Source organism: Anoplophora glabripennis, unplaced genomic scaffold (assembly GCF_000390285.2).
Source record: "Anoplophora glabripennis isolate ALB-LARVAE unplaced genomic scaffold, Agla_2.0 scaffold512, whole genome shotgun sequence".
In the NCBI taxonomy this organism is placed as follows: Eukaryota; Metazoa; Arthropoda; class Insecta; order Coleoptera; family Cerambycidae; genus Anoplophora; species Anoplophora glabripennis.
Genome location: NW_019416949.1, coordinates 131,074 through 377,905, shown reverse-complemented (window position 1 = coordinate 377,905; position 246,832 = coordinate 131,074). Strand labels below are relative to the sequence as shown.

The 246,832-nt window shown below is 32.8% G+C and overlaps 2 protein-coding genes and 1 non-coding gene across 7 annotated transcripts in view; 2 read left to right on the top strand and 1 right to left on the bottom strand.

Moving 5' to 3' along the window:
• Positions 1–51,885: 51,885 nt before the first annotated feature.
• LOC108910365 (fat-like cadherin-related tumor suppressor homolog) lies at positions 51,886–203,137 on the top strand. 5 transcript variants are annotated; one of them, XM_018714941.1, is made up of 24 exons: positions 51,886–52,089; positions 129,329–129,390; positions 142,312–142,470; positions 148,476–148,580; positions 151,375–151,527; positions 151,589–151,799; positions 153,015–154,057; positions 156,373–157,633; positions 160,785–161,009; positions 161,074–161,148; positions 163,169–163,192; positions 164,190–164,627; positions 165,303–166,157; positions 166,216–166,377; positions 170,708–171,028; positions 171,453–171,995; positions 176,972–177,990; positions 178,788–179,069; positions 183,006–184,403; positions 186,395–187,811; positions 189,723–189,851; positions 192,319–192,615; positions 195,980–196,168; positions 201,631–203,137. In XM_018714941.1, the coding sequence occupies exons 1-24, from the start codon at positions 51,921–51,923 to the stop codon at positions 201,768–201,770; spliced, it is 10,677 nt and encodes a 3,558-aa protein (XP_018570457.1). In that variant the 5' UTR covers positions 51,886–51,920; the 3' UTR covers positions 201,771–203,137. The 5 variants fall into 5 exon arrangements, with proteins under 5 accessions (XP_018570457.1, XP_018570459.1, XP_018570460.1 ...); XM_018714943.1 differs by lacking the exon at positions 148,476–148,580 and having other exon boundaries at positions 195,977–196,168; XM_018714944.1 differs by lacking the exon at positions 192,319–192,615 and having other exon boundaries at positions 195,977–196,168.
• A 15,017-nt stretch (positions 203,138–218,154) lies between these two features.
• Positions 218,155–218,272, top strand: LOC111692043. The gene has a single exon (XR_002763123.1). It is a non-coding gene; the product is annotated as a U4atac minor spliceosomal RNA (small nuclear RNA).
• Positions 218,273–232,090: 13,818 nt separating this feature from the next.
• The window catches only part of LOC111692041 (prostatic spermine-binding protein-like), a 47,574-nt gene continuing 32,832 nt past the window's right edge, over positions 232,091–246,832 (bottom strand). The window contains exons 4-6 of the mRNA XM_023455741.1: positions 232,328–232,414; positions 232,183–232,269; positions 232,091–232,125 (exon numbers count right to left, since the gene is read on the bottom strand). Of these exons, the coding sequence (XP_023311509.1) occupies positions 232,091–232,125; positions 232,183–232,269; positions 232,328–232,414 (209 nt within the window). The remainder of the gene's footprint in view (positions 232,126–232,182; positions 232,270–232,327; positions 232,415–246,832) is intronic.

Here is a 246,832-nt window from a genome sequence, read left to right as displayed (position 1 = left end):
AAAATTCGTCAAAAACTGCTAATATGAACCTTCATAAGAAAATACATGGGATTTTGGCGTGATACGCCCATAGCATATCTACTAGTGGGGCAAAAGGTATTGCAAAAAAACAGCAAATAAAATTTAACTTTAACACCCTGTAACTCCGTTAATAATCAGTTTTTGAAAATATGTTATAGAAAGAGGTAGCATTTATTTTCGGTCTAGAATTATTCCCTGAATTTTTTGCTCATCATTTCCGGACACCCTGTATACTCGTACATATGGGGAATTCCATGCCACATCACTGAGGTCGTGACCGGACCATTTTTAATTTTCTTGGTTTTTAGGTATTTAGAGTAGCATTCATGATCTTTTTCAAATTTTTATTTCAATCCCTCAACAAGTTATGAGCATTTGAATATTTTGGGTAAAAAATGTTCAAATATGTAAGTTACAACTACAAATATGTAAGTTACAACTTGACAAAAACTGAAAATATAAACTTTTTTCTTCATTTTGTTCGTTTTGAGATGAAGTTTTATAAAAAAATCTAACAATAATACAATTTAATTTTCTAACGTGTTTTTTGATTTTTAAACCAAAAAAGTGCTTTTGAAAAAGCATTTTTTCCAAAAATTCTCAAAAAAATTGTCTTACCATGTGCAAAATGAGACAGGTTTTAGAGTGGGATCTTTTTTATTCTATTTTTTTTTTCGAATAAAAAAAAATTGTAGGTATTTTAATTTTTTACAGATAATGTACGATATTGAACACACTTTTATTATGGAAAAATATCTTATTTTTAAAACTACTACGAATATTGTCATTAAATATCTAAATTATTATTAATTAAATATTCCGATTTTTTTTATGTTAAAAAATTTGTTTTCCATAATGCCATAATAATATATTTTTAACCATTTGTATTTAGTAAAAACATTTATGTATAAAATTAACAACTACAGGAGTCAAATCCTTCCAAGTGGAACTTGGATCACTGTCGGGAATATACAGGGTGGTCCAAAAGTACCGGAATGGAAGGATATCTGGGAATATATAAGGGATAGGGTAAAAGTAAAGCACCATGGGTTTCAAATTTTTCCTTGGCTATCCGATAGTGACCTTGAATTTAACCTGAACCTTGACCTTCAAGGTCATATCAAGGTCACGAGAATTTTTTAAAATAGGTCCCCATAATTTTGACCCCGAAAATGGCGAGAGCGAAAAATTTTATGTTATGACCTTGCACTTACCACGAAGGTCAAGATATATCTATTTCGTCGTTAACCTATCTACAGGGTGAGTCAGTTTTTTGTAGACAGGAGATAGAACACATGTTTTTAAAAAGAAAAGTTCCTATAAACATATGTCGTAGAAGGCTTCGTTTCCGAGATACGGTGTGTTGAATATAATTTTTTTCTCGAATATTCATTATAACTTATAAACAAATGCTTAGATTTTTTTCATGTTTGGGAGATAATGTCTATTAATTAAGGGGCATAAAACAAGCGATAAAAATGTTCAAAAACTTGCACAGTGGCGGAGTGGAGGGGGTGCTCAAACTCTTTCTTAAACAGAACTTCTACGCCAATGACTATTTTTTAAAAGAACTGTTATTTTCATTATCCACATACAGTTTAACAAAAATAATGTCCTTTCTTCTGTTTCGAAATTATATATTCGAGTTATTTTGATTTTTAATGTTTGTTGTGGTACTAAATTAAGTAATTTATTTATTATCAATTATCGGCTAAATATTTAATTCTTTCAACGAAACCTACCTAAATATGGTTTGTTAAGGATTTTAAAAAGCCGAAATCTCTTATCCTTTATCTCTTTCCAATGTAGTCAAAATAAATATTTGTTATATCAAGCTATACTCAAATACAAGACTTTTATAAGTTGAAATCTGTTACATTACATACATACAATACATTATTGTGCAGTTGCCAAAAAGTTTTAAGAAGTTGTTCATTAAATATTGTTATAAATTCAAAAAATTTCTCCATAAACATTAACATCAATGTTCATTCAATGTTTTTTTTTTGTAATTTAGTTGCAGTACATTAGTATTTACGCAGCACATAATAAATAAGGATTGTTAAAATTAGTATACTAAACAGATTGTTCAGCCAAACTAATCCACTATCCAATAGTAAACAGCATAAATCCTAGACTTCCAAGTTGTAGTTTTAACAATATAGTTTTTCCAAAAATTGTTCGTTGTTTGTGGATTAAACAGGAAAAATCGTAAAAAGAAGAAAAAAAAGGCCTAAAATAAATGGAATCTGTAATACATTTTATTTTACATTAATTATTGTCTTTCATATATTCTACTAGGTAGCTTAGATCTTCTGTTCTCGTGATTTCGCCGGACCCCTCGTTGCTCGGCGTTTCCCCTAAAAACTTTATCTTTACTTAGTTTTTATTATTGTTTAAATCAGTGTATACCATCCGTCCCTTCAGTACAATTTGCCTTTAATCTCTTATACCAGATGTCATCTTATGTTTTCAATGCATTCATTTGCATTTACAATGCCCTATTGTTTATTATTAGTGAACTGTTAACAATAGAATTGTAAAAGAGATCATTTTGTGGAAGTTTTACATAATCCAAAGTAATAATAAAGATAATATAAATGTTTGAAAAAGTAAAACTTTGCAAACTGTACTCGATCGAGGATTGTTTAATATGGTAAAAAATATATTTTTATATGTTGCTATAAATATTAGGACACTATTATTGTATTTAGTTTTGTGAAATATGTAAATTTCACTCATAACTTTCGACATACATAATAAAATTATACAGTGTGTCCCAGAAGTAACGCAAAAAATTCGTATTTTATTATGTGTTGCGTTTTCACAAAAACGCTAGAACACGTCAATTAGTAAATAAGAATTGTCATTTTGTCACGTTGCTTAAACCTTTTTTGCGCTATGTTTCATAAACCTACGACATTTTTTTTAAATAGCACTACCTAATTTTTTAAGCATAAATGGATAGTCCTTTTGAAGGGAAATACGTAGATATAGGGTTTGGCCGACTACTTGGCATTGAATAATTGACATACTTCATCATAACTACGGATCCTATCTCCGTAGTCAACCATAATTAGGATTTCAATTCTTTGTTTCTCATTTAAATACAACATCATCGCAATGTAAAGTTATGGTATTTGTAACTGTCACAATGATATGAGGCACTATTGCATTCGCTAATTGTCGTCTTCAAAACAATGCCTCCATAGCTGGTGTAATCGGATGTATCCACCAAATCTACATAAAAACATGTACCTACAATCAACCAAAACACAATTTTTTGCTATAGCACTGTTCTCGCATAAGTTTGTGATACCTACTTTTGTTATTAATTCAAACCATGTCCATTCCAATCGTTGGCTTTTTTCGCACCTGTCAAAGTAAAGTAGGCCAAACCCTATATCGACGCATTTCCCTTCAAAAGGTCTATCCATTTATGCTTAAAAAATTGGGTAGTGCTATTAAAAAAAGTGTCGATGACGTCATAGGTTTAACCAACGTGACAAAACGACAATTCCTATTTACTAATTGACGTGTTCTAGCGTTTTTGTAAAAACTCAACACGAAGTAAAATACGAATTTTTTGCGTTACTTCTGGGACGAACTGTATACATTTTACTCACAATTATTTCAGGAAATGAAAAATAAATACGTGGAGTATCCACGGAATTCATTCCATCAATCGAATGATAAATAAAACTGTCAAAAAGTTGGATGCGTCGCAGAAGGGGTATTTAATTAGAAAAGTATCGGGGATATGGATTCGATTCCCCCTCGAAATGGAATCCTACCGAAACCAATAAATTTTTAATGAAAAAGGGTGAAACATAGTCTCTCCCCAAATAATTAATTCTTGTGGTTACGTTAAGAACAAGGGCTATTCTTGGAATGTCTGTTGCCTTGTATAAGGGCGATTAAAAGAGGAGAAATCAACAATAAAATTTAATTCATTGCTATACATTTCTAAAGGGATATATGCTTTTGTTTAATTATTTATACATTAAATAATTGAGGCAAAATATTTTAAAGTAGGTTCGGGTGAGGAAGCAAGAAATGCACATTTTAAAAATAATTTGACTTATACTGGGTGATTCGTTTTAGGAAGGCTGACCAAAGTTGTATTTTTTTTAATGGAACACCCTGTATTTGAGTGGATATATTCTGATTGGAATTAAGCAACTTCGTAAAAGCTGTTTCCAAGATATTAATATTTTAATATAAAAAATGACAATTTTGGCGTTACACTGAACTTGATCGTTGCTAAAATACTTGTCTTTTGAGATACAATCTAAGAATTGTCACACATAGTGTACTAAGTTCACCGTAAATTCTGAAGTGATCACTGTTTACAAATGTCACACAGAGTGTTCACAAAATCGTACCAAATGTTATCTTTTTCAAAGTTAATTTTTTTTAGAATGGAACACCCTGTATTTTTTAACTGGATATTAAAGACCTTCTCAATATCTGCAACTGTTATAATAGGTTTTATATATCAGTTTTTCATATTTTACGATATTTTAAGCAATTTCTTTATTTTGTATGAAAATATCCTAGGGAGGCAATGAAACAAATGTAATGTTTGCAACTGTCAATAGTTTTTCCTGTCATTAGCTTTGACTGTTGAAGTAGCGTTTTTCTGTGACTCAAATACTTATTCTTAATTAATTAAGTAATATTGTTTGTATGGTTTTGTTCTTACTTGTTCGTAATGAATTTCTCAAGAGAAGTAGCCTAGCCTATCTTAATGAAATATTTCCCAATATGTGAATTGGTCGAGATGGGCCACTGTCATGGCATCCTAGATCATATGACCTTACACCCCTTCACTTTTTTTTGTGGGGATTTGTAAAAGACAGGGTATACAGGGTGTTAAAAAAAGATTGTAAAATATTTAAGGAGGTAATAGTATGAACCAAAATAAGCAGAAAAGTCTCAATAAACATGGGTCCGCAAAGTAACGGTTGCGGAGATATGGAATGTTTTATGTTTTTTAGCCCCTTTTTTATTTTGCAAAAACGTTGTGTATTTTCTTATAATAGTTGGTTGATGTTTAGTGAAATAAACAGTACGTATTTGACAGTTGTTCTCAGTGCACAAGTTTTCTTTCGCTATGGCTGGTTACTCTAACGCAGAATTAACAGACATGCATTTCATGTATGGTCGTGCTAATGGGAACGCCACCGAAGCGCGACGTCTTTATGTTGACGCTTATCCAAATCGACAGATTCCTTCACAACGCATGTTTGGAAGAATTCACCAAAGATTGCGTGATACCGGTTCCTTGAGCAAACAGTGCCATTTATCCGGAAGACCAAGGTCGGTATCCACTCCTAGAACAGAAGAAGAAATTCTAGCACTGGTAGAGCAGAATCCAGGTACGAGTGTGCGGAGAATTTCAGCCGAGGTAGGAATTAGTGGTCCTCTTGTTTGGAGATTCCTTCACGAGCATCTGCTTTATCCATACCATGTGCAACGAGTACAGGCCTTAAATCCAATAAATGATCATCAAGCACGTTTGGTTTTTTGCCGCTGGTTTCTACGTCATGTTGCTGAGACCCTAGTTTTCTTGCAAACATTCTTTTTACTGATGAGGCCGGGTTCACAAGAAATGGAGTGTTTAATTTTCACAATACGCATATTTGGGCCGACGAAAATCCTCATGCTCTAATAGAATCTGGACATCAGGCACGTTTTTCATTAAACATTTGGATGGGTATTGTAGGTGACAGGTTTCTAGGTCCTGTTGTTTTACCAAACCGATTAACAGGCGCTGCTTACCTCAACTTTCTGCAGAACACACTGTATGAGTTTTTGGAAGACATTCCTTTGAATCAGAGGCAACAAATGTGGTTCCAGCATGATGGTGCTCCAGCTCATTTTTCCATGGCCGTTAGAGAGCATTTACACCAAACTTTTCCACATAGATGGGTAGGAAGGGCCGGACCTGTTTTATGGCCTCCAAGATCGCCTCTAGATTTCTTTGTTTGGGGATATTTGAAGACATTATTAGTGTATGGTATTCCTGTAAATAGCCTGGAAGAGCTGCAGCTACGGATTAATCAAAAGTGTCAAGAAATCCAAACCAAGGAGGGTATTTTCTAAAGAGTTCGAATATCGTTGAGACGAAGATGCCGTGCCTGCTTGGAAATGGACGGAGGGCACTTTGAACATCTTCTGTAACGTTTTTTGTTTGTTAAAAGCTTCCTTTGTCGGTTTATTCCTAATAAAATAAAATGTTTGAAAAACGAATAGTGGTCCATATCTCCGCAACCGTTACTTTGCGGACCAGATGTTTATTAAGACTTTTCTGCTTATTTTGGTTCATACTATTACCTCATGAAATATTTTACACTCTTTTTTTAACACCCTGTATAGAGAGCTACCAACTAATCGTGACGATATGATAATAGAATAAGACAAGCTTTTGACGTTCACATTGATATCGTTCGCCGAATTAACTTGTGTATTCGAGAAAGAGGAAATATTTTTGAACGCCTATTGTAACACTTAATAAAACTTTGTTTTGTCGAAAAATCTATATTTTGCTATCATATAAAATATGTCTCGTTCACTAAAAATTCAATATGAATAAAAAAGCTGCATAATTTAGGATCATTCTTCTTTTCTGTAAAAAGTAAAGATACATTTTAAGCAATCAATGCTTCTTTGTTTCAACTTTTTAGCCCTAGTATGTCGATGCAACTTATGGTAAAAAAATTAAAAATAACCCTTCTTTTCTACAGGGGTAGAATAGTAAATGTGCCTTGTATAAATGAAGCAGACAAATGAAAGTGCAAAGTTTATTAACATTAATATTTGATATGTAATAATGTAATAATAATTTATTTTAAATTAAAAACATAAATTATTTACAACCGCCTTTAAGAGCGAAAGTACCATTTGCGAAGCAACACCAGAAAAACTACCTAAATTTTCTTTGCCAATCGAATAAATGTTCATTTTCCCTCACAATCAATTCAGAAGAATTGTTATCACTAGTTCTTTCGACTTCTGCTATTAAACGAGATATTTTGTTCTTGACGCTATGCTATCTTCTACATATCCCGATGCTACAATATCACTCTAACATTTTCCATGTCTTTTCAATGTTATCATGTCTACAGTTCGTTTTATCGATATCAACCAAGAGTGCTTTTTTTAGTTTAAGTCTCAACCTATCTAAAAATATAATTTTTTTTTATCGTAAAGGGTGCAAAAAAAATCACATTATTGTGTTACAGCTAGTTCGTCTCTGGCAAACCAAATAAGCCAAATTGTTTTCAAGGGTCAATTTTTAAGAAGTGTTTATCTGGTTAAAGATTAACTTTACTTAATTATTTGATACTATGATGGAAACATGATAAAAATTAATTAAAATGGAGCTCTGACTTTTCACAACACATTTGGACGATTTCAAAGGACGAGAGGCGTGTTGTTTTCCCCCGTTATACCAGAAAAATAATTTATGTTTGGCAATAATTAGACTGCGTCTGTTCAAAGGTATAGAGAAAAGCGAAAACGTTGCACGTGCCCAAATAGCCCAATTAGATAAATTGGAGCAAGTCAGCCGTAAATTTTAGCAAGATTAGCATTCTGGGGAAGGCAGACTTTACGGGGGTACGCGACCCTTTGGAACTGATGGATTTTAGAATTTATTCGATTATTGTAGAACGTGAGCGTCAACGCAGCTAATACTTTTTTAATAATCCATTTATAAATATGTAAAATACACTGGGTTTCAATTTTCACAGAGCCGCCCTTCACTCTTATACCGCTCTTATTAAAAATTGAAGTGCCTTCACATTATTTTAGCTCCTGCAAAGCGATTATTCTGATATCATTTTATTTTAGTCATAAGCGCCCAATTATAAAATTAAAGAACATGTACTTAGGGAAATCGACCCATAATAAAGTTTTGCCAAGTTAATCTGTATTATAATAACATTTTTCTTATTAATGTTAAAATATCATATGCCAAACTTAATTACTTTGCTAACGTGATTTTACCGTCACCATTCCTGGTTATAAAATTATAAAAAAACAATGTTGATGTTCGGGCGCTCGTTGAACCTGCTGCATGGTCCGGGCAACTGCATCGCGGTGTTGTCTCTTAAGAATTAAAGGGCCCATTTTAACTAGTACCATCCCTAAGGACATCTAAGGGTGCGAGTTTGGAAATTTTCTGATGATTTTATTTTCCTCATATTTTGGAAAGGTCAGCGAAAATTTCGGCGCTCCGTCTGGGTGTCTGCGACCTCGGAGAGAGATCAGGCATGCGTTGTCGTCGTCATCTGCGAGAACGAGGAATTTTTGGCGGCAATCTCTTCATCCGGATGGCTTCGAAAGATGCGTGAAATTTGTTGTCGGAGGGGTACAGCGCTGTGTCGCATGCGATCTACGTCGTCTGTGAGATCTGCGGCTTGTTCAGGGCATCTTAGTCGTCGTAGCGTGAGAATTTTCAAAAAGTGATGAAATTCGTAGTATCTATGCTATTTGACGGGAACTGTATCCTGTGTGATGCGTTGTCAATGCATGACTGGAACGTTTGAAACATCGTTGAAAATTTGTAAAATTTTGAAGTTATTATTCATATATTTTATTTATTTAAAACGTCAGTAACGTAATTGAATTCTATCTAAAATAAACAAATTTAACATCCTAAAACACTCAAGAAACACTAGTAATACACAAGTCAAAAAATGATTCAAATTCACTATGATTTAGACACATTGCTATATAAGTAGATAAATGATGTTATTATGGCAACAATTTGTATGAGAATAAAAGAGAAATTTATTGTCGACGTAATGTTGAATCATTCATATTCAATCTACTCAACAAATCAGACTGTAGAGAAACAAATATTATCAAGTTTAAAGATGTGATATTTAAGAAACGTCTGCTGAACTTTTCCCAGATTTAGTGAGTAGCATAAATTTGGGTACTAAATGATGAATGCATGCCCAAGTTTTTCTAACAGGCGCGTTTTACAATAAAGAGACGGTAGAAACTTCTTTAAAATCCACTTAGCATTCCTTATAAAGAAACCAAGATCCTATTAAACTCATCGTAAGGCGACACAATTTCTTTACCTATATCACATTCGTAAACAATAGGCTTAATTTCCCATATATTATATGTTATAATGTAACATTTTGATATATTCGGAGGTAGTTTATTATTTTGGCATCACTCTTGATATCGTAGATCATTTGGAGTACAATACAGTTTTCAACAGATGTAACAGGTGACGCATAATCATCATCATCAACGTCATCTGCATATAACAGAACATTAGTTAGATTATCTTAAACATCATTAATGGACGTATTAAATAATAACGGGCCAAAAACTGAATCCTGAGATACTTCAGAAGTACCAAATTTCAGTTGTTGTAAAGCCAGGATACTGATCTCTCAGATTATAAACTACCAATTATTAGAAATATACAAAAATATAAAACTCCAATACTTATTTCTATAACACTCGATATGACAGTTATGTTATTTATGATTTTCGTTTGAAATCATATATGTACAGAGTCTTCATAAATGTTTACAAGCCACGTGACCGATCAAATGAAAATCTCTAAACCTCAGTGCAGTGGTTGAAAGGGTTGCATGTAATTAAATCGATATTAAACTTTATACATATTATTTAGTATTACATTCTTCCGAAACATACTTTAGTTTTTCCGTTGAAATGCTTTTAACTTTATTAAAAGGAGAAAACTATCAAACTTCACTTGTTAATGAATAAATTGTAAATCTTTACTATGAAAGTAAAATGAATATGATGTGAACCTATAACTGATTATTATTATTTTTATTTAAATACAGTATAAAATAAACATAGACAGTTTACTTTTTACTATAGATAAAATAACATTACGAAATAGTTACATTAATGTACAAACCATTGCTGTTCGCTGCAAATTCAAGTTCATAAATTAGTAAGGAACCTATATTGCTATATTTGCGATAAAACATTACATATTATCTTAAGAAAGAGGTTATGATGTACCAACATATTTATACTTTCCGCATCTTTCTGAAAATAATTACCAAGTAGAGTTGTCTCTGATGATAACTTACTAGATTATATTATTTCTCCCATCTTCAAAATAAGATGTCATGTTAACGTCAAAATTTTGCCCCCTTGTGTCACTCTTCGAATTATTTTTTTAACGTCAAACTGACTATAAAAAAAAACAATTTCAATTGAATTGTGGTTTTAAATATGCTTCAGTAAAAATTATGTTTAAATAATACGTTGAACGAAAAAGCTTCGATATAGTTTCAATTTATGCATTTTTGAAAAGCAAGAAAATATGAACTACTTGAAACAACTACGTCAGAAGAACTTGCAGTAATTTTAATTGATCGAGCTTACGATATGAGGAAAATAAATGGAGCAATACATAAAGAAGACATTATAAAAACTATTTGGATTGTTACTGTTAAAACAATTCAAGTATTGTACTGTAATTAGTACATTAAGATAATAAACCCTCTTACATATACAACTTATGTTCTTATTGATTAATGTTTAATTAATTAAAATTACTCGTACAAATACGTAGAGATAGAAAAGAAGAGATATCGAATTTAATTTAGTTTGAGTTGTTACAAAGAATATTAACAAAATTATCAATAAATATAATGTATTTTATTCATTCGCTTACAATGAACAGTAAGAAACTATTGCGTCTATACTCAAGATAATCCGATCGCTGATTGGTTGAATGAAATGTGAAAAATTACACGAATCATGAGCAGAGTTTATTCATTATTTGCAAAGTTATGCCAAGTTATTCAAAGATACCTAATTATGCAATTTTTTACTTTTTTTCTAACCAACATTTTCACTTCGAAACATTTTTTTATCAAAAACCAATAGAGAATACTTTGCAGTGTTCAAAATCCTGCTTGGATTTTCTGTACGGCCATTATTTCCCAAGTAATTGATTGCCAAAGTCAAAAATGAATTTTTTGCTTTGATCGACGACAACTCAGCGAAAAATCGCTATACAGGACTCCGAAACCGCTCAAATTGAAGATAATTAAATTATCTAAAAGAGCTTTATGGTGTAATTACCATGAAAATTTGTTCATAGGACATTTTAAAGAAAAGCAGAAATTTGCGATTTTTTTTTCGTAGATTTTCTTCCGATTACTCAAAAACTGCTGACGTTAAAAATATTAAACTACAGATCCGAAAACTACACACTTGAAGCTTCAATTTGTTTTTTTTTTTTATTATCTTTACGACCATTTCCCTCCAAGTTACAGCTCTTTGAAAATCACCCAAAATTTTGGGATTTTTTTCTCTTAATTTCTGTGCCTAGTGTACTTGCCCCAAAATGACAGTTGATTGAGGTATTTTATCAATTAATGTAAAAATAATAAAGTTCTCAAGAAACGGAATTATGGATATTGAAATTAGAGTAAGTAGGTAATACTTACAACAAAATTTATTTTCAATAAGAAGCTTGTGTGGAATCAATTTTGTTATATTTTACTAATTTGTTTACTAACTTTATTTATTAAAAACTCGCGAATACCTGTTTACCTAAAGTCCCCCTATTGAAACTTTCATAAATCTCCGATTTTCCTTTCAAGTTTTCTTTTGATATATGATACGAAATGTGTGCTGACAGTCGAATAAAAGTTTTTGATTCATGAGATCCTGTAATTTCCAATTTACGAAACATTCCTGCCCGCTCAAACGAAATCTATTTCTGGAAAATTAATTGGAAATTATTAAATTACGCCGGAAGGAAATATTTTTTCACCAAATTCGCGCCCTTCACACGTAAAAATAAATCAATATTAATGCCTTGGGTTTTATTATAGGTAAAAGGTACTTAATTTAGGAGACTTCTTCAGTTTGGAAGAAGCTCATTGTAGGATATTTTTGTACAATTCTGTTGAAAACTTCCACGGTGTACTCTAATGTATTCATATACTCTCTAAAGATTATGTAGTCCCTTATCTTGGCTTCTGCTGCTGTCTCCATGTTTCGATAATATTTTGGTACTATACTTCTAGGAACATCGTTTGGCATCTCTAGTTTCTTTTCTTTTAATGCTGTATAAATTTCGCAAAGTACGTTTCTCAAGTGGAATTCCACTATTCTAAACCTTGAGTAATCATCATTCTTAGTAAGCATTTCCACTCCTACAGCAATTTTTTGTAGACTGGTGTATATCACTGGTAAAACTGTGGCGAATTGAATGTCCTTCAGTTTTGTTAGAGATAAGCGTTGTCCTGCTGATTTTGGAATCTCTTCCGACGTTGGCAAAAAACACAGCTTGTTTTCCTTGTATAGTTCTTCAGCTACGTCGTATTCCATCCTGAATATCGTACTTATGAACTGGTTTTTTATTTCATAAGCTGAAGTTAGTGCCACATTAGCTTGATTCAGTATATTGATGGCCAGTTCTGCTTCTGGTGATTTTACTTCTTGGTCTGGTTCATTGAGAGCTGCTAGGTTATCTTTTTCTATGTTGCAAGGGTTTTTCCAGAACGGTGTACCCATCAAGCGTTTTGGTTTTTTTATACGACTAATTTTGGATTATGTAGATGAAATGGTTATGTTAATGACGTAGTGATGTCACTGCTCTAAGCCAACCTGTCAGTGTCATAATTTGACATTTCCTGCGAATATACAGGCATCCTTAATAGTCCAGTCCAATTAGAATTTAAACATAAAAAAACTAATAGTAGACATTTTATTGCACATTATAACGGTGATTATTTTGCGAAACAACGTTCGGACACGTCGATTAGTATTTTTAGTTGCGGATTTTTTAACAGAAGAAAATTCTATACAGGCTGTCTCAAGAAAAGATCATTAATATTTTTTAATGGAACACCCTGTATATTATGCCATTTTTGAATTGTACGGTAAATTCCGAACACTATGTGTCAGTCATTCACACTGTCATTCTTATGATATACCATATCTCTAAACTCAGCGATTTTCGTAATAATGACGTTTGAAATAAATGGAAAAAAAATTGTTATTCCTTTATAGTAAATGTTCAATGTTTTGTCCGTTTACCTTGTAGCGGTACGCTATAATTACATTTAGTACCTGCCCCAATAAATATATTTTGCTTTCTGGGAATTTACGAGCCATATAAATTATACTTTGAATTATCCGAGATTATTCCAAATAAATGTATTTAGCAAATGAGATTAGAATAAGTAGGCTGTAAACATAAATTAGTTGTTGTTTATTAGGGTACATAAGCACAAACCGAGTAGGTACCTGGGGACAAGGATAAAAACCGAAAACATTTCGAGACACGAGCCAGAAGTCTTGAAACCTAGTTCCTGCTCGGTTGTGTTTCGTGTTACCAGCGAAATTAGTAGAATAAAGTTTTCCATGGTACTTAGAGTTTTTCTCCTCACTTGAAGACCAAACCACTATAACCTCAATACATTTTTGTAGTCGAAGGATTGTTTCCCTTGAACGTTTTCAATTACCCTCTGCTGGAATAAGTCTTATTTCCTGGAGTATTCTCTGTTTCAGGTCATCAAGATTATTTGGTCTATTTACATAAACTTTAGATTTCAAATAACCCCATAAGAAGGAAACTAAAGGGGTTTCCTGGTGACCTTGGTGGCCACTCAATAGGACCTCTGCTTCCAATCTATTTATTAGGGAAAGTTAAGTCGAGAAATTGTCAAACAACAATTGCAAAATGAGGAGGTGCCTCATCGTGTTAGAGCCATATGTCATTATGAGGAATATATGGATCTTGTGGATTAGGAAACACAACAGCTAAAGCGGGGATGAGTTCAAACTAAAGAAAGTCTAGCGTTCTCCATTTAAATTTTCTTCAAAAAAATAAGGTCCAAGAATTCGGTTTTCGACAATGGACACAACGAGGATTTTCATTTGCCTAGTACCTGCAGTTTTGTCTGTTTACGTGTCTATTTAAATCAAAAGTAGCCTCATCAGAAAAAATAATCTTTCGGGTGAAATATAAGTTTTGGTTATATTATTCGTCTCAATTATCTGCTCACAAAATTGCGTTCTTCGTTAAAATCGTCTTCTAATAGTTCATGTATCAATTGAACCTTATAAAGATGATATTTATTTTTTAGGAGTATTTGTGATACAGATTCCGATGACAAATTACAATTCCTGGAGATTGTCCTAACGGCTACATGGGGATTATTTACAATTTCTAGTAAAACGTCTAGTTTAGAATCCTCTGGTATTTCTGCTAGTCTTCCTTTAGGTAAATCTCTAACGTGGCCGTGCTCAGTAAATTTCAATTCAATTTTGCTGACAGTAGATCTGGTAATTGGAGGTCGATCAGGATGAATTACATTAAATAGATTACACACTTCCTGTTGAATACGCACTCTGTCTCCAAAACTAATAATCATAAGTACTTCAATACGTTATTTCTCAGATAAATGCATTTTTAAAATGAAACGTAAAACTGACAAAATGACACTTACAAACTAAACGCCGGTGATAGTTTGGATTTTATTGTCACAAAATACTACATCAAAATAGTCTAGGGATCTAGGAATGAAAAACGATTAATACGAAGAAAATTGTTTTGTTTAAGATAAAATTTGTCATACCAGATTGTTTTTGTTGGCTTTTAAAAAAATGTTCAAGGTTGTTCAATTTAAACATTTTATTTAATTACTTGTGTGTATTTCAAAATATCAATTTTCAAACGTCATTATTACGAAAACCGCTGATTTTAGAGATATGGTATGTTATATAAAAAGTGTGTACAATTCAAAAATGGCATAATATACAGGGTATTCCATTAAAAAAATCAATGATGACTGCGTACGTTCTTCTTGAGACACCCTGTATACAGTTTTCTTATGTCAAAAAATCCGCAACAAAAAATACTAATCGACGTGTCCGAGCGTTATTCCACAAAATACATAATTACCTGAATTTTAAACGAATTTGTTCCTTTCATCATTAACGCACTGTATATTCAAAATAAAAGTGTTTAATTAAATTTTTGAGTCGTAAAGGGTGCTAAATTAGCAAAAAACTGAGTTTTCAATTTAAAATGTTAGCAACTTTTAAAATTGAATTAACAAGTTGAAATCTGGATACAATTTAGAATAAAGAAGTACAATAATTATTTTAATTGATACTATCTTAAAACTTTTCCGGGTGCAATATATGTAAAGTTGAGGCTAAGGAAATACAGTTTTTTTACTTCATATTATCTTAAAACTTTGCCGGAACAACGTAGCCTAACGCAAATGTAATACTTGCAAACCTCGTGTACAAATAAACAAGGAAGGCTTAATAATTATCCCGGATAACTTCCAAACTGCCGTAATAAATTCCAGGTGAAGCCACAGTGTGTATCATAACAATGAAGTATGAGACTTTTGCCTTGGCAAGAGACAACAGTATCGTTAAGAAGAACTAAGACGAGGGCGAGGCTGTACTTTGTCTGCATGGGGACGACTCCTGTATATGTAAGCAATTTTCTGTTAAATATTCTGTACACAGAATGGTGTTAGTGTGCTTTAAGGTAACACAAGACTTGTAAGTAAAAGGTGTCCCAAAAGAAATGCAGAATTTAATATGAGGAAAATACTATTTTTTAATGTAAGAAATGTAAGAAAGAAATTTTATTAAATAGGAAATACCTAATATACAATTACTATAAGACAACATAAAATTTAACATGGGTACAATTTGCTATATATTAATCTTACTTATTTTAGAAAATCACGAAGTTTATGTTTAAATATATTTAAAGAGACAGAATTTTTAATAATTACTTGGCAAGGAGTTAAATTCTTTGAAACCTTTATAAAAAATAATTTTTTGCACGGATGCTCTTTTTGCATGATTCAAATATAAGCAATTTACATTTCTTGTATCATAATTGTGTATTTTTCCAACATATTTTATAAACGGCTCGAAATAGGAAATTGATGATTGATTATTTTGCAAATAAAAACTAATGCTAAATATTTCAAACGTAATTCTACAGACATCCATTCCAACACGTTAAGCATTAAATATATCGGAGTACTTCTATTGCATCGCAATATAATTCTCATTCCTCTATTTTGCAAAATTTGAAGCTGTTTTTGCACATTATTGTCAAATAAATATAATATACTTGAACAGTAGTCAAAATGTGATTGGATAATTGTTTTATAAAGAGTAATATTTGTCATAATCGATAAATGTTGTGAAACTCTTGAAAAGAAATAAAGTTTTTTTGTTATTTTATTTTTTATATATAATATATGATCTTTGAAACTTACTGTATGGTGCAGCCACTTGCACTTGAGTGGACTGTATTTTATGTTTTAATTTTGTTAAAACTTGCTTACCACGTTCCCAGGAACAGGCACTTACTTTTAAAGTATCAAAGGGGCAAAAGGAAGGAAAGAAAAGGAGAATCTTTGATATTTTACAATTTTAACCACGTACTAATCACTATATATGTATTAACTAACAACTCACAAAACAACTTACTAATTCTACCAAAAATTCATTCTAATAGCCGACTTGTGGCCTCTTCTTTTTTTACAGTTTCTTTTTTCTTCTTTTTTGTAGCAAAGATAAAGGCATGGCTACACCACTGTATTATCTAGATAGAATTCCAAATATTTAATATTTTTTACAATTTCGATATCGGTGTTGGCAAATGATATTTTTAAGTTATTTATATTAATTTTACAATATTTGTAGATATTTAGTTGTAATTATCATCGCTTTAGTCTTATTGGTATTTAAACTTAGTTTATTGCAATTTAAATAATGTTCAATGTTTTGTAGATCCTGATTTATTCTATCAATAGCCCCATTTAAATCACTATCCACAGTGGCAATCAAAGTATCATCCGCAAACAAATTAATAAAGTCACTGGTAGTATAGTTTATAATATCATTTAAATAAATTATAAATAAAATCGGTCCTAGGACACTGCCTTGAGAATATGTTATTAATTTTAGTTATTTGTTGACGATTTGTCAGATAATTTTCAAACCAATTAAGAACGATGCCGTGTAGGCCATAAGATTTAAGTTTTTTTAGTAAGATATTTCTGTCAATAGTTTCAAATGCCCTTTTAAAATCTAGAAATATAGCAACAATGTAATTATTCTTATCAATATTTTCAATCCAATTTGATATTGTAATTTGTAAACTGTCTCACAAGAGTGACGTTTTCTAAATCCAGACTGACATGGGATAAATAAATTATTAGAATTAAAATAATCTGTTAGTTGCTCACATACTGCCATTTCTAGAATTTTTTCAATAGGGGGTAATGTGTTTATAGGTGTAAAATTCATGCAGTCACTAGTATTTTTAATTTTTTCTATTGGTGTAATGTGACTTATTTTTAATTTGTCCGGAATAACACCAATTTGTAACGATAAATTTATTAAATTTGATAAAATTGGACCAATAGAATTTAAAGTATTTTCTATAAATCCTGCACTCATAACCTCACTTTCATTCTGTTATTTAGTTTATTTACAATTTTTTCTAATTGATTTAAATTTAACAATTTAAAATTACTGAAATTAGGCGGAAAAAGTATTTTATTAATTACAAAACATTGCCATGGAATATGAAGGAGGATATCAGGCAGATGTCCTCTGCGACTCATTTCGCACACTTGACTTCAGAAAATTGTGTATCACGCTTTCGCATACCTGCGACTAAATTTCGTTAGTAACTCTCGGAATTTCTGCCTTTAATCCAGGAATGGTATTCATATGAACAGTTTTTCAAGTGTTCAGCTACTTTTCCAAAAAAAAAACGAAATTTTGGAAAATTTTTTGTTTTTTCTTAAATTTTAACGACGTAATGTTAACATTAGTATTTTCATCAATTTGTAAATTAGCGGTAGATTTTTTAAAAAGCCGAAAAAAAAATCATTTTATCGCACTTTTTTCAAATTAATATCAAGGTTGAAGGAAACGTTTTTCTTCGAAAACCATAGTAGGTCCCTGTTGAGAATTTATTCAAATTTTCAAAACAGCCCTTGGATTTAATGTGTAATAATTTATTGCTGAGATATCGAGGTATTTCTTTTGATTCCTCGATAATAACAACTTAAAAAAAATGTTGCCAAAAGATCTTGAAACTGGCGACTTCAAAACTCAAAACGGTTTTTTCTTTATCTCGACACGACCATTTTTCACTGAGATACAACCTTTCAAAAATCACTACAAGATTTATGAAATATTTTTGTTCCCTCAATTTTTCCCAGTAGATATTAGTAAAAATTCGTCTGAAATAAAAAAATTTTAAATACGTACAACATACTAAAAGGTACCCGATGTTAATTTGTGCTAGCTACTAGACGTTGTTTACATTTTTAGTCTAACATAAAACATCGCATTTGGCCTTTAAGGACGGGATTTTGTACAAAAAATATCGCCCAGCGTGGGTCACGAAACGGGACTCCGGCAGGTGCTGTTCTAGCGGCCAACGCTTCAAGTCTAATAATTCCGCTGCACCGGATATTCGTCCGATTTTTCAGGAACGGCTCCAATTTGTGTATATACAATCTTATAAGGAAAGAGAGTAAATATTTTATTAATCAGTAATAGATTATCGAGGACAATAATATTTTTTTATTGAGTAGGCAATAATTTTTAGTTAATAAGCTTAAACAATCTTATAATTACTATTCCTTCATTATAAAAACAGAAATACGGTTTTTAAAATTACATGTAGTTTCTTCTTCAAAAGTGACCTTAAAACACGTATAACATGGAATAGTCAACAGTCTAATGTTTATATTTTCACATTAACAATCCGATAATGTAAATTAACTGCTATTTTCAGTAAAAAAATATATACCTAACCTGAAATATTTTTTTACTTTGACGAGTCGTTTTAACTTAAAAACACTGCTTAATTACTAAAATATATAGAATCTTGCTACTAATTGCGTTTGGAGAATAATATGTATAGGCATAAAATATATATATAATATTACTGTATGTATTTAGTCCATTGAAATGAAGGCTGAACCTCCATTTTTTCCTCTGTCGATCAAACCTGGGCGCAAATATGTTTTCGACCCTCAGGAATCCGAATCCGCAAAAATTTTTGACCTAGGTGATCAGGCAAGGGGTCAAAAGGTCAAAAAACCCGTAAAAAATAAGGTTTTTCGCAAATATCTCGTAAACTACGGCAAGTAGCAAAAAAATAATTGCACCATCGTGTTCCCAGGGAAATTTTACATCGATTTTATGCTATTGCTTATTAAAATTAAATAAATTTATGTCATGTTTTGGACAATTACCAAGCAATATAATGCGATTTCAAATATAATTAGCCTGCAGTTATAGTGGATCTGAATTCAATTGCCAGATACACTATTTTTTTTGCTACTTACTTTAATTTTTAAATGGAAAACCAAAAATAATACTAATGAAGAACAGAAAAAAAACTTTTTTAGAACGAAATACTTATTGCAAAAATGAAATATAGTGCTCTGAAAAATCGACTTGTAAAGCTTATTCTACAAATACTAAAAAAGTCAAAATTTGTATAAACAATTGTTCCCAGAATGACAACTTTTTATTTCTAAATTTTGAAGACTTTTGAAGAATTGAATAATGAATAAAATAAGCCTAGTAGTCCGGGCGAATTAGGTTTTTTTTCAAAAATCGGGCCTAAATCTAATCTAAATAAATTTTAGTGTCATCTAGACACTTGAAGGAACACAGGAAAATTTGGAAAATAATTTTTAACTTGACTTTTGTTAAAGTTATTCAATTGTTAATGAACTAATTTTTCGTGGACTTAATCTTTCATAAAATTTGTTGTAAAAGTTTAAATAATGTATCTAAAAATTTTTTTCTTTCTCGAAGGTCTTTTTATATACATAATAAACAAGATTCCGTTGTAAAAGTTTATAACAGTTTTATCATTTGTTTATAATGATTTTTAAAGTTAACAAAAAATGAAAAATCCGGGAAATGTTATAAATTTTTTTTTTACCAAATGTTTGATTTTACTTGTTTTTCTATTAATATATTGCGTTTATTAACTTAGCTATAACAAATTTATAAACAAATGGACAAGTTTAATATTTTTGAAACATTTTTTTGCTATTTTATTGTCTTGGTAAAATAATGATTTTTAAAAACAAAAATTTTTCTTGAATAAATTTTTTAATTGTTTATAATCGTTTTTTTGATTTATTTGTCATTTAAATTATTTATTAAGAATTTTTTTTTAAATCATCATTTGCTATTATCAATATAATTACAAAAAAAAAATTATTCAAATTTTCATTGTTTATTTTATAACTCAAAAGTTCATTGTATTCCGTAAATATCTTCCAGGCTGCACAATTGGTTAAAATTTTGAGTTTCTGCTCTTACAAAAGTTAAGTGTTTAATTAAAAATAGACAAAATTGAAGAAAACAACAAGAAGAATATAAAATATTGACATTAGTTAGAAAAAAAGTACAGAAAATCCAGAAAATGTACCCTTAATCGTGTGATAATTTAAACAAATAAAAAAACATCGTAAACAAATGGAATAAAAAATATAAAAAAATTTTTATTGAGTAGTCCAGTAGTTACTCTATAAAATTGTCTTAAATAGTGGAATCCGTAACTTCAATAGTTTAAAAGTTTTAGTCATTTAAAGAATTAGATAATGCATTTTTTTATATACAAATGTTTATAAAAATATAACCATTGTAGATATGAAGCAGGTAAAAAAATTCATGTTATAGATCAATAAATTATCTAAAAGATCTACCTGAATGTCAAAGACCGTATCATCAATAATTTAGAAATTATAACAATTTATAAGTTTATCAAATAGGTGACCGTTTCAGCTTTGATGTGATAAAGTATTTAAAAATGCAATAAAAATTAGAAAAAAATGTTATTTACCACTTTGATGCACATAGCTGTATTTATAATTCGTTAAAGTTACGAAAAAAAAATAAAATGAAAATCAGAATTTGTTTATAACAAATTGTTTATAAAATAAACAATGAAAATTTGAATAAATTTTTTTTTTTAAATTATATTGATAATAGCAAATGATGATTTAAAAAAAAATGATTTCTTAATAAATAATTTAAATGACAAATAAATATAAAAATCGATTATAAACAATTAAAAAATTTATTTAAGAAAAATTTTTGTTTTTAAAAATCATTAATTTACCAAGACAATAAAATGGCAAAAAAATGTTTCAAAAATATTAAACTTGTCCATTTGTTTATAACAAATTTATAAACAAATAACGTTAAAATTTTTTTAGCTAAGTTAATAAACGCAATATATTAATAGAAAAACAAGTAAAATCAAACATTTGGTAAAAAAAAATTTTTATAACATTTCCCGGATTTTTCATTTTTTGTTAACTTTAAAAAATCATTATAAACAAATGAAAAAACTTTTATAAACTTTTACAACGGAATCTTGTTTATTATGTATATAAAAAGACCTCCCAGAAAGAAAAAAAATTTTAGATACATTATTTAAAGTTTTACAACAAGTTTTATGAAAGATTAGGACCACGAAAAATTAGTTCATTAACAATTGAATAACTTTAACATAAGTCAAGTTAAAAATTATTTTCCAACTGGGCTGTGTTCCTTCAAGTGTCTAGATGACACTATAATTTATTTAGATTTTTAAATTAATATTGAATACTATAAAAAAATTATTTTGTGTTGCACACTTTGCTTGGCGGCGACGCGACGACGCGGAAACCGCCGCCGCCGCGCGGAGCTATATTTTCAACGTCAAATTAAAATTATAAATAATGGAGCTACAATTCCTGACTTATTTTGCTGAAATTTTCTCCTCTTTCAGGATCTTTTTTGAAATTTCAGCTATCTTCAATATTTTTTTAGTTATAGTTAAAAAACGGAGACTCCCTTTTTTCTCTTCGTTTTTTGTTTATAACAATTGCTATTTTTAATTGCGGATAAATTAAAAAATACTTCTTTCTCTGAATTTAATTCCGAATCCAATGTACTAACAACCATATTTTTAGGATTACAATAACTATTTTTCGCAAAAAAAACTCACTTCTCGACTAGACTAGTGGTTTCCTTCTTATCGGTAAGTAGCTACTGATTTGTAGATTGAAACAGAAATCTACCTGAGCCAGACCAATTTTTAAGCTGTAAATTTATTTTGAAACTACCAAGGCTACAATATAAATAACGATTTTATGTGGGACACCCTGTACGTAAAATTTAATCTTTATTCTTAATAAAGAAAAATTAGTACATATTATTGGTTTTTTATGCGTTATATTTTCGTACTACTTAAGCTTTACAAAATCTTATTACTTAGGTACCTACCTACTTTTAAAATATTACCCATATTTATATATCAAAGATAATATCAGACCATTATGGGTCCCATATTCTGTAAATAGTGTTTTCCGCAAAGACAAATAATTTCAAACATTTAATAACTGAATAATCTAAAGCTTATCAAATAATAGGAATGTTATGTCATGCCACCTGAGTATTTTCAAAGACGCCGGCCGCAGTAAAACGAATAAACAGGTGCAAAAAACGATCAAACCATTAAGGTTTTAGGTACTGAAATCTACGAAAATACTATCTTTTTTATATATAATTCCACATGTAAATATTCTTATAACATTTACTTGCTTAGTCCTACATATAAAATTGTTTACTTTTTATAAGTACGTGAAAATAATTGTTAAAATGTGGGGTTAGGATAATAGCAAACGCATGTTTTGCAAACGCTTTTTTTTAGTTATTATTTTATTTGGGTAAATTTAAACGGTAACCATGAATAAACAAAACATCAAGGATTTTATTTTTGTGCTTACCCCTACTTTTGTTCTACACGTTTTACTTTTAAAGATTTCAGTACCTAAAAACGCCAGAAATTTCACTATTTCTCGGCCAATACAATTTACAATAAACCAACTCTGTGTTTTCGCTTTCATTTTCAAGGGTAGCGACACCTGTGACAGAGTACACAAACTAATTTTATTTAGAAATTCTTGTAGAAGATAGAAACCGCTAAAATTCTGGTTTAAATATATAATATAATATAATATAACATGGAGTCGTGTGTAAAATGTTGTCATCTTACTTGAGGACACAAATTATAGAATTGTTAATAAATATTAATCTGAAAATTAAATACAAATGATCCTAAGTGTCCGTTCTAGTGAGTGAAGTAGTTTGGTTATTGTGCCTGACCTAGTTCCGTCGTAAATCCAATATATTGGCAGACTAACAGTATGGTTAAAATTGAGGTACTTTGGGATTTATTTAAATTATTCTTCTGTTCTCATGAGCATTGAAATTTATTTCACTCACTAGCGGGAACCATTGCGAATACATTGATATATAATAATATTCAATTATGTTAGTTTCTTCGACGATTTGTGTCCTCATCTGAAGCTCTGTTACGTGGTAAAAATATACATACTAAATCGCCCCCTTAAGCTTTTTACTGGAGTTTTTGTCCCAGATTTGATTTTAGCGTTACACCCGTTGCACACATGCCGGAACCGGCTAACCGGATCCGGTTACCCGGCAGCAAGGTGTACAGAGTCTTATGGCAGCTTTCACACGTGACGGAAGGAGCTATCCGGTGAACGGCCGTTGGGTTTTAGCCGGTCGCCACCACTGCCAGCCCGGCTGCCGTGTACCGGCTTTAAATATTTATACGCAACTATGTCGAATGTTTGTTCGCTAGAAGTAGATATAGCATTCTTTATATCACTGCTTAAATCCAGACCTGTCCAGTGGGACAAAACTTTAGCCTTTTCATATTTTTTGGATATTTTTCATATTTTTTGTTTTTTTTTATTGCGACGACATCGGCAATAGCCAAGCCACATAATTGCAATGCGTTTACGATTCATCTCTTGTCGTGATAAAAATGCAACTAATACTATCGGCCAAACCGGTTTGAAAATTAGATTACGTGCGAAAGAGCCAGCCGGATCCGGATAGCCGGATCCGACTAGCCAGACCGGCTAACCGGATCCGGCTGACTTTTTCAGCCTCGTTGCACACTAATCGGACCTGAAAAACACGAACAGAAAAATGTTTTAATTTTTACAAAGGTGTGTAGTTAAGTACATAATAATTTTGCATATAATTTTTCTGAGTGTACGAATACATTGTCTTATCCACATAATATGTCTAATTTGTCGATCCCTCCAGAAGCTTATTTATGCTCTAACCAGGATCTTACGCGGGCTATCTTGTGATTAAGTAGCTAGTGGTTGGCACCCAAGGTGTTGCTGATACGTATGTGTCGGTTAACGACATTCTGAGGTGCGCCTCCCCATCCCCCTGGAATTCGCTTAAGTGTGGAAGGTGAGATAGGAGGTTTAATAATGGCCAAAGTTTGTGGATCTTTCATAGTTAGGATTCTTGTACGGTGTCTTGCGTCGGTCGTGCTATGTTAATAGCTCTCTTTGTAACTCCGAGTTGGCATGGTTTATCTCTTATTTCGTTAGGTAAACTAATGGTTTTCCCATTTATAATGCTTAATAAGTACAGGTGACCGTCGACCAACGTGTGTAATGAAATACAGTATGTTACTCGTTGTTCTTATTCAGTCACTTCAGCAGTCAATTGGTGGTAGACATAATAAGTTAATTAAAAAATAAAGGGGGGACAACGCTGTTCTGTTTATATGATGTATATTTAAGAATCGAGTACGACAGATTGTTTTTGCAGGTGTTGTGATATGACGAGATGCAAAGGCGTTAAAAGCTAACTTCCACGTTAATTTGGCGAAACGATTGACCGAATATATCATTTGTTATATTTGTATTTTAGTATTCAACTTTATCGTTTTGTGAAAAAGTGTTTTTCTACGTTCATGCAATAAACACAACTTTATTGAACTATATTTACTAGAAAAAGTGGATCTTTATTGCACTAGTGCAATAAATATTTATTGCACTCATCTGTCATTATAGTACAGCGGTTTGTGATCAAGACAAACATAAACATTCAAATGAGCGAAATATTTAGTCCCTTTTCTGTGAGATTGTAATACGTTTCAAAGAATTGCGGATTTTATTTTATTATCAATCATATTTATTATGTACTGGATTTCGAAATTACTAGAAAATGCATTTTTTTCTAAAATGCCATATGATTACAATTTATAAACACAAACGTAAATGCCTCAAACATACGCGATCACGACTACTATGATTTGGATAATGCAACTCTGCAGTTCAAGAAATGTCAGTCAAAAATTAATTTTGACATTTAAACAAAGTTTAAAAATGAGTGATATTGGAAAAATAGATGATAGTGACGAAGAAGAATTTGTTGGGACCCCACCAGAAGTTAGTGAAATAGCAAATACAGCGTCATTAAACTTATTACCTAGCAAATCAAGAAAACTATATGAAAAAAGTTATAATCGTTTTAAAGAGTGGTGCTTCGATAAAAAAGTTGTAAATCTTACAGAAAATGTGCTTCTTGCATATTTTTCAAAAAGATCGAAAGATATTAAACCCTCATCACTTTGGTCTGAGTACTCAATGGTGAGAGCTTGCCTTTCTACAAAAGAAGAAAATTACAAAAAACTAATGGCATTTATGAAGCAGAACTCTGCAGGATTTCGGTCAAAAAAGTCAAAAGTATTTAATAGACGACACATTTATAAATTTCTAAAAGAAGCTCCGGATTCCCAGTATTTGATGAAAAAAGTAAGTCAGTAATTATTGTTTAGCTTTTGTAAGACATTTTAAAATTACTTGTTGTAGGTCGCTGCAATATTTGGCATCGCAGGGGCATGTCGTAGAGATGAGCTCCAAAAATTGAGTATTGAAGACATAGAAGAAGTAGGTTCAATATTAATTGTAAAAGTGCCACGTTCAAAAACTGACAAGGAACGAAGTTTTGTCGTTAGAGGTGAGGTTGAAGAAGGATTAAATTTGATCGATATATACCGTAAATACACGAAATTACGTCCCAGTCATATTCCACATAAACGTTTTTTTATCAATTACCGAAATGAAAAGTGCACTGTCCAAGCTACTGGTGTAAGCACGTTTGCTAAAATCCCGTATGAAATTGCAAAATTTCTGAATTTGGAGAATCCTGAGCTATACACGGGTCACTGCTTCAAGAGATCATCCGCAACACTTCTTGCAGATACTGGAACAAATATACTAGAGGTCAAACGACACGGCGGATGGAAATCGTCGACAGTAGCGGAAGGATACGTAGAGCAATCACTTGTAAACAAACTCAATGTTGCAAAACAAATATTTCAGGCTGAAGAAAATGACAATGTATAGATACCAAGTACTAGTACATTTAGAGAAGTCACAAATCAAGAAGTAGAATTAAAAAATAATACACTAAGAAATATTAATATTGAAAATTGCAAAAATTGTACATTTATGTATTTTTAATATTAATGGTACAAATAATGTTTAAGTTAAATTATTCCTAATTACTAGTTCCTAACTTTCTCAATGTTAACCGATAGTGTTAATTAATTATTAAATATTTTGCTCTTAAATTACGCTTTTTATTTTTCTACACCTAAATAAAGCATTTTTTTTTCATGAACGTAGAAAAACATTTTTTTTTTTTCATGAACGTAGAAAAAATATTGTATGCAACTCGTGCAAAAAGTGTTTATTGCACTCGACGTGTTGGCAAACTCGGCCTAACGGCCTCGTTGGACAAATTCACGTCGCGTGCAATAAACACTTCCTTTTGCAATTGTTGCATAAATAACTATTAGTGCTTTTGTGTGGTATAATTGCATAATCTTATAAAGTTATTTATCCACAGTCACCTTATAATCGGACTATATCCACACATATGAACAGTCTAAAGTGGTACTTTTTCCAGTAGTGGAATAAAGTAACTTTATTTCACTGATAGAATAATGAAAACATACTTAACCGATAATAAAACAAATTTAATTAATTTATTTATTAACATTAACATTTATAGTAATAGTCATTTCGTTTTTGTTTTATGACATATAACTTCCTTTCCGTTAATAACAACCCTTGTAGTATTGTTGCCATCATTTTTGTAATTCATAACATCTGCCGAAGTTTGTGAAGAATTTGCACAAGTTACAGATGTCTCTTCTTGTAAGGAACAGCTATATTTTCCTTGGATTTTCCTTGCAATATCAAGTTTATTAGATATAGACTCCACAACATAACATTCTGCTACAGAGGAGCTCTTCCGTCCACCATGCCGTTTGATGAAGCAACTACTGAGGGTACCTTCGCCAATGTGTTGATTCCAACAGGCTGAGAAGTACATTTTTGATTGATGCACTTTAAAAAGAATATGTCCTGTTTTAGGCGAATTGGGCGCAGAGAAATATGTTTTCTACATATTTCAACAGCATTCACACAATATTCCTTCTATAATATTGTAAATTTTCTTGAAATGCCCGTCTTGGTGTCAGGTATTGAAACAATAGGTGACTGCCAACATCTTGTACGTCACTAATTTTCAAAGGACCCCGCACAAACCTTATGGAAAATGGCTTTCGGTCAAAATGGCTGAAATTGAAATATGATATAGCTCTCACCTTCCTGAGCAAAAGTTGTCATGGGCCCAAAGCGATCCTATGAGTAGGTTTAAAGATATAGAGCTTTGAAGCTAACGATTTCATAGCACGGTGCTGAATATAAGGATAGGTGTATGTATATCTCCCTTTCTATACATGGTGAGTCAGTTTTTTGTAGACAAACTTTAAAAGGAGATAGAACACATGTTTTTAAAAAGAAAAGTTCCTATAAACATATGTCGTAGAAGGCTTCGTTTCCGAGATACAGGGTGTTGAATATAATTTTTTTTTCTCGAATTTTCATTATAACTTATAAACGAATGCTTAGATTTTTTTCATGTTTGGGAGATAATGCCTATTAATTAAGGGGCATAAAACAAGCGATAAGAATGTTCAAAAACTTGCACAGTGGCGGAGTGGAGGGGGTGCTCAACCCCTTTCTTAAACAGAACTTCTACGCCAATGACTATTTTTTAAAAAAACTGTTATTTTCATTATCTACATACAGTTTAACAAAAATAATGTCCCTTCTTCTGTTTCGAAATTCCTGTGCGTTTCCGAGTTATTTTGATTTTTAGTGTTTGATGTGGTACTAAATTAATTTATTTATTATCAATTATCGGCTAAATATTTAATTCTTTCAACGAAACCTACCGAAATATGGTTTGTTAAGGATTCTAAAAAGCCGAAATCTCTTATTCTTTATCTCTTTCCAATGTAGTCAAAATAAATATTTGTTATATCAAGCCATACTCAAATACAAGACTTTTATAAGTTGAAATCTGTTTAGTACACTAATTTTAACAATCCTTATTTATTATGTGCTGCGTAAATACTAATGTACTGCAACTAAATTACAAAAAAAAAAAATTGAATGAACATTGATGTTAATGTTTATGGAGAAATTTTTTGAATTTATAACAATATTTAATTAACAACTTCTTAAAACTTTTTGGCAACTGCACAATAATGTATTGTATGTATGTAATGTAACAGATTTCAACTTATAAAAGTCTTGTATTTGAGTATAGCTTGATATAACAAATATTTATTTTGACTACATTGGAAAGAGATAAAGAATAAGAGATTTCGGCTTTTTAAAATCCTTAACAAACCATATTTAGGTAGGTTTCGTTGAAAGAATTAAATATTTAGCCGATAATTGATAATAAATAAATTACTTAATTTAGTACCACAACAAACACTAAAAATCAAAATAACTCGGAAACGCACAGGAATTTCGAAACAGAAGAAGGGACATTATTTTTGTTAAACTGTATGTAGATAATGAAAATAACAGTTTTTTTTAAATAGTCATTGGCGTAGAAGTTCTGTTTAAGAAAGGGGTTGAGCACCCCCTCCACTCTGCCACTGTGCAAGTTTTTGAACATTCTTATCGCTTGTCTTATGCCCCTTAATTAATAGGCATTATCCCCCAAACATGAAAAAATCTAAGCATTCGTTTATGTTATAATGAAAATTCGAGAAAAAAAAAATATATTCAAACCATGTATCTCGGAAACGAAGCCTTCTACGACATATGTTTATAGGAACTTTTCTTTTTAAAAACATGTGTTCTATCTCCTGTTAATGTTTGTCTATAAAAAACTGACTCACCATGTATAGAAAGGGAGATATACATACACCTATCCTGCACTTATGTTCAGCACCGTACTATGAAATCATTAGCTTCAAAGCTCTATATCTTTAAACCTACTCATAGGATCGCTTTGGGCCCTTTTGCTCAGGAAGGTGAGAGCTATATCATATTTCAATTCCAGCCATTTTGAACGAAAACCATTTTCCATAAGGTTTGTGCGGGGTCCTTTGTCAATTCGCAGCATCGGCACACACCAGAAACCCCTATTATTAGTGCAACCTAAAGTAATTCAAAGTTCACTATATGTATACCTAACAACATTTAAAAGATAAAGAGATACCATAATCATTAAATATTCTTTATCGGAAGCCCCAGTCAAAAATGACACAGATTTAATTAAACAAAAAAAGTTTAAAATTATATAATGTAATTTCCAAGTAGTTTTGAAAATACCATTTTCTTGCAAACCTCCATTTGTATCAGTGGCGGCTCGTCGTATGAAGCAACTGAGATCTGGTTTCACTGTAAAATTTAGCTCTCAAACCGTATATTTTAATACCTACTATTCTACTATTAATCTAAAAAAATTATTAGGTAAACAAATCTACAATTACCTAATTACATTTTTTCAAAAATCAAAATAACAGTATAAAATAATTGTTGAATATTGAATACCTCGCCGCACGCCGTTTCCATCGTTGCGACATTCGATACTGTTATTCCCCACTAGTCCCAACCACAGCGAGGCTAAAATTTCTTTGCTTGTAGGCGTGTCACACTTGCCCACAATATACTACAGTTCCCCCTCCATGCGAGGCGGTTAAAATAACGTGATTTAGGAGGGAACTGAGGCCCGCTTAAATCGGCTTGTGCTTGTAGTTATGTAGTCAGTTGGCGGTTAATGTATGCGCTGCATAGTACGCGGTTAGTATCTGATGTCAGTGTAAGGGAAAGTACAAAGGCTTTAAGGACAAGGACAAGGCAGGTATTAATTTAAAGTAAATAAAAAATAACTTCCTTAATAACAAAAAGATAAATTTAACGTAATTTAATAAATACCTATTATATTATCAATATACATAGGGGAGACTAGGGCAAAGGGGACCGCTTAAGACATTTATCTAAAAAATTTCTTTAATTACATGAATTTAAGGAAAACAAATACCTACATATAGTCATACAATATTTATTTACCTTCGCTGAAGAGAAAATGGCAAAAATAAAAAATATATTTTAATTTTTTTGTAATAAAACAAAAAAAAGTGTTCCTGGGCCTTTATGCTCCAGGCTTCGGGACAAAAAGGACCACAATTTATTGTATGCACAAATTGCATATAAATTCATCGTCATTTTCATCCACGCCTGCGCAGTCATCGTGTGCCCATTGTCCGCATTGCTGATATCTAATCCATCCTTCGCTTTCTTTACATTCACCATAGACTTCATTACAGTATAGACATTCTTCCGATTCTGAATCAGTTTCGCTGTCAGCATGTATGTTGTTCTCATTAAAACAATCATAAAACACTCATTCGCTTTTATATACGTTTAGCAGTACTGTCAAACACAGAACTGAGTAATGCCAACCTCTAGCGGTGAGAACACGACGGAAATCTATATTAGTTTTAAAATAAATTAACTGATCCCGTTTGCCCCGCTGGTCCTCTTTACCCCAGTCTCCCCTACATAGGTAGCTAATAATGAATCTCTCTTACGATATTATTTTATCTCGTAAAACTCCTTTTTCAAGACGTAATGACGTAAACTGCTGCTCTAAACAAATTAAAATCGCTAGTCAAAGAATTTCTGAATTAAGAAACGAAAAAAACATTAAAAATATTTTTAATTATGCGAAAAATATTACTGGACTACGAAGTAAATGGGGTTGCGACGAATTAGTAATATTTTCCCTTTAATTAAGTACCTACTCGGTTTGGGAATTTACATGATTTAAATTTTCTTGCTTTAAGTAGATTCCTCAAAATTTCACGAATATGCAAACAAATTTCCCGAAAAATCATTTGAATGTTTATTACAAATGTATCCAAACGTTTTTGAAATACCTAGATATCTGGGTTGAAAAACAAACTTAATATTTTGTACAGAGACGAACAATTTCGATTTAGAGGTTCAGAAAACGGTAGAAATATTATACACGGAATTTAAAATGATATTTTCGGAAACAAATTGTTTTGCCTAGTTTTAACAATTCCTGCAACAAGTGTCTTGGTAAGAAGAAACTTTTCGTGTCTTAAGGGGGCGATTTAGTATGTATATTTTTACCGTGTAACAGAGCTTCAGATGAGGACACAAATCATCGAAGAAACTAATAAATTTCAATGCTCATGAGAACAGAAGAATAATTTAAATAAATGCCAAAGTACCTCAATTTTAACCATACTGTTAGTCTGTCAATATATTGGATTTACAACGGAACTAGGTCAGGCACAATAACCAAACTACTTTACTCACTAGAACGGACACCTAGGATAATTTGTATTTAATTTTCAGATTAATATTTATTAATAATTCTATAATTTGTGTCCTCAAGTGAAATGACAACATTTTACACACGACTCCATTTTTAGTATGTATCTAAACCAGAATTGTCGAGTTTCCTACCTATTCACAAGATATTTCTAACAATTCTCGATATAATTAGTTTGTACACTCTCTCACAGGTGTCGCTACCCTTGAAAATGAAAGTGAAAACACAGAGTTGGTTTATTATAAATGCGTCCTAAAATAAAGCATAATGGTCTAATATTATCTTTGATATACCTAGTAGTACTAAGTAGTACTAAGTACTAAGTAATGATTTTGTAAAGCTTAAATAGTACGAAAATATAACGCATAAAAAACCAATAATATGTACTAATTTTTCTTTATTAAGAATACAGATTAAATTTTACGTACAGGGTGTCCCACATAAAATCGTTATTTATGTTTAAATAAATTTACAGCTTAAAAATTAGCCTGGCTCAGATAGATTTCTTCTTCAATCTACAAATCTACAAATCTTCAAGCTACTTACCGGTAAGAAGGAAACCACTGGATATTTAATGAAAAAAGTTACGACCAAAAAAATTATACATTCTTGAATATAAATATAACTAACACGATTTTAATTTCATATTGTCTTGACAATCAACTTTTGCTTATTTTTAGTCACTTACTATCGAAATAAATGAAATAAACCTCTGAGTTTGGAAACCGATATTAAGAAAACGTTGGGGCAAAAAATTTGAAATTTGGACCATATATAGCCTCACTATTACTCTATTGTGTGCTAAAATTTCAGTTGGTTTCGTTATCCCATTTGTTAGTTATTAATGAAAATGTTGAAAAAATCACAGTTTTCTGCATATAAAATTATTGGTACCTCTCACTTTAACTCGTCGTAATTTTTTTGTTAACTGATAAAAAAAATCCAATTTTTACTAACGATAAGTCGAACTATTGTCTTTAATACTGTAAAGGTCATTTGTCTCAAAAGATCTTTTTTTTATTTTTAAGTGAAACATAAAGAAGTGCTATCTCCGTAAATATGGCATTCTTTAAAAAAAGAAAAAACTGACATAGGTAGCAAATAACTGTAAACAACAATTTGAAAAAATATGTTAAAATAATACAGTTATAAATATGATATTCTTAAAAACAATATCGGAATGGTCAATTACGGTCACGGTCCGATGCAGAGTATACAGTAAAGCCTTTATAACTGTATTATTTTAACAAATTTTTTCAGATTGTTGTTTACAATTATTTATTACTTGAGTCAGTATTTTTCTTTTTTTAAATAATGCAATATTTACGGAGATAGCACCCCTTCTGTTTTGCTTAAAAATACAAAAAAGATCTTTTGAGACAAATGACCTTCACAGTACTAAAGACTATAGTGCGACTTATTGTCAGTAAAAATTTGAATTTTTTTTATCAATTAACAAAGAAACTTACGACGAGTTAAAGTGAGAGGTATCAATTTTATAGGCAGAAAACTAAATATATTGTCTCTATGGCACGAACTAATTCACCAGCACTATACTACACTATAATAAGTTCAGTAAAAAATCGTAAAATCCGGGCTAAAACCACACAAGAAAAGATACTGCGTATTCCAACAATACTAAAGCATAAATGAAAAACATCTGTGACGTGATTATGCGAAACTACCTCAAATCGTAAAGGACCGAAAGAAAGGGTACCTACACTCTCCGTCTCTGTCTTTACTGCTTCTAGAAATGCACCCTTATGAAATTATACCGGGTAGGAAAGTACCGATGGTCTATCTGAAGTTACGTGAGAGCAATAAAGTAAGCCATAGAAATCCATGTGATAGTCAAGGATGGATATAGTGAAGGCGTCTAATAGTCACCGCCCATTTCGCCCTTCCACAAATAAGAAGTGGATCTTATTTGTGGAAGGGCGAAACGGGCGGTGACTATGAGACGCCTTCATTATAGCCATCCTTCTCTATCGCATGGATTTCTATGGCTTACTTTATCGCTCTCACGTAACTTCAGATAGACCATCGGTACTTTCCTACNAACAATTTCTTGACGGTCTTACCTGCTAGGGGAATTCCATTACACATCTTGTTAATAATAACTTAAAATTTTAATAATATTTCCCTGATAGATACAATAATAATATATAATATAATATGTTATGCCTATACAATTTAGGGTGGGCCACAAAAAAAACGATTTTTTTTTTTTCGTGTCTCCTGTGAAAATATATTAGTTTATCATGTTTTAAGAGCCCCCTCAAAATGTCAGGTCAAAGAAAAAATTTTTTAGAGGTCGCTCAAGATTTTTAAAAATTTCCAAAATCGTAAAATTTAATTTTTTTGTGTTTAATTTTTTTCCCGTTTTTTTATCATTTTCTAGGTTGAAAAAAATCTCGATTCTGAAAGTTTCAAATCGATATTTTAATTTCTAAAGGTCATTCATAATTATTTTAATTTTCAAAGTAGTGTATCTATGTTTTCGAGCGATCTCTAAAAAATAAATATCAACGAATTAATAATCTATTTTTTATTGAATTTGAACAACAAAATATAAAAAATTAAATTTTTGATGATTTTGGAAATTTTTAAAAATCTTGGGACCTCTAAAAAAAATTTTTGAGCTGATTTTTTGAGGGAGCTCTTAAAACATGATAAACTAACATATTTTCACGACACAAAAAAAATCGTTTTTTTTGTGCCACCCTACTATACATATTATTCTCCAAACGTAATTAGTAGCAAGTTAGTATAAGTATATATAAGTAGCTATATATTTTAGTAATTAGGCAGTGTTTTTAAATTAATACGACTCACCAAAGTAAAAAAATAATTCAAGTTATATCATTTTTACTGAAAATAGCAGTTAATTTACGTATCGGATCGTTAACGTGAAAATATAAACATTAGACTGTTGACTGTTCCTGTTATACGTTTTTTAAGCTTTTGAAGAAGAAACTACATGTAATTTTAAAAATTATATCTGCTTTTATAATAAAGGAATGGTAATTATAAGATTGTTTAACCTTATTAACTAAAAATTATTGCCTACTTAATAAAAAAAATATTATTGTCCTCGATAATCTGTTAATGATTAATAAAATCTTTACTCTCTTTCCTTATAAGATTGTATGTAGACAAATTGGAGCCGCTCCTGAAAAATCGAGCCGTTTACGTCCAGCGTAAATTTATTAGACTTCGTCGTTCGGTTAAAAAACACACCTTGAAGCGTTGGCCGTTAGAGCAGCACCTGCCGGGGTCCCGTTTCGTGACTCACGCTGGGCGATATTTTTTGTACAAAATCCCGTCCTTAAAGCGCATTAAGACTCAACTAGGTACCTACTTAAGAAATACGATGACACAAGAGCGCTTAAACAACTTATCAGTGATGGTGATAAAAAAGAATTATTGCAAAGTCTTAGTGTCAATCCTCAAATCCTCAAGTAAATTTGCAAATTTAAAAGACGGACGAATAAACCTGTTTTATAAAAACATTGCTGTTTTTAAAATATTTTGTTAAAAGTGGAGGCAAGCTGGCGGCGTTGTGTTATGTAAATAGATAAGTTGACTGGCTACCTTATGAAAATTTGTTTTTATATTTTTTCAAGTTTTTAAATATTCTTAAACCCAGTAGGAACAATTTGTTTAATTACTTATTAGGTAAATGCATGACTTTGTTTTTTCTGTGACTTCATTTTATTGTAAATACTATTTTTAAAGTTCTAAGATTATTATTAATAATATAATAATAATATAGTTTTTTAATTTACGGTTATAGTAGGGTAATTGTCGAAGATCATATAGTCCAATTACTAAGGGTTTTTACCTCCGAATTCTTTATAACTGAACCGATTGCCGTGAAATTTTGACTGAATGTGGGGAATGCCTCAAAGACAAAACTTATACAGTGCCGAAGTGTGCTTTTGCCCTGAGGGTGGTTCCCACCCCTTCTCGGGGGTGGAAATTTTTACGCCCAAAATAACCACAGGAATCGATAGAGGAGGCAATTTTACGTAACAAATGTTTATATTTGTTATATGCTATATAAGCTTTTTGGATAATCCAATACTTTTCGAGTAATTCGTCATTGAAAATGTTGGTTTTTTACTGAAAAAGTGCTTGTTTTCGGACAGTTTTTTGCAAATAACTGAAACCATTGGATTTAACGAAAAAGTTGTAATGAACAGAAAGAAAGGTAATAAAAAACAAATCTAATGGCATTATTTTGTTTTTCTCTAATTGCAATATAAACCGAGTTATGGATTTTTAAACATTATTATATGTTAGCTAAAAACTAAATTGGAACCAGTTAACGTTAAACAACGCCAAAACCATAAATATTAGGAACCTTTTTTAAAGTACTTTGAAAAACCTTTAAAATGAGCTGTTTTAAAAGTCTTTAGAATCAAAATTAACGGAAATATGATCGAAATAACATGACTAATTTTTGAAAATATTAATTTTTCAAATTTTTGAAAAAATTCGATTTTTACGCTGTAACTTAAAAATTAAAAGGTTTACGAAAAAAATACAAGAGTAAACAAATTTAGCTTTATTTTTGCTGAAGGTTTTGCTCAGGTATATTTTTTATTTCTCTAAAATTAATATTAATCGAGATATCGCCATTTTATGATTGAGAGAACCACCCTTTTCGAGCCCTTTAAACCCTTCAAACTTAAAAATCAAAGGCTTAAAAAAGATCAACTCAACAGTTCACGTAGCCCTTACAATTCCCTGCAAAATGAGCCTTTGTGCGATTAAAAATCTTAAAATGTAAGAAAGTTATCGTAAAAAAAATAAACACGTGTATAGGTCATAATTTTAGGAAAATTTATGTCAAACAAGAATTCCAAAGCATTTAGATCCTTTTTGTATATATACGTATTTAGTATGTGTATATTAACGTATTAATATAACGGACTGGGGATGGTCAAAAAAAGAAGATTTAGTGGAACCAATAAAAATGCGTAGTTTGCCTGCTCCGGAAGAATTGCTGAAAATGATTTTTTGCAATTGCAAAAATGATTGCGAAGCAAATTGTGGCTGCTGGAAGCTCGGTTTATTTTGCAATTCGACATGTGGAACATGCTCCGGCGACAACTGCCTAAATTCTTTTCCAATCATCGAAGAGGACGAGCATGATTGTGAAGAGAATAGCAGTGACGACGAATAATCATTTACATATAATTATAATGTTTTTTTTTTTGTATTTATTATTATTAAAAAGGAAAATAAAAATTTATAAAATAATATTAATTTTGTGTGTGTGTATAGGTATATACTTATATAAATGAAAGGGGTAATTTTTAAGGATTGGGAAGTTGCAATCAATTCAGAATTATTTTATAAGAAGGGAATAAATGTTTATTTAATACGAATGCACATTTAAAATGTTTCTACTCTTTCAATAATATTTTTTCATTTTATTTTCGAAAGAAGGGGTATTTTTCATGGGTTGAAAAGTTGCAATCGATAAAAAAGATTTTTTAATCAAGAAATCATTTTTAATTTGATAAAAATGCATGATTAAAACGTTTCAAGTTGAAAAAATTTTTTTATGTTATTTTCATCCAAAGGGGTGATTTTTAAAGGTTTTTCCGGGTTGAAAATTTGGGATACATCAAGTTTTATGTTAGATGCACATGAAATTACTCATACTGCATAAATAAAAAAGATTTGATTACATAAAATGCTTAAATTTTTTTCTTTTTTTTCCAATAAGGGGTGGTTTTCACCCCTTAAGAACAAAAAGCACACCTAGCGCATATATAAGTTTTGAAGTGGGGGGTAAGATGAGCCTAATTCTAAATTTTGAGAAAAATCGATTCAGTTATAAAAAAATCAGTGGTATTACTATGTTTTCAGCTGCAGTAACTAGGCTAATAAAAAAAATTACGTGCAAATTTATTCCTATTTATTATTTGAGAGCGGATTAATAAAATAACCAAATATTTGCGTATTATTTTTTATAAAATGTGAATGAAAACCCTGCTCGTGAATATCAGTTTTTCTATAATATTGGAAATACAACTAAATATTTCCAGATGTATTTAGTCGTTTGACTTTGGAAATTTACAAATTGTTGCCTGCGGCGCTTTTCTTCCCTTTCTTGCCCACCTAGTTAAAAAAGCCACAGGCCTCACCTATTCACAATGTCACGAGCCGCCACTGATTTGTACCTACTATTTCTTTGTATTCCCTATGGCATCTATCCTATGCTGTCTGCTGTCTTTGATCCATATTATGTTCAGTAGTTAATAGACACGACTGCGTATCAATTAATTAAGTCTTCTAACCAACCCTGCGCCTACCCTGACGGCGGGCAACATCTAATCACGGATCCACCCCCGAAACGAGGACGAACCTCTTCGGCCCGGTCGAACATCCATCTTCTCCAGTTGTTTCTTTAAAGTTGTGGGGATGGGGGCGTTTAAAATGAATCTGAAAGCAATTCGATAGATTAAAACGAACCCGGTCGGCCGTCTTAGAACACCCGTGCCCCCGAAACCTGCTCGAAGTTAAGAAATTATGCCTCGGATTTTTCCCGGGAATTTAATATTAACTTCTCGACAATGGTCCCGAACGAGAAACAATTTACGAGCAAGGTCCCATAAAATATTGTAATAATGTAGCGTTTAATAAAATCCCGCCAACGCGGACTTATTTTTTGTACTCCCGCCGGCACTGCATTAAATGAAGGTCGAGTATAAATGATATGTCCGATTATGTTGATTGCTTAAAAAAAACAGCAAAAACATGAATAAGGTCCGTCTTCCAACTTACACCTTTTAAGATTTAATTTAAAAGAATTTCTAAATAATGTTAGCTGTTGCAAAAGAATATATACAAGGTGATTCACTTCAATTTGACCCCCCCCCCCCATTAACTTTTTTGTTTTTAGAGTTATCAAAAAATTTGAAATACGGCAGATGCATTATTTTTTATGAAGTTTTCGAAAATTATAGTAGAAAAACAAATGAAGTCCAAACAAAATGGCCGCGGATGTTACCTTTGTTAATTTAAATGGAACGCCCTGTATATTTTTACATATTTGCATAGAACGTTCCCTGTCGAGCATAATCATATAGGGTTTGTTGGGTCCATCTCTAATAATAAACGAGATACTATTAAAAAAAACGAAAACACGTTTTTTTATTAAGAAAATAAGATATCTTGTAATTGTTAGACCTTTTTCAGGCATTTCTGCCTTTTTTTCCAATTACATAAGGATTTACAGATTTAGTTGTAATACATTTTGACATATCGAACATTGATATGGTCCAAAATGCGTAAGTATAGATATTTTAACTAAATCTCACTAACTAGGCCTAGAAGCCTAATTACTCGTGAACAATGTTATATGGTAGTCCGTGACAGTGACAGATAATGTCATGACAACATTGTTATTGTTTGACAGTTTGTATTATTATTTAATTAAAATTAATAAGAAACTTTAAATATTATAGGAATTAAAATAGAGTAAAGTTCTTCTCCATACTCTATTTTAATTCCTAATAATATTTCAATTTTCTGTTTCTGTGTAACTCATTTTAATTAAATAATGATATAATCAATAACAATGTTATCATGACATTACTATCGGTCACTTCACGACCTACCTTATAACACTATTCATGAGCAATTAGGCCTCGCACGGCCTAATTAGTGAGATTTAGTTAAAATAAATCCTTACATGAATATTCATTAATAGAATAAAGAAATATACGAGAAAAGTAAAGCAAATTAAAAAGTAGTAATTATCAATACGTTAATAGGTCGATAATTAACAATAATTCGCATTTGAATATGCAATATTTGGATTTTTCAACTCGCGAAACATCGATTTAAAAAAAATCATAATCGCACCACTAGAAGCCGAGATAATCAAAATGTTTAAGCGCGCCGCTATTTTGAACGCGCGATTTCAATTTCGAGACGGCCGGAGTAGCCGAGCTCTCAACCCCCCACCACTACCTCCAATCTTTTTTCCTGAATTTCATGCTCGGACCAATAGTTTTAATCGACATTTTATATGGATTGCACAGCCCTCCAGACCTCGTAGTTATGCCACAAATACCGGTCAACTTTGATCGACTATAACTCTAGAACCAATTAACGAATCACCATGTTTTTTTTTAAAAAAGCGGCTTTCCGAGTACTTTAAAAGCATAATTTAAAAAATAATAATTATTATAATGAATTTATAGTTATTCTATTTGTTTATAAGCGTAAAAATTACGCATATCTTTAAACAATTACCACGGCTCTCCTTATTAACGGATTTCAATTTTTCTGGAGGCATTTTAAAGTTTGAGTAGCCTTTTTTATGTGATAAAATTTTCAAGTATCTAGAAGTCTTAATTGAGGCCCTGTTCAATTTGCAAAAATTTCAATTTTTTTTCAAAAATTCTGGATTGCGAAATTATTACTCGAAAACTATCGGACCGATTTTAACTAAACTTTAAAAAAAATCGCAGAAATATAATTTTTTTCACTTTTTTTTGTTGTTTTTGCTATATTTTGAATAATTATATTGTATTTTTTTATTTGAAAATAGGTATATCATGTATAAAATTTAATTACGAATCTTTTTTTCCTCTTCATTTTTTCTCTAAAATGAGTAGTTCTTGAACTGTTTAAAAGAAGAGAAAAAAATGGAATTTTTTCCAATTTTTTATTTGTTTAATAATAAAATTAGCACACGTTTTGAAGCGCGCGTATAGTGAAATTATGTTTTGTTATATCATTTTGGAGCCATTAAATCAAAAATTAGCGATACAATATAAATCATCCATACATGGGTGTTTCGAAACAGATCCGCCTGGCCTATAACTGGAAAAAGGCATGTCTTATTTTCTTAATCAAAATGTCTTCTTTTCGTTTTTTTTTAATAGTATCTCGCTTATTGTTAGAGATAGACCCAACAAACTCTATATGACTATAACCGACAGGGAACCTTCTATCCAAATATGTAAAAATATATAGAGTGTCCTGTTTAAATTAACAAAGTTAACTTCCGCGGCCGTTTTGTTTGGACTTCATTTGTTTTTCTACTATCATTTTCGAAAACTTCATAAAAAATACTGCAACTTTTGTAATTCATATTTTTTTATAACTCTAAAAACAAAAAAATTAATGGGAGGGTCAAAATACACTGAATTACCCTGTAGTGTAGTGAAATGTATCAAATTCACCTATGTTTCCGATACCCTCACCAATCCAGCCAAAATAAGCATTCATGGCGCCGATCAGACGAAGACGACTACCCGTGTCAAACCTACCCCTGAGATTGCTGACGAGGGCTAAGAATGGAAAAATTTTCGACTCACTTTCGAGAAATCAATGAAAAATATTTACTTTAAATTCAACCTTCAACAAAATCTTCGGATCCATATTTACATTATATAATTTCCAATTTCACACAGACAGCTGTATCAGCCGGGATCGCAGTCATCCCCGATCGGAATAGGGTGACACTAAACCAGACCACGCAACATACAGACTGCCGGAATCCACCCCGTTGGCGATTGAACACGCACCCTGGTCCTTTGCAGTTATTTAACCAGGACCTAGGCGCCTGGCCAAAACGTATACTAGACAAGAAAAAGAAACCGCTGCATTTCTGGACTATCATACCAAAGCATAAATAAATTATATCTGAAATAGCAATCTGACAAAAAATCCATAAACCCGAGCTCAACGCTCTCTCAGCTATGCGCTGCAATTCAAACTTTCTACAAGCTTTCGTACCGGCACTCCATGGGGTCCGTACAACAGTACATTAACTTTAGTGTGTAAGAGACAGTGATTTTCAGACACAAGGATATCAAACCCGCAAGTGCTTTACAGGGCGAATGAAAAAAACCCGAACCATAAATATTTTCGAAAGCCAAACTGCTTCTGACAATATGACAAATTGTGTGCCTATATATTCACTGCCCCTCATCTCCCGATCTTCCCTCTCACTATTCGACCGCGTACGAACGATCGAGCATGTTTGGCGGAATTTTTCACCTATTTCGCATCATTTTATCGGAAAATTAGAATAAACGTTTCCGGCTGAAAAATTAAAATCGGACCACCTCCAATGCATCCAGTAGTTTTGCAAAATAGTGCACCAAAAAATTCAAATTGCAATTGTGCCAAAGTGTGCACAACGCCTGCTTTGTGCACACTTAAAGTACATATAATTCACTACTTTTATGCGCAGGGTCAACTCTACAACTTGAGAAATGGCGGAGTAATGAATTTTTAAATGAACGCAAAATTTTCCGATTTTTCCTGGTTTTCTTCTTTTTTAATTATCCGTTGGATCGATCGATCTCTCGGTTTTAATCGTATTTTGATTCTCTACAAATTGTCTGTTTATAGCTTTCATATTGCTTCGTTAGTTTAGGTTTTATAAGCAAAAAAACTAGAAAAAATGCGTTGTTTACATATAAATATTTATAAAAAAAATATGGTAAATTGGAGTAGGAAACATATAACCATATATCTACAGATCTATATTTTGTATGATGGCACAGTCCATTTGCTACTAGTATTTTTGTCACAAAATCACTGATTTAATGCTCTATTGATTTCCTAAAAATAGAATTGTTATTCTTAAAATAAATTTGAACCGCAAAAGAACGTTGAATATTTAACCAACGCTCCATATTCACAATTAAACTGACATTTTTGTCGCAATCGCTTTGACTAAACTTCCATTTATCACGAAAGCATGGCAACTTGATCTGAATTTGTGTCTCACTATATTATAAAACAAACTAACTTTCAAATTGGATATTTCATTCTGCTTAAACTCTTTGTTTTTAAGGCGAAAACATCCTTGTTAATCATCAGACAAGGAAACTAATTTCTATTTACAAGAGAAAATTTAGCAAAGCCCTGGAGACCATTGGCCATATTCTTGGTTTTTATCAAAATAATTATGCCATAACTTAGTACTTTTATTTTACTTTACGTTTCTGTATCAAGTTTCTTGCCATACGCTGGTTGTTCTCAAAGTAATCCCGATGAATTGTAAAGAGAAATCCAAGTGCTTTCAGGCTTCTAACTCATGCATTTCACTTAAGGCTTTACTTTTGTTGCATTAACGGCATTCCAAGCGACTGGGAAGAGAGCAGTTTTACATACAAAGCCTGGTTTTAATAAAATTATACCTGTTCCGTATAATGCTCGTAAAATGCATTCCCAAGAATATGCATACTTAAAATTTAGAGAAGTGAAACAATGACTACCTGGATGACTACCTTCCTTGAGCATAGCTTTGTTTATATCAGTTTAAAAAAGATCGTTGAAATATCTTGTAAGAAATCGAGTACAGCTGTAATAAAAATTATAAAGTAAAGTTTATATTAGGTCAATTTTAATCGTGTACATGTGAGTATAGTGAAAGCAATATTTCAAAACTGCAAATACTTACGGGGACATGTATTTTTTAATTCATCCATCCATATACAGGTGTCCCGAAATTACGGGGCAATATTTCTACAGGGTGAAATAGATTACCATTTCTTTATATAAACGTGGGTCCAAAAATTCTTCCTAAGGAAGTTACAGCCACTTAAAGAGGCCACTCTGGTGATGTTTTTTTTTAAATAACTACGAAACCAGTTAAGATAAATTTGTAAAATCTACGTACTCTTACGTACTCAGTCCGCTACTAAAACGAAATTTACAAATTTTCATAACATAAATTCCAACAGTGCGGGGGTGGTAAAATTTACCATAACTTTTTTATGCGTTGACTTTTTTTACTTTTGTCTAAAAAATATAAAATCTCAGTTTTTTAGTAAAAAAGGTACTCTTAGTTTATATTGCTAGAATATTCCATTTTTGTGTAAAATCCGTTTAAAAATAATATTACATGTGTTAATCACCGGAAATCGAAATTTTCAATGTTTTATCGTTGCAAGTTTTGAAAAACTCTGAAATTTCATACTTTTCAATCAAAAGTTAAAAAAGTCGCGGACTGAGCACGTAAGAGTTAAGCTAGTTACCAATTTTTATATATTTATCTCAACTGGTTTCGGAATCTTTTAGAAAAAACCATCATCAGAGTGGTCCCTTTAAGTGGCTATAACTTCCTTAGGAAGAATTTTTAGACCCACGTTTATATAAAGAAAAAGTAATCTTTTTCGACGTAGAAGACCCTGTAGAAATATTGTCCCTAATTTCGGGACACCCTGTGTACATTTTGAGAATTCTCACAAGATAATCATTTATGCATGCGCACTACCAAATTGCTAGTTTACCAAGTCATGCGCCAAGAAAATTATGCAGAATAAAATCTTCAGGTTAAATATGTACAGGGTTTCAGAAAACATGGGCCAACGCACGGGAGCAGATTCCTAACGTGAAAACAAAATTATTTTTTATATCAACGTGAGTCCGATTTCGCTTTCCTTAGTTACAGCGTGTCAAAGTTTTAAAATAAAACGTTTTTCCAAAAATCTATATGCCCACTTGAGGGAATTAAATGAAATTTGGACCATTAACTATTTACAACGGAATATACATTCCTAGGTATTATTAAGTTGAACATAATTTACAGGACTGAACTTACTTGCAAGTCCTTGGATTTAATCAAAGAAAAAATTGGTTCTTCGTGGAGATTTCTAATTTATAATTACATGGGTTTAATTCTAGCGCAATTTTGATCAACCACCTCTTCCAATCAGCGGTTTCCAAATATTTCGTTCAGTTGTTGTCGAACTGGAGTCTGCCCCCGAGCGTTGGCCCCTATTTTCTAAAACACTCTGTATCACTCTGATGCACCGTGACGGATTTTTGTTAAAATTAATTAACAATGACTGGCTTTACGAGCGAATTAAAATTAAAAGCTCTAAACGATTAAAAATTAATTTGTGCAATGTAAATTATTAAAAAAATAAATTTCGCTTCTACGTCAAGAAGTAATAAACCCAAAATTTTTCGATTCTTTTAAAAGTATTAAGTTGGCATTTAGCAAAAGGTGCCACAGCCAAAAACATCAAAAAATTCATTTTTAGTATTTAGATGATTTATTTTTCCGCATCCTTCATAATGACTGCTTTGAAAGCATTAATTCCCACCCGGTGTGCGAAAAAAATTCCTGCCCATTCTCTTTGAATGCCTTAATTCGTTTAGGTAATTAGTTCAATCCGCGGCAGGTAAATGAAAAAGAGCGGTAATTTTTTTAAATAAAAACATTCTTTCCATTAACCGCCGTTTACTCTGTAATTAAATAAATTGTTGAGCTGGTAATCTCCGCATTCTCATGCACATTTGGAATGTAAAAAAAAAGACCGGCCATTTAGCGGGCTCCGTAAAACCATTGTGCGCGCTGCTTTAGCTTATAGTGAACGTGATAAAAGCTTTTCAAGTCAACTCGTTAAGGTAAATCTCGCAATCACGTTTTTTCAGCAGGCGCAGGTAGTTTCACTTATGGTTTATGCTGCTTTTTTTACTGCTGGGACTGGATTAGTGTAGAAATACAGGGTGGATACTCAAATTTCAGGAATCCAGTCCGAACTTCACACGCTGAAATAATTATACACAGTGGTCCAACAAAAAGTATGCACCGGGCGTTACTTCTTTTTGTAAAATTGGAAGCAAAAATTCTCGGACACGTCGATTTTGGTTTTGAGGGGGACACGAGTACCAAAACTATAAGGTTTAGGTTTCTACAGCCATTTTTGCAGTAACTGTCCAAGTAGAATCCAACAAATAGGGTATCATTGGAAAGAATATTGTATTCCCTTTGAAATGATGTACCACTCGACCGTACTTTCCTTTTGAAATTTTAAGGGTGTGATTGTCCCCAGCTGGGAGGATAAAGGGACGGGTTGAAAAATGTGCTTAAAATGTGTCCTCCTCAAAACCAAAATCGATGTCCGAGCATGTTTGCTTCCAATTTCACAAAAAGATGTACGACCCAGTGCATACTTTTCATTGGACTCCTCTATATACCTAATGGAGTGTATATAGATATCAGTTTCGTTTGCGACACTTTTATTTTGTGGTGAGATTAGAAGAAAACATGCTAATAAGAACAAATTATAATGTTTAAAAATTAAAAATAAATAATTTTCATTCTATTAGTACGAGTACAACAGAGTGAAACTGTTGCATCAGAATTGAGTGAGTTTTACTCAAATTCGAGTTACTGCTAACTATCAATTGAGTGACTTTTGGCTGTATTCTGAGTATATAAAACCAATTTAGAGTTGACTTTTTCTCTAATATGATTTAAATTTAACTATTATTAAGTCATTTTTACTCAGACTTGGTTTTTAATTAACTAAATATTGAGTGCAAAAATAAATGATTAATTAGGATATACATTGTTGAAATTAATTAGACGCTATACAGCGTGTTCTGCAAATAATGAACTATGAAATTAGGAGATATTTAAAATCGGTATTTTGTAATAATTCTTTTGTAATTTATTAAATTTGTATAATTTTTGGGTAAAAGCGAAATTATTAGGTCTACTAACTACTATTGTACGTATGTACAATTTACTTAATAAATGCTTCCATATTATTAACGTTTGTACCAAATTTTCTTGAAATTTTAATTTAAATATCATTATCACAAACTACTAAACAGTCATGGTCATATTTCATTTAGGGACAATAATTTAGGTCTCGATTGGTTCACTGATCGGATAAATAAATTGCCATAACCTATATTGTACGTTACAAATACGTAATTATAGATAACAATTTAACTATCCGTTCATTTAACCAAATATTAATCGACTCGTAATATATTGTCTTTAATTATTGTAATTAAATTACTGTATTTACATGCAATTTTCACTTGAATAAACTAGATAAACCGATACTTGTCCAACTCCAAAGCACACCATACGCCATACTGCCATACACCACGCCACGATCACGAGATAACCTAATGGGACGATGGGAACAGACAAAGACAATGAATCTGGTGGATATGAAAAATGGGATCGTTCAGTAATGAGGACATTTACTCTGATTTAGGTACAAGTGCACCAAATACGAGTTTACGTGAAGAATTTATTTAAGGAGTAACTATATTTGAGTGAAGGTACTCAGTTTCAGTTTAAATATAATCACAAATGAGTAAAATGATCAAAATACCCAATATTGAGTGAAAATCTACTCAATGGATTCACTCCGAACCTTTATTGCTTTCACTCACACACGATTTTTTTACAGTGTACCAAATACGTTTTCCATACTCTCGGAAACCGTATGAAGCTTGAATGAATCTTCACTTTAACTGTGAGGACTGTCTAAATAAACAGTAGGTATGTACTTATATCTACGACAAATGAGATACATTTGTTTCATAAAATTGACTTTTAATTTAAAATAATTAGGTATAAGGAAAAACATTATTCTTGTATTTTCTGGGAAAAGTTTTACTGCGGTTTTCATTTATACGAAGACTTTTTCTGAAAATGTTGCCATAGTTCTTGCATCCAGATGCATTTTGAAGTGGAATTCTTGAACAATTTCGAGAGCAGTGGACACTTCTTCACTTCTTGAGTGTGTTAAACTGAAAACAAAATATATGTAAATAAAACAATAAGCAAAATGGTTCTAAGTAAGTAAGTAGTAATATGGATGTCTGTATATATGTGTATTACTCCACAAATGAATCTAAACATGCCTACTGAATAAGTAGCACAGTTCTCTACACGCGCTCGGTAAAACCACACCGGGTAATCACATGATTAATCTCATTGGTCGAGCCAAAGCAGGTCATATAACTTCGCACATTTATTCGTATATTTATGTCAGATACAGTAAAAACACATAAAGGATTAGGAATAATACATTTTAAAATGTAAAAGTACAAAGTAAAAAGTAAGAATCTCAAAACGAAAATATACACAATCATATACAATATATCGTATTCATTTAAATTTTTTGTATAAAATCGACGTACGTAATACTGAATTATTTCCTTATTTCCTCTACTATAGAACTGCTCCTCTTAAGATCTACAGCTTGCTATTTCCTTTTTAAAAATTAAACGTTAATTTTCCTTAACCTTCATCGATCTAATAAGCTTTATTACAACTGGTTGTTAGCGCTGTTATATTAAAAAGTATGGCAAGGGAAATTTTAATGAAAAATCGAGAAAGACGCCAGAACAGTCAAGGGCACTCCAGGAGAAATCTTAATAATATTCAGGAGGAAACTTCCAGGCTATAGATTCTCTATAACTGCAGAAGTAATGGAGTAGACGGGCAAGGCCTCCTTTCTGTTTTCCCGTTTAAACAGCGAGCGCAATTCCTTGGCCTAATAGAAGTTTGAAAAGTAACATAAAGACCAAACAAACTGCCTTGTAGTGTCATGTTCGTACTTGATGGTTCTCTGGAAATGGCGGAAAGTTTTTACTCTCCTCGCATTTGTTTAATAAATTTATTAGCTGGGATGTACCTGAGTAGAAAATTAATACAAGTTTGAACGAGTTCAAAAAACGTATACCGAGTAAGTTGGCTCAACCAACAGGTTAACATGTTTTAAATGAATTTTTTTAAGAGAGTAAAATTACATATTTAATGTATTTTTACTATACAGTGAGTGGCTAAATTATGGAAGAAATTAAATAAGACTGTAATAATTTTTTTATATAAAAAGCCGAGACAGATCGATTGTATTTTGTTTTTTGCCGTTTTTGCATGCATACGATTTTCTACAGGGCGATTCTAAAAAACTGCACGAAAAAAAATATTTTTTTTAAATGGAACACCCTGTATATTTCTATAGAACTTTGTCTCACGAATACAGTAATGTAGATATTGTTGAGTCCACCTTTAATAATAACGGAGATATAACCAAAAGTGCTTAATAAACAGAAGGCAAGGAGAAACGTAGATTTTCTACTATTTTTGTAGAGATGTCAATCAGACTGTCAGTATTTGTTTAAGGTCAGTCAAATTTCTGGCGTTTTTACTGAAATCTTGAAAAGGAAAACGTGTAGAACAAAAGTAAGCCCAAAAATAAGATCCTTGATGTTCTGTTTATTCATTGTTAGTATTTAAATTTACTCAAATAAAATAATAACTTTAAAAAAGCGTTTGTAAAACATGCGTTTGCTGTTATTCTAATCCCACATTTTAAGAATTATTTTCACGTACTTATAAATAAAAGTAAACAATTTTATACCTAGGACTTAGCAAGTAAATGTTATGAGATTATTTATATGTGGAGTTATATATAAAAAAAGTTAGTATTTTCGTAGACTTCAGTACCTAACACCTTGATGGTTTTATCGTTTTTTGCACCTGTTTATTCGTTTTACTGCGGCGTCCTTGAAAATACTCAGGTGGTATGACATAACATTCCTATTATTTGATAAGCTTTAGATTATTCATTTATTAAATGTTTGAAATTATTGGTCTTTGTGGAAAACACTATTTAAAGAATATGGCGCCCTTAACGCAAAGTATCCAGGCAGACGTTATCAGCCAATCTACAGAAGAAATTTAGAGAAACTGGACATGTTAAACACAGAACAAATGCTGAGCGCCTTAAGATTAACGAAAATTTAAAACTTGTTTTGTTAAGCGTGAAAAAAAATTCTCACTGCACCTTTCGAGAGATTGCAGCAGATAATGGAATTGCTCAACGTTCGGTATTACACGTACTTTTTTCAGATGAATCTACAAAATTACTGATATTGGAGTAGAGAAAATCCTCAGTGAATGTTTGAGGCACATACCAACATCCTCAGACTGTAAACGTGTGGGCTGGGATGGTTGAAGACATCATCATCAATCATTGGACTTCGAGAAAATTGTGACAGGGCAACGATATTTGGAAGAAATAAAATGCCTATCCTCACAGAAGCACTGAATGATAATATCTGGTTTCAACAAGACGGCGCACCTCCGCACTTTGTACGTCCTGTTCGCGAGTATTTAGACATCTGTTTTCCTGGGAGATGGATTGGTAGACGAGGATTCATAGAGTGGCCACCTCGAAGTCGAAATTTTACATCCCTCGATTCTTTCTTGTGGGGGTTGCAATCAAAAGTCTACGTAACCAGACCGCAGAATTTAGAGGAATTAAGGAATCGAATAAGTGAAGAAATGAGTAGAATTAGTCCAGAGGTCATTCGTAATGTACAAGAAGAATGTGTTCATAGGTTTGCTTATTGCCAAGAGGCTGATTGATGGCATTTCCAACATTTGGTTTTTTAATTTTGTTTGTTGAATACTATTTAATATAATTTACAACTGTTATTCGTTTGTTCTTAATGTATTAAACTTTTTTCCTTGCTTTTTGTTTATTGGGCACTCTTGGTTATATCCCCGTTATTATTAAAGATAGATCCATCAATATCTACATTACTGTATTCGTGAGACAACGTTCTATCCAAACCTGTAGAAATATACCTACCTACAAGGTGTCCCATTAAAAAAATCTCTCGACGTTTTTATAAAAAGAAATTATTGTTTTATTTAATTTGTTCCATACCTATTTAGCCGCTCACTGTATACAGGGTGTTTCAAGACCTCCCGTAAATTCAGGGGGTGATAGTACGACAAAAAATAAGAATTTTTTGTCTTATGAACTATATATCTATCTCCTCTTGTTTTTGAGATACAGAGCGACAAAATAAAAATTTTTAAATAGAATTTTTACGAAAATTTCCAGACGGTGCGAAATATTTTCATAAAATTTGCTATTCTGGGGTTTCTAAGGACGCCAAATACTTTGGTCTAATTATTTTTTGGATATTTCATAGAGGGTGCTAGTTTCGCTACATTCCTATTACATTTCAGGTTCTAATTTTTTTAACGTTAGTTTTTTTACCATTCGGGCTCCAATTTCTAATGTACAATTTTATTTTCTAAAAATTATGTACTCTTGTTAGAACTTCCTAATGTGTACGGTTTTCGAGAAAACAGGCTCTTAATTGAACTCTTACAATATTACGGTGAAGAAAATAAGTGACTTTTCTCAAAGTAGGCTTATGTCAAAACTTATTGATGGATGTCTCATAAACAACGCATATATTCTCAGTAATATTTTAAACTCTAATTAACTTTATATCAAAATTTTAGTGACTAATTTGTCATTACACACTACAGTCACTAACAATCACTAAAATTTTGATATAAAGTTAATTAGAGTTTCAAATATTACTGAGAATATGCGTTGTTTATGAGACATCCATCAATAAGTTTTGACATAACCCTACTTTTAGAAAAGTCACTTATTTTCTTCACCGTAATATTATAAGAGTTCAATTAAAAGCCTTTTTTCTCGAAAACCGTCCACACTAAAAAGTTCTAACAAGAGTAAAATATTTTTAGAAAGTAATATTGTACATTAGAAATTGGAGCCAAAAAACCTAACCTTAACAAAATTAGAACCTAAAATGTAATAGGAATGTAGCTTAACTAGCGCCCTCTATGAGATATCCAAAAAATAATTAGACCAGCGTATTTGGCGTCTTAAAAACCTCGGAATACCAAATTTCATATAAATATTTCGCACCATCTGGAAATTTTCGTAAAAATTCTATTAAAAAAAAATTATTTTGCCGCTCTGTATCTCGAAAACAAAAGGAGATAGACATATAGTTCATAATACAAAAAATTCTTATTTTTTGTTGTACTATCACCCCCTGAATTTACGGGAGGTATTTCTGAAACACCCTGTATAAGCCGTTCTGGTTCTACCATTTTTTTTTATTTTACTTTGCATTGAATAGATTTAACTGCACCATTTATTCAGGATTACATACTTTCATGTAAATTTACATCTTATTTACAAAAATGTAAAATTATAGGCCTAGTTCAATTTTACTTTGTAAGTTACAGAAATACAGTATTACAACTTTTTAATTGTCCAATGCATGTATCTTTCTTATTTTAAGAGATACAGAAATGGTTGAAAGGGCAAAAATGTGCAGAATTTTGTGCAGGTCGCGGATCTGTTTTTAAATTTAGAAAATTTCGAATAATATCGAAGATATTTAAATTTGAAAACGAATCCGTGATCGGCATGGAATTCTGCATAGTTTTGCTCATTTAACCATTTCTGAATCTCTTAAAATAACAAAGGTATCTGTATTAGACAATTAAAAAGTTGTAACTCTGTATATGCAACGTCAACATTCTTAAGACTACACAAAATTTCACTTTGCCAATACGTTTCTACATTTTTATTTTTTCCATTTTAATTTATCTCCACTATTTTTCGTTGCAGGTCTACATCGAGGTCCTTAACGAGAACGACAACGTGCCGATGAGCGAGGAGGCAGTTTACTACCCCAGCGTGTTGGAGGAGAGCCCTGCCGGCAGCGAGGTCCTCCAAATAAGAGCAACGGACAGGGACAAGGACCCTAGCCAAGAAATAACATACAAGATTACATCCGGGAATCCCGAGGGATTCTTCGCCATCAACTCGACTACAGGTACTGATTATTTATTGAATTTACGTTGGCGTCCGATACTGCGGATAAATGATCCGGTTGGTGGTCGGGGAGGATATAGGGGAATGTATTTTTACTGTTAAATGAGGAGTAGTTACTATTTAAGTATAAGAGACCGAAAACAACTGATATCAATTTTTAGTACTGGGAACCAAGGGTTTCTCCTCCGAATTTTTTCGGATAGAACCGATTGACGTGAAACATGGACTCTAAGTAGAAAATAGCTCAAGAAACAAAAGTTATATAGTGCCGATGAGCGCTTTTGCCATGGGATGGAAGCCTCCCCTTCGAAAAATAAAATATTGAAAATGAATCGATAAAGCAATCAATTTTAAGCAAAACGTATCATATGAACATTTTTCGAGAAGTCAATATTTTCTGAGTTATTGGTGATTGAAAATGTACATTTTTATTAAAAAAAAGAGTAGTTTTTCTCGAATAACTCGGAAAATAGACATTCTACGAAAAGAAAACATCACGAAGAAAATTAAGCTTATAGAAAAAAAAGACTGAATTTTATTTTCATTTATGTAGGTGCAATAGGTGCTGAGATACGACTGGTTGAAGATAATTTCATGTCCGCCAGAAACTAAATTGGAAACATTTAACGTAAAATAACTAAAAACTTTTTCGGGAAAAAAAGCAATACAAAAATTGATAAATTTTTCACGAGGTTTAAAATTAAATGTAATCCTTCTACAATTTACATTTTTTATGTGCTAACAATATACTATACAAGTTTAAGCGGTTAGAGTGCATATTTTTGAAAATATTACCTTTTTAAAAAAATTTTTTTTAATTCCAACAAAAATAACATATTTTTGAAAATAACTTTAAAAAATATATATATCTACGAAAAATATTCAAGAATACAAAAGTTTAGATTTTTTTTTTTCACAGAATATTTTGTTTTTTTTTTATTTGTGTAGGATAAAAATTAACAAGATGCTGCTGGAAGTTTACAGTTGAGGGCGAAGGTCATGTTTTTTAAAAATCTCAAAAATAACGCGATCAAAAATATTCAATTTTACTGTATTTTGCTGTCGAAATTTTCCGTAAAATTGTTTTTCGATCGTAGCTTTAAAAATAAGGAAGGTGTCGTTAAAAAAACAACGGTACCTTACCGCTTCAATTTTCGGAGCGTATCAATATTTTGGTTATCCACAACTTTGGAGCATTCTATACAGAGTGTTTCATAATTGGATGTCAATATTGAAGGGTGTTAATCTGTGCGTGATTTTAAGACAAAAAGTTCATATAAACATAGGTCCGTTTTCGTTTTATTTTTGATATACAGGGTGATGAATATCTGTTTGTAAAATTGTTTTTTTTTTTAATAACTCCGAAACTAAATTAGATAGTTTTATAAAGCTTAGTATGTGTAAACTAGGTGCATAGACACGTCTTTTGCATAATAAACGAATTTTCATTTTTAACCAGTGGCGTCCCAATTAACTTCAACCTCATTATTTTGAATGAAAAAAATGATACGCCACTGCATTTTTGAAAAACAAAAATTATTGTATAAATGGTGCTTTATTTTGTAATAAAAAAGATCTCTTGAGTTTTTTTCTTATCTTGCACTGTTTTTTAGTAAAAAAATAAAGAACAACAATAATTATCTGTACGTGGAATGAAGTACTTTTTACACATTTTATGGAAATAATTCTTTTACTAGATAACTTATACACATTATTGTATAATATTATTAATAATTACGATTGACGATCAACAAATAACAATTTTGTGAAACGAAAAAAACAAACAATTACATCAGTTGTTGAAAATGCCCTCCACCTGCAAGGATACATGCTTCAGCTCTTCTTCTCATATTAGTGCGGACTCTTTGAAAAATGTTGTCAGTGTTCCTTATTACATCACAGGAAGCTCTTATGCGATTCCTCAGGTCTTCTACAGTGTTAACCGGAGTGTTGTAAACCAGAGTTTTCAGATGCCCCCATAAGAAGAAGTCCGCACTATTCAAATCTGGGGACCTGGGGGGCCATTGTTGGGGTCCACCACGGCCTACCCATCGGTCATGAAATGTGCGATTTAAATATTCTCTTGCTTCTCGATGGAAATGAGCTGGTGCACCATCATGCATGAACCACATTCTATTTCTAGTTAAAAGTGGCACTTCTTCAAGTAATACGGGCAAATCCTCCTCTAGAAACCGACGATATGTACGGCCGTCTAGCCTTTGTGGCAGAAAAAAAGGTCCAATTAAGTGATTTTCAACAATTCCAACCCAAACATTCACGGAAAATTGTTCTTGATTGTTAAAGTTCACAATTGCATGCGGGTTTTCTTCGGCCCAAACATGATTGTTATGGAAATTTCTTATAGCGTTTCTAGAGAAGTTAGCTTCGTCTGTAAACATTATTTCACAGTCAAACAAGGGATTTTGCGCAATTTTCTCCAAAAACCATTGACAAAAGTTGATTCGCAAAGGAAAATCTCGAGGAAGTAAGGCTTGGACCCGTTGAATATGATACGGGTATAACAGAAAATCGTGAAGAATTCTCCAAACTAGAATGTGCGAGATATTCAAGTTATTTCCAATTTGTCTAGTGCTAATATTAGGATTTTCATCAATTGAATTTAAAACTGCTTCTTCAACTTCTGGAGTTCTAGTAGTCCGATGGGCACCTTTTAATTGATTATTTGGCTTAAAAGTACCTGTTTCAGCCAACGTTCTATGTATGTTTGAGAATGTTCGTCTATCTGGTGTGACTCTATTCGGGAAACGCTCTTGATATAATCGTTTAGCCTCTGGCGCTCTGCCATCAGCCAAGCCATACATGTAATGAATGTCTGCCAACTCTTGATTAGTAAACTCAACCATTATCAAATAACACTGTACAGGTATTTTAAGTATCAAAATTGAGTTGAATGAACTGAACTGTCAAAATTAATAAATCACAACAGTAATCAACAACCACAGCCTACTAGGTAATCTTTATATCATGCTTTCTGTTTGGCTCAATGTGGGTTAGTATGTTGTTCTTTATTTTTTTACTAAAAAACAGTGCAAGATAAGAAAAAAACTCAAGAGATCTTTTTTATTACAAAATAAAGCACCATTTATACAATAATTTTTGTTTTTCAAAAATGCAGTGGCGTATCATTTTTTTCATTCAAAATAATGAGGTTGAAGTTAATTGGGACGCCACTGGTTAAAAATGAAAATTCGTTTATTATGCAAAAGACGTGTCTCTGCACCTAGTTTACACATACTAAGTTTTATAAAACTATCTAATTTAGTTTCGGAGTTTTTAAAAAAAAAACAATTTTACAAACAGATATTCATCACCCTGTATATCAAAAATAAAGCGAAAACGGACCTATGTTTATATGAACTGTTTGTATTAAAATCACACACAGATTAACACCCTTCAATATAGACATCCAATTATGAAACACCCTGTATAGGTACATACTTTCACTTTTTCCCTGTAATCTTTTAATAATTCTACTTGTCAACTTTAAATGTATAAAAATGTTTTTATTTGTATAATAAAGGATTATTTTTAAGAAACCCAGTGATCTGATAAACATTATAGGAAGGCATTATAATTCATTTTAAGTAATTTAAAAGCCATTTTTTTATATGTTGTCATTGGAGGTGGTTTTTAAGGGTTAAAACAATGCGATAAATATTTGGATGATCCTGTTTAAAAAAGTTATTCGATTCAGAAAAACATAAACCGAAGTGCACAGTCAATGGTAAAGGCAATGTTTTCAGTTTCGAAATACAGATTCTTGAAATCAAAAAAAAATTATATGTAATATTTAATATTTAATATTTAATATGTACCTACATTCAAAGTATCCTAAAACCAAAAAAGAACATACATATCTCTTTCATAATTGCATAGTCAACATTTTATAATTTTATTTTTAAATACGAATTTTATTCAATGCTCGTATTGCATTACTTGTAGATCGATATATTCATATTGTTTAATTTTTAGCTATTCAAAATCGTATGAAATTTATTATAATTTAAATATAATATATTAGTTATTTACATACATGAGTAAATAACATTAACTTTTATTAAAATATCATAAAATTGTTTGACGAAAACAGAAATGTTTCATTTTAAATAAAATTTCGTAAATTTTATATAAAGGGAATATAACCTGCCATTTTTTTTATAACAATTGTAATTGCATCGAAAATAATATTGCATTAAAAAAAAAAGCAAATTATTAGGTAATATTTTGGGGATAACAGATTTTGACAATAAATCAGTCTTTCTTAGAAAGTAACTACAAATTTATTAATAAATGAATGTCTTTCTGTGATTATTTTGCGGTCTAATTCGAAAAAAGTGGATTATCTTTGTTGTTCTCAAAATATTCATTTTTAGGAGCAAGTACTGAAAATATATTAAGAGTAATTAAAATTAATGCTGAATTTTTCTAACATTCTCTGTAAATGAAGTTATACAGGGTATTTACACTGTTGTAGAGAATTTTTTAATAATAAGTAGAATTAATTGCATTAATCATTTTCAGTAAACAAAACCATTAAAACTGCAAAACGGTGCTTAAAGTTAATAATAATCAAAATTGTTAAAACTTATTGAGGACCTCTGGACCTTTTCTACTAAAGGTAAAAAATTATAAAAATTTGTATATAATGTGTAGAAAATTTGTATTATATGTTCATTTGACCAACAACATATTTTAATTATTTATGTCCTAAAACAATTTTATTATATTAATGGTAAATTTCGTTTTGTTCCGTTTCAAAAGGTCTCCAAAATGCCTTGTAATATTATTTCTTTCTTTCGCAATTGTAATATAAATGATTAATAGAAGGTGCCTATAAAAAATTAAAATTACCTAAATTACACCAATTTCCGCATTGCTGCACTGCACTGCTGGGCAATTTGTCAACCACTCGTCAAAAACTGAGATTTATTGCACAGTAGCCCAATGCAGTTGTATTAGATTTTATTTGCCCGCGCCCGCATTTTTTAACTGGGCGTATACATTTCTACCACGTCCACGTGTAGTTCGACCATACCTGTATATGGGTATGGTTAAATAAATATGGGAACAAGTTTTTCAAATATTTCAATGTCGAGTTACTGCGTCAGCGACCGAACCTGGTACATACCGCCAACGGCTTAATTCTTCAATTAATATCGGAAAGACTATACCACCAAAAGTCACCAGCCGTATCAAACGCGATAACTACGCGTACCGCATGGCCTTCATCGCCCAAAAGCCGAATAGTTTTACCACCTTTCCAAAATCGGCGAAAATTAAGATATCCGTTAAATCCAAAATTCGAAATCTAAAACGACCTTAGTGGGTGCGTAAATTCTGGGGTTCATAGAGACGGGGTCCAGCATCTCTGCCACTGCTTGACAGATTATCACAGGTCTGCAAAAAAAATTTTCTAAGAGCTGTTTAGGTTTTGTGAAGTAATTTTTATGTGTTTAGGTGTGCTGAATCCGAATATGACTTCCATTTTGTCATAGGACGTCACGTTTCTTGACAATTCGAGTAGGTGTGTTAAGCGAGATATTACGTTACAGTAAAAGTAAATAGACTTTAAAATATAATTTTTATTTAGAAACCATTAACGAATGAATGAATAACGAATTTTTATCTAACGTTCACTAGCATGCATTAAAATCTTTTCTTTTTCGTAATGAGGCTCCTCTTTGTGCATTTTCGCTTGTGGGAAGAATCTGGAAAGTTTCTCTGAAGCGTCCAACAGTAATCTGATATCATTGAGACGTTCCATTTTCCTTGGTATCTCTTTTCCATCTCTTTGATGTCCTGATGAAATCGTTCACCTTGCTCTTCACTCACATCTCCCAAATTTTTCGGAAAATAGTCGAGGTGGGAATGAAGAAAATGCACTTTTAGACTCATTAGGCAACCTAAAGCTTGAAACGCTTTTAGCATTCTTTTGACGATCTGCTTAAAGTTAGGGTCTTTGTGATTGTCTAAAAATTTCTCTATGACCTCCTTAAAGGCAATCCACCCTTCTTTTTGAGGATCTGTCATGGTCATGATGAACTGTGGGTCATTCATAAGCCGTCTAATGTCTGGTCCGACAAAAACACCTTCCTTCACCTTTGCTTCCGAGAGACTTGGAAACTTTGATGCTATGTATTTGAAGCAATCACCATCTCTGGGAAGTGATTTTACGAATTGCTTCATCAATCCCAACATTATATGCAGCGGTGGTAGAAGAACTTTGTGTGGAGGTACCAATGATTCTCGGAGGGCGTTCTTTTCACCAACTTTAAGCTCCCTTGGCGACCAACATTTTTTCGTCCAGTGATTTGCTCGGTCTCTACTATCCCATCGACACAAAAAGCAAGGGTATTTGGTAAATCCAGATTGTTGACCGAGCAACATGCACAATATTTTAAAATCTCCACACACCTGCCAACAGTGGTCGTCATATTTTAATTTGCGAAGAACTAATTCCAAGTTCTAGTAGGTTTCCTTCAGATGTACGGAATGACCTACAGGAATAAAAGCATAAAAACCGCCGTTGTGAAGCAGAACTGCTTTAAGGCTTCTTTTTGATGAATCTATGAAGAGACGCCATTGTGATGTATCATATTGGATTTTAAATGTATCCATCAAACCTTCAATATTCGTGCAATAAACCAAATCGTCCTCTTGGGCAAAATAGGGAGTGAACTCCTTCTCACGATATCTAAACCAGGAGGAAGACACACCTGGCAAAAGTAAGTTTCGGTTTTTGAGCCTTGAGCCAAGCAACTCAGCAGCATCTTTGGGAAGATTGAAGTCTCTTACCAAGTCATTTAGCTCGCCCTGGAAAAACAATTTGAGACTTGTTTCATCTTCCAATTCTGAACTTGACATGTCATCGGGTTCAGATATGGCACCATCATCGTCAGAACTTGGAATGTCGGCCAACGTCGCAGGAGCCGTGGGCACTGGTATATCTGCACCATGAGGGATGGGACGAATAGCTGATTGTAGATTGGGGTATGAAATCGACTGCTTCCATTTTATATTCCGTTATATCCTTTCACATTACACGAACAGAAGTAACAATCGTCACCAAGGTTCTTCTGCTCGCGCCATACCATATCAATCCCAAATCGGAAAGCTTTTTTCTTGCCCTTAAACCAGTTGCGAAGATCTTCAACACATCGTCTGCAAACCTTATGAGGTGCCCAAGATTTATCCTGATCTCCAAGTTTTAAAGCAAAATACGTGAAGTATACTTTTCTTACGAATTCTGTAATATAAAGTTTTTGCTTTAATACCATATATTTGCCACAAATATAACAGAAACTGTCAGGCGAATTCACACACTTCCGTGAAGACGACATAGCACTACATTGAGAGAACACTTATAAAACAATGACGAGCTAACACGTAATGGATTTTCATACCACCGAGCACCACAGAGCGCGCTCACTCAGGTTAGAACATGTTCATGCTTGTTGCTTTAGCTCACACAGGTCCGCCTTAATTTGGATTACTTAGGCTTCTAAAACAGTGAAATTCTAATAATATGAAGTCTGACTGAAAGTTAGTTTAAACTAAAATCTATTATTTTCATTAAAGTAAAATAACTAAAAAATCCCTTATTTTTATGATAATTTTGGATTTTGCAAAAAATTCTGACGTCCTGGAATTTTTTCTATATTATTTTCGTTTTCACCATACCGAAATACATAGGAATCAGTTTAAAATAGTCAAACGGCTTTTTTGTTGCAGACGTGTGATTATTGGTATATCAACTCAGCGAAAGTTTGTTCATAGTTGACTAAGTTGTTGTCAATCTACACCAAACATTTTTAGATATATTTTAATATGTCTTTTTTTCAAAATTTACTACAATATCTCGATAATGAAGCCTATATTTGTATGAAATTTTCCTCTCATTTTCATCTCTATCAGTGTACCTGTAAGTAACCTTTGTGGATTCTTTTGCAAATCATCGTATATGATTAAAGAAAAAACTAATTTCTGTAATATTTTCCATTGTATTTACTTGTCACCTGTGATGTTTAAACCAGTTTTATTGTTACTCGTTTAGGTACATATTTTTTTATAAAATCTCGTGACTACGCTTCAAAAGATTTCGGGACCAAATCTCGGTTTAGCGTGCAACGATTCCGGATCCGCGGCGCAAATCGATTACACCGAACCACGACGCGCCATTAGTTAGACCTAAATTAATGGCAACTATCGACGTAATGGCTTTATACTCGCGGATAGTCCCTTTGCGACAAACATTTCGCTAATAATTATCGTTTGTCAAATTACCGAAATACCAATAACCCCCGCGACTAATGCCCGGCCATTTGCCAGGCGCAAAGCTACGCCCGCTGATTGATATGCGCTTCGAGCTAAGGTACTAATCTTGCGAGCTTAAGCGGCGGATGGCGTGTTTTTGAATTATTAGTTTTAGGGGGCCCCGTGTTCGCTATTTTACAGTTTTTGGCCCGGGAGTAGCGCGCCTCACGTGTGGTCGCCGTTTGTTACCAGATCGCCATAAATCGTAGAATTACCCAATGACTTTTTAGAGCATGTAGATTATCTCCGAACAAGTTCGAGCACGTGTCCTTTCAGGAGATCAGGTTTTTACTCCTTACTTTACTCCGTTAAAAAATACCAGAAATAAGAAAAAAACTTAAGTCTACATAGATCTGCAAATGCTTTGTTTTCGAGTTACACGCAGTTGAAAATTGAGTGCTAAACTGACGAGTGTAAAGAACATTTTCTTTAAAAGTGGTAAAGGCTCGAAATAAATTTAACTCTTATGGAGATCAAATTTACCTTGCACATTCTTTAAAAGTACAATGATAACATTTTTTAAATCAGAATATAAATATTGACAAATGTTTAAATCATTATCTTTCTGTTCATTATATGTATATTAATTATAAAAGTTTATGTCATAACAGCATTCAAAGCGTAGACCTTTCTCGCGCAAGAACTGTAACGTCACACCGTGCGTTGTGCGAAAGGCGAACATTTAGTTCTTTTAAATAAGACAAACTATGAAACAGTACCTAACAAGTAATCTACAAAAAATTAAAGCAGTAATCAGTAATGATAAATGAAATACCTACACAAAAATAAGTAAATATTCTGTTTACCCACCTGATTTTTACAGCACATGACACTTGAAATTTTGTCGCTATTCTTCGAGTACTGATACCATAATCCAAATGTATCTTTCTCTGAGTTTGTTTCCGGTCAACATTAGCATATTGGCGTTCAAAGCTCCCACAATCTCATAAATGTTGAACCAATCTTACAAACATTTTCTTATTCGATACTTAACGGTCGGGATAATTCACCTGATTAGGCCTTAACCATATCAACACTTTCTTGATTCGTATACATGCCTTTTCATAATGTCTTTCAAAAACTTAAAAATTAAAAAACACAAAAATATACTGTACCGTTACTAAACACTGAAATAAATAACTTTATAAGGTTTTGCACTTCACCTCACAAATGCACTTTACGAACAACTCCCTTGTAAACCGATAAAGCCGAAAACTAAAATAAAAATGTAACAAACCCGTTTACCATCATATCATACCAAGTGTGAAGTCAGTTTGGATAACAAACGCGAAGGTATGACATTTTAACCCACAGCTGGGGCTAACCCCCGTTGCCTTTCGGAAACGTTCGGAAGATGATAGGATTCTGCTTAAAGGACCCCGCATTTTTCTTATGTGAACTGGCTTTCGACCAATTTTTTTGAAACTTCGCAGGTTGATAGTTCTTAACATGTAGATCAAAAGTCTCAATGGGCACAAAGCCCTAAATCCACCCCTTCCCCCAAAAACTACCTCCAAGTAGCATGTAAAACAATTTATTTTTTTAATCAACCCAACAACGACCCCAAACAGCCATATTCTTTATTATCAAACTACCCCACTTGACCCCGCCCCCCACGAATCAGCCTATGGATTTTCCAGATTACTGTATTTTATAGTTGCACGTATTTTTTGCACGTATTTATTTCACGCTGAATTCGAATCTGCAACTCAATTTTACAAAATCGGGCCAGGAAAATTGTTATTAACAATTTAATTGTTTATATAGCTGTAGAAAATTTATTTGTCATTTTATGAAAAAATATTTATTTTGACAAAATCTAAAAAAAGTTTTTATGTTTTTTCCAAAAAGTAATATTCAAGCTGTAAAACGGTGTTAAACTTAACACACGTGTATGTATATAGCTACCATACGTATACTTTGTGTTAAACTTTGATAGCGTTTTAAAGCTAAAACATTGACTTTTCGAAACAAACAAAAGAATTTTTTTAGATTTCATTGAAATAAAAAACTTTTATTTTAAACTTTTTTTCATAAATTGACAATTAAACTCCCCGCTACTTGGAGTCAGTTTTTGGAGGGGGAAGGGGTGGATTTGGGGCTTTGTGCCCATTGAGACTTTTGTATCAATCTGCGAAGTTTAAAAAAAATTGGCCGAAAACCACTTCCCATAAGAAAAGTGCGGGGTCTTTAAACTGATACCAATACAATACAATAACAACGATACAATGTTACAAGCGTGCACGCGCAAACTGAGCTTATTATCGGAACACTATGCGAAATTAATGACACATTAGCATATCTGTGCAGAGAATAGTAAAGATATTTTATCAAGTTAAACTAGTAATGAAATTTACACGTTCTTGCATGTATTTTCACGACTTTTGGATCTCAAACTTAGCTCCTGCTAAAAAATATTAGCCCAGCTATGCCACTTTGTGTGAATATGAGAATTTTTAGATGACCACAAACGAGTATTATATCTATTAAAAATACCTTCTCTCGTAAATTTTGTCTCGTCTGTCCATATAATATGTTGCAAAAATTGTGGATATTCTTGGTATCGCACTAACATCGCTTCACAAAATTGTACACGTTGCACGGCGTCACCCGGATGAAGAGCAGAAAGTAGCTTAAATTTGTATGGATGCATATCATTATCATCCTGTGAATGGACGCTCGTGAAATGACTAAATCATACTCTGCGGCACGAGTTGAGGATTCTGGATGAACATTAAAATAGGCTAGCACATTTATTACATGATCTTCATTTGAAGTTATTGGTTTTGGTCAAATTCTTTCTGCACAAATACGACCATACTCTAGTTGATTTACTAAAATTCTTCTTAACTTTTTTCTGTTCATTGGTGGCAAATTTGGATATTATCTCATTAAAAACTGTACATGTTCTGCTTATAATCCCATTGCAACGCCCGTGAATGAATAATAAATTTAAAATATCAGCATTTGAATATGTACTGTTTCCCATTTCTTATATACACTAAATTAAACTGTCAGTTCAAGAGACTAACAACAAATTGACAGTTTAGTTCTTTGTTTCGAAGTGTTACTAAAAATTCCACAGCTATCCTCGCAAGAATTATATGATTTTAGATGATTACACAAAAAATAATAGATAACTTAAAAACTAGAAGAGATAGGTGTAAGGAACCCTGATACCGTTCGAAAGAGAATAAAATTGTGTCAGAATATAGAAAAACATATAGGGTGTTCCATTTAAAAAACCTGCTTATGAAAGATTGAATTTAACTAAACTCGGCATTAAATTTCTAGCACCCTGTATGCAATTAAGCCACTTTGAAAGTATGAATGGGAAGCTTAGGGGTCTAGCTATCCCTCCTATAAATATTGTTGCTTTATCTTTCTTACTGTAAAATATACATGGTTTGAAGCTAGACACTGTTTCTCTCCATTTTTTTTTTGAAAAAAATTAAATATCTCCAAAACGGTTAATTTTAGGAACTTCATAAAAGTCCACCCAAAAATTGACGTAGAATCCAAAATTGCGATAATATATAGGGTGTTCCATTTAAAATCAGCAAGTTGATGGCGACTTCCGGAAGTGGTACGTGGACACCACTATTTTAGTTGAGAAGGGCATACCCGAAAACCCGGTATCCCAAATTTTCAAAATTCAAATCGAAGTAGTCTCTGAAATAATTCTAATGGACCGTCACCGTGAGACACCCTGTATACCATTTACGTTAAATTGTTGCTTGTTGTTTTTTGTTTTCATAAGTTACCTTTCTTAAATTCTGTTTTTTTACCTTTTCAACTGACAAATTAATTATTATTATGCTGTAATCTTTTTATGCATTCAGCAATTTAACAAGGAACAGACTTCCGCCGAACTGAAAACCAATTACAGGAAAAAGGTCGCACTGAAATATCGCGTTCGACTAAAATGTCACCCCGTCGTCATCAACGTGATTACCGACGATACGGTTAAAAGCACAGGTTTCCACTCACTATCGATATCTGCAAATTGCGCACCGAGTATTCTTTCGTGTAATGACCGGGAGCACATGTTCCGGGACTTCGCACAAAGCGCTAAATTACAAGATCCGTATTGCTCGCCTCTGACGACCGGCGAAATTTTAATTTCGCGAATCGGCAAATGCTATTCAGAAGAATTCTGACAAATGATCATTTATAAAGAAAGAGGTATGGATCCAGAACGGATTTACTATTAATTGTATCCGTTGAACCGGTGGTAATTCATGCATCGTTACGCTGCTATTATCCAGAGTTAAAAAGAATGGAAATTGAGTCACCTTACTTCTATAATAGATATTGATGAAAAGTAAGTTAAAAATTTTAGCTATATAATTTATTTAATAATTGTGTTTGTTGTATTATTTATTTTATTTTTTTAATTAATTATTATTGTAGTTATATAAATACACTCAGTAAAAAAAATAATCCTGAGATGAAAATTTTTTTTTTCTACAAAACTGTTAAAAGTGGGCTTTTTAACTGTCATTTTTGATGTTAAAAATGCCATTTTTTGACACGCGTGTTAAAAGTAAGTTACTTTTAACACTAGTGTTAAAAGTAAATCAAACAGCACTGGTTGCTACGAAAATTTTGGTTCATAAACACTGCGATCTGTGTGGTATTTTTTGATTTCTTATTTTTATTGAGTTTATAGTTCTTCCGATTGTTTTGTAGAAAAAATAGTGTATGATATACGTGTTAAAAGTGATTTTATTTTGTTCGTAAAGTTAAAAAACTCGCTACGCTCGTTTTTTAATCATCTTCACTCACAAAATAAAATCTTACTTTTAACACTTATATCATAAATAGCTATTTTGAGCATCATCACTAGGCACAATCAAAAAAAATAATGTAATTAAAAATAAAAAATTATGCTCAGTATTAATTTTAAAAAGTGCAAAAAATTACTTTTTCTGATGTTTTGGAAAACGACTACTTTGCTAATCTTGCTAAAAGTACCAATGTCTAGGTTTTTTTTAGCTCAATACATACCCATGAGGCTTGTAAATTTTGAAATCGATCAGTCGAACCGTTTTCCTTTCCTGAATCGTCAAACTTTTATATAAAATTAAAGGACCAGATTTAGACAGACAGACAGACAGACAGACAGACAGACAGACAGACAGACAGACAGACAGACAGACAGACAGACAGACAGACAGACAGAGAGATAGACAGATAGACAGAGAGACAGATAGACAGATAGACAGAGAGACAGAGAGACAGAGACACAGAGACACAGAGAGACAGATAGACAGATAGACAGATAGACAGATAGACAGATAGACAGATAGACAGATAGACAGATAGACAGATAGACAGGTAGACAGATAGACAGATAGACAGATAGACAGATAGACAGATAGACAGATAGACAGATAGACAGATAGACAGATAGACAGATAGACAGATAGACAGATAGANAGATAGATAGATAGATAGATAGATAGATAGATAGATAGATAGATAGATAGATAGATAGATAGATAGATAGATAGATAGATAGATAGATAGATAGATAGATAGATAGATAGATAGATAGATAGATAGATAGATAGATAGATAGATAGATAGATAGATAGATAGATAGATAGATAGATAGATAGATAGATAGATAGATAGATAGATAGATAGATAGATAGATAGATAGATAGATAGATAGATAGATAGATAGATAGATAGATAGATAGATAGATAGATAGATAGATAGATAGATAGATAGATAGATAGATAGATAGATAGATAGATAGATAGATAGATAGATAGATAGATAGATAGATAGATAGATAGATAGATAGATAGATAGATAGATAGATAGATAGATAGATAGATAGATAGATAGATAGATAGATAGATAGATAGATAGATAGATAGATAGATAGATAGATAGATAGATAGATAGATAGATAGATAGATAGATAGATAGATAGATAGATAGATAGATAGATAGATAGATAGATAGATAGATAGATAGATAGATAGATAGATAGATAGATAGATAGATAGATAGATAGATAGATAGATAGATAGATAGATAGATAGATAGATAGATAGATAGATAGATAGATAGATAGATAGATAGATAGATAGATAGATAGATAGATAGATAGATAGATAGATAGATAGATAGATAGATAGATAGATAGATAGATAGATAGATAGATAGATAGATAGATAGATAGATAGATAGATAGATAGATAGATAGATAGATAGATAGATAGATAGATAGATAGATAGATAGATAGATAGATAGATAGATAGATAGATAGATAGATAGATAGATAGATAGATAGATAGATAGATAGATAGATAGATAGATAGATAGATAGATAGATAGATAGATAGATAGATAGATAGATAGATAGATAGATAGATAGATAGATAGATAGATAGATAGATAGATAGATAGATAGATAGATAGATAGATAGATAGATAGATAGATAGATAGATAGATAGATAGATAGATAGATAGATAGATAGATAGATAGATAGATAGATAGATAGATAGATAGATAGATAGATAGATAGATAGATAGATAGATAGATAGATAGATAGATAGATAGATAGATAGATAGATAGATAGATAGATAGATAGATAGATAGATAGATAGATAGATAGATAGATAGATAGATAGATAGATAGATAGATAGATAGATAGATAGATAGATAGATAGATAGATAGATAGATAGATAGATAGATAGATAGATAGATAGATAGATAGATAGATAGATAGATAGATAGATAGATAGATAGATAGATAGATAGATAGATAGATAGATAGATAGATAGATAGATAGATAGATAGATAGATAGATAGATAGATAGATAGATAGATAGATAGATAGATAGATAGATAGATAGATAGATAGATAGATAGATAGATAGATAGATAGATAGATAGATAGATAGATAGATAGATAGATAGATAGATAGATAGATAGATAGATAGATAGATAGATAGATAGATAGATAGATAGATAGATAGATAGATAGATAGATAGATAGATAGATAGATAGATAGATAGATAGATAGATAGATAGATAGATAGATAGATAGATAGATAGATAGATAGATAGATAGATAGATAGATAGATAGATAGATAGATAGATAGATAGATAGATAGATAGATAGATAGATAGATAGATAGATAGATAGATAGATAGATAGATAGATAGATAGATAGATAGATAGATAGATAGATAGATAGATAGATAGATAGATAGATAGATAGATAGATAGATAGATAGATAGATAGATAGATAGATAGATAGATAGATAGATAGATAGATAGATAGATAGATAGATAGATAGATAGATAGATAGATAGATAGATAGATAGATAGATAGATAGATAGATAGATAGATAGATAGATAGATAGATAGATAGATAGATAGATAGATAGATAGATAGATAGATAGATAGATAGATAGATAGATAGATAGATAGATAGATAGATAGATAGATAGATAGATAGATAGATAGATAGATAGATAGATAGATAGATAGATAGATAGATAGATAGATAGATAGATAGATAGATAGATAGATAGATAGATAGATAGATAGATAGATAGATAGATAGATAGATAGATAGATAGATAGATAGATAGATAGATAGATAGATAGATAGATAGATAGATAGATAGATAGATAGATAGATAGATAGATAGATAGATAGATAGATAGATAGATAGATAGATAGATAGATAGATAGATAGATAGATAGATAGATAGATAGATAGATAGATAGATAGATAGATAGATAGATAGATAGATAGATAGATAGATAGATAGATAGATAGATAGATAGATAGATAGATAGATAGATAGATAGATAGATAGATAGATAGATAGATAGATAGATAGATAGATAGATAGATAGATAGATAGATAGATAGATAGATAGATAGATAGATAGATAGATAGATAGATAGATAGATAGATAGATAGATAGATAGATAGATAGATAGATAGATAGATAGATAGATAGATAGATAGATAGATAGATAGATAGATAGATAGATAGATAGATAGATAGATAGATAGATAGATAGATAGATAGATAGATAGATAGATAGATAGATAGATAGATAGATAGATAGATAGATAGATAGATAGATAGATAGATAGATAGATAGATAGATAGATAGATAGATAGATAGATAGATAGATAGATAGATAGATAGATAGATAGATAGATAGATAGATAGATAGATAGATAGATAGATAGATAGATAGATAGATAGATAGATAGATAGATAGATAGATAGATAGATAGATAGATAGATAGATAGATAGATAGATAGATAGATAGATAGATAGATAGATAGATAGATAGATAGATAGATAGATAGATAGATAGATAGATAGATAGATAGATAGATAGATAGATAGATAGATAGATAGATAGATAGATAGATAGATAGATAGATAGATAGATAGATAGATAGATAGATAGATAGATAGATAGATAGATAGATAGATAGATAGATAGATAGATAGATAGATAGATAGATAGATAGATAGATAGATAGATAGATAGATAGATAGATAGATAGATAGATAGATAGATAGATAGATAGATAGATAGATAGATAGATAGATAGATAGATAGATAGATAGATAGATAGATAGATAGATAGATAGATAGATAGATAGATAGATAGATAGATAGATAGATAGATAGATAGATAGATAGATAGATAGATAGATAGATAGATAGATAGATAGATAGATAGATAGATAGATAGATAGATAGATAGATAGATAGATAGATAGATAGATAGATAGATAGATAGATAGATAGATAGATAGATAGATAGATAGATAGATAGATAGATAGATAGATAGATAGATAGATAGATAGATAGATAGATAGATAGATAGATAGATAGATAGATAGATAGATAGATAGATAGATAGATAGATAGATAGATAGATAGATAGATAGATAGATAGATAGATAGATAGATAGATAGATAGATAGATAGATAGATAGATAGATAGATAGATAGATAGATAGATAGATAGATAGATAGATAGATAGATAGATAGATAGATAGATAGATAGATAGATAGATAGATAGATATTAGTGTTAGTACACAAAAAGTGTTTAAACACGTCAAAAAAAAATTGTAGTAGTAATATAAAATCATCAACACAGTACACACACGCGCATAACAGTGTTGACACGTAACTAGTTCATAATTTAAAGAACAAAGAAAATGGTAATAAAACAATACAAGTACAAGCAATAAATGGTTGTCAAATGTTAAAATAAAATGTTTGTGAGAGGACAACAAAACAAAGAAACAGTAAATGATACATGTTAAAATAAGATTATGAGTAATGTAATAAGAAAAAAACTGAAACAATGCAACTGAAGTGTGCGAAGCCTACGTCTAAGTTAGTCATATTAGATCACTTTTTAAAAATTCTTGCATAGTATAAAATGTGTTGATTAATAGAAAGTGTGTTATTTTTCTTTTAAATAAAGTAGGGTTGAGATGACGTACTAGAGCTGGTATTGCATTAAAAAACTGGATGCCCAGATATGATGTGCCATTACGTGTTTTACTTAAGCGATGAAAGTTTAAGTTATGTCATTTTTGTTTCCAGTATTATGAGAATGGATTTGGCTACGGACAGTATACAACTCTTCATTTTCTTTTACGTACAAAAGACACTGGAGTATGTAAGTACATGGTAATTGTTCCGTTATTTGCGTTATTTTTATCACAATTTCACGTTAAATACTCATCAAATATCGAAAAAATAAAATCAAAATTTTGAAAAAAATCAAAATTTTCAAAAATTTTTTTGCCTCATTTTATTCACAATTTTACATCGATATGTCGAAAAAAAAATTGTTTTTAATGAAAAAAAATAGTACTTTTATGAAAAAAGTGTTTTTTAAAAGGCTTAAGAACTGAAAAAATGGATCAATAAATTCACTTGGTCGTATCAACTTAAATTAATACAATTATTAATTTTAACTCGATGAAATGCGAAGAATAAAATCAAAACTGAACAGAAAGTTTAGTATAATTTTCTGAATATTTTGAAATGAACAAAATTCAATTTTTTTTTTTATTTCAACATTTGAACATTTGAAATATTCATTGTGAAATTGTAAAATAGATAACGCAAAAAAAAATTTAATTTGATTTTTTTCAAATATTTTTATTTTTTTCGATATTTAATGAGTAAGGGTATTTAACATGAAATTGTGAGAAAGATAACGCAAATATTTTTTTCATCTTAATCATCATTGACGTTTGAGAAGCAATAAACCTGCTCCTTTAATTTTTTATAAAACTGACGATTCAGGAAAGGAAAGTGGTTCAACCGATCGTTTTCAAAATTTACAAGCCTCATGGGCATATGTATTGACTGTCCAAAACAGCAGAAAAATTCATTTTTGCGCTTTTTCAAATTAACACAGTACAAAAAACTTTTTTCCTAAATATAAGAAAATGCCCTTGAAGAGTAAAGTTTCCAAAACCCACCTTTCGTTCTTTGTAGGATCATTAGTTCATGAAATATCGATGATCAAAGAAAAAAGGTGAGATTTGACTACCTAAATAGAATGAGAAATAATCGCGCAGAAAATAAAAAAAACAAATTGAAGCTGAGGAATCAGGCTATATAGACAATTTTCAAAAAATAAAGAAATTGTAAAATTTTTGCCATGCATTATTTCTTTTGATTGCGCCGTGATGCTTAAAAAAAATGCATCTCAAAATTTCAAGATACTTCTTTTTTTTCTCGATACGTTTACAGTATCAAAAACTAAAAAAATTTGGAAATTTTTCTGCTCCCTTAATTTTTTTGCCGAGTTTATAATTAAGATTAAATTGAAATTTCACATTTTTCGTAACTTTAGTGTAATTTTCCTGTAAATTACATCGACTACTGTGAGGAATAGAGTAATTTTACAGATATACCTAAATGTGATCATAAAAATATAATTTCCATTAAACTGAAATTTCACATTTGGTATACTATTTTGTGTATAAGTTGAATGTAATTTACATTAGGTACGTTATTGTGACTGCTGTGAAGAGTAATGTAATTTTATATTCATATTACAAATAGAAACATAGGTATAAAAAAATAAATTTAATTTCCTTTAATAATTGTTGGTGCATTGTTTTAAACATAATTTCCCTTTGGTTTCACTAACTGCTTCTGAATTTCTATTAAATTTATATTTTAGTGTTACTCATTCTTCCGCAAGTTTAATGTAATTTATATTTATTGCTATGAAGAGTAACATAAACATTTACTTTGGAATTACAAATACACAATCATTTAAGTATAATTTTTCTGTAACTCACACTGATTAATGTGAAGAGTAATGTAATTTAAAGTTTATCGTACAGACAAATATGTAGTTATACAAAATTTGAGTGCCCCCTGAAATTTTCAAAACCCAACACCTATGAATTACACAAAATATTTTTGCATTGAAGCTCAAATTGGTATTTCTATTAGAATGTTAGCAATAAGCTAATTACATATTTTAATTATTACAATTTTATTGTGTTTTTTAAGTTGAGGCTTAAAAATTTGTAAAAGCGAAAACTCTTTACGCATTTCATTAAAACTCGTGACAACAACGAGCATGTATTCGCACAGAAATATTAATGGGACGCACGCGTAGAAAGTGTCTCTTTTTTTACAGAGCTTAAAATTGTAAGCCGTTAAGCTACAATGGGACGGGAAAAGCGTGTTTGGGGCCGAATGCTTAAAATTGGACCGTTAATGTCTCCTGTCAGGTGGATATAAAAGCGTATGTGTATATGTCTACAGTACACATATGAGTCAGAGCGACAATTTCTACGCGATAAAAAACGGAACAGAATTTCAGTCGCTAAACACTGATTGTGAATATTAAAAGCGCCTTATGGAACTGATTACACTCATAAAAATTTTATGTAAAATTACACACTAGGTTATTGGTTATTTTGATACCACAGTGGGTAATGTAAAATTACATCATACAAGTTACATTAAGTTTGTAATTTTACACTTTTTGTGTAACTCACCCAAAATGTAAATGTAAAGTGTAATTTTACTAAGAAATAGAAAAGTATGTAGTATTTTTTAAAAAGAAGAAAAATTCGAGGCATTATTATTTTGTTATATTTTTAGAAAATAAACATATTTTTTTATGTACTTAAATATTTTTCCAATGCAGGTTACGTCGTACTGAAGCGAAGGGAAAATAACATGAAATGAATTTAAGAAGATTTAAGTAAATATTCTTTAGAGTAAAATATAAACTTCTGAATTATACCTAAAAATAAATAATACAGAATTTTATTTAAAATTGAACAGCTTTTTAAAAATAATAGTACAATGAAGAACTTGGAATAGCAGATCTAAATTAATGAAGTTAATAAAAATAAAAAAATATAAGCAATCTCTACAAAAAACCTGCCTACTTTAAAGGACAAAATATACAAGGTGATTTCACTTTAAATACAGAAACTGCAGGACTAGATTAATTACCAAAAAAATAAGTAGAGTGTGCTCCGTTTTTTTTCGCATTTTTTTTTTTTTTTGGAAATTTGAACACCCGGTATCTCGAATACAACTAGCACAGTTCTCTACGAACGCTCGAAAACACCATACGGGTGATTACATGATTAATCTGATCTTGAGATAAATGAGGTCATGTAATTTTACACCTTTATTCGTATATTTACATCAGATATAGGAAAAATATATATACGATTATTAGAAATAATACATTTGAAACTATTTAAAAATAGAACGTAAAAAGTAAAAAAAAAGAAGATATATTCTCAAACCTGTAATTGTACACATTGCATCGTGAAAGTTTTATTTACATTTTTGGTGTATAAAAACCATTATAAATATGAAAAAATCCTTTGTAAATTTTCACAATTTTTATCAATGTAGTAGCCAATTAAAAAAATATGTCGTTTTCTATTAGAAAATCACAAATGACTATCGTTGTGATGAACTATATTACATTAGATTTTATTGCTTTTAATTTTCTTTATCTGTAATATTCAGAAATGTTAGTAAAATTAAGTACATTTTGCTTAATAATTAAAAATATAATTATATCTATATTTGCTATGACTCTAATAACGCTGTTACGATTTTTTCAGGTGCCAATTTTTCAAAAATTGTATTTTACTGTATTTTATACTCACTCAACTCCAATAACACGATGTTATTCCTACTATTTTACCTCTTTTCTTGGCCTACTGCGATTTTTCTTTATGAAGATGGACTATCCAAGGAGAAGTATAAGTTGTTTGTGCATATCGGTAAATTCCTTTTTGTTTAGAGATTCAAGAAAATAGAATAACAAAATAATCGGAATAAAAGAATGTAGCAGGAGTTATACTCATTTCTGAAAAACACTGCAGCTTCCTGGCTGTTTCTGTGCGAAAATCTTCGCTTATTGCTTCGCTGTAATAGGTTTCCCAGTAGTACAGAGCAACAAATTTTCCCAAATGCCACTAAAATTCAAAATAACGCCCGTGTTTGTTTCGCCGGAAGTTGAGAGATTCGTTAAACATTGAAATTTTCGTTAGCCACTTAAATGTTTCAACGGGTCAGGAATCCCGGGCTTTATTTGTTTTTGGCTTATTTGAAGTCTGACGTGGTGGAGTTGCCGAAATACTTTACATTCTTTCCAATTCGTTATTTGTCTTGCCAGGGTTTTCTCATCTAATCCTTCTCACTAGACGCACGAGAACTTTGCATCGCACAAATTTGTTTTACTCGATCGGAAATGCCACGTAAAGGATATCGTGCATTTATAAACATGTGTCTCAAGGAAGAGTCACTTGTATAGCGCATACGCAGGACGTCATAAGTTAATATAATGAACTAACTTTACACATACCTACTCTAGATCGTAAAGTAAATATTTTGTACAATAGTATAAAATACAGGGTGTCACCTAACGAATGTTACATACTTCAAGGGTATAATCTAGAACCCAAATGGTGTCGATTTAACCAAATTTGCTTAATAAAAAAATGTCGCAAAAAAGTTGCAAAGTTTCTTTTTTTTATTTCTTGTTTTCTCAACTCAGAACCCAGTTAACCGATTTGCGCAAAATTTGCTGTTGCTTAATTTCTTTTCATGAAGTATGCAGTGATTATGTATATTACAGAAAATATTTATTAGCACATGCTTCATATTTTTTAGAAAAAACTACATGTCCATACAACATGACAATTTCGTTAAGTCATTGTCGTTTGTATTTTGTAAAGTTCTGAAAATGCCTCGTCACAATGAATTTACGAATTATGAAATGAGGGACATGATAGCGGTATATGTACAGGAACATTTTATTGGACGCTTTGTAACTTTTTTTACATTTTTTGTTTAAGTAAGTTCTAGATTATACCTTTGAAGTATGTAACATTCGTTAAGTGACACCCTGTATATCATACCATATACATATATGACAACAGTTTTACGTCTATTTTCAAAGAGATGTAAAACTTCAAAGAAATATTGAACTCAATAGATACGCGATCACTCCTTGTATAAAAAGTATGTAATTCATATAAAATAACACACTACATAGCCTATTTATCTTACACGGGATAAATGCGGTATAAAAGCACGCAATCTCTCACGTTTTTTTTATTAGAGCTTTACGCACGACAAGTCCATTAATGCACACTTCCGACAATGACAAATGTTTTATTTCGGTTAATTTGCGCCCCTTTGAAAAATGGGCTGGTTAACAAACACCAACAATTCAAAACGGCAAACATAGGGTTTGGGATTTGTTGAATTATTTGCGTATATACCTACCCTATGAATATGTATATTCGGGATGTAATGTTGAATGGGCGTCATATTTATATGGAGGTTACCTTTGACCTTCAGAAACACGTATCAATAGTTTGTTTCATTAAATTCCGTAGCGAAAGCTTTTATTTATTTTTTTTTAGTAATTTTCAGACAATGACGCTGGACAAGCCACTGTGAAATAAAACAACGAAACGTGTTAGTCTCACCGCATACATAATTGGGAATTGGGCTATACATTGTTGTCAAATTTCATATTTTAATGGAAAGGTTATTAAAAAGCAAATTTCCACACCACCCACCGTGCTTTTTGTCACGTTACTTTTATTGACTGGGTTTTCGCCATCCCAAATAACCGAAAATTTAGTTACCTATTTTAAATAAAATAAACTATAAACCAGTACTTAACAAGTAATCTAACAAGAAACTCAGCCAGTAATCAATAATGATAAATGAAATACACAAATATTGAAATTGTATTATAAAAAAGGCTATATTCAAATCGTCTTAATTCACGTTTCTGTCAAGTAATTAATGTTGATATTCTAGAAATATTCTAAAATGTATTTTATCGCTTACTGAAACGGAAAAAATTCTAATAATGATTGGTTGTGGAGACAAAACCAGGACTCAGAGAGAAGTTTGTACTTTATTTAATAATAAATACCCCAACCGAGAATCAGTTTCACAATCCCCAGTAATCACAATTCAAAAGAAGTCACTAGATAATATGATACTCATTATCTCAAAATAATAGGCAGTGATTCCATCTTTAATCCAGCTCACCATTTTTAGCAGTCAACACAAAGAGAAGTATGAGCCGTTTATAAATTCTTCGCATACAATTGTGTGTGCCGCATTCACTAACAGTTTTAGGAATTCCTCTGCTGCAGCAAATTGGGTTGCGTTCATTCGAATCCGGGCAATTCCGTCGGCACAGGCAAATAGGCGTACGCGAGAAGTCCAAGGATATCTTTCCGTTAATTTATTATGATTGTAATTTAATTTATTAGTGATTTTGGGTTTATGTTCTTAAAAATGGAGAGTAATGGTATTTTAAAAATGAGCATCCGACAATAACAAACATTCAGGCTGCTATCTCACAGGATGAAAATTTGCTTAGAATATCTAGAAGGACGCTTTTGCGAACTATGTGTTTTATAAAACGAAATCGAAGGAATATGCTGATAGAAAAAGAGGAAATAATGATATGGCGAAGAAACTATTTAAGACAAGTATTAAAAGCTCGAAAACTAAATCGTAGAATATATTACACGGAAGTACAGCAGGATTTTTGAATCAGGGTTTACTTGTTTTTGAATCACGACGAACAGGAGACTATTATGAAGATATGGATAGCAAAGTATTTGATAAATGGTCTGAATTTGATTTGCCTCATATGATACATATAAATGTATTGTACAATAAGTGTTAATGTGTGATTATTATGTTGAAGTGACGGTAGTCAGTAGTGTATGCTGTGTTCAGTGTATTATTATAAGTGATAAACTGTGATATTCCCGGCGTGCGCATTAGGTAAGTAGGGGGTGGTGGGCCATCGCCGTCCGAAAGGACGGCACTCAACAATTGTGGTGAGGATGACAGGGAGTCTATAAGCTTTTTTATAATTTCCTGTTCTTTGACCCCTTCTCAAGTAGTACGCCTATGGAATCTTGTCCCCTGCACCCCTCACCTCCCTTACTAGTTTAAGTGCTGGATATGAATCACTGCCCATTATTATGGTACGCGGGTATAGATCATTCAACATTCTTGACTGCTAAAAAAAAAGGAGAAATGCCATCCTTACAAAGTTACCTTAGTTCGGGAGCTTTTGAAAGACGATTTTGATAAACGAATCAAATTTTGTAAATTTTTAATGGAAAAAATTAACCGAAATCCAATGTTTATAAAAAGACTCCTTTTTTCTACATTACTTGGTTGCGTAACGTCAGATTTGTTGATATTGGGAAGAGAAAGTGTATGTTCAGATCAGAACAATACAGGGTTTGTCCGGAAAGTAATGTCAGTGAGTCGGTTAAAAATAATTTATTGAACTTTTCGTTACAAGTGATCAGAATTCTTCAAAATAGGCTCCTCCTGCGTTGATACATTGGCTCCAACGAATTTTCCAGCTATCGAATGCGTGACGGTAGTCCTCCTCCGGAATGCACTTTAAAGCCGTGGTGCAAGCTGCTTGAATTCCCTCTATTGTCTCGAAATGCTTGCCTTTCATAGGTGTTTTCAGGCGTGGAAACAAAAAGAAGTCGGGGGGAGCCACGTCCGGGCTGTACGGGGGCTGGGGAATCGTTGGCACCCCTGCTTTGGCCAGGTAGTTGGTGACGAGAAAGGAGCTGTGAGCCGGCGCATTGTCATGGTGCAACTTCCAGTCGTTAGCGATGTCCAGCCGGACGCGTTGAACCCTGCGTTTCAGCCTTTTCAGCACTTCGACGTAAAATTTTGCATTTACAGTTGTACCACGTGGTACAAACTCGTGATGAACGAGTCCTCGGATGTCGAAAAACACGATGAGCATCGTCTTGATTTTGGATTTGCTCATCCTGGCCTTCTTGGGGCGAGGGGATGCCGACGTGTGCCACTCCGATGATTGTCTTTTTGTTTCCGGGTCATACTCGAATATCCCAAGATTCGTCACCTGTAATGACGTTGTTCAAAAACTCGGGATCACTTTCGCACATGTTTAAATTTTCTTGGCACGTTTCAAGGCGGTTCATCTTTTGGTCGTCGGTGAGCACTTTCGGGACCATCTTCGCGCACACCTTTCGCATGTTCAAATTGTTCGTAACAATCTCATGAACAATAGTTTTTGGAATGTCTAATATCAGTGACATTAAACGGACACTCAATCGTCGGTCTGTGTTCAAAAGTTGTCTCACTCGCGTCACATTGTCGTCCGTGGTGCTCGTTGATGGCCGTCCGGCGCGGACCTCGTCATCGACTGTTTCCCGGCCTTCCAAAAAGGCCTTGTGCCACCGGAACACTTGCCTATCCGACAGGGCATCTTCTTTATAAGCTGCCTTGATCATTGGAATAGTTTCCGCCGCGGTTTTGCCAAGTTTAACGCAAAACTTGATCGCAATTCTTTGTTCTACCGAGCGCTGCATTTCGATTTGCACGGGGTCACAAAACAACTCTCACGGAATCGCCTGTCCTCACTCTCTGGAAGGTTGGAGAAGACTGAGCGACCCAGCGTCCGTTAGCTGACTTCTCCCACTAACATTCCCAACCAATCCGGGCGCGCTTCGACGTACAGTCGCGCCAAAAAAAATCACTGACATTAGTTTCCGGACAAACCCTGTATATAATAGGATGATAGGACCATAATTTTTCGAAGGACCCTTAACATCCTCGACATTTACAATATCTGCAAAACTATGCTGTATTGATAAGAAACTACTTGGACAACATCTTTCCAGATAAGTCTTTAGATTTAACTCCTCTAAGATTTCTTTTTATGAGTATATGTAAAAAGTAAAGTATACCAAAACAGACCACAAAATCTAGATGTATTAAAAGAATGCATTCGGACAAAGATTACACAAATAACTCCGGAAGTTGTAGACAAAGTTCGAGAAGAGTTTACTGCTCGTCATTCTTACTGTATTATAACTGAAGGTGGCCAATTTGAAAATCTATTTTAATTTGGACTGTTAGAAATACATTTTTTGTTGGAATTTTAGAATTTTTTGTTTAGCACTATACAAAATTTTATTACTTAAACATATTGATAGAGAATTACATGGAATAGAGGATTGCAAGTCTTACATTCATATTTAAAAAAAGGCCTCGATAACGTCGAACAGATGACGTCATATATGAGACAAATATCTCGCAGAACGCACTCATAAAAGTAAAAATGTCACCGATTTACCAAATAGTGAATTTATTCCCACGGTAGCGTAGTCGATCGAGAGTGCGGTGGCAAGCAGTTCTCGGCCAGACTTCCTATTTTGGTCCGGGTTCGATCCCTGGTGTCGGCACGGGCAAAGTAGATGAATATTGGAAGTTTGTCCGCGTTTTTTCAAGTGTAGCCCCCTTCCGCACAGTCTCTAGCTGTGGAATTGAGAGTTGTTTCATTTCTGTGGTGTTTTTATGTTTATGCTTACTCCGTTCATTTGCACTATACTGTTTGACAATTTGCCCATTTTCCAGTTTGATAAAAAAAAAATCAGAAGATTACTATTAATCCTTGGATCACGTTATTCTTGATCTAACACTTTTCAATCTTAAACATGTTTAAGTGCGGGTTTTTCACATTTAACTTAAAAGCATCAGCAACAGGCAACTGTATGTCTTTATTATTTAAAAGATTGAAACCCAACTTTCTCTCCTTAATAATCCTAATAATCGAGATTGGGATACATTCTATAATTTACAGTATCAGGCTGAAATCCTACAACCATTTCTATAGCTCTTACAACTTCTGAACTAATGTAATTTTAGTCGCATTAATAATTAGTTCTGTGTTTATCATCATTTCGATGTCTTGAATGTAATATATAATGTTCTGAGAGTTAATTCATAGGCCGAACTACTGAATACATCTCGTAGCTTTCATTAACCTCTAATGGTTTGCGGTTTAGTTGGCTCGGAATTGATTGATCTTAAGTCTGGGACTTACAGCAGTGGGACATACAAAAACTCATTCATCTTTCCGTTTAATGGATCTGTTATGTTTAATTGTGTGGGATTTCGACATCGAAATCCTCATACAATTTATATTCTCCTTCCACAAAGCGGCAGATCCAAACGTTTTAAGATAAATTGATCCCGGCAAGAATAAAAACTCGGATGGTTTACAAAAAGGGCGCATATCCAGAGTTCTTACATGTCTAAATTGTTCCCGGAATGGAAGAGAGCATTAGCATATTTTCACGGAGGTAGGTAGATAGCACAAGAAGCGGGAGGCGTGTTAGTCTGAAGCAGATGACAATTTTTTATGTGCTAAAACATTCTGGACGTAAAAAGATCCCTACTGCAATAAGTTTGGCCTCGTACTAATTCATCCAGTTCCAGAAAGAAACGTTAGGATGTTCCCCGAAGACCATATTATTAAAGATACTGCTATTAACAATAAAGAATCATTGTAAAAAATATATTAATGTTATAGCGTTTACTTATTAAAAAAAAAAGAGCCTAATGTGAGTAGAAACTTTCACAAAATTACGCTACTCCATCCAAAAGTGTTCATAAATGTAACACAAAATACAATAAATTTAAAAATATATAGCTTAGAAATCCCTATGGATATGCTACTCATGGATATCACTTGCTTAAGATCATTTAAAATAGACTAAAAGTGGCGAAATGATCCAAGGTTTGCACATTGCATTCACGACAAAGTTCTAATCGCTGAATCACTTTTTCCGTCGCTCACGAATTATATTCGTGGCATTGTCGATGGCTTACACTAATTGTAAGTCTTGTTCACTATTAGTTGATATACCAAATTGTATCATCACAGAAAGGAGTCTATCTAAATGTTAGCAACTAACAACACATAAAATATAAGCTGCATTATATTAATATGCAACAATATAAACTAAAATTTTAAAATAAATTATAAAATAAAAATTCCTCAGAAGCTGACGAACTTTCTGTTTTTAATAAAATATAAGTTCGTATCGTTATTGAACCAATGAGCTTTCTTGTAAATTTATCCATTCTTTCCAAGAATAGAAAAGTTGTGACTATTCTTAAAAAAACATAAGATGTTAGATGTATTGAAAATTATGTGGATCGCTTATTTAAGATTTATGGGAAACACAAAATTTTATAACACGGTTTTCGAGCCAATTTGCCTGCATATATCCTGTTTATTCATTTTATAATAAATTGATCGATTTTATGGAAGCAGGCGAGTGCCCTGTTGGGAAATATTTGTGAACTCAGTAGGGCATTGGCCTGTGTAAATCATGAAAAATTGTTATTTAAACTTGAGGTATGTATATGGTATACGTTGTGTAACCTACAACTGGAATACTTCATTCTGAAAAAACCATAAGCAGTATGTCTACTTAACTTATGCAAATAATTAGATATTTAATAACATTTGATGAAATTATGGAAAAGTGGATGCAGGAGTTCCGCAAGACTCGGTACTGGGCCCCGTCCTGTTTCTTTTAAAATTTAAAATTTTATTTTTTGTATTTAAAATATTAACTAATTAATTAGATTTCGTAATAGACAAAAAAATCTTACATCATTAGAATTAATTGTTGCATGATACTAATTTTTCTGGGTCCAGGAAAACGAATCCGGATTTAACTGTGCTGTAGACGCTAGAGGTCTGTAGAAAATATACTCTTGACTGATAATATCTCTCAGTGTGTATACGAAAGTTTTAATAGAAAAATCTATCTTCTCTATCTAGTTTACACAATGTCGATAAATTAAACTGTTTTCGATTTATTTACTGTTTTTCCATTAGAGGCAATTTAATTTTCTATACATGATTTGTACTTATTCTCTTACAAACAGTTTAAATATACAGGGTGTTAATGAACTTATGTCAAACATTTTTACCACATGTGCGTTATGTCAAAATGAGCTAAACACGGATTTTTGTTGAGTAAAATGTAATTTTGAAATATGACTCACCTCAACATTGTAAGGAGCCACCTGTTGAGAACTGCTGATTTTCATAGAAGATGTTCGATGTACCCACCATGTACTTGCACACAAGCTTCGGCGCGACGTATCCAATTCGCTCGCACGCGTTGCAACAGTGCCACGTCCTCTCCATTCATATTAGCATCCATTCGCAAAAAACTCGACGTAGTGGAAAATCCCCAGGAGTAAGCACTTGAACATAATTTTTTGTAAGTACTCACCGCTATAAAATGCATGTATTTCAGCAGTTCCAAAACAATTTTAAACACATTTTTAATTAGGTTTCTTCTCTATGACCTTAAACATCCGATACAAGTTTATGGGATCGGTTAACTCAGTTTTGCTCCTTTTTCAGTCCTTAACATAAGTTCATTTAAATTTTTTTATCACGATATAATGTATCTAAATTTACAATTTACAATACAGGGTTAATTTAATAAAAAATAAAATAATTGTTATTGTCATGGAAAGTACAGCTAAAGATTATTATTAACAACATAAGTTAATTACATTCAGCTGGTTATACTAAATTCTCAACATGGCTCCCGTTTACATTAATACACATTCTTAGTCGTTTGATAAACGATTGTCTAATATTAAATAGTATTTCTTCTTTTCTTATTAAATTGCTAACATTTAAAATGCTTGCCACAACTCATTCCGTGTGTTTATAGGGTCATTTGATTTTAAAATACCCGAAATACAGAAATCCAATGGATTTAAATCTGGGCTTCGTGCTGGCCATGGAAACGTGCTGCCACGACCTATCCACCGTTGGGGAAATTGTGCGTTAATATAGTTTCGCATCTGTACAGAAAAATGTGCATGAGCGCCGTCTTGCATAAAGAACATATTCTGTCTCACATTTAACGGTAAATCACCAAGAAATTCTAGAAAATTTAAAATGTGTATTCAGAAAGCCAACGTACATATTTAAACTTCTTTCAAGAGAATAAGTCAAACCATGTATTGAAAATTAAATTGCATCCAATCGAAAACCAGTAAATAAATCGAAAATAGTTTAATTTATCGACATAAAACATTGCGTAAAATAAATAACAGAATAATATTTTTCTATAAAACTTTCGTGAAAAAGGTTATGACAATTTTTATCAACCAAGAGATGTTTTGTAGTCACCTCTAGCGTCTAAGGCAAAGTTAAGGATTCGTTTTCCTGGACCCAGAAAACCCCCGAATCCAAATTTTAAATGTAAATCTTTGAAAAAATGTTAAGAATTTTCAATTCAAAATTTTAACTTTAACACCCTGTAACTTTTTTGTTATCCAGACATTTACCTTAGTCCATTGACTAAGGTAAATTTAGCTATATCGCACATTATTTTCATGTAAGGAATCTACCCTTGCTTTGTATCCCATTAATTTCGGGATACCCTGTATACAGGGCAAATTCAGGCAAATTTGATCATAGATTCTTAAACAAATTTTGGGGAACCTGTATTTTTTTCTTTTTGCTAAATGGCCCCCTCTTTCGGAGTTACGGGCCCCTGAAATATGCCCCTAAGAAATCTTTTTTATATATCAAAACCATGTTGTACGAGAATCACTAAATTTGGTACATGACGTGAAATCTCACAGTGCTACGCTTTTTGACGAGAAAGAGACTTTTTCGTGGGTCCCCTTGTCTTTGGAACCAGAATAATTTGGTTGCCAATTTGTTTTCTTTTAAATTATTAGTTAACTAGAAGCCATTGAATTTAGAAACTTTTTTTGTCTCTTGATATTTGTTTCGTAAAACGCAATGTTTTTGAGGAAAATGGCCAATCACGATATGCATTCGATAACATTCTGACAATTTTCTCGAAAACATTGCATTTTACGAAAAAAGTATAAAGGGATAAAAAGTTTATAAATTTAATGGCTTTCTAGTGGACTGACAATTTTTAAAAAATTTAAATATGCGACCAAATTTTTTTGGCTCCAAAGACAAGGGGGCCGACGAAAAATTGTCTTAAGGGGGTGAGGGTTGCTTTCGCTGTACAGCAAGAATAAAACGCTCTCACAAGGGTACATATAAAATATTTTTATTGAAAACTAAACTTGTGTAGAAAAAGTGATGTTGACGGTTTGAGGGTTTGCCTGTGGTTGAAGTCGGTCGTAGGTAGTTTGGTAGTCGGTGGCAGAAGTCCCTGGTCCTGGCGCCACATTGCCGGGGTCGTCTTCCGGGAACTCCATGGTGCGTCCGGCGGCGTTCTTGACATTGTACTTAAAAACGGGTCACTTGCGAACATGTGTCCTCACAGGGGTTCCCCGCCAAAAAACGTAGCACCATCAGATTCCACATGTCATAAAACCCCTGTGTATGTACCAAATTTAGTGATTTTTGTGGGGAAAGAGCATGGCAGATAAACCCACGATCGTTGCTCTAACTACCCAAATATAAATACAAAACAACCGCTAACCAAAGGCATAAATTAAGATCCTTTGCTAATGATAAACAACACCTGACTCATTTAATGTGTCACTAAATATCACCTCACTCAAATTAGACATACACACTTCCAAGTAAAACTGAAGAGGTTTGGTATTAGTTAGCCGGCAGGGCCGGAAGGTACTGGAGTCCCATACGGGAGGCAATCCTGCTATAGTTGAGATTTTGGAAGATCTGTTTTAGCTATTATTTTTTTGTTTTTAATTGTTCTTTTTACAGATTCATTCCTCAAGGGCGAAAATGTTAGTAAATTCAACAAAGCTCTTATATGCGTATAACATAAAGTGAGAACAAGAAATGCTTTATTATTTGTTTTTGGAACAACGTAATCATGATAAAATAAGTTAAATGTGAAACAAAGGAGTTGTTACTGCAATATCTGGGCAGTCACGACAATATATACATATTTTAACATGTAATAAATAATGAGCAATCTTTAATAATAATTGTAACAATTTTACGTTAGAAAAATATACGCCCCTGAGCATAAGACAATGAAGGCTAAACATATACATTATCATTATCATTAAACATCTATAACCATCACAATCATAAGATTACATAGAACAATTAACAACAAAGTACTTAAAGAATAATTACCTGCTAACTAATACCGGTTAAACACTTTTATTTTTCACTACTTTGCCACACTGCCCGCCGATCGTCTTCTTTTCAACTCCGCACTTCAACTATTTAGGCTTCCTTCCAGAATTCCCGACTTAAGCGCTTGTTTTTGTGCTGCCTTCTGCCAACTGTCAATATTACGTTTTCATTATTGTACAACACCCACGTAACAGGTGACGTCGAAGTTGATACGATAAGTATGGTTTTGCACAGCGGGTCCCTCAAATTTGTCTTAAGAATCTGTGACCAAATTTTATTGCATGAATTTCGGGACACCTTGTATATACTAAGAAACAGGAAAACTACATATCATTTTTAAAAAGAAGACGCATTATAATTTTGTAATATTTTTAGAAAGAACATCTTTTTTACATGTTTAATTTTTTTCCAAGACAGGTTACGACGTACCTACCTAAGTTTCGGTAAAATAACATTAAATAAACTTAAGATTTTTTTAATGCAGTAAATGACATATAAATTTCTGAATTATGCCTAAAAATAAATAATACATAATATTATTTAAACCAATTAATTAAACGGCGTTCTTATAATAATAGTATAATGGAAAACTTGATATAGCAGGTTTAAATTAACACCCTTTATATTTCAATTGTTTCCAGAACTCGCTCACGGCTTAATAAAACTTAAATAAAACCTAAAATTAATGACGCCCATTATTCGGTATCGAACGTAATTCGTGATTACACGTAGTTCGCAAATAAAATTCTCGCTTATTCACCGTTATGTGTAGCTGAAAGCGGCCATAAAATGTTCGTTACTTTAGCCGGGGCAATAATAAAGTTTCAAAGTGATATTTATATTCTCAGACCTACACATTTCGGCGCGTTCCATAGTTTGCCCTCGTTCCCATTTAACAGCCACAAAGGAAATTATGACACATCCCTCTGAATTTGTATAATGCCTCGTAAAATGTGAAGAGGCGCGGCGTTTTTTAGAAAGAGAATTGGGCCAAAAAATGAGAGAAAATCCCGTGAATGTGCCTATGTATGTCATTTGCCTGTAATCGTATTCATATACAGGGTGTCCCACTCAGTTCGGCGAGGTACGATATTAGGGAAAGTATAGACACTAGAGCTTCGGGAAAAAAAATTTACCAAATAAATCGACCAAGAGAAATCACTGGAAATAGTTGTCAAGTTCGTAGCTTGGCCGCTAGGGGGCGCAATCTACACACCAAAACACAGACTTGGATTTTTCTCATAAATGTTTCCTATTCAGGTAATAGTACAAATAAGGATGGCCGGATTCATTACGCATAATTTTTGTTATGGACATTCTGTTCTATCTCTCGGCAGAAAGGGTGGGGGAAACCCCTAATGTCTGATCAGAAAAATGCATTTTTTTTAAGTATTGTCTCATCAAAAGCCCATAGTGTTATACCTCGTTGGAAAGATTTTTTCATGCTTTATCTGGTGGTGTTTGCGTAATGTCATTTACCTCAATAGAGAAATCAATAGATGGCGTTATTTCAAAAGATTGCCGTTTTATGGATTTTTCTCAAAAATTTTAAATGCGATGCTATAGTTTTTTTACATAATTGAATTCGGCACAAAATTGATGAATATAGCATAAGTTTGAAATTTCTAACGAAAGTGTTGTTTAAATGGTATAGCCTATTTAGTTATTTAATGGCGTTATTTATCCAAGTTAGGTTGTTTCACGTTTCATAAAACTTTTTATAGGTTAGTTTGAAGAGCATAAACATTTTGACGCCAAAAAGTGTTCGATTTCTGTTCTTTATTATCAAGTTATTCGCAGATTAGTGAGCAAAAAATAAATGATGATAATGAATTGAGGAACACGACGCTAACTAAAAGATATTTAATTACCAAAACAAAATGCTCACGCCAATGAGTGAGTCAATAACAATCTAAAAATAACATTAAAAAAAATAATAACAAACAGATACCAATTGATAATATGTAACGAAAGAACATCAACTCAACAAAAGTAACGGGCCAAGGAGCAGGGTCTCACGGAGGGTGGTGTGAAAATGCGTTGTTTGAGGTCACATCAGATTTCCAGAAACAAATGAAAAATGAAAAATATTAAAAAAGGCTAAAAAAATAAGTTTTCACTTATTCAGAAATGTGTGATCTTAACAACGAATTGAGTGATTTTTACACATTATGTTCTCATTCTCTCATATTTTAGTTCTTCTAATAAAAAAATTGTGTTGATAAGTTCATTGGTTTGTTAAAATTGTTTAAGTTCACACAAAATTCAACACCAAAATAAGTTCACAGTAATAAACAGTTATCTATCTAATCTAACAGGTATCCACTATTAATCATATGTCTAATTTATCTAAAACTTATTAATCCTAACTCCGGTTAATCCTTTACTATGGTTTACCTGGCTCTCTACATTTCCACATCATTGTAGTTCAAGTGAAATTAGGCCATCTGTATATAGTCCAGACGGTACCTGTTTCAAAAAGTCCATATTTAGGTGAATCGTATATCCACGGCGATTTTTGGCATTTTGGCTTTCAAATATCACTAGAAATGAAAATTTTTCTATGCGCATAAAAAAAACGTGGGCTTAACTTTTGGCGGCACAATATGTTGAAAAAATTCGAAATATGTCATATTTTTCTTCATATTTAATTATGTATCTTTTCAAGAGCTGATTTTAAGCGAAAATGGAAGAGGAAAAAAATGTTTGTAATTATATTTTTTACAAAATACGACTAGTTACAAATCGAATGAATCATGATTATTATTGTAAAAATCTCAAAAACCGCCAAAAATGGGGTTAAAAACATTAATTTTTAGAGAATTTTTTTGGGGTCTTTAAATTGGGTATAGGACCTTAATACTTAGTTCAAGAAAACTTCAAGTTATGTAGAATCATCACACCAAATTTCATCAAAATCGGTTTATACTCTGTTTGGAAATGAAAGAAAGTAATAAAACCCCGAAATAAGAACCGGCCATGGGCGTGCTAATATTTCGTTTCAGGTAATTATCGGGTAACACTAATGCTAACAGGTAATGGGTGTATATTAGTATATTTTACTGGATATATCATGGGGCAGGAGCCAGTGTATTATGACAGATCAATCCAGTCTTAGAGCTGAATATACGAAGACGTGCTAGTGCAGTAGAGTAAAATTCGACTTGTGTTTAGTGACTAAGAAATACTAACGCTAAACAAAATTTTAAGTGAACTTTGGGAGGACAACGATTTGCCAAAAATCAGTAGAAGCAAATTATGGGCCGTCTTACGAGAGTTGAATTTTTGCTGGGAAAAGCAGAACAGGAAGTCAGTTCTTATCGATAAAGATGAAATTATTTGTTGGCGAAGATCCTACTTAAGATCAATTAGAAAATTCCGTGACGAAGGGAGGAATATTTATTTTCTAGACGAAACTTGGGTTAACGAGGGATATACTGTAACAAAAGTATGGCAAGATAAAAATGTAAAAAGTTTTCGACAAGCATTTTTGGATGGACTTTCAACAGGGTTCAAGGCACCTTCAGGTAAAGGGCGAAGATTAATAGTGACACATATAGGTAGTGCCAGTGGTTTTGTAGATGGCGGTTTACTTTTATTTGAATCTAAAAATACAGGTGACTATCACGAAGACATGAACGCAGATGTTTTCGAAGAGTATTTTACACAGATGTTGGATCTTATTCCTCCGGGGTCTGTAATTGTCATGGATAATGCCAGTTACCATTCACGGCAGACCGAGCGGACGCCTACGACTGCTTGGAGGAAAGCCGATATAATTCAATGGGTTATCCGGAAAAAACATTTCTTTTGAAACAAATTTGGTGAAAAAGGAACTTTTGACACTTAATAAAGATCAGAAAAAATATGTTATCGATGAAATGGCAACAAATCGCCAAATAACGACACTACGGTTACCACCTTATCACTGTGAACTTAACCCAATCGAATTAGTCTGGGCGCAGGTAAAAGGAGATGTAGCGCGAAATAATACGACGTTTAAATTAAGTGACGTGAAAATTTTGTTAAAAAATTCCTTGGAACGAGTAACTGCAGATAACTGGCAAAGATGTATACATCATGTACAAAAAGAAGAGGAGAAAATGTGGGAACTCGATAATTTAATTGACGTTACTGTGGAACCTATCGTTATCAATCTAGGAGACGAAGATAATTCATCAGAATATTCAGAGGATGAATTTTAATATACCTACTTTTTTATTTTCTTTATTGTACATTTATACAACACTACATTTACTCACCTTAATTTGAATTTTCAAAATACATATATTTTTGTGTGGAATAAAAGTCTATTCATTAAATTTAAATAAATATTTTGATAATAATATTGAATAATTTTATTTGAATTACTAAAAACCCTCTTAAACCGGTTATGATGCTTAAAGTAGCCTCATGTTTTGAAATGCTGTTTTTATATTGTTTACTTATTAGAGAAATGGACCGAGAAATTGAAGCGGCATAGACAAAGACAGATGGTCGGGGATTAAATTTTAGCTACCTGCTACAATTTAGTACAGTCCGATCGCACAAAGTTTTGTTAAAAGTAGACCTCATCTAGACGGAAAATACATAATATAAAAATATTGAATATAAGCACCAGTACTACATTTATTTACGATTTGCATACATAATGAGCTTTCATTACTCTCTTTCATTTCTAAACAGACTATAATAGATTTTGTATAATAATTTTGCAATCCAAATGTTGAAAAAAAATTAGCAAATTTTTGAAATTTTACACATCAAAAACCAAGACCCTTAGATACTTGAAAATTTAATCACATATAGAAGGGCTCTCAAGCTTTCAAACGCTTTTTGGGAAATTCGAATCCGTCAATTAGGAGAGCTCTGGTGCTTGTTTAAACATTGGTCGAATTTTTGTACTTATAAACAATTAGAATAACTTTAATAACAAATTTTTTAAAATAGGTTTTAAAAGTTCTTGGAAAGACGCTTCTTTAAAAAAAAAAAGATCGATTGGTCAATTAATTACTAGTTATATCCGATCAAAGTTAACCGTCATTTACACTAAATATACTGGGACATCCGGGCTAATTTTTCGAAAAATATCTTTGGTATTCCGAGTACTTGCCAGGTCTAAGATTACAATCATTGGCAAGCTACTTTAAAACGTGTTTAAAGTTATTTATGCAAGCGAGAAATTCAAGAAAATCGTTCTGGTGGGGGTGGTGGGGGAAGCAGAGAGCGCAGCCGCTTCGGCCTGCTCGAAATTGAATAGACGACGCACTTAAAAATTTTTAATATCTCAGCTTCTAGAGGTCCGATTTTGATGATTTTTTTTAAATCGATGTCTCGCGATTTAAAAAAATAATTAGCGTATTTTCAAATGTCTATCGTTAATAATTATTGGTCGTCCAATCAATCAATTAGTCTTTTTATGCGCATAGAAAAATTTTCATTTTTAGTGATATTTGAAAGCCAAAAAGCCAAAAATCTCCGTGGATATACGATTCACCCAAACCAAAACAGATACCGCCTAGTCTAATATAATTTTAAAATATTAGAGTCATAATTTTATACTTCTGTTTTTTTTTATGAATAAACACAATGTCTAAAGTAGTGAAATATAATCAACATCGAGACGGACTTTAGCAGTTTTTGGTGTGTTAAAAGCAGTAGTTCCACGAAATTTACAGCTCTTTTCTTCGTAAATACTTTTCAGAACCGAAATTTTTAAGTAGTTAAAACCATTCGGTGCATCTGTGTATCCACATCTTTCCTCTCCCAAGTACTTTTAAATACGAAAATAATCAAAATTTACTGCTCCAATTCGTTGGATGTGCCTCACTTATCCTCGTTCCAGGCCGGTCGGCGCACTTTTAAGGCCAACCTTCAGGGGAAGTCAGCGCCATTATGTAATGAACAATAATGAATACACCGGAAAAGAGGATGGCGGATCTCTCTGTGGAGCGTTGAAGGTGCAAAGTTAGTCGACAGTGTGGAGGCCATTAGAAGACCCCTTTTCTGTTGGAGATCTATCATCCTGATAACGTTTTACCTATTCAGGCGAAAAAGTTTCAATTTCCGACACCATGGAAATTGAAAGCCTGCAAGGCCGCCGAGGACCAGGACTTGTTGGCCTGCCTTAGCGGCCGCGATATCTGAAAGTCGTGTTTTTCTTTTTACTTCGTGAAATATATTTCAGGGGAACCAAACGGGTACAAATTTTTTTCTATCGATTTCGAATAAATGTTTTATGCATGTCAAATTGGATATAATAGAAAGGGCCATCAAAATCAGCATTGTATTGGAACATACAATATTAAATTAAAAGCAAAAAAATTGTCCAAGTTAGAACAAAAACAGGTAGACACAGAAAAAGGGAATAGTAATAAAAAATTGTGAAACAAGAAACGACTAAATGTATACTCATTTAATAAATTAAAGTAGTACAATCAAATACAAAATAAATTGGTATAACGGTTTATTTTATACAGGGTTCTTCACGGTAAGTAGCCATTAAATGTTTCAGAGAAACCAAAAAATATGACCCTGAAATTTTGTGCTCTCTTCAATGAATGAAACGTAGCACTTCCGGTTATACCGGAAGTAGCTGTCAACTTCGTTATTTTAAATGGGACTATATGTTATTGCATTATCGACAAGATACATTGAAAATAAGTAAAAAATGTTAAAGCTTCCCTACACCTAAATCTAATAGTTGTCGAGATAATCGACATTTTATAAAAATTTTGACAGATGCAAGGGTTTCGAAAATTATTTTATCTGCTCCCACTATAGTAAGTAGGTTTTCAATACATTGTTTTTAAGGAGGTAAGTGAGGTAACTTACCTCCCTAGGGAAAAAAGCGATTTCCAGTTATAAATGCATATTTTATGAACAAATAAATAAAAATATTTATGGACATTACTTCTCCTTAAACATTATGAATGAATATTTATAGTAATTGTACAGTTATTACATTTAGTAACATTTATAAAATCTGGATAATTATTCCCCTCGCGTTTACCAATTATTGTCATATTTTTCTCAAAATTATTTGACCGCTCCATTTTAGTCACCGGAGGCTCAATATTATCCGACTGATCCATTAAAACAGCATGATGTGACGTACTACTAGAACCTGGAGTGAAGAATCCTGTTGGCTATTTCATTTTTGTTACTTAAACTGTCAACAACACAACTTTCTGCAATTGTGGCTGATTTCCACCGACCATGTATCTTGATCGCTAATACATCAACTCCTGTATTAGCCAGTAATGTTGCCGATGTTCTTCGGAATGAATGGGCTGTATATGTTTCAGGATGTTCTAGTTTCAAAAACTGTGCAATCTTATTAGGAATCATAGAAAAGGTATTGTTGCCGACTGGTTAGTTGTAACATCTGCTTGATAACGCATACAAAAGCGTGAAATTTCAGTTTTAATTTCCAATCGAATCTTGATAATTTCTTAGTCAGAAACAGAACCCAGACGAGAAGTAATTGTAAAAGTACTTAACATATCATTTTTAAAATCTGTAGTTGTAACTACAACGTCATCGAAATTTTTGAAATTCACATTGTCGAAAGTAAGTTTGCATAATTCATAAGAACGGCATGCTCCTGCAGTGACTAAGACCGTCACTACCTTCATTAGCAAATATGTGTTATCGGGTGCCTGAACGAGACAATCATTGACTTGTTCTCTTGTAAAAACGTTTGAGTTTTTAGGTGTATAGCCGTCATTCTTACGTTTCAAAAATGCTCTCAGCTTGGGGTACTTTGATATATCCACGTTCTCCTCTTTGAAAATAGTTGACTTAATCATTGAGTCACTCCACACAACACAACATACAACACACAAGTAACATAAGATGAATTACCTTCTACTATCAAAATTACCTAAAGAAATATATTGCGTTAAAAATATCATCACCAGTGCCTTGAAAGACAAATATTGATGTTGTCAATCAATATTCACGTAATTACTCGACAAGAAAAATGCAAAATAATTATTCTAATGAAAATATTTTGAACTTATTTTATATCCATGGGACATTCACCATGAATCAGAATTATTAGCTGCATTTATATGATTTGGCATTTTGCAACATTTGAGGAATTGGATGCCATGAAACTCAGCAAGGTACATACAATAACGGTCTTTGTAGAACATTTAAATATTTTTTATTTTTTTTATTTCATAATTACATTAATAAAATGTGTTGTTTCGTGTTTGTTGCATCTTTTACATAATGAGGGAAAAATTTATAAAAAAATAATAAGATTTTCTTACTTCAACAGTAAAAATATAGCGCACTCTGGCGAGAGAACGAAGTATTTCCAAACAAATGTTTGACACAAAAGTTACATATTTTTTCCCGCAGAATACGAATCTGCGATAAAAAATATGGGTTTCCATTTAAAAAATCAAGGTTGACCTTGATAATTGAATTCAAGATCACCATTATTTGACCCCCTCGAAACCTGATAACTTTTGTTCGAAATATTTTTTTATAAAAGTCGAATTAAAAAAATTATACATTAAAATGGGACACCTTTTTTAAATATTGCGACGTTTTCAAAATTATTTTGGCCTACTTCGGAAAAGTGACATTTTCAAGAGTATTTTCAGTTCTCAATTCATTCACTTTACATACTTGTTGCATAAAATAACTTTTCTCTCTTTAAACATTTTTATATTAATTCAAATTCAAATTCAAATTTTTAAATCATCCACAAATGCAACTTTCTCTATAACTTGCCATCCAAATATCAAACTTAGCAACACAGTGGCCCTGTAAGCTGATGTGACAGAAACAACACTTCTGTAAATTCTGATCACGTTCGTATAATTTTCTCAATTTTCCCGGGGAAACTTACTTCTGTATGCGGTATTTGTTCCTTAAATTAAAGTTTATATTCGCACGTAATGAATCTGTTTCAACGATTGTTATGAAATAGTTGCTCCTTCAACAAGTTTTGAGTGTGAAAATTAAGTTTATAGTTACTTGAGTTCTATAAAGATTGTTCAGATTGTATTTTAAGTATTCTGCACATTTTTTCTTCTTAAAATAATATCATGTGTAGCGTCACTTCTATTAGTTTTACGTAATAGTTATTTGGTATTAAATAAATATTATTTTTGAAATGTAAAAGAGACAATTAATTAAAATGCATTTATTACTACTAATTTCTTCTGCAAATAGAAACAATTTTTTATATTTAATAGCAAAGTTTTTGTAGTAATTACCACTTATTATTTTCCTTTTATAAACATCGACCCATGCACGTCCTCTTGACTACATTTTAACCAGTTTTTTATTGTTGTTACTGGTAAAATGAAGCGACATCATAACTGTGATATTATTTTGCGACGGTGAATGTCAGAGCGACAAATGCATATCTGGTGGTTTTAATGTGAAACTTCATTAATTATTATTTATCTATGATTCTTTTAGTTGACATTTCATTTCTATACTTTACAAAGTTTAAAAATTTTAATTCTGTTATACAGGGCGTTACAGCATAAGATAAGTTAAGCTTAAATGAAAGAACACTTTTAAAATGCATATTGCGGAATTTTATCACAATTTCGTAACACTCGACTCAGTTGATTTAATTCTAAGACAGCTGATTAACGCACGTCAGACTTTTTTTGTAGCAAAAAAAAATCCAAATTATTTCGAAAATTAATAAGTATAGAAAATTTAAGGACAGTTAATTAGTTAGTTTTATTTTTGAATATATACAAGATCTTTTAAGGGTAAATAAAGTACAAGATAAACAACAACGTAAGCGAATTTGTTCTGATTTGATGAGCAGCAGCAAAAATCCGTTCTCTTCTGTTTCTACTTCGGTGGCTTACACGAAGTTCTTCATATATCTCTTTGAATAAAAATCTAAGATTTGGATTTGGCTCACCTTTCGATTTAGGTCATTATTTTCAGAACGAGGAACAACACTGCCAATATCAAGACGACGTTGGAATACTTCAACGGATGTCCTATCAGGCATCGGGAAAAACGACGGTGTTAAATACCTTTTGCTTTAAGAAAATTGCTAATTTCCCCATTAATTAGTGACATATCGTGATACTGACGTATATTAAACATTTTAAAAAGCAAAAACGAAATAGCGTAAAATCGGTTTCCTTCGAATATCTTCGGATTTATTTGGAATTTTCTAAAAAGAACGAATCATTGAAAATTCTGCACATTTTTGCTTATTTAGCCATTTCTGTATCTCTTAAAATCCCTGTATATTTTACACATTGTATTTATTATTCTGTTCATCTGCACTTATATGAATCTCCTAGTTTATTAAAATACTGTTAAAATATTTATAAAAAACAATCTATCTGCCATCAGTTGAAAATTAGTACTTTATAAATATAAACCTACAACTTTTGCCTAGATGCCTAGATATTTGTTCTTGTCATTTCTTTTTGTCTTATTGCTGTTCTTTATCTCTCCACACTTTCCATTATACAGGGTGATTCACAAACGGTGACCAAAAATGAAACCTCGTATTCTTTGGCGAATTTTAAGTCTTTTATATAAAGTTTTTATCTAGGATGCTTCTTTAAAAAGATACAGGGTGTTAATCTTAAAAATATATTTTTAATTTTTTTAAATAATTCAAAAACTAGTAAGTAATATATATTTATGTAAACATTATCCAAAATCTGAGGCCTTATTCTAAAATTTAGATACTCCAGTGGCGGAGATACAGGGTATCGGTGGTATATTTTTCTAAATAAAATAGTACGCCACTGCTTTACAGTAAAAAATCATGATACTTTCGGATTCGTCTTTCAATTTTCTACAAATTACTACTCTCTTATTTTTTTCGGAAAAAAACCTGAGTAAAACTTAAAAAACGAGCTGAAAACACCGGATCTCAACCCACTGGATTTCTTCTTGTGGGGTGCTGTTAAACGGCTGGTATACAGTGAACAAATTAATACACCTGAGCAGTTAGAAGAAAGAATAAATAATACTTTTCATCAGATTACAAATCTTATTACAGATTGTAAAAAATACAAAAAAATTATTCAAAACGATCTACTATTTTTTTCTTAACTTTTTAAAAATCAATTTTTTCATCTTTACCAACTTCAATTATCTTTTATATATTTTTTTCAATTTTGGGATTCTATATACATTTTCAAAAATTTTCAGAATGGTGTCAATGTGAAATAAGTTAAATTTGGAAAAAAAAAATTTATTCAATCAATAAAAAAATAGAAAATGAAAAAACACTACTCTGAAAGAGTTTGAGGATTTATAAAAAATGTCATTCTCTTTTATAAGAAAAAAAAATTTTTCAAAAATGGTAATCGAGAAATTTTCGTTTTTTTCGAAAATTTAAAAAAAAAACGTGAAGATAGGTCCAGACAATTTTGATCTATTTTTTTCAAAAAGTACATTTAAAAACAAAAATTTTGAAAAAAAAACGTCTCAATAACTCAATTTTTGAAAAAGTTATGGTTATTTAAAAAAAAACAATTTTTTTCAAAAATTCATAACGTTTTTTGAGTTGGGTGAAAAAATTTGGCAAAATTCTCAGAGGTTTTCAATGAGGTAGAAAACAATAAAAAAGTTTCAGGCAAGTCGATTTTTCGTGGAATACCCCCACTAATTACTTTTCTATGATTTTCTATTTTTTTAACAACCGGAAAAAAAAGTTATGACTAAAAAAAAACGCATCTTTGTTCAGTCATAACTTCTCCAAAACTTGACCAAATGAGACGTTTTTTTTAATCATTCGTTTTTGAATAAATTTTTCACAAAAATTACAAAAAAAAAATTCAATTCATCTCGTATCGTGTCCTATGTTAATACAGCGACTTCGCTTTTGATGGTGTGCCAGGATAATGTCCGCCTCGTACTTACAAGCATAATTCCCCTCCTAGGATGATACATTTGCGTTTGAAGTGTAATGCTTTACGGCGTAAGTGGGACTATAAAATTGCATTACCGACTCCTGGTAAGAACAACGGCCGGCGGTCACGCCATCCTATAATTACAGCGAGGATCCATAAATACATCCCCATTTGCATCCTTGGCAGGATCGACACCGGCTCGTGGGAGGACGGCTAGACACTAACCGATAACGTTTAATAAATTTGGGTGGCGTGCCGAACTGTGGTGTCCTGATCGATATATAATTTCCTATTCGTGAACGCACAAAAAATAACCCGCAATATGCAAATGTTAGCCTAAATTAGTGCTCTGGTGGAGTCTTTAGGAATGACTAATGAATAGGTATTAAGCATTTACATACTTGACCTTTTTTATGTGTTCCAGTCGTTAAAAGTTTTAATGGAAATGCGCTCTCTTCAAGACCGATTTTCATGTCAGCGACAATTTCGTGGTTTCTTCAGAGAAACCTCTGAAAACAATTAATATGAAGAGACAATATTGTAGTGAAAAATCGCCATTTCTGGAAGATTTATGGAACATGTTCGCATTAGAGGGGGCATTTATATGCCCAATTTTTTGTCCAGCATTTTAAAAAATCTAAGCAAGTTAGAAACAATATCAATTCACTATACCAGTTATAGACCAGTCATTATAGCTTTTTTTTCGGGAAAAAAATACTATTATCTCTGCGGAATATTGTTCCGAAACGTGTTATAAATAAAATATCAAAAAATCAACTCGAGACTAGTTGGGAAACTTTGTTAAAACAATGGTCAAAATTATGGAAAAGTGGTTTTTTGACTCGCGTAAAAAAATTGTTATTCGTAGAGGAAGAAGGTTTATACAAAAAAGGTAGGTATTAAATAAATCTGTAAAATAAGACAAGTCCGATTAAATTCCGATAATATGTTTATGCGCAAGAGCTCAAAAATGGTCGAAATTGTCCGCTTTTTTCAATTGCTAATAATTAATGCAATTTTCATCGCAAACACTTGTAATTCAGGATTTTTGGGGCTTTTTGCACCCTTAATAAGTGGTAAAAATTTCAGTCCAAAAGCTTCATTAGCTTGGCGTTGGCGGAATTTATTATTATTATCTAAGAAGATGCTATTTTCAATTCATTTTTCCCAAGCTCACAGGCGTTGTAGGGTTTCAATCATTAGTTGTTTTTGTACCTAAACATATGCATTTACTGACAATTTAATTTTTCAAATTTAATTTGTTTAAAAATGACTTCAAAAAAATGTTAATATTTATTAAATTGTTAAGCGCTCATGCCTCGCTCTCCCCACTCGTTCGCTAGACCAAGTAATAGAAATGCATCGCCGCTATCTTCTTTTTCGCAATTAAATAGCTGAATTCACCTTAATGTTAATGTAGGACATGAAAATATAGCTCTTAATGTATACTCTCTCCAAATTTCGGCTCTTAATATTAATAATTAAGGTCACTGCGATTAAATAAAAAAAAATATCTCAGCTTCTAATCAACTTACAACGATTTTTTTTTAAATTCGAAGAAAACTAAAATATAGAGGTTACTATTTTATTTTATAATAATTACCTATCTTAACAATTTAATAAATATTAACATTTTTTCAGTTATTTTTAAACAAATTAAATTTGAAAAACTAAATTCTCAGTAAATACATATGTCAATACAACTATTTAGGTACAAAAACAACTAATGATCGAAACTCTACAACGCCTGTGAGCTTGGGAAAAATGAATTGAAAATAGTATCTTCTTAGATAACAAATTCCGCCAACGCCAAACCAATGAAGCTTTCGGGCTGAAATTTTTCCCACTTATTAAAGTTGTAAAAAGCCTCAAAAATCCTGAATTACAAGTGTCTACAATGAAAATTGCATTAATTATTAGCAATTGAAAAAAACGGCAATTTTCGACAATTTTTGAGTTCTTGTGCATAAACAAATTATCGGAATTTAATCGGACTTTTCTCATTTTATAGGCTTATTTAATACCTACCTTTTTAGTATAAACTTTTTTTCGCTATGAATAATAGTTTTTTTACGGGAGTCAAAAAACCACTTTTCCATAACTTTGACCACTGTTAAAACAAAGTTTCCCAACTAGCCTCTAGTTGAATTTTTGACATTTTATTTATAACAGGTTTCCGAACAATATTCCGCAGAGAAACTTCTAATAGTATTTTTTTTCCGAAACAGGCTCTTTCATGTCTATAATGACGGCTATTATATAAGTTTTCTTCAGAGCATAAGACAACAGACAATACATTTAAAATAAGGAAATAAAAAACATATTTTTACCTCGCATGTTTATTTTACGTCTCCTAAATTTTGCGTACCTGTTGAATGTACAAGGTGTACAAACTCGACACCCCAATGGTATTACATTACTGTTACTGAAAATTCGAAGTATGGAGTTCAAGCGGCATGGATTGAAGTACGTTTTGCACCAAAAAATAAAGTTTTATTTCGAAAATTGTCTTGATGACGTCATGAAATATTTTTTTCCAGGAACATACATGTATTTTTCCATGTATAAAAAGAACATATTTTTCGGATAAACTTTTATTTAAAAAATTTTTTCTCTTTCTATTTTCATTAAAAAGTTATGATCAGAAGTAAAAACAACAATTAGAACATTTCATTAGTAATAACTTAAATCGGACATTTTCTGGAAAACAATTGATCGAATTACATTATTATAATGTTTTTCCGCTACTAGCCTATAAGCACACCATTATCGACCTATCTTTGACGCGTAAACTTCTATCTTTTTGATCAAGGTAAATAATGAAAATGACACATAATAATTTTGACACTTGACAGTTATACAAGTACACAGAACCACAGCACGCAGAACGTGGAGGTTATGAAACACGTTTTTAATACATAGAAAATATCCAGAACATGTCGACAGATAATTATCAGTACCACGAACTGATCGGAAATTACCTGCTCTTCCAATGTTGAGCGACGTAGTAGTGGCACCAGCAGCATTATCAGCTTGATTTCCGGGTACGGAGTGTCTTGGAGAAAACGAAGTGCTTGGAATTGCACTCGGAGTGGGCGAATTGGGTGAAACATTACACTCAACAGTGGCGCTAGTAATAGTTGCAGAGGCAGAAGGAGCGACAAGAAATGACGACGACGTTTGAACACCTTGCACCATTCCGGCAATGCGCCTCTTATCAGCTATTGATTCTTCAATGTATCCTTCTGCTACCCTGAAGATCGCCACCCACCGTGACGCTTTAAGGATAATATATCGTCCCCATTTTCAGCCAATATGGTAGCTGAAGTTCTGCGAAGGGCATGCCAGGTGAAATTCTCATAATTTTGGAGTTTCAAGACTTTGCGATCACTTTGGACATATTGCTAATTGTGTTGTACCCCATATTTTGCCGTGTTGGCACCCCATTTCGGAAGCCAATAAATAATCTTTGTAAATCTGGTGTAGGCCTTTTCCCCAAGTACTTTTTTACCACCTAAATCCATCACGACAAATTTTCTGGCTGAACCATTCTTGCTGGTAGGTATTTTTATTATAATTAATCGCTTCGAACATCCACATCACTCGTCAACATTTTACAGAGTTCATCAGTTCTACAGACGCCTGCAATCCCAATGACAAAAACTACCCGTAGAGTATGGAATTACTGAGTTTTTAGAAGTTTACTAAAAAAATTACCTTTGCTGTCAGAAAGGCGGCATCAGGTGCTTCAGTGAGAAATCTAGTGATATCCTCTTTTGAAAACACAGGCGATTTCTTGGGTCTGTAAGAGGTGTTCCTTCGCTTTAGGTATGCAATTAATTTATAGTATCTTCCAACGTCAATATTTTCTTTTAATTTTAATATTGAAAAAGTACACCATAGACTGAATACCTTTTTATTATCGTCGTGCTAAAGTATGCTAGTAGAACATTTTCTGAGGTATTAACGACGTTTTTTGTAAGACACCAATCTTTAAAAACTGTGTATGCTTTTACGTAGAGATGTTTGGACTTTTCTGGCAGGAGTTGGTTATCAACATTCTCTGCCATTTTTCTCACTTCAGTGGATGTGCAACCTATTTCACTTTCACTTTCACTGTCCATGATTTATAGCTTTAAATTAAATTAATTGCAAATTTCTTTGTGCGAAATGTCAAATTAATTGCAAATTTATTTGTGTGAAATGTCACAAAGTTTGATTTCAAACAAAAGAGTACCCACTTGATTCTTGTACATGAACATGATATCAGCGTTTTTAGAGTATTTATTCAAATTTCGTGAAACTGCATGTCAATTATTGAAACTCGATTTAAGGTATAGTAGCTAGTAGTGAAAAAAAGTACTATATAAACCACGGTAGAGACGAGTGCCATTATAGCTTCGGCACCTAAAAATCACTCGCCTGCGGCTCGGTATTTTAATTTTGGTGCCTCAGCTATAATGGCATACTTATCTACCTTGGTGTATAATGTACTATTACTTGTCAACAAAGTGTCAAACGAGTATTGCTTAGCGCTTCCAAGTGTTTACAGACAGGGTAGTTGGCATTTTCAGTGTTTTTTCGATTATTTGTAAAAATGATATCACACGCAGAAAATGTTTATATGTTATTAATTTATGAAGAATCCCAGAAAAATTCTAGAAGAGCTGTTCAGTTGTATAGGGAAAGATTTCCTGAATGTCACGTACCTGACCATAAAATGTTTGTCAGGTTAGAAAGAAACCTACGACAAAATGAAATTGCATTTTCGCTTCGAAAGAGAAAATCAATAAGAAAAAATGTTCAAGAGCACTATACTACTGCACAAGTTGTACAATATTTTGAGAACTACCCGCGAAACTCAATAAGTTAATGGTTACCACGATTTTAAAATACATAACATGGAATATTTATCTAGAATGAAGATTGAGTTTCCTTGCACAAATCACGGTAACTTGAAATTTTTGATCGACGAATATTTCATCATATCCTTTGGACAGATGAAAGCCATTTTGTAAGTAATGGTTTACCAAATAAAAAAATGAACATTACCGGTCCATTGAGAATCTACTCTGTCCATCCAATACAAAATCAAGGACATTTTGGTGTGAATGTGTGTATGGTACTTTTATTGCCTTTGTGATTATTTAAAGACATGTTTAGTATTTAAATATGTATTTGATATTATTAATTCAAGGACTTCCGGCAACTTGCATCATTAACAGTGTCAGTGTCAGCAAGCCTTGTATGAAAGCTTTCAATGGCCTCCTACTATTAATGAAGCAGTAAATTCTAAAATAATTATTATAAATCGTTTGTAATTATTGTGTTTACTTCTGATCATAACTTTTTAATGAAAATAGATAGAGAAAATTTTTTTTAATAAAAGTTTATCGGAAAATATGTTCCCAGAAAAAAAAAATTCATAACAATTCAACACAATTTTCGAATTATCTAAATCTTTAATTTTTGGTGCAAAATACATTTCAATCCATGCCGCTTGAACTCCATACTTCAAATTTGGTAATTAGCTTAACTCTTACGTGTTCAGTCCGCTACTGAAACGAAATTTACAAATTTTCATCACATACGTTCCAACACTGGGGGGGGAGGGGGGTAAAATTTACCATAACTTTTTTATGCGTTGACTTTTTTGACTTTTGACTGAAAAGTATGAAATTTCAGTTTTTTAGTAAAAAAAGGTACTCTTGTTTCATATTGGTAGAATGTTCCATTTTTGTATAAAATCCATTAAATACAGGCAATACAGCGCACAAATTTTCAAAATAGATTTGCAATAAATTTGTGAACAGGAATTTTAGGGGACCTAGCTACTTGGACCAATCCAGTTTCCCGTTTGTCTGAATACAGAAGGATACTTAAACTTTCTGCAAAATGATGTAAGAGAACTATTGGATGATACACCGTTAAAAGTACGCTTAACATTACACTATCAACAACCTCTCTTTACCCATAATGTCATAAATTGGTTAAACGGTAATTTTCCTTTCAAGTGGATAGGTAGAGATGGTCCCATTCCATGGCCACCTCGGTCTCTAGACCTATATCCTCTAGATTACTTTCTGTGGGGTAGGTTGAAGGCTGTAGTTTATGCTACAGAAATAAATCATTTGGAAGAATTACAACAGAGGATTCATTTATTTGGCTGCAAATAATTTTTTTTTTTTTACTTTGTCAAATAATCATTTACTAAAGATTCGAGAATTTTTATGAAGATAACAATTCACAAAAACTAAATAACTGAACTGTCAATGCAAATAACGTCAAACGCATATTTGTTATTCAAAATCTGCGATATTGACAATTTCAATTCCCGATGATTAACACATATAACATTATTTTTAAACGGATTTTACACAAAAATGGAACATTCTACCAATATGAACCAAGAGTACCTTTTTTTAATAAAAAATCATGAAATTTCATACTTTTCAAAAGTTAAAAAAAGTCAACGCACAAAAAAGTTATGGTAAATTTAGGAAGAATTTTTGGACCCACGTTTATATAAAGAAAAAGTAATCTTTTTCGACACAGAACACCCTGTAGAAATATTACCCCCTAATTTCGGGACACCCTGTATATTTCATTTTTGCAATAAGTATTTCATTCTAAAAATTTTTTTTCTGTTCATTCATTAATCATTAGTAATATTTTTGGTTTTCCATTTAAAAATTAAAGTAGCAAAAAAAAATCCACTACAACTGCAGGCTAATTATATTTGAAATCGCATTATATTCCAAAGAGGCACACCTGCTAGAGCTGTCAACTGCGAGTCAGCCGATACATGTAGCGTGCGCGCTCTACTACTCCCCAAATACGTTTCACCGCCGGAGATATACACTTCCCCTCTCTTGCTTAGTAATTGTCCAAAACATGACATAAATTTATTTAATTTTAATAAGCAATAGCATAAAATCGATGTAAAATTTCCCTGGGAACACGATGGTGCAATTATTTTTTTGCTACTTGCCGTAGTTTACGAGATATTTGCGAAAAACCTTATTTTTTACGGTTTTTTGACCTTTTGACCCCTTTCCTGACCACCTAGGTCAAAAATTTTTGCGGATTCGGATTCCTGAGGGTCGAATACATATTTGCGCCCAGGTTTGATCGACAGAGGAAAAAATGGAGGTTCAGCCTTCATTTCAATGGACTATGGAGTTATTTAACATCGCTACAAAAAGTTCCGGAGTTGGTTGAACTTGGATCGATTTCAAATAATCTACGTACAGGATGAATAAGTTTTACCCGATCTTACGCGGATATTGCCATCTGGACTATTTTCCCCGCAGAACGGCAGATTGGGGCAGAAATTGACCGATTTTTAACATTGTCCTTTTGTTTCGTTTTTAAACCTATGGTGCGATTTCAGACAGCAATATTTTCAAAATTTGTTTCCGGTTTATCTATCTTAGTAGTAGTAGCCCAGTTACTGTAGCTGAAAATATAGTAATACCGTAATACCTCCGAATTTTTTATAACTGCATCGATTTTTCTCAAAATTTAGAATTAGGCTCATCTTACACCCCACTTCAAAATTTATATATGCGCTAGGTGTGCTTTTTGTTTTTAAAGGGTGAAAACCACCCCTTATTGGAAAAAAAAGAAAAAATACAAATTTAAGCATTTTATGTAATCAAATCTTTTTTATTTATGCAGTATGAGTAATTGCATGTGCTATCTAACATGAAACTTAATGTATCTCAAATTTTCAACCCGGAAAAACCTTTAAAAACCACCCCTTTGGATGAAAATAATATAAAAAAAAATTTTTCAACTTGGAACGTTTTAATCATGCATTTTGATCAAATTAAAATTGATGTCTTGATTAAAAAAATCTTTTTTATCGATTGCAACTTTTCAACCCTTGAAAAATACCCCTTCTTTCGAAAATAAAATGAAAAAATATTATTGAAGGAATAGAAACATTTTAAATGTATGTACATTCGTTTAAATAAACATTTATTTCCTTCTTATAAAATAATTTTGAATTGATTGCAACTTTTCAACTCTTAAAAATTACCCCTTACATTTATATATATATCTATATACACAAAATTAAGATTATTTTCCTTTTTATTTTAATAATAATAAATACAAAAAACCATTATAATTATATGTAAATGATTATTCGTCGTCACTGCTATTCTCTTCACAATCATGCTCGTCCTCTTCGATAATTGAGGAGAATTTAGGCAGTTGTCGCCGGAACATGTTCCACATGTCAAATTACGTATATCCACGTGTCGAAATACGTATATATACAAAACAGATCTAAATGCTTAAAAATTCTTGTTTGACCTAAATTTTCCTAAAATTATCACCTATACACGTGTTTATTTTTTTGACGATAACTTTCTTACTTTTTAAGATTTTTAATCGCACAAAGGCTCATTTTGCAGAGAATTGTAATAGCTACGTGAACTGTTGAGTTGATCTTTTTAAGCCCTTTATTTTTAAGTTTGAAGGGTTTAAAGGGCTCGAAAAGGGTGATTCTCTCATGCATATGATAATTAAAATGGCGATATCTCGATTAATATTAATTTTAGAGGAATAAAAATAAAGCTAATTTTTTTTACTCTTGTATTTTTTCGTACACCCTTTAATTTTTAAGTTACAGCGTAAAAATCGATTTTTTTCAAAAATTTGAAAAATTAACATTTTCAAAAATTGTTTTTTTGAAAGTGAGCCAAAGACCCAGAACATATTCTTAGAACATAAATGAAGAAATCTGTAAATGGATTGCATTTAATTTTAATTCTGTCGCCAAAGGCACTGATTTGTTTATTAATTTTTTCTTAAAAAAAAATGGGACTATCATGTTATTTCGATCACATTTCCGTTAATTTTGATTCTAAAGACTTAAAACAGCTCATTTTAAAGGTTTTTCAAAGTACTTTAAAACAGGTTCAAATAGTTTTTTCCTAATATTTATGGTTTTGGCGTTATTTAACGTTAACTGGTTCCAATTTAGTTTTTAGCTAACATATAATAATGTTTAAAAATCCATAACTCGGTTTATATTGCAATTAGACAAAAACAAAATAATGCCGTTAGATTTGTTTTTTTATTACCTTTCTTTTTGTTCATTACAACTTTTTCGTTAAACCCAATGGTTTCAGAGTTATTTGCAAAAAAACTATCCCAAAACGAGCACATTTTCAGTAAAAAAATCAACATTTTCAATGACGAATTACTCGAAAAGTATTGGATTATCCAAAAAACTTTATATAACATTTGTTACTTAAAATTGACTATTTTATGGATACCTGTGGTTATTTTTTGCATAAACATTTCCACCCCCAAGAAGGGGTGGGAACCACCCCCCCAGGCCAAAAGCACATTTCGGCAATATATAAGTTTTGTTCCTTCAAGCATTCCCCAAATTCAGTCAAAATTTCACGTCATTCGATTCAGTTATAAAGAATTCGGAGGTAAAAACCCTGAGTAACTGGACTATAGTAACATCTTTTCATCATTTGACAGCTTTGACCTGTTTTCCAGATATAAATAATTATTTATTTTCTACAGCATTTTTAATTTCAAATATCCTCATTACCTGCACCATTCTCTTATCTAACAGAACAAACCAGTTATATTGCCTAAATAGTTATACTGACGACGAAAACAATTATTCAAAATAAATCTTCATTTTGGAATACATTAGTGCTCAGAACTCAGAATAAAATAGCCTACAGTTCATATATGAATGAATAATACGCCTAAACTTATGAAAGTTTCTCAACTGCTTTGCAAATTCATGATCAAACTTTCACACGTATGATTAGTAGGATTTACCCCAAGCACGAAATCATGAATGGTGATATTGATGAAAGTTTAACCGGAGCAAATCCGAAAAACTAACTTGTTTGGCGGCTGTCAGAGGCAGGCGAGCTCCACCGAAGTTTTTGCCTCCAAGTCCCGGACACTAAACGAAGTTACACTTTTGTCTCGTTTTATTTTATTACCGAACTTTTTATGTCGTATAAAATGGAATTGTATCTATAAAACACAAAACATACGCGCCTCTCACACAATTTCCGGGACGACTCGGACGTTTATGTCGGCATTAATTGAATACCGATAATATCGTCGGTGCTTCTTTTCAGATTCGACAGAGATTTGGTTTGTTTAGGTGCTAATAGGCCTTCTATTTTATGCGACCCACGGAAAGGGAGTGAAACTCGATTGGTCTGATTGGAAATAAATTAAAATATTGAACACTCGTACAAGGTCGTTCACATACAATTCTGCCCCCTCTGTAGGCTATTGATTATAGGATTTTAAAAGGAACTACGACGTTCAAGATATTTGATTACATGAGTCGTTTAAATGGTCATTTTAGGTGAAAAAAACCGCGGAGTGCTATTAAATTAGAGGGTGGAAATTGGAAATAGGGGTGAAAATGCTCCCCTTTCAGTTTTTTAATTGTAGCTCGAAAACGAAGCAAAATTTCGCTATAGTTCATAGGAAAAATTGTTTAGAGAATTGAATTTTCCATCGAAATGGCTTATTTAAAAAATTTAAAAGGAAAATTTTATGCAAAAAATCGTTAATAAACAATTTAAAAAAGAAGCACATTTATTAGGAAAAATGCGTGATTTATGTTCACATTCTAACGATATACCGAGCGATATCGAAGAAGCGGCAAGAAATGCCGTATGTTCACTGATTCCTGAAAAATCCAAAGCGGTATATGACTTGGCTTATGAAAAATTTGAGAAATGGCGTGAACAGAAGAAAGTAAAACATGTCAATGAGAAAGTACTATTGGCATGTTTTGAAGGTAAGAAGAATTTGAAGGCTTCTACGCTAAAAAAAGGTATATACATTAAAACAATAGTTTGATAGCATTTTTGAAAAGGCATTCTGATGGATACCACGCTAAGAAATCAAACGTTTTTTCAAAATTTTACTAATTCGCATTTTTTGCTTTAGGTTATGTTGGTTGTGGGAATAGCCGGTGCATGTCGGAAGTCAGAATTAACATTTTTACGTGTTGATATTACAGATGAGGAGACGTATTTTCGCGTAAATATTCCAAATACAAAAACTAGAGTAATTCATGAATTTGTATAGAAAGTGTAGAAACCTACGCCCGGAAAATATTAAACACAATAGATTCTTTGTTAGATATAGAAATGGTAAATGTGGTGTACAACCAGTAGGAATTAATACTATTGGTCAGTTACCAAAGATGATTGCTCAAATGATTAACATAACGAACTTTTCGTAACCAGTAGAACGTTTTGACATTTGTTTCGAAAACAAAAGATGTTTCTTTATATGTCAAAATTAGAAAAAAAATAATTTGGTGACTTTAAAATAACACGTTGCAAAGCTTTAGAAAAGCAATATATTTTACTAAATTTCCAGTTGTTTTAAAAAGGTAACGCTGATAGTGCACTGATACAACTTACCACGCTAATTCCAGATGGCCCGGTTTACGGCGTCCAGGGGCGGCGTAAATAAATTATTTTATAAAGTTTAAAATAATAAAAATAATTATACTTCGACTTAAAAAAATTATTTCAGATTCGCATTCGAGGCAACACGTACTTATTACCCCAAAAAAACTGACCCCCCTTAAAGTTACACCCTGTAGCATTTTATTAGTTTATTAAATCAAATTAAATGTGACATAAGCGATTAATATCGATTTTATTATTTATAGAATTTGCATTTCTTTTTGTATAATTTCAGTCTCTTTTGAAACTATACTGTATAAGATAATTTTACATTAATCTATGTGACGTCTCAGTAACCAGTGATCTCTAGAGCAGCGGCCTTCAAACTTTTACGATTTGCGGAACCTAAAAAAAAAATCCGAATACATTTTGTACTGATTATGTAATATATATAGGGTGTCCCGTTTAAAACTCCCCAGCTGAATATCTCGAAAACGGAAAAAGATAAATAATTTCTGAAAAATCCACTGTATAGTTTCAATAAATGGCTTTACTTGTGAGTACAAATCCCATTTCTCTCAGTGCAGGTATAGATGTCGCTGCAATCCGAAAACATATTTTGTTGACAGCAGTTTTGAAAAGTGGCGCACATGAAAGATCTCTAAATTATAAGCAACTTTTGTGATATAAACAATTTTCGAAAAGCCACTAGTTTCCGAGATACTTGGATTTGAGGCAATTTTTTTTCCAGGTGGAAGATTTTGTAAAGTTAAGTTTTCAAGCATAACTACTGCAGATTTTCGTCGTATTTTGAATAAAACAGTGATGAATTAATTTTATTTAACTAATATATATATCACAGGAAATTACTTCATTTAATCTTGTTTATGCAAATCATAGTCTTTTCGATAAAGATAAAGTAATATTTATTTAACAAAAAGTGATGAAAAATTAACAAAAATTACAAATAATATCCAGTCAGTCCATATAATGTTAAAAACTGGTCGTTTTCTTGAACCTTCTTTTGTTTTTTTGAAGTGTCAAAGTTGATGACATATTAGTATTACCATAACTACAAGTCTACACCTTCAACTTTGACACATTTGACATTTATACAGTATGGTCCAGTACACGAATGAAGAAAAGCTCGACATAATTTTAATATTCGGTGAATGCCGTAGAAATTCCAGAGAAGCAGAAAGACTTTATCAGGTACGTTACCCAAACCGTCGACATCACGATCATAAAACCTTTTTGTCTTTATCGACGAATTTGCTTCATTGTGGTTCTTTTAACAAAAAGAAGTATCGTAGAAATACTGTTACAAATGATAGAAACACTGCCGTGGTATTAGGTAAGGTTGAAACTAATTCATATACCTCGGTGCGAGCTATACAACAAGAAACGGGGATTTCCGGAACATCGGTCCATAATATCTTGAAGCGAAATACGTATCATCCTTACAAAGTGCATCTTTTACATAATTTACGTCCTGGTGATATGCTACGAAGACTAAATTTCATTGCAGAAATGGAAATAAAGGCTCAAGAAAATGACCAGTTTTTAAATGACATTATATGGACTGACGAGATTCGATTTACAAAAAATGGCATTCTGAATAGACATAATAGCCATTTCTGGCATGACAGTAACCCTAGATGGACCAAAGACAGACATTTCCAAACCACGTTTTCTATACATGTATGGTGTGGTATTATTAATGGCATATTAATTGGACCCTATTCATATGAGGAAAATTTGAACGGTCGCAATTATTTACAATTCCTTCAGACCCAACTAAATGTTCTTTTGGAAGAAGTTCCTTTAGTTATGAGACAAAATATCTGGTTTCAACAAGACGGGGCACCAGCTCATAATGCAAGGAGGGTGCAAATTTTTCTTCATGAATATTTTCATGAGCGATGGATAGGCATCAATGGTCCAATAAGGCGGTCTGCCCGCACCCCTGATTTAACCCCACTCGATTTTTTCTTGTGGGGTTACCTAAAGAACCTAATTTACCAAACAGAAATTGAAGACTTGGCTGACTTGTGCAATAAAATTTATGCGAGCTGTGCATCTATTCTAGCCCAGTCATTATAGACATGAAAGAGCCTGTTTCGGGAAAAAAATACTATTAGAAGTTTCTCTACGGAATATTGTTTGGAAACCTGTTATAAATAAAATATCAAAAAATCAACTCGAGGCTAGTTGGGAAACTTTGTTTTAACAGTGGTCAAAGTTATGGAAAAGTGGTTTTTTGACTCACGTAAAAGAGCTATTATTCATAGCGAAAAAAAGTTTATACAAAAAAGGTAGGTATTAAATAAGCATAGGCTTATGAAAATGAAAAAAGTCCGATTAAATTCCGATAATTTGTTTATGCACAAGAGCTCAAAAATGGTCGAAAATTGCCGTTTTTTTCAATTGCTAATAATTAACACAATTTTCATCGCAGACACTTGTAATTCAGGATTTTTGAGGCTTTTTACACCCTTAATATGTGGTAAAAATTTCAGCTCGAAAACTTCATTGGTTTGACGTTGGCGGAATTTGTTATCTAAGATGCTATTTTTCAATTCATTTTTCCCAAGCTCACAGACGTTGTAGGGTTTTGATCATTAGTTGTTTTTGTACCTAAATAGTTGTATTGACATAGACATTTACCGAGAATTTAGTTTTTCAAATTTAATTTGTTTAAAATTGACTTTGAAAATATGTCAATATTTATTAAATTGTTAAGATAGGTAATTATTATAAAATAAAATAGTAACCTCTTTACTTTAGTTTTCTTCGAATTAAAAAAAAATTGTTGTTGTAAGTTGATTAGAAGCTGAGATAATTTTTTTTATTTATTTAATCGCAGTGACCTTAATTATTAATATTAAGAGCCGAAATTTGGAGAGAATATACATTAAGAGCTATATTTTCATTTCCTACATTAACATTATGGTGAATTCAACTATTTAATTTCGAAAAAGAAGATAGCGGCGATGCGTTCTATTACTTGGTCTAGCGAACGAGTGGGGAAGGCGAGGCTTAGCATGCGCGCTTAACGATGTAATAAATATTAACATTTTTTCAGTCATTTTTAAACAAATTAAATTTGAAAAATTAAATTATCAGTAAATGCATATGTCAATACAACTATTTAGGTACAAAAACAACTAATGATCGAAACCCTACAACGCCTGTGAGCTTGGGAAAAATGAATTGAAAATAGCATCTTCTTAGATAACAAATTCCGCCAACGCCAAGCTAATGAAGTTTTTGGGCTGAAATTTTTACCACTTATTAAGGGTGCAAAAAGCTTCAAAAATCCTGAATTACAAGTGTCTGCGATGAAAATTGCATTAATTATTAGCAATTGAAAAAAGCGGACAATTTCGACCATTTTTGAGCTCTTGCGCATAAACAAATTATCGGAATTTAATCGGACTTGTCTTATTTTACAGATTTATTTAATACCTACCTTTTTTGTATAAACCTTTTTTTCTCTATGAATAACAGTTTTTTTACGCCAGTCGAAAAACTACTTTTTCATAATTTTGACCATTGTTTTAACAAAGTTTCCCAACTAGTCTCGAGTTGATTTTTTGATATTTTGTTTACAACACGTTTCTGAACAATATTCCGCAGAAAAACTTCTAATAGTATTTTTTTCCCGAAAAATATAATGATTATGATATATATAATGATTGGCCTATTCCTCGAAATGTTTTATTACGGGCAACTGATACCGAACTTAGAAAAAGATATGAATTCATGACAATGGCGGCAATTTTGAACACTTATTGTGACTCGTGTATTATGTTAATTTATTATCGTTTATTTGTAATTTTTGTTAATTTTGCATCAGTTTTTGTTAAATAAATATTACTTTATCTTGATCGAAAAGACTGATTTGCATAAACAAGATTAAATGAAGTAATTTCCTGTGATATATATTAGTTAAATAAAATTAATTCCTCACTGTTTTATTCAAAGCAATCTAATACGACGAAAATCTGCAGTAGTTATGCCTGAAAACTTAACTTTAAAAAATCTTCCTCCGGGAAAAAAATTACCTCAAATCCAAGTATCTTGGAAACTAGTGGCTTTTCGAAAATTGTTTATATCATAAAAGTTGTTTATAATTTACAGATCTTTCATGTAATAATAATAATACATTTATTTTCCATATATTTTTCAATTCAATTTCAATATTTTCAATATTGTCAATTTTTTCAAATATATTTCAAATAAATTTCAATTCAATATAAAAAACATTTTTTAGAAACTAAATTTACCATTCTTGCAGATAACTAAATTCTCTATAACCTTCACATTGATTTCATGGATATCCGATGCATAGGACGCGAGATATTCGCGAAAAATCGTTTTCTTTGGAACTCTCACCTTATGGATGTCCGATACATAGAACGCGAGTATTTGCAAAAATCTTTGTGTTGTGATTTTTATGATGTTTGCAGATTTGGGTTTGGGACACCTCAAACAACCAATGTGCAAAAATTCAGCTTGGAGGGAATTTTGTCGAGGTTAAATGCTAATTTCCCAGGCCTAATAGTAAATTCGATAGTTTATGGAATTACTTTTTATTTTATGTTTACAGAACGATATGACATACAATGATAAGTTTTGCCAAACTTTAATGGCATATTTTACCGATGAAAATAATCAAGTTTTGCCCTATAAAAATTTTTGATGGGACGCTTCCCTACGGAGATACAGGGTGTTAAAAGTTTAAAATATTTATATGATTTTTCCTGTAACTTCACTAGCAAAAAATATTTAGTGACAAAATTTGGGGGATGGCATTTTTTTAGTAGGGACTATTTTTTCATGGAGAGCTTATTCCAAAATACACTCCAGTGGCGTAGTTATTGGGGGAGTAGGGAACCTTTTTTGAAAAAAAATCGTACGCCAGTTTTCAAAACTGCTGTCAACAAAATATGTTTTCATATTGCAGCGACATCTACACCTGCACTGAGAGGAAGGGGATTTGTACTCACAAGTAAAGCCATTTATTGAAACTATACAGTGAATTTTTCAGAAATCATTTATCTTTTTCCGTTTTCGAGATATCCAGCTGGGGAGTTTTAAACAGGACACCCTGTATATATATATATATATAAATACTAGTTTTAAGTAAAAGTATAATTTTTTGAATTTTGTAGTACGGATATTGTTAATTTTAAAATTTTTAATTTTTGACTGAGTTCCACGGAACACAGTTTGAATACCGCTGCTCCAATGTATAGAATTTTACATAATTACATTACATAATCATTACCCTAATGAATCCATGTCACCTATTTACAAATTCAAATTCACAATTAATTACTTAAACGTCGCGTCGCCGCTACCATCTCCGAAACCATGGTTCGATGAAGCTGACTACAGTTCCACTATGTGGTCCTGCTCCAGTTCCGCCGTTGTGGCCCATTTCACGCGTCACTAGACACGCGATGGACTGTCGATATGCGTGCATACCGGAGCCGATGTTTGTTTTCTGGTGTCGTATTGGTGTTGATGTACGATGTGTAATTTGCTGTTGGACTGGATAGTAGATGCGTTAAGTATATGATGTTTGGCCTCGTTTGCCACACTTGAACGTTGTTGATTTTAATTTTGAGTGAATAGATTTGTGCTTTTGTTAGTAATCTACAAGGTGTTTCAGAATGAAATGGTCAAACTTAAAAATTAAAATTGGATGGTCAAAATCAGTGAAGGGAATCAACAAGGGAAAGTTTTGGGAGACCCAGAACCCCCGCTCGTCCTCATAACAACTAATTCCCATAAGTTTCCCTTATCAGTATGGTCTGTATTATACCGGATTGGAACTATACAGGGTAGCCCATCGAAAACATACCGCAAGGCATTACAGGGTAGTAATGAACTTTTCGGCAAAATCTAAAGAGGTAAAGTTTGCTTCTGAGGCGCAAAAAGCATATCAAAATCTTCAACCCCCTAAGTGGGGGTGCCATCCCCCAAATTTTTTTAAATGGGAATGGGGGTCAAGTGGGGGGTCATTAGAAAGGGCTTTTAATTCTCTATACATCGATTCTTACTTTTTGAAAATCGATCCATTATTTTAGAAAATATGCAGCTTTGAAAATACGAACAATATTTTTGACGAGAAATGCGAAAATCGATTTAATTTTACTTCAAAACTTACGGTATTAGCTTGGTAAATTCCTTCAAAAGAATTCGCTGTTTTTTTTTCTGATTTGCGAATTCTTTAGCCTGATTTTGGTGAGCAAAAAATTGTCCGCTTTTTGTTTCGTATTTAGATAGGCCACAAGAAGTTGCTAGATAACTGTCTTGTGACTTGTAGTTGAAGAGTACCAATACTGCCGAGTCTTTTAAATTGATTAATTATGGTGTACTCAATTCCAGAAAGAGTAGAAATTATTGAGCTTTTTTTCAAAAACAATGAATGCGGAAATCGGGTCGCCGAACTGTTCAACCAACGGCATCCTGAGAAACATGCGTCTGGAAAAATTGTTCGCGAATTGGTGGCCAAATTTCGCGAAACTGGCTCCGTTCATAACAAAAAGAGGCAGGTTGAAAATCCGGTACTAAATGAACCTACGGAAATAGCGGTATTGGGGCAAGTGGCAATGGATAGTACGCTGAGTACAATGCAATTGGCTACTGCGACAGGAGTGAGTCGTACAAGTGTCCAACGAATATTAAAAAAATACAAATTCCATCCTTATAAGATTCGGCTAGTGCAAGAGCTAAATGAAGACGATTTTGATCGTCGTTTGCAATTTTGCGAAATAATGACTGAACGAGCGATAAACGATAATTTCCTCTTTAATGTGTGTTTTTCGGACGAGTGTACGTTCTTCTTGAATGGTTTAGTGAATCGCCATAATTGTCGTTACTGGGCTGATACCAATCCAAGGATTTTCCATGAGACACACTCCCAACACCCCCAGAAGTTGAATGTATGGGCAGGTATTTTTGGAAATTCCATTGTAGGTCCTTTTTTCCTTCCTGGAAATTTGACAGGCGATATGTACTTGGATTTACTACAAAATGTCATCGACCCAGCTCTAACAAATATCATAGAGGACGACCCTGCTTACAATGAACACGAACTGATTTTCCAGCAAGACGGAGCTCCTCCACATTACTCGCTCAATGTGCGCAATTACCTAAATGAGACGTTTCCAGGACGCTGGATAGGACGAAGAGGTGCAATTGAGTGGCCCCCTCGGTCACCCGACTTAAATCCTTTAGATTTCTTTCTCTGGGGGCACATTAAAAGCAAAGTTTACAGCACTCCACCTGATACCTTGGAAGATCTGCGAGGACGAATCATTAATGTATGTCGCGAAGTAACACCGCAAGTGCTCCAGAATGTTCGACAACGGTTTGAAGACAACCTGTATCATTGTATGCAAGTTGGCGGACAACATTTTCAGCATTTACTTGACTAATACCGTAAGTTTTGAAGTAAAATTAAATCGATTTTCGCATTTCTCGTCAAAAATATTGTTCGTATTTTCAAAGCTGCATATTTTCTAAAATAATGAATCGATTTTCAAAAAGTAAGAATCGATGTATAGAGAATTAAAAGCCCTTTCTAATGACCCCCCACTTGACCCCCATTCCCATTTGAAAAAAATTAGGGGATACCACCCTCACTTAGGGGGTTGAAGATTTTGGTATGCTTTTTAAACCAATAGTTGTCCCCCTCAGAAACAAATTTGACCTGTTTTTGGATTTTGCCGAAAAGTTCTTTACTACCCTGTAATGCCTTGCGGTACGTTTTCGATGGGCTACCCTGTGTAATGGCAACCTATAGGAGTATCGTAAATTGTTATAGGTATATATTGAGCCAAATTATAATAATAAAGTTTCTTAAATTATTGAAATTTGCCTTATAAACCCTAGTAATGGCAAATATGAGGTCAGATTTTCTATTTCTGTTTCTATGACTATTTTTGTGAGGCTTTTCTCTTATTGACGTTATATTGTTTTTTCTATAAGTTATTGTAATCAGTGCCCTTGTAGAATAATTTTCCATTTAAAATAAATTCTCAGTCGTCTATCTAAGGTAAAAGATAAATGCCAGTCTGTAGTATTTTAGTCATTAACGCTAATCTTTTGTTTATTAATATCGGACCAAAAATGGCGAAGTTAAGGCGTTTTCTACAGGACATCCAGTATATATTAAAATTTATTAATTAATTTTCACAAATTTGAAATTGATCGGCTAACCTGTTCGTGTCACAGTGTCAAATATTTTGATTCTTAAAAATTATTACAAACTTTAACAGACTACATTTATTGCAAAATTAAAGAAAATCTACTGCTTGAAAGAATTAAGGGAACAAAAATATTTCGTAAATTTTTTAGTGATGTTTAAAAGGCTGTGTAAAAAATGGTCGTGTCGAGATAAAAAACGCGTTTTGAAGCTGTAAGTCTCTAGTTCAAGATCTTTTGAGAAAAATTTTTTTGAGCTATGATTATCGAGGAACCAAAAGAAATACCTCGAAAAAAAATTTTCATTTTTTTTTTGATACCGAACAGAAAATTTTTTCGAACTCAATCAATATAAGAGTGAGTTAGCTTCTTTAATCAGCTGCAATTTGCTTAATTGAAAAATTATATTTTTGTGAACAGTCTAAAAAAAAATTGAAAATGGTTTTCTCGAACTATTTCTTTTGATTCCTCGATAATCATAGCTCATAATTTTTTTTATCAAAAAATCTTAAACCTAAAGACTTCAAGCTTCAAAACAGTCTCTTGTTTATCACGACATGACCATTTTTCACTGATACAGCGTTTCAAAGATCACAAAAAAGTTTATGAAATATTTTTGTTCCTTTAACTTTTTTGCAGTAGTGTTATAAATAGTTCCTATATCACTTACACAGAATTTTATGACTATAAAATTGAAAAAAAATGTATGAAAAACACTTCTTGGCCCTGTTGTATATTTCAAAACAATTCTCAATAACGTCCCTGATCACATATAATTAACCATTCGGCCTCCCTTCACCTTTGGCACCTCGTACACAAGCAAATTCTTAGGAAAAAATCGTAATCTCTGGATTAGATCCCCAGAAGACGCGATATCAGTCGCGACGCCTTCCTGATTGCTTGTTTGTTTTGCCGCGACGCGTGCTGCGATTTGCCATTTGTTATCCAGGGAAGTACGAGCAACATTAATTAAAAGGTCTCAGTGCTCGCGGCTGGTGTCAGCCATGACAGCCAGTTGCTCGTATGTACCGTCCTAATCTGGGATAATGTTGTCGCGAACTAGCTGTCGCAATAAATCGTTCAAGTTTATGGCAATAAAAAGCAGTCCGTACATGTAGCGTACGTTGGATTACGTCGCAGTCGGTGAATTAAGGATTTGTCACACAGCTAAGTTGGTTCTATTACGAAAAATTCGACTGTTTGTACCAAACTCTTCAGCTTCGCGAAAGAGAGAACTACTAATCTTTCCTGCATCTTATTTGTCCCAGATCTATAAACAAGTATTAACATACCAAATTCTATTGAAATCAGACAAAGCATTTATGTGTTATTTGGAAAAAATAAAATTCGTATACAGGGTGGTCCGAATTTTATGCAGGAAACTTCCAGGGCTGATAGATCTCTTTAAAATAATAGGTGTTTGCCTTATAAACATAGGTCTGGAACGGCCTCGTTTTAGAGATACAGGGTGTTGAAGTTGTTAAAAAAAATTAATTTTTTGTTTATATCTCCGGAATCTATTAACCGATCTGAACAAAATTTGGTACAGATAATGGATGACAGTAGGCCTTGCATTCTCTAAAATATGAGCTCTAAAGGATCTACCAGTGGTGTACAACTGGACAGGGTCACCCTTTTTTTATAAAAAAAACCTACGCCACTGTATTTTTTACAATCTATTGTAACGGATTTATATTCTAATGTACAAAATACGTAAAAAAGGTAACGTGAATTTTTTCCCTAAAGTTCACCGTTCTCAAGTTATTCATACGAATACAATCTCCTTGTGGCGGATACTTCTAACCATAATATTACAAGAATATTTATGTTTATGCTTAAAAGTAAGTGCAATTTGTAAGCACATCAACAAAATTCTTTACACTCGTCGCTTTCATCTTTTGGATTAAAACGATATTTGGAAAATCACGACGGCTCAATGAAAGACACAGAAATGAAATTTTAAGAACATTGGGGTGAGTAAATCGAAAATTTGAAAAGTTCTACATAAGGATGGTAGAAATCCGTACTATTTACAACCTGTGCAAAATTTACTTCCGGGAGATGTAGACACACCTGAATTTTTGTTAGTGGTTGTTTTAAAGTCACAACATAATCCAGAATTCTTACTAGAAATACTTTGGACCGATGAGGCTACGTTCACAAGGCGAGGGGTAGTGAATTTTCACAATATTTGGTCACAAGAAAATCCTCGTGAAATTCGGATAAGATCTTTTCAACGAATTTTCTGGCTCGGAATAATTCGGACTTTATTTCTTGTCACCCCATCTAAATTCCCAGCATTTCTAAACTTTCTAGAAAACCATCTATTTGAATTATTAGAGGATGTTCCATTAAATATACCACAAAATAGCTGGATACAAATGGATGGTGCTCCTGCGCATTTTAGGAGAATAATACAATAATGGCTTAAAAATTATATGGGGCGATGGATAGGTTGAAGACCAAATGCCAATGTCAACCATAATGGTGCAGAGAATCCAGTCTCTTGGCCAGCCAAATCGCCAGATCTAAACCCCCTGGACTTCTACGTTTGGGGTTACCTATCTGAAAAGTAAAGTTTACTCTACTCCACCACAACTACTGCAGCGAATAGAAGAGGGGTGTAATGAATTAAAAGAAAACCACCACATGATATTAGTTAGGTAATTCCATTAATCATTAATAGAAATTGTCAGAAATGTATCGATGTGGATGGTTCGCATTTTGAACAATTGCTGCAAATACGTAACGTTAATTTCATTTCTTGTTTAATTGTCGTTGCTTGGTAAATGTATTTTTATTATTATTTTCATTTAAATTGTCCTTATTTGTAAAGATAGTGGATTAAGCCTCCAGGAGAAACTAAAATACACTAGGAACACTACCTCACAGGTGATGTGGAAATAATTTTGTTGATCTGCTTACAAATTGCACTTCCTTTTAAGTATAAACATAAATATTCTTGTAATATTATGGTTTGAAGTGTCTGCCACAAGGGGTTTGTATTTGTATGAATAACTTGAGAACGGTGAATCTTAGGGAAAAATTTCAAGTTACCTTTTTTACGTATTTAGTGCATTAGAATATAAATCCGTTACAATAACTTGCAAAAAATACAGTGGCGTAGTTTTTTTTATAAAAAGAGGGCGGCCCCTGTCCAGTTGTACACCACTGGTTGAACCTTTAGAGCTCATATTTTAGGAAATGTAAGGCTTACTGTCATACATTATCTATACCAAATTTTATTAAGATCGGTTAATAGATTCCGGAGATATAAACAAAAAATCAAATTTTTTTAACAACTTCAACACCCTGTATCTCTAAAACGAGGCCGTTCCAGACCTATGTTTATAAGGCAAACACCTATTATTTTAAAGAGATCTATATGCCCTCGAAGTTTCCTGCATAAAATTCGGACCACCCTGTATATGGGGTCTCCCAAAATTCACGCAAGATTTGAATTTTGCGTCATTTGTGCAGCGGGACAGCTGACAGTTCAGAGTTGTTAAAAATGGAGCGCTACACGAAAGAACAATGCGTTTTCATTGTTGAGCAATATTTTAAAAATAACACAGCCACACAAAAAAGTCCTGATCCAGAAACTATAAACTACAATACTTTATGTATTTTGACCTCCTGAATTGAATACCGTAAGCTAAATTACATTTTATCCTGTTATTTTTTTAATGTTCGATTTTATGTCAAAAATAGCAATTTTTTCGCCTAAAACGAGCATCAGATGTCGGCAAAACAAAAACATCAATCAAATTTTTATTCAGGCGTGTTTTTCCATGTATTTTGAAGCGCTGAATACAATACGAATTTAATGTTAAAAAACACATAAAATAAGCTATTTTATCACAAAACTGAATTTTAAGGAAAAAAATGCATTACTCAGCTACAAGGATGCTTGCGAAAACTTTTTGGGTAAGAGTCCTGATTACAAGGTTAAAGTGAAAAAAATGGTTAGAAATTTCAAGAAATTGGGATGTTTAATGAAAAAAAAAATCTAGATCTCAGTAAGGAGTATGGAGAGCGATTTCATCAAGACATAAAGGAGATGTAAGACAAATATCTACATGCCCCGACCGGTATTGGATTATACTCGCAACAGCTAGTACAACAGCTAGGATCGTTCGTCAGTTTAACCCAACAGACAGACCGGTTTCAGACTTATTGGTCATCATCAGTATGTCGTAGGTGAGACAACTGACGAGTCTAATCCAATGCCGGTCGGGACATGTAGTCCGCGGAGTAGTTGTTTCTCGCAGCACTGGAAATTTAAAACATTTTGTTTTCACCCAATTGGTAACGGTCATACAAATATTTACCTGGCAAATTTTAGCAGGTCACTTCATACTAGTAGTAGTCATGGTAAATGGCGTAGTTGGGAAGTAGTACGATAGATGGAGCAATTTACGCTCTGTATATAAAAAATACAGTTTTTTTTTAACATACTAATATTAATTTTCCAAGCAGTGGCGGCTGGTGAGGTTTCAGGTGTGCCATATCTCAATAACCAGACATGGGACATAGAGAACTTTTGTAGAAGGAGACCAATTTTACAATTTGACAAAACAAGTTGGAAAAAACTATGTTGTGGTATCAAATACCCGAAGAACGCGAAGACGTTGAACATCTCGCACGAAGATTCGCGGACTCGGAAAATGTCTATAAGGGAAACGCCTTCGATATTCTGCAGCAGCGGCGTTCGCATTTCGTAAACATTCTCCATATAAAACCACCATTTCCGCATATTCAAAATTAGCCATTACCACCTACACGCGAAACAATCCGAAATAAACTGCACACTTTCTACATATCCCTCTCATTATGTATGACGTGATCTCCAAATTTGCGGGAAAACAATGCGATAGATTCGATTAACGTTGGTAGATTTGAATATTTAATTATTTTTTATGTGGTTCTGATTAGGCAACACTATTTCTCTCTTCAATGCTCGAACGCTTTGTGGTCCGCCAGCAGAAAATTTGAAAAATCGAGAAAAACATTTTTTTTTCAATTTTCTGTCTTTATTAGGTCAATTAGTCAATATCAAAATTCAAAATCAGGCATAACATGTATCAAATACATATTAATAGTATTAGATAATTAACAAAATTAGTTATTAATAATTAGTGAGCATTTCCAAACATTATTTTCCATCAGTTTGTTATATTAGCTAATAAAATAGTTATGTACGAGTATCATGATTTTAGTACTAATTGAGAGGTCACAATTTACATTTAATAAATTTAGTAGTGTTCTGCAAATCTGCTTCAATCACGATATGTTTCTAATTAGTAACAATTAGGGCAATAATTGGTCAAGTAGTGCATCGCTCTACTACATAATTGAAAAATTGTTTACTACTGTAGCATTGATTATACAGGGTGGCATAAAAGTATGGGAACCCCAAAAAATCTCGCGAGATATGCATTTTCCGGGAAAATCAAATATGTATAGGGAAAGTTAGGATTTTTCCCTGACTATTCAATGGTGAGCATGTGAGCATCAGTGACCACTGACCACGTGGTCGTTATGGGGGCCAAGACGATTTTTTTAAATGAGAACCTCCGGAAATGGAAAGAGCGGAAAATTTTACGTTCAGATATGACCTTGACCATTTCAAAAATTTCAAAATGGTGGCGAAATCAAGATGGCGGACGAAATTTTTGAAAATTAACTGGTTGTCACCAAATTTTGTATACGGAGGTTCTCGAGGTCGCTGATCACGAATCCGAGGGTTTAAGAAATCAATATGGCGGATCGAATATGACGGACGAAATTTTCGGGGGTTTTTGGGGTCGCTGATCACGAATCCGATGTCAAATTTGCAAAATTCAAGATGGCGGACGAATTTTTTGAAAATCAGTTGATTTGCATCAAAGATGGTATACGGCCGTTTTTGGGGTTGCTGATCACGATTGTGGAGTCAGTGATCCCCGTATATCAAATTTGGTCCTTATTGATTTTTAAAAAAAGCTATCCACCACCTTGGATCCACCATCTTGAATTTTGAAAATCTGACCTCGGATTCCTGGTCAGCGACCTCGAAAACCTCTGTACAAAATTTAGTGACAATCCGTTAACTTTCAAGAATTTCATCCGCCATCTTGATTTGGCCGCCATTTTGAAATTTTTGAAATGGTCAAACTTTTCCGCTCTTTCCATTTCCGGGATCAAAAAGGGGGTTCCCATTAAAAAATATGACCGCGTGTTCAGTGGCCAGTGGTCATGGCATGGTCACCATTGAATAGCCAGGGAAAAATCCTAACTTTTCCTATATTTGTTTTTTCCGGAAAATGCATATCTCGCGAGATTTTTCGGGGTTCCCATACTTTTATGCCACCCTGTATAAGCTACACCATCGTTGTAGTTCCAACTGAAATCTGATTATTTTTTATTGCATCTGTCTTTAATTCTTTACAAATTAACTAATTTGTATATCGTCCTTCTCATAACATCCTACAAAACGACTATAACGATCTATAAGGTGTTCCAAAATTTACTAAAACTTTCGTGTTTACTATTTTTTCCTAGACGGAACGGTAAAAAACTGTAAGGGAGTAGATTATGTGATTACTGATTACTTGCACACCAAAAAATTTTATGCAAAATTACACACTAGTTCATTAGTTATTTAGCTATTTCATTAGATTATTTTGTTTGTAAAGAATTGAACTTTATTAGAAATTGCATTATCCAATATACTTAATGAAATATTTCGCTTCTTTTTTTTGGAAAAAACGATCAGAAATCATGAAATTACGATATACTTGTAACAACTACTCTGCGGACTAATGCCCCGACCGGCCTAATTACACCCGATTACCTACAATATCTAGCAAACAAATAATGTCATTCTTTAGTAGAACCACTAGATATTACAAGTGGAATTTAATGCTGGTGAAACACTAGTACACAGAGCCCTTGAAAGTTATTGAAAAGCCAGTTAAAAACTTATTGAAATCCTAAACATTGAGTATCACTTAAGATGTAACACGCTTTGCTCTATCTCAAAATAACGTTAAAAAGTATTAGATACATTCCCATATTTTTATCATGAAAACCATGGTGAATTATTTTCGTTTTTTGCCAAAATTGCAGTATTTGTATAGTTTTACTAAACAACTATCTCAAAAGCGCAGATTGTTCATCTTTTTTAAACAGACGGCAAAAGCAGACAGAAATATCATTACTTCTGGAGCATCGCAGAAATCTCCTAAACTGCTCGCTTTTATTTTAAATTTAATTAATTCTACTAACTTTTTGATGGGATACTAAGGGCGTTTATATTGTTCAAATCTAAATTAACTGCCAACAACTTCCAGCTTTATATAGCACGACTTTAACGAATTTAAAAAGCAAATAAAACAAAAGTGTATATCGCGATTAAAGAATTACTTTAATATCTTTAATTTGAATATTCGTTCGGAATTACTGTTCATTTATTTTCCTTAACTTCAGGTAACAAAGTAAGTAGCATTACTCTTAATTATGTTTCCATTTGTTCCAAGACTGTATTTTTTCCATACATATTTATGTTTAAGAATTAAAATACCAGAAATGTATTTACAGGAATCAAATTAGAATTTAATATCGTATTGTTTTATAATTATTAAAATATATTATTTGTGTATATTCCATTAAAATTCTGTTGGAGGAGAATAACAATAACACGACCTACAATTTCTCAATTTAATTGTGTTGATTAAATAAATAACGAATAAATTATTATCAATAAATAAAATACATGACCATTGTGTGAAACTTATGACTAACTGGTTTGAATAAAATGAACTTGCATTGCACATGTGAAAAAATACAATAAAAAAACGGAATTATAATAAAAAAGTTGTATTGAATTTTGTGAATCAAAGCTGACTATTTTCAAATGCAATTAGTGTTTTCTTTTTTAGTTTGTTCCATTGCATTGTAAAATATCGAAAAGTATAAAAAACGCAGCATTCTGTAGGTATTTTATTTGACCTTCTGTTGGTAGGATAACTTCGATTTGTTTACGTAGTTTAGAACCGAATTTTACACTCTTGCATCCTTGCTCCTGAGGTTATTTTACACGGCAAAGTTTCATCCCCCACCGCCCCAAAGGGGCAATTTTTAAGGATACGCAATTTTTCACGTCACAGTTGATTGTCAAAGACATGTTTTGTAGTAGTTTCGGCACTAACCCAAAAAAGTTAGCTAGACACAAATTTGTCGGTAAAAAAACAATATTTTTAAGTTGAAATTACGTTGAAATCCTAAAACCAAGACTGAAAAAATGGAAAATGTGGAAATTCCATCTGAAATTTTAGAAAAAGCTAATGCGGCTACTGATATCAAATACTAAAACTAACAATCCAAGAAACGATTTTGAGTTAATCCAATTGAATTAATTAGAAAATATTCTAAGCTAAGGCCTCAAAATGTGCAGCATAAAAGGTTCTTTTGCAATTTTCAAAAGGGATAATGCACACGTCAATGTGTTGGTATTAATAAGGTATCAAAAATCCCTAATGTTGTTGCGAGATTTTTGGGCTCGACAGATCCTAATTTATATACAGGGCATGACTTGCGTCGCGCATCTGCAACTCTCTTGGCCAATGCTGGAGGGGATATTATAAGACTCAAACTCCACGGTGGATGGAAGTCATCTACCGTGGCAGAAGGTTATATAGAATAGTCAATTTCCAACAAAATTGATATTGCTAAAAAGATACAAGAGGTGCAGGCTCCTGAAGCAAGCACAAGCAAAGGGGCAACCTGTTCTATAAATTTACCACAATCACAAAATGATTCCAATAATATTCTGGCATCAAATTACGGCTTTACCATAAATGTTAATGTTAATATTAATAAGTAGGTAGATTGTAAATATGTAGCATTTTAGGTTATTTGTTGACTTATTACTGTTTCAAATTGGTTTATTCCTTTAAAACCAAAGAAATTATAGTATCATTATATAACCAAGTGTTGGATAAAATATAAAATGTAAATGCATATTTATTTTGAACCTGTAATAATTTTTTAAAGCACCAACCTGAAAATTTATTGGCATTTTCCTGCAGAATCTAATTTGAAATTCAAAGGTACTTGTTAAAATTAATTATCCTTTATATACAGGGTGTTTCCTAAGTACGGTCCGTAACTTCTGGACACAATTTCTTATGGTATTTAAAGAAAAAAAGCCCTGTAAACATGTGGCCAGAAGATTAGTATTAGGCAAAAAATTCAAGACAGCTTTTTTGCTGTAAAATGTTAGGCGAATCCGAAAATAATAAAAAAATTTAAAATTCATTGGCGTTCTACGTTTTATGACACAAACGTCAACTGACTCACGCCTAACTACGCCACTGGCGGCAGATAAAAATTGACTTTATACTAAAAATGCAGCTCGTTACCAACGTACAATACCTGCCAAATTTTAAACCTAACATTGACTGTTCCAAATTTATTTCGAATATTAATATATTTTTTAAATTTTCAACATCCTGTATTTCGGAATCTAAGCGGTTCCGGCCACATGTTTATAGGAACTTTTTTTTCTTTATATGCCCTGAAGTGATGGATCGTATTTAGGAAACAGCATGAATAATTAATAAATGTAGTGAAGCTCTTTCTACTCAATGCCAAGACCTGCTGTTTCGGAGGTACATTGAAAATAAGACACGAGTATGTACGGAAAAAACACGTTTAGCTCTTGTTGTTGAAGGGAACAGCTACTTTGCAGGCTACTGCCCCGAGCAGCATTAAATTATACCCTCACTAGAAGTAAAAGATAGAATCATTCGTTAGCGGTATCACCAGACATATCAGTTTCGAAGTTATTAGTTCTCTCAGTACATCATAATTGAACCAACCGATAAATGATCCAGTTATTTTTTATCTTTAACTGCAGATATAGAATGGATACACTAATGCAAACAATAAAAGGGTCAAAGGAATTTCCGAAATTTTTCCGTGATTTTTGACAGACTGTAGTTAGGTGAAAAATTGTCGTATCGGGAATTATAGGAATAGCGCGACAAAAAAATTTTGCATTTTTAGGCCACGGATTGGAATTTTTTTTTTCAGTTAAGCTATTGGGCCAGATGTTTATTCAGCTTCATTTTTCTTTTTTTTTTTAATTTCGATACGACCATTTTGCATCGAAATATCGGACTTTTAATGGAAAAGGATCCTTTTGTCTTCAATCATCGATATCTCGGCGACAAATGGTCGTACAGAGAATTGAAGGGCAGTTTCGAAAACTGGAATAAATTTCCTATAACATGCTGCCGCAACTCTTCGGGAAAAAAATTTGTTTCATCTTTTACACGAACTTTAAGAAACAGGAAAAAAAAGGTAATTTATGGTTTTTCGGAAAATTGACGACTAAATTAGAAATATTCACGAAATGACTAATGTTAAGCATGACTTTTACAGTTCTATATACCCAGAAGATCACTGTGAAGTTTCATCTCGATTTAGCGAACCGTTTCTTTGTTTCAAACAAACTTTTGAAAAAATTAATGGGTTACGTTTTTTGAGCTTAAACACTTCATAATCATGATTAAAACGTTGTGGTAAAAATGTGAGAAAATCTCAAAACAAAATTATTTTTCCATTTTAATCATGATTACCTATGAAGTGTTTAACCTCGAAAAACGTGACCCGTTTATTTTTTTTCAAATGTTTGACTGTTTGAAATAAAGAAACGGTTCGCTAGTTCGAGGTGAAACTTCACAGTGTTCTTCTGGATATATCGAACTGTAAAAGTCTTGCTTAACATTAGTCATTTCGTGAATATTTGAAATTTAGCCTATAATTTTCTAAAAAAAACATAAATTACCCTTTTTTTCTGTTTTTTAAAATTCGTGTAAAAGATGAAAAAAAAAAAAAAATCCGAAAAGTTGCGGCAGCATGTTATACGAAATTTATTGTCGCCGAGACATCGATGATTGAAGACAATAGGATCCTTTTCCATCAAATGTCCGATATTTCGATGAAAAATGGTTGTATCGAAATTAAAAAAAAAGGAAATTGAAGCTGAATAAACAATGCATCCATGCAAGTTCGTGGAGAAAAAATAAAATATTTGCAAAATTATTATATCTACTCCATCTGAGTACGTCATTCGTTAGTTAGCTTACCTCTCGTATACTGGTGAGAACTCTTAAACTTGAAACTGATATGTGACTTTTCTGACTAATTACTTTATATTGCGGATATAAATCAATGCTGGTCGGGGCATTAATCCGCAGAGTACTTGTTTCCTGCAGTATCATCAGTTATTGTGGTTAATTGGTGGGTTTGCAGTAACAAGCAAAACTGCCTATTGCTTTCTCAAAATTTCGTAGATATTTATCATGTTTTGAATTGAGGAGTGGGAATAATTAAAGACAATTTTTAATTCTTGCCTGTTATTAATTTGAATATCTCAAGGAGTAATCCATACTTTCATTAATTTTGACTGCCTTACACTTGAGTTCTATAGTGTACGGCCTCCTTAGAATCCCGGTACGGTAAGCTTTAGGAGCTTCGTGTGAATTGCAGCGTAAAAGTTGTATGCGAATGATAGCGAATGATGCTTGGTTTAGTAACTTTTTGGAGAATTATAACTCGAAATGCGTTTTTTTAAGAAGTCATGAGCTCTATTAAATTACTTACGTTGTAATACAATCACACACATTTGCTTATACAATATTAATCCTTGAGATTCGGATCAAGAACACACTCTGGCCAGGCAACCTTGTTCTGGTTGTTAAACTGCGAAAAACCTGAGCTGGCGTTCATACACTGATTAGGTGAATTCCTACGGACGGCCTGGTGCAAGGTGCGGCCTAGATCCAGAACATATGAAATTTGAAAATCTGCGTCATCAACGATTACGCTCGTCTCTGAGGGGTTGAAAGACTGCGCTTGATTTTGGTTAATATCGACCTTAAGGTCATTTAGGAGCGGAAGTTTGAAATCTCTAGAATATTTTTATGTTCGAAATTTTTTGGAAAGGGTGGTGAAAAATTGTTCCTTGCGCTTGTCGACGACCTCAAGGAAAGATCGGCATACATTGTCCTCGTCGTCCGAGGGAATGGAGGACTTTTGGCGGCAATCGTCTGATTCATGTGGCTTGGCGGGTAAATTTTTTAAGAAGATGCGTGAAATTGTTATCTTCTTACCGCGCAATAGAGGAATACAGCGCTGTGTCGCATACGTGTCCGCATCGTTTAAGGCATAGATACGACGCGTTGTCAGCAATCAGGGCTTCCTCGTCGTCGAAATATCGGTGAAATTTAATGTCGCGGGAAGCATCGGAAAGATCGGTGAAAAGTTTGCTTGGTGTGTGCTGTAGATTTCTATGCGAAATTTAAGGCCGCCCTGCATACTACAACACTATCCCCGACTAAAACTTAACTCTTTTCGCTGTCATAGACACACCTCACTCTTGTTTTAAAATATTTATGCGACTGAACGTACACATTTGTTAAAATAAAAACCAACATAAAGGGGACGCACTACACTTTGTATCTCTAAAAAACGCGCTTCCAGACACATACACATATAGATAAACTTGCTATATTAATTTACGCCGTAAAATTCGCCATTAAAGTTTCACCATAAATTTTAGTGCCGCCCTGTATATTGAGAAACTGCATCCAGCAGCCGCTTCTATCTAATTCTTAACACAGTTCAGTTCCAGGAACAACGGCGTTCAATCAGCGAAAATATGCAAATTGGCCGCTCGAATCCAGAATTCGGGCTAATTGAAACAAACACTTCTCAGAATTAATTAAGCATTCACTGTGGAATTACGGGAGAAATAAATTAATTAAGGACGTCTTCAGTCACGCGGATTTAAGTAAGTTTTCTGTATTGTTTCAGGTGTTATTACCACCACTTCCAGGAAATTGGACAGGGAGGCCCAAGACGAGCACATCTTGGAGGTGAGTAGTAATTTTTGCTCATTTTTTGCTTCTCTTAAATTGATTGATTTCATTTAAATCATTTCTATGTAGCTGATCTACGCAAAAGAAATTATTGTTTTTTTAAATTAAGAAATGTTCTTTAATTCTAGATTGTAATGTACTGATATTATTTTTAAAGAAATGATTTATTTACTTATCTGTCTTTAATAGAACAATATTTGTACTAAACAATCATTTTATTTGTAACAAATAACAAGTTTATTGTAAGTAGATTCATATTATACACAAATAAATTACTTATCCGTTTATAATATGAGTATATTTATAATAAAACAGTCTATTTATAATAAATAAATCATTTAATTGGGAATAACATGGACATATTATAATCGCTGCGAGGTAAAATTTCGTCGTTTAAACAAAAACTTGAAGGAAAAGTATTTTTTTATTTAAGATTATGGTATGCTCATACATATAGTTATAAACAAATAAATGTATTGTTAATTCAAGGTAATATTTTTTCTGAGTAGAAGTTTGGATTCTGCTATATCAAACAACAAATACGCTCAGAAAATTTGACACCTTTATTGAATTTGTTCAGACAATTGTAAGTGACGTTTACAAATTAATGATCGATAAGTGATTATGATAGATTTAATAGTATATTATATTAGATCTATGGCGATCACTTACCGATTAGGGGGCGGTATCTAATTTTTATTAAAGACAAAATTAAAATTACAATTTGAACAGTTATTAAAATTTATTGGGACAACGTTCTTTTCTAATGATACTGCAATATCACTTTCTGTCACCTTAGAATTCCTCGAGAATTTCCATGAAAAATTTGGTTTGAAAATTGATTTTTATTTTCAAATTTTCGATATATCCCTCAGCTACAAAGGACGAACACCACCCACTATGTCTTTTAAGGCATAAAATATCCATTCAATGTCATTTATTTTCATATTATATAGTTCTTTCCTTCTGCACACCCCTGCTATTCCAAAAAACTTGTACATGTGTTCTCTGGTAATAATTCTTTTTTTTTTTACTATACAGAGTGTCCGCAAATTTCACCGATAACGTTTGACTGCATATTCACGACGATAAATAAATACGTTCTACGAAAAAAAGTTAAATAAAAACGTTTTGGTTTTTGAGTTGCAGGCCTTCAAAGTTGTCAAAAATAAAACTAATTTAATCAATAACTTCGATACGATAAATAAATACGATCTACGAAAAAAAGTTAAATAAAAACGTTTTGGTTTTTAAGTTGCAGGCCTTCAAAGTTGTCAAAAATAAAACTAATTTAATTAATAACTTCTAAACCCTTTTACCGTTAGCGTTAAAATTTGGCTAAATCTTCTGACACTCGTGGATGGATTTTCATAGAAATGGTTTAAAATAGTATTCAATCTTACTTTATCCTGAAGTGGGGCAAAATGTTCATCAGCATAAGTTGGAATACCGAAAGACCCAGTTTATCTGAGACGACTGAATGTCGTTGAAAATGTTTTCCTTTGTTGGTAGTCTGCGATGAGGAAATCTTACTGCATATTCACGGCGAGCCGCCATGGCATTTCCATCACAAAAACCATATACAAAGACCATATCAGCATATTCATTGTTCGAAAATATGGACGGCATTATTAAACTTTTTATTATTAGTTTGAACGCTTTATCTAATGGATAATTTATGCAACAATTCGTAAAATAACATTTAAAACGTCAAATTAACATTGCTTGACAGCAGCCTACTCGAAAATTTTTGTTGAGGTTCATTTTAAAGTTTATCGACAGAACCCAGAAGCATCCTTCAGAAAAATCAATTTTGCCATGAAACTATAAGAGTTAGGAAAAAAAGTGAATGTATACTTTTTGTCAATAACAAACTATCTAAAAACAGCATCATTTTTTATTTTCATCAGTGGAGCCGCATTAATTTTTTTTTATAATTTAATGAGTGAGTCCCCACAACTCGGCCACTGGTTGCTTGCGGGGCTTCTACTTCTATGGAAAAATGGTGTCTTATAAGAAGATGTGGCATGCCAAATTTGGCTTAAATAGCCTTCTTCATTTAGAAGTTATTTAAAAAATTCGAATTTAAAAAAAATCTTTAACGCCCTATATTTCGAAAATGAAGCGTCTGGAATGCTTGATTTTTTCTTATTTTTTTATGAGAAATATCTCCTTAAAATTTGTCGACTTAATCCTGAAACAACCTGTATACTTATACATACATATACTACTACTTATACTAATTTTTTTAATTTTAATTAAATTTATTCAATATTTGGGCGTGCAAAAAACGTCATAAGCACTGCGGTCGTTAAGTATCTTACTGCTTCGTCTCGATCTCCAAACATATCCTCAACTAGTAAAGAACACTTATTGACCTTAATACTAAGTTGTAATTAAGGGTTGAGTTTAGTTAAAATTAATTTTGATTGAAAATTTACTCAATTTTTTTACGGACTGCATTAGTTTTTAAAAGCACAGTGAACTACAAAGAAATTTTCATTCCTTCCCAAGTATTGTAGATTGTAATTTTAGCATGAATTTAAATACATTTTAATCGCCCAGCGCTTCGTCATGCTTAAGAGCAACCCTCCTAAGGGAATTAAAAATCACCGTCGTAATCCAGGCGGCGACGCGCCGCTGCTTTGTTTTAATTGTTTAATTAGTACCATCTCGTAAAGCAGCGACCCGGTGCATATATCATCGCGTAATTGCAGTAGCTAGCAGATGGCCTAAGTCCGCGATTTAAATAGTCGTTACGTTTATATAAATGACTCGCAGCATGCTCATAAATATTATCCGCGTGTAATAATGGTTTTCTTGAACGTTTCTGCGTAAAGTACCAAATTTACACATGCTGTATACTACCTTCAATTTTCGATGTCGTACCTCGTTTATTGTTAAAGATGGAAAGTTACAATTTTCGTGGATATTTTTGAGAGAAATTTTCAGGTCAAAATAGTTTTTCGGTATGTTTTTAATAAACAAAGCAAAATTAATATTTTGATGGCTCCGATGACTTTTTCTGAAATGTTGATACACGTAAAAATAGAAAAGTGTAAAAACTTTCACATTGCGTGTAAACGGTTTGTCTCGAACATTATTTGTTTTTAATAGTATATTACGTAATAAGTGTTGTAAAAAGCATTTTACGCGCGAATGGAAAAGTTACGCACGACGCCGCGTAGCGGCGAGTGCGTAATTCTATGAGTGCGTAATTGCATTACACCACGTATTACGTACTATACTTTACCTACGACCACTACTTTAAATGCTTAAAAACACACCGTCTGCGATCAATGCAAGATTCCTCTTACATCATACGGTAAAAAAATCGCACAGCTTGGTAAAAATATCGCACAGTTTTCCTAGCAACCGCCTAGCAACGGTCAATGCAAACAGTATTGTATTGACCGTTGCTAGGCGGTTGTTAGGAAAACTGTGCGATTTTTTTACCGTACGTAATAGGAATCTTACATTGATTGCAGACGGTGTGTTTTTATGTATTTACAGTAGTGGTCGTAGGTAAAATGTTGTACATATTTAACTTTACTAAAATTCAGTTAAATATATTTACTTAATACTTTGCTGTAGGATACACATAATTGTATTGAATAACGACTAATAAAATCTCAAAATTTCGTAGGCTTTCTACGAAAATTTCTATGTATTGTAACGTTTGCGACCACAGTAAGTATAGGAAGAAAACAGTACAATCTTAAAATAAAACGCAAACGTCATTCAAGTAGTCAATAAACGAATTTGGAAAACACTGTTAAATATAGTTAAAACTTACTCTACTACCTCTTTTCATGTTATCATGTTACTTATCAAAGGTCTGAAATTAATAAAATGTTCTGTAGGAAAAATATAAGTCACCCATTCTCGAATGCCTAAAAATTAATAAACAATAAATTACGCAAGATATTTGTAATTGTAGTCAGCTACAAAGTTCTATACCATTTAATATAATTATTTGCAGACTATTGCATCTGATAAACAAACAGTATCTGCAATATTTTGTCTGTAACCAACAATTATAATATTGTATAAAAGCATGGAAAATTGTTTAGTCTTTCGAGAAAATGGCGAATGCGCCATTGTTACATTCAAAGTTGTCTGGAATTGTGTAATAATATTTATTAGTAAAATAATTTCGTGACTTTAAAATTTGAACGATGGTAGGTAGTCGGGAATAACAAAGAAATAACAAATTTACTTCCTATTTATTATAATTATTCTGAAGAGATTTCAATAAGATTCCAATCTGCATTTATATACTTTCCCACTACGAAATTTCCTGTTTAATAAAAAAGTTCCTTAAAAAAATGTTAATTTTACTGCTCCTGCAGGCACAGCTGATTGTTCATTTGTTTTTCTCTGAGTTATTAAAAAAACTATTGGGTGATAACTTAAATAAGCAATAAATATCTGAAATTTATATGTAAAATTTGTTACCGCTATCTTTGATTTCAAATTTAAGTTTGTATAAATGTAAATGAAACTAAAACTTCTTATGTCAATGACAAATATACTTTAAATATTTTGTAGAGTGCAATACTTAGTGTTTTTAATAGTTGCTTGTTGTAGAAAGTTATTTGAATAAAAAAACACTCCATGATTTTCATTAAATATTTTCCTACTGTTTCCCTTAAGTTTTTTTTCCGAATTATTCGGCTACCTACGAGAAACGCTATGGAAATTTCTGTTTAAAAGGTTTACTTTTATCTTTAGAGTTCGGCGTAATAAAGATAATCTGGTTTTAAGCACAAATTCCTCGTGCTTTTTTATGATTTAAGACTCAATTTTGTCTTAATTCTCCTGTGTCTCAATTATGGATTTTGAATTGTTTAGATTTAAACAATATTAGCTTCTGCCTATAACAGATACGTTATTCGTAGCAAGAAGTCGAGTTGTATTGAATATATAAACAAAATAATTTTTTACTTTAACACAGTTTCGATTTATTTCGATGTATTCTTCAGACAGCCCACAAATTTTGTAACAATCGGCATCGATCACATTGACATTATTTATTGTCAGTAATACATACAAGTACATACATACTATACACATACTTTTCCTTTCAAATTGATTTTCACCCTCTTTCGACTAATAATTAACCTTTTTACTTCTCACTTTATTCTTAAAATCGGTATATTCCTTTTGCTTATTTTATACAGGGTGAGTCAAAACTTAGAAAAAATTTAAATGGATGTACATTTGGTCTAAACATGTTACCATTACTAATTTTTAGAAAACCATATGTACCTACGCCATTGAAAAACCAGTCGACTGCATAGAGGCAAGACATCATATTTACCGAGCAATCTTCTAAAAAGCTGATAGTACGGTTGTATGTACAGGAAATTTACAAAATAATGCCGATTTCATTTGCAACTTCAGCATCGGATATTTTAGAAACGATGACCTCTAGAACTTAAGTACTAGATTTTTTGGTCTCCTGGCTAGAGCGGTTAGAAATATGGTAATTTTCTCTTAATAAAAATGTAATGTAACACTAGACACACTAAATCATTGGTTATTTTGACGCTACAATAATAGGTAATTTAAAAGTACATTAAGCAAGCAATTTTACACTTGTTATATAATTCACCCAAAATGTAAATTTACTATATACTATATACCTAACAAATGTTACATACTTTAAGGTATCGATTTAACCAAACTTGCTTAAACGAAAAATGGCGCAAAAAAGATACAGAGTGTTAAAGTTTCTTTTTTATTTCTTGTTTTCTCCTTAACTCAGAACCCAGTTAACCGATTTGAGCAAAATTTGCTATAACTTAGTTTCTCTTCATAAAGTATGCAGTGATTGTGTTCCTATTAGGTTAAATCATACAGGGCAGGATCAATCATACATCAATCAGCAGGATAAATCATACAGGAATAATCATAAGATTATTCACAAAGGGTTGTAGTAATATGTTCATATTACTACAATAATCTTCTGTAACTTTTTGACGTTTGAATTTTTACACGCAACTGTCAGAAATATGTAGAAAATTTTATTATACACAAAAAATATATATACCAAAAGTCGAAATTATGCTCGCTTTTGAAAATATTACAGAAAATATTTATTAACACATACTCTATATTTTTTGGAAATGACTGAGTTAACTTCATAAGTTTGACATATTTCACAGCGCCCAACTTATTGTTAGTATTTTTTATTAACATTTCACATTTCCATCTTTCGAAACATTTTGCGTTATGCCATTTTTCTAATTATAAACTAAAGAATAAGGTTTTTGCCATACAGAAACACGAACAGAGCGAGTATAACAAATTTTAACGTAATTAACGCTTTAATTTTTAGGGAATCCATTCCACCAAGGTACGACCGTGGAAGTGAAAATCTCTTAATTTTTGGGATAATAAACAAGCCGGGCAACACGGCGCGCGGAATTTCAGATTAATTTATATAATTATAAGGCGTATCCTAAGTTTAAGTCACCCGTAAAAATCTGAATTAGGCTTATTAAAGTGCTTTTGTGATCAAATTAGAGTTTATCTGGCCGGAGACTCCCATTAATTGTGGATGTAATTAATTTTTAAGGGAGAAAATATGCACAAAAAAATATGGATGTATAAGGTATGTAGCTTGATGTTTTTTAGATTACAGTTCTTAATTTACGACCTCGTGTTGGTCTAGAAGAATTTTTGCATAATTTTCACAGGCCAGACAAAAGATTTGATTCATAGGCCATCCCTTAATAGACTCACCCATAGCATATTTATGAGAGTTACTAAATTTTAAACCGGATGTATCAGGTTGATTTTATTGACGAATAATCTTAGCTGCTTACTAGAAAATGCGGGAGTAATCCAATGCTAGTCGGAATATTAGTATGCAGGGTAGTTGTTTCCCTTAATATACTTAGTCATGAATCATTTTATGTAACTATTTTTGCCTAGCCAGAAATCTCACAACTACATGTGCTAACCGCCGGTTGACTGTAAAAACATGAGTAGTTTTATCTAGTTAAAACTAATAAAGACACGGAACTTATAAGAAAACAGAAAATTCATTTAAAATTAATAACAGCGTCTCATTGGATGGAATTCGATATTGGCGTAAAATCTTTTTGTTTTTGAGTTCTTTAGTCTATGTCATCATGATGGCTAAGACACGTCTTTTCAAATTCAAATTCAAATTTCTTTATTGTTCCTTCGTATACAATACATGAACAAGACAGTGTGGCATAAAGCAAAAGAAAAAAAAGAAAAAGAAGAGAAGAAGTGTTGGTTTATACATAAACAAGGAGAAAACAAAGCAAACAAATGAAAAGGAGAAAGTTGCAATTAGACAAAGGTTACATGGTTAGATGATTGCTACACAGTATAGGGATCGATATTTATTCATTAATGATAAATGATCGTATTTTCATGGCTCCGCATATGAAGCGGTAGAGTTGTCGTAATTCTTCAGCATTTGTGGATGTCAATAGCGAGTCTAAATCGTCCGAACGGCCTCCAGTAGGAAGGAGACATCTTAGGCTATTGTAAATTGGACAGAAGAGAGTTATGTGCTCTAATGTTTCAGGCACTAGTTTGTTGCAGATTGAACAAATCTGATTAGTGTATATTTTAAACGAGCTGTTGTTAACATAGATATACAGTAGGTCTGAGCTTGCAGTTCTGAGTTGCGCAATTAGTCTTTTTATATGTAATGGGGAGGAGGTGCAATTGAGATAATTATCAGCGTCTAGGAGATTACAATCCCGTAGGAGATGTTTGTAGTTGGGGTGGTGTGTGCTCAGCAGAATTTTGTTTATATCGTCATAGGCTTCATTAAGAAGGTGTCGGTTTAAAATGTTCTTATTAGAGTTTTCGCTGATAGAGCCGAGGTTAAGTCTGGAGTTAGAATATTTGGACAGACAAATATTGAGTTGACTAATCCAGTTGTATTTTGTGCTACCAATCTCCGATTTATCTAATTTAATAAAGCGTTGTAGTGCGCGGTATGAATATCTGTGAGTGTTTTGGTTTTTTAATCTGAGAAGAAATTCCATTGACTGTTTCAGTATGTAATAGCCTATTTTACATAGATTAGCTTCAGTCCTTATTATGTAACCAGCTGTAGATCTATTTAAAAAGAGGAGGTTTTTCCAAAAGCTAGACTGTATTTTCTCACACACCTCTAGGTAGCGTAAACCCCATATACTAGCAGAATAAATAAAGGTGGGGATAACTACATTATTATAAAGGGTTTTTATAGAAGGAAGACATGATATTTTGGAGGTATTTATGGTTTTGAGAATTACTCCTTGAGAAAACCTGGCTTTCTGTTCGCGTTGTTTAAGGTTATTTAGAAATAAGCCATTGAATGTAAAAATAACTCCTAGATATTCGTATGTATTAGCAAGTTCTATTGTGGTGTTTTTATATTTAAAATTAATTTGATGCCCAATATTAGGGCTCCTGCGGAATATAACAACTTTGGTCTTGGACAGGTTAACTTCAAGTTTGAATTGGTCGCAATAAGTTTCCAAAATTTCTAGATTTCGCTGCATTTCTATTTGCGATTCTGCAAATATGACTAGGTCGTCTGCATACAATAGCATGTAAATCATTAGTTCATTATCTAGAATTACCCCTTTTGCGCCGTGTTTTCGAAAGAAAGACTCTATATCAGCAATAAATAGGGAGAACAATAATGGGCTTAGTGAGTCTCCTTGTAGTACTCCTTTTGTTATCTTAACTTTTTCAGAGGTATGACCGTTTTATTCAACGAATAGTGATGCGGAATCATACAATCGCTTCAAAATCCTTATTATTTTTGATGTTACACCGCTGGCGAAAAGTTTTTCCCATAAAATTGCATAGTCTAAAGAATCGAAAGCTTTTCGAAAGTCTACAAATAAAGTGAATAGTTTTCTTGAGGGGAGGCGCAAATAGTTATTTATTACAGCTGATAGAACAAATATGTTATCCTCGCAGCAGCGTGATTTTCGGAACCCGGCCTGGCATTCAGGTAAAATATCAAAGTTTTCAGCAAAATTGTTTAGTCTGATATTGATAAGCTGAGTAAATAATTTTGTTTTATGGTTCATTAAAGCAATACTGCGGTAGTTATTAGGATCTTCTGCAGGCCCTTTTTTATGGAAATGGATCATCTTAATAATAGACCACGAAGAGGGTACATGTTCTTCTAGAAGAACTTTATTAAATAACTTTTGTAATTGTATTATCCAATCTAGAGGCAAATTTTTAAGGAATTCGTTGCAGATAGCATCTTCTCCGGGGGCTTTATTATTTTTAGCAAGTTGTAAAACCCTAAATACTTCTTGAACGGTGAACTCCGCGTTCAAATAGGGTTGGATAACATCAAAATATTGTGTTGTTATGAGTGGGGAGGGGGCATAGTACTCTTTATAATAGATAATGAGTTGGCTGATTTCTATACAGTTCCTTTTATTCCGTTTCTTGTTTAAATTCATTTGTTTCCAGAATTCATTTGGATTATTTACATTCTGCAATTTAAAAAGTTTATCTTTTTCATAGGTGCGTTTTTTTTTAAGACACATCTTTTATGGGATGCAACTGTTTCAGACAGAGTAGAGCGGCTACCAAGCAGTTAGGACAACCTTGCTTGAAAGTTCGAAAGTATTGGAAAAATTTTCTTTTCCAGTCCCGTGCTTATCGTATACTTCCTAGATAGGCTTTGCTGACTTGAGACAGGCCGCTGATGGTAGTAGAGTCGTGAACGTTGTGATTTTTTTTTTTAATTCGAAAGTGTAGTAAAAATTCATTAAAATTGAAAAAAAAATGATTTTTCTGTATAACTTTTTTTGTTTTTCGTTAAATATGGATAATAATTTTTAGGGAAAAGCTTTATTATTTGAAGCAATTTTTGCCATCTACATTCGACACGTTGCCCACCATTCCCTGGACACCATGTATACGCTACAACACGTGTCACCCCGGCACGAGACTATAATGTGTCTTTAGTTAATTCACTCACGTCGCAAATGCAATTGATATACTATTTCATTATACCATCTTATCCGGCGTCGTAAGTTCAGTGATATATAATGCCTAATCACTGGCAAGTCTAGCAGAACGGTCCGATTGCACCGTCGAATTCAAAGATCCCTAGGAATTGGCGATTTCCCTTTGCGGGCCACTTGGGCAAGCCGTGAACCCCTGTTTTAAGATTAATGCAGTATGTGCACAGATGAATACCATAGCACGCGATGAACCGTGTTTGTCTGGGCGACACTTCCGCAGCGGTTTGCCCGACTCCGGACAGATGTGCTGAACGTTATTCAACGAGTTGGGAATGACTCGGTACTCTGAATATTCTGATGGTTCGTCCGCCTATAAAAACCTGACTATAACGCTTCTTAGTGTCGTAGTACTAGTTTCAAAAATTCGCCGATGTTTCCAAATTTCGAGAAACCTTCCAGAAACATACTGGCGGTATAAATCCCGCCAAAAATACGTATCCATAAACAAGGGATCGTAGACGACCTACTGCAGTCAACTGCATACATCGAAGGGCACCGAGCGGAACATAAAGTTTTTACCGATGTTTCTAAAGTTTCCAAAAATTCTTCTACGTCTCGATTACCGCAAAGCACCATCAGCCGTCAGAAACGATGCCGGCAGAGGCTGCGAGTCACCGCCGACAGCGCGCAAGGGGCGAAAATCTTATTTCCGAGTTTTTGCAAATGAAAACAAATTTCGAATATTATGAAATTCGGACTGAACCATATCGTCATAAATTACCAAACTTAATTAATTAAGCGTAATTTCTAAATTGAATGCGAAGACCACTCATTACCTAATCTGATGTATGTTGAACGTTAACCTGAGTGCTTTGCAGTTTCTTAACCAGAAACGTATACCTGACCAGTACACTATTACGCATCAAATTTTTGCATTTGCATTGTATAAAGCTCTCGCCACTATAACGCCAAAATAACCAATGATCGAGTGAGTAATTTTACATAAAATTGTTATCAGTGAAACTAAATCATTCCACAAAAGTTGTTTCCGCCTCTTGCATACGTGGTTAAAATTTTGGTACTTATTTCTGGGACACCCTCTACGAATTGTATAGAAAGTAATACCGATATTAAAGCATGTTTATGTTAAATTACATTTATTTCTTTTTAATTTTTCTTAGCCTTTAAAGACCATATAAGCACTGCAAAAATTGAACGAACACAATTTAACTTTGTTATATATTTCCAATTACATCGAATTTTTTATTCAGAAGTTGCTTAATTCAAGATGAAACTTCATTACTTTGTTTTTTACGTCTTTTTTTCGGAAAGTAAACGAGCCTTATTATTTTCCCCAGGCAACGAACATGTCACAGACATTTTACAGAAATAATAAAGCGTTCGCAATAAAACTTCCACCAAATAAATACCCAGTGACATAGGTAAACTCTTCGTGACGCTGAACCGAATTAAACTTGCCAGTATTTGGTTATCCTTATTATTGTGTTAATATTTATTTGTATAAAACATGTCATGTTGTGGCAGCCCACTCTTAATTAAATATGTGTGTTGCGGGTGAAAAAGAACTAACTTGGAGAAGAGGTCAAGGACGATAGTGTTGGTTGTTGGTTCCGCCTTCCGAGCTAAGTGTGAGGAGCAATTCGCTGGAGAAACGTTTACCTGTGTTGGGAATGCCCTAATTGCTACCTTGCTTCCTAATTACGTAATATGAAGTGTGTGTATGCTTCCCATAGGATCGTGGGAGTGTATGTTAAAAGTTAAAACTGTCTAGAGTCTAGGGCATGGTTTACTACAGTCGAATTAGAGTTTGAACGTGAAAAAATATCAAAAAAGTAACTCGAAAAAAATGACGCGAAGTTGGAAAATTGCAAATAAGTGACAAATTTACGTGTTTTTCACGTTTTTTACTGTCCACGAAAATCTAGACGAATTTGCCAACTTAGCGTCACTTCTTTCGAGTTACTTTTTTAACATTATCATTCTGCATACCCTTTCCCGTCATAAAGTGCCATAGAATATCTACTGTCTACTAATAATGTTTTCAAATTTTCAAGTTTTATGATCTAATTCGACTGGAGTATTTCGCCAGCAAGATTTTGACTCGGATTTACTGAGAGATTGTTGACTAACTTAAGTGAAGTACTTACATTATAAACCATTTCTTTCAACGCAAATTAAAGACTACAGTTTTTCTTTTATCATATTTTCATTTATTATGGGACTTTGTAAAACTTACAATATATCTGTAAATGAGCTACACGTTAAGTTTTTATAGCAAACTTCTCATTACCTTGAGTTAAAAAAAATAATAAAAATAATATTGATGTCTCTGGCTCTACCGGCTCAGCACAATGCCTAGTTCAATACGCAAACGATATAAAACCAAATAGAAAATCTGTAGAGTCGTTTTGATTATGATCGAGTCTATTAAATTCCTAAATTAAGTTTAATGAACGCGTCGGGTAATGTGTATAAAATTTTTATTAAAGCGGTATCAATTGAAATTTTAGCATTTGCCAATCATATATAAAAGGACATACAAAGGCCGCTTCACATTAAAACTGTAATAGCGTTAAATATAAACACTCAGTGATTCTGAACAATTATGAACTTGTTTGTTTCAAAAAGGATAACTTTATCTTGTTATATTAAACCATATCACGCAAAAAGAGACAAAGCTGTTCCTCCCACAATATACACCATTCGTTCATTATTTATTAGTACGTATTTTAATTTCACTCTCACTATTTACATTTCCTACATCATGTCTTTGTCTAATATTCTGAAAAAATGAATCTTTTTATGCTTATAGAAAAAGAGTCATATATTTTTGAAAGTGGAGTCGTTTTCTACAACTCATTTGTTATTGGCTTTTTTCACCTTAACTTCTCATAAAATAGTATTCTATTATTTTTTTCAGATATTAATCAGTGACAATGGAACACCTCCCTTGTCTTCAATAACGAGAGTAGTCGTCAAAGTTGAGGATATCAACGACAATACTCCAGAATTTGAACAAATATCCTACGATGTCCAAATTCCAGCCAGTGGTACTGAAATAGACCAGCCAATGTTCCAGGTATATTTTTTTCTCATTAGATGTGCCTATTTTGTATACTAATTAATTTACCTACACAGACGGAACATGGCGTCGTATTTTTTCAGCTGTCTAAAAGAGTTCTATTCAACTAAGTAAAAGTGAAATAGTGGATAAGTAATAAATTGTTGAATTAGACAAAATGTGTATCTGAAAAAGTGGCAATCCGGCAACAATGCAATTGCTCTCATCACTCATTAGTACAGTCTCGTCACTAAGAAATTTGAAAATAATTTAAACACCCTGTATGTACGTAAAGAAAATCCATGATCATGTCGTTTTCGTCAATATGGTTTCCAAAATTTAAAAAAATCCATTTAATATTTTTAGTTTCAAACAGCTCGAGATATTGTTAACAAATTTGGTACCTATATGTTTTTAGTATGTTAATAGATATACGTATTTCTTTCAAAATATCGAATCTGTGCGCTATTGACAACATACATCGGAATAATACACACACTGAACAAATAAATTTTGTCATGTACTAAAACTACCCCGTCCGGCAGCTGTAAGAGTCAATATTTTTATGCATTTTATCTTAACTGATAAGAACTCCAGTTTAAAATTACGCCACTATCGACCGCCTATCCACCATCATCATGTCTTTTGCCCTTGGATGTCAAATTTAACACAACCCACGTAAAAAGTACAGGGGGTACAACAGTTAAATAACACCTTATATAACTTCAAAGATAATAATGATTAAGGACATCATTGAAATGTATTCATGCAGTTCGCTACCGAAATGCGACGCCATGTTCATCGCTAGACAGCTAATCGATCGTCGGATATTCCAAGACTCGGAAATTATTTCTTGTAAATATCTAGACCCCGCTCCCCCTAACATGTCGACATTGTCCTAATAGTAGATGACTTGTGATCGAATCATTTGCAGTGATTGATGATTTTATTTTTGGTAGCAAGTACCCGAACCCTTTGATTATAGATAAACGACTTTAATTAATGGTCTGGTATCTCCCGAAACCCCCCTCCGGAATGATTGATGGACTGTTAAAATTGAGTTACTTCTTTTAATTGTATCTACCCCCCCGTAAATCGATTCCACCCGCACTAACTGATTTTGATGGTTCGAGTAGTTCTGTTTGGAGTTCGGTTGGTTCGAATGACCGCCTGACGAATTTCGGGCTTCGGCAAATGAAATGCAACGGTTTGTTTGTCTCGTGATTCCACGATTTTCTAGACGGGGGAGGCGCAGATAGCGTGAATAACGCAACCGTTAAAGTTGGAAACAAATGTTTAACAAAACTATTAACCTGCGATCGCCCAGTGTCCCATCGTATTAAAAAACGGTTATAAAAGGCGTCCGCAAATTTTACCGACAACGTTTGAGTGCATATTCACGACGATAAATAAATACAATTTGAAAAAAAGTTAAATAAAATTTTTTTGATTTTTGAGTTACAGTACTGACCTTCAAATTTGTCAAAAATAAAACTAATTTAATTAAATTCTAACCAATATGTTTGAATAAGGCAAAGACCAACAAATTTAGCAGTATCGATCTGAAATATATGCGGGAACAATTTTCTTTTCTGAAGTGGTCAAGAAAAGTAGTACCTATTACCCTTTAATATGATGGATATTTTAATAATCTATTAAACGACATTATAAGAGAACTTTATAAATAAAAGCATAAAAAATGCAGATATAATAATATAACAATAAAATAACAAAATAAAATTCTAGTATTAACATAAATAATATTGAAAAAAACCATAATATCAATTCCAAAAGTAATACCACATCTAAAGACATTCACCCAGTCAGTTTCCGGTACTCCACTGTCACTATCACTATCACTATTACCGACATTGATAATAAAAGGATCAATGACTTCATCAACCATATTATCTACATCCCACATTTTCTTTTCCTCTTTTTCAGCGTGATTAATACACTTTCTCCAGTCTTCTGTTGTAACGTTTTCTAATGCTTTCTTAAGATGGCGTTGAACATCAGCCAATTTAAATGATATATTTTCTCGAGCCACTTCCTCTTTAACTTGTGCCCAAATTAACTCGATTGAGTTTAGTTCACAATGATAGGAGGGCAATCTTAGTACGGCTTGGTGCTAATTCATCCACAGCGAGTTTCTGATATTTATGGGCATGTAGTTTCACAAGCTGAAGCAATTCTGCTTTTAAGATGGTTTCATCATAAGGAACACCTTTGTCCCGTAACCATTCTTGAATCCTTGCCTTCCTCCATGACTGTTGTGGCGTTAATTCGCATTTTCTATTATGGTAAGAGGTATTATCCATAACGGCGACAGATCCTGGTACCGAATTTTCAATAATTTGTCCAAACCACTTCTCGTACACCTCTTCCGTTTTCTTTAATTGAAATATTAATTCACAATTTAAGACAAATCCATCTTCGCTTTCTAAATGAATAATTATCAAACGGCGACCTTTTCCAGATGGCATTTTTAAGCCTGTTGACCAGCCTTCAATAGCTGTTTGCGGTGCATTTTTCACGTTTTCATCCTGCCATACTTTTTTCGCCGTGTGCCCCTCGTTGACCCATGTTTCATCTGTATAATAAATTTTCTTTCCTAATGTTGGTAATTCATTTTTCATAAAAAAAAAGTATGAACAATTCTTCTTATGACATATTTCGCATCTTCGTCAACTTCTATTTCTAGTAGTACTTCTCCATGCACTTTTTGTTCTCTAAGGATTTTATATACATTAGTCTTTGAAGCTCCTGTATAGTCCGTGCACATATCTGTTAACTCTTGTTTTGAAGGCCCTGGGTGATCTCTTTGGAGGCAATGAAATAAACGTAAAATAATTTTCTTTTCACTTACCGTTCGAGTGGCCGTCCTTTTTGCGTCTGTCGATGATGACGATTCTGACACACCTTCCATCGTTGGATAATTTATTTCATTTTACCACCACAGAGATAGGCCGTTAATAAAACTAACAATAAAAAAAATACGCGCGGATTTACCTACACCGACGACCATAGCGTTAAAAGGATTTCACTGAACTGCCGGTATTGAGCCAACAACAAAGATAAATTTATGCTCATAAAACGTGTTAATAAAAGATAGCTAGATCACATGGATCGCTAGATTGGCGACGTTGCTACTCATTTAGGAAAATTATAAAGTACAATAATAAGTGAACAAGTCGAAATATATTTTATTAAAAGAATTTTTGTATATTTGGCGTATTAGACCAGGCAAGTTAGCCTATAAATCAGCAATTTTTTTCTGATGAACCAATCGAGTTGCGGTTTTTGGCATTGGCTTCGGAAAAATATCAGGAAAAAAGTCTATATATTACACTTTGGGACTGGATCGAAACTGCATTGCGGGTGCATAAAGTGCATTTGGAGTGCATCAATTTTTCCGAATTTTCTAAAAATGGTGAAAATTGACTAAAAGTTGTAGAAATTTGGTTTTCGGGGTCGAAGATTCCGAATCTGACCCTGAAAAATATGCCCGACGGCCTTGGGGGCCCCCAGGGGGGCAAGCGGGAGCCTTCTGTAAAACATCGAATAGCTGAGTAATTGCCTTCTAAATACCTCGGGGGTTTTTGGGGTCGGGGAGAAAAATATGCCCGACGGCCTTGGGGGCCCCCAGGGGGGCAAGCGGGAGCCTTCTGTAAAACATCGAATAGCTGAGTAATTGCCTTCTAAATACCCACTCGGGGGTTTTTGGGGTCGGGGATTTCGATTCCGACAGTGAAACGTATATCCAGCGCCCCTGGGGCCCTCCAGGGGGGGGCAAGGGGGCCTTCTGTAAAACACCGAATAGCTGAGTAATTAATTGCCTTCTAAATTTCCACTCGGGGATTTTTGGGGTCGGGGATTTCAATTCTGACACTGAAAAGTATGCCCGATGCCCCTGGAGCCCCCAGGGGGCAAGGGGGGGCTTCTGTAAAACATCGAATAGCTGAGTAATTGCCTTCTAAATTTCCACTCGGGGTTTTTTGTGGTCGGGGATTCCGATTCTGACACTAAAAGTATGCCCAACGCCCGTGGGGTGGGCTTTCTGGAAAACATCGAAAGGCACATCAGATTTTTGCAATAAAACTGCTCCACCCGCTTACCAACCATGTTCTTGTAGGCTTATCTTTACATTGTAACACACGTAAATTTACAGAGATTAGACAAGAAGGGTAAGAAAAACTAACAGGAAATTAATGAGTCGAAAAGAATCCACTTTATTCTGAGAACAAATTTTCTTTTTATTTGCAAGGCAATTAGTGAGACAACTACTATCATATGTTTATCTAACACTTTCACTATCAATCACAATTTTCATCATCAGTACTGCCATCACTGTCTCCATCTATCTATCATCTATTACATTTTCGACTATTTCAGTATTGGAACAGTTGGTTTCAAAACAATTTGTACATGTAATTCCATGCTTCCTGCACCCACAAGATCTGCATCGGATAATAATCGGATTTTGTCGCCTAATTGTTATGCATTATCCGCAGTCGCACGGGCCCAAGAGATTCTTTTGAAAATCCATGATCCATGAAATATTCTTCGGTTTTAAGAAATATTTCTTTGATTTAACGATATGTATCTCTTGGGGACGGATTGTCCAGGATTTCTCCAATTCTAATACAATTTTTCTCAGTGATAGACAGGCTAAGATTAATGGATATTTTCCAGTGTCAGATTTGGAATCCCCGATCCCAAAAACTCTCGAGTAGAAATTTAGAAGGTAATTACTCAGCTGTTCGATGTTTTACAGAAGGCCCCCCCTTGCCACCCTGGGAGGGGGGCAGGGGCGGCGGACATAAGTTTCTGTGTCAGAATCGAAATCCCCGACCCCAAAAACCCCCGAGTGGGGATTTAGAAGGCAATTACTCAGCTATTCGATGTTTTACAGAAGGCCCCCCGCTTGCCCCCCTGGGGGGGGCTCCAGGGCCGTTGGGCATTTTTTTCAGGGTCAGATTCGGAATCTCCGACTCCGAAAACTCCTGCACACAAATTTCTACAACTTTTAGTCAATTTTTACCAATTTTAGAAAATTCGGAAAAATTGATGCACTCCAAGATGCACTTTATGCACCCGCAATGCAGTTTCGATCCAGCCCCAAAGTGTAATATATAGACTTTTTTCCTGATATTTTTCCTAAGACAATGCCGAAAACCGCAACTCAATCGGTTCATCAGAAAAAAAATTCCGTATTCTGGGTGATTTTGGTCTAACTTGCCTAGACTATAAATAACAAACACTCGAGCATAAACGACATGTTTTTATAACAAAACGCATTTATGTAGCAAATTATTTATGCCTACAATATTATTCGTTTAATGCAAGAACTTGCCGTGTGTCTTACTAATACTAATCCTCAGTAGATATTACAAAAACTTTTCTTTAAATAATATTATATTTTAATAGTAGGTACCGAATTATTTAAAAAGATTTAAATTTAAATTTAAGAATTTAATGTGACAATGTTTCTCGTTTGTAGTGGACTTTGCCCTATTCAAACATATAGGTTGGTTAGAGTATAATAACTTCATAATCCTTTTACCGATCGCGTTAAAATTTGGCACATTTATTTGGACTATTATGAAGTATTATTTCTTAGAACTTTAGTCAAATCGATATAATGGGTGGTAGTTTTCTCCAGTTACCTCCCCCTTTTAGCGGTCAAAACTTTTACAGTAGTCATATATTTTTGAAAAGAGCAGCAACATTGAAAAGGTGGTTTTATCTAAAAAAATAATTGTCACTGAGAAAATCGAAGACAGAAAACCATTCTTGAGAAAAATGGCATTATTTACAGGTCTGTATGTTTCTGTTTGCGTAGCAGTGTCAAGGATTTAAAATACTGCCGTCTATAAATTCTATATCTTTATAAAAATTGCAAATCTCGTGCGAATTTATGCGCGTCCGGTTTTAAATTCGGTCACCTCATCACTTTTCGCCACTCACTGAATAATTAGCCCACCATTTGAAATTTGAATCATACATTTTTGACTTATTAGAAAGACTCGCCGGACGATTTCGACGGAGCTGACGCAGCCCTCGACGACGACACGTGGGAAACTTACGGTCCTGCTGACATGGTCGGCCTGGACCGCATCCTGCGGGTAAGCGGGAATGAGATCATGCCACGAACAACTAACTAGACATCAATCGAGGACATTCTGTTTCTGTTGGGACACAGGAACGGTCTCTGTAGGCTGCTTGTTGTGGTTGCGCTACACCGAGAAAACAGTTTATTTGTGTTTAATAAATAGCACAGTCGAAGAATCGAATACAGGTGGCGAAATGCCAGTTTAATTTCAAATTGTGCATTTTAAAATTATAAGTCGATTTACCTAAATTTGCCTTTATACAAGACTTACTAAATTATGTATTACTAAAAATAGTGATAATTTTCAATAAGAAGAAGCACTATTACTCCAGAATTAGATCATAAAACTTGAAAACTTGAAAAAATTTTACTTTTTTACTGTCCACGAAAAACTAGACGACCTGTCGAAAAATGAGTTATTTTGTTGTATGCAACTAAATTACCTACAATTTAAAGTACCTAGAGTCATTTTTCACTAATTTGTTAACTGTTAACTAAACGTTAAATTTAGAAGTTAATATCATAGATATAGTTTCAAATTGATCTAAGAATCGTATCGAAAAAGAAAAATTTCAAAATTACGATATACTACTTTCTAAAAACAAACAAATCAATGTTGCCAACAATTGGGGATTTATAAAATAAAACTAGTATTAGCTCCATACAATTAAAAAAATCATTGGTAATCACGCCTGTAATTCAAACGGACAATAAAAAACAATGCCGATTTCTAATAAGACGTCTTAAATTTGTTCTGAAATTCGTAACATTTCACACACCATAAGAAACTGGCATCGTCATGAAAATTTTCGGTGGCCCGCATTACGTTGGGGCGTCTCGTAAATTTATGAAAACCAAACTAACAAGCAGACACACGAGATCGTGACCAGCCCTATTCATAGCTCGATGTTCTGCATGACGTTTTTAATCCTTTGTACTTTTTCGAGTTACGGTAATTAACTTGTTCTGTGTGTGTTGCACGAAAGCATCTCATTGTTTTATTTTTTTTCGTCATGCTGTGCCCTCCTCTTGCCGACATTCTGCATGCGGTTTACTAAGTGCATGGGTTTTTTTTTATGTATACCAGCATCTGGACAGCTTGGCTGTAAGTAGATAGTGCCTGTACCCGTTTGTGACAAATTTTTTTAGTCTAATTAAATGAGTATCCTATTTTTTAGGTTTGAATAGTTATTTTTACAACAAAACACATTTGCACACGTTTTTTGTAAGATCAACTACATAATAGCGAAAAATAGCTTCCTAATTCAGAAATTGTTTTTGCAGCTTGAAAATATGTGAAGTAAAAGCTTAAGAAAAGCACTTGCTATTCGCTACAATAGAATCTGCTAAATTGCTAAAGATAAATGTTAATACTTTTTAAATAGCTCTAGAATACATGAATACATAATATGTAATTTAAGAATACAAAATTTAATTTGTATAAAAATTGACGATTGACACAGCTGTAGCTTATTTGAAAAATATGTGGTCTATTTAAATAATGTCAATCTACTTAAAAACAGTTGAATATTTTAGCGAAAACATAAATTTATCAAAAAAATAAAATATTTGGAAAATACGAAGAAAAATATTACTGTTTTCATGTTCGCTTTGAGCTGATCTCATGATACCTAAAAATTTGGGTACTTTAGACTAGAATTTTTTAGTTTGTCTTCAACGGATACACTATCTACTGCGGTAGATGCATTTTTAGGTTCACTGAGAATAAAAGCGCTCTATATTGCTATGTAGATTTTATTATGTTTGAAATAAAGAAATCGAAAAATCGCATAATTCTTCAAATTTTATTAACAGGAACCTTTAAATGATTTACTGCTTTTAGAAAAAGCTGTTCTTTTATTGCTTATTTTATTAATTTTTATTATATAATCGATATTTGAGAAATTTAACACTGAACAATTTTCTCTATTTTGTACCTACTAAGAGCATTTCAATTTTCAACTCTCTAAGAAAATTTTTATTTACATATTTTTAAGCCATGTTTTAACTTAATGGAACATAGGAATTTAATTTATTTTCAATATTGTCATCGTCTAAATCAGATTTTATTTTAAATACGTGTTTTTAAGAAAAGTTAAAATGGTAAAATAAAAATTCATCAAACAAAATTTTGTAGAATTCAATTTATTTTAAATTTTTGTTAAACAAGTGTAATTGTATAGGATGAAAATGATAAAAAACAGTAGTTTATTGTTTTCAATGTAGGTACATTTTAAAAATAAACGAAACTATGTTTAAAGCAAATGCAAAAAATAAACATTTTACTAGAGGGTGAAAAATAATGTGTATAAAACTAAAAATATTTTTTTTTATGTCAAATACCTACCACAAATTTAGGAAGTCACATAATTGCTTTCGAGTTTAATTAGTCTAAGTAAAAACTAGTATGTCTACATAAAAAATATATAAAATAAGCAACAAGATAGTTTTTTTCTCTGTTCTGTCCAGATTTGTTCATCAATTTTTTTATACACCATAATCTTTTATAATCATTAACTCATGCACACAATCAAAATGTATTTTGAATACATATTTTCCAAAGAATCATCTCATTAAACTGACCTAATAATAAATATAAAAGGAAAAGGTATTTACTTTCGTATAATATCTATAGCTTAATTATATTTTTTTCTCTCTGTCTGTAACTCTACTTGGTTTACATGTGCATTTTTTTAAGAAAGTTTAGTACAAATTATTATAACACAATAATTTGTTAAACGACCACTAAACATTTTGAAAAAATCAAAGGTAGACACATTTCATTTTTATTAAAAATTTTTGGGTAGGTCCTTGCGTTTGATAGAGATATAGGACAGAATGCTAAGCTACGCTACCACATAAAATCCGGAAAAGGAAGATCGAAATTTAAAATCGACAACAGTACAGGAATCGTCTACGCTCAGAAAGGATTTGAACCTGGGCAGGAATACGAGCTCAATGTAAGTATTTAGGTAGAAAAAAATGAAATAATTTTAATGTTTCCCCAATGTTTCATTGTAGATCAAAGTCAGCGATGGAGGAAATATCTCGAAACACAGCATCTGCAAGGTGTCTGTTCACATCGTTCCAGTACCAGCCACTTCCAAAAACCCGCCAGAGGTGAAAATCCCTCAACCTGTCAAATTGACAGAGAGCGAAGAGATCGGATTTTTGGTTGCCTCTATTTCAGCAACTGACCCAGACAATGATACCCTCTGGTACGATATTGTTGGTAAGTAATTTTGATTTTAATATCCGTATCTAAGAATATTTCTATTGTACAGATGGGATTACAACAAATAATATTAAAGGAAATGCCAGTGGATTTTATTAACATTAGTTTGGCCTAATGTTAACCAGATAAAAAGAATAATTTATCTGCTCTCACTATAGTAAAAAGACTATTAATACATTGTTTTTAACGAGGCAAGTGGATTTGACCGTTGCTATGGGCAACGGGAGGTAAGTGAGATAACTTACCTCCCTAGGGAAAAAAGCGGTTTTGAGCTATAAATGCATATTATATTAACCGGAGACTCAATATTATCTGACTGATCCATTAAAACAGCATCATGCGACGTGCTACTAGAATCTGGAGTTGAAGTGTCATTGAAAAGAATCCTGTTGGCTATTTAATTTTTGTTACTTAAACTGTCAGCAACATAACTTTCTGCAATTGTGGCTGATTTCCACCCACCATGTCTCTTGGTTGCTAATACTCCTGTATTAGCCAGTAACGTTGCCGATGTTCTTCGGAATTAATAATGGCCTGTATATATTTCAGGATGTTCTAGTTTAAAAAACTGTGCATTACGAGTCATAGAAAGGGTATCCTTGCCGACAATACACGATAGCGCATAAAAAAGCGTTTCAGTTTTAATTTGCAGTCTAATCTTGATATATTTCTTGAGAATTTCTAGGTGAAAAACAGAACCCAGACGAGAAGTAATTGTAAACGAACGTGACATACCATTTTTAGAATCAGAAGTTGTACTTTCGATTTCTCGGGCAATAAAAATTCACAGGCAGCTAAATTCAAAACCAGTAAAATTGCAACTTTTATATAACTTTGTTTATAAACACCTTAGAAACGACAAAATCCAAACAACCAAGGCGACTTTGCAAGATTTCGAATAATGCCAAAATGAATTGATTAAGAAATGTCAAAAAATAAAACCTAATCTTTATTTCATGAACCACAAAGAACTATGTGAACAGATAAAATATTATACACCAAGCAACAGTTAAGTATAATTTACCAGTCTCGACTCTGTTGCCTCCTTTATGGTGTAAATAATAACTATTCTATTAAAAATTTTTTAATTTTCACTTTCCAGTTTTGGTCTTAGGGTATATTTAAACTTCATTTTTTTTGCTTATTTTAATGCACTATTACCACTTAATAATCTAAGTGGTAATAGTACCTTTAACAACTATTTTCTTATAGATGGTGACGATCGCAATGAGTTCTACATCGGTAGGGACGTCGGCAACATCCTAATCGCCCAAAAATTAGACTGCGAGATACAGAGCGAATACACCTTAAACATAAGCATCACCGACACCATATACACCATTTATATTCCACTCAACATATCCGTACTGGACATCAACGACCACCGACCAGAGTTTTCAGAAAGCTTGTATAAGGTAGAAATATCCGAAGCCGTTCCACTATACACGGAAGTGCTGAAGCTAAAAGCGACTGACAAAGACGATAACGAAAAGCTGATCTACAGTTTTCACTCGGCCGAGAATATCATATCGTTACGTACCTTCTTATTGGACTCGATAACGGGGGTTATATCCCTAGCGGCAAGCTTGGACAGGGAATCCATAAGCGAGCACATCTTAACCGTTATGGTGCGTGACGGGGGTACCCCAGCCAAAAGAAACTTCGCTAGAGTTCAAATAATCGTCCATGACCACAACGACCACAGTCCCCACTTCTCTGACAAGATCCTGGTAGGAAAAGTCTTTGAATCCGCTACCGTAAACAGCGCGGTGCTAAGAGCGTTTGCCGTGGACCACGACAAAGGCGAAAACGCCCGCATAACGTACTCCATCATATCCGGAAACGTTGGGAACGTTTTTACCATCGACCCCGACTTGGGAATCATTAGCATAGCTAGGGATTTAGACTTGACCACCGTCAACGAATACACTTTACATATAAGAGCGACGGATCATGGTCAGCCCGCTTTGTCCTCGACAATACCCGCTCACATAATGCTTACTATGGCGGACAACTCTCCGCCCAAGTTCAATTCTGAGGAGATAGCGGCTGAGATTTATGAAGACCAGCCGTTAGGCAGCTATGTCGCTCATTTGGATGTGAAAAGCACTTCTTCGTTGCAGTTTGAGATTTTGTCGGGCAATAAGGATAGTGCTTTCATCATTAGCCCGAGTACAGGGGTTATAACCACGCAGAAGTACTTGGATTACGAGACTACTAAGTTCTACAATTTATCTGTGATAGCTACTAATATGGTAAGTGGTAGTTTAAGAGTAATTTTCTTGATGAATTAAATTATTTCTTGAAAAATATGGTAGAGATTATTCATACATTAAAATATAGCGGCATACAAAAGTTGCAGAAAGAAATTATTTCATGAAAATCATTAAAATAATCAATTATTTGATTGTCTACCCATTTTTGAACCTCATAAGCGATTTCATTGTTACCTATACTCCGCGGTCGAAATTATAGAGAGTGACTCATCACTAGCTTTTGGACTAGTAAGGGGGATGAAGCGTGCCGGGAACGAAAATCCATTGGCGTGTCTGCGTAAAAGGCAACAAAATATAGAAAATATTGAAAAAAGATAATAAAACATAACATCTAATATTTTTTATGGTTTGCTATAACCGGCACTTTGATCCATTTTAATTATTACAGCATTTTAAAACGTCCCAGTTGTGTTTTTTAATTTATAAATTTTATTATAGCCATGGAATTAGACCCCTAGTCTACGCTTATGCTATGACGTTTCTCAGGAAGGCTAAATCAAGTCCGTTTACACCCACTAAAAAAGCATTTCCCTATTCCCTACCATGTGCAAAAGACAGAGATAGAATATAGATCGACGTTCAATGTAACTCAGTTATAGACAATTGTAGATTCTATCGATATGTGTAGCGAGCGGCACAAAGATAAAAAATATTGAACCGTATAAAAATCATTTTATATTTTATACGCATTATGGTAATAGTGTTTTTATATTATGTCGGAGTCACTCTCTATAATTTCGACCGCGGAGTTATACTTTATATTATGAATATTTATTCGTTCAAAATTCTATAGGCATGTTCAGTATTAATATCTACGAGACATATTCACAAAGTAAGTGTACTAGATTTTTTACAAATCGAAACGGCAGTATATTTATGAACAATTTACATATTCAGAAAGGTCATCAAACACTAGTTTTCTACGGAGTCGCCTTCTTTTTTCCACCCATATACTCTTCAGAGAAGAGAAAAGATGAAAATCAGAAGGTGTCAGATCAGGATTGTCAGGGTAGTTGATGATGTTCCAACCGAATGAATCCAAAAGTTGCCTTGTGGCGTTGATTATGTAGGGACGTGCGTTGTCTTGCAACAAGCACACTGTCTTTGTTCTGTATCGCCCTCCGTAGGTATTTCAGGATTTCACAGTACCGTGTAGCATTAATTGTTTCCGCTGGGGCAAAAGGTCAATGAGAAGAATCCCTTGACGGTCCCAAACCACTGTTGTTGTGGTTATTTTTGCCGAAACAATGGTTTTGAATTTTTTTCGCAGATGATAAAAGCGGAAGTCGCCACTGCATTGATTGTCTTTTCCTCTCACGGGTGTAGAGCGTCACCCAAGTTTTGTTGTCAGTCACAATGCAGTCGAGGAATTGTTCACCTTCCAGTTCGAAGCGCTTGAGAAATTTCTATGACGATGCGATTCTGTTGGCTGTGTGTTGATCCGTAAGCTGTTTTGGTACCTCGCACACAATTTTTAATAATTGTTTCATTAATTATTTCATGCAAAAGGGATCTGGAGCTTTGTGCGTTCATCTCATCTAAAGTCAATCGAAGGTCGCCACGGAGCATATTTCTTCGATTTTGTTCACCATCTCATCAGTCAGGAGGGACACCCACTCATTTGTTCATCTTGAACATTTGTTATGCCAGCTTTATACTCATGACACCACTTGTACACTTTAGTACAATTTATAGCACCATCCCCATAAACAATTTTGATTTCACTAAAAATCTGGAATGGCGATTACCTTTTTGTAAGAAGAAACCAGATTACACTCCTCACCTCGCAGCTGGCGGGATTCGGAATAGCGGCACTCACTTCAACATGCCACTACAACAACAGTTCTCAACTGACTAAGACAAATGAGCACACGTTCTTCTCACAACACCTTGGCCTTGAATGCAGTGTTGCCAACTTTGTTGAAAACAAAAACCACAGAACATCAGAGTCTAGGTACTCTTACTTTACGGATATGCTTCGTAGATCTCTGTCTCTTTTAATCTTTTGTATGTTAATACTAAACTTACCTTATAATATTACAATTACCCATTTGTTTTTTAAGGTCCCTTTCCCTACTTTCATTGAATGTTTTCTCTTTTCTTTCATTTACTTCTTCCTCTACGATTTGTTTCGCTTTCTCTTATTTCTTTTTAACACACCAATTTTTGAAAAATAAAAAAGTTCTGCTCATAGGTCCATGGTTTATGGTTTATTTTGTTCATTACTTTTTATATCTTTTTTGTCTTGTGCCATGGTTATGCTCTTGCTCTTATATATTATTTCACACTTGCAGGCCTCTATATCAGCATCTTGCAACGTGATCATCCATATATTAGATAAGAACGACAACGTCCCCGAGTTTCTACAATCACACTACGCCGGAATTATCAGCGAATCTGCCCCCATAAAATCACTAGTTTTAACGAACACGAGTGAGCCGCTCGTGATCAAGGCCTTTGATGCAGATTCGGAAGGAAATGCCTTATTACATTACGAGATCATCGAGATCTTACCTAGACGTTATTTCGAAATCGACTCTAACACCGGTGCTATTAGGACTATAAGATTATTAGACCATGAGACGTACAGTAGTTTCTCGTTTCACGTAGAAGTTTCCGATCTAGGAAAACCTAGGCTTTCGTCAGAAACCACCGCCAAAGTAGATATCGTCGTTACGGATGTAAATGATTGTTCACCTGTGTTCTCGAGTCCCGTTTACAACGTAACATTGCTATTACCTTCATATAAAAATGTTGCAGTGATTCAGGTTAATGCGACAGACCCAGATAGCTCAGAAAGCGGTGCCTTGAAGTATGACATAATAGAAGGAAATAAACTGGGCATTTTTGACATCAATTCCAAAACTGGTCTAATAACTCTTGTAAAACCGGACAACTTAAAACCTTCCTACAAACTCCAAGTTAGAGTCTCCGATGGCCAGTTCGGAAGCGTCGCTAAAGTCTACATCCGCGTAGAAGAGTCTGATAATTCCGGATTGGTGTTCCAAAAACCTTTCTACGAGGGATCAATCATGGAAAACTCCACAAAAATTACCCACGTGTGCGTAGTTAACGTTCTGGGGAGTGCCTTAAATGAACATTTAGAGTTTAGGATCTTAAATCCCACCGATATGTTCACCATAGGTCCAACATCGGGCGTGATACGGACCACCGGGCTTAAGTTTGACAGGGAAGTCCAAGACAAGTACGAACTTATCGTAGAAGCCAGAAGCAACATGCCGCCTAGAGATCGTCCTAGAGTTGCTCATGTCATAGTCAACGTTACCATCCTGGACATTAACGACAATTGTCCGATGTTCGTCAATTTGCCTTACTACGCGGTGGTGTCTGTGGATGACGAGAAAGGCAGTATCATTACCAAAGTGCATGCTATAGATATGGATAGTGCCGAGAATGGGGAAGTACGTTATGAACTTATTAAAGGACACGGGGAGCTGTTCAAAGTTCACAGGGAGACGGGAGATATCGAAATTAAGCAAAATTTAGAGGGACACAACAAGGAATACGAACTACTTATAGCTGCTTACGATAAAGGTATTTTTTCTGCATTTACTATTATTATTTTTGTAGGATTAATTAATGTCGATATTTTTCAAAATTTTTTAAATGTTTTCAAAGAAAAAATATAGCGCAACTTAATTTAATTTTTTTTATTGAAGCACTATACATATTCTCTCTTCCCATAATTACGGTGATATAAAGGTTGATAGGTCTATTAAAAAAGTTACACCTTAAGTTACACTTGCGTTGCTTCAAATTCAACTTTCTGTGAATCAAGTTCAGTTTTTTAAAAATTGAATTTACTTTTTTTAAAACCAAATTGAACTTTTTATAAACTGCATTCAACTTTTTTTACCATTCAATTTAACTTTCACAAAACAAATTCAACCTATTCAATATCAAATTCATTTTTTTACAAGCCACCCTCAACTGTTGCAAATCGAATTCAACTTTTTACAAGTCACATTCATTCATTTACAAATCAAATTAATCTTTTTACAAGTTAAATTCAACTTTTTGCAAATCAAATTTGTCTTTCTACAAATCAAATTCACATTTTTACAGATCAAGCTCACCTTTTTGCACATCAAATTCAATTTTTTACAAGTCAAATTGTCGTTTTTGCAAACAAAATCCATCAGTTTATGAATAAAATATAATCTTACAAATCAAAATCACTTTTTCACAAGTGAAATTTAACTAATTACAAATTGAATTAAATTTTTTGCAAATCAAGTTCAACTTTTTTACAAATAATCTTTTATAAATCAAATTCACTTTTTGACCAATCAAATTTACATTTTTACATATCACATTCCCCATTTTGTACATCATACTCCTCTTTTTACAAGTCAAATTGTCATTTTTAAACCAAATTCATCCGTTTATGAATCAAATTCCCTCATTTATAAATCAAGCTCACCTTTTCACAAGTCAAATTATTTAACTTTCACAAGTCGAATTCAACTTATTACAAAAATCAAATTCAATTTTTTGCAAATCAAATTCAAATTTTTGCAAATCAAATTCGCCTTTCATAAATCAAATTCACTTTTTCATAAATCAAATTCAGTATTTCATAAATCAAATTAAGCATTTAACATTTCGGCAGATCAAATTCACCTTTTGGCAAATTCAAATTTTTACATTTCAAATTATCGTTGTTACAAACAAATTCATCCATTTATGAACCAAATTCACTCATTTACAAACCAGTCATCTTTTCACAAGTCAATTCAACTTATTACAAATCAAATTCAATTTTTTACTAATCAAATTCATCTTATTACAAGCTAAATTCAACTTTTTGCAAATCAAATTCAACTTTTTTTAATTAATTATAACATTTTGGTAATCAAATTCTCTTCACAAATCAAATTTACTTTTCTACAAATCAAGTTCACATTTTTACAGATCAAGCTCACCTCTTTGCACATCAAATTCTACTTTTTACAAGTCAAATTGTCGTTTTTACAAACCAAATCCATCAGTTTATGAATAAAATTCAATCTTACAAATCAAAATCACCTTTTCATGAGTGAATTTGAACTAATTACAAATTGAATTAAATTTTTTGCAAATGAAGTTCAACTTTTTACAAATAAAATTCTCCATTTATAAATCAAATTCACTTTTTGACCAATCAAATTTACATTTTTACATATCAAATTCCCCTTTTTGTACATCATACTCCTCTTTTTACAAGTCAAATTGTCATTTTTTAAACAAATTCAACTTATTACAAAAATCAAACTCAATTTTTTGCAAATCAAATTCTACTTTTTAGAAATCAAATTCGCCTTTCATAAAGCAAATTCACTTTTTCATAAATCAAAGTAAGCATTTCACTTTTTTGCAGATCAAATTCATCTTTTGGCAAATTCAAATTTTTACATATCAAATTATCGTTTTTACAAACAAATTCATCCATTTATGAATCAAATTCACTCATTTAAAAAACCAAAATGACCTTTTCACAAGTCAGTTCAACTTATTACAAATCAAATTAAATTTTTTAGAAATCAAGTTCATCTTTTTACAAGCTAAATTCAACTCTTTGCAAATCATAATCACTTTTTTTAATTAATTTTAACATTTTAGTAATCAAATTCTCTTCACAAATCAAATTTACCTTTCTACAAATCAAATTCACATTTTTACAGATCATTAGAGATCTTTGTCATCAAATTCAACTTTTTACAAGTCAAATTGTCGTTTTTACAAACCAAATTCATCTGTTTATGAATCAAATTCCCTCATTTACAAATCAAGATCACCTTTTCACAAGTCAAATTCAACTTATTACAAAAATCAAATTCAATTTTTTCATAAATCAAATTAAGCATTTCACATGTTTGCAGATCAAATTCACTTTTTTGCAAATTCAAATCTTTACACATCAAATTATCAGTTTTACAAACCAAATTCATCCATTTATTTATGAAACAAATTCACTCATTTAGGTACAAATCAAAATCCCTTTTTACTAATCAAATTCACCTTTCATAAATTAAATTTACGTTTTCATAAATAAAATTTGACATTTAACAAAACAAATTCACCTTTTCACAAATCAAATTCACCTTTTTACAAATCAAATTCACACTGTACATCAAATTCAATTTTTTACAAGTCAAATTATCATATTTATAAAACAAATTTATCCATTTATGAATCAAATTCACTCATTTACAAACCAAAATTACCTTTTCACAAATCAATTCAACTTATTATAAATCAAATTCAATTTTTTACAAATCAAATTCAACTTTTTACAAAGAAAATTCACCTCATAAATCATTCACCCTTTTGCAAATCAAATACACCTTTTCACAAATTAAATATAGTTTTTTACAAATCAAATGGATCCAGTTTCAAATCAGATTACACTTTTTACAAATCCAATTCACACTTTTGGAAATAAAATATTAATATTTTGAGAATATTCTGACCATATTTGCCATACTATTAGAAATAGACCTATCAAATCTTCCGTCACTGTAATATTCTCGCAAAATATATAAATATATATAGGTTTCATTACAAAAATCATATTTAATTGTTAGGGTGTTCTATTATTTAAAGTCAAAATTTGGGGATATGTATTTCTTTAAACGTCATTAAATAAATTCAATCTTTGTGTCTTATGATGTACTACAACATTAACTGTTTTTGGTACTTTTAGGAATGTCACCTTGTAGGACGGACGTTACGGTCCACGTTAAGGTGATAGATAGATCCATGCCAGTTTTCAAGAAACAATTCTACTCTGAAATAATCCCCGAGAACGTGGAGTTGCATTCCCCATTATCTATTTCCATCGAGGCTGAGTCTCCGCTCTCGCGTAAACTTATTTACAGCATAGTAAAGGGCAACGAACTGGAGGAATTTGCACTTGATTTTAACACAGGTGAGTTTAATAATTTTTTCTGTGGTAGTTATTATTTGTCTTTTTTTTTTTTGTTTTTCGGTAGCATTTCTGCCAAGAAAACCGAAAATGTACAAAAACTTGACTGCATTTTTAGTAACTCTTGCAAACGATACAGCAGGTATATCAGTGTTATGTGTGGTTTTCTGAATCATATGTACTTGACTAAAATAGGAACCGTAATATTTTGTGCATGACAATGTGTCATTTTTAATTAAATCACAAAGATGTGTAATCCAGTTACAGAGAAGTAAAAAAAAATGCGAGATAATTAAAAATGATGCTTTCACTGCAAAGTTTTGTTTGATTTTAATTAAAACTAGAAAATTCATTTAGTTCATATTTCTGCTCATTTCAATTAATAATTAGAGTAAAAGAATACTCAGTGAACTAGTTTGGTGTTGGATTTTTCGATACTTACCATCTAAACTAATGTTAATTTTTTAATGCATTTTGTCTTTTGAATTTTTGCTTTTCTAATTATTAATAAGCGTAGAAATTCTTCAAAATATTCTGTTCGGGTTGTAACTAAAATACTTGGACAAACTTTAATGGTGAATTCTTAGGTACACATTACCAAAAAAAGGTCTTATAAACATGTGTCTGGAAACACTTCATTTTATAGGGTGTACATTACAAAAAACAGTTGAAAGAAACTATACATGATATAACTTTGAATGGGGGTCATATTTATATGAAGGTTACGTTTATTTTTTAGAAACACATCCATAAATAATTTATTTTTTGCAAATTCCATCTTGAAAACTTAATTTTTTTTAAACTTTTGTTAATAATTTTCATACACCACCGCTGGACAAGCTAATGTGACCTCAAACAACGGCGGTGCAGTAGTCTCGGCATAAGCACAATTGGGCACTGGGCTATGCATTGTTGTCAAATCTCAAAATTTAAAAGAAACGTTTTAAAAGCAAATTTCCACACCACCCGCCGTGAGATACTGCTCCTTAGCGTGTTACTTTTGTTGGGTGGGTATTCGCCCGGAGCCCTATCATTCCACATAGGCCAAAATTTAGTAATTTTAAAGAAGATAAACTGAAACAGTATTTAACAAGCAATCTAAGTAACAGAAAACTCAAGCAGTAATCAATAATGATAAAGAAAATTCACAAAAATAAGTAATCTGTTTATTCACCTGATTTTTACTATATAAACACAAAATTACGCTGTACTATTACTAAACGCTGAAATATATCACTTTATAAGGTTATACACTTACACCACATAAAGGCACTTTACAAACATCCTCTTGTAAACCGATAAAGTCAAAAACTAAAATGAAAATATAACAAACCCGTTTACCATCACGTCATATCATACCAGGTGTAAAGACAATCTGTCGTTGCTGCCTGTCAAAAGCGGTATAGCATTTCAGCAGCACAGCTGAGGCTAACCTCCATTCACTTCGGAAGCATTCAGAAAATGATGGAACTTTGCTTAAATTTAAACTGTGACAATATTTCAGCTAAACTAGGTCAATGTGAGAGGTCATTGATAAAAACTTGAAACGATTTTTAAAAAAATTATATAAATCTAATTAGTATTTTTCTTTATCTTTTTGTTCGTTTTTAAAACAAAAGAAATTATTATTTTTAAACATAAATTGGTTTTATTTATTTATTTAAAATAACGTGCTAGTGCACACAAATTTTTTCCTTGGACTTTAACACCCTTAAAGATGAAGAATTTGCAAAAACATATTTAAAGAACCTTCTATTTATTAATTTGCGACGTATGTGCCAGTAAATTTGGTTAAGGACATTAGTTACACCCTGTGTACTTTATTTTTGTACCTTTGTTTCTCTAAAATTGTATATTGAATATAGTTTTATAACCCTAATTCCCTTATAAATTTATTAAATTAAATTAAATTTTTTATGAAATTTAATCATTAAATCCACATAGACATTTAGATCTTCGTCAATAAATGATCCATTAATTGTTTATGTAAACTAATTCAAAAATCAGAATGCAATTTTAAGTACCTACTTACCTTTACATAATAACTTTCTTAACCAGTAGATCTTTTGACATATAACATTTAATCTATAAAAACTAACAATATTGTATAAGAAATTTAAACAGAAATAAGGTTATTTATTTTATTAATTTCCTTTCCACAGCCCCAGACAGTAACAATGGTCCCTGTGAGTATTTCAACAAATTAATGTCTTGTTGTAGTTGGGTTCTCGTATTCATGCTTTTGGCAGTCGTTTCGCCACACTAGCTTAGCAGAGTAGCATGCCATACCTTTTTTAGCCTTGTTATCATCCCCATTATATTAACTGCTTTCTTTATTCTTTATGTTGACTAATTTTTGTCACTGTTCTGAAAAATATAAAATATACAGTGTGATTCACAAACGATGACCAAAAATGAAACCTCGCATTCATTGGTGAATTTTAAGGGGAGTCTTTCCTATAAAGTTTTTATCTAGGACGCTTCATTAAAAAGATACAGGGTGTTAAAGTTAAAAAAATATTTTTAATTTTTTTTAATAATTTCAAAACTAGTTAGGGAAATAATTCCCCTCCACTAGAGCATCTATTATTTCAATTACTAGTTTTTACATTATTTAAAAAATTTAAAAATATTTTTTAAGTTTAACACCCTTTATCTTTTTAACGAAGCATCCCAGATAAAAATTTAATACGAAAGACTCCCCTTAAAATTCACCAAAGAATACTGGGTTTCATTTTTGGTGACCATTTGTGAATATATTAGTGTGACAATAAATAAATTTTTTGGTAAATCATCAGAAAACTTTAAAAAAACACGAAGTCTCTATTTTATGTTGTTTTATTATTGCATGCACACTAATGTTGGCGGATTCTGCATGCAGACACTTAATACATTTTTCCCATCCTACTAATCAAAATTTTGTTACATTTTTGCACTATTTTGTATGACAAAAAATTCATTTTTTATTTGTTTTGTTCTAACAAGCCATAGCAATTTTTTTATCATTTCTCCAATACATTTTAAAAATTCATTGCAAGCACTGGCACCATAATGTTAAAAATTAATAACGAATTCCACAATGATTATGTATATTTTTGTGCTGATACTGAACACACACGCTTTGTATGTGTACAAATTATTCGTGTGATAATCAAATAGTTCAAAAATTATTTTCATCTCTAGGTGTGATTTCGGTGGTAGACGAACTAGACTACGAACAACAGTCGCAGTACGAACTACTGATCAGAGCTACCGACTCTGTGTCTGGCGTCTACGCCGAAGTACCAGTGTCAATTGTCCTTCAAGACGTCAATGACTGTCCCCCAGAGTTTACCCAAGAAAGCTACAATGTGTCGATATCTGAAGCTGCTCAATTTGGCACTGCCGTTCTAACTGTATTGGCTATTGATAACGATACCGGAACCAACCAAAAAATACTGTACTCCATACAGAAAGACGAGAATAACGCCACCGAATACTTCTATATCGATGAGAATGAAGGGACGATTTACTTGAAACAGTCTTTGGATCATGAGGAAGCGAGCTCACATCATTTTATCGTCGTCGCTACGGATCAGGGAGTACCTAGCATGGCTAGTACAGCACATGTTTGGTTAAGCGGTAAGTGTTCATACAGTTCATACAGTACAGGGGTTAAAATAAGACAATTTAATTCAATTGCTGTGCTAAGTTGCTCTGTTTAGAAAATAGAAGGTAAAACATTGTAATTTATTTACAGACATAATTTTTTTCACAGCACCAAATTGATGTTTATTGCAACATATTCATGATTTAAATTTATAAATTCATAATTGTAACATACTTTCAAAAGTTAATCTTGTTTAAAAATATCACCAGATTCCTGTCCAAGAAGATATTTTTGAATTTCTTAGAATACCTTTCGGTTTAAGAAATGTACCGTACATTTTTCAAAGATTTGAAGATGAAATTTTAATTTCATGTAAAACTAATGAAATGAATTTGGTACTACCAAACCTCCTTTTCTAAGACATACAATTTTTTCAAAAATTTCTCATTTACAGAAATTAATGACTGTTGGAATACTTTTAATATAGAAAAAACGTGCCATTTTAATATAACAAATCTTTTATGCATCCAACATTGGAATTGGAACAGTTTTGGAAACATTTTAAGATAAATGGATTTCTATGGTGTTTCTCAAAAAAAAATAAACAATTAAACGTAAATGAAATATCCTACTTTTGACCATGAACTTATTGTTATTTATGAATCTATAAATTATAAAAATGAATCTATAATTTTGCATTGTTTTAGTGTTGGATATGAACGACAATGCCCCAAAATTCGACCAATCATCATACTCGTGCGGCTTATCCATAAACGCTAAAAGAGACCAATTCGTCACCATCGTAAAAGCGAGTGACCTCGATGAAGTGGACCAAAACAATCTCCGTTACACGATAGTAGCGGGAAACGAGCAACAAACCTTTTCCATGAATCCCGACACGGGTATAATCACCTTGACTAACTTGGCGAACTTTGGCAACAAGCAAATCATGTTGCTGAATGTTTCTGTGTCCGACGGTGTTTACACGAACTTTGCACGGTTGAAAGTAGAATTGTTGCCGGCAAACTTACATCCGCCTCACTTCGAAGATATTATAAGGGATGTACAGATACCGGAGAATAGGATGCCAGGCTACCCCGTTGCCACGGTCAATGCGACGGATGAAGACATGGGGGAGTTTGGAACTATAACTTACAGCATTCAATCCGATTTGATGAACGATGTATTCTCCATCGATAAGCACTCTGGGAAAATCGTCACTAAGACTAGATTGGATAGGGAGAAGAAAAGAATGTACGAGTTGCTCGTAATTGCAACAGATGGCGGCGGTCTCTCCGATTTTCTAACTGTACGAGTGAGAGTTTTGGACGAAAATGACAACGTCCCAAAATTCTTGCTAAAAGAATATAAAATTAGTATTCACTCAAATCTGACCACTAGTACCAGTTTTGCTAGAGTTAAAGCGATAGATATCGACGAAGGGATAAACGCACAAATAGAATACTCGATATACGAGAAGAAATCTTCCGATGTAGCAAGTATTTTTGGTATAGACACTGCGACGGGAGATTTGTTCCTGCATAAAAATGTTTATTCTTGGGGTAAGTTGAATGTATTAAAATAAAATGTGTTTGAGGTTAGTTTTGTTTGATTTTTCAGTGGGTGAAGTGTTTCAATTCTTCGTCCGAGCCACCGACAAAGGGAGGCCTGAAAAACATGCTGACATTCCAGTCAATATTTTGATTATGGGACCAAACGATTTCCCGCCGGTTTTCGACAGGAGGGATGGGAAATTTTTCTTGTCGGAGAACTCTCCCACAGGTATTTTTCCAATAATACAAGAAAAATTTTATTACCACAATTGTTTATCCATCTCCATTTATTTGAATATTTTACCACCTAAATAAATATTAGTTAAATTAGCCATTGCAATTAAGTGATAATTTTATGAAACAATTTTTATTTTTTTCTACGCATTATAATTAATACTCTCTGAATCTTAAATTGTTTTGAGGCTGTAAAATATTTGGAAGAGCCTAAACTTATCTAATTCACCCTATTTTTTTCTATTCCTAATATGCACTAGCTTAACCCAATGTTACACATTATATCCTTTTAATTGCGGGTGAGATATAACCTACAAAGTAGATTATAACTTTATTGTCGATGCCTACTGTCAAAATATTGCTTTATACCAACGTTGCCAAATTGTTTTCGGGAAAAGCGGGATTTTGAAACCTTTTAAAACCACTTTTGAAAAAAGTGGAATTCTTTCGTCCAAAAACGGGACATACTGAAAAAACGTATATAATCGATAGTTTTTAACTACTAAAGAAAAAAAGGTCTCGGGATATCTAGAAAACAAATATCGGTGTCTAAAAAAAAGGGACGTAATCAGGAAATATCTACTTAATAACAGACCTGTAGAAAATAATTGATGCCTAAAAAAAAGAGCAGGAAAAGCGGGACTGAGCGTGTCCTGCGCAGGACATTTAATTTTCAGTTAAAAATCGGGACGGCTGGCAAAGCTGCTTTATACCTACAGAAGTCTACTAATATACAGGTTCGGAAAGTCCCCATGGTTCATCGGCCGTTACGTGAGAGCGATAAAGTAAGTCATAGAAATCCATGCGATAGAGAAGGATGGCTATAATGAAGGCGTCTCATAGTCACCGCCCGTTTCGCCCTTCCACAAATAAGATCCACTTCCACTTGTAATTCAGCGACCGGTGGTCATCTTTGTTTTTGTTGTTTGCCTTTTCTGTAATAGATGTCACTACTTATACAATTCCGACTTCGGTATTCCGATATGTTAATACAATCCGTTAACAGAGGGCAACACAACGCGTAACAAAAAAAACTTTTTACAGTAGCTAGTAGATACCTCTGTTTGTAAATCTAGTGACTTTGTTTCCCCTACTGAGAAGTTATTCAAATGGAGTATAGTGCTCAGTTGCATTTAAAGTTCATTTAGTTGTTATTTAAGTATACTTTTTAAAATGACTTAAAAATCCCAAGAAAAAAAGCAAAATTCCCTATTTCCCCAATTCCAAAAAATTTGTAGATCTGGCATCACTCTTTCTAGGGCTGCACCTCACCTTAGACAAATTGTGCTGTCCTCTGTTAATGGATTGTATTAACATATCGGAATACTGAAGTCGGAATTGTATAAGTAGTGACATCTATTACAGAAAAGGCAAACGACGAAAGTAAAGATGACCACCGGTCGCTGAATTACAAGTGGAAGTGGATCTTATTTGTGGAAGGGCGAAACGGGCGGTGACTATGAGACGCCTTCATTATAGCCGTCCTTCTCTATCGCACAGATTTCTATGACTTACTTTATCGCTCTCACTTAACGGCCGATGAACCATGGGGACTTTCCGAACCTGTATAAGTACTATGAAGGCATGACTTGTATTGCAATAGATGAGATAAACTCTTAACAAATGGTATGGTATATCTAGTAAACAGCCAAGATCATTTGTTAGTAGAATCACGATAGTTGTTTTCTACAATAATATTATGTAGTTAAAAGCTTGATTTCACTAGTACAAACTAGTCATGCATTTATAGTACCTACAGATTAGTAGGTTGCTCTCTGACAGTAGTTACACTAACAATCAATAGTCAAATCAATAGGTAGAAGAGCTTACAAAAAATACCGCTTGGAAACATAAAATATGGTAATATAGGAAAACAAATTCTAAGAAAGATATTGTTTTTTCTTATGGCGCATAAACGGCGAACTTAACCTAAAAAATTCATAGAAGTCAAAAAAACGTTTTTTCGCTAATAAAAAAAAACTTGAACTCCAATCGAAAAAAGTTAAATGAGAAAGATGTAGCTGTCAAAAAACCTAACGATTCCAATTTTTAAATATATCGATTACTATATTACTTTTCGAGATATATTGAAAAAACCGTCAAAAATCGACTTTTTTGTTTTTGCTGTATCTCTTGCAAATTAAGGTTTTGAAACTTGTTACTGTCTGGAACTGTAGCCTTCGGCAAGCAAAAAAAGCGCCTCTTTTTAAAATTAAAGAATATTAAAAAATTTTCAAGTTATATCGATTTTTCGAAAAGAAAGTCATCTCGAAAATCGACTCTTCTTGCTCTACGAATAATCGTAGAAAAAAGAATCAAGGCTTATTTTTTTCCTTAATAGTTGTACTCTCATGGTACAAAAGAGATGTCTTTGAAAAAAGTACAAATTTTTTGGTCACGTTTTTCTTGAATACCTATTTCGATTTTAATTTTTCGATAATGTCTATTACAGGAATTGATTGGTGGTATATTTACACAAATTTAAAAAGAACTTTTGCTCTACGACCTTTTGAAGCCGAAATAATTTTTATTTTCAAAAATTCCACAGGCCGCTATTTAACTGCTACATTCTTACAGAGATTGAAGTTGAAGACTTACATTTTCAATAAAAAATACTGTAGTTCATTTTTCATTTTTAATTGTGTGTTAAACCGAAGTATTCGATCTCGGCGCGAGCTAACAGTAGCGGGCGGCAGAGTAATGCTACTCGGCCGTTCAAAAATCTTGATTATCTCAGCTTCTGGACCACATACAAAAACCCTGGGGTAGCTTCTAGCAAGAAAAGCCCATTTTCGAGGTGACCTTTTTTTCGAAAAATCAAATACAACTCGAAAATTTTTTAATATTTTTTAATTTTAAAAAGAGGCACTTCTTTTGCTTGCCGAAGGCTACTTTACATCAAGTAACAAGTTCCAAAACCTTAATTTGCAAGAGACACAGTAAAAACAAAAAAAGTCGATTTTTGACGGTTTTTTCAATATCTCTCTTAGAATTTTTTTCCTATATCACCGTATTTTTTGTTTCCACGTGGTATTTTTTGTAAATTTAACATTAGACCATAGCAGATTGATTGGACTCTAAAATATGACATACTTTGTAGGTTACATATTTTACCCACACTCAAAACATGGACATCCAAATAGCTAAATCATTTCTCAGTTGCCTTACTTATTGGCATCCTGGTGAAAACTGATATGTTTAAAACTGATTCGCGTCTTGTGATTATGCTGACGAATAATGTCAACATCTGACGGAGTTGTAGCCCACAAAATAGTTGTTTGACACAATCTAATCTAATTCTTGGTAGATCCAAAACTGTTTATAGCTAAAGTTTATTGTTTGAGGCCCCCATAGAGTGCCTGTGAGCATGGGCGTGTGTATGGCAGCTTTAGAGATCTTGTGTATATCAACTTAAAAGCTGGGTACCCTTGAAGGGTCTTTGCCATAAGTAGGACGGACCTAAGTGGGTATAGCTTGAGTAGCTATGAGAGCTTTGAGCTCAGTTTGCTATTTTTAGAGAGAATATTTTGTAAAAATATTAGATTTATTGATTATATAGTTAATGACAATAAGTAGTATTGATTATTGATCTGCAAGATTCTATACAATGCAAAAATGGCAATAATTTAGATCGAGTACACACTCTGGCCAGGTTCCGAACCCTGGGTATTGAAGGTCAAGTTGACGTTCGATCACAGGATATGGCAGCTCTGTGGGTGGTCCAGATGAAGTCTGTCTTAAATCAGCACCATTTTGGATTTCACTGCCCTTTTGATTTCTGGCCCCTAAGATAAGCCATCAGCCTATGGCTGGTTTCATGGTCATGAATACGATAATTAGTTTAAAATTACAATTTCTGAAAAGTGTTTTCTTAATGTCTTAGCACAAATTGAAATTGTTCTCTTTCAGATAGCATACATTTCACAAGTGTGTTCTCAAATTTTTGACTTATTAAATTCCCGCTTTTCTATATAATCTCTATTCATCTATTCTGACAAGTGACATAAACTTTTTTCATTTCTTAATTTTAATAAAAAAAATTCATAAAGTACAAATTGTCTAAAAAACATCTCTAATGTTAAATTTGTTACCTATTTTCCATATTTTTTTTTTTTTTTTCAATAACAGTAATATATTAAATTTGTTCGCCTTTTTCTACGTGAAATTTTTAGTTAGGCTAAAATTGTTTAACAACGATGAAAGTGTTTGATATAAATGTTGATTATAAACTTTTTCAACTGTGGTAAAATCCTAAATAAACAGAGAAAATACAAAAATTATGCCATGAATAAATAACTTCAAACATATAATCATTTATGTTACAGGTACAATAATTACACGTCTCAAAATCGTATCAAACATCACAACCGTCAATTTCCAAATAATCTCCGACTATGACGAAAGCCCACAATTCCACGTAGATTCTCAAGGTCAAGTTTCCTTGGCTAGACCTTTAAATTTTGAAGCGCAGACTTTCCACCTCATCGGAGTTTTAGCTCTGTCCGACTCCAGTCCTCCTTTGACAGCTTTAGCAGAAATTGTACTGCAAGTTCAGGACGAAAACGACCATGCCCCGGTGTTTGAAAGTAACACCTACGTTCTCTATCTAGGGGAAAACGTTGCTGAAGGAACATCTGTTTTGAGAGGTCGGTACTATTTTTTTTGTCTTATGTTAATTGTGATTGTCATCCCAGTTATTCTGCATTGATTAGGATTAATTTATAATTAAGGGTCTTATAGTCATTAAAAAAAATTATTTCAAATAACTATTCTTAGAAACACTCCTAAAAAATCTGGCATCCATTTAAATTCGCTCCCTGTATAATTGCTTCAATTCAGTGTTTGAAAAGTGATAAGAATAATAGTAACGTCCATTTACAATAAGTTTACAATGACGTCACAGTGCAATAATGGTACAGTGTTGCCAAATGTTAAATTTTTTCAAGATATTTAAAAAAATTAATTTTTGATAACAAATCTAGTTTATTGGAAATGTATGCTCCGTAATACGGATGAATATGTTTAATAATAGAAGGTAATCGCTAATTTTCCCTTTATTATCATTCTCAGTGGTTGCGCATGACCAAGACCAAGGCAGTAACGGGGAAGTGAGGTACAATTTCGGCTCCGACATTGGTGACACCACTAACTTCTTCGCGATAGACTCCCACAATGGCTGGATAAGCACCATAGCTCAGTTAGACAAAGAAACCAAAGCCGAATATAAATTTTATGTAACGGCAACCGACAATGGTACACCAAAACACTCGGCACGAACCACCATCATAATAAAACTTAAAGATTCCAACGACAGCCCTACTCTCTTCAAAGAACCGTTGTATAACAGTTCAGTTATGGAGGATGCCTTGCCGGGCACCGTGCTACAAACGCTGTCCACTAAGGATGCCGATAGTGATTTGTCAACACCAGTGGAGTTTTATATAATATCGGGAGATCCAAGTTCGCAATTTCAGATCAGGCAGACTGGGGAAGTTTATGTTGCTAAGACGCTGGATAGGGAGAAAGTCGGAAACTATAACCTGGAAATCATTGTTACTGACGGACTGTTCACTGACACTACCAATGTGGCGGTTACTGTTCTAGATGCTAATGGTGAGTACTATATTTTTAAACTGTTTTTTTATTTTTCTTTACAGGCCTTAATTGCTACTTTAATTAATAATTTGAAATGTTTTTTTAAATAAAAATGTTTGACGATTCATATTTATACGACTATACAAATTTTTAATTTACCAGTTTATAGAAGTTTGCTTTGAAAATGAGTAGAGAAAATATTTTAATTTATTTTTTTTATAGTTTTAAGCTATTTTCATTAGATTTATAGAAAAATGAGAATAAACAAGAATAGCGTGAATCTTAATCTTAGTGTAATTTATAGCTTGTCTGCCCAAAAAATTAGATATAAAAACAAAATTAAAAATAAGTAAGCTTAATTTTTTAATAGAAAAATTGTTGGGGACCGCTAACTTCACACTGTGGTTTTTACACATTATAATCCAATGAAATGGGACTTTAAAACACAATTTTGGTCAACTTGCCTGATTTTTTATAAAAGTTTATTTGAGGTATACAGGGTGTCCCACCAGGAATCGCCACTATTGATATCTCGGAAGGTACTGATCCTTGCATCTGTCGAATTTTTCTTTAAAAATTAATATCTAAAAATCTATAACTCTTAGATATAGAGAATATTTAATGAACTAACCCTCAAATTTTACAAAAAATTATCTATTGACTTTTTTTTCTACTATTAAAATTAGCAGATTTAGGAAGGCTAGAAGTTAAACGATGATATGAGAAATTTAAAAAAATTGTAAGCAGAAAAATGAGTGAACTTCAAAAATTTCTTTTTTCAGTTTATTCAAAAAAAATATATACATTAATTTTAGAGAAATAGATATTTTTTATTTTTAATAAAAAAGTTATAATAATTTTAGTTTTTTAATTGTCAATTTTTATTGATTTAACAACATTAAAACAACTTTTTTTAATGTTATATTATCATTTAGTTTTATATTTTTTGCAGAAATAAAATTATTTGTACAAAAAGCCACCAGTGGTGTATTCTTTTCTTGGCAAAAGTTGGCGGGCACTTTACTAGCACATCACTGGTTAATACCAGAGGTTTTCATCAAATAAACGGATTATTTATAAGGAAAATTCAATAAAACGTAAAAACAAGCCCAAATATCTCCGTTTGGCTGCTACTATTAGAAAATACCAAGAAATATTTTTCATTAATTTAATGTAACAGTCCCTGAATGTAACATTATTTCTACAAAAAACCACCAGTGGCGTATTTTTTCCTCAGAAAATGAGGCGGCACCACCGGTAGTACGCCTCTGTAGTCCAATTAAATAAGCCTTTAAATCAAAATTTTGGTCAACTTGCCTGAATTTTTGATATGAGTTCGTTTGAGGTATGTTAATAAGTAATTTTTTGTTCAACCCCCGGCCAAGGGTGAAAAAAGATAAAACAAAGGGATTTTTCAAGATAATTCAAAACGGGTAAGGGCTAGAAAATAAAGTTTCGTATAAAAGTTGTAAAGCATACAATTCTACATAACCTTTCTTTGCAGAGAAATAGATATATTTTTTAATTTTTAATAAGAAAGTTATAACAATTTCAAATTTGTTGTTCACCTTGAAAAACGTTGAAAACCCCGAAACAGGTCAATTTAATTTTGTCAATTTGTTTACATAAATCATATTTTTAATTCTTTTTGAGTAAATATGATTTTTTTATAAATAAAAAGTATAGTTTTTCTAAAATAAAAAATAAGGGTAGCAACCCCCAAACTAGGAATCACTTATGAAATATTTGTTTTTTATCATAAGTAATTTTCATTTTGTTTCATTTCAAAATATTGATTAGAACTCCAGAAATTTAGAAAAACTGTTTTGGGGGGCGAACTTTGAGGGTGTATTTCACCCCGTAAATATGTTTTTCCACCGCTAAAAAAAATGTCTACATTTTTTAGAGTAGATTGAAAAAAAAATACAAAATTCATTCGTTTTTCTGCTCGTTATGATTTTTTAAATTTCTGAAATATTCCTTTAACTTCTAGCCTCCCTAACTCTGTTAACTTTAATAGTACAAGAAAAAGTCAAGATGCCATTTTTATGTAGAATTGTATGCTTTACAACTTTTATAAGAAACTTTTATTTTCTAGCCCTTGCCCCTTTTGATTTATCTTGAAAAACTCCTTTGTTTTATCTTTTTTCACCCTTGGCCGGGGGTTGAACAAAAAATTACTGTCACTTATTGTTATAAGTTATAATATACCTCAAACTAACTCATATCAAAAATTCGGGCAGGTTGACCAAAATTTCGATTTAAAGGCTTATTTAATTGGACTACTGGTTACAGCCACAAGGTTAATATTACTTTCAATAAAAGGTCTAATTAAGTGAATATGCTGTAGTAAATATCATTTAATTCTGTCAGTGCACTATGAAAGATAAGGCAGAAAATATATATTTTTTTGTATTTTAACTTAACACCCTCTATCTCGAATACCAAGTCATACAGGAAAAAAGTTTATAGAACAAACTCTACTTATTTTTCGGTAATGAATGTAGTCCTACAGTTTCTGTATTTAAAGTGAAATCACCCTGTATACCGTTATATAAAAAAGTTCAGGCAAGTTGGCCAAAATTGCGATTTAAAGGCGCATTTAACTGGACTAACATAATTTGTCTTTTTTGACCAGAACATTATGAAAAAACAAGTTAAATAATAATTATTTTTAGATGATACATCAACAGAACAAAATCAGAATATGTATTTCACATTTCAATTTTAATATTTATTGTTTGTGTATGGCAACCTATCTTTTAAATTAATTTATTTTATAATGTGATGTGGTTAGAAGTTAGATTTTTAGTGTGGGAATCTTTAAAGTGGTGACTGTTGTTGTGTACATGTGGATAGGAAGATTAAGACGAGTTTAACTTGGCAGGTTGTTGTCTAAATATATTTTGTAATAACTAATTATTTAGTACCTTTCAATAATGTGGTAAATGTTTATTTGCATTTTTTTTTTTTATAAATTAAGTAACTGATTCGCATTTTAAGGATATATATCGGATTTACTCAAATGCACAGATCTACTTGAAATTTATATAGCATATTACCTACTGCTTCCTCTATGCGTCATATTTTTTTGAAATTTTTTTTAATCTAGGTTTTGAGATATTGTTGTTGAAAGTTTTTCATTTTAAAATAGGTTTATATAGCGAAGATGGATAGTGCGGCTCTTTTTTGCCCATAACTGAGAAAAAAATGTAGAAATTGTGAAACAAAACTTTTCCATAGATAGTACACAGTATTATCTTATTTTTAATGTAAAACTAATGTAAGTTTTGAACATAGTACAGCTGTATTAATTAGAAACAGAAACCTATAATTGCATTTTGGATTGACTTGAGGATTAATGTGGCAACGTCGCAATCAGCTGACAGCAAGGAGGGAATACATTTGAAAGATTTGATAAAAACGAAATTGATTTCAAACATATACATTTTTCCTAAATCCCATGTACATTGTTATCAACAATAGATTATCCACAACAGATGATTTTTTGTAATGTTTTTAAAAAACTAGATTAATTAAAAAAGACTAGGAAACTGTGATATATTTATTAGAATAAAAAATACAGTTGATAAATCCTTTTAATATATTTAATGGTTTATAAAAACATCGTAATCATTACCCAGCAATATTTAGGGTTACATAAAGTTTTCTTTACTTGATTAGTAATAATTGAGATAAAAGCATTTGTACGGAATAACAAAGGAACATAAATATTTCTCAGCAAACTTTATATCTAAAAAATTAGTTATACTAAAATAGAGATTAAAAACACGAACAGTGAGTAATAATGTAATTTCTATCACAGAACTTTCAAAATTGCATCCAACATTTTCTTTAACTCGGACGAGAGATGGGCGCGAGTGTCATTTCATTTCTTTAGAACTAAATTAACATAATTCTCGTTGTTTTACCAGTTCACATGATTTACGGATTTTAAATAAAGGATACAAATCTTCACGAGAATAATACTATATATTTGCTATATACCTGTATAATAATTATATTGTACATAGTTTACACACAATACATTTTTGAATGCGTACACATCTTTACCCGAATTTGACAGGCAATGTCTCCGATGTCCGAGGTCTGTAGGTTCGTAGTGTGTACAACTGCTATTCAATTATTAGCACTGTTGCCACATCTGCTTAGTCTTTATGCATTCATTAAATATAATTTAAAACTGTAGAGAGTACTATTTACTATTCTGGTATTTTGTTTTATCCCTATGTATTATTAGTTGACGTTGACGGCTAACCAACTGTCACTGTACTTGTGTTGAGTTATTTGAATATAAATTTGTATTTACCCACTGTACCATCATATTCATTAAATAAAACCTATATTGGTTTACACTGGAGCCCCACCTTGGGCGCCAGTGTAAACCAATATAGGTTTTATTTAACGAATATGATGTACAGTGGGTACATACAAGGTTTATACTCAAAAATCTTAACATAAGTACGGTGACTGTTGGTTAGCCGTCAACGTCAACTAATAATATATAGGAATAAAACAAAATACGAGAATAGTAAATGTACTCTCTCTACAAAACTACTTAAATATGATACTTTTAAGTTGTTAATTAGTCAATATGTATGCTATGTGCATATGAGTAGATTTATTTGCTATATGGATAATGTTTGTCGCAAATAATTTCAATAGAATTTAAATTTTTTAAATTGGCAGTGGGCTTTAGTCCCATAAGAAAAGCATAGGATCCCCCCCTGCGCTCCTCACTTCCCTCGGACCCCAATATACCTCCTTGAGTAGTGGAATATTAACTTACTGATATTAATTTTTCAAATTTTTACGGTTTTCCTTGTTACAGAGTTAAAATTTGGGTTAAGATCGCTACATAATTTAATTTCAATTCACTCCTAAATCTAGTTATCACAAAACCCCATGTCCCCCCTTGAGTGTTATCAAAATCTAATCTACCCTGTATATAATTAAATTTCTTTCTCTTATAGATAATCCACCCTACTGTTTGAAATACCGCTACAGGCAAATACTATCAGAAGGCATCCTACCAGGATCGTATGTACTCTCTGTGCTAGCCACCGACATAGACGGTCCGGAACACTCCCAACTACGTTATATTTTAACAGGCGAAGGCTCTGAGAACTTTATATTAGAAAAAGAAACCGGTCTGTTAAAGACGGTCACGTATCTAGACCGAGAAAAGCAATCCAAGTACCTACTAACTGCGCACGTACACGACAAAGAAAAATCGAGTTGGGAATGTTCTTCGCAGATAGAACTTTTCGTATCCGATCTAAACGATAATGCACCGCTATTCTCTCTACCCTATTACTCTGTTGCTTTACCGGAAGATGTTGAAATAGGCACTTTGGTCACCAAGATCCACGCCACAGATGCCGATATCGGCATCAACAAAAAAATTAAGTATTCTTTCATTGACTCCTTCAACGACCACTTTGTCATGGCCGCCGATAGTGGAATCGTTACATTGGCCAAACCATTAGATCGAGAACTGCGAGCCGCGTACAATTTAACTATACAAGCCGTTGACCAAGGCACACCACAAATGTCCAGCGTGGCGTACCTTATCGTAAATGTGCAGGATATCAACGACAATCCACCCGAATTCGAAACAAAATACTACTTCGCCACCGTTCCGGAAATAGATGCGATTGGAACGGAAGTCGTCCGGGTTCTCGCAACATCTAAAGACATCGGGGCCAACGCCGAAGTTTATTATTCTGTCATAGGAGGTAACGAGCACAAGAAGTTTACCATCGATAATAAAACGGGGGTCATCTCGATAGCCGACATGTTGGATTTCGAGAGAGCGAAGGATTATTTCTTGACAATCCAAGCTGTCGACGGAGGGACTCCTCCCTTGAGCAATGTGGCCACGGTTAATATCACCGTAACGGATTGCAACGACAACGCCCCTGTGTTCACGCAGGCATCGTACAGTGCCAGGATTAGGGAAGATGCTCAAGTCGGTGATAAAATATTACAAGTAAGTTCTATAGTAAGAGAAATAATTTTTTGAACAAACTTTAATGTGGTATTGTGTGGTGAAACTTTAAATGGGAGGAATTATACGAAGGCTACTATTGGTTTTTAGGAACAGATGTCATAAGTTCGTTTTCTCAAATTGCATTGTGAAAATTGTTTTTTTTAACCGTTTTGTGTAAATTTCATAGGTTAGTGTAAGGTTAAACAATAGTGAGCTAGCCGCAAGAGTATATGCAATTGGGAGCTATGGCGTGCATTGTTATCAAATCTCATCTTTCTCTAACCTAACCTCAAACAACAGCATGCCAGCCGCAAGAACATATGCAATTGGGAGCTATGGCATGCATTGTTGTCAAATCTCATGTTTCTCAATTCGTATACACGTTTTTTCATAATATCACAAAGAAACTTAACAATGAAGACACATAAACACACCATACCGTCACTATACACTGAAATAAATAATTTTATAAAGCTGTACTTACACCGCTCAAATCATTTATTACATTTAACTTTAAATGATTAAATTTAACAGGACACAAATCTGCACTATACAAATTATATTTTGATTTTAGTGAAAATAAATATGAGAACCTGATTAACCGTACGGGAATTGTCCGTACATGGATTATCTGCGGGCAACTAAAAATTTTTTTCACAATGCCGACAATACGGAATTTATTATTAATATTATTATTATTACAATTATTTACCCCTAAAGAACTTCCCCCCACTTAAAATTACACCCTGTATAATTTTATATGTTAAAGAATCGACTTTAAACATACCTATTTTCAGATTATTGCAACAGATCTGGATAGCGACAAGAACGGTGAAGTGTCTTACTCGATAATAAGAGGAGACAACCTAAATCAATTCGACGTAGACGAAAAAAGTGGTTACGTGTCAGTGGCTGGTGAATTGGACCGAGAAACAATATCAAGCTATGTACTGGAGATCCTGGCGAAGGATAATGGTGTACCGGTACTTTCCCGGCAGACGCTATTAAATATAGAAATCTCAGATGCCAACGACAATCCTCCGTTGTTCTCACAAATAAATTACACTGCCGTGATACAGGTAAATTATATATAGGGTAATTTTTAAGTTGAGAGACATTTTTTGAAACAGCATGTACACCCACAAAAATTAAAAATTTTTTAAGAGAAACAAAACCTACAAAATTTAAATCAATTTTAAATCATCTCCTGTCCTTTAGCGAGTACAAAGTATGGAAACAATTTCGCTTGCGTTGTGAAATCTTATCAATTATATTAATTTACATGGAGTGTGGTCAAAATGCGGCAGCAGCATCGCAATTATACACAGGTCTTTAGAACTAAATTTACCTTTTTCTTGGGAGTTTGTAAAAATAGTTCAAACGGCTACTTGAAAACTCGCTTATAAGTGTGTTGCAACACTATGGTTTACTGACAACACCCTATTGCTGCTGGGTATTCAGAAGCATCCTGTTTTTATTCCTAGCATGGCTTTTGCCACTTCATGACAGGTTGTTCCGGGCTCTTTAAAGTGCCTGCGGCGCTCACGCATAAGTCAGGTAGGCGCTTATAAGCGTCCACTGGCATCGAACTTGTTAATAAATGTGAAAAATTAAACGTCAAAACGAAAGTACAGCACAATGAGCATTAACTTCAGCACGAGACACATCTTTGGCTCCACCAAAACAGGGATAACTTCGAACAATTTCTATAAAAGTAACATTGCTGGAAACTACTCTGCAGACTATTGCCCGACCCGGATCGTTTTGTTATCTGTTTAGCCATATTCAAAGTCTAGACATTGAGTAACAATGACGGTAGTAGTGTCCCGAAATATATTCCGTTAAAATAGATTTTGATTGCGTAATGCCGGTATAGGTCTTGTTTCAATAATACGTGTGCAATTGCGGGTTGCTCTCTGTCAGATCGAAGGTCTAGACATATAGAATGGTCATACCATTTATAGATGTAGCCTTTTTTAATTTTACTCTGGCATTTTTCTGCTACATGGCTAATCATCGACGCCAGGAGATGAGCAACCTGTAAATTTTGTTGTACTGGGGTAGGAAATTGTTACTTACCTAACATTGCTTAGACATTGCTATGGTTTTACATCCATTCTGAGGGATAGTATGTCTTTTTATTCCAAAAAATATAAATTCTGTGAATGCATCAACGTACAGGCCACTAGAAGCTGAACAAGCATTGCAAACCTTTCCCGAATGGTCATCTATCCAAGTACTAACCACGACTCATCTTTCTGTAAATGCAACATTGAAATATAAGGACAGGACATACTCACAGCATTATTTCAAAAATATTATAATTTTAATATAAGTACGAGGGTTCTGTTTTATTTTTCGGGAATAGAGAACAAAAAAGATTATTAATCATCGTATATAGCTTTATTGTTTTTCACAAAATATTTTCCATGACAATCAATACACTTTTGCATGCGCTTGAAGCTATTTTCGAAGCACTTTTTCTAATCCGATTGAGATACTTCCAAAACATGCATTTTGAACGCATTAACCGCTTTTTCAGTTGTCGGAAAATGTTGACTTTGTAATTTATTTTTAATGTAGGGGAAAATAAAAAAAGTCATTGGGTGCCAAATCAGGGCTATACGGCAGATGACTCGTCAATTCAACTTTTTCAGTTCACAAAAAGTCTCTTGTTTGAGCCGATGTGTGAGAGGTCGCATTGTCTTGGTGGAGAATGATGCGTCTTCGGGGGTTGGTTTCTCTTATTTTTCCGAAGACTTCTAGCATACAAATTGTTTGTGTACTATTCAAAGTTGACCGTACCACATTGCACTACATGTCCGTTTTTTTCCAACAACTTTTGTTGGATTTGGCTCATCTTGAAAGAATGCTGTTTATTTTAGGGCTCATTTGCATAGATTCATGATTTGTCACCTGTTATGATGAATATGATGTCATAGATGTGTTTTGAAGTAGTGATGGGAGCATTCGAATGCAAGATTCGATTCTTAAAAATTCATGCTGTTCTTGAGAACTTTTATGCAGGCACTCGAATACTTGCGAATTCTTGATGAGGTTACGAGTATCCCTCCCGACAGGCAGATAGATGGACTAGACACTGGGCGGATGTGCTTTAGAGGCCAAAAATTGAATGTTTTTTAAGATTTGTTGTATTGCCAAATAATTTAAACTTCTTTTTGCACAGTGATCATATTGCATATTTCTTATCATTACTTTTTTTAATATAAAATCCCAAACTAATGATTAGCAGCAGCTTAATTTTAAAAATAATCAGTCAATAATTATAAAATAACTAAAAACATTAATCACAAGTATACACGGTTTTGGACCTGAGCAACCAAAAGCTGTTTACAAGGTAAATTCAGGTGCTGAATCCAAATCAGCAGCCCGTTTTTTAAAATTGGTTCTAGTTTTCGAAATATTCAATAAATTCTTTATTTTACTATTTTTGACCATTAACGGCCATTTATTGAATTAAAAAGTATAAATCAGAAATGAACAGCGGTTTAACTGAGTCTTTTATATTGCTTGGGATCTGTTTAACGCCTTAGAGTCCACCAGTAGTCGCTCATCATGCCTTCGTCCCAAAATCCTAGGTATCGCCTTTCCATTTTCGCTATATCTTGATGTAGCTGCTCTCCTTGCTCGTCGCTCGTGTCGCCCAAGTTTTGCGGGAAAAAATCAAGATGTGAATGCAGAAAATGTATCTTGAGAGACATTCGAGCTCCAATCTTGTGGTAATTCTTCAAAAAATTGTCGATTACTTGTTTGTAATCCGGTGATTTGTGGTTCATTGAGCAAAAGTAGCAATCATCTATATGATTATTCTGTTCTCTTCATAACGTTGGCACAGAAAATGAAAAGTACATATTTTCACCAAGTGACCACTTGTACAGCTTTGTTCTGCACGCGTTACAAAACAATTTCGGTACCCATGGCTTGTCAGTGTTTACTACAGCAAAACCAAAGTACCGCAAAAACGCATCTTTGAGTGCATTTGTCATGATTTTTCCACATTTTCCGAGCATATAACATCCACAAACGTAACAAAAACACTTTGAATCGACTGCAACGTTTTTTCTGCATTTTCACACGTTCCGAAGCACAATCACAGTACAAAAACAAGTTCCAAAAGATGTTCGATGCAACGTGGTCAGATGATAGCCGTTATAAGAGCGCAGTACCGCCACCATCTCGGTGGATCTAGTCTTCTATCCAGTACTCGGTTCTCGGTCTCGGTCTCGGATAATCATTCGATTCTTAAAAGTATTCGAGAACCGAGTTCTCGATTCTTAAAAATACTCGATTCTGCCCATCACTATTTTGAAGCACCGTGATTGTATTTGGACCAATTAACACGAGGCTTTTTTTTGAGCACTTATCAAATATGTGGGATCCAACGTGAACAAATTTTTTTTAGTGGCCAAATGTATATGCAATATTGAATGTAGGTATATGCTGGTTCCACTAATGCCCAAGGATGCCTCAGTCTCACGATAAGTCACATGACATCCTTGCAATATCAGTTCATGCACAGCATCAATGTTTTCTGGAATTGAATTTCATATACCACCGATATGCAGTGGTTTTTGATGGTGCTTCATCGTCAAAAGTTGAATTTAATTCAAGGATACACTGTTGTTGAGATAATCCACGTCAAAGTTGTACAAAATAATCGCACGGAAATGTTCACGACTTAATTTTATTTTTTGGCCGAGATGAATTTTTCGAATCACTGTAAACAACACAAATAGCGCCTGTACGTCAAAACATTCTGGTAAGTAAAGTAAGACAAAAAGCGAACATTACAATAGGAACGTCAGTTATCAGATGGAAGAACCAAAATCTCTATTCCCGAAATTTAAATGACAACCCTCGTATTTCTGATTTTTAAGTTTGTAACTTTTTAAACACTATACTATCCAAGAAATTACTTCCATAAATATCCCAACTACACAATCAACCTGTATTTATGAGCATATGTAGTGTATTAAAGTAAATTTTTCTTGTAGGAGGATAAACCTTTAGGCTACCCGATACTTAAATTCTCAGTCACTGACGCAGACACGGTCCCGAACACGGTTCCTTACACCTTCGATTTCCGGATTGGAAATGAAGGGAACAGCTTTCGACTGGACCAAGACGGGGTTCTGAGAAGCGCCACAAAATTCAACTATAAAATTAGAGACACGTACCTACTACAAATCCGAGTGTTCGATAACGGCAGCCCGCCCCTCTATTCCGACGCCTGGGTTGTCGTTAAAGTTATCGAAGAGTCGCAGTATCCACCGATAATCACCCCTCTGGAAATAAACATCAACTCGTACTTGGACGAGTATCCCGGTGGCATAATCGGGAAGGTGTACGCAAACGACCAGGACCAATATGATACTTTGACTTACTCTCTGTCGCCTACTGCGGGTATTTCCTACCCGACTCATGAACTTTTCCAAATAAACCGAACGGATGGTACTTTAACCGCCTTGCCCCGCCTAGATGTTGGAGATTACCGTCTCAATGTTTCCGTAACTGACGGAAAATTCTCTACCTACAGCATAGTCAAAGTTAACGTCGAGACGCTATCTGATGGTATGCTGGAAAGTTCCGTTGGCATAAGGTTCCGTGATGTCAGCCCCGAATCGTTCATCCTCAGTCACCGAAAAGGCTTCGTGCGAGCCGTAAGAAACGCTATGAATTGCAGGTTAAAAGACGTCGTTATTATCAGTGTTCAACCGTCGAACGACGAAGATTTACTAAGAGCAAAACGGTACATCAATAAAGATTTGGACGTCCTTTTTACCGTCAGGAAACCTGATGACGGTTTTTATTCGTCGGAAGAAATTCGGAAAGCTCTAAACGACAACTTGGAGGAGCTCGAGGAGAGTACGAAATTGGTCGTAGAGGAAATAATCAGATTGAAGTGCAACAACAAATACTGCTTGTATGGCGTTTGTCAAGACCATTACATACTCGACGCTTCCATCATAGAACCTGTTTCTACGGACGTTATGAGCTTTGTTTCCCCGAGACACCATCAAAAACTCGAGTGTATCTGTAAGGAAGGTTACGGCGGTGAACGTTGTGATATTATAGTCAACGAGTGTGCCAGGGAACCTTGCCCGACCTACAAGATATGCATTCCGGACGCTTCTCCCGTAGGCTATTCCTGTCAGTGTCCGGAAGGTTATGCCGGGCCCACTTGCGAGGTGGACATCTCTAAATGTCACGATCAAAATTGTTACATCGCCAGAAATCCCATTTCGTTCAGCGGGAAAAGTTACTCGCAGTACAGGATCATTAATAAAAAATCGATAGAGGACCAGCTGAGCCTCAGTCTAAGGATAAGGACTTTGCAACCGACCGGGAATTTGATGTATGCTGCGGGGAAAGTCGATTACAATATCTTAGAGGTGAGTTTTTCAAAAAGCAGTTAAGGTTTTGGTAATTTTGATTACTTATTGTTACCGTTATTTTTAAATTAAAAATAACCCATCGAAATAACTCATTTAGAAGGAAAAAAAGAAAAAATAATGGGAGAGGGGCTTATAATGAATGTAAAAAAAAATAAACGTGGTGAAAAATTGTATTTAAAAAAAAGTATCCAATACAAAAGTTGTAGATCATGCGAAAATCTGTAGATGTATCTTTCGTAGAGGTCACTTTTTTACATAACCCCAAAATTTCCGAGAAAAATGCGAAAATCCTTTTTATTTTCTCTTTTTTCGTTTCTTATTTTTCATTTCCACAAAAATAATTTAATTTTGACGGAACTAGTACCTGTATCTTAAATAACCACAATTTTTTTTAGATAAAAAAATTAAAAAGTTTACTTTTTCCAGTCCAAACAATTTTTTTTTTTTCAAACAAATATTTTTAATTCATCATGCAGACTTCTGCCGGTGCTCATTTTTTTTCATTTTGACACTTTTTGGTAAAATAAAAAAAAATGTATAATCACAATTCAAAAATATGCTCAAAAATGCAAAAAAAAACAAAAAATCTCGCAACACATTGTTGATAATTTGTCTAAATTTTTTAAAAAATTAATTGTACTATTCAATTGTACAGAAAAAAATACAAAAGAAAATGTTTCATTGTTTGACCCGAAACTTTATTTTTGTACAGTATTGCCAAGTTGAATAATTTTGTGTACTGAGCACGATAGCAGGATCATCCATACTGCTAATCTGTAATATAATCAAATAAAGAAGTTAGTTAAAGTGAATAACTGTTCAGAAATTTGTTTTGTATTTTAGAAAAAAGTACAAAAAAATTCGAAAATCGTAAAAGTTGTTTAAAATAAAAAAGGATTTTTTTTATTATGGATTCATTTACAGGAGATAAGGAGGATAAGACTTCACTCCAAAAAGTGACTGCAAAAATCGCCCGTTTTTTTACAGTTCGCAGAGAACTAAAGAAAATAGATAAAAATATTTTTTTGGTCTCAAATTACTCGTAAAAAATTAAGATGAGCATAGCTTCTAGTTTTTTGAAAATTTTCAAAAATCACCCCTATTTAGGGGTTGAAAAGACGCCCAAAATGAAGAATTGAAAATTACCAATAAATATAAAAACTATTAGCATGTGAATTTTTCTATCGAATGATTCTTGATACAAAGAAAGATTTATTCTCATGACTGAAATTATGTTGAATTAAAAAATCCACCCTTAAGCGCACTGGGGGGGGGGGGGGAATTATCCCCAAAAATAGAGAATATTGGTAATATTCAAATTCTTCATTTTTGGCATTTTTTCAACCCAAATAGGGGTGATTTTTAAAAGATATGCTCATTTCAATATTTTACGACAAGTAATTTGCGACCCAAAACATATTTTTATGTATTTTGTAAATTCTCTGTGAATTGTGAAAAAACAGACGAAAATCACAGGTTTTTTGCCGTCATTCTTTCATTTCGAAATATTAATTTTTTTCCAAAGTTTAGCTGATTGATTCTTTGACATACTTTACATACTTTAATAACTTTAATATTCAAAGTTGTACCACTTACAGTGTCACAGAGCGCCTCGAATTCAAAATGAATCACGAGAATGGCTCCTGCGGTACCATTTTGTACTATTTATGAATAAATGCATATTTTTGAATACTTGAAGACATGATTGTAAGGGGGTAATATAAAATTAGCGTGCCATTCCACCTAAAATTTTTGCAATTCTGACCTGTATTTACTTTGCCATATTTATATTTTTAAATAAAAATTAATTAAAACATTTCCAATTTTCTGTAAATGAATGTCAGAAAATATTTCTCTGCCACACTTATATTTAAAACTGTGATGAAATGCCAATTTATGTAAAATTAACGAAAATGTAACAATCTAAATTACAAAATTTTGAAGGTAGCGTGATCTTTATGTATTTTTAAAACACAATTGTTTTTCAGATTGTTAATGGTGGAGTACAATACCGTTTCGAGCTAGGTAGCGGGGAAGGTATAGTTCGCGTATCAGACATCTACGTATCTGATGGTAGCTGGCACGAGATAAAACTAGAAAGGGACCGCAACAATGCAAAAATAGTTATCGATGGCACCCACAGTGCCCAAGGCTCGGCTCCCGGTATAAGCGACATTCTCAATCTTCAAAGTGACGAAATGTACCTGGGCGCCGAAGTTCACCAGCATCCTTCTATCCTTGGCTTTGAAGATGTTCAACGCGGCTTCTCGGGTTGCATGGACGATATTAGAATATCCCGAGTCTCCGTCCCCCTTCATAAATCTGGAGAGAACTCGGTTGTCGTTTTGAAAAGATTCGCCAATGTTGAATTTAGTTGCGATACCAGCAGTATCCTCGTTCCACCAGGGCCGTGCGGTTCTCAACCTTGCATGAACGGCGGGACTTGCCGTGAGACTAAGAACGGGTACGAATGCGAGTGCCACTCGCGATACAAAGGAACGCTTTGTGAATTAGACACAGACCCATGTGCCTCCGCGCCTTGTTTGTACGGTGGAAAATGTACCCCTACAATAGCAGGAGATTTCGTTTGTGAATGCGTTCTTCGACTGAGCGGGAAAAGATGCGAGTACGGCCGTTACTGTGCTCCGAACCCCTGTAAGCATGGCGGAGTATGTGAGGAAGGAGACGAAGGGCCGCTGTGTAAATGCCGTGCCTTTGCTGGAGAATACTGCGAATATGATTTGAACGAGTGTGATTCTTCCCCCTGCCAAAATGGCGGAACGTGCATAAACGAAATCGGATCCTTCCACTGCATCTGCCCTTCGAATGTAACGGGTACCTACTGCGCCAACTTGATCTACAACACCCCTATATCCACGACTTTCTACAACATAACCTGGGAAGAGCTGATTTATTTCGGCATAGGCGCTGGGGCCCTCCTTCTATTAATAATTCTCTGCATATCGTGCAAGTGCTGGATCAACAAACGCAACAGGAGGAGACGCAACATGATCAACAATGAAAACCTGAAAGACAACATCGTGTTGAATTCCACGCGTCCCCACGAGATGTCGGAGTTCAAACGAGGCTCGAAACTTAGCAACCTAGAAGTCAATCAGCGTGACATGCCGCTCTGTCCACCCAGGCCCGTTTCCTATACTCCTAGCTCTCAGAACGATCCAATCTACAACTGCGCCACCGTTATGCTGAACAATTTGGACACGCTTAGAAGCTACGGTTCGGCAGGTGACGAACTGGAAAACGTTCCGCCGGATTACGTGAAAAATTTGAACAGGAGCACTCCCCAGGGCTGTATCGGTAATCATTGCGACTCGGAGAAGACGACTTGGGCGGAACAGATGCATCTAGCGTCGAGTTTGAACGACAAACCCAAAACTAAAAATGGTGAGTTTGGAAAATTTTTCCATAAAAGGTCTATCCTAAACATTTATTTATTTTAGATTGCCAGCATAAAGGAGCAATTCAATTTTAAATACACCGTTAGATATTAATTACGAATAATAACAAAATAATTTTAATAGGATGTTAAAAATCTAATAGAGTAGTTCAAACGTCTTAATTTTAGTTGCGGATTGTTTGTAATATTGAATCGGAGAACAACAAAATTTCATGAAATAAATATCTTTAACTTCAGTATATTATATTCTATAAAACAGATTTATAATAAAAATATTTATTGTTGAGACAAATTAACATACGAGTATAAGTACATATTTATTTCTCCAATTCTTACAGAAGTTGCGTGACTCAAACAATGCAGAATTGTTAGCATTCATTATAATTCTGATATACCAGAACTTCTTTATCTTTCCTTCAATAAGGATTTCAAATTGTAAAGGTATATACAAGGTGTATCCCGAAAGTATCTGACCAGCATTCATAACTCCGCACTGGCACTATTCTTCATCGTTCGGCTCATGGCATCCTTCGAAGTAATCCTCACTCCACTGAACAACATGCACTCATCAGTGCTTCCACGTCCAGTCCAGAAGCAGTTCTGGAAGTAAGTTTTCAGAATGGCTTTCAGTGTTGTCACATTCGTTTCAATCGTCTATGTCGTCGCACTGGTGCCTTTGAGCAGAATTGGGAATCTTGGGAACAGCTAAAAACCGCAGGGGGCTACGTCAGGACTGTACGGAGACTGGCGAAGTTGTGTAATTAATTGTGTGTTTTGAATTGTTTTTCCGAGTCTGCGACTCTGGTGTCTATTTCGCGACCGCTGGTTACTGAACTACCGATGGATTGGGCTGACGTTCGATCGCATGTAGGGTTATCTGCACTAGTGATTCTTGTGCATAGTCCAGTTTAGTACGGCACCATTTTCCCTTATTGGATTTGCCTTTCTTTTGATTTATACGTTTCTGGATACTAGATATTCATTTGTATCAACTTTCATGTAATTACTTTTGTTATTTTTTTGTTTGGTTTGGATTTCATCAAAATCGAAGATTTTTTTATCTCTGAAATCTGAAGCTGTAACAGTTTTGTCTCCTTTAGTTCGTGCCTTTGGCAATGTAAACTACTGAGACGGGGTGTGTTTGGGCTACTAGGAGCATTTTAAAGCGTGATGATGGGGAATTTGAAAAGATCGCTAAAATTTTCCAATCACATGCCGTGTCATTCTGAGGATTTCCATTGACAGCATCGTCTTTGACGATATTGGTTATGACATCTGGAACGGTTTATGGCGCCTGGAGCAGTTTTGAGCGCAACGATGATAAATTTGGAAAGGTGAAATTTACAATTTCCACTCCTCGCTCTCTTCATTGCTGCGCTGGGTTATGAGTCTTTTGCGACATCGTCCTCTGCATGGGGCGTGGTTCCAGTTAGAAAGATAGGTGAATTTTCATACCACTACTACTACTAGTATGATATTGATATAAAAAAAATTATATAAAAAACGACTATCAAAACTTTAGTGCTTCATTTTGCCTCTTAAATGTTTTAATAATTACTGACTTTCCTGCCTTTCTAGTCACTTATTAATCATTGCTTATGTTATGATGAGTTACGTGAATGTCTGTAAGAGTCAAACAATTTGCACACGGCAACTTTTTTCCCGTTATGTTCAAGTATGTCAGGGAACAAAGTGATTTTACATGTTGACGTTTCTTAAATTAAGTGTTGTGATGTCACAAAGTTTAGTTTTTTATATTATTCCAGTGGAAACTGGACATATAAATTAGGAAAAAATATTTGATTATACTCCTAGTTCTGTCTAAATTGATCATTTCCGAATTTTCTTATGCAAGCCCGTTACGATATAATTTTTAATACTTTTTCTACGTATTTTAGATTATAAAGTCTCTAGTCCAGTCAACTGTGATGTGCCGAATAGACTATATGGGGGAAGAAGTAATACCATCAACAATATCAAGCCCAATGGATCAATTTGTACCGACGATGATCAACGGAGTATGGGAAGTAAGTTAAAATATATTTATTTTTTTGTATGAAGGTATAAACTTTATGTTTAGGAAATTTGACGAATATTGAAGTAGTTGTGTTGAATTTTATTAATAATTGTAACTCTTTTATTAGATAGATAAAAACTTTATGAAAAACATATTTATTATATATTTCTCTTAAAAGGAAGGTGTCGACAGACATAAATATTAAAATAGTGCATAGAATAAAATTCACCAATGGGTTAAGTAGAATATTATCATGCTTTGCCTTTTTCCTTGCTTGACTGTCTGTTTTTGGATTAATTTTTCACTCTTCTTTAGTAGTAAGCTCTATACATAATAATATACACCTATATTATTTTTTTAATCCTTTGGAATTCAAACACATATTTGACAATTTCTTAAAAAGTTAACGATTTTAATTGAAAAAAATATTAAAAATTTTGAAGCGTAAAGTTGTGAAGTATTTTCAGTAGCTTCTACTGTTTTAGTTTGCTTTAACATATACGATATGCTTAACTAGTCTTTTTGTCATTAGATATTAATTATTTGTTAAGTAGATTTTTAATATCGAATAAAAAAGCAAAGAGACACTGACAAACTTTATTTAAGAGGGCAGATTGGATAAATTATTAGCCTAAATTTTTCTTTAATTTCAAATTCGATACAGTTAATAACCATTTAAATTATTCTTGAAAATTTGCAAAATTGGTCAAAAGTATTGGTTCTTTTCCGGTGTTAAATCATTAAAAAAAAAATAGTTTTATGATGAATAATTTTTCTAATTGCCCCCATATTCAACGATTGTATGCAGCTGGAATTATCAATATAGTAACCAGTATTATTCACCTACGACAATTTTGTTAAATTTTACTGACTGTCCACACAAAAATATATACAGGGTGTTATAATTAGCCGAACTTAAAATTTGAGTTGTTGTGGCCAAAATAAGTAAAAGTCCTATAAAGTATTGTTTGGAAACATTTGTTTTCTTCTTTGTTTGTGCTGAAAAAAATTAATATATTAATACTTCAACCAGTGACGGAGACGATGAAAGTCACTGTCACTAAGAATCTAGGAAATTTATTGGCACTATTTTTTGCAAATTCAATATCACCTTTCTAAGAAAAAATATCTCATTTCACTTACAACCATTATAAAACATATCAATAAAGCTAAAAAAACTTGAGAAATATGTGTTTCAGTAGAAGTTCATAGGATTTTTTTTTTTCTAGGAATTAAATTATATGTAATGTGAAAAGTCTGCAAAAATCATTGCATAGAAATTTTGCATCATGTTAAAGGTTGTAAGTGCAAAATTTCATCAATTATTCTTTTCGATTCTTCATGTTTACGATATGTTTAAAATCGTATTTATAGAAAAAATGTCTTATGATTCCTTTTATGAAACAAGAGTAAACTCAAAATTATTTTTGATTCACTAAATTACTCAATTCGACGAAAATTAAAAAAATTAATAATACTCCGCGGTGGAAATTATAGAGAGTGACTCATCGCTAGCTTTTGGACTAGTAAGGATGATAAGCGTGCGGGGAACGAAAATCCATTGGCGTGTCTGCGTAAAAGTCACTAAGATATAGAAAATATGGAAAAAAATAATAAAACATAACATCTAGTATTTTTAATGGTTTGCTACAACCGGCACTTTGATCCATTTTAATTATTACGTTTTAAAACGTCCCGGTTGTGTTTTTTAATTTATAAATTTATTCTAGCCACGGAATTAGACCCCTCGCTTACACTTATGCTATGGGTTTCTAAAGACGGCTAAATCAAATCCGTTTACAACCACTAAAAAAGCATATCCTTATTCCCTACCAACTGCAAAAGACAGAGATGGGATCGACGTTCAGTGTAACTCGGTGTATAGACAATTATAGATTCTATCGATGTGTGTAGGGAGCGGCACATCATTTAATACAAGACAAATAATATTGCACCGTTATAAAAATCATTTTATATTTCAAACGCTTTATGGTAATAGTGTTTTTATATTATGTCTGAGTGACTCTCTATAATTTCGACCGCGAGGTTTAACAAGTTCAAGACTAGTTTATGATTGGTGATTCTGCTGTTGAATGATCTTAACCACTTACTAGATATTGCGGGTGTGTTTCAATGCTGCATGGGGCATATAGCCCACAGAGTAGTTGTTTCCCACAATAAGATTAGTTAAACATTCAGTGAGGTCATATTTCTGAGGTTGTTAATGCCACTGGTCAATTGGTTGTTATTGCCAATGGCATTTATATAAGAATTCGGTAGATTCTTACCTTTAAGTAGATAAATTATAAGCCCAAGTTTCATTACTGTATAGGATTTTCTTTATTTTGGTCGCCTGACTTGTAATTTTAAGTTCAGCCAACTATTCCTGAAGCAAGCTGCACATTTTTGTGAAACGTTGCGCACCACTGACGACTGTTTGAAGAGACCCTGTGATTAAAAGGCTGCTTTAAAATTAGGTTATCATTGGGATTGTTCGGATTGGGCGCGGCATAGCCAGACACTGCCTAACATAACGGAGGTCCCAGGCAGTGAAATACCTGACTCCTCCAGCTTTCATAGTAACGAAAGTAACGAATCTCGCTGTCACCTGCATCCCTCGGTGCTGGGCCCCCTCGACCCACATCGAGACATTGAGACACTCAACGAAGACATTGAATCCGAATTTATGGCTGATACCGAGTGCGATACTAGCCGAATCAGCCCCAGTCTCAATGCTCTTGATAGTGGAAATGAAGAATATAGATTTACCACAGGTACACATGAATTTTCTTTTTGTTTTTCTTTACTAATTGGCCACATACGTTTAGGGACGAGACGAGTGACTTCTACTGAAAATAGAAGTATGTATAAATACCCCGCAATGGAGTTGTTTTATTCGATACATGGGTTTGAGCGTGAGTGAGATATAACCTACAAAAAATCATAATTGTCAACTAGTGTCACAGGAGACTTTTTAACTATCAGTTAAAAAACAAAATTATAATAATTTTCTAGTGATGTAAAATAGCATGCTATTTAGTTTTGGGTGATATATATCAAAATATATATCATTATATATATCAGATGAATTTTGTTAAAAAAAAACTATACTCAAATTAGTTTTTTTATATTGCTAATGCCTTGCTGATTAATTTGACACCAAATACATGTCATATATATGAACTTTTAGAAAAGTTATCAAGTCATCTTTATTTTTTTTCATATTTAGATTGGAATTTTTTATTTTTTTTGTCATAATGGCTTCTAATTTTTGTTGCGTACTACTGACTGTTTATAAGCAAGTACGCTGTTTATTAGCAATTTAGTTTTATCAACCCAGAAATAAAAAATGGGAAATTTCTAGAACAAGAAAATTTAGTCTTTGTATATCACAATACGTACTTAAAAAAAAATTAAAGATAAAAATTGAAATAAAAATTATCAAAAACTTATGATAATAAAGAAACTGCTTTAAAGTAGTACTTAAATATCTGAAATTTTAGGGGTGTACTATAGATGGGAAGAACTAAGAGTGCACTTAATTTCAAGTCACCCCTTCCACCCTAGGGGGTGAGGGGTGGTTTTTTTAGATGTACCCTACTCATTTTGCGATTTTCGGATTCTGCGCGTAAAACTACCCCCGGAAACGCGTTCTTGGGGGTACGTCTAAAAGACCACCCCTCACCACCTCTGCACCGACTAGGGTGGAAAGGGCGAGTTGAAATCAGGTTCGCTCTTAGGTCTCCCCACTTATAGTACACCCCTAAAATTTCAGATTTCTATATTTATTTTTGACGGAGATGTGCCCAAGAAAAATGCCCATCGAAAAAACGACAAAATCCATACGAGGGTGGTGGTTTGGTTTTTGTGCGAATTCGGCAAGAACGCGCTTTCGGGGGTAGTTTTACGCGTAGAATCCAAAACTCGCAAAATGAGTAGGGTACATCTAAAAAACCACCCCTCACCCCCTAGGGTGGAAGGGGTGACTTGAAATTACGTGCGCTCTTAGTTCTTCCCATGTATAGTACACCCCTAAAATTTCAGATTTTTATATTCATTTTTGTCGGAGATATGCCAGGTACCCAAGAGCTACTACAGTCCAACTCAAGCCTACCACACCACAAATTTTTAGTTTTAAAATGTAAGGTTATATTTGAAATTTGGCTTTATTGATGAAATGGCGGGAAAATTGATATATATCAGCTATTAACATATATATAATAGCTGATATGTATCAAAAATTGATATATATCAATTTGTTATATATTTTCACTCACATCACTATAATTTTCATATACTGTGTATTTTACTAAGACTTGTTTGAGAACTAATAAGATAGTTGTAATAGTCAGTCATATGAATTCGATATCTAAGTGGAAGACTATTAAACTTCAAGTACTTATCTGCACAAAATTGCAGGTTTTTAGTGTATGGAAAAAAAAATTTCAGTAGAGACTTTTTGAGGATTTATCGAGATATACAAATAGTAAAGATGTCTTGAGGTCAAGTTTCGAGAAAAATCAAATCTCAATACCTTGATTTGTTTAAGTAACAGAAGAATCTCTTTACAAAAACAAAATATTTTATCACAAAATGACTAAAATTTAAAACGTTATCCATATCTCTTAACAGGGCCGGCCCCAGGGTAGTTGCCACCTGAAGCAAATATTTGTTTGCCGCCCGTTGGAACAACAAATTTATTAATAAAAAAGTTATAAAAAAATCAAAAAAACATTTCAATAGACAAAAATAAATCAAAAAATATTTTAGCAAAAAACAAACAGAAATTATAAGAAACATCTTATAGAAAATAAAACAGATATTCCAATAAAACCAAAAATAAAAAATATTCAATAAAAACAAAAATGAAACTAATTAATGTCAAAACGGGATCTTTGCGCATATCACATATCAACTTTTCTACATTTTTCATTAACAAAGTCTTCAATAATATCAGTGTAAACCAAATTATTTGTTATATCTTTCTCGATAGCAAGATTGGCTAAGTCTTTTAATCGTTCCTGCGCAATGGTTGATCGTAAATAATTTTTTATAATTTTTAATTTTGAAAAAGAACGTTCTCCACTGGCCACAGATACAGGAATGGTTAACAAAATCCTTAAAGATACTACGATGTTAGGAAAATTTTCGCTCAACTCGTTGATTTCTAAATAATTAATAAAAGCACAAAGCTCGCATTCGGGGTCAAAAAATGTTTTTTTCAGATTTTTGTGCAATTTTCAATTTCTTAAATTTATAAAAAGTTAATAATTAAGTCTTAAAATGCCGCCCTTAGAAAAATGCCGCCTGAAATGTCTGCTTCGCTGTTTCACCCCTTCCGCCGGCCCTGTCTCTTAAACAAATGAAAATGTCAAAATCGTCAGATGTTGCCAATCGATTTTTCTCAAAAATCGAGAGCTTGACATTTGACTATGTTTTGTCGTGTTGGAGAATATGAGACATCCCCCAACAGTCCGAGACTGCCTTTGCCTATAAAATTAATTTATTTAATAAATTATTAGTTTTGTACGATATGTTTTCAATAAAACAACTCCATGTCTAAAAACTTCAAAACTTAGTATTTTATGTACTTCTGTTAACAAAACTTGGATCAAATTGCCTATTTCCGATTTATAGGATGGAGAGAAACTTCGTTATAAACCCACACATTTACCTATGTAAGTTAATCGTGTGGCGATGTTACAAATTATTGACGATTGAAAATAATAAAATGTGATTTTTTTTTATGAATTTTGAACTAACCACTTACCTTATCGTATTTGGTGTTTTTTACGTAAACCTCATTATTTTAGAATAATCCTACTAACTCTCTTTTTGTTTTTCTCTTATGCAGTGCCTTTAATAATTGTTAAACCAAGTGAGTATCTGGCAAGTGAAGCGATTGCATGCTCTCGATTCGTTAGAACATAGCATGTGCCCATTATTTAACAATGCATCTATTATAATTATTTTTAATTTAGCTTTGATGAATTTTCCGATGTAGCAATTGTTGTTTTTATTTTACAGATTTTGTTTCGTATTTTTTTTTACTATTTGAATTGTTTATTTTTTTTATTTTTTCCTCTTTAGTATCGATTTCAAATAGTATATTGTGTTTTTGTGTTCTCTTTTTAGCAGACAGCTATATACGTCATCCTAACTCATATCTACCCCCTCATGGGTACAACATTCCAAGTGAAGTTGAGGGCGACTGCTTGCAGAGCCCCGGGGCAGAGTCCGACGATGTGGAACCTTACGGATTTCCCAGCAACAGAAATAGAAGGAAAAACTGTGATGATGACATTTCATCCGTTATTACTACTTTAGGTGAGCATTATATTGAAATATTTTTTATTATAATGGTTTTTATGTAAAAAATTTTGATTCTTAAAAAAAGCCAACTAAATCGAGTTCTAAAACTTTTCCTAAAATCTCCGCAAATGAAGGTAGTCGTAACTACACAGTATGTCGGAAAAATAATTACTAAACTTTTTAAATTTAAAGAAAACTACTAACACCATCTATTGGAGCAATATGTAGTCTGAAAGCTGTATATAAGACGAGACCGCTATCATTAGAATCGATCAACGGATTGCCAAGTTATAGCGTTTAATGTGACAATACATTTTGTCACCTCATCACAAAAACACGCTGGAGCAAAGAGTTTCAAGCTTGGTAAAACTTTTACGGAAACGATTGATTGATAAAAAAAAATTATGGTGATGATTGTTTATCCCGTACATGTGTGTTCGAGTGGTACAAGCGATTCCAGCTTTGGAGGATGACCCAAAGCCAGATCGGCCAAAAAACAAAAATTTCGACAAGTTGGTGGAAAAAGTGCGTGAAATGATCGCTTACAATGCAAATTTAACTGTGAAATGGATCGCGGAGGAATTAAATACGACCAAAGGCATGATTCATGAAGTTTTGACAAAGAAGTTAAACAAACAGAAAATTTGTGCTTGATTTGTGCCTCATGCCTTAAAGGAGAACTAAGAAATTGCTCACTATGAACATTGAATTGATTGTAACTGGTGATGGGATTTGGTGTAGTGCTACATGGAAGTTCCTATAGTTCCAAAAGGCACAAGAGACAATGTGGATTTGTTTTTATGACTCTGAAGGTATTATATTTCGGAAATTTGTTCCACAGGGTCAAACTGACACTGGTGAATATTATCTGAGTGTTATGGAGCGTTTGTGGAAAAGAATCGTTTGAGTGAGGCTCAAATATCGAGAGCCCGGAAATTCGTTTTACACACTATCTCACAGGATTGTCGCTGTTTGTGAATTTTTGACAAAAACATCCTCCGTATTCATTTGATTTATCTCCATGTGACTATTTCTGTTCCGAAACTCAAACTTACCATGAAAGGAATGTTTTATGACAAAGTTACACAATTCCAAGAAGCCGTGATGAGGGTCATTGGGACGATTTCAGAAAATAACATAAAAAAATCTATGCTATCATGGGTTGAACGTGCCCAGTGGCATATTGATGCCCAAGGAATGTATTTGAATTAAAATAAATAATTTTGGCAAAATAACTAATTTTTTTTTTAATTTAAAAAGTTCCGTTATTTTTCCGACAAGTGTATTAATGAAGTACGTTGTCGCCAGCCTTAGCGCCTGCTGTCAAAAAGTTGTCACAATAAAAATGTCGTATTGCGCGATGTTCTGTAAAAAAAAAGAGAGTAGATATTTTTTGTTTTTGTATAAATAGTTATAGTCTTTCCAAAGTGAGTTGAACATGTATAAAAACGCCTAGCAATAAAATTTAATGAGTTTCATAGGTGTCCTTAAAAAAGTTTCTGCTCAAGTTAAAAAATAATATTTTGTATACAGGTATAATGTGTAGAAAATTTCTATTATACAGGGTGATTCAGTCATAATGTTATTAATTTTAAGAGCAGATTGAGAAAAATGAGTATAATACGATGGCGTGATTAAAAAAAAATTTAAATGCATATTTAACCTGATGCTCATTATTTAACCCCCTTTTCAGGCTGTTAGTGACCGGCTGACGTCAGCCGGCTATGATATGAACAAGGCGCCCTAGATGCAATGTTGCCATATTTATATATTTTCGCACATATAAAGACAATAAATAAACGGTTTGCTCACGTCAGCAAATAATAATTTAAAATGCTATACATTATTTTTTATAATTATGCAATCAACATATTAAATTGTTATTGTTGTCCAGCAAGAACCTCGAGGAGGTCTGAGCATGACTTGTCAAAAATTATTTGTTATTAACATCATAGTAATAATTTTTAATTTGCTGTAAGCCTTCTACTAAAAATTGAAAGTAACGCAGGCCATTCAGATATTCAGGTAGAAAATACGGCCCAATTAAACGATCGCCATATACTCCCGCCCATACATTGACACCGAATCTCCTCTGAAAGCTAAACCGACAAGTAGTGTGCGGGTTTTCATCTGACCAAATGTGACTATTATGGCTGCAAAGAAATTAGCTCTGTTTCACTTTAAATAAAATTTAATATTGAAGTTACAAAACTCCAAGAGTTCAAATAATTTAAATTTCATTTCTTAACCATTTCAATTTCATTACAGAAATAATGACATAAAAAACCAACACTCACTAGATAAATTATAAAGAGAGGGTGAAATGTATGTAGTATTTAAATATTGACTGTAAATAATAGAACATAAAAATACGTTCGGACGGAGACAAATAAACAACTCGGTACGTGTTTCCGACCTAGGCTAACCTGTGTCGAGGTCACTAACCTTCTAATTTGCACATGCACTTTAGTCTAGGAGCCAGACATTGTTCCGTTGCCAACCAGAGTGCCACGGCTGCAAACAACTTATTCTAAAGTATTTTGACCTCCTGAATCCAAAAAACTTGCGTCGCAAAGCCTGAAAGTGGTCAGTTTAATTGTTATCAACAAATTAAATGTTTAAATGGCTGTAAAAAGTTTATTTTTATAGCTAGTACACGGAACCTGATCTGGCTTCTAGACTAATACGAACTGTAGTAGGATCGTATTCCATGCAAAGTAGAGCAAAAAGTTGTCGGTTTTTTATCAAAGGAAAATCGTGTCATCAAATTGAATGTAATGAATAGGGATGATTGTTTTCGAATGTACGGTTATTACAATTTATCATTTTTAATATTATTAACGTTTTCACGTTTTATAATTTATTATGTTAAATAATACACAGTTTTAATATTTCAATTTATTATTCAATATGCAGTTGTGTATAACCAAAGTTTACATAATAAATGTAAACTTTAGTGCAAATCTAAACTTTGGTGTAACCTAGGTAGGCACTTATTGTTTTTTACCTGTTTAAAATGCCAGCACGAGTAAAACAGCATTGATCCGTCCAGAGCACCTTGTTAATAAAGTTCTGCTGCACTTCGATTTAGGAATCAATTGCAAAATTCAAGACGATTGGGGAAATCAGCTGCTTCTAAAGCTTCAACTTTTTGAAAATGTGTTATGTTAACTCCTTTGCGGGAAAAATGCGGGAGATATGGAGGGTGGTAGATTTGAATAAACGCTTTAAATTGTTAGGTAATGGTTTTGTAACCGTGTGTAGTGTATTTTGTATATTTGGGTATTTAGTGTGCCGACTTTTTTTTATTTGATAAAATACAGTCTGCCTAGAAACCTCTGCTTTATTTATTTTCTTTTAACAAAAGTTGACTTCGAGAAGTCAGGTTTGTTAAAACATTTTGCACTAAGTTAATACAATTATTAAAATTAGTTATAATAAAATGCAGCATGATCCTTTATTTACTTGCATTTTATTGGTTTCGTACATATGTATCCGTATACTAAAGCGGAGTATCTTAGCAGGAGTTATGGGTTGATTTCCTTCATTTTTAAAAGTCGAGTAAAACATGTTTTTTCCGATTTTCTGTCTTTATTAAGCCTTCCGAATATGTGGTTAAAATTAATGATATTATGACTGAATCACCCTGTATATTAATTTGGCCAACAACATATTTTAATTATTTATATCCTCAAACAATTTTGTTATATTGACGGTAAGTTTTAGTTATGACGTATCAAAAACTATTTACATTTTCATTAAAATATATTCCTGTTTGGCAAGGCATGAACATATCCTTGCCAAGAAAGGATGAGGACAGGTTGTTAGTTTAGGTTAGAAGTTATTAAATAAAAATAATCAATAACAAAATAATTACGCATCGTTACACTGCAGTGCTAGGCAATTTGTTAACAACTAAAATTTATGGCCCAGTCGCCCAGTGCGGCTGTGTATGTGCGCCGTTTACCCGCGCGCGCATTCTTCAACTGGGCATATACATTTTTACCACCTTCAGATTTAGTTCGATCAGACCTATACAGGGTATTCCTAAATAAGTGTCGCAACGGAAAACTGTAAATTCCTCTTGAAATGAGAAACATTTTTTTCCTCGTCCATTTTTCTCTTCGGGCTTTCGTTTTCGAGATACACGGTGTCAAAACTTTATTTTTTATTTAGTTTTTCGCCAATATCTTAGGAATAGTTTGAACTACAGGACTGAGCTTTTGTACACACATTACCACTATTAATAGCTACTTTTTCGCACCCTTCTCGAATTCATTGGACGTGCCAGTGGTGGAGATTTTAAGGTATCGTAAGGGTTTTTCCCCCCCTAAATTTTACGCCACTGGAAAAATTGACTTTTGACAGCAAATTCTAAAGCGCCAATGAATTTTACACAATAAGAGTTCTCTTGGTTCATTGCTCTAAAGTCAACCGTTTTCAAGAAAAATGACTTTTTATGAACAAAAGCAAACATTTTGCTAACGTTTCGAAAATCTTTTGTAATTCAAAAAATAGGTAGTAATAATTAACAATTTTAACGAAATTTAACAACAGATAGGATTTTAACTTTTTTTTATCAATTTGGCGAGTAAAATTTACAGAAACTGTTCAAAATTACGTCCGTTGGCTTGAATGCACGCATTACATCTTCTAATCATGTTTCTTTCTGCCGCTGCGGCTTCACCTCTATCGGTCAACTTTTCGATAGTATTGACATGGAACGTTAGCAAAAATGTTTGCTTTTGTTCATAAAAAGTCATTTTTCTTGAAAACGGTTGACTTTAGAGCAATGAACCAAGAGAACTCTTATTGTGTAAAATTCATTGGCGCTTTAGAATTTGCTGTCAAAAGTCAATTTTTCCAGTGGCGTAAAATTTAGGGGGGGAAAAACCCTTACGATACCTTAAAATCTCCACCACTGGCACGTCCAATGAATTCGAGAAGGGTGCGAAAAAGTAGCTATTAATAGTGGTGATGTGTGTACAAAAGCTCAGTCTTTTAGTTCAAACGATTCCTAAGATATTGTCGAAAAATTAAAAAAAAATTAAAGTTTTGACACCGTGTATCTCGAAAACGAAAACCCGAAGAGAAAAATGGAAGAGGAAAAAAATGTTTCTTTTTTCAAGAGGAATTTACAGTTTTCCGTTGCAACACTTATTTAGGAACACCCTGTATATGGGTATGGTTAAAGAAATATAGGAACAAGTTTTTCAAATATTTCAATGCCGAGTTGCTGGGTTTTGACCGAACCTGGTACATAGTTCCTAGCTCTTTGGTCTTTAATTGAGATGGGAAAGACTATACCAGTATATTTTTTGATGAACTGCTGAAGCTTGCCACTGGGGGAATAAAATGTAATATCAAAGTTTGAGTCTAACTACGGTTAGTTTTTCTCAAAACGCCTTGTGTGTTTGATTACATTTCTTTTAAATTTTAAGACTATTTTCGTTACTACTCTGTAATTTTTCCATCAGAAGAACGTCATTCTCTGCTGGGAGGCTACGCCAGCAACAGCGACCTCTCGACCAACCTGTGCGAAATCGAGGATTCCGAATACGAGACTGAACACAAACCCCTGAACTACCTAGGAGGTGTTCAACAGACGTCCGTCTGACACAGACCGAACTCGGGCACCCTGAAGAAGGCCCGCTTCCTTGGATAGCATAATATTACTGTTGTACCTATGAGTCCCATTTAGGTTAAGGTGGCATATACGGCTTCAGTATTGTAAAATGTAATCTTGTAATGAAATTTTTTTATTATCACCTTTCTACAATTTTATATTTCATGTTAGGAATTGAATAGTTATCGATTTAAATGGTTTTTATCATAGCGGTTGCATATCATGGGCTATCGACGGAGGGGTTTCTTTTACTTCCGACGGCAACTTTTCTTTTTTACGAGCTCCTCCGTTGATAAGAGACGTCTACTTAAAAATTTGTATATATGAAAGCAAATCAAATATTTTTGTAATCTTAGTTAAGAATATTTTAGTTTGGATGTTTCAATATACAGGATGTTAGCTGAACTAGCACGGGAACGCAGTATATCTCGACTATTTATTTGACGAGTGATTGTGTTACTCGATGATGTATTTTCGTCGTAAACCGTTTTATTCCAGTTTTTTATTTTAATCATTTTTTACGATAGGGAAGTAATTTTAGGATAAATATGTGCCTAATTATAGAGCTGAACGAAGGCAGCTCCGTTTATAAAACTCACTACTTAGCACTTAGTTCTTATCAAGAAGACTCGGAACCACTTATTCCATTTATCTATAGAAATTTTTGTGTTAGGCTGGCACAATACTGTTGGGACAAGTGTGGAGGCGATTATCTAAAAATATTTCCAATACAGTGTGTTTATGCTAAAAATTGATCTTTTCCTCTTCGTAACTATTTATCGGGTAAGCTAGTGTTGACATTTTTGAGAAGTATAGGAAATAGACAAAAAGTAGTTCAAATGTCCCGGGATTGATTCTTCATTTAAGAGCATTTCGACTGTTTTTTTATGTCAAAATCCAAATCCCCAAATGTCAAAATTGGTCCACCCTATACAGAGTTACAGTAAAAGGTTAAGTTTTCATTGAACATACAATAGACTATTTAATTTTAACGGGTATTCATTCAATTTTGCACTTCGTATTTTAAAAAAGTCCACCAGTGGCGTACGTAAAGGGCAGTTTCGAGTTGTAAGGAAGAATAGTGTTTTACGAGTCGAGAGCTTTAAAGTGTTAATTCTGTGTGCGCCCCTGGAGTCCGCAAAAATTTTTATAGACTAATGTTAGGGATTAACTTTTAAGTTGGATGTTTGATTATGCATGTGATATTGTATGATAAATTGTATAATAATTTCCCTTTTACGAGCTTAGTTTTACAATCTTAATGATGTTGATAATGTTTTTAAAATTTGTACCACTGAAAACTAATTTTTATTACCATTAAGGTATAGATGATGTAACTTTTATAATAAAACTTAATAAATTTATTCCCGAGGATTATTTATTACGAATCATATCCCATGGATAAAAAACTGAAGCGAATCCAAAACTGAAATTAGTTCCTTTCAAGATTTTTCGAATTCGGAGGTTAATCAAGACAGTAAGTAGAGTTTAATAAGTATTTTAAAGGGTTGATAAAGGATGATGCACCATTAAAATATGACAGAATTTTTTAACTTTTGGCGAACTTGAAAAATTACTATTTTACTCTAGAATTTAATTCTAAAACTTATCTTACTCCTGTCAATTTTCAAAAAACTTTGTCATTTTCAACAAAAACACAAACAACTAATAATAATGTGTTGTAGCTCTTATTTAAAATCATCGAAAAGTTGGCTATGAATTTAAACGTCAAACAACGCTCAGGAAAAAAACTTGGAATAGGAATAATTTAGTAGAAAAACAAACAACTTAAACAACATAAGTAACATACAATTTGCACCGATAAGTTATTAATCCATTGAAATGTTACATTTTTTGGGCTTAGCGTGCAAAAGTCAGAGCATGCAATTTTATTTTTTTGATGTCAAGAAGGGGCTAGTGTAAAGTTAAATCCATGTTTGTGGGGTCGCAAATCTTGTGCCTCGGCCGCCATCTTGTAAAAAGGGCTGCGATTGGTTTTTATACTACCACTTACTACATCGGGCAAACTATTCATCGCACAGAAAATTTGTAAAAACACTTTTTGTTGCAAATTAAATTCTCTACAACTTTGGTTACATAACTTTTAGTCGTAGAACCAAAAATAACAAAGTTATTAATGAAAATAGATAAAAATTTGGAAATAAATTTTATTTTGGTCGTTATAACTTTTTTTCTGGTCATTTTACAAAAAAATTACATCAGCATTTTGATAGAGGGGTTTTCAAGGAATAATTTCCATTACAAACTTTTCAAATTTTATTAATTAGGGTTTTACAGTGATGCAAAACTTACACTGTTCAATGATTGTACGTCTCTAGGGAATGTACTTTTCTTTAATCGATTTTATCAAATCCATCATGAGGAATCGGCACTCTTCACTATTGTCATGTAAGTAAGTAAAAACATACTCCATGGCTGCATCAATGTTATTTTTGCACTCATCATTTTTATTTTCGTTCCACCATTTTTTGGAATACAACTGCTTGCTGCAATCGTGATGATATTTTGCTCCAACATCTACTAAGTTGGGAACATCAGCTATGTGATTAGCAATGCCTGTTGCAACGTCGTCGGTATGTTTCTTTATGAGGTCCATAATACTTTTTTACTACCGTCAGCTTACTCTGAACCTGAAACGCTTCCGCAAAAACGAAGCAATTGTTCACAAAATCAAAGCCTGTCTGGATCTTCTGAAACTGAAGATGATAAAACTCAAAATCTTGTCCACAAAATTCAAAATACTTTTCACAATTAAATATGCCACACACGCAAGTGTTAACACAACTGGAAGAAAACTTTGAAGGACGCCTCCTATGTCTAATCATTCATATTAATGTATATTTACTAGTACTGGAGAATAGTGTAAGTTTCGCATCGCTGTAAAACCCTAATAAATAAATAAAAATTTAAAAAAGTTTGTAAAAGAAATTATTCCTTGAAAACCCCTCTATCAAAATGCTCTGATGTAATTTTTTTGTAAAATGACCAGAAAAAAATTTATAACAACCAAAAGAAAATTTGTTCCCAAATTTTTATCTATTTTCGTTAATAACTTTGTTATTTTTGACTAAAAGTTATGGAACCAAAGTTGTATAGAATTTAATTTGCAACAAAAAATGTTTTTACTAATTTTGTGTGCGACGAATAGTTTGCCCGATATAGTAAGTATGTAGTAGTATAAAAACTATTCGCAGCCCTTTTTACAAGATGGCGGCCTAGACACAAGGGTTGCGACCCCACAAACATGGATTTAACTTTACACTAACCCCCTTTTAACATCCAAAAATTAAAATTGGGTGTTCTGACTTTTGCAACCCCAAATGTAACTTTTCAATGGACTATATAGAAATTGTTCAAAATTATCACCCTTTTCTCTCAGGCATAAATTTATTCTTCGTTGAAAACTGAAGTCTACTCTATCTAATAACTGCTGATTGTTTCTAACAAATGTGCATTTATCCGCAATGCTATTCCACAATTCTACTCGAAACGTAACTGGCGAAGAATACAAAAAATATTTTAACGTTCACCAAAGAAAGAAGTCACATTTGTTGAGGTCTAGTCATCGTGGAGGTCAAACTTGTGGGCGATTATTTCCTCTTCCAATCCATTTATTTGGATATTGGTGGTTTAAAAAGTCTGTAACATTACTAACATGAGGGGGTGCTCCATCATGCAAGCAATCCTAGTCTGAGTTGTAGTGGCACCTCCTCAAGTAGATCCGGGAGAGCATTTTGGAGAAATTCTACTTAAGTTTCGGCATTTAGTCAATTCGGTAAAATGACTGGACCAATTAAATACCGATCAATAACATCATCATCATCTTCAATTGTATTCAAAATAGGTTCTTCATTTTATGCCCTCATTGCAATAATACGTTCTCGAGCGTTACTGAAAAACTGTTTCTCGTCTTTTAACATTGGAAAATGTTTCTCTATGGAGGATTACACGATTTGGAAATCTTCTCCGATATTCTTCAACACTTAAAAATTATAAAAAGTATAGGTTTGGTTGCTACTTACGAACATTTAGAAACCTAAGAGCCCTAATTAATTTTTTATTAACTCTAGAACATACTTCCTCCTGACATGTTGATCTTGATGTTGTTCATTAAATAGCTGAGCTGTTCTATTCGCACATTTATTGTTCATAAAGTAAAGCGAAATGATATCTACCCTTTCCGCAATGGAATAAACCAGTGTTTAATTTTCAAAAACACAATTAAATAAACCAACCAACGCTTCCAAATAATACTAGAAAATAATTTGGAATCCACTAATTTTACGTTCATTGTGTATATAGCATTCATTTCTGTATTTTACAATAATTTTTTTACAAGTGATAACAAATCGCCAAAAACCAATGTAACGCAGGAAATACTAAATTTATACCATTGGCGTATTTAACTCGAATGACTGACATTTTTTACCGTTACTAATTGTTTGTACATAAGTTTCAACTTTAAAATCAAAATTTTTAGTAAGTGTTGGGCGGAATTATAAAATTTATAGTCTGTTGTAAAGAGAATTGTAAGAGCTTTCAAAAGAAATATTACTCAACCCCCAATGCCAGTTAAACATTTTGGGGGGATGCTTACCCTTGCTGGGGGTGAAAGTGGTGGAGTCAAAAATACTGCAAAGAATGTTTACCTTTAATCTAAAATCGACGGGTCTGAGCGTTTTTCTACAATCTTGACGCAGTTCCTGAAAATGGTTCTGTTTCGTTTTCATTTGGCCACCCTGTATATAATTCAGTCAAATCCCTAATTTCACATTTCCAACACAGGTTTATGTCAAATAGATCGACTGTAACTAATTTGACCTGTATAACTCAGTATATCTGCAATTCTCTGGATTCTGGCCAGGTGGATGTCATTAATCGTTATCGCCTATTATCAAAGCTTAAATCGATAGGCTTTTCAACTTCATTGTTAAAACTAATGGAGTCGTATTTATTAAATAGATGTCAGTTTGTAGAATATGGTGGTGTAAAATCTGAAAGTTACATATCTACCTCAGGAGTTCCCCAGGGATCCAATTTGGGACCCTTGCTTTTCCTTTTATTTATAAATGATATATCAGCTAAATTATCAGTGCCACATTTACTTTTTGCCGATGATTTAAAATTTTATTTAGAGATCAATACCGTTCAGGTTCAATCTTGAGCTTAATTTGAATAAGTGTAAGGTTGTTTCCTTTCATAGGAAACTTACCCCTACAATATTTAATTACACATTGGATGGAACTATTATAGTGATAGTGTGATACTTTGAAAGGTTTAGGTGTACTATTTGACACAGAATTATCCTTTAACAAACATATATTAAAGACTGTTTCTTCTGCTTACAGCATACTATATACATATTTTACCAGAAATTGGGGTAATTTCTTAGATATAGATATGTTTAAAATTTTATATACAACATTTATCACGAGTAAACTTGAGTACGCGTCAATTATATGGTCTCCATTATATCGTAATTCTATCCAACATTCAGTCTGTTCAATGCAAATTTTTAAAATATATGTACCTCAAATGCTATGGCTACTATACCCTAAGAGGGTTTGATCACAGGACTTTACTTAAATCGGTCAACCTTCAATCACTGTTATATAGAAGGGACTGTGCAGCTCTAATATTCTTGTGCAAGCTTTTTAAAAATACATATGATTGTAATAAGTGGAAGTATGCAATATGCAACCCATTCATCGCATGAACCTTGCCACCCGCCTCCATGTAGGGTTACCAAAAAAAACATGTAAAGTATGACAATTATAACAAAAAAGGATGACTTTCAATGAAAAAGGAGGACATTTTTTGAACATTTTATTTTACTTTATTAGGAAAATAAAAGATACTTGTAAACACAAGTGAACTTAAAAAACATTGCATTTTGCATTGATGTTGCGTTAACAAATGGAACAAAAACTTCATAAAATATGTTGCGGGCATCCTTACATTCACTCCGTAGCCGCCGAATGTTATTGTTGAGTATCCAAGGATAATAGTATTGTTAAGATTGTGATTTTGATTGAAAACTAATCATGTTAATCTTGATTAAACTTGATAAACTTCGCATGGACTTGCAGACTTCGCGACATGATAGAACCCACAATTATTACCCTGGAGAAAGTTAAGGAAAAAGAGAAAACCCCGAAAAACCAGATCGAATCTTTGAGTTTTTATCTATTTTGTCTATCTATCTCAACAAGTAATAATGATAGGTGAAAAGTTTATAGAACTTAAATTGTAGATCATCGGAAAAGAAACAAAAAATAACAAAACAAATCTGTATCTCGACGGGGAACCCAGTTATCGCGAAAACCATAATTTACCGCTTCCTTCAAGATGGCGGAGCGCGGACGGAAAAATCTAAACTTCGCACGGACATGCCGACTTCGCGGCGCGATAGAACACGCAATTATCACCCTAGAGAAAAACAATGACACCAAATTGTTCGTGCAAACACCCCTACAAGTTTTATAAGGCATGTTTTCGATAAGTATTAAGGAAAAAGAGAAAAACCCGAAACACCAGATCGAAACTTTGAATTTTTATCTACAGGGTGTCCCTGAAAAGGATGGACAATGCTTGACCACAGGTTCCTTGGATGAAAATAAGACTATTTAGCCTAACTTACCTATATACAAGTCTTCTAAATATAGAATAGATAACCTATTTTTTTTCAAATAATTTGAAAACTATTTTTCTTAGAAACTTCAAATTTGGTACACTTATTTTTTTATATAAGGGCAAGGTAAATATAGGATTTGGAGAGAATACATATACAGAATGTTCTATTTCTAGTGCCTGTGCGCCACTGGCTATCCCGTAACTTTTTTGTGTGTATGCCAATGATGACAGAATTTATATTTCTAAAAATAAGCACTATTTTAGATTTACTTGCTCTTACAAAATTTCGATATCGTTTATGGATTTGGAGGAAAATTCACATTTTTTATACATTAAATATAGGCAAAAATTCCGATTTATAAAAAGTTATTTATAACTGCAGCCTCAAAGCAGGGAATAATAATGAAAACACGTCACATTAAAAAAATTACTTACACATTTTTGGTATTAGTATTATCAATCAATAAAATAAAAGTCAACACTAATATTTTAAAACAATTACATGGGTTTAGGTCCGGGGATCGAGGTGGCCATTTTAAAGGGGCACTATTTCCTCTACCTATCCACCTGTTAGACCTTCAATAACCTGCAATACCTACCTGTACCCTGTAATACCTGTAACCTGTAATAACTGGTCTTTTAATACTCTATTAAAGGAACTTTTTGAAAGCCAGCCTCTGCCGCTAAACGCGTTTTATTTACTTGAGGAATTTCTTCGACCCTTTCCAAAATTTGTTCCTCCAGTTGAATAATTCCGGCCGTACATTATCCACGATTTAATGTTAGAGGTAAAAAACGTCCTGTTTCCCGAAGGCCTCTCCGCATTAGCAAATGTTTTGTAATTTGGAGTTCTTTGATTAGGAAATCTTTCAGCATATGTTCGAACAATAGCAATTGCCTTCACAATAACCCAAAACTACTAACATATCAGTTTGTCAGCAAAAATATAAATTGCAATAAAAAACAAAGTACCACACACATAACCTTTTAATTATTGTTATAAATTTGTTTCTCTGTTATATGGCACCTCGTACTAGAATGTTCTATTTATCTTAAACTGACTATATTATTTAATGTGTAAAAAATGCCAATTTTACTCGAAATACATAAACGATTATCAAAATTTTGTAAGGGGCAAAAAATTTAAAATAGTGCTTATTTTTAAAAATACAGGGTGTCCGGTAAGTACCTCCTAATCTCTCGGGAGTGTATAGGGGAGGTCAAAATAAATCTAGTCCTTCCTATAATTTTTTTTCCTAATGTGCCCCCTTACGGAGTTATGGGGGGTCAAAGGGGTACCTAGAAATTAACGTTTAGGGTTATAACTTTGAAACCACCCTGTATATTTTAATAAAATTTTCGTACGTTGTATTACACATGGAGCTCTACGATTTGATGCTAAAATCAACTTTTGACAGAAGTAATGTTATCAAACTAAAAATATTATTATTAGATACTCTGAAGGTTTTTCTTTAAAAATGGTACTCTTTATTTACTTCGAAAAAATGAACGGTTTGCGAGATAAATCGGTTTTGAAAAAAATTGGTAACAAATACAATTAAAATTTATTTTTTTACAATAAAATCATTCCCGCTAGTGCCAGCCTACAGATTCACCATAAACATTTACTGGTGGTAAATTAAGGGAATGAATAATGCCGTTTCTTGTAAAATCAACATCTACGACCAAAATACATCTACAAATTATTATTGCTCTTGTCTCTATGGAGTTCTTTTCTATTGTTTTCGTTGTTAGACCCTGTTGATTTTAAAGTACTTGTCAAAGGCGCGTGACAGAATAAAAATTCAATTTGAAGTTTCTAAGAAAAACAGTTTTCAAATTATTTGAAAAAAACTAGGTTATCTATTCTATATTTAGAATACTGTATCTCAGTAAGCGTGCACTTTTGTATATAGGTAAGTTAGGCTAAATAGTCTTATTTTCATCCAAGGAACCTGTGGTCAAGCGTTGCCCATCCTTTTCAGGGACACCCTGTATTTTGTTCAATATCTCAACAACTAACAATAATAGGTGAAAAGTTTATAGGACCTAAATTGTAAATCGCCGAAAGAGGAACAAAAAAACAACAAAACAACAATTCTATATCTCGACGGGGAACCGAGCTATAGCAAAAACAAAAATTCACCCCTTTTTCCAAGATGGCGTAAAATGCACTTAGGAAATCTTGGTCTCAAATCTCAAGTTAAGCTTTTCTAAGCACTCCCCACAATATACAAAAAATTTGGCTTTCCCGGTTCACTTTCTTTTCTTCGCTTTATTTTTGGACAGAATGACTGGACTAATAGATCATGATTAGATACAAGTTAATTTAAATATTTCAAACCATCAAATGTTTAGATATTTTATTCTGTATATTGGATAAAGGTTCGTATATGATGTTGACTTTAGAATTAAAAATTAAGAATTTCCTTTTTTGCAAAAGCTACATAAGTAACAATTATTTCCTATTTTTATATTGATTGTGCAATTTATAAATATGGAACATGGCTTGGTAACAATAATACATTTGGTAAGTCTATCTTTTGATTTTAAACTTGCACAAAACGAGTGTTAACTCACTTAGGTGAGTTTCTTTTTCTTTATCTTCTTTTATATTGTAATTTCTGTGAAATGTAATAATGTTATAGGATAGTTTAATATATTGGCTTTAATTTAAGTAATATCATTGTATCGTAATAACATTTGTAATATTATCAAGTGCACTTAAGTGTATATTGCAAAGAAATTATTACATTAGGAATTGGTAAATTGGTATAAATTGAAAAAAAAGTGTAGTTCTATAAAATTAAAAATTAATAATAAATAAGTAAATACATTTTATTTCTAAAAGTGTCTCAATACAAATATAAAAAAAAATAAAAATCATATTCTATTAAACCTAACCTATATACAAAATTTAAACCTAACCTATGCACAAAATTTAATCCTAACTTAAACCTACCCTAAGAGAGTGGTCAGGTGATGGGACGGCGGGGTAGGCAAAAAGGGCCCACTTGTGGCCTAATTGCCAGGCTGAGGCCGCCCCTTTACTACTACTACTACTAAACCTACCCTAACCTAAACTATGAACAAAGTAAATGGAAACTAAAAAAAAATTCTTAAAAAAAAAACTAAAAACTATATTTAATCCTAACTTAAACCTACCCTAATCTAAACTATATACAAAGTAAACGGAAACTAAAAAAAAAAAATCTTAAAAAAAACTAAATTCGATCCACTTCATCGCAGCATCTGGAAAAAAATAGACATGAATTATATGATAATGTATAAAAAACCCTTGACATATTGTTTTATTAACTGAAATAAAAAATGACTTGCAACAATGAATTTTTCAGTTATTGTTGATAATTTGTTTAAATTAAAAAACATTCAAAAACTGATTCTGAAAACTGAAACACCATTCAATTCTACAGAAAAAAAAACTGTCTCATTGTTTGACCTAAAACTTTATTTTTGTACAGTATATATTGCTATAAATATCTAAGTCGAATTGCAAATGCACTAATGATAAATTTGATTTGAGATTTCAGCAATACAAAGTATTAACTGCAAAGTCTACTGTTGACGCGAAATCCGAAAACCCGAAATTGTGCAAAATCGTTTTAATTTTTGGTTTTATTTGAAAACGAATTTTAAATAAATTGCATATTTACATTGCCACTTTTTTTGCTCTATCCAATTGCGTCAACATTTTTGCAATCTTATGTTTCGTCTTCAAGGGGCCAATCATCAGATTAATTTTTTTAAATATATCGCTGCTATTTTTATGACAAAATCTAGTCATTTTTAATTCTGTATTAGATGATATTACAATTGTAATCGCTTAAAAAGTTCTTTAGCTATCATTAAAAATTTTTTTGAGTACGGCTCTGAACGCTTTCAAAATACCTGTATCTATTGGAGGAGAGTGAGGAGAGAATAAAAGTCAATACAGCACAAAATGTCCAACAATTTTTTTAATCAATAATTTAAAAAGTTGTACCTAATAAAAAAATAATACGAGTTTATTAAATATTTTATTATTTCTAATTAGTATTGCTAACAGTAAAAAATTGTTGGATATTTTGTGCGGTAATGACTTGTATACTGTTATGACTTCATCCAACAGATATTTTGAAAGCGTTCAGAGCCGTACTCAGGAAAAATTTTAAATTATAGCTAAAACAAGCTAAAAACTTTTTAAGCGGTTACAAAAGTAATATCCTCTAATTCAGAATTAAAATGACTAGATTTTGTCATAAAAATAGAAGCGACTTATTTAAAAAAATTAACCCAATGATGGCCCCTCGAAGACAAAACGTCGGATTGCAAAAATGTAGACGCCATTGTATAGAGCGAAAAAAGTGGCATTGTAAATATGCAATTTATTTTAAAATTCGTTTTCAAAGAAAGCCAGAAAAAATTAAACAATTTTGCAAAATTTCAGGTTTTTCCGGATATCTCCGGAACTACCCGGAATTTTAAAACTTTCTAAACAGCATATTGTTAGGTATAAAAAAACACAACTTTTTCCTAATCTGAGCCATCCCGTATCTCTTACCGTTTCCTAGATCCTAATGCTATCCCATCCTTATCTTGGACACACTGTATATCTATGAATTCATAAAACTTTTAAAAAAATAAATATAAATCGATCCTATGGAAAAAAAAAATATTATTTATTTTATTTATTCACTATTCGACTTATGTTTATAGCAATACTGTACAGAAATAGTTTTGGGTTAAACAATGAGAGTTTTTTTTGTATTTTTTCCGTACAATTGAATGGTGTAATCAGTTTTTGATTTTTTTTTAATTTAAACAAATTATCAACAATTACTGAAAAATTCATTGATGCAAGTGTTTTTTTACTTTTTTGCATTTTTGAGCATGTTTTTGAACTGTGATTACAAATTTTTTTATATCACCAAAAAGTATATGTCAAAACTAAAAAAATGATTACCAGCAGAACTCTGTACGATGATTTTTTTAAGTAGAATTTTTCTTAAAAAAAAAGTGTTTCAGGCCGAAAAAAATAATTGTCTCAGAAACTTCTTGATTTTTTTATATAAAAAATTTTTAGGTTATTTAAGACAGAGAAAGGTATACTTTCACCAAGTTTCGTCAAAATTAAATTATTTTTGCGGAAATGAGAAATAAAAAACGAAAAATCATAAAAAAACTGTTTTTTGCATTTTTCTTGGAAATTTTCAGGTTGTTAAAAAATGACCTCTACAAAAGTTGTAGATTTTTGCATGATCTACAACTTTTGTATTTAATACTTTTTTGTTTGACGTCAACTTTCGCCAGAAATCCCAATGATACAATTTTTCATAAGTTTTCAACCCCCCAAATCAACCCTCCGCCGCACCTGCTCACGCATTTATTTATTTTTTTTTTCGTTTACTATAAGCCCCTTTACCATTTCCATTTATGAAAGTCCAGGTAACATTTTTCTTTTTTTTTCCCTCTAAATGAGTTATTTTGATCGGTCTATAAACTACAACTCCCAGATGATAATGACGAGCATTCCAGCATTCGTACCGACAAATTGGAATAGCGAAAAACATGTAAATATTGTCCTCCTAAAAACAAGAGAATGACTGCCTATAAATGCCTAGTACGCAGAACTCCAACGTGTTTGAAAAGCTCAAAAAAAGTGTGCAATGCATGCTGCAAAGATCTATAAAACAATTTACATTTTTTGTATTTTTGAATTTGTTAAAATCATATTCATTCTGTAAACTATATATTCGATCGTTCTAATAAAATAGATTAGTGCTCATATAACAACTTTGTTTTATTTTTCATATCAAAACTTTAGTTTTTATTGTAAATAAGAAAAGAACATGTTTTTACTGTAACATTGCAAACGTTGCAACATGCAACATTGCAAAAGTCATTATAATAATAACATTTACAAAAAGGAAACATTTACTTAATAATGTCGGAAATAACATGTTACTGTCTAAAGGTTAACTAAACTTGCTTTAGTCCAAAAATTGATAATAACGGAGCTACAGGGTGTCAAAGTTGCTAAAATTAATAAAAAAAAATATCTTTCGGCTATTTCGAGCTACCGTAAAATTTCGTATCTGGGGATTTTTTGGGATGAGAAATTCAAATTTATCGACGATTTCTTTGTATCTTCTAGAAGGCGTCACATTTAAACTACCAAAACTTTTTTGTGACACGGTGTATTTCACTTTGGGCTGGAAAAATGTCTTCCCCCAACATTTCTGCTTAAAAAAACCTTGCTAATACCTTTAAAGCCAACCGTTTCCAACAAACAAAACAGAAAAAAACAATCGACTTACTTTGAGCCGTACTATACAGGGTGTTCCTAAATAAGTGTCGCAACGGAAAACTGTAAATTCCTCTTGAAAAAAGAAACATTTTTTCCCTCTTCCATTTTTCTCTCCGGGCATTCGTTTTCGAGATACACGGTGTCAAAACTTTAATTTTTTATTAATTTTTCGCCAATATCTTAGGAATCGTATGAACTACAGGACTGAGCTTTTGTACACACATTACCACTATTAATAGCTAATTTTTCGCACCCTTCTCGAATTCATTGGACGTGCCAGTGGTGGAGATTTTAAGGTATCGTAAGGGTTTTTCCCCCCCTAAATTTTACGCCACTGGAAAAATTGACTTTTGACAGCAAATTCTAAAGCGCCAATGAATTTTACACAATAAGAGTTCTCTTGGTTCATTGCTCTAAAGTCAACCGTTTTCAAGAAAAATGACTTTTTATGAACAAAAGCAAACATTTTGCTAACGTTTCGAAAATTTTTTACATTTTGCATTTTGCATTTTGAACATTTTGCAAGTGCAAGTAACTGAACAGAACATCCGGAGAACGAAATGCATCGTTTATGAAATCCATGTCAATACTATCGAAAAGTTGACCGATAGAGGTGAAACCGCAGCGGCAGAAAGAAACATGATTAGAAGATGTAATGCGTGCATTCAAGCCAACGGACGTAATTTTGAACAGTTTCTGTAAATTTTACTCGCCAAATTGATAAAAAAAAGTTAAAATCCTATCTGTTGTTAAATTTCGTTAAAATTGTTAATTATTACTACCTATTTTTTGAATTACAAAAGATTTTCGAAACGTTAGCAAAATGTTTGCTTTTGTTCATAAAAAGTCATTTTTCTTGAAAACGGTTGACTTTAGAGCAATGAACCAAGAGAACTCTTATTGTGTAAAATTTATTGGCGCTTTAGAATTTGCTGTCAAAAGCCAATTTTTCCAGTGGCGTAAAATTTAGGGGGGGAAAAACCCTGACAATACCTTAAAATCTCCACCACTGGCACGTCCAATGAATTCGAGAAGGGTGCGAAAAAGTAGCTATTAACCCTTTCGCTGCGCAATACGTCTGAACGTAACTACCGCGCCGTGCGCAATTGTTTATCGCGGTGGCGTAAAATTTAGGGAACAATTTACAATACCTTATTATATATATATATATATATATATTATACCGTATTTACAATACCTTAAAATCTCCACCACAGGCAGGCACGTCCAATGAATTCGAGAAGGGTGTGCAAAAGTAGCTATTAATAGTAGTAATGTGTGTACAAAAGCTCAGTCCTGTAGTTCAAACGATTCCTAAGATATTGGCGAAAAACTAAAAAAAAAATAAAGTTTTGACACCGTGTATCTCGAAAACGAAAGCCCGGAGAGAAAAATGGAAGAGGAAAATAATGTTTCTTTTTTCAAGAGGAATTTACAGTTTTCCGTTGCGACACTTATTTAGGAACACCCTGTATCTGGTGGATCGTTGTACAGACCCTTTAGAGACGCCCTGTATAGCAGGTAGTTTTAAGGGCTGACCACCACATTGTTTCACATCCAACATTTTTACTCATTTTTTTTTAGGCTGGCATTTTGTAGACACGAAATCGCACTTTTAGTAAGACAATCATAGAATAATCTGTTTAAAAAACAGAAAAATGTTTAAATACAAGCATTCTATTAATTTTTCACGGTTTAAGATCACGGAAAACAAGTTTTATCGAAAATTTTGTAAAAAATACTCAATAATTATGATTAATTCTGCGAGGTGTGATTATGTTTACAGTCAGGGCCGGTTTTCTGACTAGGCTTCGTAGGCCCGGGCCTAGGGGCGCCCCTCTGCAGGGGACAAGCGCATAGTGTACTAAGTCGAGGGACAAAATCTAATAACTTTTGATAGGCATTAAATGAAGACAAGAGTGATAAGTCATTGGAAAGGTTGAGTAATTAAAAAATTAAAAAAAAAATGAAATCTGTCAAAGGCAACGTAATTAATCCGGAGTACAGTATTTTCATAAGAAAATATATTTAAAACAATAATCATACTATTAAATTTTAATCATCCTCATCGAGCGAGTCGCTGTCATATACGCTTCCTGAAGTAATCCTGCAAAACAATTTTATTTTTAATTATAATTTAAATTTTAGAGAGCATTTGTTTGCTTACTGATCTTGAATGAATTGTTCTACATTAGACAAATTGATGAATTGAAAAAAATATACTGCTCGATCGAACATATCTTTTATCCGATTTAATCTACTACTCTGCCGAGCATGATGGGTCATGTTTTATCCATAAAACATATGCCTGGATTCATTGGCATCTTCTGAATAGTAGTCGACTGGAAGAGGTAGTTGTCGGATAAAAGATGTGTTCGATCGACCAGTGTATTTTTCTGATCCGAAAATACCGTTGATTCTCATAAATCGTCGATTAAGAAAAGAACACTAATTTTTCTAATGTAGAACAATTCATTCAAGATCAGTAAGTAAACAAATGCTCTCTAAAATTTAAATTATAATGAAAGATAAAAATAAAATTGTTTTGCAGGATTACTTCAGGAAACGTATATGACAGCGACTCGCACGATGAGGATGATTAAAATACAATAGTATGATTATATTTTCTTATGAAAATACTGTATTCCGAATTAATTACGTTACCTTTGACTCTGATTTAATTTTTATTTTGAAATTTTTTATTGATATTTCAATTTTTCATGGTTAGTTTATAAAAAATAATATGGTTAATTGTGTCATGAATGTTAAATATTGAAAAGACACGTATTTGTTTTCAAAAAATTTACAAAAAGTACAATGTTAACTTTAGTCACACATTTAAAAAATTCTAGAGAAAAGTGCGAGCAGCAAATATTTTGGTGGGCTGTTTCTCTGGAACCAGGCATTGTTTGTGTTAGCCCAGTTATTGACTGCTGGTCTGTTACACATAAACGAACTGGACCTTGTCCGTAGATATTTACCTTTGTATAATAGACCACGAAAAGGAGGGAGGTACTCGGCTTTCCAGGTAAGTCAGGGCTTATCCATAATCGATTATCATAAGTTGAAAGTATCCCCAAGGAATTATTTTAACATTACTTTTGGCCTAGTAATTAACAAGTATACCAGTAATTGTACTAAGACGATAAACGTAATCCAGAAAATTAAACATTAGCTTTCCTGATCCGCCTCACGCCAAATTGTTTCTAATTAAATTTTACGTGAAATAATAAAACTAATTTTACTCCTGCTAAGTTCGGTCAGTCACATTTATTATCATTTTTGGTGTTAGAATGTTTTATGAAAAAATAAATATTGCAGGGTTTTATTGTTCATCCATAGATGGAGCCACTTACATTGTACCTACACATGCCTGTTGTAAGGTATAGACTATATATTATTTCCATTTAATATTCCTTCCTTGTCTAGGGGAGCTGAGTGTGTCGATGACCGTCTAGTGAGACCACTTCTGCTGATACCCTTTAAATATTTACCCGCACCCACAAATTCTGTGAGTGCAATTTTTGGAAGTGCCTCCCTTACTTACAGGGGGCCAATAATTTTTTAAGAAATAAATAATGAAAATATGAATAAATCGGATTTTCAATTCAGTTTTTTAGTGCACTTATCAATATTTTCTCACTTCGAAAAACAATTTGAACAAAATTGGAACTTGATTTTTTCTTTTCATGAACCCAGGCAAAGCGCTGTTTTGTAAGTAAAAAACTGCTTCCACTAATATTTGTAGCGTTAGTCACTAAACTGTTGTATTGGAATTGGAACTAATATAGTTTTGTTTTTTTTTGTGTTATTTTCTCTAGATATAGTTTTTTTCTTTTTGTCTTTAGATTTGCATTAATTAATTGCTTAATAGTGTGCCTTATTTTATTAAATGTTGTAATTTTTTTTTTATATTTCTATAATTTCTGTTAAAATATAGATTTCTATTAAATGTGAGTAATGCTTTAAAGTTATTAGTTTTTTACACTTCAAATATAAATTAAAAGACAGCAACGGTACAATACCTCATCTGCAAATCATTTCGAATAACTTTGCTTCCTCATAACACAAGTTTATATGAACAAAATTCAATGTGCTCTCAATTTTAGTTCCTAATAGCTGTTTTACATTGACAATTTATTGATCAATTAATTCATGAAGTCGCTTCATCAAGAAATTGGACAAGTGTAATGCACCAAATCTGCTGTCAAATAACTTCATGAATTTATTCATCAAGTTCTTGACGAATTAGAGCATGTTCTAATTTTTCCCAAAATTCGTAAGTTTGACCTTCAAATTCAAGGTCAAATTTTCATTTCTACACTTCGCCTGTATTTTTCCCTAATTGGTAATTACTCAACCTTTCCAATGACCTATCATTGTTCTCTTCATGTAATGCCTATCAAAAGTTATTAGATTTTGTCCCTCGACTTATCGATTTAGTACACTGTGGGGCGCCTCTCGAGTACTGGACATAATCTATCGTTTCATTTTATTTTTTGTTTGTTGTTCCTATAAAATGATATGATTTATTTCTTATAACATATGGATTTGAATTTTATCGTATATTTTTATTAAAATAGTTTTAATACCTATTCCTGAAATAACTTTCTAAAACGTTTTTTTCATTTCCTGTAAAATTTCAGATTTGGTCTGTACGCCCTTCTGATTGACGCCCTCGATATTTAAACCGATTTTTCTCGAAAACGGATTTCTTTTTCGATAAATATTCACCATTTTTTTTCATAGAAAGTGGTCAATTATTGGACACTAATTATGAGGCACCCTGAATACTTGTATGTATGTACAGGGTGATCCATTAACGGTACGGAGCAGCTGTACATAGCAAACTAGACGTGCTACGATTATGGGGTAAAAAATGTATTAACAAATACGGCCAAAAGAAATTGATTTCAAATATTTTCAAGTTTGTAACTTCAGCACCACTGTGAAGTTACAAACTTGCAAATTCTCTACACGTTCTTGAAATTAACCATTGGGCATAGTCCGTCCCTGACGTTCTGGACATAATTAAGTTTCACTTACAACATCAAAAACAATCTGTACGCATGCGTTATCGATCACCAAATTTGTGTCATGCTGCAAGTTAATAGTTTAGAAACCGTAAATAAAAATAACTTGTTAATTTTCAGCTTAAAGAGCCCGTAACTTGTTAACGAAGGCCCGTACGAAAAAAATGTATATGAAGAACCGATATTATTTTAACCTCATCTACATGTCAAGTACCGGGACACCCTGTATATGCAAATCAAGATTTGCATAGAGAAATATTAGGTGGGGAATTTCTAAAAACTCACCTCATGCGCCTCATTACATTTGTTATTGCCACAAAGTTGGGAGTAGGATCGGTCTGGAAAGAAAATTATCATGTTAATTTATGTTTCTATGTTTCCACTCTTACAAACATAAAATTATGTTGGACTTGGAATGCGATACGTTATGTATTTTTCTTTCAAAAATTGAAGAACAATGAAAAATATTCGGCAATGTCAGAAGAATACTAAATAAAACGTCCGTCATTCTATGTGGTTGAAGACAGTTGCAGATTCAGTTTTGGGAAACGAATGAATTATTATATTAGACTGGACCAATTCCTTAATAGAATCACTGGCTCATGTCGACATCCACGAGAGAAGAATCAGTCCGTTGCAACAAATTGTTTTCGTGTCTGTCTGTGCAACCACATAAATTTATTTCTCTAACTTTCCGGTGAATTGCATGAATAAAACGTATAATTTCAAAAACTCCATCAATTTTCCTGACCGCTTAAACGAAAAAGTCATCGTCGATAGAATCCAATTTGATACATACATTCATTATATCGATAACAAACTGTACTATAAAAATTTTTAAAAAATGTTTCGGTTTCAAATACCAATATATTATTTTTAGTTTTCATAAATTTTACAAGTTAATCTGTTAGTAAAGATTATTTGGCGGATTTAGTGCTTCCAATCATACAGGTCATAATTTTCTTTGCTTCAATCCTGCTCCGTATAATACAATTTTTAATTTTGTGGGTGTGTAATCCTCAAGCCTCGATATATGACAGTTTACCTCAAAATGTGATGCTGACACAGAACCTCCTCGTCTTTAAATCGTCGCAGAATCATTTAAATATTCAACATTTATTTTTTATTTATTTATTTATTTATTTATTTGAAAGTGTGATCCCCAAGCCAGGGGGATAATTAGATGATGGAAAGTGTTCCTAAAGTGTTACACATTCTATTAAATTATTTAACTGGCACACCTTGTGCTGTGTCTTTAAATTGTGCAAAGCGATAACACATTTTAATATTTAAAATTAATTCATGTAGGTATCCTATCTAAAACGGGTTATCCACATCCACATTTTTATAGTAGGACTAGAATTGATAAAGTCGTCGTTTCAAAAATGTTGTAAATGAAAATCATTGCTTTATAATGTGTCTTCAACTGTTTTTATAGATCAATTGCAATTAAGTAATTATAATGAGCAACGATCACAGATTCATTCGTCATCCCTTAGGGGGATGAAATGGGGTGAATTTAATTAAAAAAAAAATCGTTGCTTCGTTATAATATGCCTTCGAGTTTTCATTTCACCATAGATCGACAGGAAATAAGATATTACATTTATTAAGTGTCACATTCATTTGTCAGCCCGTACGGGGGGATGAAATGGGGTGAATTTCATAGAAAACATTTAAATTTGCTTCGTTATAATGTGTCTTCGAGTTTTCATTTTACCATAGACTGACATGAAATAAGTAATTACATTAATAAACAGCCTCACAATTATTATTATTCAGCCACTACGGTGGGGATGAAATGGGATGGATTTCATAAAAAAAAACGTTGATTGATTTTAATGAGAGATCGTGACTTCTGTGGATACGTTGACATGGAATCACTTTATGAAAATATTATTAGTTATGTTAATTTGCAGTTCCTAGATTAAAACATTTTATTAAATTGTATTCGTCTTCATTTTAGTAATGAACCATTTTTGTTTTGTGTTAACCCGCTTCTAATATTAAATGTCAAACTTGTTTGTTTTCAAAGCCTTTTGAGTCAGAAAACTTAAATATCATTGGTATTTTGAAAATTTTTTATTTTCCGCCAATCTACACAAAAAATAATAAGTAAAATATACGGAGTGGTCCAGATTTTAATAGAGAAACTTCGGGAACATACTAAACAACAAAAATTAACATCACTTTGCTCTATCAACATAGGCGTAGAATGTCACCGTTTATGAGATACGGGCCGTTGTAATTAACAAAAATAAAACAATTTTTTTTAAATATCTGGACACGATTTATTTTGAGTATGATGAAGCCAAATTAGAGCAGGTGCCTGAAAGTAACCTAATAGAAGACTATAGTTACCGAGTGTCCACTGAAAAACATACCATACAATTTAGACATGGCATTGTATTAGAGAGTATAAGCGAGAACACCGATTTCAAAACAAAGAAACGGAAGAGTATAAGTGTCGTGGAAGTTTTACTTTAAATAAAGAAACTATATAATATAACTAATATCCTTGTTTCTCTGCCACTTGTTTTTGAATTTGGATTGTGCGCATACAGAACTAGGAGAAATATTTGAAAATTTGTCTATTAAAATCTGGACCACACAAATTAGTTTTATTTTTTCCTATTTTAACGCTTTGTTTACTTGGATAATATGTCCATAACTCATAAACCATTCACTTTTCGACAAAAATAAAATAATGTTTCAGACCGTTATAAAATGTATTCATATTACGAATTAATTTAGTGGCGTAGAAGTTTTACTTTAAATAAGGAAACAATATCCTTGTTTCTCCACCACTGGTTTTTGAATTTGAACTGTGTGCATACAGAACTAGCAGAAATATTTGAAAAAATATGTATACCAAATTTGGATAAATTTGATGAAGCGGTTTTCCAGATATTTAAAGAAATTCTGCGCCTATGTCCATAGAGCAGTGATGCAAATTTTTGTTGTTTAATTCTTTTCTGAAGTTCGTCTATTAAAATCTGGACCACCCTGTATATTTTTGGAATGCATTTTAGCCCTCTTTCCGTTTTTGAAATAAAATGCAGGGCGTTCCATATAAAAAAACACAAGTTATGGTCACATCACAAAAAACTAAAAATATTGTCACATATGTTTTATGCCATCGAATGTATCTCAAAAAAGTGCTTCTAGAATATTCAAGCCGTTTTAAGACATGTCGAAACGGAAACGAGAAAAGGGCACCAAGTTTAGCCAAAAATCGAGAAACGCTCTGTAACTCGAAAACGGTAACAGATAGAGAGATGCGGTTTGCGCCATTGTTATTTTCACTCCCTAATTGTCGGGAATTAAACGCACTAATGCTTTAGAAGTGGAGCTGTTTCATGCAAAACTCCGGGGAAAACTCCTGGGGAAAAGCTCAGGGTGGAAGTCTGGGGAAAACTCGGTGAAAAAAATTGGAGAATGTCCGGGAGAAAACTCCGGGGATAGAGTCCGGGAAAAAACTTCGAGGAAAATTTCCGGTCCTTGACATCTAACTAATGAGTTAGAAAAGCAAAAATATGGCAAAAATGGTCCTTCTTTGCAGTGACTTTATAATAATAAAATTTAGTAAATGTTTCATTTTAATCAGACAAACCGTCAAATATAATTTCATCAAAATCGGAAATATTTTATAAAATATGTTTTTTCAAATATCAACACTAAATAATTCTATGAAGGAATAACCGAAACATCCTGTATAAAGATAGAATAATGGCTATAAAACATTTAAATTCATATGAATTAGATTTTATGGAATTAATACTTTTTACATTTGACCCTATTATTGATTATAATCATGTGCGTAGCTAAGGGGGAGCAGGGGTGTGTACGGCCCACTCCAGGAAAAAAGATATAATATTATCGTCTATCATATCGGCATATCGGTAAATCGCTGATGACCTTTTTATAGAATGAAATCAAAACGTGTCTAGGTTTTTGAAATTTTATTTGGCAAGTTACTCATTGTGATGGTTTTTTTTTGTAAAGGCTCCATAGAGATTGCAGCCCAGGGCCCACCCCAAGCAAAAATTCTAGCTAGGCCCATGGTAAAACTTTAAAACAGCAACTTTTTCGACCATTTCATTTAACTCCTGCTCAAGAACTTGAAAATTTAGATCCCAACGCACTTTACAATTTTGCTGCTGGTTGGTGAATGGCTTCGCAAAAGATAATAATTTGATTCAAAATTTGTTCTTGTTTTAGAAGGAACGGAATTGTAAATTTTCATAATTTGCATGTATAGGGTGACGAGAAACCCAAAGAAACACAGCAATGATAGCCTCAGGAATGAACATTTTGTTTTCATCGCCTACTGAATTCAAAGTTTTCCATGACACTGCTACACAAACCGAAACATACAGACCTACAAATGCCATTTTTCTCAAGAATGGTTTTCTGTAGGCGATTTTCTTGTGACATTTTTTTTTTAATAAAACGACTAATGTTGCTGTCCGAAAAAAAAAATCTACCACTAAAAGTATTGACCGCTAGAAGAGGGAGGTAACCGGAGAAAACTACCACCCAGTATATCGATTTGACTACAGGGTTAAAAAATAATTAACCATAATAGGCCAAATAAATGTGCCATATTTTAAGTTCTATTTTTGACAAGTTTGAAGAACTGTAACTCAAAAATAAAAAAAATTTTATTTAACTTTTTTTTTCGTAGATCGTATTTATTTATCGTCGTGAATATGCAGTCAAACGTTGTCGGTGAAATTTGCGGATACCCTGTATAATCAGAATCTCAATGTTGAAGCCAAAAATATTTATTTATAAAATATCCCATTTCAACACAAATTAAACTGACGCCTGTACTAAATGTAACTAATTAATTTCTCCATATCATCTATCACAAAATTATAGTCCAGAGGCAAAATAATGCAGTAACGAGTTTTTTTTTTAATTCACTTTTTTACAGATTTCACACCATTCCATATATTTTTCTATATAATATCTACTTATTTACTGTCAATAGGAGTAAAATAAAAAATTTAACTCTCATTAAAACGAATGTTTTTTATGAAATTCACCCCATTTCATCCCCCCGTACGGGCTGACAAATAAATGTGAGTTTCCAGTACGAAATGAGGAAAAGGAAAAATTATGAGACTTAGAGTTTTTAAGATGGTCTTGAGGTATTAAAATGCTCAGAAAAGGGAATTTCCACCATGTTGAGAAGCTTTAGGAGGGTAATTTGGGTGTGTGTTCACTTTTACACGCAATTTTTAACTATTATTAGCTTATTTTCTGTTCAATGAAAGTGCACATGCGTCAAAAATTTTACACCCGGTTGGCACGAGGGTAAAAGAAATATTCCAAATGAATGCAAACTGATAAATACCGTAAAAACCAAAGGGTAGCCCAACTAGCACAATTGGCATGCATCTGTTACAAATTCAAAGAAATAATGAATAAGTTGTACCAATTTGGATGCAAGTTATAAAATATTTAAACTACATTAGTTCGAGGAAAACAGCGGCATTTACTATTTCTCATATCAAAACTATTTTTCTACATGCTTTTAAAATGAGATTCAGTAGGTCTTGAGGGGTTTCTATTCTATATGATATGTACAGGTATACAGCATATCCTACAAGCTCTATGACAAACTTTGACAGATGGTAACTGGGTTAACTTCAAACACTTTTCCTTATACAGGGTGGTCCGAATTTTATGCAGGAAACTTCGAGAACAGATAGATTTCTGTAAAATAATAGGAGTTTGCCTTATAAACATAGGTCTAGAACGGTCTCGTTTTAGAGATACAGGGTGTTGAAGTTGTAAAAAAAATGGATTATTTATTTGTATCTCCGGAATCTATCAACCGATCTCAATAAAATTTGGTACAGATAATGTATGATAGTAGGCCTTGCAGTCCCTAAAATATGAGCTCTAAAGGTTCAACCAGTGGTGTACAACTGGACAGGGGTCACCCCTTTTATTGAAAAAAACCTACACCACTGTATTTTTTACAAGTTATTGTAACGGATTTATATTCTAATGTACTAAATACGTAAAAAAGATTACTTGAATTTTTTCCCTAAGGTTCACCATTTTCAAGTTATTCATACCAATACAATCCCCTTGTGGCAGACACTTCAAACCATATTACAAAAATTTTTATGTTTATGCTTAAAAGTAAGTGCAATTTGTAAGCACATCAACAAAATTCTTTCCACATCACCTGTGAGATAGTGTTCCTAGTGTGTTTTATTAGTTTCCCCTGGAGGCCTTATCTTTACAAATAAGAACAATTTAAATAAAAATAATAATAAAAATACATTTACCAAGCAACAACTAAACAAAAAACAAAATTAACATTACATATTTACAGCAATTGTTTAAAATGTAAACCACTCACATCGATACATTTCTGACATCTTCTATTAATGGAACTAATTGAAGCTAATATCATATGGTGGTTTTCTTTTAGTTCATTACTCCCGTCTTCTATTCGCTGCAGTAGTTGTGGTCTAGTATTTATTGGATTAAAGTAAACTTTTCAGATAGGTCACCCTCAAACATAGTCCAGGCGGTTTAGATCTGGCGATCTGGCTGGCCAAGACACTGGACCCTCTGCACCATTATAGTTGACATTGGCATTTGGTCTTCTACCTATTCATCACCCCATATAATTTTCATTAAGCCATTCTGATATTATTCTCCTAAAATCCGTAGAGGCACCATCCATTTGTATCCAGCTATTTTGTCGTATATTTAATGGAACATCCTCTAATAATAATAATTCCGAGACATACTTTCACAGAAAATTCGTGTTGAAAAGATCTTGTCCGAATTTCATGAGGATTTTCTTGTGACCAAATAGCCAGATTGTGAAAATTCACTACCACTGATAAAAATTCAGGTGTCTCTCTGCATCTCCCGGAAGTAAATTTTGAACAGGTTGTAAATGGTACGGATTCCTGCCATCCTTACGTAGAACTTTTTAAATTTTCGATTTACTCACCCCAAGTTGACGAGACGTTCTTCATATATTTAGCCCAGGATCCTCGTCAAATGCTTTTAAAATTTCATTTCTGTCTTTCATTGCTTCGTCGTGATTTTTCAAATAATGTTTTAATCCAAAAAGATGAAAGCGATGAGTGCAAAGAATTTTGTTGATGTGCTTACAAATTGCACTTACTTTTAAGCATAAACATAAATATTCTTGTAATATTATGGTTAAAAGTATCTACCACAAGATTTTAATGGTATGAATTACTTGAGAATGGCGAACTTTAGGGAAAAATTCAAGTTACCTTTTTTAGGTATTTTGTGCATTAGAATACAAATCCGTTACAAAATCTTGTAAAAAATACAGTGGCGCAGGTTTTTTTTACAAAAAAGGGGGTGACCCTGTCCAGTTGTACACCACTGCTTGAACCTTTAGAGCTCATATTTTAGGGAATACAAGGTCTACTATCATACATTATCTGTACTAAATTTTATTGAAATCGATCATTGAATCCGGAGATATAAACTAAAAATCAAATTTTTTTAACAACTTCAACACCCTGTATCTCTAAAACAAGGCCAGACGATTCCAGACCTATGATTATAAAGCAAACACCTACTATTTTGAAGAAATGTATCTGTCCTCGAAGTTTCCTACATAAAATTCGGACCACCCTGTATATCGTCTTTGTATATGGGTATTCTAATGGGAATGCTAGACAAGCAGCCCGAGAATAGATACCCTAAGTAGATATGATAGGCGGGTTCTGGACCGGATGTGACGTCACAAGATGGCGGCGGTCTGCGTAGGGATAAGATGGCTGCGGTCTGCAGCGGATGTGACGTCACAATATGGCGGCGGCGTGTGGGGTGTGGCGTTAGGTCGTTAGGAACAAGATGGCGGCGGTCTGCGTGGAAGGTGATTGGTCGTTAGGGATAAGATGGCTGCGGTCTGCGTGGAGTTAGAGATAAGATGGCTGCGGTCTGCAGCGGATGTGACGTCACAAGATGGCGCCGGTCTGCGAGGAAGATGATTGGTCGTTAGGGATAAGATGGCGGCGGTCTGCGTAGGGATAAGATGGCTGCGGTCTGCAGCGGATGTGACGTCACAAGATGGCGCCGGTCTGCGAGGAAGATGATTGGTCGTTAGGGATAAGATGGCGGCGGTCTGCGTGGAAGGTGATTGGTCGTTAGGGATAAGATGGCTGCGGTCTGCGTGGAAGGTGATTGGTCGTTAGGGATAAGATGGCGGCGGTTTGCGTGGAAGGTGATTGGTCGTTAGAAATAAGATGGCGGCGGTTTGCGTGGAAGGTGATTGGTCGTTAGAGATAAGATGGCTGCGGTCTGTGTGGAGGAAGGAGGGTCGCTGAACGTTAGGAACAAGCTGGAGGCGGGCGGCGTGCGGGGTGTAGCACGTAGCGGCAGGTCGCTAACAAGATGGCTGCGGTTTGCGCGGAAGGCGTGGTGGGAAGGCCCCAAAATTAATGCTAATGACTTCCAGGTCAAATGAGGTCATTCAATGAAAAAGACCAATATTTGTGCTGTATATTTGTGTAGAAAATATTTAAAACTCATGTTGGATTTTACTACCGAAATTCCCTAGCGTAATTACAAATAATTAACGTTATCAAAAACACATTAGTGAATAGTAATTAAAAAAATAATATTTGTGCTACATATTTCTATAGAAAATATATATTTAAAGTTTATCGTTCGAGGGTCACACGGTGTCAACGCGTGGCGGAAAGACCCCAAACAAAATCTGAACCTCTTGTCGAGCTCGCTCGACGACTTATAATTTCTCCACATAAGTACAGGTAATTAATGTTATCAAAAATACATTAGTGGAATATTAAATACAAAGCCCCGAGCAAAATTCGATATCATCCAGTTATCGTGGCTTCCCGTCTACTGCCCACGAGCGAACCCCACCTAAACGGCTTGCTCGCACCATATTTAGGTCGCATTAGTGCATCACGGAACCGCATTTTGGATATAAAAAGGCGCGAGCTTTCGATTTAGAATCATACTACCTACACACATCAGAAATTGGTATTAGTGCAGTGCTGCTACGATCTGAAATATAATAATTAAATTATTTTCTAAATCCTTCTGTTGTTTATTCAAGTAATTGTATCTAGTGCTCCTAACAAGTTATAAGTTTTTGAAATAGTTTTTTGCATTTTACAAGCTTTTATATTGTTATAATCTTAATGCAATTAAATAGTTAACCAAACATTCTTTACATTTAACAAACTTTTAGTTATGCAAGTTATAAACTCTGAAAGTATTGGTGGAAATAATTTAATTATTATATTTAAGATCGCTGGCTACGTCACTTCATACTATTACTCTCAAACATCGCAAAATAATTATTTAATATAGTCAGATAATTCAATATTTCTGCTGTGATAAATAAAATGTTAATAAAAATATTTTTTTATAAATGTTTTAGGTGAACCTCTATCCCATTGAACGATGTCCGTACAAGAGTGGGAACATTTAAATCTGTCAATTGATGGATTGTTATGGGAGCTGAATTCTACAGCATGGACCGAACTCGAAAATGCCAATTATTGTCTTGAGGAGGAAGATAAGGCATACCATATGAATAATGTCGACAAGTGTTCTTTGGGTGTCAATTTATGCCAGAGATACATATATGGAATATTAAACATTGAGGAATTCTGCAATGCGATGATTGATGCGGGTTTAAAAGGTTTTCTCAACAAAATAAGCAGTCATTTACCTGAAGATATTTTAAATATGTTTGGATTAAATGAGACGAGTGACTATGAGAGTGACGGAGAAGTTAGATAACCGAAAATACAATATTTGTAAATTTAAACAATTTCCACCTATACCCATGTACTTTAATTTTATTTTTATGTTATAAATTGTCTTTTAATATATGTATGCATAATATAAATATATAATTATTATTATTTGTGGATTTTATTTATTTTTTGGATAGGATAAAACAAATAAAACAGAAATTATATAGACATTATTTTATTTTTTTCCAATTAAATTACAAAATTAGCAGCTACCTAATTATAATGAATTATATAAAATATTTATCAACTAAAAATCATAACAGTGGTACTTAAGAAATGGAAAACCATAGTGTACAGAGCCATCTAATATATTGTATGTGAGGTAAGCATCGTGAAGAATTAATGCGTAAGCCTTAGTATTGGCTGGAAATTTATTTTTTCGAGTTTCAAATTCCAGTTTGATGTCCACCGTAGAAGATTTTAAAGTATCGGCTTGATGGGAGCAGTCAATAATAAACAGTGGGTTCTTCAGGAATTCTCCTGGCATCCATACTTCTATACAGCTATCAGTATTTTGAATTGTTGTATCGTGCTATATCGGATTGGATATTTAATTGGTGAATTTTTTCAAGATGCGCATCTAATAATGGTTCCAGAATTTTGGATACCATATCAATTCTTCTCTTGAATCTAAGTCTGTCGACAGCGAAAACTTCCCAGTATCTACATCGAGCCGCAGTAGACGCAAAAGCCCACGTTTTCATTAGATACACTTTATTTTTTGATTCGTTGAAAGTAACTATTTTATTCTTCATCATGGTAATAAATTGTATACCCAACGGAAAAGATCTTTGCAGTTTCTCTTGCTGCATCTGACTGTTTCATTTTGGATTCATATGATATGAACAACGAGGTATGTCAACTTGGGCAAGCGGTGGGGGGTTATTCCGCCAATTATCAATTTTTTCAACGTTTACAACCACTGCTGGCCGGAGAAAACCAATTGCGATAGTTTTTGAAACAATAGACCAAGCGAAGCAGGCGTCATCGTCATAATTTTTAACGTTAACACAAGCGTGCTTTTTAGCAATTACCTTGGGGAGCCTGATAAAAGAAGCTGATATTTTATTTCCTTTATAATTGGTGTTAGGCAAGAAGTGTAATGGCGGCATGGAAGTGACGTCACATGGCCAGTTGGCGGTAAATTTAAAATTTAAAGCAGCATTGCGTCATTCTTATCCAGTATTGCATCATTCGATACTTGAGCTGGATGGTGACATACAAAAAGTGTCATGGCGGCATGAATGTAACGTTACATGGTCAGCATCCATCGAGCTACAAGAATTGTCATGGTGGCATGGAAGTGACGTCATATGGTCAATTGGCGCTAAATTTAAAATTCAATTACGATAAGGGGATAAATATAATAATATACCTTTGGTAAACAAGAAAGTACCGGGCTTAATCTCCAAGTTGTCAACTTAATTTTTTAAAGAATTCCTTAACAAATTTAATTTATATTCAAATACTTTAGATGAATTTCCAGCGTTCTTTCTATATATTCTGCTTTAACTCCTCGATAATTGCTGAAATTTCGTCGTCGTATGACGAATTTCCAGCGTTCTTTCTATATATTCTGCTTTAACTCCTCGATAATTGCTGAAATTTCGTCGTCGTATGACGAATTTCCAGCGTTCTTAGATGCTACCAGTAATCTTAGACTATCGGCAAGTTTGTTGGGGTCATCCCAGTAAATATATTCCATCGGCTTTGTATTGTAAGTTAACTTGTTAGTGCGAGATAATAAACCTCTACCAGTAGTTTTACGTTGTGTCTGCTTAATAGAATAGCGGTCTAACAACTTCTCTATATTTGAACGAAAACAGTAATCGATGCTAGAAATGCTTCAAAAAAACTTACGGAGGAGCATCGACACAACGAAGCCATGAAGCTATCGGAGCCAAAGGATCTGGTCTGTATTTGAGAAAGAATCAACACGGAGGCTACGGTTTATTCTTGAAAAACCAAAAAAAAACTACCAATAAAGCTACCCAGTGAGTGCCTTTGTTCTTATTTAAGTCTAAATTTAAAATGGCACTTTCTCGTCGACACGGCCTTGTAGATGGTAAGGTGTCTCGCATGAAAACGCCTCGAAAGAATGGAATTCGTAGCCGTTTGACGTATCTAATCGATATACGTTTTACCAGAAATTACGAAATCCTACAACGAAACCCGACATCGCACCACGGGATACAAACCGGCTCAAGTAAATAAGACCAACGAAGAGCGAATTTTCAAGTCTGCTTACAATCATATTAAGATAAGCAGAATGCAAAAATTCTACTTTTAGGACGTACCCTTCAGGTGAAGTATCAGATACGTTGGTGGCGTCGATATTTGTTCCAGTTTTCCATCACCGTTATCCAGTTTTACATCACTGTTATCCAGTTTTTTATCACTGTTATCCAGTTTTACGTCATTGTTAGCCAGTTTCATGCCATGGTTATCCAGTATTATATTAAAAAAACGTATATTAACTGCTACAAAAAAAAAATAATATTTTTTTTATCTCTGTTGGAGGGCACCCATGGCTATAAGTTCTGTAAAAAGAAAATTGTGGTAATTAGATTTCATAATGCATTTATTGTCTACATTACCGTCAACACCAACCCAGTCATTTTCACCATCATCATCATCATCATCATCTACATCTTCCTCTGATAAGTCTATCACTTCAATTCTTTCTTGTAAAAAGAAAATTGTGGTAATTAGATTTCATAATGCATTTATTGTCTACATTACCGTCAACACCAACCCAGTCATTTTCACCATCATCATCATCATCATCATCTACATCTTCCTCTGATAAGTCTATCACTTCAATTCTTTCTTGATAATTAAAGAGAATTGCATTAATTAGATTTTTTTATAATACGTTATATATATATATACAGGGTGTCTCACATTTAAATAGCAGGACTTCAGAAATCAGTAGAAGACCTCATTTCAGACTCTATCACAAAAAATATCTCAAAAATCACAACAGGAAATAAGCAAAATCAAAATGGATAACCACAAAACATGTACAGCACAGACTACCATGTACAGACTCATAGCTCAACACAAATTATGACAAACCGCGATACATGTATCATGCATTTATCAAGTACGCGATGCGATCGGCATACTCAGTGACGTAGAAAGTCAGGCAACCTGTCCCTTTAGGAATCTTGACTGATGCCCAGGTCCGTCCGTGCGCCATGCGGCCGGCGCCGGCGCGGGCAGCGCAGCGGCCCAGCGGCTACGGCTATGATAAAAATGGCGATACAGATCTTTATACAGATCTGGTTATGCCACTGGCCCAGAAACCCAATACAACTGTGCTCGTTTTCCATTTCTATCATCTCCACATATTTAGTTCGACCAGACCTGTTTATGGGTATGCCTAATTAAATATGGGAACAAGTTTTTCAAATATTTCAATGCCGAGTTGCTGCNATGTGAAGGAGAAAGAACTTGTAAATCATTATTTCTATTAAAAAGAATTTTGTTAACAAGCCTACTTGGGTAACCACATTTAAGGAACAACTGAGCAAGTTTTCTCAGGTTTTCCATCGTTTTTGAACGATGTGACGTGCGTAAGACCCTGTTTTTCATCCCTAACAATAAATTAATTTTCTGTTTCATGGGATGGTACGATGCAAAATGCAAGTATCGTTCCGATGCCCCAGGTTTTGTATACCACGATGTGTAAAGAATATTGTTTTCAGCTCTGAAAACTTTAGTGTCAAGAAACGGAACACTTTTGTTCTCGTCTTCTTCCTCCACAGTAAATTGGATGAAAGGGCTATAACTATTAAAAATATGTAAAACTTGTTGTATGCTACCCAAGGGAACACTCAAAATAATATCATCAACGTATTTTTTAATAAACGAAATTTCAAAATTTAAACGATTAATACATTCGGCAAGTAAGTCATCCATCACATATTGAGCTAATATGGGTGAGACAGGACTACCCATGGGCATACCTAAAATTTGCTTATAAATTTGATTATTGAACGAAAACACAGTAGAATCAAAAAGAAATTCGACTAGTTCCAAAAAATATTGTAGAGTAATATTACAATTTTCGTTAATTTGATTCCAATGACATCGTATAGAATCCCTAGCCAAACTAATAGAGACATTACTAAACAAAGAAACAACATCTAAACTGATTAAAACAAAGTCCTCTGGTAATCTAAAGTCATTAATAAAATTACTAAAATGAAAAGAGTCAAGAGTGAAAAAGGGATTATCTTTGTCATAAGACATAGTCAAAATGTTGGTGACCAGTTCAGCAACACCTCTATTGGGACTATGAATACCAGAGATGATAGGTCGAAGAGCTAATTGAGGTTTATGTACCTTAGGTAGGTCATATAATTTATTAATCACACCGTTGTAATTACGATAGCTTTTGCCATCATCTCTGGAAATCATATTCCTTTTTTCTAATGCATTACAGTTAACCTTGAAGTTATATATGTATACTATGAATTAGGGAGATTGTTATGACATTCATTTGAAATATATCTATTTATATAAATGCATTTTGGTGCTCAAAATAAATTTAAAAATATCGCACCAACAAATTTGCTGGTGTTTTACAAACATTGCAGTTAACCTTGAAATTACATTTGTTTGGCGCGAATGATAGAGCATGTTATATAACCTTCATTTGAAATATTTCTATTTATATAAATGCATTTTGCCGATTAAAATAAAATTCAAATCTTTATATGCATAGCTGAACCTTGAACAGACTGCGATCGATATTTATATCACGTCTACTTTTGGCGGTAAAACAAAATTTAAATATACCTATCTAACGATTATGCATATACAGGGTGATTCAAAAAACCGCAGACAGACTTCTAGGGTAAGTAATACATGAAAAATTAAGACGAAAAGTCTTAATAAATATAGGGTCGCAAATGCCTGCTTAACGAGATACAGGGCGTCAAAGTTTCTGTAAAATTAAAGCGTAAAAATGACAAAAAGAAGCTTATAATCTAGTTTACTTAACTCACTTGTACACATTGACATTAGTGACAGGCGATGTTTAATTTTATTTTGAATAGCACAAGCCTACTATGCGAAACTAAAATGAATGAAAATAAAATTGGATTTACAAATTTTCTACAAAGGTGTTTCTCTTAAAAATGGTTGCTTTAATCCAAATTTTGCAAGAGACCAATTCGATAGACAATTGAACACTTTACACGAAAATAGTGCCCGTTTGACAAAATTAGCAGTGGCGTAGAAAATATTTTTAAAAAAGGGTCACGTTGACCCCGTCTCTACGACACTGCTGCTCATAAAATTTTGAGCAGTACATCAAACATTGGTCTTAAGGTGCTAACTACGCATAGCAAATTTGAAATAGAAATGTTCAGGCATTTTGGAATTATTTCTGACGTTTAATTTTACAGAAACTTTGACGCCTTGTATCTCGTTAAGGAGGCATTTGCGACCCTATGTTTATTAAAACTTTTCGTCTTAATTTTTTATGTATTATCTACCCTAGAAGTCTGTCAGCTGTTTTTTGAATAACCCTGTATATTGCATGATAGTATGATTTTTATTTCGTATGTAAAAACGAAAAAAATATCACATTGTGTGATGACATTCATTTGTCATATGTTCAGTTAAATGTTACAGATACATATTGCTTGAGAATGTCACCTTGAGAATTTGGCTTTGATATTGGTGTGATATTGGAATGAACACAACGCATGCTTGAACAGCTGTATATATAAGGAATGGAGTATGTATGAAATTCATTTGTGATTAACGATCTGGGTCAGAGTAATACGACACTATAGAAGCGAACGATATTTTATAAAACACGCCTATATTGCCGCATAAAATAAAATTTAAATATTTCCATACATAGCTTAACCAAGAAAAGACATACTCTGGCGCGAAAATAAATTTCGTATGTAAAAAGGAAAAAATATCACATCATGTGATGACATTCATTTGACATATGTTCAGTTAAATGTTACAGATAAATATTGCTTGAGTGTCACCTTGAGAATTTAGTTTTGATATTATATGCAATACTTTTTGCAAATTTTTACATTCCCTTCGTAGGTTGAAAAGTAATTGGAAGCTGTAGTTGTAATAATTTAGTAGTGATTTTTCTTGTTTTGCACATAATAAAGGATGTATTAATTCGGATTAATATTCAGGAGTGGCTATACACAAATACAAACATTACAACAACAACAAAATTGTTTACGGAGATTTTAATTCAAATGTTTGTCACATGCAGCCCAAATAAATTTGCGCCTTGTGCATTAGAAATAATCAAGTTACAAATACCAGTTATGGTTAAAATATTATTATTATTATTGTTAAAATAATTTTAAATGTAGCTGGTACGTGAATTTCCGAAGAAGATGACGTAGGGTGATGAGTTTCATTTGACCTTTGCATTGCAGTTAACCTTGAAATTATATTTGTTTGGCGCGAATGAGGAATTTGTTATGACCTTCATATTTACATAAAAGAAAAAATAATTGCATCTTATACATAAAGCCACAACTGGGGCTTTAACAACAATTTATGACAGCAATGTTTAGATAGAAAATAACAAATTTTGCGGTCCCAACAACAAATAATACAATCAGATGATACAGTAGCAGACATACCCGTTTTGCGCAAAAGAAAATACAACTTTCCGTTCTATATTTACAGCATATAATGTTATTAATGTATTTTTTACACTTGTATACAGTAACAGGGTCAATTTTTATGTAAATGAGGTAACCCAAAGTAAAATTGGTTATCAATTGTCGTATTCTAATCTGTTATTTTTTAATGGTTATCTACAATAATGAACATCGTTTTAAGTAAAATAAGTAAAAAAAAACACGTTTTACAATTAATTTCAGGTTGGTTTATTAAAGTGTTACATACTCAGATGTATACGTTTTTTTATACTTGTCTATTAATTATTTTCACATACTTTGTTAAATCTACATCAGTAACAGAGTCAATTTTTATGTAAAAATTGTTGTAATCTAATACATATATACTTAGTTAAATCTACAGTAATATAGTTAATTTTATGTAAAAATATATTACAACTACAACAGATCGCATTTACTTGTCAACTTACAAAGGAAATGTAAAATATTTGCGCAAAGTATTGCATGTAAAGCTTCAAAAATTGCATATAACAGAATAGAATACTGCAATTTTTACATAAAAATTGACAGTCGGAATGTACGCAAATTGCATTAAATGCTTCGAAAATTGCATATAACAGATTAGAATACTGCAATTTTTACATAAAAATTGACAGTCGGAATGTATGCAAATTGCATATAATGCTTCGAAAATTGCATATAACAGATTAGAATACTGCAATATTTACACAAAAATTGACAGTCGGAATGTATGCAAATTGCATATGATTCGAAAATTGCATATAACTGATTAGACTACTGCACTTTTTACACAAAAGTTGACAGTCGGAATGTATGCAAATTGCATATAATGCTTCGAATATTGCATATAACAGATTAGAATACGACAATTTTTACATAAAATTGACTATATTACTGTAGATTTAGCAAAGTATATATGTATTAGATTACAATTTTTACATAAAAATTGACTGTTACTGATGTAGATTTAACAAAGTATGTGAAAATAATTAATAGACAAGTATAAAAAACGTATACATCTGTGTATGTAACTCTTTAATAAACCAACCTGAAATTTATTGTAAAACCATTTTTTTTACTTATTTTACTTAAAAGGATGTTCATTATTGTAGATAACCATTAAATAATAACAGATTAGAATACGACAATTGATAACCAATTTTACTTTGGGTTACCTCATTTACATAAAAATTGACCCTGTTACTGTATACAAGTGTAAAAAACATTAATAACATTATATGCTGTAAATATAGAACGGAAAGTTGTATTTTCTTTTGCGCAAAACGGGTATGTCTGCTACTGTATTATTTGTTGTTGGAACCGCAAAATTTGTTATTATTGCTATGTTATTGCTGTCATAAATTGTTGTTAAAGCCCCAGTTGTGCCTTTATCTATAAGATGCAATTTTATTTTTTCTTTTATGTAAATATGGTCATATAACAAATTCCTTATTCGCACCAAACAAATGTAATTTCAAGGTTAACTGCAATGCAAAGGTCAAATGAAAATCATCACCTTACGCCATCTTCTTCGAAAATTCAAGTACCAGCTACAGTTAAAATTATTTTAACAATAACCCATAACTGGTATTTGTAACTTGATTATTTCTAATGCACAAGGCGCAAATTTATTTGCTGGGCTGCATGTGACAAACATTTGAATTAAAATCTCCGTAAACAATGTTGTTGTTGTAATATTTGTATTTGTGTGTAGCCACTGCTGAATATTAATCCGAATTAAAAGATCCTTTATTATGTGAAAAAGAAGAAAAACCACTACTAAATTATTACAACTACAGCACACAATTACTTTTCAACCTACGAAGGGAATGTAAAAATTTGCAAAAAGTATTGCATATAATATCAAAACCAAATTCTCAAGGTGACACTCTCAAGCAATATTTATCTGTAACATTTAACTGAACATATGTCAAATGAATGTCATGATGTGATATTTTTTCGTTATTACATACGAAACAAAAATTATTATACTATCATGCAATATATATGCATAACCGTTAGATAGGTATATTTAAATTTATTTCAGCGCCAGAGTATGTCTTTTCAAGGTTAAGCTATGTACAGAAATATTTAAATTTTATTTTATGCGGCAAAGTAGGCGTGTTTTATAAAATATCGCTTCTATAGTGTCGTATCACTCTGACCCAGATCGTTAATCACAAATGAATTTCATACATACTCCATTCCTTATATATACAGCTGTTCAAGCATGCGTTGTGTTCATTCCAATATCACACCAATATCAAAGCCAAATTCTCAAGGTGACATTCTCAAGCAATATTTATCTGTATCATTTAACTGAACATATGACAAATGAATGTTATCACACAATGTAATATTATTTTCGTATTTACATACGAAAAAAAAATCATACTATCATGCAATATATATGCATAACCGTTAGATAGGTATATTTAAATTTTGTTTTACCGCCAAAAGTAGACGTTATATAAATATCGATCGCAGTCTGTTCAAGGTTAAGCTATGCATATAAAGATTTGGATTTTATTTTAAGTGGCAAAATGCATTTATATAAATAGAAATATTTCAAATGAAGGTCATTTAACATGCTCTATCATTCGCGCCAAACAAATGTAATTTCAAGGTTAACTGCAATGTGTAAAACACCAGCACATTTGTTGGTGCGATATTTTTAAATTTATTTTGAGCACCAAAATGCATTTATTAATAATATAATAAATAAATATACTTCAAATGAATGTTATAACAATCTTCCTAATTCATAGTGTACATATATAACTTCAAGGTTAACTGTAATGTTTAAATGTGAATCAAATGAATGTCATCACACGATGTGATCGTTTCGCTTGAAGATTAAGTTATATAACAAGACGCTGTCGGCAGCGACATAATTTAAATTTTAATTTAGCGCCGAAATATGTATCGTTTCAAGGTTAAGTCAAACAGCATATACTTTTTCGCGCGTTTTTCCTCTCATGGATTATTTGGGTTCGTTCGTTGAATAGCTGGACATTGGTATTGGCTCAAGGCCACACTCGTGGAATATTTGAATTTCTCTCAAGTAGGCGTGGTTTATAAAATATCGATCGCTTCTATAGTTTCGTTTGAAGGTTATAGAAATATTTGAATTTTATTTTAACCGCTATTTTAAGTAGGCGTTGTTATTTTATTGATCGTTTCGTTAGTTATTCTTTCATCCGTTAAATAGATGACTATGTATACGAGGGCAGCAGAATATTTTAGGAATTGTAATAGTTACTTATTAATTACACACACTTTGCAGCACTATATATTGACTATTATTGTAATATATATATATATATTTCTTTTCTCTTTTATACATCTTGAATTCTATAAATTCGTTACAAACTTATGAACTTAGAGCTTACTTATGGTCACACCATAATGAAATATGTCAACTGAAGGTCACCTCCTCATGTATCATTTCTCCCATTAGACAAATGTCATTTCAAGGTTAATTATGCTATTTATATACTTTTTTCTCTAATCATTTAACAAATAAGACAACAATAAAAGTTTAAAAATATGTATGTTATTTATACCACATTACAATAAGAGACAAACAGTTAATACAATAAAATTTGTTAATATTAGATATATAATATTATACCATTTTAAGACAAATTATAAATTACATAAAAATTTTATGATATGTTCGATTATCATCTTCATTACCAGTATTATTTTCTTGAGCTGCTAATTTGTATTTTACAACAGCTGCATATCGTAGATAATCCAACAAATTAGAAATAACAAATTGTTTTAGTCCTATCTCCACCATTTTCACACAAAAATAGTCCAAATTTAAAGTTTCACTTAAAAAATCACCACATAATGATACACCACGGCGATGCTTTTCATAATCCTCCTCCAACTGTTTAATTTTTTCTTCAGAGAAGCAGTAATTCATGTCATAATTAGATGCGTGAAGACAATCTATTGCCACACAATCTAGCTCGTTCATCAATCTCTTTACGGCTGACTGGAGGTCCTCAACATCGGTCCAATTTTGACTAGCATAATGCATCCACATTTTCAATAGTTGTTCTATAAATAATAAAAATGATATGAAAACGGGTATTGTAGTAATAAGATTATAACAAATTGTTCATTACCTATTGGAATTATAAAACATTAACAAAGAAGCCACCTTATATTATTATACTGACTAAATAGTGCAAATTACTTATATTGACTAGAATATACTTTATATATGAAACATATTTGTTACTACTAGATATATATTTTTTATTTAAATCAAATAAACAATGATAATTCCAAATTTTAACAACGCTTTACATTTACCATCTTTAAATGCAGGGTCACTTTGACCTAGATAAGTTATCGTATATTGTTCCCAAGAGGAATTCATTTTATTCAAAATATCCTCTGTTATGTGTTCTGTGTTCTCTTTGGTAAAACACTTGAAATTTAAATTACACTTTTGATCAAACAATATATGACTTTCCAAAACGTGTATTGACAAAGGATAGTTTTTTTATCGGATATTGTGTATCAATTTCCAACGAGGAAACTGACCTTCGCATAATATCGTTGAATTCACCGTTAATATTACTATTTATTTTGTTTAATTCATCAATTGATCACAATGTCATTGTATACACAACATTAAAACAACTATTTACTTTCAAGGTTAAATGCAATATTTAAACGTAAATCAAGCGAATGGCGTCACATAATGTGATAATTTTTCATCTTTTGAACTAGCTCAAGGTCACCACACCCTCATAAAAAATTTATCCACACCGATAGACATATTTCAAATTTAATTTCAAGATTAACTGCAATGTTTAAAACGTAAGACAAATGAAGGTCATATAACAATCTTCCTTATTCACACCACACAACACAAATTTAATTTCAAGGTTAACTGCAGTGTCAAAGTCAAATGAAGGTCATCTCATGTAAAATTCCTCCTCTCTCGCATACCATACAAATCTAATTTCAAGGTTAACTGCAATGCAAAGGTCAAATGAAAGTCACCAACCTACGTCATCTCCTTCAGCTTTCAGCCTCAAGGTCATCCATATACCATCGTTATCGGCCTTCGGCCTCAAGTTCATCCGAAGCCAGAAAGTGGAGGGGGAAGACAGACTGCCGGCTAAAATACCCTACTAGTTTTATTACATAATCTCAATAATGGAAAAGGATTACATGAATAGATAAGGTGGATTGGACCAATCAGTTCCATTGCCTGGCCACCTCGTTCACCTGACCTTAATCCTCAGATTATTATGGGGACATTTAAATAGTATCGTTTATTACACCGAAATATATACCAGAGAAGAATTATTAGAAAAAATAAATTTGACCTCTAATATGCTAAGGAACAATTAATGAAGGTGAGATCAACCAGCAATCCTTATGATACCAAATTTTACTGAAATCGGTGGGTTTCAAAAAAGTACACCCGCCATATTGGATCAGCCATCTTGAATTTTTACAATGTGAATTCATATTCGTAATCACCGACCCAAAAAACCCCTTTATACAAAATCTGGTCAAAATCCGCTCAGAATTTGAAAATAGCGATACCTGCTCGTTTTTTTGAGGTTAGAAAAAAACACACTTTTTAGCTCAATTCTGACAGTGGATTTGAATTCAGCAGAGTCTTTTACATAAAAATATACTATTTGATGTGGAAATAAATTTTTTTCCAAATTTTCCCAGTAAATTTTCATCAATTTTCACTATTTTTCACACAAGTTTTTTGAGGTTAGGAAAAAATTGTGACGTGATGGGCCAATTCTGACCCCAGATTCGTGTTCAGGAGGCCAAATTACTACGAAAAATATATGTCGCATAAAAAGTATATCCAACTTTTTTTTTTGTGTGGCTGTGAATCTGTCAAATTAATTCAAGTCAACAAACGTTTGTTTTCATGGCCTGCCTTACCTATTCATGTAATCCTTTTCCATTATTGAGATTATGTAATAAAACTTTAAAATCGATTTTATCTCGAAAACGAAGCATTTTATCGAAGTAAATCAAGAGAAAATTTTTTTGATAATGTACAGCCGGAATTATTCAGCTGGAGGAACAAATTTTGGAAAGGGTCGAAGAAATTCCTCAAGTAAATAAAAGGTGTTCAGCGGCAGAGGTGGGCTTTCAAAAAGTTCCTTTAATAAAGCATTAGAAGACCAGTTATTACAGGTTACAGGTATTACAGGTTATTAAAGGTCTAACAGGTGGATAGGTAGAGGAAATAATACCACTTTAAAATGGCCACCTCGATCCCCGGACCTAAACCCATGTAATTATTTCATTTGGGGAGCATTGAAGACAGTTTAAAATAACTTTTCAGTAAATACAGAAAACGAATATGAGAAAGAATACAACATGAAATTAATGCTATGGGAGGTAATGCACAATTATTGGATAATTTCTAATTTTCGAAGAACTAATGTCTGCGAGTAGGTATTGGGGCGGTTTGGACCGACGGACGCCGGGCGTCGGGACGCCCGCTTGCGGCCTTCAGTAGTGTGCGATCGAGGGTCGCTCGGCCCAGATCGGCTGGCAGGTACAAAGGTGTCGGGACTTGATATTGGCACAAGGTAAATTTATAAACATAAGACAATTAATTCATTTCGCTCAATCATAATTAACAAATATCCGGCACATGATTATTTATAATTAATATAAAGATACACAGGTAACGGAATAATATTTTACGAATTGAAGATAAGTTATTTATTCTTAATAATTTCATAGCTACCCACATTACGCCGGAATATATACGAGTATACGTTGACAATTATTTTTACATAACTGGGTATTAAAAGAAAAATGGCCATAATCCTGTTTACCAAGATTTCAGGTAAGTATTGTAACTATCTAGCTCACCTTCATGAAAATTTAAAATTTCTTCAAAAAATTACATAAAGGGGCTATTAAAGTGTTCGACAAATAAGTAATGAACAAATGTAGAGTCGAGGCGTCCGAGGAGGTATTACAGGTATTTACATATATACCAAAGCCCGTGTACTCTGTGACGTTGCCATAATTGTTTTTATTAGTCTGTCTATACATTTCAATCATTAGGGGAAACCGGGTAACAATGAGACACGGGGAACAGTGTGACAGTCCAAATGTCACCTAAATAATTAACTATATAGTAGTGACATCTCGTGACAAAGTAGTAAACCATCTGTTTTCATGCGTTCTCGTTGCCGAGTGAAAATAGTAGTGATTTGTGAACTCGGAAAACCATCTGTGAACAAAGTAAGTAAAAAGTAAAAAAAAATTGTTAAAGAAAAAACAAATTTTTGCAAATTTATTAATGAGATTAGTAAATTGTTTGAGAGTTAGAGAAAACAGGATGATTAAAGAACAAGTTGATAGATTTAAATTATGATTCTCTATTGTACAACATAGCCTATACGTAAATAAAGCCACATGCTACATACGGGTAACAATAAGACATTGGCAGTGGGGTAACGATGAGACATGTCTCATCGTTCCCCAATAATGCCTTTATGTAAATGTAGAAAAATGTAATTAATTTTTTATTATAGATCATGCCTAGATTTCCCAAAAGAAAAACCACAAAAGGTTTATTTTCTGAGGACTCCATGAGAGAAGCTGTAAATTTGGTAATACAAGGCAGGTCAATTGATTCTGTAGCTGCAGAAAAACATTTTTCACATGCAACTTTAGCAAGATATGTAACAAAACAAAAAAACAATCCTGGAATGATGATTAGGATGAGTCCAAACTACAGTGTAAATAAAATTTTTACGGCTGAGCAAGAGGATAGCTTGGTAGAATACATATTAGTTTGCTCTAAAATGTTCTATGGTTTATCCACAGTGGAAGTCAGAAAACTGGCCTATGAAATGGCTATCAAAAATGATATAAATTGCCCTGAAAAGTGGAAGAATTTACAAATTGCAGGTGTTGAGTGGTTGGCAGGTTTTATGAACAGGCACAAGAATTTGTCTTTAAGAGTTGCAGAAGGTTGCAGTCTGTCACGTGCAACTTCATTTAATGAGCATGATGTGGCTATATTTTTTAATAACTTAGAAGCTATTTTAAAAAACATCCAACATTGGCAAACGGTAGCGGAATCTACAATCTAGATGAAACTGCCACAAAAACGGTTCCAGGAGAATCTCGGATTATTGCGGAACGAGGTAGCAAACAAGTTTGTCGTATAACAAGTGGGGAGAAGGGAATATTAGTTACAACATGTGCTTTTATAAGTGCATTTGGTAACACTATTCCACCAGTCATGGTCTTTCCACGAGTGCACTTCAAGGACCATATGCTTGTAGGTGCACCATTTGGTACTTTAGGATTAGCCCAACCTAGTGGCTGGATGACAGGGTATCTGTTTGTTGAAGTTATGAAACATTTTATTCAACAGTTTTATTTTAGTAGTTCCTTGGAAAACCCTTCATTGTTAATTTTTGACAATCACGAGAGCCATCTCTCACTCGAGGCTATCGAGCTTGCCAAAAGTTCTGGTGTTGAAATATTAACACTGCCACCACACTCAAGTAATAAATAGCAGCCTCTTGACGTGGGAGTATTTGGACCCTTCCAAGCTTACTATCGTTTTGCTCATGATTCTTGGATGACCCGCAATCCTGGGAAAACGTTCTCCATTTATAACGTTGCAGAGTGTGTAGGAATAGCGCATGCCAAAGCTATGACTCCAGAAAATATCCATGCAGCGTTTAAAAAAAGTAGGGATTTGTCCATATGATAGAAATGTTTTTGCGGACGTCGACTTTTTACCTAGTAAAGTTACAGATCGTCCTGATCCTTCAAAAGCAAGTTGTTCGCCGACAGATGTGGTATTGTCAACGCTACCTTTTCTTTTTACACCAGTTTGGGCTCGGAACGGGTAGTCTGAGCTTTGGCTAGTGCTGTGACCTTAACATAAACGCCGATACAGTTAGAGCGGGTCGTGAGGTTCGTAGGTGTTGGGGTCTATCTCATCCGAGATAGGTTTGAAGAAATGAAAGTAATGCCCGAGCAATATCAAAATTTAGAAAAATTGAGGAAAGTGGGAGATGATTCAAAAAGAAATTTAAATTAAAAAAAAATTTTTAAAAGTTTATGTCAGGCGCCAGTAAATTTTGAAGTGAATCTACAAACTTTAGTTTCCTAACCGGATTCCTCTTAAATCTAGGTCAGGTATGTATAACTATGGATCCTTTCTGATCCTGAAGGTAAGTTGGAAAAATAATTTATGCAAAAATATTTTCCTTGAAAAATAAAGAACTAAGTTCCTTTGTGAATTTAATATTTTTTATAAAAAAAAAATTCAAAAAATTATCAAAAAGTTTTTTGAAAAAACTAAGTGACTAAAAAAAATTATTCAGAAAATATATTTCTGAGGTTGTGCGAAATGTAAATTTTGATTTCAAAAAAATTTTATTTTGAAAAATTATTCAAAAATCTTTTTTCGAAAATTTATTTTTAATATTTAAAAAAATATTTTTTTAATTATTATTAAAACTTGTGAAGGTTTTCTTCAAGAAAAACAAGTTTAAGAAAGATATAAACTATATTACAATAACTGTACAAATAATATTTTTCTAGAAGAGAAAAATAGCAATGAGATTAACACTGTTAAAAACCTATTAATATAACAAAAATAAATAATAGTGATTCACTGGAATAATCTGCAACGAAAATCCAGGAAACAACAAATTCAACTACCAGACCGTAGAAGAAAGAGTACTAGGTATATGAAAATAAACGTTACTAAACTTATACAACTTATTACAAAAAAATCGCGGAGCTTTTACTAACCACTTTTTTAGGTAATCCTCTGTATAATCCTTTCGGCTTTTCCGAAAAACTGCACTAAAAATCTTTGTCGGTTTGAGTTCCGATCCAACTCTTTAATTACTGAAGGTAATTAGACAATTTAACGAGCACTTTGTATGTCGAAGACTGGTAAGACTCGGAGCAATCACTACAATGTCACTTTGTAGGTTTAATTCACTTTATTTCCCGTACTTGCGGATGAAGACTAACTGGTAACTAATTGTGAAGAACTTGGTTGTAAACTAAGAATGGAACCAATGAACTTCGGCGATGAACTAATTTAGAGCAATCACCACAATGTTACTTTTGTAGATTTATATCACTATATCCCGTACTTGAGGATGAAGACTAACTTGTGATTTGTTTGAAAAGAACTTAGTTGAAAACTTAGTATTGAACTAAAGGACTTCGGCGATGAACTGATTTCAAAAACGAAAAACCAGCCCTTTTATTTAGAAATTTTCGGTCATTAAGGGTGATTCTCCCCTAACTATTGCGTATTTGCAATCATGACATCATGCTTTGCAATCTTTCATCAGATTTCATCATCTTTTTAGAACTTTCTAGAAAATTTCCTCAAAAATAGCAAAAGTAAACTGAGGGTTTCGATACTCGATTCTGATTGGTCCCGGCCTTGGCGAGGAGCAGAATACTGGCATCTGATTGGCTGAAGGCTCTAGTATAAGTATTAAAGTGGTATAAAATGCAAATTTCGATTTTTTCACGTTCATTTGATATCGTAGCCTCTAGGTCTACAACA

Bases quoted from the DNA above. Each gene is read 5' to 3' on its own strand.
- LOC108910365 (XM_018714941.1), top strand. From the start codon at position 51,921: ATGAGCGAGGAGGCAGTTTACTACCCCAGCGTGTTGGAGGAGAGCCCT. The intron at 151,800-153,014 runs GTAAGTAATTTT...ATTTTCTTATAG, and splicing joins CCTCTGGTACGATATTGTTG to ATGGTGACGATCGCAATGAG. The intron at 187,812-189,722 runs GTGAGTTTGGAA...TACGTATTTTAG, and splicing joins CAAACCCAAAACTAAAAATG to ATTATAAAGTCTCTAGTCCA.